Consider the following 288,358-nt stretch of genomic DNA (forward strand, 5'->3'; position numbering starts at 1 on the left):
TGAAGCACAGTTGGAAGCCCCTCCAAACACTGAAAAAGTGCTGGAAAGCAGAACACGTGCTCAGAGCATTGAAGTCCTGGGTACCCAGCACTGCACAAGCGCGCGCGCGCACACACACACACGAACACACAAAACAGAACCACCATCTGCCTCAGCAGCCTGTTCTGCATAAGCACCAAAGGGAATGGAAACCAGCAGGTGAGGGTCAGCAGGTGAGGGTCAGCAGGTGAGGGTCAGCAGGTGAGGGTCAGCACGGTGAGGGTCAGCACGGTGAGGGTCAGCAGGTGAGGGTCAGCACAGTGAGGGTCAGCAGGTGAGGGTCAGCACAGTGAGGGTCAGCAGGTGAGGGTCAGCATGGTGAGGGTCAGCATGGTGAGGGTCAGCAGGTGAGGGTCAGCACGGTGAGGGTCAGCACGGTGAGGGTCAGCACGGTGAGGGTCAGCAGGTGAGGGTCAGCACGGTGAGGGTCAGCAGGTGAGGATCAGCACGGTGAGGGTCAGCAGGTGAGGGTCAGCAGGTGAGGGTCAGCACGGTGAGGGTCAGCACGGTGAGGGTCAGCACGGTGAGGATCAGCACGGTGAGGGTCAGCAGGTGAGGGTCAGCACAGTGAGGGTCAGCAGGTGAGGGTCAGCACGGTGAGGGTCAGCAGGTGAGGGTCAGCACGGTGAGGGTCAGCACAGTGAGGGTCAGCAGGTGAGGGTCAGCACGGTGAGGGTCAGCACAGTGAGGGTCAGCAGGTGAGGGTCAGATGATCCAACAGTTACATCAGCACCATTCACAACAGTCCAGATGTGGAAACAACCCGAGTGTCCATTCAGGGATGAATGGAAAGAAATGGAGGTTTTTATTGTTTTGTTTTGTTTTTTAAAGATTTATTTATTATGTATACAGTGTTCTGTCTGCATGTATGACTACAGGCCAGAAGAGGGCACCAGATCTTGTATGGATGGTTATGAGCCACCATGTGGTTGCTGGGAATTGAACTCAGGACCTCTGGAAGAGCAGTCAGTGCTCTTAACCTCTGAGCCATCTCTCCAGCCCTGTTTTATTTGTTTGAGACAGGTTTTTTTTTTTTTTTTTTTTTTTTTTTTTTTTTTTTTTTTTTGTGTAGCCCTGGCTGTTCTAGAACTAGTTCTGTAGACCAGGCTAGGCTCAAACTCACAGAGATCCACCTGCCTCTGATTAAAACATGCACCACCACCACCTAGCAAGAAATGGGAGTTTTATAGTGTATGAGCAGACCATCTAACTAGAATACAAACCCTTCCAATAAGTGTGTCATTGTGCAATTGAACTCTAAACCACCCCTCTGGCTCCAGAACTCAGTGATGATGGTGACAAGAGATTTCTTTAAAAAGATTGACTTTATTTTAATTGTATGTCTGTGTGGGGTGTGTACACATCTGAGTGCTGGGGATTAGAGGCCACAAGATGGCACTGAGTCCCCATCCCCTGAACTGGATGTTAGAGGCTGCTGTGAGACACTGGATGCAGGTGCTAGGAACTGAACTTGGGTCCTCTGCAAGAGCAGTAAGTGCTCTTAACCCCTGAGCCGTGGCTCCAGCCCTGACAGTATCTGTGATGGTCAGAGGACTCAGAGGCTGAGCTTTCCCGTGTATAGGGTGCCTGCTCCCAGAAGAGTACCACCCAGGATCCCTGGTGCTGTGCTGTGAAGTCATTCCTTGAAGCAGCCAGGTGGTCCTGGTGTGGCGGTCGGGAGTCTGGAGTGAGGACGGTGAAGTCAGTCCCCATGGTCTATGTCAGGAGGGTTGAGCTGGCCGAAAAGAGATCGATACAACTCGGTCCTAGGAAATAAAGCAAACTGGTTAACACGCTGCTTAACTTTTCAAGGTTAAAAAGAAACCAAGAAACTGGGAAACACCTTCATCTGTTTCTTCAATTGAAAACAGAGCCATGTAATTAAGAACCACATCTCAGAGCACTTCTTCACAAATACAAGGGAAGGAAGAAACCCAGAAGCAGCCAGTCGCATAGTGAAATATGTAAATAGTCCAATGTGGCTGGATACCCTGTCTCCAGGGAATGAGTTTTCTATAAGTTTGCCCTTTACAGACAGGCTCTTCAAGTAAGAAAACAAGATTGAATATTTTAATAGGATATATGAGACTGGCACGCAACGAGAGGATTCAATCAGACATGGGATGTAGGGGATATAATTTAGTTTTCATACATTTTCTAGGACTTGGCAGTACTTGAAAAACAATGAAAATGACCCAGCAACAAGATTCCAATTATGATCATATGTGCAGAGGTCCAAAACAGAACCCGGGTTCTTCCCTTCCTCCATACCCCTTTCTCTAATCTCAGTCTAAGAAATAATTTAATTGGCTAATTTATTTTTAAAGTTGGATTTTAAAAATTAACATTATTGGGCTGAGGAGGTGGCTCACTAAGTCATGCTTGCTGTATAAGTCTGAGTTCAGATCTCCAGTGCCCATGTGAACGGCTACATGGAGCCATGCGCTCAGTAATCTCAGTGTCTGCGGCGAGAGTGGAAACAGAGAGGTCACTGACGCTTGCAGGCCAGCCAGGCTAGCTAGAAAAACTGCACTCCAGGTTCAGCAAGAGGAAGATGGCTGGCTCCTCCTGTGACCTCTGTAGGGACCTGAATACATACATGTGAACAAGTATACGATACACACCACACACCAACAAAATAAAACTAGCTGCCTGCGTGTGTGCACGTGTGCGTATGTTGGGGACATCCTTAGGAGCCGTCCAGCTGTGTGCCAAGACAGGGCTTCTCTGGCCTGTGGCTGTCTGGGCAATAAGCTCTAGGGACCCTCCTGTCTCTGCCTCCTCGGTGCTGGGGTTATAAGTGTGCACCACCCTTTCCTGGCTTTTTATGTGGGTGCTGAGATCAAACCTGGGTCCTCATTTGTATGGCAAGTGCTTTATCAACCAGGCCGTCCCCAGCCCATCCCATTAGAGTTTTGAGACAGGGTCTTACTACTTTTGACACTGGCTTCATTCATACCCTGGATCCTACTGCCTCTGCCCTTTGTGTACTGGGATGACAGGTATGCACCACTATGCCGAACTCTAAAGCTGAATTTGGACATTAAAAATTATGATGACAGGGACTGGAGAGATGGTTCAGGGGTTAAGAGCACTTGCTGCTCTTCAAAAGACCAGCATTTGTTTCCCTGCACCCATGTCAGGTAGTTGACAATCATCTGTAATTCCAGCTCCAGGCAAACTGATGCCCTCCTCAGACATGCACAAACTCACATACACGTAAATTAAAAATAAACCTTTTTTAAAAAATAGAGCAAACGACGACCACAACTTCCATTGCTGTTATATGCAACATACCTGGATTAGCCTGGGAAATGGTAAAGACTATGAGATGGGTGGGGGGAGCCTTCTTGCCAGGGGAACCAGGCTCTGGAGCACATCCTCTGTGGATGGTGAGCAGAGCTGCCCTAAGAAGGAGGAGCCTTACAGCTCCAACAGGCCAGACCTACAAGATGTGAATCCCCGAGACCCAGGCAAGGATCCACATCTACTTCAGTCTACAGGAACAGTGACTGCCCAGAAATAGAACAGCCAGATAGGACTCTTGAAGAGCCAGGGAGTTCACATCCTAGGGGAAAGCCACACCAGACTGACACCTTCAGATCTAGCTCTCCACAGCCTGCCATCATGTTACGAAAATAGTTTCTGAAGGTGTTCTTGCTGCCTGAGAACTCCCAGCAGCCACCCTGATGCAAGAGAACCCCATCTCTGCAGCTGTTCTGGGTTTCTCTTGTCTTAGGATCCTGACTGGCTCTAACTTGTAGCCCCTCTTCTCTGCCACCAGAGCTGGGATTACAGGTCTGTGTGTGACACCGGCTCAGCTTTTCAGCTCTCATCCTGCTGTGGCTGTGGAGTAAGAGACCTTACGGGGGAACCGCAGCAGAAAGGCCACATCAAAGTGGAGGGAGGGAAAAACCCTGAATGGCAGGAGCCAGATATAGATCAGCCCTGTCACGAGGGGACCATTACACAGACAGAGAAACCGTGGACAGAAAGTGACAGAGGGTCTCCAATTTTATCACAGGCACTTTATAGTCACAAGAATTTGCTGGAAGCCTCACCCTAAAGTGCCAACCAGCCCTGAGCCCCACACATTCCCACTGTTCCCTAGCTCCAGTCCAGCCCTACAAAGGTGGAAGGCCTCACCCCAAATGCAAATGAGCAGCCGCGTGCTGCCCTGCAGGTGCCCAGCTGCCCTGCCCAGCCTTCGGTCCTTGCACTGTGGCCTGACTATCTGCAGCACACACAAGCTCTCTAGCCATTTCAGCCCAGCGAATGAAACCTGGAGGAGAGCTGCATGACACCAAGGACAGTGACTTCGAGGCAGTGCTACTCTACTCTTACTCCCTCCCAGCCTCGCCCTGCTGGCCTATACTGAGAGCTATCACTGCCCCCAAGCACATGCTTCCACTCTGCTCCACAACAGCAGCACGGTGCACAGGCCAAAGGCAGCAGGTACTGTCCACCGAGGGTTCATGTGTCAGGAGCAGAGAGTGAGATGTTGAACCTGTTTTAAGAGAACATCATTTCACACTCAGTGCACAAAACTGACCAACGTGCAGCTACTTGTGGCAAAGCAACCTGGGAAACTGAGTGGTCCCTGAACTTAAAATATATGTAGAGGGAGACAGGTTGAGTGAAGAAAGGACGATTCCAATCTAAACATCTGCAAGCAAACCCAGCATCTTCCTCACCCTGCCCTTGGTGGCTTCAGCTGGAACTACCTCTTAGGGAGAACACAGGCTGAGCCCCCTCTTCCCACCCCCCCTCCAGCTCTAAACTAGACACCCAGGAGAAGCCCTCCCTGCAGTCCCTGAGCACCACAGGGTCAAGAGCTGCTGGGCTCTGCCCTGCCCTTTCCACACCCTCCCTCGACAACACCTCCGCACCCCCCTCCGCTCCAGTTATACCAGATTCTGAACATGTAAGTGACTCTGGCAAAGCCAGAGCCCAGCCCTGGAGAAAGAATACAAGACCCTGCACATCCCACCACACATTTTAAATTGCCATGTAATATATTTGTGGGTGATATTTTTATGTGTATGGTGTGTGGGTGCACAAGGCTGGTCACATGTGGAGGTCAGAGGACAACTTGTGGGAGTTGGTTCTCTCTCCCACCGCCATGTGGGTTTAGAATACTGAATTCAGGTTGTTAAAGATTGGCAGCAAGTGCCTATACGCCATGAGCCACCTTGGCGACCCTATGTGAAGTTTTCTCAGTAAATTCAAATAGTCTTGCTGACAGCGAAGCCTGCCGTCAGGGGAGGGAGAGGTAGAAATACCTGAAAAGAGGCAACACACCCCCATCTTCACCCACCTCAGGAAAACACGCTAGAATGAGCGCTGAAGCTTCTGCTGCCTTGCGTGCCGCGTCCTCCCCAGCCAGAGCTGTCTGCGTAGACAAATCCACTACAGCTCTCCAGATGAACCCTGTCTCCCTCTCGTTCTCTAGTGTACGTGGGGGAACAGACGCCGAGGTCCCTGTCAGGCTCTGCACAATGTACCTGGTGAGCTATTGTTCAAAACCAGAACCCTGCTCCTGCTCACATCACGAGTAAAGAGGAGACTCTGGTCGGGAACGCACGCCTCCCTGCTTTATCTCTACATCCCTGCTCTGCATGGCCGGTGGCCATGTCCACTGTAGAACACATATGAACACTGGAATTACACAGGAGAACAGGCAACAGAGTAATTACTGGGACTTGGACCCAGGGTGGAAGGGTCGATGGCAGGGGCTCTTCCTTGAATTAAAATTTAACTCACCCTTTATTACAACCTACAAAAGCAAGTAATGAGCATGAACATTTTTATTTCTTTTAAACTGTCATTTAGGCTGCAGAGGGGATAATTACCTATCTCTAGTGTAGTAAGGTTTTATAACCCTTAGTGAGGCATTTTCTAATTTAATATTTTTACTATATTATCATAAAACCTGTTTCTGGAAAAAAAATGATCATGCGGTAGCAGCCATTTTCCATAAAGACAGAGTGTGTATGTGTGAGCGACGATGTGGCTTACTGTGTCTTCTGAAGGAAGACAGAGTGGTGGGGTCTGGCTTCGTCTGAGAAGCGCAAGCAGAACACTGGTGGGTGAGGATTTACATGGCCCTTAGTGAAATAAGTGTGTGTGCCCTTCACAACAGCCCTCGGCTCTACATGTGTACTCCTCACAGGACTCAACACAGATTACTGTTTTTTTCACGATGCTATTTGGGCAAACAGTAGAAAGCAGCATATTAAACCTGCAAATGGCCTGTGCAGGGCTTTCAATTTGCTAGGTCAGTAGCTTGCAGCATCCAGCTCTGAACTCTCTGCTTTCTGGAAGACCATGCTCCTCCTACTCTGGCCCGGGCACCCCAAACTCCAAGACATCCCACGCCTCCCATGCTGTACCTGGCTGCCTGTGGGCAGCACAGGGAAAGCAGCTGACCCCTGCTCCCTGGAAAAACCTGTCCACCCTTTAAAACTAGATCATGGTCTCTAAGCGAGTCACATGTCTTCCAAACGCACCCTGGAACACAGTCACCTGCCTTTCTGATTAAGGGCATAATCTGAGCCAGGCATGGTGGCACGTGACTGTGATCTCGGCCCTTGGGAGGCTGAGGCAAGTGGATCCCAAGTTCAAGGCCAGCCTGGGCTATATAGCAAGAACCTGTCTAAAATGGGGAGGGAAGGAGGGAGGAAGAGACAGGAGGAGGAAGGAAAAAAAAAAAAAAAAGAGAGAAAGACAGCTCCAAACCTATATACATGTCTTTGATTAACTTGAAATTGTTCATTTGTTGCTTCTCAGGTGCCAGGCAACCCGAGATAGCTCCGGACAACCCTTCCTTCCTGCTTCCTACATCCCCTGCACACTGCAGAACCTATACTACACACTACAGGGCAGCAGCCTGAATGTGGCCCTCTACGTACATCTGGGAAGCAGGGACAGTGTGAGCACACACAGGCATAAGACTAACGATTGTAATTCCACCACTGTCATGCTGAGCAAAGTCCAGATCAAACTAAAACCTTGCAAGAAGGCTCCAATAGACAAGGTGGAAGCTATTTGTATAGACAAGCACACTGGTACCTACAGTACCCTGACCAGACAGGATCACTGACAGGACCTTTTCATATTTGTGCTCTGACAACAATTTACTTTGCACATATTTTTGTTTTGTTTGTTTGAGACAGGGTTTCTCTGTGTAGCCCTGACTGTCCTGGAACTCCCTCTGTAGACCAGACTGGCCTTGAACTCCCAAGATCCACATGCCTATACCTCCTGAGTGCTGGGATTAAAGGCATGCACCACCACCGCCTGGCTACTAAGTGCTTTTGGAAGCTTATAAGCACACACTAGACATGCATATTCCTTTGCCTCAAATCTAACACACAGTATGATAAACTTATTAATGTCTGAATGCCAGCCTGAACTTCACTAACTACTGTGGAGGATCACAAAGACCCAACAGGAGGCCAGAGGGATGGCTCAGCTGTTAAGAGTGCATATTGCTCTTGCAGAGGATCCAACTTTGGTTCCCAGCACTTTGGGTGGTGCACAACTGCCTATAAATCCAGACTCAGGGGATCTGAAACCCTCTTCTGACCTCTGCAGGCACTTGCACTAAAATGCAGACTCACACATATATAAACACATTTTTTAAAATGTGAAAAAAAAAATAACCCCACAAAACAACAACAAAAAACCAAATAAACAAAAAGACACAAAGGAACAGCAGAAGTCAGATTAGAAGGGTGGCCATTTCCAGTCACCTGCCCAGACAACTACTCCACTAAGAGGGGCCCACGGAGACCAAACTGCCATTCCACGACTAACCAACTGGCCCTTGTCCCCAGAGCCAGGACAAAAGCAAGGTGGCTGTGCCCCCAGCAGGCTGCCCGGCTTCAGACCCTCGGCTCTCACCACTGCCACTGCAAATCCTCCTGGCAGTCTGTCTGAACCCCCGAAGCCTCCAATTTGCCTCTCTAGGTAAGGCTCTCAGACCCTCTGTGCCAATCCCAGCAGTGAGTCAACTGTAGCATTGCTGGTGGAGTCCAGAGAGGTTAGTGGAACAGAGGACTCCATTAGTGTGTGTGTGTGTGTGTGTGTGTGTGTGTGTGTGTGTGTGTGCGCGCGCGCGCGCGCGTGCTAGGAACATATCCAAGGCCTTCTCTAGCTCAGACAAGTGCTGTAACCCTGAGCCACATCCTGGGCTAGCCTCCCACATTGTGAACACATACATTCCTGCCTTCAGAGTTCTACTCTCCTCTGCTCTGTCAACCAATAGGCTCAGGTGTCCTTGGCCTGTGCCAATGGCAGTAAAGAAAGGATCCTCTTCCAGTGGAATGTCTGCATTCTAACTGTCAGAAAGAGCGTGTCGGAGGGCAATGCTGTGCATAGATGCTGCTGCTGCTGCTTTTACAGAGATACGTGAGACTGAGGGATGGCTGCTTGCGGTCCTAAATGTCCAGACAGGAAAGGTGAGCACAGCACTGGCCTGCAGCACAGGGCGTAAAGGTGCACAGGACTGCAGCCTGCTGTCATAGGGGGTCCTCACCTTGCCTGAGTAACTGCACCTTCCTGAGCAGTAAGACTCTAGCGCACAGAGCAGTGTCTCCTTCACACATGCATGAGGAGCGACAGGCTGCCTTGACACTTCACAGTTGGCTCCAGGAACACAATGAAGTCACGGGGCAGAAAGCTTATGACTCCTGTGCACAGCTAAGGAGGTCAATGCAGACTCCCTTAATCTCCTATCACCACCAAAAGTGGCTCTCAGATTCCTTCCTAATCTCAGGGTTCACACTAAAACCTAGCCCAAACCAGAAATGAAGCAAGACCCACACACACTCACCCCCTGCACCCCTAGACACACACACACCACACAATGAAGTGAGTACCAGAAAAAGGAAGCGGCAACTTCCCACAGAAGACTACTTCTTTCTCTTTTTTTTTTTTTTTTTTAAATCTTCCTGGGAACTATTCGATGGGATCACAGCTAGCAAAGTAGTAAGTGACCCAGAGAATCTGTCTAGTGTCACTCACCACCAGAGTCTGGATGCAAAGTAATCTCTTAATCTGTCCAGCTTTCCAGATAGCAAACTGCATATGTGCCAATCCACCACAAGGTGGCAGTACACGACTCATTTCAAAGGGGACCAGGAGCCCATAAATTACCCAGGCTGTCTGCTCTCATCACCATCCTCCCTGAGCTTGGAGGGGACTTGAGGAGGCTGTTCCAATGCACTCTTTCGGTCAGGTCAGATGCTTTTAGTCCTACAGCTCTAAATTACAGCTGGTGACATGTGGCCTCTGGCCTGTCTCCTAGAGATCAGACAGACTCGAGATTTATAAATGTTTAAAGAAGCAGGTTCAGGCCCCAAACAAAGGACCTGAAAAGATGGGGAGAAGGAAGGAGGGAAGAGGGACAATGGTGGGAATTTGTAAAGGCGTTCTCCTCACATCAGTTAGACATTCCCTGCACATTAACAAGGACGAGAACTACTCAACACTCCTACCATTCCTCCTAGGAGCTTCAAGTCTTTCATGTTCTTTTAGAGAAAAATAACTTACCTTACTGGACTTGCTGGGAGGGGGGGAGGGGTTGGACAAAAGGAGCCCTGCTCCTTGCTACTCCTGTGCATTGCTACTCCATATTCCTGGGATGATTTCTACTTTCACAGTTTGACTGTTTTATAACAGATTTGATGTGAGAGAAGACAAATGCCCTCACAAAGGAAAGACGACAAATCACCTCACTGTTTTGTTTTTTTTTTTTTAAACCAGGTTTTCTCTTATTTTTATTTATTTTATTCTGGAGCACAGGGCACTCTGCGTTGCTGGAGATGTTTAATATTAACGTCAGGCCACCACGATGCTGGCAATAGAGTTGGCTGCTGTTGTGTTTATGGTTTCATGACTGCTGGCTTCAGGAAGATGGAGCTCCCTGTTCCAACAGCAGCCCCTCCAATGGCTCTGTTAAAAGCCAGGGGATGGTTCGCTGCTTAGATGCGAATTACTCCCTTAGCGGCGAGAAGGTGAAGTTGGTACCGAGGCAGTCATTCACACCAGGGCTGTGGCCCAAGGGATACAGGGCCTGGAGCTGCACAGGACGCAGTTGTCACTCCCCAGAACCTCAGCTTCTCGGGAGCGGGAACATGTAGAAACTGGCCAGGGAGTGCATGTCAGCCAGGCACACTGTCTTCCCTTTGGAAGAGCCACCATGCTGGCCTGTTGTCAAGACGCCCGGCCCACATGGCCAGGCTCCACGAGCCCCTTGCCCTGCTTGTCTTTCAGTTCTCTTCTAGCCTCCACTCTCACATTCCTCTTGCATCGGGACAACTTACCTGCTCTCAATCTCAGGTCTCTTCTGTGTGAAGGACACTCACAGTCTCCAGAGCTGCTAAGCTGCATGGAGCCCACTGCAGTCCCCCTTGCTCAGCGAGGCCATTCTGTCATCTGAACCCCTCATTCTGTTTACAGTGGCAAAAATTCTGTTATTCATACCCTACAGTAAACTGTTTACTGGCAGGGAGCTGTAACTGAATTCCAGATATCAATGTCGACTTTTAAAATAACAACGTTAGAAGACTGTGACTTCAGATAGGCTCATCACTGTGTAGTCCAAGCTGGCCTTGAATTTACAGTCATCTACCTGTCTCAGCCTCTACATTATGGGGATTATGGCATGAGCTGCCGTGCCCGGCTTTATGATTATCTGTACAATAACTGAAAAGATACATTGCTGCCTCTATCTTTATATTTCCTAACAGTATCTTTCAAAGAACTTCTCCATAAACCAGGAGACAGTTCAGAACAGAGTCTGTGCTAGGTACACCTCTTGTCAGAACATACCCAAAGAACCCTCAGCCCCCACAGCATGGCATCATCTCACTCCAGCTGGACCAGCTAGCTCCTGCACTCAGCAGTGATGGCCTCAGCCAGTGTTATGACTGGCTTTAGGGAGCTTGACTGCTAAGTGCAGAATGAGGAGTTTTCATGCCTTCCCCTGGAAGCTGGTGTATCCTGCTGGCTTGCATAGCTGTGCCTCCCCCTGCAGGATCGAGCTGCGGGAGAGGTGGAGGGCTGCCATGTGTGTGTATGAGAAAATGTGTATTGATTTCTTCTTTCTTATAAAGGAGCACAAAGCATTGAAGAACAATTGTTCGTCTTTGCAGCATTTCACACCCCACACAAAGGCCCAGCCCCCACTGCCCTAAGAAACAGAAAGGAGAACTGCCCAGGACAACACCAGAGCCCCATCTAAACCCCACCTAACCAGCCTCTGCTCAAGCCAGTTCCCTCCCTGACTGGTGTTTCTCATCTGTATTGGAGAAGAAAGAGCTTTCAGCCTTATTTACCTTTTAAGTAGAAGTGCCCAGAGGGTGAAACGAGTTAATGTTTATAAAGTGCACTGCTTCCCGAGGGAGCGTGAACAGAATACAAGGTGTGGCTGCTGCTTCTTAAAGACCTCACCCCAGGAGTGGTCAGCAACACCAGCCTGGACTCAGAAGCCCTTTTGCTTTGCTTTTCTTTTTCTTTCTTTCTTTCTTTTTTTTTTTTTTTGGTGTGTGTGTGTGTGTGTGTGTGTGTGTGTGTGTGTGTGTGTGTTTGAGACAGAGTTTCTCTGTGTAGCTTTGCGCCTTTCCTGGAACTCACTCTGTAGTGTGTGTTGTGTGTGTTCTGTGTGTTGTGTGTTTGAGACAGAGTTTCTCTGTGTAGCTTTGCGTCTTTCCTGGAACTCACTCTGTAGCCCAGGCTGGCCTTGAACTCACAGAGATCCACCTGGCTCTGCTTCCCAAGTGCTGGGATTACAGCATGTGCCACCACTTCCTTTGCCGAAGCTATTTTTCTAGGCTTTCTTTCTTTTTCTTCTTTTTTTGAGACAGGGTTTCTCTGTGTAACAGCCATGGCTGTCCTAACACTCACTCTGTAGACCAGGCTGGTCTTGAACTCACAGAGATTTGCCTGTTTCTGCCTCCCAAGTGCTGGGATTAAAGGCATGCGCCACCACCCAGCAAGGCTTTCTTTTCATACCAGCAGGAGGCAATGAGGTTTATGATGCCTTCCTGATGCACAAACGGAATCCGTTCTACTACTATTTTCTTCTTAAATGGGAAAAGCAGCCTATAGCTTCCACTAGTCATCCAGAGTCCTGCGGGAGCTCACCATGTTTCTACAATAACCAGTAGTTTGTAGTAGGTCACCAGACATCCGACCTGGCATAAACACCAGTCATGATAGTCACAAGAAGAAGTAGAATACTTGTGATGGAACATGAGTGTTTTCAGAGCATCTTTCCCCTAGGTTGACCCAAGTAAAAATGACCTCAAACACACTCTAAACAAAGGCTGGGTGTCAAAGATCCCCAATATTGGACCCCTCCTCTCAGGAGGTTTTTCCAACATGACTGTAAGCTATGACTAAAGTAACCAGGTGGGGACCAGCAGGACAATGTTCTAGAATGGACATAATTAGAAGGCGACACGGTGGTGAAGGACCTGGAATACAGACCTGTAGAGTAATGTAGGACAGGAGGAGTCAGACAGTTCAGAGAGGTTTCCATAATGGAGTCCATCTTACAGCACTATGCTCAAAATGATCTTGCTGGCCCCTGTGCACAGAACTGAAAGAACAGCCTTCACAGGCATTCTGGAAAGGAAGCCCATGCTACTTCTAATTTGACACAGAGATGGGAATGTCCATGCCTAGGCAAAGTGACAAGGGCACACACAAATGTGTGAAAACACAAACTTCATTTGTTTAAATATTACCCATAAAGAGTGCATTCAAAGAAAAACACACAGACACACAGAGAAGCTATCTCGGCCATACCGCACTTGAGCACTGTAGTGGACATACTCACCTCCAGTCAGTCCTCTGGCTTTGAGAGTGCTGACAGTAACTCAGAAGGCCTTAAATAAACTGTCTTGCAAATAATACCTGTGCTACAAAAATGCTTTTAAACAGTCAGAATACAATTAGGATTAAAACATACTATTCTGGGCTAACACCTTGACAACAGCCACTCTCGTGTACTTGTTAGCTAATGTTTTTAGCAAGAAAAACCCTCCAGTAAGTGCTTTTGCGTACTGCAATAAATACCATAAGAGAGGAGAGGCAAAAGCCTGGATCTCAGACAACTGGACACTTCCACAGGGAAGGACAGAGCAGAGTGTGAGAGTACGTTCTGGGATGCAGTCCCACACTGGATGGTTGTGGGAAATAATCTTTTTGTACACTGCGAAGATTTGTCACTCAGATTGATTTAATAAAAAGGTGAATGGCAAATAGCTAGGCAGGATTTTGGGGGCAGAGAGAATGCTGGGAAGAAGAAAGTGGAGTCTCCAGCCAGATGGAGAACAAGCAAAACATGCAGGAGGAGAGGTAATAGTCATGAGTCATGTGGTAGCACACAGATGAATAGAAATGGTTAATTGTAAGAGCTAGTTAGAAACAAGCCTAAGCCATCAGCTAAGCTTTCATAATTAATAATAAGTCTCCATGTCATGATCTGGGAGCTGGCTGGGGGACAGAGAAAGACCAACTACGAATGGCGTCCAGTATGGGGGCAGGTATTTCCACATAAGACCTGAGAAATCTTAAAAAAAAAAAAAAAGGTTCCAAATACACAAAAACAAAGCCAAACTTGGCTTCTTAGTTCTGTAGTCTCTCATGCCACTCTCTTGGCCACTGCCTGCAGGCCTGAGCCACTAGTGTGCTATGCAGTCTAAGATTTCACTCATGTAGACAGAAAAGATTACAGATATGCAGTAAAGCAGGTTCAGACAGAAAAATACCCTCTAAACAGGTTACAGTATGTTTAACAATGTATGTAGGCTTAAGAAAAAGGATGTATACAGCCACACGAATAAATAAATAGTTTGAAAATAATAAAGTCTTTAAAGAAATAGTAAAGTAGTAAAAAAGGAGTAAGACCACGTAGAGATGGAAATACACAAGGAGCCTGGATCCTGTATGCTATTGTGCTGTCTTTGAATTTTTTTGATTGCCGATAAGCAAACAACAGCTACTGGGAGACGGGATTGTGAAAGGAACTGCTGAAATAAACCAGCCTAGAAACTTTAAGAATGCCTTAACTTTAAAATAGAACTCAAAAAATGTGTTGCTTTGGGGACAAGGTAATGCTTTTGTTTCCACAGGAAATGAAAGCCTGTGGATTTGTTCAAAGTTGATAGAGATCAGATTTGATTAGGGAAGACTCCCCCTCCTGAAAATCTTGGTTACAGACATAAAGAAATAAACCTAAAACAACTACAAGACAGGTGACATATATTTTACCTGCTCAAACATAAATCAACACAAAATCATCTTTGGCTGGTTTGTGTACAACGCACAGTCCATACTTGTGTTAATACAGATATGTACGTTACCTTTGGAAGTTTATGTGTTTTCAGAGCAAGGTGATCAGACACCAATGAAAGCACGTGCCCAAATGACCCAGTCTCTCAGAGTGCTTCTGTTGCAGTTTTCTTAGAGTTCTGCAACCAGAACAGCTTCAAGGCTGCTAGCTGAGATGGTCCAGCCTCACAGACTATTCTAGCCAGGACTTGATCATTATCCTAATTTTCTCAGGGTCCCTCAAAGATGACAGGGCCCCTTGGACAATAGGCAGCAGTCTACAGAACACAATGCCCACATTCCCAAGAGACAAGGTGGGTGGTTTTTGGTTATTGGATGGGTTATGGATATTTGTCATTATTTGGGGGGGGGGGTATAGGAATATAGGATAAAAAGATAAATATTAACCTCAAATATTTAACATTGGTATGGATGTTGGTATGCTGATACAAATTTAAAGTTATTTTTGTTATACTGAATGTATGTTTCTACTCTTGTTTGGGGTATTGTACTTATGCAGCTCATTTAAAAATGCAATGTGTAATTAAGAAATGCAGGTTAGTAGTCATAATAACCAAACTTGTAGTCATATTAGGTATGTTTTCAAGGTTAAACAGATATTTAGATAGTCTTCAAACACTTCAAAGACCCACACAATATGACATTTAAAATGTTTTGTTAACATAGGGCTTTTCATGACAATGAGACACTTTCTGGCAGCACCAATTTACTTCAGAGAAGATGATGGGCATTGAAGAAACTCTTTATGGAGTTTGTTTTCAATGGGACAAAACTAGCCATTTGGGCATGAAACTGCTCTTGTCTTGATGGCTGACATTACGCTGGACAAACTGGACAAACAGGACATAAAGGAAAAAGACTGTTAAACTTTGCCAAGACAAGGCAGGGCTGTCCTTCAAAATTCCTGCTTCACAGAAGGGTCTGCCAGATACTCTAGGCCTGTAGGCTGAAGATGGATGCCCCAACAATGCAGAGGAACTTTGGGTGACTGTTCAGGCAGCCAGATGTCTCTGTCGTTTCTATAGTTTTAGAAGCGGTTTGCACTGCACTTCCTGTTTACTCAGGCAATATTATATCCTTCTGGGGCCTTTGATGGAGTTGAAGACTAGATAGTTATAATTACAGTTTTCCTTAGTTATGATAGAATGTAAATTAGGTACAAAACTTTGTACTCACCAAGATATGATTAATAATGAAGTATTTTCTCTGAATTTGCCAAATACAAATGGACTGTACATTGTGAATGTAATTCTTACTTGATAATTAATCTTATTGTATATAGTTTCATTTGCTAAGGTTAATATCTTTCCTTTCTATTTAGACAATACCTGATAATTGTTCTTAATGTTTTAATATGACAGAGTTAAAACCTTTCCTTTTTATTTAGACAAAAAGAGAGAAATGTTGTAGAATAATCTTTTTGTACACTGTGAAGATGTGTCACTAGGACTGGTTTAATAAAAAGCTGAATGGACAAATGCTGGGCAGGATTTTCAGGGTAGAGAGAACACTGGGAAGAAAGTGGAATCCTCAGCCAGACCAGAATAAGCAAAACATACAGTAGGGGAGGCAACACCCATGAGATTAATAGAAATGGGCTAATTTAAGTTATAAGAGCTAGTTAGAAACAAGCCTAAGTTATTAGCCAAGCTTTCATAATTAATAAGTCTCGATGTCATCATTTGGGAGCTGGCTAGGGGGACAGAGAAAGACCTGAAACAGGATGGGATGAGGGCATGCTACTTCAGTACGTGACAAGGACACAGGAGTAAGACAAGGTAAACTTAGGTTCATTCTACAGGTAAAGAAGAACATATTGCTTCCAGGAAATCAAGGAAGCTGAATGTGGAGCTGTGCAGAGCTGATGTAACCACTGTGACAGTCACACGGTTACATGATGGGACATTTGGACTGAAAAAAGCCAGAGAGCCAAGAACTGGAGAGAGCACTGGGCAACATTCTGTATTAAACAAAGCTCTAAGTGCATTAACAGAAGTCAGAGGGAACTAAAGGTTGTGAGGACAGCTCCTGAGATGGAGGGAGGACTGCCAAGCACAAACATAGTATGTACGCTTATAGATATGCAAAAGCAGCTATAATGCCCCACAATAAAAAGGCCTTGTAATGAATTTTCTTACTGTGTGCTTTTAAAAAACAAGGCCACCAAAACGCTTACAATACAGAGTAAGTGGGAAAAAGATAGAGACATGTATGTACTTATCTGAATAAAATACACACAAAAATAATTCTTTGTAAAAGATGAAAGCAGAGCTGCTGAGATGGTTCAGTTGGTAAAGGCACCAGGCTCCAGACCTGATGACCTGAGTTTGGTTCCTGGAACCCATGTGCTGGAGAGAACCAACTCCCACAAGTTGTCCTCTGACCTCCATGTGCCAGGCATGTGCATGAATACACACAAAACAAATACATTTACTCTAGGCAAGTCAAAATTTTGCCTTTGGATGAGAGAAACTCTCCAGTAGCAGCAGCAGGGGTTAGCAGCTGTACTCTGGGACACTCTCGTTCATAACTTGCTTTTAACTTGAGTTAAATTACTCAAGTATTTAATTACTCCATGCTTTAATGTTTTAATCACAAAATGTAGATAATGTCAGCCATTCCACTGCCTTCTGATAAGGGCTGAATGAAATGTGGAGGGATGGCTGGTTCAGGGTCTGACATAGTAGTGATGCTCAGTGAGTAGAATGTCACTGTCCTTCACTGCCATTCACTGCTGATTAGAACCGGGTGGAATGTGATGATGTCCCTCACTGCCATTGTCTGCTGATCAGAACCGGTGACCGCTCAGGGTAGAAAAACCAAAGCAAATAAAGACATCGCAAAGAAACAAAAATGGTCTACACATCTTAGCAATCTGATGTCAGCTGGGATCACTGTGAGAAACATTAATAACATGTATGAATAGCTAATCAAGAGAAAGGTGGAAAGCTCAGCTACACACCCGGAAGCCACTCTAGCTATGGGTAATGCAGTATCTGTTAAGATACTACATTTAAAATCTCGTAATAATTTTAAAACAAATCCTTAAGAAAAACATCTTAGAACCACTTTAAAGAACATGCAATTCCCTTTGAGGGGGAAAGGGAATTTAAAATTGTGAGGAAATGCTGAAAACGTGGCTACAGAAATAAGAACTGCCGCAACAAAGCCCCATGTTGAAGGATTTATCTGCTGGTGTCCACAGTGCGATTAAGAAGATGCACTTTTATCACTCTCTATCCTGCTTGGAACCAAACTTCAATTTGACAGTTCAAATTCTCTAGAGTGGGAGGCTGAACAGCAGCAAACAGGAAAAGCAAAGGCCCAACAGTAATGTTTTCTTTTCAAGCCAGTTTTGAGAGTCTAGACCAAGTCTCAGGCTTGAGCTTGAGTGTTCCTTTTGTCCTTTCTGCTGTTAGTGGAGGAAGGCCTGGATCTCCTGTCTGTGCTGGGTGCCATCTTTAATGATGATATATGGGGGTCCTTTCCCTCCAGCACTGCTGAGGGAGGTCAGGCACGTGGCAACACCCCCTGAGTATCAACAAGTGAATTATAAACTATGTCAATCCGAGTTAATGCAAAGCTGTAATCCTCTTTAACAGAGATCAAATCACTGCCGTGAGTTATGTTTGCTCTGCAATCTGATAAGGAAGAGAGGGAGCGACTAATAAAAGAGTAATGGGAGCCTTTAATGACACTGGTAAAAGGCAGCACCAGTTAGAGCAGGGCTCTTGTTCTGCTGATTAGATCAATGTTGCATATCTGCCCAGACTTGCTTCACCTGTCAGAATAACCTGTGTCTTCTTAGGAGATAAGCAGCCTCAGAGAAAACATCTGTATTTTAACCATTCTTGCCTGAAATTCTTACCCAACAGAAAATCTGTAAGGTGTTTCCTAGGGTCATGAGCAGATGAGCTCTCAATGCCATGCAAGCTACAGCACAAGAGCTCATCAAGACCAGTGCCCGCTTCTAGAGAATACAAGCAACAGAGTAGGCAGGAAAGCTTTAAGAAAGCTGGTACAGGCTGAGGACAAGACCGCCCTGGGGACAGGACAGGAGAGTGGTAGGACATGCCTGCATGTAGGCTGCAGACCCATACACAAAAACGGCAAGCTGAAGACAAATTGCCTGTAGGAATTCTATTATACTGAGGCACCTCAGGAGCAACATGGCTATGATGTTGACAAAGCACTTTACAAGAGGGGCTTACATTTGTACATTTCTTAAACTCTGATGTAAAACAATAATGTGTTCAGTACACAGTACTTATCATTAAAGGGTCCTTCCTCTCCTTGTTCTTTTTAAGGCCAGTAGCTTTATGTAAGTGAGGAAGGTGATGTTTTATTAAAGAGGAGAGGGTGAGGCTGCTGTTCCTACTAAGAATTTGTTTTTTGTTTGTTTGTTTGTTTGTTTATTCTGTTGCAAAGGAACAACAATTCTAAATGCTTAGGTTGCCATTATGTTTGTAATAAGAGAAAGGAAGTTACACAGAACAAGGCCATCACCTGCATTTATAAGGGTCAGTGCTAGAATCAATCTGGTGGGAGAGCCCTCTTAAACGTGGCAGCAAATGCAGCCACACCACTTTTCTCTGGCCTGTATCCAGCTGACTGTAATGCTTAGACCCACTGTCCCTGCCAAGGGCAGAAACCAGTCAGTGCAGCTCAGCCATAGACTCTTCTCAGCAAGTCTCAGGGTCTTGCCAAGGGCATAAGATTGACTTCTACCTGTACCACACATGACAAGACCTCACACCTTTCAAGTCAGCCTCAAGTGCCTAGCATAGACAGCAAAAGGCAGCTGATCTCCCCATCTCCCATGGCCTTGCCAGCAGCAGCAGCAGAGGAAGGTCATGGAAGTTTACTGACCACCATACACTCCCTGGGTCAGCACTCACACCAGGTGAGAGCTCTGCTTCTCGAAATCCTTGACCAGCTTAGAAAGACTTCTGCCCCTAAGTCAGAAGGGAAAGTGAGAACTGTGCAGACTGGCAGCCCATGCCTGTTCTAAAGTCACTGCTAGCTGTCTCTACAGACACACAGGACTTCCTGTCTTGGGCAGGCAAACCAGAGTTGCTCCGTGCACAGTGTAGTAAAGCCAGTGCTTTCAGACACATGGTAACCCTTGTGCAAACACGCAAAAATTCTTTCAGTTCTGGAAATGTGTGCCAGACACATGTGTCTCCCTCAGAGATGGAGTGCACATTTACTGAACATAGGACACATCAGGGTCACACAAGACTTTCACTAACAGAAGTGGCCAGAAAGCACTTAAACCAGGATCCAAGTGAACTTCGCCCAAAGGGAAGTATGGTGGGCGACACGAGAACTCAGTTGGGCTACTTTGCATTTAAAAAGGTTTTTTTTAAAAAAAAAAAAAATAGATCACTTGAAGACAAAAATTCCTAGTGTGAGAAAAGAATTTGTATCAGCAAGAAATAACTAAAGAACACTCCACAGGAGACAAGATGGGGCTCCACACTGCCCTCCCTGTGTTACAGAGCTCTTTCTCTTAATGATTACATTCCCATTTCAGTCCAATCCATCCAATCCAAATTTATTGAGCTCAAACTGGACAGGGATATGGGAGAGTCAAGGATGAGCCCCCAAATCCACTGGGTATGAATCCAATTTAGGCTTATTTGCAAACAATAACCTGGAGCCAAGGAACACCTGCAGAGAGATGAAGGCAACCCCCAGACCTGGATCAACTCAGAACTGTGGGTGAGCTGCTTCTGGGAACAAAACATCCAGAGCTCAGGGAGTTCAGTGTTGCCTACCTACATTATACCACAGTTAGGGAGGGAGTTTGAAAACAAGGAGCTAGGTGCCACAAAGTCAGTTTAGGGCAGAAACCACCGCAGAGAGACTATCTTTCACTTTGCATACTCCAACAGAGGAATATCAGAACCTTCCCACTGCCTCCATAGTTCACATATGGAATTTCAAAACTGAAAATACCTTCTTTGCTGTTGACACAAAGCTGTAGAAAATTCAAATACTACAGACACACAATAGAGTAAAAAGTATCACTTACTTCCCCTCCAGCGATAAACATCAAAGGCTTCTCACCTCCTAATAAGAGACAGCATGAGTTCTCTGTGGAGTAGGTTAGGGACAGCCTAGAGGCAGGAGAACTACAGCCCTGCTGGTCTCTTCACTCCTTGTCATCCTGTCCCTTCCCCACTGCTAATCACTGAGGAGACACTCTCCATTCGGTCACACGCTGTGATACAGACACAGGAGGATACCATATGCCTGCTTAGTGCTTTTTAACTTTTACATTTTAATTTTTTCATTTTATTTTATGTGTGTTTTGCCTGCATGTATGTATGTACACTATGTAAAAGTTCACACTGCATGCCTGGCACTGGTGGAGTTCAAAAGAGGGCACTGGATACTCTGGAAATGGAGTTTCAAATAGTTACGACGAACCACCATGTGGGTGCTGCTTTACAAATGTTGGGCACCACCAATATGAAAACCTTAAACTTGTGCTTTGTTCTGGTTTCGCAGTGCTGTGAACTGAACCTTCAGGGATGCTAGGCAAGGGCTGTACCAGTAAGATGCATCCTAGCCCCTGAAATCTGAAACTTTGAGTACCAACATGCTGCTCAAATAGCTGAACAGTGTGGCACCTTTTTGATTTCAGATTTTCTTATTCTGGAGGTAACTGGTAAAGTCTATACAAATATTTCCCAAACCTGGGAAACTCCTGAATCTTCTGGTTCTGAGTATTTTGAATAATGGAGACTCAACTTGTTTATCTTGTTAACTCAGAAATAGAATTATAATATGCTAAGTGTTTTGCAGGTTACCTTTCCCATTGAGTGTTATGTTATACAACTCGACTTCTTTCTCAACAATTGCTTATAAGTTCATCAAAAGCTACACACACACACACACACACACACACACACACACACACACACACACTTTTTAAAAATTAATTTATTTTATGTGCATTGGTGTTTGGCCTGTATGTGTGTCTGTGTGAGAGTGTTAGATACCCTGGATATCTGACAGGTATATATCTGTTCTGTTTGTCATCTGACTATGAACCTTGTTTCTGATGTCTTTCTCAGTGGGACCTATATGAATTTTGGTCCCTGCATCATGCTTCTAAAGTCCTTCTCTAACTTAAAATCAGAAACAAACAAGCAAGCAAGCAAGCAAACAAACAAACAAAAACATTGTTTAAATCTCTGTTCTCTCAGATTCATGGCAAGAATGATTTATCTGTAAGTTAGCAAAACCCAAACTGTTCACTTGAGGAAAGGCAGTCTGAGGAGACAGTGGCATTCAAACAACCGTGAACGTTTCTCATCGTGGCATAAAAATGAGACACAGAATGTTACTGCATGAATGCCACAGTACAGTGGCCCCTCAGTACACATGGCAGACTGGCTTCAGGATGCCTCCCCTTCTCCTAAGACACCAGAACCCAGCATTACAATGACTACTGCCTCCCTACGCATCCATGGGGAATGTACCAATACCAACATCTGCAGAGGCTTCAGTTCTGTATTAAACAGCAGCATTTGCATAAACTCCTGCCAACCACTAGATTCAAGCATCTCTACTCAACTATGGAACTCAGTATGTATTGCATGAGCTACGTGATCATCGTTTACTGTAACATTTAGAGGTAATGCCATGGAAAAGCATGTTCAATGCATACACAACTGTCCTCCCTCTCTCACTCCCCTCTTCCATTCCTTTTTAGTGGTTCTGGGATCATACCCACAACCTTAGGCACACTAGGCAAGTGCTCCACAGCTGAGCTACATCTCCAAACCCATACACAATTTTTCTTTCATTAAATATTTTCTTGTTTGTGCATGTATGCGTATGTGTGAGCACAAAAGTCATGTCTGTGAGTGCAGGCACATGCATGCCACAACATCCACGTGGATGTCAGAGGACAACCTTTGGTGTCAGTCCTTGTCTTCCACCTTGTTCTATTTTTATTTCAAACCTTTTATACTTATTTATTGTATGTAGGTATGTTTGTGAGGTCAGAGGAAGACGTTCAGAAGTCAATTCTCTCCTTCTACCATGTAGAACCCAGGGATCAAACTCCTATCATCAATCTTGGTTACAAGAGCCTTTACCCACTAAGCCATCTTGCTAGCTCTGTCCACCTTGTATTAGACAAGGTCTCTTGTTCACTGCCGTGTACTCCAGGCTAGCTGGCCCATTAAGCTTGTAGGGATTCTGTTGCCCCCACCTCCTAACTCACTGTAAGTGAACTGGACTACAGATGCAAAGATGCACACTACTGCACCAGGATTTACTTGGGTTCTGGGATTCCAACTGAGGTCCTCATGATTTCTGTATAATCTCCCCAGGGCCCTCTTTCTAAATTTTTTCAATGGAGGGTTGGCTGACTCTGGATACAAAACCTATGGTTACAGAGTATTGGCTGTACTACATTACTTTCACTTTAGTTTCCCACTGAAGAAAAACAAAGGAGCCAATCATGGTGGCATACACTTGCAATCCCAGCACTCAGGAGGCTGATGGAGGAAGAGTATGAGTTCAAGTCCAGCATGGGATACATAGCAAAACACTGTCTCAAATGAACAAAACTCATAAATGTGGTCATGCTACTACTCTTTCCTTCCTTACTTAAGATAAAGTACCAATAACTACCAGCCCTGGAAGTTTTGATACCAGAAGCAGAAAAAGCTAATACCCACTTACAATACTCATAGTTCATCTAGTCTGTTCAGAGGACAAAGCCAGAGCAGAGAGATGGATGAACACTTCACCCTCAGGAAACACAATATGAATGAGTGCCTGTGAGAAAACACACATGCTCAGTTTGGGGTATGATGGTGAAGACCTTTGACCCCAGTACTCAGGAGGCGGAGGCAGAAGCAGGCAGAACTGAGTTCAAGGCCAGCCTGGCCTATATAGTGAGTTCCACAACAGCCTTTCCAGGACAGGCTGGGCTACAATACAGAGCTCGTCTCAAAAAATAACAAAACAGCAAAACACAAATGCTCAGTTCGCCAGCCACAAGACCAATGTTAACTTCCTTATCATGAAGCTAATCAACTGGAGAAGGATGCTGGTAACTAGTATCCAACAACAACAAAACATCCTTGCTATGGGATAATGCTCTTGTACACTGTAAAGATTTGTCACTCAAACTGGTTTAATAAAATGCTGACTGGACAGTAGCCAGGCAGGAAGTATAAGCGGGGCAAGCAGACTAGGAGAATGCTGGGAAGAGGAAGGGCAGAGTCAGGAGTCGCCAGCCAGATGCAGAGGAAGCAAGATGAGAATGCCACACTGAGAAAAGGTACCAAGCCACGAGGCTAAACACAGATAAGAATTATGGGTTAATTTAAGTGTAAGAGCTAGTCAATAATAAGCCTGAGCTACCGGCCGAAAAGTTATAATTAATATAAGCTTCTGTGTGGTAATTTGGAAAGTGGCTGCTGGGTATTTGGGAGTTGTCTTTAATCCCAGCACTTGGGAAGCAGAGGCAAGAAGATCTCTGAGTTCTAGGCCAGCCTCGGCTACATAGTGAGACTCTGCTTTAGAACAAATAATACAGTGCTATCTCTGAATAACAATGAGCATCCACACTTCCCCTCTGTATCCTACCACTACAGCCTCATGAACACCTACTTCTTTTATTTAAAAAAAAAAAAAAAAAAAAAGCCTGCAATCCCAACAGCAGCTTCAGCAAACACAACAGAAGCTATAACCTCCCCCTCATGAATGCTGCCTAGAGAGCACACGTACCAGGCGCACACACAGAGCCATGACTCTGCATGGAGAGGAGCTCAGCTGACCCAGGTAAGTGGACTAATGCTGAGACAAAACAAAAACTCTAAGTGGCAGTGTTGAGATTTACGGAAATTTTGATTTGACTTTATAGTAATCATGGGAGTAAACATGTGACAAGGACCTTGTTTCAATGCCAATGACTGATAAGAAACAGGAGGGTAATAGGCTGTAGAACTTGTCAATACCAAGCTCTCATGAAGCCACTTCAGACATAAAAGTAATCTACTGCTCACCTGGCATCATCATTCATTGCAGTGTGGTCAATAGGTGCCATGAAACTCAGGAGTTTGCTAAGGACATGAAACCTAAATAAAGCAAGAAAACAACAGAAGCAACATTAGCAATCATTAACTCAGCAAAGAAAACATTCTACCAGTTGAACCCCATGAATGATCCCATGGACTTGGATTCAGGGTAGAGTAGGAGAAAGTTCACAGGCACTTGCCACTCTGTTCTCTCTTTTCTCCTTAACCAACAGGAAACAATCTGGAAATAGAACAGTGAAAACGACAGTTCAACATAGACACATTTAGATCACAGCCAACTAAGTGGGGGAAAGATACCTTTATGCCTTCGAGTATGCATAAATCTTTAAACATCATTCCAGATAAACGCCAACATGGACCCAACTACCTTAGTTTCCTCTTCTGTGTGCATCTTAGTTTTTAGTGCCCTTAAAGTCACCTACTAGCAAGAGGACCGGCAAGAGAACAGGCCATGCCAACACCGTCACTCACTGGTGCTAGGTTCCCAAGCCAGGAGACTCCCACAACTCTACCATCTCCACAGGAACTCTGCTGGGTCTTTCACAGTCTCACCTTCAGCTGAGGGAGCACAGCTAAGTTCTGAACAACTCTGAGGTCAATTTTTAGTTTGAGATGACATGAAATTTAAGCTACTGCACCTGTACTTCCTGCCAATATATAAAAAGTATTTCTGTGTGCAGACCTTTGAAACTTCCAGGTAAAATGAACTAAATATACCACTTAATACAAATCAAATTACACCAGAGAATTCCACAATGTACCCTTTTGTTAGAAAAGACTTGGATGACTTTATACACAACCAAAAACATAGACATATACATAAAAATTCTATTTGAGCAAAACATTTACAAACAAAAATCCAATGAATATTCTCATGCATAATTATTTCAGGTTTAGGAACATTTTACAGATAGCAAATAATTCCCTATTGAATCACTCATATCTAAACCTCCCAGATTTCATTCTTTTTCCAACAAACGAGTTTTTTTAAAAAAAAACAGCATTTCTTTCAATCCAAGAGTAACAGAAAAAATACCTACCTACATGCACAAACTCAGTTTGAAAAAGAGACTGGTTAGTGATGGCTACACAGTCAAAGGCATACACTACACAGCCTTTGTGTCATAGGCTATAACACGTAGCTTTGTGTAATGTGTAAGTAGGTCACCTAACAAGTAAGCAACAAATGACTGCACTTAATGTTATACCAAAAGACGTCTATATAGTTTCTTTCCTTTATAAACATTTTATACAATTAAAAGTTTTTGTTTGTTTATGACAGAATTCATATTGCAGCTCAAGCTGGTCTCAAACTTGAAAACATTCCTTTTGTCCTGGTTTCCAGGGTGCTGCGATTGTAAGTGTGAATCACCACACCTGACTCAAAAAGGGCTTTGTTTTTCTTTCCGAGTTTTAGTGATGCTGGGATTGAGTCCAGGGCCTTGTACACACTAAAAAGAATTTGAGATCATGAGGATATTTGTTTCCCCTCAGAGTTTTTCTTTTCTTTTTGGTACAGTTCTCATTATGTAGCTGTAACTGGCCTGGAACTCACTTACATAGACCAGGTCGGCCTACAACCCCCAGAGACAATTCTGGTTCTGCTCGGATTTTTTCTGCCCATCGGTTCAGTATCTGTTTGTGGGCCTTATCTGAAAAACGCATCGCTATATGAAGCTAGGGGGTGCCACAAGGGGTAAAGTGCTTGGTGTGAAAAACAGAGGATCTGAGTTGGGATCTTCAGAACCCACTTAAAAGCCAGGCACAGTGATGTACCTGGAACCACAATGCTGGGGCAGTGCGGTAACAAGAGGATCCTGGAAGCTTGATGACCAGCTAGCCTAGTCAAGACAGCAAACTCAAGTTTGTAGAGAACAACAGGGAAAGCAACTGATGTCAGCTGCTGGCCTCCACAGATGAATACACACGAATACACATGAAATAAAATATTTGCTGTGGTGTTTGCCCAATGGTGATTTTCTACTTCTTTGATTCTCTCTACATTTACTTTTAACCAGAATTATGCATGACTTTGGACAGCATATTAACTGGTATCCTAAAGGCTTTTATGAAACAAACCAGACAGTAAGAGTTGCATTCAGGAGGCAGAGGCAGGTGGATATCTGTGTCTGAGGTCAGCCTGGACACTGAGAGGTCCAGGTCAGCCAGGGATACATAGTGAAACCCTGTCTAGAGAAAGGGAAGGAGGGGGAAGGGAGGTACGGGGGGGGGGGGAGGAACAAAGGGAAAAATAGCTTTTCTAATATTGAAAGCCCCTTGGCTTCTGCTTCTAGTCTTACACAGAAGCCAAGAGATCCTTGAGTAGCCAGGTAGTGGTGGTGCACGCCTTTTATCTCAGCGTCTGGGAGGCAGAGACACGTGGATCTCTGTGAGTTCGAGGTCAGCCTGGTCTACAGAGTGAGTTCCAGTACAGTCAGGGCTATACAGAGAAACTGTCTTGAAAAAACCCAGAGAGAGAGAGAGAGAGAGGCAGAGAGAAAGACAGATCAACCCTTGGGTAGAGAAAGGGACAACAAGGGAGAAGACCTCTGTGACTTCTGGCACACCAGGCACTTCTGCTTCACAATAAACACTCCAGCGTCCACTGTGCTGTCTTTGTCTCTCCTCCTCAGCATTCTTTATGAACTCCTCTCCCTCAGTTAATCTCATATATGCTGATATTTCTTGGGGTTCTATTTTTCTCATTATAGTCTTGTCATATTACACAGTTTTGGGGGAAATGCAATTAAATTGCTTCTAAACTACCAAGTAATAAATATCTACATCCTTCTCAATTAAAAATGTCTCTAAAAAAATTAGAACTACCTTCAGAAGGCAGAGGCAGGAGGATCTCTCAGTTTGTGGCCAGCCTGGTCTAGAGTGAATCCCAGGACAGCCAGGGCTACACAGAGAAACCCTGCCTTGATAAAAAAGACCTTTCAAGGTTGTATAAAATTCAACATATTCTAAACAGAATCTATTTTCTCCCTCAACAACAAAAACCAAAACAAAACAGATTTTCTCCTTGTAGCATATACTTACCTGTTCTCTTTGGAGTGTTGGAGGCCATTCTATCCTCCTCACAATCTTCCCATGAAGTCACTGTGAAATGCTAAGTCTTCACCTGAATTCCTGTTTCAGTCTACCATCTCTTTCATCTAGCCCTTGCTCTCATACATTTCTAGTCCATTTCCTAGTTCACAAACCCCTAGAATTGTCTTTCTAAAACACAAGTGTAACGACAATATTCCTCTGCATGGAATCTTTAAATGCCTTACTGCAGTCTACAGAATAAAGCCCAAATTGCTAGTGTGGCTGTGATCTAGCATTCACCTAAACACCAAGTCTCACTGCCTGCCACTCATTGTTTACTTTAAGCCTGAAATTCCCAAGATGGCCCCAACTGTCTCAAACAGGTAAATATTTGTACAAATACTACTTTTTTTTTTTTCTTTCAACTGGTCTAACTAGTCTATCATGGTTCCATGTGGATGTGACATCTTGCAGTCTTCCTGTATAGAGTGCATACCTCAATGCTGGGCCAAGATGAAATACTGCAGCACCAATAACAAGGTATCACCCTCTGCAAGGTCTGCCTACTTATCCAGGCTTGCATTTAGTCTTGTTTTGCTTAAAGCATGTCTATTGAATGGGTGTTGTCAGAATAAGATTTTAATGTCTCTGAATATTTTGGCAGGTGGGGATTTCAACCACCACCAAGTTATATGACTGCAGAGACACATACCTCTAATTAACAGTTTAATGAAATTAATTTCATAAATTAATAAAAGAACTTTTATTAAAACAAACCCCTGATCTGTGGAAATGGCTTCCCAAGGAAACATAAACACAGAGTTTGGCTACTTACTACCCATGTAAATGCTGAGCAGGTAGAGATGATTACTGTCTATAATCCTGTGTTAAAAAGGCAAGCTCCCATAGCAAACTGGCTAGTTAGACTAGCTCTGGTGAGAAACCCTGGCTCAATATAAACGATAGAGAGCAACTGAGAAAGACACCCAATGTCAACCTCGGGCCTCGACACACATGTGCTCATACACATACAGCCCCCCTACACTATAGTCTACAGTTTTCTTTCAACCTGATAAATAAAAATCCTGATCAACATCTTTTGATCTGATCAATAGCCTCATGCTCTAAGTCAGTTACCATAACAGAAGAGTGCTTGCTTTCCAATATCAATCTTGACTTTTCCTTTTGGTCTAAGGACCGAAAGAAGAGCCCATGAATTCTCAGCAAGCACACTACTGGTGAGCGCTACTTCCAGCTCCAGATTTTTTAATCTATGCTTTGTTTACAGTCACAGCCAACCCTCATTTCTTCATAAACATTGTAGTATTATCATCTACAAGGCACTACAGCTGGTAGTGAGGTTGGAACTATGAAAGGATAAAGTAACACCACTCTTGACCACAAAGGGCACATGCAGCTTTTGGCTCTAACAATTTAAAAACGCACAGTAATACAATAGTGTAGAAATTTTCCCTTCTCCTCCCTCTCCCTTTCACTTTTTAGGAAGCAGGTCTCTCAATGTGTAGCCCAGGCTGGCCTCAAGATTTGGTCTTCCTGCTTTAGCCTCCCCAGTGCTGAGCTTACAGGTTACATCATCACAGCTGGTCTCTCTCAACTCTTTGGAAGAACACACATTTATTTCCAAGAGAAACACCACTAGATAAACTTTTGTCAAGTTCGTTTTCTCTCTGTCTCAACAGGGTTTTGCTAGTAGCCCAGGCTGGCTTCCAACTTACAATACTCCTGACTGCACATCCTGAGTGCTGAGGTTATAGGCATGCATTGTCTGAAGACATTCAAAAGTGAGACAGATCCATATTTGTCTAAAGGAAATCTAATAAAAGAGAGGCTTTCTAGTGATGTAGGATTAGCTATCTGTCTAAAACCACATATATATGTATTATATATATGTAATATATATAATATAATACAACAAGCTAAAGATGTTTTTGGTATGCACCTAAACTCTCGGCAGATTCTCTGACACCGAGGTTTTGTCAGATGACATTACTCCACTCTGGCCCCAGGATATAAACCTAAAAGTCTACCAATATCAGTTCCTACTCTCTTGTTCTGTTTGTTATCTGTATCTTTCTTTTTAAAAAATATATTTCTGGCCGGGTGGTGGTGGCACATGCTTTTAATCCCAGCACTTGGGAGGCAGAGGCAGAGGCAGGAGGATCTCTGTGAGTTCGAGGCCAGCCTGGGCTACAGAGTGAGTTCCAGGAAAGGCGCAAAGCTACACAGAGAAACCTTGTCTCGAAAAAAACCAAATATATATATATGTGTGTGTGTGTGTATATATATACATATATATATTATTTATTTATTTATTTGTGTATTATTCATTTATGTCCATCTATATGAGGTTAGAGGGGCATGAGATCCTCGAGCTGCCTGATATGGGGGCTGGGAAACAAACTTGTCTTGAATAAGAACTGTGTGTTAAAAAAAAAAAAAAGAACTGTGTGTTCTCTTAACCACTGAACCATCTCTCCATCCCTGTCTGTACCTTCCTTGGACTCATTATTAGCTCAGAGTAGAGCTAATACATCAAAAATACTTCTGTTTTTCCATAAAAATCATATTTCTCATCTCATGTAAGTGAACTGCTAACATTTCCAAAGTCTTTCACTTTTGTCTTTTTAAAGCTAAAATAATCATTTTCCCTTTGTTTTCTAATTATTTCTTTCAGGGAAACACTAACTGTATTTTATACATCCATTGACAACAATAGAACAAACATTCACTAAACTGTATTTCCCTTTTAAAATAAAAAAACAGGGTCATAAAAACATTTGCACATCATTTTGTTACTTTCATCATACATGAGAACAGAATTGTGAGCAATGGGTGTGGCAGCAAATGCCAGAATATTAACACTCAAGAGGCTCAGGCAGGAGGACTTTTAGTTCAAGGTCAACTTGTCTCAAAAAAAACAAAGTCAGAACTAAAATGGTCAGGAGAAAGAAAGACAGGACAATCAAAATGAAAGAGAAGCCACAGAGCACACTTTGTTCTTTTGCTTCCCACCAACTTACCGAAGTTTCCTTCCTTTGCTGGCTTTTCTATCTACCTTCTTTCGGATCTTGCTTCGTAGTTTCTGGATTGCAAGCCACTGCCTGGGAAATTCACAAGCCATGTTATGCATCATCACCCTCAGAAACAGTTATGAATATTGACAAATTGGAATTTTTCTCACTAACAACCCTGCAAAAAGAAATCACCAACCTACATCAAATTCCTCAAGATAGTCTTGGGCCAAAGTGACTAATCAATTGGAGAGGATTTGTGCAATGGTAAGAACAAATGGCAACTGGGAAATGCTACAGCAAATCTGGTTAACAATGCTCCTCAGTATCTGGAGTTGCTCTGACAAGCACTCAATCTGCCAGTCTGTAGGAAAGCCCATAGAGCGTAAGCCGCTTGGGTTTCCTCTAATGTTTTGGCTTGTACATAGTCTCTTGATACTGCAAGTGCTGGTTGGTCTGAAAGCATCAATTCATTCTTATTTATATTCTCATCACCCTCCTCACTCTTTTGGTTTCTTGAGTGAGACAGAGCCTCTCCATGCAGCCCTGGCTCTCCTCGAATTTGCCTCTAGCTTCCAGCTGCTGAGGTTAAAGACAGGCACCACCATGCTTGGCTCAATTCTCTAATTCTTATTTCCCTTTTCTAATACTCAGTACTTTTGCTTCTCCTTTCTAATTAAAAAATTTACACATATTTATTTATCTATGTGTGTGTGCACTCACTTGTGTATGCCCACACATACTAGAACACATGTAGAGAGGTCAGAGGACAACTCATGGGCATCTCCTTCCACTCTGTGGATTTTGGGAACCATACCAGGTCATCTGCAAGAGCAGTAACTCCGATCATCAGACTTGGCAGCAAGTGCCTTTACTTACTGAGTCATTTTACCAATTCTCCTAATGTTTTAAAGAATTATTTTATGTGTATTAATGTTTTGCCTGCATGTATGTATGTATGTGGACCACGTGAGTACCCTGTGCCCATGGAGGTCAGAAGAGGGTGTCCCTGGAACTGCAGTTACAGATGGATGTGAGCCACCACGTGGGTGCTGAGAATCAAACCCTGTTCACAAGCAAGAACTACCAGTGCTCTTAATTGCTAATTCACTTGGCCAGCTCCTCCCTTCTAACTTTTAATAATTATCCACTAGGCTTATAGTTGTTTAATTTGTATTATATATAATATTTACATTCTATCTATAATATTTAAGTACGTATTAATAAAAGGTAAAGACTCTTCTTCCCCTCCCTCAATATAATCTCTTTTATTTTTACTTTTTAAGACAGGTAGACTAGGCTGACCTCAAACTCACAAAGATCCGCATGCATCTGTCTCCTGGGTACTGGGATTAAAGGTGTGTGCCACCACCTGGCCTCAATATAATTTTAGTACCATTACTACACCTTTAAAAAAAATCCAGGAAACCTTACACAGTAACTAATATTTATTCTCAAATATGCGCCAGTCTCAGGCTCCCTAGATTGTTTCTTTTTCACAACTGGTTTAGTGTTGATGGGGTCCACAGAGGATTCACTCATCTGTGGTCATCTTAAGAGTCCCTTGGGAACTTAATTTTTCAAATAAGGGATTTGAAAACAAGCTAGAAAAATCTCCACAGATTGCATCTGTGAACAAATGCAAACGGGAATCACAGTAGCACCTAGTCATCTTCCCTGACTTCCACAAGGAAAATTCAACCTGAGGGAGGGGGAAATCTAGGGAAATCCAATTACTGTAATCTTAATATAATCTTAATTACCATAATCTATTTTATTGTAAAGTCAGATAAATGTACACTATAATCACCACTTAAATACAATTTGCTCTATCACATTAACTATATGGTGAACACCTCTACAGCATTCCAAAGATATAGGGAATATCAACAATACCCTATCCCCAAATTCAAATAAAATTCAACTCAAAATTACTCCATCAACACTAATTTTTCATTGCCTACTCAAAAAGCTGCTCTGCCCAGAATCTCATTCTGATATTTGCAGCTTTTGTTTCTTTTCATTCTTTTGTGAATTATGGCTCATGGTTATTTAAATGCACACCACTCATTAGGTAGCACTCTAAATGCTCTTATTTTCAAACCACAGGATAAAGCCTATGAACAAGAGCCTTCCTTCACCACTTTACATTCTACACTGACATCTGGGTAATGCTGCCACATTCCATTTCCAACTGAGCTGAAGCTTCAACCGAAGGGGTGGAGGTCTACACTGGGACAGACTAACAAAGCTGATTAAACTGAGCAAGGAACCTGCTGTGCACAGTACCCATTCTGACAGCTGAGAACACAGGCTTAGGCAGAGTACTCAATGGGCTGGGCAGTGGTGGTGCACGCCTTTGATCCCAGCACTTGGGAAGCAGAGCCAGATCTGTGAGTTTGAGGCCAGCCTGGTCTACAAAGCGTGATCCAGGACAGGCACCAAAGCTACCCAGAGAAACCCTGTCTTGAAAAACAAAAACAAACAAACAAACAAACAAACAGAGTACTCAATGGGAGAAACTACTACACAGGCAGCTTGAATGAACAGAAAATCATATCTAAGTTACCTTCCCATGGCCACCTGATCATTTGGATCCAAGGAGCTGGTCTTCCGCTCTATGAGTTCTCGAAGGAGCTAAGAAAAAAGGATAGCAACTGAGTTATTATCATTTCCCAACAGCAACTGGCTTAAAAGGGCACAGAAGGAATTCTGAAAGGCACAGTGACCACTCTCAATCTATAATCAGTAAGGGAGAATTTCTGTTAGCCTTTTATATTTATATAGTTTTCAAAGGTAGCTACCACAATAGCTGAGAACAGATGTCCATTTGGATGACTTATGGTACTACAGTTTGTTTCAAATGAATCAATGAGTATGCAACATTCCTTTCACTGCTTTTAAAGCCAATTGTGCCTATCTGATCAACAATGGGTAATTTTTTTTGGGGGGGGGGGTTTCGAGACAGCGTTTCTCTGTGTAGTTTTGTGCCTTTCCTGGAACTCACTTGGTAGTCCAGGCTGGCCTGGAACTCACAGAGATCCGCCTGGCTCTGCCTCCCGAGTGCTGGGATAAAAGGTTAGGTGGGAAAGGCTGTGGACAGAAAGGGAAATGCATCAGCTTCCAACCAATGAGATAATGGTGCAAAGTTAACTTCAGAACTATAACCCCAGCAATCAGAAAGTCTCCCCTGAGTGAAAGTCTTGACTGTCAATAATGAAGAGAGTGGACTTCATCCCCTTGCTTCATACAATCGTACTATGCCATGCTGGTGATACCAACTGACTCAACCAGACATGACACAAACACATTCGCACAGCCACCAAAGTTTTGAGGAACCAAAAAGAAGTCATTTGTGTTCATTTCAAGTATAATAGAGAGTGGGTCTCCATCATCTCAGGTTAACTCCATTGGGGTTCTAACATTATTCTTCCATTCTCCTCTTAATCCTGGTACTCCACTGCATCCAATAAAAATCTCAATCTATACCTTTCACACACTTAGAAATCTCCATAGGACCTTGAGTCCTCAGTGCACTTAAACATTAAAAGAGAAGAATTTTAAGTTGCAATAATAAAATTTGGTGTCGCCTTTCCTATATAAGTGCTACAAGCAGAGAAATGACAACAGAAATTAAGTTTCCAGACATCTCAGAGAAATCTAAAATTAACTAGTTCCTGCTAAATATCTATCAATAATACAGGTTTGGCTTTAAAATGTATTTCTTCACAAAAACAAGCAATTATTTTGTAGGTAAGGCATAGTAGTAACACAGATATTATTCACCAAATAAAAGAGCTGAAGCCTATGCTAGGATGGAAAAGAAATAAATTCCTATGAAAGTAGTTTACTTTCTAATTTTCATTTGTGCATGTAAGTAGAAAGTAAAATTTATAAAAAAAAAAAAAAACATCCACTTCCATAAGATGCAGCTTTACTGCACAAAGGAAAGGATATCTCAATCGCAATTAAAAATCTTCCTGTGAAGTTTTCTCATTTGCTTATTTTGGGCATTATTACCACAGCAATTACGTTTAAAAATGCTGGGACCAGAGGCCACTGGTTTATTATCACTAGAAAACAGCAAGCTATTTCTCTACCCCGTTTATCTGATTGATTCCCAACATCTTTCTGGCAGCCAATCTATCAGTTTATCTCTCCTACTTCATCACAGTCACTTCTGGCAGCTAAGTACAAGATCCAAATCCAGTGCTACACAGACACATGACATGGTAAACCTGTGTAACGCCGCTGCTGAGTAAACAGCTGCCCGAGGGCTGGCTCAGCGCAAATGGGCTCTGCTTCCTAGTCAATGTTCTGGGAGAAGCAAGGATGGTGAATGGGTGAGGGGAAAGGTTAATAATAATAACTTTTTTAAATGAAGAGAAAAGAATGAAATGACTTCATTTTACTGCCCTTACCTTGTTCCAGTCACACAAGAGATTACAACCATCGTTGTTGGTTTTCTTAATCACCCCTAACCCCTTGAGCCTGGACAGTCTTGGCCACTAGGGAACAAGTGCTCATGGAAGGCCGCTCCCGCACAACAGGCACTGCCTCACCTGGAAGGGAACACCACATGACCCACAAAGGCTGGAAATCGGAGCCACACAACTGCAGAGGACCAGCAGTAGCTGCCACTCGAGCACCAAGTTGGTGTTGTGTTTGTTTCAAGCACTCTGTTCTACACACACATCCTGGTCTTCATCCTCATGACTCAAGAGCTTCATACAACTCTTCTTTGTCAATCCTAATGGAGAAGATGCAATCGATCTATCTGCCTGTCTAGCTTACTGGGTCCAACATTTCAGAAGAAATAAAGAAAATGTCATCACCATATTACCCATGGATAGTTATTTAGTAAAGTAATGCAGCACTAGCTTCCAGACACCCTAAGAGTAAGAAGCTATATTTTCCTGTTGTCTGGATATGAATGTCCCTGATGACAAGCCATGTGGGACCTCTTCCTGTATTTACTGGTTATCTGTGTATTTTCATGGAAAAATGTCTATTCGGATTTTTTATTCATTTTAAAGTTGACCTGGGGGGCCTGGAGAGATGGTTTGGTGGTCAAGAGCACTAGCTGCTCTTGAGGAGGACCCAGGTTTGGTCCTCAGCACCCACTGGTGGCTGACAACCATCTATAACGCCAGTCTCAGAGAAATCCAATGCCCTCTTCTGGCCTCCAAGGACACTGTACACACACAGTGCACAGACATAACTGCAGGCAACACACACACACACACACACACACACACACACACACACACACACACACAATCTTAAAGGAAGCCAGGTTGCGTTTTGTTTTCAAGGTGTAGGAGTTCTTCTTATACTCTGTGCACCAGGCCCTTATAAGGGGAAGAGTCTTTCTACTTTCTTGATGGTATCATTTGCCTCAGGTAAGTTGTTAAATTTGATATAATCTATTTTTCCTCTGCTATTTGTACTTTTAATGTTGTATATAGGAAATCGTCATGTAGCTTAAGGTCATGAAGATTTACTCCTATAAGTTAATCTAAGAGTTCTCCAGTTTATATGATCCACTCTGAGTTAACTCTGTGTATGGTATGTGGTAGAAACGTAGAGGTCAAGGTCCACCCTAATTCTTTCATACCTAGATGTCCAATTGTTCCCCTTGTTGAAAAGACTTTGCTTTTCTCCATGTAACTGTCTTGGCAATCTGTCAATAGGCCAAGCCACTTTCTAAGGAATTGGGGTTTAAGGTTACACAATACTCTCAGGCTTTCTACATCTGTAATTGTGGGAGTTACTGACTCCCCCTTCTCAGGCTTCTCGTCCACAGACACAGACCCTGGAGAAGGAAAAGGTTAAGACAACCCTTCCTGTAACTCAGCTAGCCTACCTGAGGGGCAGGATTTCTAACACCTCTCTCCTTAGTACACAGAGATAGCCTAATTTCTGTGTGTTCAGACTCTCCCCCAATGAGATACAAAAGATGAATCAAGGCCTGTAATCCAGTAAGGTGGAAACTGGAGAATGAAGAGTTCAGGGTACCCTCCCTTACACAGCAAGTTCAAAGCAACCCTGAGCTACAGACCCTGTCTCAAAAAAAAAAAAAAAAAAAAAAAAAAAAAGGTCCATTTACCTTTCCTTCTGTTCACTTCCCCACAAGAATTTTTCCTTGCTTTGTCTCCTACTTTACCACCCCATTTTTACTTTTAGCTCCCTAGTCTTTCAAATTAACCCTAAAGCCAGGTGTGGTAATAGCACATGCCTTTAGTTCCAGCACTTGAGAGATGGAGGCAGGTGGATCTCTCTGAATTTGGATATACATAGAAAGTTCCAGGACAGCTATGGCTACAAAGTGAAACCCTGTCTCAAAACAGACAAACAAACAAACAAGTAAATCTAATTAACACTAAAAGAAGCCACTTATGAGATTTTTTCAACAATATTTCTATTGGTTATTTGGGACTTTCACAAAATGCACCTCAATCACACTTGCTTCCCATTCCTCCTAGGTCCATACCCTTCCACCCTTGTGCCCCCCCCCCAAAAAAAACACACCAAGTCCAATTTGTATTGTCCATATACTCACTGGAGCATGGTCAAACTCCCAGGGGCTATCCCCTTAAAGATAACTGAGTCCTTTCCAACCCCCACTCCCCAGCCCCTGCCAGAAGCCATCAACTGTAAAGAGCTACACTTCAGTACCCCTATCACAATTTTTAAGGACTCTCTTCAATGGCTTCCTGTCTAGACTGTTTCTTTCTTTTTTTGGGGGGAGGGGGGTTTGTCACAGAATACTTCAATGTCTCTCATTCTTAACTAGACCGCAAATGAAGCTTCCTTGCCCGTAACAGCCAGTGGGAGCACGGATCATGGACTTTCATATGGATTCCTGTGACAGTATGGACCACAGACATCAACAGGGCCTGTGGTCACAGCATGGACTGTAGAGGTCTTTCAAGGAGGCCCCATCCAGATAATCAACTGTTCTCCATCTCGGACATCCTACCATTGCTCAGAGCCAGGGCGATTCTGCGGCTGGGCAGTGCTCTGGGGGCAGAACCTGTGCGACCTTCAGGCTGCTGCACACCACCACCCTGCTCTACCTGGCAACAACAGACTCCAGTCACCACAGCCATGCTCCCATACCTGTTGTCGCTGCCACCTCTCTCTACCAGGCTCTGTTCCAACATCTTTCCTATCTCTCTATCACACATTTTTTCATCAAAGTTGCATTACAAGCTGCAGTGTGTCACACAGTATGTGTATGTATGTATGTATGTATGTATATATATATGTATGTATACGTGTGTGTGTGTGTGTGTGTGTGTGTGTGTGTGTGTGTGTATATACATCCCCCAAACAGCTTTACATGCAAATACTTATTGCAACAAGTCATTGGTCTGGTTCAAAGTTTCTGGTTTTCAAAGCACCATAATTACTGGACTATTACTGAGACTCATCTCATATCCTGTTGTTGCCCAGAGTCAGGGTGATTTTGTGGCTGAGCAGTGCATCCCTGGGCAGGATCCAAGAGAGCTCCAGGCTGCTGCACACCTCTCTGAACTCAGTGCTGGCCGACCCGCTGGTTCTCTGAACAACACTGACTGTGCTTGCAGCCGTGTGGCCCCAGGTTCTCCTTCCCACAGCAGGCTGGGGAGCAGAGGCTGCAGTGGTGGTTCCCTGCTGCAGGCCTTAGTGGCCTGCGCCTCCACGTGGGCTGAGAACAGGCCCTGCTCTACCACGGCAGGCTCTCTGTCTGCTGTAGCTGTGCTCCCATCACTGACCTGTTCCCACCACGTCTCTCTCTTCTGACATCCTTCCAGTTTCATGAGACCACTTTTCAAAAGCATCTTCCCATAAGACCCACCTCTATTTAGCTGTTCCAGAGATACTGTGGGGTCTGCAGACTCCTCCTAAGCCGCTTTGTCTCCCCTTGGAGCCTCTCGGATCCTGTCACTTGTGATTTTTATTACATCTTGAGGCTCATAAAAAATAGACTTGCGTATACTGTAACTTCAAATATTTGGGAAGGCATTTCTGTACGCACCTGTAGTGGAAGTTCAACATAAAGTGATTCACTTCCCACAGGGTTTATGTTCCTCTAACTTCTTTCCACAGGGTTCACTTACTCCTCAATGAACTCTACCGCCTGTTTCCTCTTCCACTACCCTCCTAAAACGAATGCTATCTCCTTCTTCCTAGAGCCTTCTTGAGTTTCTCTCCTGTAATCTTTAGTAGGCCCTCAGAGCAAGCATTTCTGTTGTTTACTTCCCCTTCTTTACTTGGCCATCAGCTTCTAGAGGGCAGGGAATATAGTTATTCAAATTCTTACATATATCCCTGCAAGAACACCATCCACACATTATTATTCAATATATTTTCCTGAGTCAAGTAGTAAGTAGTCACCTTAGAAACAAGTACAAAAAGTATTTTGCTTTTATAGGAAAAATACATTAGGAGAAAATTAATAAAGAATAGAATGGAAGGAAATAAAAATGAGTGGATAAATTCTAAGAAATATCTTACTTCTGAAGTTAAAAATGATTCGCCTTTCATTACTAGGACAGAGAATGTATAGCTAGAAGCAGGGGGTATGTCCGCCTAAGTCCTTCCCTGTCTAGGTCTTTAAGGACTCAGTTACCTTTTCTACTTTTTACTCAGCTGTGTTGCACCTGGACTAGAATTTAGAAGGATGACAAGTTTAGACACCAAATGAAGTGGCACTGTTTTCAAAGGCCATAATATTTCACTAAGCTTGGCCACTTGGCTTAAAATTTATTAGTCAAAACAGAAAACTTTCTTACCAGAACCCATAAATTTTTTTAGACATAATATATAGTATCTTAATGTCTAATAATTTACTACAAGTGTAAGAAAATCACTATTAGCATCAGGCTCTGATATATGAATACAGTAATTTGAATGCTAGGAAACTTCTTGTCAATTTGCTTTTCCTTTCTTCTTATACAAATAAAATCAATTCAATGGCATCAATCTACTCTTTTGAATCTTTGCTAAAAATAACAACAGAGTGAAGGTGCTGTTGGTTAAGTTTTACAACAATCCCCATTGCAAATATTCTGGTTCTTGGTCCCAGACATATATTTTGGTATATATATATATATTTAAATCTGTTATAAAGGTGTGTGTGTTGAGTATGGGGAGCGGGGGAGTGTCCTTTGGGCTATAGCTCAATTGCTGACTATTTCTGGGCACTTTAGAAATATTTCTTTTAATAGTATCATATAATCTATCATTTGTGTTGAAAGAATAGAGAAGTCACACCAAGCTAGAGGATTCATAGTTAAAAATCTGGATAGAGAACTAATTTGTGTTGTGTAATTACGTCCGTTAAGTACTAAAACACTAGCAGAAACAAATTCTTTTCACAGCCCCCTCTAGCATTCAGATGCCAATAATTCTTCAGCTCCACTAGAATCAATATTCTATTGACTCTGCCATCTTTTCAGCATCCCTCATCCTCATCCTCTCCTCTAGTGCTCACCTTCTTTATCAGGTAGATAATGATTCCATGGTTCCTTAGGACAACCTCTCCTGGTATACATCCTCTACACTCCTACAGGCTGTGCCTTTGTTATACAGATCCATAACCTTTTACTGGGGATAGAATCTTGGAGTTTACACGTTTTAGAATTTTAGCAAGGAAACAAAGCAAAGTGCATATAGCATAACTGCCTCAGCAGTCTGGGCAGCACCCAAGTCAAACACATGTGCATTCCTGGGTCTGAGTTACTGCACTCAATCTGATTTCTAATTCCATTTACCTGAACTTTCCATGATTTCATTTTTCTTTATAGCCGAATAGTATTCCAGGCTATACATGTACCACATTTTCATTATCCATTCATCAGCTGAAAGACATTTATGTTGTTTCTGTTTCCTAGGCTATTGTGAAGAGAGCAGCAATGGACATGGCTAGGACGCCAAGGATAAGGTATAGCTGGGTCATGCGGTAGATTCCCCTCTGCCTAGACAGGGTTTCTCCTGGCTGTCCTGGAACTCTTTTTGTAGACCAGGCTGGCCTTGACTCACAGAGATTTGGCTGCTTCTGCCTAAGTACTGGGACCACCGCCACCCAGTAAGGTAGATTTATTTTTAATTTTCTGAAGGTTCTCCATACTGATTTCTAGAGTGGCTGGACCAATTTGCAATCACCAACAGTGAATGAGGGAGTGGGATAGGTAAGATTATGGATTCAGAACCATTCCAATAAGGTGCTGCACCATAGCAAGCTTACCACATAAACAAACACAGTAACCATTGAGAACTTTTTCATTCCAGAATTATAGAGAAGGGACCTTGTGTCTATATTTCCTTGGCAAAACACCACCCACGTTAAATCCTAGTGTCTGAACTCAATCAGAAACACAAGCCTCTGCGCCCTGCACTCATTCACCCCAACGCCAACTCTAGGTCTTCTGCGACTGAGTCTGTTTGCCTAGTTCCTCCCATCCTTAGAGATAAGACAGAACACTCAATGAGAACATACACCTATGCTGAGTGTTTCTATCATCAAAAGATGTTATACTATTTATGCATCTACCAAAATAATTGATTTGTTAACTTATGTTATTGATGGAATGTATATTAGTTTATTTAATTTTTTGTATTAAATCATCCTTGGATAGATGGGCTAAATACCACTTGGTCATAGTGCATAATCTTTCTAATATATTGATGGATTTTCGGACTTTTGGTTTTACAGCACAAAGGATCAAATCCAGGGCCCTGCACATGGTAGGCAGGCTCTCTATCACTGAATTTACAAACTCATCCCTAAGTTTGCTGGCTTTTATATTAATATGCATAAGAAATACCCGTTTGTTTTCTTTCTTTGTAATGTTCTACCTGCTAATGGTATTAAGATGACACTGGACTTCTTCTAATGACTAATGAATCTTCTTTAATTTCACTTGCATCAATATTGGCTCTTTTAATTTGAAAAAAATTATTACATTTTACCTATTATGTGTAGGTCTGCACATGTGTGTGGGAGGGGAGATACATGTATGCCACAATACACTTGTGCAGGTCAGAGGAAAACATGTAGGAACTGGTTCTCTCCTTCCACCACATGGGTTCCAGGGACTGAATCCAGGTTTTCAGACTTGGCAACAAGCACCTTTACTTGTGGAGACATCTAACTGGCCCTAAATTTGTGCACATGTGCACTCATGCACACACATGCCATGGCACACAGGTGAGGTCAGAAGACAAGTGGAGTCAGTTCTCTCCTTCCACCTTTACGTGGTATTCTAGTTTCCTCTGCTGCTGTGATTAACACTCTGATCAAAATCAAGTTAAAAAAGAAAGGGTTTGTGGGGCCTGTACTTCCAGTTAACAGTTCATCACTGAGGGAAGTCAGGGCGGAACTGGACACAGGAACCATGAGGGAACACTGCTTGATGGCTCACTCTCTAGCTCATGCTTAGCTATCATTTTAAAACAGTTCAGAACCACTTGCCTAGGGATGGTACAACCCAAATTGGGATGAGTCTTTCTGTATCAATTAGTACTCAAGACAAGCTGGAGCTATATAGTGAGTTCAAGGCCAGCCAGAGCTACATAGAAGATCTTGTTTCAAAAATCAAAACAAGGAGCTGGAGAGATTGCTGGTTAGGAACACCTACTATTCTTACAGAGGACTGGAGATTCCAGTTCACAACTACCTGTAATTCCAGCTCCAGGGACCTAACGCCCTCTTATGGCTTCCATGGGCAACTGTACCATGTGTATAGACCCACACACAAATACACAAAAATAAAAATAATAAAATCTAGCTGGGCAGTGATGGCACACACCTTTAATACCAGCACTTGGGAGGCAGAGGCAGGCAGATCTCTGTGAGTTCAAGGCCAGCCTGGTCTACAAAGCAAGTTCCAGGACAGCCAGGGCTGTTACACAGAGAGACCTTATCTTGAAAAACCAATAAATAAATAAATAAAATAAAATCTTTAACACACACACACACACACACACACACACACACACACACACACACTAAATAAATGTGAACAAAGGTCCACAGAAAGAGGAGACAGAGTAGAGGAGTGGACTTCTTAAAACCCAAACTAAGTATGATTGCATCTCCAAACTCACCACTATTTTCCCATCTCAACAAATAGCACCACATTCTTGTAATCACAAAGCCCAGAAATCTTAGTCACCTTTGACTAATCCTTTCACATTCCACATAAAATCACTCCATCAGCAAATCCTCAGCTCAGTCTTCAACTTATCTCCACAATCCAAATACTTTCCCTACAAAGTCATCCTAGTCTCAAGACACCACTGTCTTTTGCGTGTATTATCACCAGCTTCCGACATAGTCTAATGCTCCCATGTCCTTCTACTTCTGTCCGTATTTTCAGCACGCCCCCCAGAGTCAGCCTGTAAAATAGCAATCTACCATGCTACTCATCTCAGGCTCCTCTTGTGGTTTCCCTCTCACTCTCATCTAAGGTCTACAAGTGGTCTAAAGAGCCTGCAGGACCTAGCTCCATTTCTTCTTGTCTACTGTATCCTTGACACTCCTATGTTGTGGTAATCTCTTCTGTGCCCAGAGCCTTTGCACTTGTCACCCTTTTCCCTGCCATGCTCTTCATCCAGACATCTACATGGCTTCGCTCAGACACCACCTTATCCCCTGGAATGTACAAGAAAACCAGCAACCATCATTTCCCACCTGGCTGTCCGTCTTGCTGCACTTGTCAGTGTTTCCCTGCTTTGTCCTATCACAAGAACAGGAACTTTGTTTTCTTCTAGCCTCCAATAAAGCCCTGAGAAAAAGTTCTGAGGATAGAAATGTTCCATACTTACAGAACCCAACACAGTAGACTCTAGCATAGGCCACTACTCAACCCTTGAAATGTGGCTAGTGTGACTGAGGAGCTGGATTTTTTATTTTGTTTTATTTTAATCATCAAAACAAACTTGCTGAGCATGGTGGCATATGTCTGCAATCCCAGCACTGAGAAGGTTCAGGTAAGAAGATCATGAGTTCAAGAACAGTCAGGGTTACATAGTAAATTGCTGTGGAACAATCTTTTTGTACACTATGAATATGTATTATTCTCATTGGTTTAATAGAGAAGCTGACTGGCCAATAGCTGAGCAGGATACAGTTAGGAAGGAGAGCCAGGGGAGAATGCTAGGAGGAAGAAGGGTGGAGTCTGGATTTGCCAGCCAGACACAGAGGGAGCAGGAAATGAACATGCCATGCTAATAAAGGTACTACCACATAGCAGACCGTAAATAAGGAATATGGGTTAACTTAAAATGTAAGACCTAGTTAGTAATAAACCTGAGCTATTGGCCTAGCATTTGTAATAAATATTAAGCCTCTGAGTGATTATTTGAGATCAGCTGCAGGGCAGGAAAACTCCACCTACAGTAAATTCTAGGATAGCCTAGGCAACGTGGTAAGATTGCTTTGAAACAGTAACAACAAAACCCTTAAGTTTCATTAGATATGGCTACTACATTGAACAACAGCCTAGAAAAGCTAAAAGAAGAATTTCTCAATAAACACACAATAAATATCCAAATACTCAAACACTTGCTGGCTGGCTGGCTAGCTGGCTGGCTGACTGACTGACTGACTGACTGAATGGGAAAAGGAAATTTGAAGGCATTGTTTTTTTTGTTTTGCTAGGCAGCCCAGATTGGCCTCAGACTCACACTCTTCCCACCTTAAGCTCTAGAGTGCTGAAATTACAAGCACATGTCACTATACAAAGCTTGTAAAGTTTTCTTCTCTCTTTTTTTAATTATAGAAAACTCCAAACAACCAAAAGGTAGACAATACCATAACAGAGCCTCTAATAACGATCATCAATCTGAAGGCTTTTCTTTCTTTCTTTCTTTCTTTCTTTCTTTCTTTCTTTCTTTCTTTCTTTTTTTTTTTTTTTGGTTTGTTTGAGACAGGGTTTCTCTGTGTAGTCTTGGTACCTGTCCTGGATCTCACTCTGCAGACCAGGCTGGCCTTGAACACACAGAGATCCTCCTGGCTCTGCCTCTCGAGTGCTGAGATCAAAGGCGTGCGCCACCACCGCCTGGCCTGAAGGCTTTTCTTATAACCTGGTTTCCAACAATGATGGCATTCTTGAAAATAAAGAATTAATTAATTATTAATTAAGTACAGAATACTGCTATGTAGCCCTGGCTAGCTTGGAAGTTGGCTATGTAGACCAAGGTGGCCTTGAGCTCAGAGATCTGCCTGACTCTGCCTCCTGAGTAGTGGAATTAAAGGTATACCTGATTTTCAGGTCATACTTTTTTTTTTTTTTTTTTTGAGACAGGGTCTCACTGTGTATCCCAGGCTGCCCTCAAATTCCTACAGATCCACCTGCTTCTACTACCACCTCGCCTGGATCACGTCATATGTTTAAAGAGGAGCTATGCAACTACACAAAATTAGAGAACATTCCCTCTTGTTAGAAAATCCTTGAGAAGGGAATTTCAACAGATTAGCCTCTATAAATCCATCATCTGGCACAATAAATGTCAACAGAATGGTCATAATTGCATAAAAGTGGTATATGTGAATTGTCAGTGTTCAAGTGGATTTTCAAATTTGTCCAATCAAAAGGCGGCATAAAGCACTACGAAGAAAATCAAGCTGGAATTCAGAACAATTGTGCTTCAATGTTCTGATTCTGCGAGGGCTGATCTCCCCTTGTCACTCCTTGGGGTTAATTATGTTCAATTTTAGATATATAATGCACACAAATTTTGGAAGATCTTATTAACTTAACCTTTTCTTTGTTAGTTACTTTGAAGGAAGAATACATTAAACAGAACTTAGTACCAAGTCAATATGCCTATCTGAGTGAAGAGGTAGTTTTTTATTCCTTGAGAAGTACCAAATTCTTCACTTGCAGCTACAAAAATACTGCTGGGATCCTGTGCTTAATTTACACTCAGCCAGTATATTTTGAACTTATTACTACAAATCAGGCAATTCTGGCCACATATTTGCCTAATAAACTTTGATGGTACTTTTATGTTTAAGAAAGTTTCTTCAACAGTTCTAAGCTAATCCTCTTTTCCTGCTTAGTCCAATTAAGTGTACTGCTCAAAGCTTTGTTCTACAGTTTTACCTTTAGTGAGTGAAGCAGTGGTATGTAAGTCAGCATCTAATACTTTTGAAAACAAGAACCAAAAGAAATGAAGGTGCTAGGTATGGTGGCACACTCCTTTAATTCCAGCCCTTGGAAGGCTGAGGCAGAAGGAGCTCTGTGAGCTCAAGACCAGCCTGGTCTACATAGAGAATTCAGGCTCGCCAAGGCAATGTAGTGAAGCCCTGGCCAAGGCCCCACTATGCACCTTCTCTTCATGTTGGGTGTGATAAACTTCTAGACCTGGCACTTAAAATCTGGCTTTGCTGGGTGTGGTGCCACAGGCCTATAATCCTTGAACTTGGAAGGAAGAAGCAGTAGGATCACCTGTTCAAGGCCAGCCTGGGCTACATGAGACTCGGTCTTAAGGAAACAAAACTGAAGTCAGTAAAAAGTGCCTTGTATCCTTATGTCTTTCTATTCTGCAGCAGCTTCCATGATAACTCAAGCTAGTGACCAAAGGCTAGTGCTGAGGCCAGACTTGTCTCTCAATAATGACAATAATAATGACAACATTATTAATGTCAAGTGCCTAAAGAGACAGTATACAAGCTACCATGTATTGCAAATAAAATTCTTACATATGGGATATAAAATAATCTTGTGATCATTAGTATTTAATTGGACATTGCTAATTAGTTTTTTAAACATTATTACTATGTCCTCCAAGCTCAAAATGGTTAGTTCCTTGCTCTACCTTCAGTCATAATGTCAATTTTCAAATTTATTTGCATGTTCTCTCTAAAATTACCACTAAAGTAAACCTGCAATAAAATTTGTTAGACTTTTAAGAAACACTATCCAGGGCTGGAGAGATGGCTCAGTGGTTAAGAGCAATGACTATTCTTCCAAAGGACCGGGATTCAATTCCCAGCACCCACATGGGAGCTTGCAACTGTCTGTAACTCCAGAGCCAAGGGACCCAAAATCCATGGGAAAACACCAATGCCCATAAAAATAAAAATAAAATTAAAAAAAGAAAGACAAATATTACATTATTAAAAAAGAAACACTATCCAGATCCCAAATACAAACATTTAAAAATAAAATTAAAAACGAAAGACTGCTCTTGTAAAAAGCATCTATTCTCCAATAATGTATTAGCAAGAGCAAGAAGAGATTCATATCAGACTTCCTAACATGTTAATAACCATTAGCTGGGCCACTGGGAAGTTACATGCCAACAGAAAGAACATTGCACTGCCATTAACTTCAATGATGGCTTGAGATGCCACTTACTCTCACTTCCATTTAAATGCATACAATTAAAGCCACCACATCAACTGCCCATATTAATCACTCACTGAGTTAATTAAAGAAAACCATCTTGTCAGACAGCCTGCCACTTCTCTACTTCTCAACATGATCAACTTTAGTAGTTCACCAAATTAGTAATTACTTGTTTATGGCATTATCAAATATCTTGGATACAGAGGTCTAGCATGTAGCAAGGTCAGTCCTAGATATGTCCTGATGGCAAATAAAAGGGAAAATTTAACCCACCAAAATGGCCACCCAAAACACAAAGCCTGCAATGCCTTTCTCTAGATACTCCTGGCAAGATTCAAAGTGGTAAGACAAACCAGATCAAAACTAAACAGAGCTGGAAGGAACATACAAAATCCTAATGAACCCTTAGGAATCCAGATCTCGATCTGTCAACATCTAAGTTCAATTAGGGCTTTCTGAACAAAATAACTGACGAGGTGACAAGAAACTAGTCTGAGGTCTAGGATAGGAAAAGCACAGTCACTTTATATCACTATAGTTTAGGGCAATCATATCACAAAACCAAATCTTACAAGGATTAAATAAAGATGTCAACCACCCATCTACACTAGGTGGCTGGGACATAAACAGTGCTCAGAGAATACTTGCTCCCAAATCATTAAGAATTCAGGTTTACCAAGAAAAGCTACCCAGGCTTTTAAAAAAGCAAACAAAAGAAAAAACCTTAAGTGGTGTGATGATGCAGGTAACACATCTTTTAAGAAAAAAAAATTCATAAAGTAGCAAGCAGATAGAATCATGAAAATAAAAAATAGGTAATAAAAACATTTCTGAATGACCACCTTTCATGCTCACTTGATGTTTTGTGAAATTGTCTTTAAGGATAAGCCAGGCAGTGGTGGCACACGCCTTTAATCCCAGTACTCGGGAGACAGAGCCAGGTGGATCTCTGAGTTCAAGGCCAGCCTGGGCTACACAGCTAGATCCAGGACAGGCACCAAAACTACACAGAGAAAACCTGTCTCAAAAAACCAAAAACAACAAAACAAAAAAAGGATGAGCTTTGACAAGAGACAGACCAAATGCAAACCAATTCACTCAAAGTGAAATATACAATGTTTTCCTACAGAAGGGACTCAGCCTTTCATAAACTCCTCATGCCAGCTACATCAAGCCTTTAGCAAGCCAGCTTCCACAAACCAGTATCAAAACTATAAGGCTAATTTTTTTCATTAGAATTAAGTAACAGAAGCTCAATAAATCATTTGCCTTCTAAAGAAAAAAATTACTTTCTAACAACATAATATTTCTTCCAGGCCTAAAAAAAAAAGCTTAGTTTTTTACAAACTGAAAACCGTAAAGCTGTAATTTTTTTTATGGCTCAAGAATGGAATATTTAAGAAATAAAGGTACATCAAAAGAACAAAATTTGGTCTAGGCAGCCTGAAGAGTGAGGCTAATGTTGCCATTTGCTGTGTGACTTTTTTTTAAAGAAGGTTACTTAATTTTAAAAATTCTATTTCTTCTAAGTCTTTCAGCTCTAAAACTGCTAAGAGTAGGAGCTGGCAACATGGCTGAGTGGTGAGGGTGCTTGCTACCAAGCCCAACAACCTGAGTTCACATGTACAAACCCATGGCAAAACACCTATGTGTGTGCACACTCACTCACACATACATATAAATAAATGAATAAATGTAATAAAGGAATCTTTCAAATGGTAGGATTAGGCTGGCAAGATGGCTCAGGAAGTAAAGGTGCATGCCACCAAGCCAAGTATAATGACTTGAATTTGGTCCCTGGGATCCACATGGCAGGAAGAGACACTGACTCCTGTGAGTTGTCCTCTGACCTCCACATATACACCATGCATATACACTCACATAATACCCACACACAGATACAAAATAAATAAGGAAACAATTGCAATAAAAATGTAAACGATGGGATTAAATTATAATCCAAACACTGGTGAGGCTGAGCTAGGAGGACTAAGAGTTCCAAGCTGGGCTATACAGTGAGGCTGTCTCAAAAAGAAAAAGAAAAAGAAAATTAGAGCCAGTGAAATGGCTCAGTGTTAGGTAAGGGCACTTGCTGCCAAACTTGACTACCTGAGTTCTAGCCCCAGGTCTCACAAGGTGGAGAGAACTAACTGCCTTCTGCAAGTTGTCCATATCCATGCTGTAGTGCACAAGCACACACATACACTAATATAAGTATTGTGGTAGTTCCCCCATAGGCTTGGAAATTTAAGCATTTGCTTTGGTGAGGTTTAGGAGGTATAGTATTGTTAGAGGAAGTACATCACTGGGAGAAGTCTTTGAAAGTCTACGGTCTTGCTGTGTTTCCAGTTTGCTCTACTCCATGCTTGAAATTAAGGATGTGATCTCTCAGCTTCCTGCTCCACCTGCCTACTGACATGCCTCCTTTACATAATGGACTTCCCCTCTGGAACCAGAAACCCAAATAAACATTTTCCTCTATAAGCTGCTTTCAGTCAGCGTGTTCTATCACAGCAACACAGAAAAATAATTAATGTAAGTATGATAATTTAAAAAGACCCAGTCATTTTAAAAAAGGAAAATAAATAAAAATTAAGCTGGCATGGTGATGCATGCCTTCAATCCTAGAACTCAGGAGGCAGAGAAAGGAGGATCTCTGGGAGTTCTAGGCCAGCCTGGACTTGGACTGAGCTCAAGACATCCAGGACTACATAAAAAGACCCTGCCTCAGATAGATGGATGGATGGATGGACAGATTGACAGACAGACAGACATGGATGAATACATAAATGATTTATGCTTCCCTTTAATTCCCCCATTTTTGTATGTATAAATACACGTGAGTATATAAGTGTGTGTGTGTGTTTATACCTGTACCATTATTATTAAATAAAGTAGGCATGCTTTTAAAGTTCAAGGACCATTAAGAAACAAAGAGTGGGAGTAAAAATGAATGTGTGAGCAGGTGGGGGTGGGTGGGCTGACCTATACGTCATTCTCAGTAGTTAGGGCATTTACACAGCCTCATAATACCTGAATTAACCAAGTAAGCCTTTAAACCCTTACAATGGAACATTTAAATTCAATGTGGCTATAATCTCTTCCTTATAAACCATGGACCCAGAGAGTTTAGCCTCAAGTATGTTAAAAAGGGGTGTGTGTATGTGTGAGAAATGTATTATATTCACCATCCACCTCATCCACATGACCATATTTTAAAAAGACAAAAGAGAAAAAAATAATAAAAGAAACTCACAGGCCTATTGTAACACATTGTACCCCTTCTGAATGCAACACTTAGCTCAGGCTCACTACCCTGACAAATAAGGAAAGCACTTTATGAAGCCAATTTAATTGGGAGGTGACAGAAAACATACACCCATTTTCTTTAGCCTTATCATTGAATTGGCTTCAGTTCCAATCTCTGGCAAATCCCACTCAACAGAAGAAATTAACCAGGTCAGCAGAACAGGTGCTACGCTGTGTCTGTCAAGGGCCTGGCATCACCACAATTACTTGCACACAATGAAGCAGTAATCTTTACAGATCATCTCTTCCAAGCAGCATATTGGGGAGGGGGAGGAAAACTGAAGGGAGGAGATCAGGGGAGTAAAGGGGCAGTGAGTAGAAGAGGAATAAGAAGAAATGAGAAAAGGCAAGAAAAGAAAATGAATGTGCAGCTGCCTTGCAGCTCAGCAGATGTCAGGATGTGATGTACGAGGCTAGGATAAGCTGTCGTAGCCTGCTGCCAAAGAGTGGTAAGTGATTAAAGCTCGCACAGTTCTAAGCACCATATTTAGAATCTGTGGGGTTTCAAGACTTGCACCCGTGCCTTGCTGTGCCACCAGATGTTGGCAACTGGACCAGTTCCTACCGAGTATGCAAGAATGGCAGCAGTTGGTACAGAAGCAAAGCAATCTGGAATGCTTCCGGAGACTCTGTACATTAACAAGTGTCACCCATCATTCACCTTTACAGAAGGCTGAAACAACTCCAATTTGCTGCCACTTCCCTCTTGGGAAACAGCCAAGATAAAGTTGTGCCTGGCAGCCCCATTTGTTTCACTCAGGTGTTTCAGCTGCCTTACTGACCTCTATTAGTTTAAGTTTTAATTTAGATTAACCTCAGCACCCCAATTAACCAGCAAGGGGAAAAGCGAAGATGTGACTAGTCATAACTCTGAAATCAGAATTTATTGAACTTAAAATTATTAATTAGGATGAAGGACCAATCAAATAATGTTACTTCTTAAACAGATCTTCAGAATTAAAACAAATAAATAGATGGATGAATGAATAAGTAAATAAATGTAAGAGAAAACAAAGAAATACAGGGGAAATAATCAAGGCTCCATGATCTTGTCAGTGGAATTGGCTTCTTCCCAGCAATTTCAGTTTGCCTTCTTCAGGCTATTTAGCTCACGATGCACTTTTATTTAGCAATGTACACTTTAATGAGGAATAGAACATTTCTGACTGTCTCTCCTGATCTCACACAATTAGATAGCATTAATATCCTGTATCAAGCCCATCTTTAGACTCTCCAGAACATTTCCTGTCGTCCTGACAAATGGGTTTAAGAAGAGGAAAAAAGTAAAATAATCAAGACCCCTGACTGGAGCAGCTGAGGCCAATACTCTCCTCGATCCTCAATATACTTTTCACACTCACTTATGGCAATAATTTTATCAAATATTAAAAATTATGGGGCTGGAGAGATGGCTCAGCAGGGTAAGAGCACCTGCTGCTTTTGCAGCAAACTGGGGTTTGATTCCTTGTTGCAGGAATCCTAAATGGTCTTAATAAAAACCTGGAGCCAGATATTTGGGGAAAATACTGAAAGATCAGAGAGACAAAATAACAAGCCACAGTCACTTCTCACCTCACTAACTCCAGGAATCCTCAGACTGATGCCTGCGAGTCCTCAGCCAAAAGGACTCTAGTTCCTGTCTCCTCATACCTTTTACGCCTTTCTCCGCCCAGCCATTTCACTTCCTACTTCAACCTTCCTAGTGCTGGGATTAATGGCGTGTATGCTTCCCGAGTACTGGGGTTAAAGGTATGTGCCACCACTGCCTAGCTCTGTTTCTCTCCTAGACTGGATCAATCTCATGTAGTCCAGTGTAGTCTTGAACTCACAGAGATTCTGCCTCCCGAGGGCTAGGATTAAAGGTGTGTGCCACCATTGCCTGACCTCTATGTTTAACTCTGTGGCTGGCTCTGTTATCCAACCTTCAGGCAAGCTTTATTTCTTAGATTACAAATATTACCACATTTCCTAACACCGACATCAGGCAGCTCACAAGCACCTGTAACTCTAGTTCCATGGAATCCAACACCCTCTTTCCGGACACGGGTACTGCATGAACACTGTGAGTGTGCACAAATACACAAATAACATTTTAAATAAATAAAAGATTAAATAAGTCTCTTTTTACATGCCAAGTAAGAGGCATTCCCAATACAAATCACCTCTTCTTGTTTTACCTATAATTTTCTTAAGAGGTTTCTTACTTTATTTTCATATGCAAAGTAAATCTATCATGACTAAACCTTCAACATGCTGTTGCAAATTCTCTGGCAAAAACTAACTAAAAATTCAATAGAGTAAAGTCTTATCTTGATAAGCAACATCTCAACAAAAACCAGACATCACTGGTGAGGAACATCCTCAACCTTCCACTGGGCAAGAAAGCACAATTCATTAATAATATAACTTATCAAGAGATTTAGGAATATAGAAAGTTACTGTAGCCCTTTAGAGTATCTCAAACATTTAGTTCATTTAACAAGCACCAGGATTATTAAAAAAGAGTAGCATGAAAGCAAATAATGTCAGGAAAATTCGGGAAACTCTCCTGAAGATACTAGCACTAGGCTGAGAATAGGTGGCACACCCCTGTATCTCACTCGGCCCATGGAGTCAGAAGCAGATGAGCTGCAAGTTCAAAGATAACATGCTGTGGGATGTCTTTCTGTATGCTGTGAATATGTGTTGCTCCCATTGTTTACTAAAGTTGCTTTGGCCTATGGCAAGACAAGATAGAGCCAGGCGGAAAATCCAAGCTGAGATACAGGGAAAAGAAGGGCGGAGTCAGGGACAGACACCATCCAGCCGCCCAAGGAACAAGGTGCCAGCAGAAGGGTAGTACCACGGCCACGTGGCAATACATAGATGAATAGAAATGGGTTAATTTAAATTGTAAGAGCTAGTTACTAATATGCCTGAGCAATAGGCCAAGCGTTTATAAGTAATATTAAGCCTCTGAATGATTGTTTACAAACGGCCACAGGACAGAGCAGGACAGAAAAGCCTCCACTTACAAACACAGTGAGATGTTGTCTCAAAAGTCAAAACAAATAAACAATTACAACAAGAAGAAAATAAAGACTTGAGAACTGAACTATAATGTCAATTTTTACCGATTATCTCTTTTAAAATATTAGATAGAGCCGGGCGGTGGTGGCGCACACCTTTAATCCCAGCACTCGGGAGGCAGAGCCAGGCGGATCTCTGTGAGTTCGAGGCCAGCCTGGGCTACCAAGTGAGTTCCAGGAAAGGCGCAAAGCTACACAGAGAAACCCTGTCTCAAAAAAAACCCAAAAAAAACAAAAAAACAAAAACGAAACAAAAAAAAATATTAGATAGACAGACAAATGGAAAAATCTACAGTAGCTTACATTTTAATATACATGAAGCTGATTTAAATATACACAAAAATTACAATAAAGGGGCTGGAGAGGTGGCTCAGTGGTTAGCAGCATTCATTGCTCTTGCAAAGAACCTGGGATAAATTCCCAGCACCCACATGGAGGCTCATAACTCCAGTTCCAAGGGATCTGCTACTCTCTTTTCTGGCCTCCTCGGGCACAAAACACATTCATGGTAAACAGACATACAAAAAGGAAAATAAAGACAAATAAATTTTTTTTAAACAAATCACATTAAAAAAGACTGAATTAGGTTATAGAACCAGAAATGCAACTCAAGAACTCTGGGATCTCAGTTCTTGCCTAGCACGTGCAAACCTGAGTTTGTCTAGCATGTACAAGGCCCAGGTTTGATGGCTAGTACCTGGAGTGGGAGAAGAAGGTTAGACTGAGCAGCCAGTGTGGTAGTACACATGTGTGACCCCAGCACTCAGGAGACTGAAGCAGGGCTGCCAGTTTGAGGCTGCCTTGGGCTGGTTCACAGTGAGACCCTGTCTCAAAAATTGAAAACAAAAATAAACAAAGTACCCAGCAGAAGCCAAAGAATAAATAATTGACTCAAAGAAGCTTAAACTGTTTACAGATAACTTAGACCAGAGCAGTGTTCACAAAATAGCTACAGCTTTTTTCACTTCAAAAGGCAAATGCAAAACCAAAGAAAACCAACACTCCAGAATGACATTGTTTAAGTCAATCCTGAATATAGGAGTTCTAACTCCTTGCTGACTCCAAAATAAGGCACCTTATATTCGGAGAATGCTATCAGTGGATTTAAAATGCAAAAGCTGGCTTGTTTTAACAAAAGAATGTGTAAAATTCATACCTGGTGGTAAAAGTCATCATCATCAAATATTTCTTCATCCAAGTCCTTCAGGTGAGCATTGGCAGGGACTTGAGGAAGGATCTCCTATGTGAACAGGGAGTAAGAGAGTGTGAATCCCAGGAAGTCTGTCAAATCAACCTAGCTACTCAAAGTACTATGTCTAAAGGTCAAAGCACATTTTCCTTAAGATATAAGTTTTTATAAGATATAAGAACTCTTCCTATCTCTTTAGTTATTTTTAGTTTTTTAAGACAGAGTTTCTCGGTGTAGCCCTGGCTGTCCTGGGACTCCTTCTGTAGAACAGGTTGGCCTTGAATGCAGAGAGTGCTGTAATTAAAGGTATGGGCCACCAAGCCCAGCTAAAAACTCTTAACTAAATAAATGTTTTTTTTTAATTAAAAAAAAAGTTCAAGAATAACCTGAGCACTATAGCAAGACCAGATCTCAAAAAAAGGGTGGGAAAAGAGGAGAAAAGATTAACAGGCAGTTGACAGAATAAAGAAGTGTAAGTAATCATGAAAATGTTTAAGTTCATTCTAACGAAATCCACACAAATTCAAATAAGAAAATACTATTTTTCACCTTTCAGACTGGCAATACCCAGGACTTGGAAAACAGCTAGAGGGATTGGAACTAATAGGAGCCTTTTGGGAGGTAATTTGGCAACATCTATCAGGATTTAATGTATTTTCGTTAAAATATTTTCACTTTTAAAAATTCATCCATACATTCACACAAACAAACAGAAATATTTAGAAATGTTTTCTATAGTTGTTTCTAAAACTGGAGACAACAGAAACATCAAGTTTGACTAAGTTATAGCTTATAGTCATACAATGGAATTCCCGCGCCCCCCTCAGGACAGGGTTTCTCTGTGTACCCCTGCTGTCCTGGAATGTGAGCCACCACCTCCCAGCACAGCATACAATGGAATTCTTTACAGACAGAAAAATATAAGGTTGACTTTCATGCTATGATAAAGTATCTAGAATACAGTATGTTTTAAAATTATAGTATTTTTAAATATAGTGACATTTTACATTATTTGTTTAAATGTACACATAACCATTTGACTTAATTCTACAAAAGGACCCCTGAGGTGTTCTAGGCAGTAAACGGCTGTTGAGGGGAGGAGAGCCATATTCGCTAAGTTGCCCTTGCTCAAGTAAATAACCCTCCACCCATTCTCATGTAGGTACTCCTAGTTAAAAGCAGTCAGCCACACACAAACAGAAAATGAAAGCAAGAAGAGACTAGGAAGGAAGAATTTAGTGGGAAGGGGAAGAGGGTAACGGGAAAGAATATGCTTAAAGTACATACCATGTAGGGGTGTGTGTGTGTAATAAAACAATGGGAAAAAAAAACTTTTTTAATGATTTAAAAGAGATGGCTTGGTGGTTAAGTGCATGTATTGCTCTTCCAGAGGACTAGAGTTCAATTCCCAGCACCCACATCAAGTGGCTCACAACCACCTATAACTCCAGTTCCAGAGGATCCAGTGCCTCTGATCTGCATTCACATGCACATACCCACATGCACACACACATATTACTAAAAATTTTTTAAAAAATCACATTTATATATGTTACATATATGTCATATGCATAAAGCTTATAGAAACAGTATCATGGTTAAAATTTTCAGAGTAGGAAAAATTTTACATTTCATTTTAAATTCTTATGAAATTAAAAAGTATTGAGTATATTTTTTGTAATTAAAAAATAAAAATGTGTAACATTGAAGGGGAAAAATTTCAGTCTTACCCATAGACAATTGACTGCAAGGAGAGGGAGAATTAGCCTCTCCAGGGATGAGCTCCCTTATTGGTTATCCAATATGAATGAAGTGGACAGCCCTGAAACCGTATATACACAAACAATAAAAAAGACTCAGCAAGCTGTATTTAGATATTTGTGTGTGTGTGTGTGTGTGTGTGTGTGTGTGTATGTGTGTGTGTGTAAAATAATAACCAAAGAAAAAGAGGTTATCAATTTGAGAAGGGTTGGAAGGGGGAAAGTAATGCAATTCTAGTGTTTTTTTATTTTAATTTTTATTTCATGTGTATTCATGTTTTACTTGCCTGTATGTCTGTGTGAAGTTGTTAGCTTCCCTGAAACTGAAGTTATAGGCAGTTATAAGCTGCCATGTGGGTGCTGGGAATTGAACCTGGGTCCTCTGGAAGAGCAACCAGTTCTTTTAACAGCTGAGTCATCTCTCCAGCCCCCTAATATTTTTTTTAAAGAGATCTATAAACATAAAAATATAAACTACAAAATTAAAATGTGGTGGACTTAAGAAATGGCTCAGCAGTTCGGAGCACTTGCTGTTCTTACAGAGGACCCAGGTCCAGTTCCTAACACCTAGATGATGGCTAACAGCCATTGGTTAACTCTGGTTCCAGAAGAACTCCAATATCCTCTTCTGGCCTCCACAGGCACTGGATGTTCAGTGTGTACACAGACATTCATGGAGGTAGGACACTCATACTTGAAAAATAAAAACAAACAAACAAAAAAGGGTTGTGCTGCATGTCTCTAATCCCAGCATTAAGGAGACAGAAGCAGGCAGATTTCTTTTGAGTTGAGGGCCAGCCTGTTCTACATAGTGAGTTCCTGGACAGTCAGAACAATGTAGAGAGATTCTATCTCAAAAATAGCCCCCTCAAGGGGGCTGGAGAGATGGCTCAGCAGTTAAGAGCACTGGCTGTTCTTCCAGAGGTTCTGAGTTCAATTCCCAGAAATCACACAGTGGCTCACAACCATAATAGGATCTGAAGCCCTCTCTGGCTTACATGCAGACACAACACTCATACATAAATAAATTAAAAAATATCCCCCTCAAAAAAACAGAATGTTTCCTTTTTAAACAGAAGAATTTTTTGTTTTGTTTTGGTTTACGAGACAGGGTTTCTCTGTGTAGTTTTGGTGCCTATCCTGGATCTCGTTCTGTAGTCCAGGTTTGATACCAGATTACAACCACAACCAACCAAATCCCTTAAATTTTAGAAACTGGATTTTAAACATTTCTCCTGCCAAACTCCTACATCAAATGCAAAGTCAGGGGATTGACAAAGCCTCATGCTAATAATCCAGCAGAGCAGTGCTGTCTCCTTTCTCACTAACTTCTCACAGGAGTTGATTCCACATGTAACTAGCCCCACAGAGACTGTTGTTCCCATAAGCTCATTGTCCCAGAGTTCTTACCGGTTCTCCTGGCAAACTCTCTGTTACAGGCTCAGGGGCTGGCTCAGGCTTGCCAAGAACTCGGTAGACAGAGCGCTTAGTTTGTGTCCTTCGAAGCAATCTTTCTTTGTCCATCAGAATGTGATCAATCTGAGTCAATATCGAGCGTTCAAAGGCACCGAAACCCTGCAATAACATTAACCAGTGTCAGGTAATGCAGGTCAGTGCTAAAGGCAGCTCCACTGGCTTCTATTTCTGTGTCAGAGGAGAAAGAAAGCTGTCTTTTCAGGAGGGTTTTCTGTTAAGAGCTGAGTATGTCAGTAGCTATGACTATTCTCAGAAAAATCTTAGTCTTAAGCAGTCATCACTTTCTTCTGCTCCTTTAATAATGTATTCAAATCTGCTTATTTAAAGTATTTCATACTTTCAGCACCTGAACCAGGCTTCCTTTCCAGAATAAAACATTCTAATAAAGTTAAAATCAAACAGTTCAAACTTCAGGAGTAGAAGTAATTCAATGAATCTGAGAAATAATTGCTTACTATTACATCACGTAAATACATCAGACTTCCTATTTCTTACAAATTCTTCAGTTACCACAATATATCTTACATACAGACACAACACAGACACACACAAAGACATACAGACACACACTAGAGTGCTTTGAATAGGTATAGACTCCATAGAATCTTGTGTTTGAATGCTTGGCCCATAGGGAGTGGCACTATTAGGAGGTATGGCCTTGTTGGAGTGTCTGTGGCCTTGATAGAGGAAGTATGTCACTGTAGGGGTGGGCTTTGAAGTCTCCTATGCTCAAGCTATGCCCACTGTGGACACAGTTGCTTCTGCTGCCTGTGGATCAAGATGTTGAACTCTCAGCTCTTCTCCAGCACCATTTCTGTCTGCATGCCGCCATGCTTTTCACCATGATGATAAAGGACTAAACCTCTGAAAGTGTAAGCCAGCCTCAATTAAATGTTTCCTTTGTAAGAGTTGCTGTGGTCATGGTGTCTGTTCATAGCAATAGAAACTCTAAGATAGACAGACACAGACACACACAGACACACACAGACACACAGACACACACAGACACACAGACACACACACACACACACACACACACACACATACACACCTTGCCCAGTTTTCCAGAAGCAAGCTTGGTTTTATCATGCCACTTCTGCAGTGTACGGTTCCTGTAGACTGTAAAGTCAGCAAAGCGCTTTGCCATGAAGCTGGGATAGTTCTCCATCTCTAGCTTCCTCTTTGGTGGGGCCTTTCTTTGCTTCTTCTTCTCTTTTACAAGCTCATCATCTTCACTAGAAATCTCTTCACTAGAAAACCAGAAAGACCATTAAGTCCAATGTAAACATTACTTAAGTTAACAGATTAGGTTCACATCAAGTATTTAGACCCTACCCATTATAACTATATTACATCAGAAAGATGAGGATAGCTTTTTTTTATGTTTGAAAAGAATGTTCACAGTGCTAGAGAGATGGCTCAGTGATTAAGAGCATTGGTTGCCCTTCCAGAGAACCTGAGTTTGATTCCCAGCACCCACATAATGGCTCACAACTGTCTGTAATTCCAGTCCCAGAGGATCTGACACCTTCTTCTAGCCTCCACAGGCATTGCTTATACATGGTGCACAGACATACATGCAGGTAAAACATCTATACACATTAAAAAAAAAAAAAAAAGATTAAAAATTTTTTTATAGTTCATAAGGACAATTAAAGACTCATGGAAATTTTCAAATAAGTATCAAAAGCACCTGGGTTTAAATTTTTTTTTAATGGTAAGCACACCATAAAAAGAAATGAGGTTGTAAAAACATTACTTGAAATTTATATGAAGCAGGCATATACTGCTATAGGAGAAACTTTAAAATTTTAAAAATTAAACACATACTCATATTTCTATGACCTTAAATTCCAAAATCAATAAGAGAAACATATTTCCATAATCAACTGCTAAGAAGAGGTGAATAATATTAATTGAACCAAATGAAAAGAAGCTGAATGTGAAAAAAAAATTAGCACTACCCTGAAATGTAGATAAAAACAGCAGAGGAAGTTCACAGCTCTGCAGGGTTTCACTCTTGTCAAGCAACTGTCTAGCTAGTATTATGTTGTGTAATTGGTATTAAAAGCAATTCAAGGATGATAGAAAGTTCATAGAAGGATGCACACAGAACTCACCATCTGCAGATGTGCGTATCCATGAAAGGTTTGAGCTATTTCCCCTTGGATACAGAGGGACAATTGCACATGTGATGAAAACCACTATGACTGTCCTCAGTGCATGTGCTGGCTGTTTGGAACCTGGGGCTTATATCAGGACACTTGGCTCAGTCTGGGAGGAGGGGACTGGGTCTGCCTGGACTGAATCTACCAAGTTGAACTCAATCCTCAGGGGAGTCTTTGCCATGGAAGAAATGGGAATAGGAGGTGGGCTGAGGGGAAGTGGGGGGAGGGGCGGGAGAACAAGGGAATCCGTGGCTGATATGTAAAATTAAATTATAAAATAAAAAAGAAAGAAAAAAAAAACCACTATGAAAACATACTATTAGCCTCCAACTACTTAGCCAACTGCACTCGCTGGACTACTGGTTCCAACACACAGATGGTGCTCAAGATGGTTGTGACTGAGTCCATGGTATGAGCACAAAATATTTCATAACATTAATTAAGCATTAATATTCAAAATATGATTTTAATCTACTAATTATTATAGAACAAAAGAGAAGGCAAGTATTTTGCCTAAGGCTACAAAGATAAGCAGGTATAAAAAGTTAGAACAAGCAGCCTAGTCTCCATCATCCTGTTCTGACCACCAGTCAAATACAAGAGTAGCTCTGCTTTAATTATTATCAAATTTCATATGTATCTGTATGGGAAGGACATGGCTTTCTTTTTCATACAGGATAGGAATCTGTCCAGACCAAAAGAAAATAAGCAAGCCGACAGTTTTGCTTCTTCCGTACCTCTCCGTTTTGGGTTTCATCCCATTTACTAGAAATCTAGTGTCCGGGTACTGGAAAAGCAACTCTTCCTGAAGATCCACCAATGACCTTAACAATGCTTTAAGTGCTTTGTGACCTGGGATAGAAATAAAGCACAGAAAGGGGATAATTAGTCATTTACAACTCTCTACAATGGCAGATGGCTGTCATTCACTGTCTGCTGAGCAGTTCTCACAGGGGAGAATGCAGGGACAGAGTCAGGAGACAGTGAGTATTCTCTGAAATCAACTCCATGGAAATCATCACAGTGCCTGTCTCGCATGGTAGTAAGGAACAAGACAGCCATGTGGAAGATTATTAGAAATGTGTCTGCAGATAGAAAGACTTCAGTGTCCAGTTCTTTTTTTTTTTTTTTTTTAATTTTATTTTACACTGTGTGAAGGTGTCAGATCCCCTGGAACTGGAGTTACAGACAGCTGTGAGCTGCCATGTGGGTGCAGGGAATTGAACTCAGGTCCTCTGGAAGAACAGCCAGTGCTCTTAACCACTGAGCCATCTCTCCAGCCCAGTGGCCACTTCTTAAAGTCATTAAGTTTGCCAAACTCCTTGCCTGTTATCATAACGAATACAATTTTCCCTTAATACTTAGTTCCTTGGGTATATCCTAGAGGCTACCCACAGATCTCTTGGGTGATGCCTCTGTTAAGCAATTCCTTCCAAAAGTCATCTTCTCCTGAAGAATACAATTTAGTTCTCTCTCTCCCCACCAGATCTCATCTGCCTCTGATCTGAGCTGCAAACCGGTCTCTCAAGCTCCAAACATATCCTACAGAAAGTCTCTGTTCATATATAAAAGCCAAGTTAGGGGGCTGGGGACATGGCTCAGTGGGTAAAGCATTTGCTTTGTAAGCATGAGGACCAGGGTTCAGATTTCCAGACTTATGAAAATGCCAGGCAAGCATTGTGGCCCACTAGGAATCCTAGCTCTTGGAAAGCTGAGATGGCATCCCCAGGACAAGCTGGCCAACTAGACTAGCCAAAGAGCAAGCTCCAGTCTTGAATGAGAGATTGTGACTCTCATGAATAAGGTGGAGAACAACCAAGGAAGACACCTACCTGATGTTGGCCTCTGGTCTCCACATGCACAAGCATACATGTGCACCCATACACACGAGAACATGTATACACACATGAATGCACACCACACACAGACAAAAACCAAAATCAAACCAAACAATCAAACAAACAAAAAAAAAAACAAATTAATAATTTCCAACTTGTAGTACTAAGATGTATATTAATTTATACATGGACAGAATTTGGGAGGCTCAGGCACCAGGCCATTTGGGGCTATAGAGCAAAGATCCTGCCAGGAAAATGTGTTTACTCATATAGACAATATTCTCACATATAACAGGATGCATCTGTAATACAGTTGGTCAGGACTAGGTATACAATCTATGGCTAAGAACTTAAAAAAAAAAAAAAAAGTCTGGGGATGTGACTCATTTGGTAGACTCACTGCCTAGCATTCATAAAGGCCCTGGGTTTGATACTCAGCACCATCATAAACTAGGCATGGCGGCAAATCTGTAATCCCAGCACTCAGGAGGTGGAGCAGGAGGATCAGAAGTTCAAAGTCATCCTCTGTTCTACAAAGGGAATTTGAAGTGAGCCTGAGCTAAAGACCTTGTCTCAAACAAACCAAAAAACATTAAAAACTGGACCTTTGCTGGGCATGGTGTCAGACATCTTTATTCTCAGAGTTTGGGAGGCAGAGGCAGGTGGATCTCTTTGAGTTTGAGGTCAGCCTGATCTACACAGTGAGTCCCAGGATAGTCAGAGCTACACAGAGAAACCCTGTCTCAAACAACTAACAACTCCAGACCACTGAGACCTGAACTCTTGCCTTCTGCATTAGAATAACCCTACTAAAGAGTTCACCAAATATTAATAATCAATATTTATTTGTTGAGAACACTCAGATTTCTCTCTGATAATCAAATTTCCACATCTTCAGTTAACTGCCAGACAATCTCTGCCTTAATGCCCTATCACAATTCAAATCTGCCATCTCAAAACAGAACTTTCTTCCACCTAATATTTCCCCTTTGACTGTACTTTTCCCCACACACTGCTTTCACAGATCATTGACATTTGGATGCCTATAACTCTATACACGTAATTGGCTATGAATTTTCATATTTCCCATTCATATTATCACTAATAATTGTTCATCTTTGGCCATAGTTCAATCACTTCTTCTTTTTCAAGCTATAATTGCACAAGCATTCCTATTTTTTCATCCAACAACCTTTGCATTTACACCACACTAACTTCAACACACACAAACTTTTACTAAGTGATTTTTTTTTTTTTTTTTGGTCTTATTCTATGTTTCTTTCTGGTCTCCTTCTCCTCACACAGCAAGGGCAGCCTTTTTAAATTCTCGATCCTAGCCAATTCATCAATGGGGTACCACCAACACATGTTAAACAATAGTTCTGGCCATGTCATTCTATTTTAACATAAGACTAAGAGGCCAAGCAACCTGAAAGTCTTCCCAGAAGAAACTCCACGACCAAAACAACTTTATATGCTTTTAAATTATCTGCATATGAAGCTTTATAAATACAATTTCCTTATTTAAATGAGATTCCTGTTCATATCTTTTATAAATTCTATAATACTTTCATACCAGTGTATATTCATGCCAATTGAGAGGATTTACAAATACCTAAGTACTTCCTAAAAAAAAATCCCAAATGTCTTGTGTCCTAGGTCCAAAATTATAAAATGGTTATGTTCAATCTCTAGAAACAAAATAAAACAAAAATGGAAGTTTTCCACCATAAAGATGAAGAACAAAAATAAATCGGAACCAGAAATGGCAGCTCATATACTCAGATCACCCAGGAGGATGAGGCAGGGGGATCACAAGTCAAGACTGACCTGCAAGCACAGCAGGCTAGTTCATAAAAAGAAGCAGATGGACAGAGCCGTTTTTCTGCAAGTCAGCTTTTGGGAAATGGATAGAGACAAAATGAACAGTAGAATGAAAAAAGGATAAGGATTAATAATTTGAAAGGCAAAAAATACCTTACTAGGAAAATAGAAAGGAGTCCATGAAAACAGAGAGAGGCAGGGAAAATCTATCTCTCTTTGTCACTGTTTTACCTTATTTTCTAGAACTAGGTATTTGGTTTTGTTGTTTTTGTAGGATAATGCACATGTGTGAGCACTCATGCAATCATGGAAGTGTGTTTAGTTTTTTTTTTTTTTGTGTGTGTGTGTGTTGAAGATTAAGTCTAAGGCTTCACTTGCTGCTAGGCAAGTATACCACTAATGAGCTGCATCCTTAACCCAAATAGTTAATTTGTAAGAGAGAAATCCTATTTTCCAAAGTGAAACCACAAATTCATTTTGTGTCTGAAAAATTGATTCAGTTGAAATCATGAATTTTGCAGGTAAATAGGTGGAACTAGAAAAGATCATATTGATTGAGGTACCCCAGACCCAGAAAGACAAGTGTTGCATGTGGTGATATATTGTGTATCAAATAAAGCTTGCCTGAGGATCAGAGGACAGAACAAGCCATTGGATTAAACATAGAGGCCAGGCAGTCGCAGCACACACCTTTAATTCTAGCAATTGGGAGGCAATGATCCATCTGGATCTCTTATGAGTTCAAAGCCACCCTGGACTACATGAGATTGATTCAGTCTAGAAGAGAAACAGAGCCAGGCAGTGGTGGCACATACCTTTAACCCCAGTACTTGGGAATCATACACCTTTAATCCCAGTACTTGAGATCTCATGCCTTTGCTACCAGTATTTGGGAAACACACAGGCCATTAATCCCAGCACTAGGAAGGAAGTGAAATGGCTGGGTGGAGAAAGGTATATAAGGTGTGAGGAGACAGGAACTAGGGACCCCCTTTTTGGCTGAGGCCTCAGAGGCTTGTAGTCTAAGGATTGTGGAGATAGGATCTTGCCTTCCATTCGGCCTGAGGATTTGGTAGCAGTGAGAAGTTCCTCTAGAGGCTTGTTCCTTTGTCTCTCTAATCTTTCAGCATCTACCCCAATATCTGGCTCCAGTTGTTCTCTGTAAGACCAGTTTGGATTCATGCAACAGCTACATGTTCTCTCTCATCAGACTCTTAGGCTCCCAATCTTTAGATGTGAGTACACATCCTGGAGTAACTGCAAAGTCAGGAAAGTAAAAAGGGGCCATTGCCAGGGTGGGATGGGGGAAAACAACAGAAAGAAAAATACCAGGGTACAAATCAGGGAAATGGGAACAAAGAGGGGGTTCAAATTAAGGAAGGGGAAGGGAGATAAATACAGAAGGAAGGAAGGAAGGAGAAGGCAAAATAATAGTAAGGATGTCTGAGAAGGTCATAAGGAATCATATTATTAACTATTTACCTTTAAAAAATCCCAAATTTTTAATATCTGTAAATCCAAATATAAATATACATACACAGTTTGAATTAAATTTTCTCATCTGGGCTCCCAATCTCCCTTCCAAGACCCAAAGAGCACCTAACAAACACCGGGCATGAGAAGCCTTCCTTTGAATTGTTGCTCAGGTTTGTTCAGGAGACACTCAAAACATAAAACATACAGGCCATTGCTACTGCCCTTGGTTGACCTCCCCCCACCCCCAGGTGGAAAGTTAGGTCCCTACTGCTGAAGACATCATGCACTTCAGACCCAGGGCCTCGAGGCCCCAGAGCTGGAACTAACCTGAATGCCTCCTCCCTGGGGACTAACTTTCATGGTATCAAAAGGTGCTACACAAGCTTCCAGAGAAGGAAAGCAACAGTCATACCCAGCTACAACGTCCAGGACTACAACAACCAGCATGGCTCATAACCGTAGGATGCAGTAGTGGCATGCATACCTTAGCAGTAACCAACAGCTCTCTAAGTGGACTTGAGACCCGTTCAACATGAAGGAAACCATGTCTGGTACTGGAAACCTAGAAACTACCCATGGCCAGTGAAGTCGTGGATCTTGGAGGAGAACCTACAAACTAACATAGTCCCCTACTACATTCTAAATATTTGTCTTTAGTCCTCACCCCTCATCAAGGAAATGTCTCTTTACAACAAACAGAGACCATTATAGAAAATCACAACCAATCAAAATGCAGAGATGTGGAGCCCAGTCCCAAAGGATGCATTTACAAAACAATTCCTAAACCTAAGGCTCAAGGAACAAACATTATGGAAGAGAGAGTGGAAAGATTGTAAGAGTCAGAATAACAGGGAGTATGCTGTGAGATTATGTCTCCTAGTAATGTCAGAAACTACACCCATAAAGTCTCACCAACATGGCTACTTGAACATGAGATGAACAAGCTCAATGATAGATATGTCAAAGAGGATCAGGGAAAGCCTATGAGGCCTCATCCCTATACAAAGAACTGCAGGCAAATAAGGAATGCTGAGAGCAGAAGAAAGTCTTCTCTACGGAATAGCACACCAATTGGTTATCCAATCTCAAATGGTCAACATACAAGTAACAATATACACACTGAGAAACTAATATCTAGTTATATGTACATATATATACATACATACACACATATATGCATGTAACAACAATTAATGAAAAGAGAGGTCATGAATTTGAAATCGAGCAAGGAGAGGTAGGTATAAGAGAGGGTTTGGAGGGAGAAAAAGGAAGGGAGAAATGATGTAATAACATTGTAAATTGGTAGTTGTAGTTCTTAGAGAAAAAAATTCCTTGGACCAACTCGGCACTGAGAAAATAAAACTGAAGAAACAAGCCAGGTGTGGTAGAGCCTGCCTGTAATCACAGTACTTCTGAGGTTGAAGGAGGAGGATCACAGTTTAAGAACAGCTACACAGATGTTGTTATGAAGACAGATGGACAGATCACTAGACTATACCTTGAAAATATTAGGTTAAGTAGAAATGCCAGCTGTACAAAAGAAACATAACTCCACTAACATGAGGAAACTAAAATACTACAATTCATAGAGAAGAAAATGGAGAATTAATGTTTAATAGTACAATTTGGGGTGAGAACATGTTCTGGAAACAGATAGTGGTAGGTAATGGTTTGTACAACAATGCAAATGTACTTAATGACACTGAACTGTACACTTAAAATGGTTTAATAAAGGTTTATGTCAAAAATAGTTCACCACAATAAAAACACTGATATAATTCAGTAGAAGAACAGTTATCTAACATGAAAAAAAAAGTCTTGGGTTCAAACTAGCACCACCATGCAAAACAACCAACCACCTACTCAACCAAACAAAAACCTACAAAACAATGACTTAAAGCCCAAGACTACAGTATCGTAAATAATCCTATCATTCTAATCCATCTTTGTAGGGAGAAAGTTATAATATTTCAAACAGTTTATTCAAAAAGATCAGGAAAAATGGAAAATTATTTAGACTTTAAAAGGAAGCAAATTATGGCAGATGTTTTAACACAGATGACCCTTGATGACCCCTAAGTGAATCAGCCAATGAGAAACAAACAAAAAGTACAATCCACTTAACATTAAAATCAGTGAGACACCAGGTGGTGGTGGTGCACACCCTTAATCCCAGCACTCGAGAGGCAGAGGCAGGCAGATTTCTGAGTTCGAGGTCAGCCTGGACTACAGAGTAAGTTCCTAGACAGCCAGAGCTACACAGAGAAACCCTGTCTCAAAAAAACAAACATGAAAAGCCAAAAAAAAAAAAAAGGAAAGAAAGAAAAACCAGTGAGAAAAGCCGGGCATGGTGGTGGCACACATCTCTAATCCTAGCAGTCAAGAGGCAGGGGCAGGTGGATCTCTGTGAGTTTGAGGTCAGTCTGGTCTACAAGGTGAGTTCCAGGGTATCCAGTGCTATGTAGAGAGATCCTGTCTCACCCGCCCCCAAAAAAATAAGTAAATAAAAATAAAATCACTGAGCGAGAAGAGAATGGCTACTGTCAGGAGTTTCAGGAGAAGGAGGAAATGAAGACTTATTTAGTGGGCACAGATGAAAAAGTTCTAGAGATTGGTTGTACAAAGGCATGGTTTATTTATTCACAGTTTTGCATTGAGACAGCTTATTACTATGCAACCCAGGCTGGCCCCAAACGTGTGATCCTCCTGCCTCTGCCTCCCAAATGCTCGAATTATTAGCATGGGCCACCACAATCAAAATTCTAGAGAACTATATCAAATGCTAGTGAACTATACATTAAAAATGGCTTATAAATAAATGAATGAATAAATGAATGAATAAATAAATAAATAAATAGAAAAAGAAGAGGAGTGGAATGTAGCTCAGTTGGCAGCATGCTTGCCTACCACACGAGGCCCTATGTTTGATACCTGGTACCACATCAACTGGGCATGGTGGCATATGCCTGTAGTCCCGCACTTGGGAGGTAGCCGCAGGAGGATCAGAAGATCAAGATCATTCTCAGTTGTACAAGGGATTTGAGGCCAGCCTTGTCTTTATGGAGGAAAATGGTAAACTTGCTGCTATGTTGCATGTTCTTTATTTAACATAATGAAAGGTGAAAAAAAAAAAAAAAAAGAGTGAAGCATCTCTTCCCCACTTCCTCTAAGTAACATGTGCCATGACCTAAAACATGAGTGAAGGAAGAAGATACTGGGGCTGGAGAGATGGCCCAGCAGTTAAGAGCACTTGTTACCCTTACAGAGTTCAGTTCCCAGCACACACATGACGGCTCATAACTATCAATAATTCCAGTTCCAAGAGATCCAATGCCTTTTTCTGATCTCAACAGGCACCAGGCACATATGTGGTGCACATGCATACATGCAGGCCAAACACTCGTATACATAAAAAGTTAGTTAATATAAAATAATTTAAAGTTTTCTTTAAAAGAAAGAAGCTACAAGACAAGTGTGCCATAGTTGCTTGCCAACTGGCAAGTCACAGTCCAACTCCAACATTCGGCATAACCAAGAACTGTGAAGGGATCCAATGAAAGACAGTTTTGTTTTGTTTTTTTCTTTTCTCTTTTTGGTTTTTCAAGACAGAGTTTCTCTGTTTATCCTTGGCTGTCCTCAGACTCAGAGATTCGCCTCCCTTTGCCTCCCAAATGTTGGGATTAAAGAGGTGCACCACTTTTGCCCAGCAAAAGTCTACAACTTTTAAGGGCCACTCTCAAGCACTTTTTAAAAATTATTCATTTTTATGTGCATTGGTGTTTTGCCCACATGTATATCTGTGTGAGGGTGTTGGATCCTGGAGTTACAGACAGTTGTCAGCTGCCATGTAGGTACTTGGAATTGAACCAGAGGACCCAGGTTTTTTCGAGCACTTTTTATTTTGTTCCAGTTGGTATTTTTTTTTTAATCCATTGCAGATCCATTCAACAGCTTTATCAATCCAACAAGAAAACAAGAGAACCAGCATCAGTAAATTGAAGCGCCTTTCTGTTAACATTCTCACATCTTCCCATTTTTTACACCCACTCAGAAAGCAGCTCTTAAGTATAAGCTCCATTCAAAGTGTCAAGAGACTGGTCAGAAATGAACTTTATAATTACATTTTTAAACCTCCTACCCACCCCCTCACAGTTAATCAAAGCAATTATCACAGTGACCACTACACAGATAACTTCCCATGAACAGACTTAGAAGACAGAATTCAATTTTCACTTCTTTATAAATATAAAGGCCACACTTCTGTCTGGTAGGCAAAAGCTGGTTGGTAAGATGGCTCATCCATTAAAATACTTACTACTGAGCCTAATGACCTAAGTTTGATCTCGGGGACCTACATGGTGGATCCAGAGAACTGACTCCTCTAAGAGGTCCTCTGACCTCCACACACATGAACACAGCATCCACACCAACATACTCCCCCACTTGTAAATAAATAGATGGTGTGTAAAACCTACAGACACAATGGAGCAAAAGCCAGCGCTGACAAGAGTAAAGAATCTGGAAACTCAAATCCAACAGTGAATTCTTCAAATTCTTCCTAGGCAAAACAAATACTCTCTTTATTATTCATATAGGACTGAATTCTATTTGTCCAACACTATAAATAATAGATAGACTGAAATCAACAGTTTCTAATTCACCTCTAATTTTTCTGCCAATGATTACAGAGTTAAAAAGTTAAGAGAAGCAGTGAAGACTCAATGCTCAAATCATCTTGGCATATGGCCACAAAACAGATGGAGACTGTCAAGGATATTTGCGTTTCGTTTGCCCTACATGGTCCATTTCCAGAAGCCTTTCCCTTAAGAGGAGATTAAGAAAGACACTGCTTCCCAGCACTAGCAAGACTCAATATAAGCATGTGTCTACCAGCGTTAGAAAGGATTCTGAGTAGAAAACAAGGGAAAGAGCACTTTACTGAGTCCAGGGCCTGAATTCTGTTACTAACTAGTCATATTATACTGAGTGGACCAATTTAATCTCTTTGAGCCTCATTTTCTTACCTATAATGTGTAGGCAATTCTTTCCTTGTTGATCTTATAAAAATGAGGTAAAAACAATAGATGTGTTATTGTCTACTGACATATTTTGGATATTTTTCTAAAAGCTTTAGAATAGAAGGTCTGTTACTGTGAAACCATCATCTCCCACATGCTCAAAATCTTTTCAGAGCTGCATGTGTTGAGCTGCAGCACTAAGATTGGACTCGACTGGACTGGTATTCACTGATCCTGACATTCATTTACAAGCTATTCATTTGCAAGCATTTCTAAATGTAAAATGTCACCAGTCTAGTATCCTCTTCACCCAACAAGTTTACTTTTCCCAATTCATCTAGATTGTCCAACACTAACAAAATTGTAGACACAGAATCAATTCGGACGTGCGCTAATTAGATTATAAACTAATAACTACATTTCTGGCAGTGGAAGGAGGGAAACGAGAAGGGTATGAATGTGTAAAGTAAAATGAAGCTTACCTTTCCACTTTTACAATGCCTGTACAGTTATTGTAAATAAATATGCAAACAAACAATTATTTACATACAAATACACACAAGCTCTCCCTCGTCACCCTAGGCAGATGCACTGAACTGGAATCTGCAGATTTTAAGAGTGTCTTTTTTTTTGCCCCCTCCATCAAAAGTAACTCCAGAACTAGAGCTAAAGTACAGGTCAAAATTACACAGGAAAGACAGGCCGAGAACAATACTTCTCATTCAAATCCACACAAGCCTGCCACTTGCACTAGTCATCCCCAGCAATTAATCCCCCAAGAAAGACGTTTGATTAAATCTTTTCAAGCAAATCCTTTGCTTTGCTTTTGTTAGTTCACTTCTTGTCAACATCTATTAAAATATGCCTTTAATTCTCCCACAATCTTAAAAAACACCGATTCCACTGTCTTCAACTTTAATCAACTGTATGGCCAGCATTTTTCATTTCATAATAATGTGCTGCTTGGAATTCAAGAGGCAGGCTCAGCATCAATCATCTGGTAAGAATTTTTCCACTGCAATAAATATGCAAATGAGGAGAGCCAGTCAGTCGTATTTCAGGCCCGACTTGCTAGTGTTTTAAAAAAGACACAAATTTATTAATTGCCGGTGGCCAGAGGAATCCTATTACTTTGGGCATTGATTACAAAGCTGTGTGAGTGATTATTGTGCAACTCGCGGGCTACCCAGGCATGAGGAAAAATTATTAAAGCAAGGCAGAGATTATCAACTCAGAATAACAATAAGCCTTAACATTTAGGCCCTAACTTCTTCAACAAAGAATTACGTGAAGGCTCCACTGTATCATAATTCTGAATTCTGTCAGTATTACTGTTTGGGCTTGTTCTATATTCCCCAAGCAGAATGGCGTTACCAGTAAGAAAGGACTGCAGGTTACAATTCCTCAACAACCACCATTTGGATGAATGGCTATCATTTCCAATGTACATCCAAATAGGATTTGTATATTTCCATGTAAGGATGCAGATATTCAGGTGTGTGCATTCTTACATGCATAGATTTGGACAAATGGGCTGCTGTGGCAGGGGCTGTGGCTCTGGCTGGACAATGCAGGGAGATGGGCACTCCTGTGCTGGCTATTTCTGTGGACCCAAAGAACAATTTTCTTAATGGTATAAAAATAACAACAAGAATAACTTTTCTAAGCAGAGTATGGAGACTTATATTCTAAAATCATGAAGGCTAAGCCATACGCAGACTTGGGTTTTCACACCTCAGAGGACATGGCTGTAGAAGACGTGCAGCCTATGGAAGGGTCTATGGAGAAAACAACTTGATGGGCTAATTCAGAATGCAAAGTGTTTTTGTGAGAAACATTCAACTCAAAATATATTAAATATAATAAGAAAGAGGACTCAGTGGACAAAACTTATTTTTTTTTTTTCTGTTTAAGAGAATGATATGGGGAATTGGGGAAGTGAGTAGAAGTTGAAATAAGGGAAAGATGAAGAGACATGGTGAAATATATGCTGGGTGAGCCCCTGTGCAGAAAGAAACAAAAAAGAAAAAAATTCTCAACATTTTACATTACTGCCACACTAAGTAACATGATAAATAGAGTGCATTTGAGTTCCGTGGAGGGACATCCCACTCAAGCTGTAATTTCTGGCCAGGCATGAATTTATAAGGAAGAGAAAGGAACTGCAGAATTTCTTAGGTTTCCCTGAATACTCTCTCAAATACCTTGATGAAGTGTCAATAAATCCTTAAAAAGCCCTATAGGACACAGCAATCTAACTGATCAATGTACTTCCAGAAATCTGCAACAGTTACCTTCCTGCACAGGTCCTAGACAGCCTACGCTGCTCTTTAGTACTTTCCCAAAAAGGAAAATTCATTTCTGTCCCCCTTAAATAGAAAGAGTAAATATTCAGAATACAAGGTACTTAAAATCCGAGTTTATTTACAAGTGATTATTTAAACTGCCTAGCAGCAGTTACCCAGGAAGAGTGGGGGATACTATCATTTGTATTGGATATACTTTTGAACTGTTTGAATATTTTATAAGCATATATTACTTTCATAATTTAAAATTTTATTAAAATTTAAAGTAAACTGCGAAGTAAGGAAAGTTATTAAAAATAAAATTAGAAGCAAACTTAAGCAAGCCTCTCTTGGTTCATGTAAAACAGTCTGAGAAGTCCACAGCCTAGTGGACACTGGGACTTCTACTAAAAAAGGACGATTCTTTCCTATTGTAAAACTGAGCCTGACTAAATTCTCAAAATCTTATGCGTATACAAATAAATCCAATGAAAAGGAGGATTTGGGAAGTACCTTTTTGAAATATCCGGATTTCATACAGAATTAGTCACTCTTCTCTCAGGGTCAATCCTATCATTGGTAAAAATCACCACATTGCACTAAAACTTGGATTTTAAGTACTTTATATTCTGAATATTTACTCTTACTATATAAAGAGGGGGAAATGAAATTTCCTTTGTGGGAAATTCCTTTTTCTTTTTTTCTTTCTATCCCCCTCCCTCCAGGCTCCGCTGCCCTGGTTCTCGAGACAGAGTTTCTCTGTGTAGATCTGGCTGTCCTGGAACTCACTCTGTAGGTCAGGCTGGCCTTGAACTCAGAGATCCCAATGCCTGTGCCTCACCAGTGCTAAGATTAAAGATGTGCGCCACCATACCAGGTTTATGAGTCTGATTTCAATACACTCAAGCTGCTTCAGAGACACCACTCATCCTGTCACTCCAGCATCTCACACATCACCATGACCAGAATGAATTCCTATTATTGTTTTCATTTCGGAAAGTCAATGGCAAAATATCTGACCACACCATTATCTCTAAATCTAGATGCAAACAAAAGATGAACTCTTGAGGATGACCATGAACTTCTGATCCTCCTGTTTCAACCCCAGAGTACTGGGATTACAAGTCTGCAGTAGCATATCCAAACTGTGCTGGGGACAGGCCTAGGGCTTTTTGGCATGCTAGGCAAACACTGTATCAACTGGGCTACATCCCCAGCTCCAGGCTTAGGATTTTAAAATCATAAAATAGGCACATTCTTGTGAAGACTTAGTTGCTAGTGCTTACTAAACTGAGCCTTAAACATTCAAAGTATGCCTCAGTTGTGTTTCTTTTACTACTAGTAAGAGCAAAGATTGTTTATTCACCAACTCAAAATGAATCATTTTGAGAAGTTGTATTCACAGTAAAACCATATAAATAATGTTTCCTGCATTTAAAGCAGTTTACTAAAACCCATGTTTTCCTATGAGCACTTTGAAATCAAGGGCTATACTCCCTTGCTATGCTTAGGAGAGGTAAATGGTGGAGTTTGTGTTGCTGAATACATTTAAACACAGGTGTATTTGAGTGACATTCTAGTCTATTTTTGTTTTATGTGTGCTTTATTTTTTTTTTTTTATGTTCGGACATAGGGTTTCATGTAGCCCAGCCTGGCCTCAAATTCTGGATGTAGCCAGAACGATCTTGAACTCCTGATCTTTCTAACTAGTGCTGTGATCACAGGCAGGCACCACATACCCCAGCTCCCTAATCTTCTTGACACATAATTTTATGTTAATTTCAAGACTTCAAATAACTTTACATATAGTCTAATATTTATTCACATAGTCTTTTCAAGAAGAAACAAATACTGTGGCCAGAGGCCTGTATATCCTAAGACTAACTCATTTAAATCTCTCCAGTAATCCTTGAGGTAGATGCTGTTATTCTATCTCCATTTTATAGATGAAGAAAACATTACTATGAGCTTAAAAAAAAACTGAAGTTTTCATTTTCTATATTAATGCATCCTTGTGGATTATGCAGTAAACCTACATGGAGAACCAAGTGCAATCCAATTTTTAGTTACTAAATTGCTGGGGGCATGGCTCAGCTGTACAGCACTTGCCTCACATACACAAGGCCCCAAATTTAATCTCTAGCACAGATTAAATAAATAAACAATTATCTTAATTATTTTCTGAGACTGTGTGATTTCACTTAATATTAGACATTCTAAGTCCATCCATTTCTCTGCAAATTCTTCTTTAAAGTTGGTTAGTATTTCATTTTATATAAAAATATAAACTCCAATGTGAAGTTCCACAGCTTTCATTCTGAATGGTTATCCTAATTACATAGAAGTTCACTGAATTATAAAGTCTTTGGGTCTGATTAATTTCATTGTGTGATTTCTTTTCAGCAGCATTTTTATAATAAAATTTAAAATAATAATTTCAAAAATACTTTAAGATTAATTTAATTATGTGTAGGTGGGGGGAAATGCACATGAGTGTGAGTACCCTCTGGGGCCAAAAGAGGGCATCAGAGAACCCTGAGTTGGAGTTACAGGCAATTGTAAGTCACCATTGGTGCTGTAAACCCAATTTGGGTCCTCTGGAAAAACAGAAAGCGTTCTTAAACACTGAGCCACCTTCCTAACTACCAAAATCTTTCTTCAATTACTAAAAAATGGTAAAAATCTTCCTTTTCAATTCTACCACTCGATAAGAAAAATATCCAAATTTGGTTCCCACAATTGAAAAATAATGTAGGAAAATTAAAGGAAGCCCAAATCTTAACAAAAACCAAGTCCCACTAGGAGGAGATAAAGGAGCACATCTATTCTGAAAAGACAATGTTAAAGAATGGATTAATAAGTCTCAAAAATTCAAATGGCCAAACACAGACAAGATGCTTAAATTTACACTTCAAAAAAAAAAAAAAAACTATTACAAGACATAAAAAATTTAAAGCTATGTGATAAATGACATCTAACATCCTGTTCCCTTTAACCAATTTCTTGGTTTGGAGATGAAGCTCAGAGGTATAGTACCTGCCTAGAATGTGCAAGACCCTGGGTTAAATTCCTAATACTGCAAAAATATACATATATATTAATAAAATACAATATTTTTCTGACACGTCTTGATGATTTCAAGAATTTAAGGAAAGGTCTCCATTCACAACAGATAAGAAAGAGTTTAATTAGCTCTGCACATCCAGAAAGCAGTCAGGCAAAATGCATCAGAATTACCCACATGTATGTTTTCTTCCACAGCTAGAAATTAATCACAAAGAAACAGATTTCAAAGCAAAGAGATAGATACAAAAAGTATTTTCAGCATTGTTTATAATAGGTTTAAAAAACCCTACAAATATCTTTGTTGCCCATTTATAAGGAACTGCTTAGATTAATTTTACTTTAATCAGAAAAGTTCTTGTGCAACTGTTTAAAAAGGTAAGTATAAATGGAGCTTGGTTTAAATAAAATAAACCATTAAAAAAAATGAAGCAATCTATGGAATGGGCATGTTACAAAATTACTGAGACTATTAACTTGCTTAGGTGAGATGATGACTGCACAAAAATCCTCATTTTTAGAGTCATGTATTTAAATATTTACAGGCAACATGATTGTTATTAATAAACTATTTTAAAAAGAGCCCTGGCTGTCCTGGAACTTACCCTGTAAACCAGGATGGCCTTGAACTCACAGAGATTCACCTGCTCTGCCTCCAGAGTGCTGGGATTAAAGGCCTGTACCACCACCGCCCAGCAGCCTCTGACTTTTTAAAAGGGCAATTAAGATCAAATGAAGAAAAATTTGGCAGAGCAGAGCATGCCTGCAATCCAAGAACTCAAGAAGCCTTAGGGCAATCACAAATTTGAGGTCAGCATGAGCTATATAACAGGTACCAAGTTAGCAAGACTCAAAACAAACAAACAAACAAACATCTCAAAGAATATAAAGACATAGGATTGAAAATATGGCTCAATGATCAAGAGCACTGGCTGTTCTTCCAGAAGATCTAAGTCCAATTCCCAACACCTACATAGTGGCTCACAATTGTCTGTGACTTCAGTTCTAGGGGATCCGACACCCTCTTCTGGCCTCTGTGGGCACCAGGAACACATGTGATGCACAGACATACATGGAGGCAAAACACCCATACACATAATATAAAATTAATTAAAATAAAAGAATAATAGGCTAGATGTGGTGGTGCATGCCTTTAATCCCAGCACTTGGGAAACAGGAATAGGTAGATCTCTGTAAGTTCAAGGCTAGCCTGGTCTACATAGTGAGTTCACAGCTAGAGCTACATAAAGAAACCCTGTCTCAAAAAAAACGTAGGCCGGTCTGTCTGTCTGTCTGTCTGTCTATTGTGGGGTAGAGTCTTCTAAGGCAAATTTACTTCTCCGTATCAATAAAAATAAATACATAAATAAAATAAAATCTAGCAAAAAGAAGAAACAGGTTAAAGTCAAATGTCAAACTAGGAACCTGTGTGGTGGTACCCATGTCAGTTTTAGTCCTTGGGAGGGCCGATGTGGGAGGGTCCTGAATTCAAAGTCAGCCTGGGCCTCAGAGTGAGAGATTGTCTCCCAGAGGAAAGGGAGGGGTGAGGGGGAAGAGAGGAGAGGGAAGAGAAGGATAACTAGGAGTAAGAAGTTTTCAGATTGACTGACAAGGAGAGCATGCATCCCTAGAACCAGTTTAAATTTCTTCCTATTTGATTCACAAACGAAATAACAAGGGCCAATAACTGTAAGGTAGAAAATTCTTGTCCTCATTAATACTGTGAAATATAAATTAAAAGAAATGTAAATTAAAATAAACACACCGTTTTCCACCTATCAAAGCAGCAAAAATGAAACAAAATTACAATACCCAGTGCTGACAAAGATAGGAAACTTAATTCATCTAAATAAGGCAAAAACGTAAATTGATACAACTTTTCTGGGGGGCAGTTTGGCGATAGGGATCAAAAGCCTTAAAGTGTTAACTATACTAGGAAATGCACAGATTCCACACCTAGATTTATTTTCTGTATCCAGATAACCCTGGATGTAAGATTCAGTAATGAAGATGTTTGTTCATCATTTAGGAAAATGAAAACCTGGAAACAATCCAAATGTCCAACAATAAAGAACTGGTTAAACTACCCATATGATGAAATTCTGTGCTGTCATTAGAAATAATGCTGCAGAACCTTTAATGGCATGGAAAAACAGTCATGATCTCTGTTACATAGAAAAAGTCAGATTACAGAACAATTTAGAATATAGTCCTATTTTCTAACTATATACAAAAAGAAGAAACATCTAGAAAAGATAAAATCACATAACAAAATATTGAAAATACTTCACACACTCGAATACACACACACACACACACACACACACACACACACACGGTCCCCCTGCCTTTAACTCTTGAGGGCTAGAATTCCATGTTTGAGCCACCATGCCTAACTTTAAAGCACCTGGCTCTTAACTGCTAGAATCAGGAAATTATTGCCAAATTTTGCTTAGCTTTTCCCAAATTTCATATAATGAATATATATAATGTATTTATAAGAAAAAAACATGGGGCTGGAGAGATGCCTCAGCAGTTTAGAGCACTTGTTGCTCTTGCAGAGACCTGAGTTTGATCCTCAAAATTCACACGGTAGCTCACAACTATCTGTAACTCCAGTTCTAGGGGATTCAACTCCTTCTTCTGGCCTCCAGGGGTAGTAGGCACACATGTGGCATACATACATGCATGCATACATACATAAATGCAGGCAGGCAAAACACTCATACACATAAAATAAATAAATCTAAAAAAGAAAAAAACACACTCATTTACCACCTAAGAAATGAAGACCTGCCTATAGGACAGACTACATCAGCTCATGTCCTAGCTCTAGTTCTAAAAACATGAGTGCTCCAAACCTATCTTAATAACACATTCATCTCCAAGTTTCTCCTTTCTGTCTTCATTTATTTAAGCTTTGGCACTTATTTCTGTGTATTTCCTCACACTTTCTTTGGACAGGGAGGGAAAACCTTCAGCTCAGAAAGTTAGCTATACACACAGTGATTGGACAGAATAAAGACTGAATGAAGTGAATAAAGAAAAGCAGCTTCTGGTTTTACATCTAATTAGTGAGGTGACTTTATCACCCACAACCTGATTTCCTCATCTTTACAGAGTTCTCAGCATCTACTTCACAGGCTGCTTTAAGAACTTAAATGAGACTGTACATGCTTTCCCCATTATAGGATAGACTACACTAAACCAAGGGGAGTTGGTTTTATGATTTTTTAATGTAGTGGTGTCTAGCATTGCACTTGTACAATAAAAATACCAACATGAAAGTAACTTGAATGATCTCCACTCTGAAAACATCCTACTTGATTTCTTCTTGTTCATGTTATATTTTATGTCTTACTGAAAACAATAGAGGATTTCTGAGTTAGAATGTCTGTCTTAGGCCACTGTCTAAGGCCTCACAATAGCTGACGTGTATGCAGTACTTTTATGGGACATTTTCATATACAGAAGTCTAAGACCATATGAAAAGCATTTCTACCTGTAAAGCTTTTGCTTCTGTTAAACAGGATAAGGGGTTGGAAAGAACTCTTCTCAAACTAGAAGCAGATCGCATTTTTTGAGATGTAAATTTACTCAATTGTTGGGGGTGGGGGACACAACAGAAAGTGGTAGATTTGAGAATACCAAGCAATACAATATGATATGAAAGACATTTTGAGACAGGGTTTCTCTGTATAGTCCTGGCTGTCCTGGAACTAGCTCTGTAGACTAAGCTGGCCTCAAACTCAGAGATCTGCCTGCCTCTGCCTCCAGAGTGCTGAGATTAAAGGCATGCACAACTATGTCTGGCGACATGAAAGACATTTAAAAATTGACAAAGGGCCATGCACGGTGACACACAACAATAATCCCAGCACTGGGGTGGCAGAGGCAGGAAGAGTTCTAGGCTAGTTTGGCTATATAGTCAGAACTTGTCTCAAAAAGGAAGGAAGGAACAAACACACTAAAGTCAAGGCAACTCCAACTATAACTTTCAATGTGCCTACAATAGTTGGCAGAGTGCTTACCTAGTATGCACAGATCCCTGGGTTCGATCCCCAGAACTGCATAAGCCAGCATGGTGGAGGTAGAAAGATCAGAATGCCAAGGTCTTCCACAGCTATAAAGCAAGTCTGAGGCCAACCTGGGATGCACTGAGGCTGTCTCAAAATAACAGGAAAAAAAAAAAGAAAGAAAGCCAGGTAGTGGTGGCACATGCCTTTAATCCTAGCAGTCAGAAGGCAGAGGCAGGAGGATCTCTGAGTTCCAGGCCAGCTTGGCCTATAGAGTGAGTTCCAGGACAGCCAGGGTTAGATAGAAACCCTGTTTCAAAAAAACAAAAAACAAAAAAAAGGAAGAAAGAAAGGAAGAGAGGGAGGGTGGGAGGGAGGGAGGGAGGGAGGAAGGAAGGAAGGAAGGAAGGAAGAAAAAGAAAGAAAGAAAGAAAGAAAGAGAGAGAGAGAGAGAGAGAGAGAGGGAGGAAGGAAGGAAGAAAAAGAATTTCGAAAGTACAAATTTGTCTTCAGGCAGGTTATAAATATAATAATTATATTATAATGATCAAGAGAAAATTATGTTGTAAAGGTGCCCAGGTAATCTGTAAGTAGCATTGTAGCCTGGTTTAGTGATTCCCACTCAATTTCCTCTTTTTGTCAAACTTAAAACTTAATGTAAGGGGCTGGAGAAATGACCCAGTAGTTAAGGGCACTCACTAGCTGCTCTTCCAGAGGACCCTGGTCAAGTTCTCAGTACCAACAAGGTGGTTCACAACTGTCTATAAATTCCAGTCCAGGGGAACTGATGACCTTTTCCAGCCCCTGCTGATACTGCACACACATGGTGCGCAGACAAAATACCCATATATATAAAATAAAAGAAAAATATATTTTAAAAAAATCCATTGTAAGGTAAGTGTGGCTTAAGAGTAGCACACACATATAGTAGTATGTGATGGACTGGGCTCTATCCCTAGTACTAAAAACAAAACAAAAAATAGCAAACAAAGAAATTACTTGATAGCAAATTCTAAAGTGGGGAGGGCTGGTGAGACGGCCCAGTAGGCAAAGGTGCTTGTCTGCAACCCGTCACCCATGTTCAGTGCCCGGGTGCTGAGAGCCCGATCCCAGAGTTGTTCTCTGAATTTTGGTTTTTTTCTTTTATGCTCTTCTGTGCTATTTCTTATATTCATCTATTATATTTCTTTTCTTTCTAGAGGAGATTGCTGGATGTCCTCCTCTATCACTCACTACATTATTCCCTTGACATAGGGTCTCTCTGAACCAGTTTTTCAGCTAGGCTTGTGGCTAGCAAGCCCCAGAGACCTTCCTGTCTCTGACCACCAGCAGCAATAAGGTTACAGGGACAAACAAGCAGCCAAGTCCTATGTTTATGGTATGCTGGGGATCCCAACTCATTTCTCATGCTTATACAGCAAGTGCTTTTTAGCCACAAGTCATCTCCCCTGCCCCTTTTTAAAATTTTTTGAGACAAGGTATCATGCAGCTCTGATTGACCTTGAATTTTTATTTTTTAGAAAGACAGACAGATAGAAATATTTTATGTGCATGGATGTCTTCCCTGCATGTCTATCTACATACCTTGTGCATGCCTGGTATCCATGGAGACCAAAAGAGAGTGTTAGATCCCCTGGAATTGTAATTACAGACAGCTATGTGGGTGCTATGAATTGAATTTGGGTCCTCTGGAAGAGCAGCCAATGCTCTTAACTGCTGAGCCATCCCTCCAGGCCACTGACTAGCCTCGAACTGGCTATATAGGGGAGAATGACCATAACTCTTCATTCTTATAGCTCTACCTCCCAAGTCCTGGGATCATAGGCATGTGCCACCACACCTGGCTCTACTCACATTTAATTTTTAACATAAAGGAAGAGCAGCCAAGATGAGGGCTCCCATCTGTAAACTAACACTCAAGGAGCTGAGGCAAGAGGATTAACACAGATGTGAAGTCAGTCTGAGCTATGTATTGAACTCCAGGTGTGACTGAGATACCGGACTCAAGTCTAGGAGAGGCAGGGAGAAAGAGCTAAACTACAAATTGAACTAAGAATTAAGTCCTATAAAAACCAAGGGATTCCAGGCATAGTGGCACACTCCTGAAATCCCAACATTTGGGAGGCTGAGACTAGCCTGGGCTACATAGCATGCCCATTTCAAATAAATACCTGCATTCTTTTGGGAAATGTGTTGCAGTTTCCTATGGTATTGAGAGAAATGGGGGCAGCTAGTATTGGGAAACACTGTTATGAGTTGGTAAGCATTAGCCACGTAAACAGAGAGAAGAACAGGCTGAGGTGGTAGTCTTATTTCAGGCTTCCCATTAATATACTTCTCACATATCAAGATGGAGACAACCACTGGCTTAGAACAAGACTTCCAGAGAAACTGCAACAGAGCCCACTTTCGTTTTTTTGTTTGGTTTTTTTTTGTTGTTGTTGTTGTTGGGTTTTTTTGGGGTTTTTTGTTTTGTTTTGTTTTTGAGACAGGGTTTCTCTGTGTAGTTTTGGAGCCTGTCCTGGATCTTGCTCTGTAGACCAGGTTGTCCTCGAACTCACAGAGATCCACCTGGTTCTACCTCCTGAGTGCTGGGGTTAAAGGCAAGGGCCACCACCATGTTTTTTGTTGTTGTTGTTGTTGTTGCTTGTTTTTTGTTTGTTTTGTTTTTTTAAGATAAGGTTTCTCCGCATATCTCTGGCTGTCCAGGAACTCACTCTGTTGACCAGGCTGGTCAGAGATCTGCCTGCCTCTGCCTTCCAACTGCTAGGATTAAAGTCACGAGTCATCAGTGCCAGGCTCAAAGTGATGAAAAAGCCCTCTTTACATAGCATATATCTGTGTTTGTCTACCTTTCTAGGATTACTTGGATTATAAAAAGTAACTTCATCACTTGTAGATGGGTGGTGGTGGTGCACGACTTTAATCCCAGCAGTTGGCAGACAGAGGCAGGCGGATCTCTGTGAGTTTGAGATCAGCCTAGTCCACAGAGTGAGTTTCAGGACAGCTAAGGCTACAAAGAAAAACCCTGTCTCAAAAAATGAAGGAAAAAACAAACTTTCATTTGTATGTACAACTACTACCATAGGGGAGGGGCAACTTGAGAGAAAACAGAACTGCCACTCAACTCCATCACATTTTCCACTTTTACCCAAGAGAGAGAACAACAAAACCAAACATATAAATTCTACACTTTTTCAGGATTTGTATTTTCCTTTAAACAAAGGATTTACTTTCTACTCTTCCTCCACAGCCCTCTCATTTGGATCATTTGTTCCTATTTGAGTACAATGTATCCCTAAGGAGTTTCAATGAGTTGTGAAACAACTGTTATTCACAAGCAAAAAGAAAAGAAAGAAGAGAGCAAGAAGGCAAGACTAACTGCCACTGCAGTGCAGCTCAGGAGCTGCTTCTCACACTTTCACCATGTAAATAATGCACAGATCCTGCGGGAACATGCCAAACACCAGGATTCTTAATTAATGGAGCTCTTTAATGTGCAAATCAGGAACAAATTGCAAGTTCTGACTTGCATTGATTATGAAAACATTAATTGAATGAGCAAGACCTATGAAAGACAGAATCCCAAGTCTTCCAAGAGACCAAGAGAATACGAAGCTCTGGAAACCAGACAAGTCTGACTGTTGTCTGAAGTGCAAACCTGCACCTGAGTGCTCTCCAGAACACACCGAATTAAAAACCAAGTTCAATCAGAAAGCAATCACTATAAAAGCCTCTATCCCACTACCATATCACATTAAACAGAAAAATGAGTGTCTGCTCCTGAAGCTTACAGAGACAGCTTTAAGGAAAAACAAAAATAAAAAACACCACCAACAACAAAACTATATATATAAAATCTCATATATATATATGTGTGTGTGTGTGTGTGTGTGTGTGTGTGTGTGTGTGTGTGTGTAGGTATAACAAAACAATGCTGTCTCTTTAAAAAAATTCATTCTATATAAATTATAGCCATAAACTTTTCCTGCAGTGCAGCCTAATTAATTCTTGTTCTATACACAAAGGGAAATGCTGGGTGACAAATGGGTGTGAAGCCAGAAAGCTGCCAGGTCTGCAAAACATTTTCTACTTCAATTTATAAGCAATTTTGCAGTAAATCATCAACCAGAACCTGGAATCTCAGGAATCTCTGAGTGTCCAAACCACATTATATCACTTATCAAAGAGAGAAGGAAAAATAGTTTAAAGACATCTCATTTTTCAGTTCAAACCCACATCAAAATCCAGAAGCTTTATACAATATATTATTCTCTTCTGGGTAAGGTTTTCAGGCCAAAGATATATATTTCAAGCAAAAGTGACACTATAGGTTGATGTAGATCATCCCTCTATCCCTAGAAGCACTGTATCATGTATCCATTACCATAAGAAGTATTCCTGAGTTATCTGGGAATAAGCACACAACTATTTACACCCCTTCCTCAATACAAGCAAAATGCTCACAATCAAGGCGAGCTGAAGGGTTCACCAGTAAGCGGGTAGAAAACAGGTGGGAAACACTCCAAGAAAACAAGGCTACTGGAGAGGAAAATGGAAACTCATACAAGACAAAGAAAAAAGCTGGGCTGCCTCTTTGTAGTCAAACCCTTCCCCCACCCTTAGCCCACGGGCTGCCACTGAGCTGTTCTCTTCCCCATAGTTCCAACACTCCCCAGAACGTCATATAAATGGAGTTTTAAAGTGAATAACCTTTTGAGGTTTTCAGTTAGCATAATACCACTGAGATTGATTCCTTTTTATTGCTGAGTAATGTACCACAATTTGTTTATACATTTGTCCAATTTGTTTGAAGGACATTTGGGCTGTTTCCAGTTTTGCTGATTATGAATAATGCTGCTATAAATGTCCACATGCAAGTCTTTGTGTGAATGTGTTTTCATTTTTCTAGTAAGATCGAACAGTAGGATTGCTGCATCTGGATCATGTGGTAAATACATGCTTATATTTATTTTTAGAAACAAAACTTTTTTTCTAAGTTTTTTTTCCAAAATGGCTGTACTGTTTTGCATTCCTACCAGCAACCTAGGAAAATCCCAAGTTGGTGACAGTTGTTTTCCACATACTCTAATGGGAATACGGAGAAATCTCCAGCGATGATTACATCAACATGATTGGGTGAGATGTCTTTTCATCTACTTATTTGGCATCATACATTTCTTTGGTAAGGGTTCTGTCCAATCTTGGTCTATGTTTTTGTTTGTTTATTTATTTATTTATTTATTTTGGTTTTTTGAGACAGGGTTTCTCTGTGTAGCTTTGCGCCTCTCCTGGAACTCGTTTTGTAGACCAGGCTGGCCTCAAACTCACAGAGATCCGCCTGCCTCTGCCTCCCAAGTGCCGGGATTAAAGGCGTGTGCCACCACTGCCCGGCATATTTTTGTTTTTATTCATTTTTTTTTACATCTATTTCTTTGTGCATGCAGGTGCATGTGAGCATGCACACAGCATGGTTTGTGTGTAAAGGTCAGATGACAACTTTCAGGAGTGGGTCATCTCTTTCCACCATTGGGTCCCAGGGAACTTAGCGTGTCTTCAGCGTTAGTGACAAGCATCTCTACACTCTGAGCCATATTACTGGCCCTTGTCCATGTTTTTAAATGAGTAATTTTACTGTTGTGTTTTGAGAATCTTTACACATATTCTAGACGCACTTTTTTTTTGGTGGGAGGTGTAGGGTTTCTGGAATATGATTTGCAAGTGTTTCCTCCTAGTCTGTAGCTTGTCTTTTCATTCTGTTAACACAGAACAAAAGGTTCTAATTCAGACAGTACAATCATTAATTTCTTCTTTTATGGACTGCATGTATGTCTATGCACCACATAAATGAAATGCCAGCAAAGGCCAGAAAGGGGTACCAGATCCCCTGGGACTGGTTACAAAGGGGGTGTTGGGAACTGAACCTAAGTCCTCTGGAAGAGCATTCAGTGCTCTTAACCACTGAGCCATCTCTCCAGCACCATGGACTGATATGGTGTCTTAAGAAATCTCTCCCTAACCCAAGGTCATAAAGATTGTACTCACTTGTGGTCTTGAAAACACATTATGGTTTTTTGTTTTACTGTAAGTTATTATAAACTAGTTTGGATTAATTTTAATATAAAGCTTGAGACATTGGTTGAGGTTCATTTGTTGTTTAAGACTATTCTCTTGTTTTTACGGATATATTTATTTTTATTTTATGTGTATGAGTGTTTTGCCTATATGTAGGCATATGCAAGTAATTGCCTGGTGTCCTCAAAAGACAGAAGAAGGCATCAGATCCCCTGAACTGGGGTTACAGATGGTGGTGAGCCACCATGTGGGTGCTGGAATTCAAATCTGGGTCCTCTGGAAAGCAACTAATGCTTTAACCACTTAACCATCTCTCCAGTCCCTGAAGACTATTCTTTTGCCACTGTAAAGACTTGCATCTTTGTAAAAGGTCATACTCTACTGATTAATTTTTTAAAGTAACCCATAAAGGAAAGACAAAGACAGAATATATAGCAATTCAGTTCTACAACCTAAAAAGACAACGAACTGCATAATTATTAGAATGTCTAACACTGTACACAGTGGCCAAACCAAGTGTTTCTGGAAGATAGGCCCACTGCTGGGTTCTAAAAGGATATGACTACTTTGGTAAACAGCTGGGTTGTTTAAAAACACATTTAACATGTGACTTAGCCATTTCATTTTCAGTTACCCAGAGAAATGAAAATCTGAGACTACACAATTATACATATATATTTGTGGCAGACCTGTAACAGTCTCAAACTAGAAACAAACTGTGGTACAAGCATTCAAGTGAATGCTGTTTAATAGTAAAGGACAGTGAGCACTTACCTGATGAAAAATATGGGTTGTGATAGGATGTGTGTGGGAGCTTGCTACACAAGTCTGGTAACTTGAGTTCAATCCCAAACAAAAAGGAGAGAATTGACCACCAGAGTTGACCTCTATAGGTGCTCTGTGGCACATGCAGCCCTACCACAGCCCTATAAACACATCATGCACATATATACACAATAATGAATAAATAAATAAATTTTTAAAAGAAAAAATATAGATCAATCTCAAAAGAACTACACTGAGTGAAAGCATGACAAAAGAATATAAACTTCCTGGGGCTGGGATGCAGCCCAAAAGACTGCTTAAATAGCATTCATAAGGCTCTGAGTTCTACCACAAAAAAGGGGAAGAAATATTGAGTAGAGAAGGGTGGCACATGCCTATAATCCCAACACTTGGGAAGCAGAAGCAGGAGAATCAAGAGTTCAAAGTCATCCTCAGCTATTCAGAGTTCAAAGACAGCCTGGCTATGTAAGAACCTGTGTTTCAAAAAACTGTGGTTGGTAGTGAAAGGAGAGAGAAGGGAAGAAGATTCTGAATGCTGAAAAAAAAAACCCGAGCCTACTCACCTCCTAGACTGTTGGTATCCAAACAGGAGACGAGAACTCCTCTAGAGGATGAGTCAGTCCATAGTGGCTAAGATCCAACAAGACATTAACAATGAGGATTCCCCCTAAACAGCACAGACAGACCCCTTTACAATAGAAACCTCAGAGCCAGGTGGTGGTGGTGGTGGTGCACGCCTTTAAACCCAGCATTAGGAAGGTAGAGGCAGGTGGATCTCTGAGTTCGAGGCCAGCCTGGTCTATAGAGCAAGTTCCAAGACAGCCAGGACTACACAGAGACGCCCTGTCTCGAAAAACCACACTAAAAAAAAAATCCCAAACAGCCGGGCGGTGGTGGCGCACGTCTTTAATCCCAGCACTCGGGAGGCAGAGACAGGCGGATCTCTGTGAGTTCGAGGCCAGCCTGGGCTACCAAGTGAGTTCCAGGAAAGGCGCAAAGCTACACAGAGAAACCCTGTCTCGAAAAACCAAAAAAAAAAAACCAAAAAAAAACCAAAAAAAAAAAAAAAAAAAACCCAAACAACCACAACAAGAACAAACAAAAACAACAAAGTAATAGAAACCACAGACCAAAGCTGCAACCAAAATGCAAGGCTTTTAATCAGTTTTTTGGTCCCTTACTCTTAAAACTTAAGTGCAAAGGGTTACTAAATACCGGAAAAAAGGATACTAACATGTTGTACTGGAGTTAAAGAAAAGCGGGAAAGTAACTTCAAGAAGAGTAGGAACACACTTCAGAAAACAGGAACCATGCACATCTTCCAAGAAATAAGATGAAAATACAATCAAAGTCATAATTTAAAAAAAAAAAAGCAACCTCATAAAAGGGTATGAAAACTCAGGAAATGGCTTAGAAAACAGGAGGGGCGGGAAGAGGGAAGAGAGGGGGATCTGTGGTTGATATGTAAAATGAATAAAAAATTTCTTAATAAAGAAAATAGGAGAGGGGGGTAAAAAACTAAGGAGATGAAAGAAGAAAACTATAGAGCAAATGCCAAATGAAAGGTCTCCCAGAAGGAACAGAAAACAGAAAGGAGAAGGAAAACGAAATAATTTCAAGATGATTTTCTAGAATTAAAAACTGAGTTTCTAGACATGAAATCCTCTAACTACCCTGTGTAACAGATGAAACAGACCTACACTAAGGCAGGTAATAACAACATTTCAGAACTCTGCCAAGTCTCCAGTTTCTGGGGAGCAAAGGGGTGCGCAATATATCAGGAATAAAATAGTCTCTTCCCTGTCACTACTAACTTGAGTCTGGAAGACAAATGAACCCCATAGAATCTTACACTCTGCCAATCACCTGTGATTGACTTGATAGACTTAAGATATTTGTAGATAACCAAAATCTGAAACAAAACAAACAACAACAACAACAACAAAAACCTGTATCTTCTGTTCCCTTTCTCATCAAGCATGAAACAGTTTGCTTCAGGAAATCACAGAAGCAAGCAGCTAAAGTGACCCTGGGTAACGGTTATGACAGCTGGGCCCTAAAGAGGCGTAGATCACAAGTCAAAGGTTCTAGGAAAGACTTCTTTGAAAGACAAACTAGCAAAATATTTGATGCAATTAATTTTTTTCCTTAAATTTTATCTATTATTTTTATGTGTATGGGTATTTCACCTGCATGTATGTCTGTATACCACATGAGTGCCTGGTGCCCAAGGAGGCCAGAAGATATTGGATCCTCTGGGACTGGAACTACATATAGATGGCTATGTCTTAAATCAACTTTAAAAAAAAAAAAAAAAAAAAAAAGAAAAAAAATCAGGGGCTGGATAGGATGGCTCAGTAGTTAAAGGCACTGGCTGCTCTTCAGAAGACTGGGTTCAATTCCCAGGGCCCACATGGCTGCTCACAACCATTTGTAACTCCAGTTTTAGAGGATCTGATGCCCTCTTCTGGCCTCCTTGGGCACCAGGCACACATATTGTGCATAAACATACATGCAGGCAAAACATCCATGCCCATAAATAATAAAAAATGTATTTTAAAAAAAGTTTTAAGGGCTGGAGAGATGACTCAGTGGTTAAGAGCACTGGCTACTCTTCCAGAGGTCCTGAGTTCAATTCCCAGCAACCACGTGGTGGCTCACAGCCATCCATAATGAGATCTGGTGCCCTCTTCTGGCTTGCAGGTATACATGCAGGCAGAACATTGTATTCATAATAAATAAATAAATCTTTTAAAAAAATTTTTATCTTTTTGAGATAAGTCTGAAGACCTGGCCTTGAATCATCCTAGGTTCAAACAATTCTCCTGCCTTAGTCCTCTGGGATGCTGGAACCACAGGTGTGTACCACCAGGCCTGACTTTCAGGTGAAATCTTGAAGGAAATCCAGACAACTAGAAAAAAGTTGGGTACTGAGTTACAACAAGGAAAACTAAACCAGATGTGGTGACTTCTTGTAATCATAGTGCTTGGAAGCTGGAGAACTGTCACAATTTTGAAGTCAGTATGACCTATAGGATGAGGTCCAGGCCAGCCTGGACTTCAGAGTAAGACGATGGATGGATGGATGGATGGATGGATGGATGGATGGATGGATGGATGGATGGATGGATGGATGGGCAGGCAGACAAACAGACAGACACCCTGCCTGTATGAATGGATGGATGGAACCACTAACTCTAGAAAACAGCACAATGTGTGGGAAAGAGAAATAATCACAGCATGTATGTTTCACATATATACTTATTTTTAAAACATCAACTGTGAACAGTTCTTACACAGGCATGAGAATTTGAACATTGAATATTTAACTAACCAATTACAATAATCAGGAAGGGGCAAATAAATAGCATGGGCAAAAAGTATATATGAGTGCAACATGAGAAAGAACTAAATCTTCACTTTGACATTTGAGTTATCAGACAATGCTTAAAACTGAAGAAATAAAGTATAAACATGGTAACTGAAGAAAGAAATCTATATACTTACAAAAAGTTTACTAAAATTATTAAAAATTATAATTGATGTTGCAGAACAGTGATTTATAGCAAAAAAGGCAGTACACAAAGCAGACAAATGGTTTCCATGACAAGTTCTGTAGAATGACCGTACTCTCAGTTACGTTCATATATGATTTGAATAAAAACTTAAAGGAAAAAAATCCACAAGTATGAAAACCTGGTGGAAATAAAAACAAATTCTAGGAACTAAAATGATTGTAAAACAAAAGCAAGACAGCTTTAAATGTCCATAATACACTCTAAGTAAATTAATTATATAGTGAAAGAGCATTCAGAAAATAAATGGCCTTTCAGAGATTCAAAATATAATTAAAATGCAAAATAAAAATGAACCAGAGGGGCTGGAGACACAGCTCAGTGGCAGAGCACCTGCCTAGCCCACACAAGGTCCTGGGCTTCACCCAGAACCACAAAAACAAAGAAAAATAGAAATAACTTTTTCATTCAGCAATCTTCAGAACATAGAAAAAGTCAGCAAATGCAGGCAAATGTTAAAGGTCATGTATGAGACTTACAGTTCAGCCAGATGGAGGGAAGGCAACTCAAAGACACATTAGAATAGATTTTCCCAAACTGGACTCTGATCTTCACAGTGAAAACTCTGTAATGCTCAACACTGCTGTTCACACAGAACACCAAGAATAAGGAAATGCTCCCAGGACAATGAGACAAACCAGCTGTAAGGGTTTCTTACTGAAAACCCTTGGGTGGGAGAAGACAGTAGGAAATAAACTATTATACTAACGTTGGCTGAATAACCATTCCTAAGCTTGTCTATATACTAATTCTCAGAATCTCTGAATATTATTACCTCATATGGTGAAAAGAATCTGCAGATATGTGAGAGATGTGATGAGAAAAGGATCTTAGATTAGCCTAGGGACCCTAAGGGGACAGTGGTCCTTAAAAGAGGGAAGCACGGAGACAATAATATAACTGGACACTGTAAATCAAAAAGAAGTTGGGGGTATGGGACTGATAGTTCTGATAAGAAAAGAAAAACATGACCCCATGCACAGAGGCAGCCAATGAAATCTGAAAACATTACCCTGCCAACACCTTTATTTAGGACCTCTGACCTCCAGAGCAGGAAGGCAAAAAGTCTATACTGTTATGTTGCCACACTTTTGATAATTTGTTACAACAGAAATAAACGAAACTGATGCAGGCCATACTTTCATGCTGAGAGAGTGATTTTCAACGTAGAAATGTGTCCATAATCAATAAAGAATACATCAATGTGGGCTACAGAAATGGCTCAGGAGTTAAGGGCATGTACTGCTCTTACAGAGGACCCTGGTTGAATTCCCAGCACCTACATCAGGCAGCTTACAACCCCTATAACTCCAATATCAGGGGATCAGGTACCCTCTTCTGGCCTCACAGGTACCAGGCACACCTGGTGCACAAACACAGGCACTCACACTTACACATAAAATTAACACATCTTTTAAAAAGAGGCTAGAGGAAAAAGCTGGTAAAAGCACTGGTTGTTCTTCCAGAAGACCTAAGTTAGATTCTCTGCACCCACATAATGGCTTATATCCATAGGATCCAGCGCCCTCTTTTGACCTCCACAGTACCAAGTATGCATGCAGTACAGATACATGCATACAGGCAAAACACTCAAACACGTAAATCTAAAATAAATAAACTAATTAATAAATTTTAAGAAAATAAAGGTGCTGGCAAGATGACTCTGGGTAGAGTGTTTGTAAACAAACCTGAGGACAAACTCAGGTCCCCAGGACCCATGAAGAATGCAGCACAACAGCACACACCTGTGACCCCAGCACTGGGAGGCAGAGACAGGTGAATTCTGGAAGCTCAACATCCAGTCTAGTTGAAAAAACAGAGAAGCAACTGAGGAAGACATCCTGACATCAACTTCTGGCCACTACACATCCAAGGATAAACATGTACAAAGAAAAATTATTTTCTAATTCTTCCCTGCCTTGGTATTGTACTTCTCATATGTGATGATAATGACATTGTAATGTAGTCTGCTCATTTTCAACTCCTATGGTCAACATATACATAAAGCACTGAGGTCCTAGTTACATGAACAGAGGAGAAAGCAAAATTTTAGTGGGACAACTATTTAATATCATCAGAGATTTTTCTACTATCTCCTCATACTCCTCATTCACAATCTGTGACCTTGTCGTCTCTATTTAAAAAAAAAAGTGAAACAACCAAGACAGAGGTTTTTGTTTTGTTTTGTTTTTAAGATTTAGTTATTTATTATGTACACAGTGTTCTGTCTGCATGTATGCACGTAGGCCAGAAGAGGGCACCAGATCTCATTACAGATGGTTGTGAGCCACCATGTCGTTGCTGGGAATTGAACTCAGGACCTCTGGAAGAACAGCTAGTGCTCTTAACCGTTGAGCCATCTCTCCAGCCCCCAAGACAGAGTTTTTATAGGCTCCTTTCCATTTATGCCTATCGTTCCACTCTCTTCCCACTTAATCTGTACATACATCTCGCTAAGTCCATTCTTCTTGTGTACTAGCTCCAATTCTACTTACTACTTGAGCAAAGTGCTATGCACATGTCCTCTGCTGCAGTCCAACTGCCACCCACTGAGTCATTCTCATCAATATGGAGACACTGTTCCCACCTTCAAAACATCTCTTGACTACATCTTCTCTCTTATGTCTCACTTCTCTGTTCCTTTAAATCAACATCCTTTGAAAGAGTTTTCTATGCTGCCTCAAATTCTTTTCCCCCATTCTCTCTTGGATTCATTCTATATTTATTCAATCCTATAATCCTGCCACTCTACTGAATCTGCTCATCAAGGTCACAGATGACTACCATGCTCTTAAACAGTCAATTCTCAATCTCCATCCTAGTTAACCTGTCAGCAGCATTCTCGTCCTTCATTCCAGAGAGTAAATAAGTAAAGAAGTATGATTTGGCTCAGTAGAAGAGTACTTGACTAGCATGCCCTAAATTTGATCCCCATATGGGGGTGCAGGATTGGAGAGAGAAGGACAAAACAGACTCTACATATATACAAACAAATGTAAAATTGGACAAATAGAATGAGGAGCTTGAGATTCAGTGGTAGGGTATTTGCCTAACACACTTTACCAAAAGGCCCTTGGTTTGCTCTCCAAGACTTCCCTGCCAAAAGCCCAGAATAAGAACGTAAGCAAAGGAATACTGTCTTCCTGAATACTTCTGCACTATTTATCATATTCATGCATGACTTTAATAACACAATTTAAGAATAAGTTTTTTGTTTTTTGTTTTTTTTGGTTTTTCGAGACAGGGTTTCTCTGTGCAGCTTTGCGCCTTTCCTGGAACTCACTTGGGAGACCAGGCTGGCCTCGAACTCACAGAGATCCGCCTGGCTCTGCCTCCCGAGTGCTGGGATTAAAGGCGTGCGCCACCACCGCCCGGCAAGAATAAGTTTTAAGCCACATAAAAATAACTATAATAAAGTAGAGACAATAGTTAGGTCTTAAAGTCTAACCATAATGAAAAGCAAAGCTCTGACAAAATGACTCAAATTCCTGAACACCATTGAGTACATCAGTGTGCCACCTCTCAGAAAGTACAACACAGTCTGTTCTTCACCTCCAGAACATTTAGGGATGGTACTGTACCAAAAAAGGCATGTTGTGACTTTATACATTAAATCCACAGTTTATGAGAAGATTACTGGAGTCTGTCTTCCTGTCTCTCTATCCCCTCCACACATACACACCTCCAGGCATACAGTCAATCAAGTTTGTTAAATATACATATATAGGTAAATATACATATGAGGCTCCAAAATACAATGGTCTATACTTTACTATTGATACTGTGGAAGAGAGACCCCACTGTGAAACACTAGCTACACCAGGGCTGCTCCCTACTCCATGCCTCACTATTTCTATTTCATTTTTATTTAATAGTGCTGGAGGCTGAACTCATGGCCTTGTGTATACTACACAAGCACTCACTCTACCAATCAATGACCTTTCTCCCCAAAAATGTTACTAAGCTGGGTGTGGTGGCACATACATGTATTCCCAGCAGTCAAGGCTAAGGCAGAAGGATTATAAATTCAAGGCCACCCCTAACTTTACAATGAGCTCAAGGCCATTGAGCTACATAGTGAGACCAACCATGTTTCTCACAAGGCTTTAATCACTCAAAGGCAGAGATAGGTTGATCTATGTAAGTTAGAAGACAACACAGTCTACTAGCAAGTTCCAGGCTAGCCAGGGCTACATAGTAACCCTCTTTCCAAAGGAAAAATTCCTTCTGCGATGGAAATGAACTATCTGACCAGCTTGGTTTTAATACTTTTTAAGCTGCCCTTAGTTTTCACTGCTCTGTGATCAAACTGAAGCTCATCTTTTCAGGGTAAGTGGAATCAATGAATAAGTAACTAACACTACCACACTGGGGGCACAGGCTACAACTCAGATGGAGCACTAGCCTAACATTGTCAGTCCCTAAGGTTTGATCGATCTCAAGAAACAGAAATACACACACACACACACACACACACACACACACACACACACACACACACACGGAGAAGGAAGGGGAGGACCGAGAGACAGAATGAATCTAGCACTTTCCTCCTCGCTCTACTACATCACTATATTAAGAAGTTCTTGCTCTGTGACCCACCTTATTTTCTATATAGCATAAAGGCCTGGTGAACCAGGTTGGGCAAAATAAGTCGGCATTCAGAGGGACCAATATTCCTACACAGAAACCTTTCTCCAAGAACTAACCGAACAGAGCTTACACTGCAAAACCAAGTCAACAGGTATTATGTAAATATCAAAAGGAAGGCTATTAAAAAATGATTGCCTTCATTTCCCACCCACAGTTGAGGAAAAATAATAGATCAATAATGCCCTGTGGTGGCAGGCATGCAAGAAAAGGAATGTTACAGACAAGAATTTAAATTGTTATAATTTCTCTAAGGAACAGCATGGCAATATAACCCAAAAAAACAAGTACAATTCCTTTGTCCCAGCAATTACATTTCCAGAGAGTAAAGCCTTGTGCAAACCGATAGGCATCTCTAGCTACTTATGACTTTTTTGTGGTTTTGTGGTGCTGAGGATTGAATCTAGGCTTTGAGCATGCTAGGCATGTAGTTTACCAACCCAAAGATCTACCTGTCTGCTTGCCAAGCGCTAAGATTGAAAGTATGTACCATCATGCCTGGTGAAAATACAAGTGTTTTGCATTTTTTTTTTTTTAAGATTTATTTATTATGTATTTAGTGTTCTGCCTGCATGTATGCCTACATGCAGAAGAGGGCACCAGATCTCATTATAGATGGTTGTGAGCCACCATGTGGTTGCTAGGAATTGAACTCAGGACCTCTGATAAGAGCAGTCAGTGCTCTTAACCTCTGAGCCATCACTCTAGCCCAAAAATACAAGTGTTAATGAGGTAATTGTACATTCTTTTTTCATATTATGCCTATTTGAAACATGTATATGTAGTCACTAACCGTATGTTGGAAGGCATCAGATCCTCTGGAACTAGAGCTACAGATGGTTTGTGTGTAGGTCCTAAGAACTGAATCCAGGTCCTCTGTAAGAGCAACAAGTGCTCTCAACATCTCAGCCAACACTTTGTTGCTTTTTTTTTTTTTCAGACAAAACGACATGGATAGTGGTCCAGCATGGAGGAACCACCACCCATAGCTATGCACTCAGCAGCTGCCTCTGGGGCCTGCCACCACTTCAGCCCAGGGAGCAGTCCAGAAGCAGGCTACCAACTTTGCAATAGTAGGCAGTGCAGCAGTAGGGTCAGCTCACCTACTGACCAGTGACAGAGCTCCAGGGTCTTTGACAACTCTTCTGCCAATGTTACAGCAAATGCAAACGCTATAAATCCAGATTTATGATATAGCTAAGCAGGAAGATTGTAACAGATCACAGCTTCAGTTCCTAGCTACAAAAAGTTACAGTCCCAATTTTCTTGTCCCTTTTGAGTCTTGCATCATTTGAAAATGTCCAGGCAGGCTGGGAATGGTGGTACATGACTTTAATCCCAGTACTCAGGAGGCAGGCGCAGATGAATCTCTCTGAGTTTGAGGCTAGTCTGATCTACAGAGCAAGGTCCATCCAAGGCTACACAGAGAAAGCTTGTCTCAGAAAAGAAAAAAAGGAAGAAAGAAAATGTCCATGCAAAGTATCCGGAAGTACCAGCACCACTTTCCCAAGAACTCTATCACTAGGACTGAAGCTTGGTCTTAGAACGAGTAGAGGAACCTGACTCTTGTCAACACAGTCTAACCAGCTATGGAGAAGACGACAAGTGCTGTAAAATATCTGGAGTGTTCTACTCTCACACAGCAAAGCCTCAAGTGTTTGATGAAGCCATCTACACAGTTACCTGCCCATCTCCTAGTAAGAAGAGAGCCAGAGCTGGGTGGTGCTCTTTAATCCCAGCACTCAGGAGACAAAGGCAGGTGGATCTCTGAGTTCAAGGCCAGCCTGGTCTACAGAATGAGTTCCAGGACAACCAAGACTACACAGAAAAACCCTGTCTCCAGAGAGAGAGAGAGAGAGAGAGAGAGAGAGAGAGAGAGAGAGAGAGAGCGCGTGAGAGCGAGCGAGAGCGAGCGAGAGCGAGCTGGAGGGGCTAGAAAGATGGCTCAGAGGTTAAGAGCACTGGCTGTTCTTCCAGAGGTCCTGAGTTCAATTCCCAGCACCCATATGGTACAGCTCAATGTAGTCCCATGGGATCTGATGCCCTCTTCTGTATGCAGACAGACATACATGGAGACAAAACACCCACATATATAAAATACATAAATAAATAAATCTTTGAAAGAGGAAGAGGAAGAGAAGATCTGGAAATGCAGTCAGTGGTAGAGGGCTTGCCATACACACACAATGTAATGGGTTTGAAGCCCAGCACCAGGTGGGAATAAAAGAGAAAATACTGCTATTGTAAATGTCCTAGTCCCTTATCCTTAGTCTTGTCCCTTAGAATCTTTATACACTTTACTGACTGGTAGAGCCAAAGCTGGACATGGTGGTATACACTGGTTATCCTAGCATTCTGGATGCAGAAGCTAGAGGATCACCACAAGTTCAAAACTGGCCTCGTCTATATAGTAACTCTGTCTAAAAAAAAAACTTAAGTCAGTGAGTAAAGCACTTGTAGAACAAGCAAGAAGACTTGAGTTTGGATTCCTAACACCTACGTAAAGACCAGAAACAGCAACACACACACACACATACCCCTAACCCTAGTGCTGCTATGGGGTAGAAACAGATGGATTCTAGAGGTTCACTAGCTACTCTAGTCAGAATGAAAGGGGAAGCTCCAGGTTCAGTGAGAGACACTGTCTCAAAAACAAAGTAGACAAGTACTTAAGAAAGACATCCTAGCCAGGCAGTGGTACACGCCTTTAATCCCAGCACTTGGGAGGCAGAGCCAGGCAGATCTCTGTGAGTTCGAGGCCAGCCTGGTCTACAGAGGGAGATCCAGGACAGGCACCAAAACTACTCAGGGAAACCCTGTCTTGAAAAATCAAAAAACAAAAAAAAAAAAGAAAGAAAGAAAAAAAGATATCCCTAGCTACATGTTCACTCATTCACACAAGCATGTACATGTATATACACACACAAAAGAAAGAGAGAGAAAGATGAAGAAAAGGAAGGAGAAAGTGAGGAAAGAAATATCAAGAGTGGAGCCAATAGGGCTTTGGCAGCACATACCTGTAACCTCAGAACTTGGCAGGCAGAAGCAAGAGGATCAGGAATTCAAGGCCAGCCTTGGCTACAGACATTAAATTTGAGGCTAATTGGAGCTATGAGTTTATCTCAAAAAATAATAGTAACAATAATATTGATAGGGGAGCTTCTGCACTCAATGTCAAGTTTATATGATTGGCAAATATTTTCATAAAACTTTCTGAATTAAGCAGTCATTTATGAAATGTAAGGTTTCCCATCATTCTATTAAAATTTATCATTAAACTTAAAAATAAAAATGAGGTATACGCTGGGCGGTGGTGGTGCATGCCTTTAATCCCAGCACTTGGGAGGCAGAGCCAGGCGGATCTCTGTGAGTTCGAGGCCAGCCTGGGCTACCAAGTGAGTTCCAGGAGAGGCGCAAAGCTACACAGAGAAACCCTGTCTCGAAAAACCAAAAAAAAAAAAAAAAAAAAAAAAAAAAAGAGGTATTCAGGAGAGAAGGGTCTGTGTCACTGACTGCTTAAAGAACAAGGAACCAAATAGTACAGAGGTGAGATGTTTCACTGTAGAATCCTTAGTGTTACATTTTATTTTTGTTGTTGTTGCTGTGTTTAGAGACAGCCCTGGCTGTACTGGAACTCAATCTGTAGACCAGGCTAGCTTGGAATTCAGAGATCTGCAAGCTGTGCCTCCTGAGTACTGGGATTAAAGTCGTGAGCCACAATGTGAGCTTTCCTTAGTATCTTTTGAACTAGGTGAATGCACTGTCTACTTAAACATAAAACAAAACTTACTAGGAGGTAGTGGCACACGCCTGTAATCCCAGCACTCAGGAGGCAGAGGTAGTTGGATCTCTGAGTTTTAGGCCAGCATGGCCTACAGACAGTCTGGTTTTCCAGGACAGCAAGGCTACACAGAGAAACCCTGTCTCGAAAAACCAAAAATAAAATAAAACAAAACTATAAAAATATCGCTTAATACAATTCCATGACTACCCATGGTTTATTCAAATTTGAAAATTTCATTTAATTAAAAATTTTAAACATTTATTTATTGGTGGAGTAGTATCTGTATACCACAGCATGCATGTAGAAGCCAAAGGACAATTGGAATGAATCAGTTCTCTCCCTCTCCCTCCACCCATAATATCCAGGGACTGAACTCTGGTTGGCAGGCCAGGTGGCAAGCACCTCCACTTGCTGAGCCATCTGTCCAGTGCCAAGAAAATGCCATTCTCTAAGTACTACAGTCAAATTAGTATTAAATATGTTAGTCTATGGGGCTGGAGCCATGGATCATCCATTAAGAACACTTGTTCTTTCAGAGGACAAGGGTTCAATTCCTAGCACCCACATGGTGGCTCACAACCATCCATAACTCCAGTTCCAAGAGATCCAACATTCTCTTCTGACCTCTATGGGCACTACACACACAGGGTACATCTATATACTCATAGACATAATTATAAATATATGTAATAAAAATAAAACTTCAGCCAGGAGGTGGTGGCACATGACCTTTAATCCCAGCACTTTGGAGGCAGAGGCAAGTGGATCTTTGTGAGTTCAAGGTCAGCCTGGTCTACAGAGCTAGTTCAGGACATCCATGGCTACACAGAGAAACTGTCTTGAAAAGCCAAAAAAATAAATAAAATTTCAAAAGGATATTTAAATCAAAACCAAAACAATAACAATAACAAAAACCTGTTAGTCTATTCGGAAGGACATGGTGGTGCATGCCTTTAATCCTAGCACTCAGGAGGCAGAGGCAGGAGGATCTTTTTGAGTTCAAGGCCAAACTGGTCTACATAGCCAGTTGCAGGACAACTAGAGCTATATAGTCAGACCCTGTTTCAAAAAGCAAAATAAAACAAAAACCTATTCAAGTAAAAATTATTGAGGGTCTTGCGAAAAGGGCCACAGAACAATGAGGGAGGTGAATATAAATTACAAATAGGAAAATGAAGGAAGCAAAGAAAACATACTTTACTAACAGTAGAATTTGCTTTTAAACTCTTAGACAAGTAAAAAATTCTAACAGTTCCTCTACATTTACATTACATTATATGTATTCCTGGTGTTTTGCTTATGGGAAATATCAAAATGTCAACCATTGTTTCTATTAAAGGTCTTTAATGATATTGCATTTTAGACCTGTAATGAAACATGGTACTCACTGCAGTTTGCAATGCATCTCATTAAACACATTAATAACATGCGTTTAACTAAAAGGTCAACTTACTATGGTTAAAGTTTAGCTTTCCTATAATCACTTCATTTAAAGCTGTATAGCAAACTCTGGGAAGACAACAGAGTGCCTGTTACAGAAATGCTCTCAATTCTCCCATCTGTCCAAGTCAGCCATTCTTGTTAAAAATTAAATGCCCAGCTAAGGTACAGCTCAGTGGCAGAACACTTGGTAGCATGCAGAAGGCCCTGGGTTCATTTCCTAGCACTGTTAACAAACTTGCTAATATTTTTATGTGGAATAATGGTTACAATATTGGTGTTTTGAGACCGTGTCTCACTATGTAGGCCTGACTGTCCTGGAACTTGCTAGACAGACCAGGCTGACCTGGAACTCAGAGATCCATTGGGATTAAAGGTGGGGGCCACATCCAGCTAGTAATAAGAATTTTAGGGCTGGAGAGACAGTTCAGTGGTTAAGTGCACATGTTACTTTTGCAGTAACAGAGGCCCTAGGTTTGATTCCCAGCATCCACATTGTGGCTCACAACTCCAGTTCCAGTAAATCCAATGCCTTTTTCCTGCCTCCAAAGGCAACAAGCAGGCATGTGGCGCACATAAATACATGCAGGCAAAACACTCACACATAAAATGAATAAATCTTTAAAAAAAATTTTTAAATCCTTATCTTTTAGGCATGCACACTGAAAGATTTATTGAAAAAATGAGAGGACATACATTATTTACTTCACAATGGTCCAGAAGAAAGAAACTGTCGGTATAAAGATAGATGCAGTAAGACTGGCATGAGTTCCAGTCAAGCGGTGGTGGTGCACACCTTTAATCCCAGCACTCAGGAAGCAGAGGCAGGAGATCTCTGAGTTAGAGGCCAGCCTGGGCTACAGAGCAAGTTCCAGAACAGCCAGAACTACATAGAGAATCCTTGTCTCAAATAAATCAGTAAATAGATTGGCATGGATTAACTACTTAAGCCAGGGATATTAAATGGGGGCTCACTGTGCTCACCTTCCTACCGTAATATAGGTTATGTACATAATGTAGTTTGTATAATTCATCTGGCTAGAGAGATGGCTCAAAGGTTAAGAGCACTGGCTGCTCTTCCAGAGGTCCTGAGTTCAATTCCCAGCAACCTCATGGAGGCTCACAATCATCTATAATGAGATCTGGTGCCCTCTTCTAATCCCAGCACTCGGGAGGCAGAGGCAAGCGGATCTCTGTGAGTTCGAGGCCAGACTGCAGAGTGAGTTCCAGGACAGGCTCCAAAGCTACACAGAGAAACCCTGTCTCAAAAAACCAAAAAAAAAAAAAAAAAAAAAAAAAAACTATCAGGAAGACTCTGAGAGTAAATAATGGTACAAGGAGAATACATAATAGGCATATACAACCCACAACCTAAGGACAGAATCCTGTATTCACTGTTTACATTGGTAGAGAGAGAGGAACTTGAAGGGTTGGAGAGATGTCTCAAAAGTAAAGAATGCTTAGCACTCTTATAGGACTGGAGTTCAGTTCCCAGCACCCAAGTAAGGTGGCTCACAACTGCCTCTAACTCCAGCCAGGGGATCTGATGCCCTCTTCTGGCCTTCAGAGATACCTGCACTTATGTGCACAAATGTGCACACATAATTTTAAAAATTAAAAATCATACACATGATTGATTGATTGATTGATTGATTTAAAGAGCTTATGAAGAGATCAGAAATGTAGGAGAATCTAAGCAGTATATTTGGTATCACTAAAGCCCAAGAAAAATACTTCAATGTTGGACCAGTGAGATGGCTCAGCAGGTAAAAGTATTTTATTGAAAGTCTGATGGCCTGAAACCACATAAATACAGGAGACAAGTTACTCCACAAATTTCTCTGACCTCCACATACAGGTTGTAGAATGCACATGTGATTGCTTGTTCCATCTTGCATGTGTTCACACTCTCTCTCTCTCTCTCTCTCTCTCTCTCTCTCTCACACACACACACACACACACACACACACACACACACCTTAAATATTAAAAAAGAAAATACTTCATTGAATTCTTCTGCAAGGCAATAAGAAAATCACTAGAAACCTACCTTTCCATAGCAACCTGAGAGGCCAAGGTTTGTAAGTATTACAGTAGACTACAACACTACACAATAGTTAGTTTAAACTACATAGGGATTCTGAATACTAGTAAGATTATAAAAACACTGAAGACAGTGGGGATGATAGTTATACCAACGGGAACCATTCACATAGCTGAACATTACCAATGTCTTTCAACAGAAAAAGATAACCCTGGTATCTAATTGTTACAGTGGGATGTGTGCCAGACATTGTACAATTCTGATGCTTTATAATGATTATGTCCTTTAACACTCACAACCATATTATCCCTATCTTACTATGATGTAACCTGCCCAAGACCACAGAGCTAATCAACTGCTGAGATGATGTGTTAACCCAGACAGGGTGTTAGGGGTATTTGGTAGCACACATGCCTATGGAGAGATGTAGGCAGGAGGATCAAAGTTCAAGGCTATCCTTAACTACAAAGCAAGTTGGAGGACAACCTGGGTACATGAGACACTGTCTCAAAGGAAAAAAAAAAAAAAAGTAGAAAGATTAATCCCAGCATGAGAGGTGGAGACAGGAGAATCTGGAGTTCAAGGTTATCTCCCACTACACAAGTATTCCAAAGCCAGGCGAGGGTAATGAGACCCGTCTAAAATTAAACAAACAAGCCTAGGCAGTCTAATTTTAACTACTCTATAAGATTAAGCAGACCAGGCATGATAGCTCAAGTCTTTAATCCCAACACTCAAGAGGGAAGGGAGGTAGATCTGAGTTTGAAACCAGCCCGATCTATATAGTAACCCAGGCCAGCCAGGGTTATTCAGTGAGACTTGGTCTCACTAAAAAAATAAATGAATGAATGAATGAATGAATGAATATGCAAAAGCAAAGTGAGTAAGACTCAATTAAAAAGAGTAAATTCCTAAATTCCACTGTTTGACCTGGAATTGGTTATAAATTCAGCCTGTTTCATAGCACCTATAATAGAGCTATTCTATTCAGAATAATATACTGGTTATTCAGAATAATATACTGGAGAAATTGTTATGAAAACTATCCAGACGGGGTGTATATAACATATTAAGTCACACTGTCATAAGATGATGGAAGCAAACAAAAACTGGCTACCTTCAAATACGTAGAAATTCTGGTTATTAGATCCCTATCCTCTCAGAACGTAATACCAAATAACTATTCCTTCCTTCTCCCTCTTCTATCACAATCTACATTGTCAGACTAATAGACATCTGTCAGAATGACTGAAGTTCACCAGGAGGAGTCAAATGGTTAAGTGCAAAAGATTAGAAAGATCAGAAGTGTTATAAAGCAGAATTAAAGTAACATTCAAGTGACTAAAGAAATTAACTATGTGATGCTGTGGTGATTTGAAAGAAAATGATCCCCAAAGGAAGTGGCACTATTAGATGTGGCCTTGTTGAAGGAAGTGTGTCACAGTGGGGGCGGGCTTTGAGATCTCTTTTGCTCAAGCTTCCCTCACTATGATTTTCAGACTTCCTGTTACCTGCAAGGTGTAGGACTCTCAGCTATTTCTCCAGCACCACATCTGCATGCATACAGCCATGCTCTCCACTATGATAATAGACGAAACCTCTAAAACTAAGCTGCCACTTCAATTAAATGTTTTCCTTTATAAGAGTTGCTGTGGTCATGGTGTCTCTTCACAGCAATAGAAACCCAAACTAAGACAGATGCTAACCAAGAAATATCTATGTTTTAAAATGAGTGTTTATAAAGATTCAGGTAAGAAGACTAGTGAGTAATAAAATGGAAAAGACCTTACTGTAAAATGTTTAAAGTAGCCTGACACTGGTGGCACACACTTTTAATCCCGGCGCTCAAGAGGCAGAAACAGGTGGATGTCTGTGAGTTCAAGACCACCCTAGTCTACAGAGTGAGTTCTAGGACAGCCAGAGATGTTACACAGAGAAACTGTCTCGAGAAAAAAAAGAGTTTATGACATTTAATCTAGAGCAGTTTAGGTCTCATCCAAAGGCACCCTCAGAAATGAGGGTACTAGAGCACTAAAAATAGCAAACAAGTGCTCCAAAAATCTAAAAAAGAGAGAATACATGTGTATCGAGGGAGAAAGTCAGGAGAGGAGGTCAGGTGGTTCCTCTTCTTCTTTTGAAGACCTTACAACACACACTGGAGGATTCTTAAAAGGTTGCCCAGATTTCACAGAAAACAAACTGAGTATGGCAGGCCACAAAACTAAACACTGTCCACAGGAAGTCATTCTACCACATTGTCTTCTACAAAAGAAATGCTTATGCCAGGAGTGGTGGTGCATGCCTTTAATCCTGGCACTGGGGAAGGGGAAGGTAGATTTCTGTGAGGCCAGCCAGGTCTACACAGTAAGATCCTGTCTAAAAAAGGGAAGTCTTCAAAGTTGCACATATGCATCCTGAATTGTTTTCAAGTGATCCTATTTAGAGGCAGTACCAAACCAGATGTCCTCAGTTCTCTTTCGAATCTAACTCTATACTACAAAGGGTTACTATGATAGTTTGAATGTAATTGGCTCCCATAATCTTATACGGAGTGGCACTATTAGGAGGCGTGGCTTTGTTAGAGTGGGTATGGCCTTGTTGGAGGAAGTATGTCACTGTGGGGGTGGGCTTTGAGGTTTCCTATGCTCAGGGTACTGCCCAGTGTCTCAGTCAACTTCCTGTTGCCTACAAGATGTAGGACTCTCAGCTACTATTCCAGTACTATGTCTGCCTGCATGCCTCCATGCTCCCTGTCATGATGATAATAGACTGAACCTCTGAAACTATAAGCAAACCCCCTCAATTCAATGTTTTCCTTGTAACAGTTGTGGTGGTCATGATGTCTCTTCACAGCAATAGAAACCCTAACTAAAACAGTTACATTTTGGTTTTCATTGTTGTTGGTTTTGATTTTTGTTTGGGGGTAATCTGACAATGTTACTTGTTCAGCATGCCCTTAAATCACTAGGCACAAGGAATACTCCTGCCTCAGCCTCCAAAATAACCAGGCAGTGCATCAGCTTTTAAGTTTGAAAATGCAAATGAAAACAACATCTCAGTGTACAAATTAGGAATAACCATGCCAACCAGGGCACATGGTTCCCTCTGCCCCAGCACTTTGGTGCTACTGGACACACAGGAGGCAATATTGTTGGAGGAAGACTCCTGTCTAAGAAGAAGAAAAGCTGGAATTTTACATCTGCTGCTCAGGACAAGCTCTAACTTTGGGTGAGCCACTGTCTCTGGTTTTCTCATCTGTAAAGTGAAGGAATTAGGAACCAAGTAACCTCTAAATTCTTTTTCTTTGTAGAATTCTTTGAGTTTATAGCTCAGTAATTCTCTTCCAAAATGTATTCTTCCCCTGTAGTCAATCTTTTTCCTCATTCTTTGTTACCCAAAGGAAAGACAGGAATAACATTTAACTTGTTTCTAAAACCCTCCCTAACAGAGGATCATATCCTGTAAGCAGATGGTACAACCAGCATAAGGACTGAGTTTAATTACCTTATTATTCCCTCTTGTTCTATACCTATAGGTTTTCAAATAGTTTTCCCTAAGAATTTAAGAAGTAATTCAGCTAGGAGTGGTGGCGCATGCCCTTAATCCCAGCACTCAGGAGGCAGAGGCAGGCAGATCTGAGTTCAAGGCCAGCCTGGTCTACAGAGAAAGTTCCAGGACAGCCAGAGCTACATAGAGAAATTCTGTCTGGAAAAAACAAGAACAACAACAAAAAAGAATTTAAGAAGTAACTCAAAAAGCCAAGGGAAGGATGTCAAATGATATCATGAAACAGACATGGCTCAAGCTGATCCATTTCAAAGTTGTCTTCATTTGATAATGCTGCTATTTTTAAAAGAATTACTGATTATTTAGCTTTTTGGAAAAAATCAACTATAAACAAATAATTGACACCAATATTCTACATTATAGTATTACTAAAATTAAAAAAAATCTTATTTTTTTACATCCAACTCAGTATACCCCAAAATGATATGAGTATTCTTACTATTTTTTAGAGCACTGGCAAATTCTGGGCCTCCTTTGTCCTTGAAGACTGGAAAAGTATCTGGTTGAGGCAACTGATTGGTAGTCAACAGAGCTTTCTGTAGTTTGATCCTTCCTTCCAAGAGCTGGTCCCACAATGCTGAAGAAAAAGTAAAAGAGAAGCTTATCTCTGGGTCTGTGCTGGGGACTGAGGGAGAGAGGAAGCAACACCAATGTCTAAGCAGCACGCATTATGACAGTCCTGCCATAGAAACATTCTTCATTCTATGGATGGAAAATACACTCTCTCTTGGATGGAAATACTTGCTATGGGAGAGGAAACCCAATACTTGACAGAAGGAGAGAATATGCTCCTCTACAATCTTCCACAAGGACTAGAGCAGAGCCTGCTAAGCGTGAAACAAGAACTGCGGTGCAGACCTCTGGGTAAAGTGAGGTATGTCACAGACTAATTAGAAAGGCACTAGAGAAACAGAACCACCAAAACCAAAAAGCAGATTAATGCAGAAACCCTGAAAAACAAGAAAGTAGCAAAAGCACACACGCACCTATCTGATTCTTCACAGCTCTTCCTTTCTCCACTTCCTCAGAAACTTTGACACTGGAGAAGGTCATCACCACGCCGTCATCTTCACTGTTCCTGTCTTCTTCCCTGTCTTCTTCATTCTCGCCTTCTAAGTTTTCCTCAACATCTCCTTCTTCCATGCCACTCTCTTCCTCTTCCTCCGCCTCACTGCTCCCAAGGTCATCCAATCCTTCTGTAAATTTCTCAAAATCACTAATGCTCTGGAAACTGAAGCCTGGCTTTTCTGCAGAACACCTTCTGCCCTTCTTCTGAACAAGACTGTTCTCCAAATCATTGTCAGCATCCTCTTCCTCAGTAACACTTAGTTCCTCCTCCTCCTCCTCTTCCTCCTCCTCCTCCTCAGATTCCTCCAGGCCCAGGCCCTCTGAATCCCCATCTCCAGATCCTTCTTCATCAGATATTTCTTTGTCTAAATCATAAGGAAAAAAAAGAGGGAGCAGGGGTTTACCCAGAGAAAAACACCAGGCCACATCTTTCATTTCCATTAATGAACTGTGGTATCTACTATGAAAGCAAACATGTTATTGGGCTCTATTCAACTGAACAAACATTTACTATATATTTACTATTTCTAAATGATAAGGGAAACAAAGACAAACAGAACATGAGTCCAACCTAAAGAAATAGAGGGAAGACACAGACACAAAAGGTATTATACAGGAAAGAATGAAAAGTGCTTTGGAAAAAACTTCATGCCAGCTATGGTGGCTCATACAACTATAATCTCAGTACTCAGGAGGTTGAAGCTGGAGGACTGCCTTGAGTTCAAGGCCACCTTGGTTTACACAGTGAGTTCTAGACCAGCCAGGACTACACAGTAGTCACATAAAATAAATAATGAAACATTTCAACTGGTGTTTTGGAATTAGACCAGTCTTCCCAAAGATACATCTGAAAAAAGTTTATCATTAGCTATTCCAAACATACACAAATGGCAAGCACCTATATCTTGTACCAGCTATCAAGACTAAAAAAGAGCTTTAATATCTGCTGTGCTGGTAAGTATGTAACTTGTTTATTTTTTTTTTTTTTTTAAAGATTTATTTATTTATTACATATACAGTGTTTTGCCTGCATGTGTCCCTTCAGGCCAGAAGAGGGCACCAGATCTCATTACAGATGGTTGTGAGCCACCATGTGGTTGCTGGGAATTGAACTCAGAACCTCTGGAAGAACAGCCAGTGCTCTTAACCGCTGAGCCATCTCTCCAGCCCCAACTTGTTTATTTTATTATAGAAGACCAGAGTTAAAAGACTTTGGACTTTAAAGTGTTGGTATTTTTAAAGATTTTTGAGGGCTTTTTTTCAAGTTGGATTGCCTTTTATAATAATATAAGACTTTAGGGACAATATGTAGAAAGTTATCCCTTAAAGTGATGTGTCTATATGTTAAGTTGACAAGGGGTCAATTGTGCTGGTTAGTTTTAACTATCAATTTGATACAAGCTAAGATCACCTGAGAAGTAAGTCTTTTTTTTGGTATGGGGGGCAGGGTCTCAGTATATATTCCTGGTAGACAAGGCTGACCTCAAACTCAGAGACTCATCTGCCTCTGTTTCCTGAGTGCAGGCATTAAAGAAGCAAACACCATCATGTCCACCTCTGGGAAGAAAGTCTTAATTGAGGAATTATGTAGACCAGGTTGATCTGTAGACATGCTAGGGGAAATATTTTGATTGTTAATTGATATAGAAAGACCTAATCCATTGTAGGCAGCACTATTCCTTAGGTGGAGGGTCCTAACAGTGTAAGACAGGAGAGAGAGAGAGCTAGCTGAGAGCAAGCAAGTGAAGATGCATTCATTCTCTCTTTGCTCTTGACCTGGATATGATATGACCAGCTGCTTCCAGCTCCTGCCACTGTGATGTCTCTGCTATAATGAACTAAAATCCAGAATTATAAACTGAAATAAACCAAATTCTTCCCTAAGTTGCCTTTTGCCAAAGTATTTTTATCATAGCAAAAGAAATGAACCTAGGATACCTGGGGAGAGGAGTTCATTGCCTTAGGGGTTCATTGTCTTATGGGAGTGTTAGATAGGCATGCCAATAATACATTACAGCATCATCAATAGATAGCATATAAGCCGGGCGGTGGTGGCTCACGCCTTTAATCCCAGCACTCGGGAGGCAGAGGCAGGCGAATCTCTGTGAGTTCGAGGCCAGCCTGGTCTCCAAAGCGAGTTCCAGGACAGGCTCCAAAGCTACACAGAGAAACCCTGTCTCGAAAAACCAAAAAAAAAAAAAAAAGATAGCATATAGAAAAGTTACCAAACTAGCACACTATGGGAGCCCACAATGATTCCAGCTTATGGCTTGTTTCCATCTTGACTCAAGGTCAGAGTTCAAGCTTGTCTTTGCTCCTTTTAGGCTGGATAACAGGATGTTTGGACAAAGGCATGGTTACCAGGCGTCTTGAGAATTAAGGAGGTGTTTACCCTTGTCTGTACCTTGAACCATGGTGTCCTTGAGAGGGGGAGGCCTTTTTGCCTCCCCTGCTTTGGGTATAAAAAGGCCCTGAGAAATAAACTCAGGGCTGCTGTGATATTGACTCAAAACCCTTCCAAAGCTATCCTGTTCTCTGTTTTTTTCTTTTGTGTCTATGTCTCTATTTTTCCTATCTATTATTTCTCAAATCTCACTCCCCTATTCAGGACAGTTCAACAGGTCGGGTGGGGTCCAGCAACACACCTGTAACCCTGGCATTTGGAAGTCAGAGGCAGTAGAGTCAAAGCAAGTTCAAGACCAGCTTTGTGTGTTTCAGGCCCCCCAGGACTACATAATGAGTTCCTGTCTCCTCCCCACACTCCAATCCCCACCCTGCCTAAAAGAAGAAAAGGAACCACCTGACCTTCAGGAAAAGGTTAGAGATGGCTTATGTGGAGACATTATAAATTTACTTATGAAGCATAAGAAACAGCTAATCAAACTGAGAAGAGGTAAGGAAAAGAACTAAAGCACAGACTATACAAGAGGAAGTAGAGAAGCAGAGGTACATGAACCTAGGTTTGCTAAAAACTCCTGTTGTCCACGGGAAGGAGTCTAAACTGAATCTTACAGTTGGTAAGTGCCAGTTACAGCTCCTGGCTTTACTTAAGCTTGCATCATCATCTGTCATTTAGAGATTTGGTACTGTTCATCTAACCTCTTCTGTAGGAAACCTAAAGTGTAACAAGCATGATTATGGAATATAGTAAACAAGTTAGCAATAACCAAGTAAAATAAAGAGTTTATGAAAACCTAAGTCTTTGGTACTTCTTTCAAGAAATATACCTAAACTTGCTGGATATAGTGGTCCTTACCTCTAATTCCAGCATGGTCTACATAGCAAGTTCAAGGCTAACTAGAAAGACAGGGTAAGACTCTGTCCTAATTTGTTTGTTTTTGTTTGGGGGGGGGGGGGGAAGACAGGTCTTACTGTTAACAGTGGCTGGAACTTGCTATGAAGACCAGACTGGCCTTGAACTCGGAGATCCACCTGCCTCTGTCTCTCAAGTGTTGAGATTAAAGGCATGTGACTCCAGACCCTTCAAGACACTGCCTCAAGAAAAAATAAATAAAACTCAAGTGCATGAATACAGGCACACGTATACACCCTTAAATTTAAAAAGTCTCAGACACGCTGTCAAAATTCAAAACACAGAAGCTAAGTGAAAAAACAGTAGAACAACCCTTTAAGTTTAACCATTTCTCAAATTAAGAAATTTTCATACCTTTAATCCCAGCACTCGGGAGGCAGAGCCAGGCGGATCTCTGTGAGTTCGAGGCCAGCCTGGACTACCAAGTGAGTTCCAGGAAAGGCGCAAAGCTACACAGAGAAACCCTGTCTCGAAAAACCAAAAAAAAAAAAAAAAAAAAAGAAATTTTCATACAACACAGTGTAGACATTAGAGTCAACCTGCTTTCACGTGAATTCTGGCTCTTCTTTCTACTTAGCAGATGTATCACTTTTACTTAATTAATTAGCCCTTCACTTTCCTACTTGTAAAATGAGGATAAATAATATCAACTTCTTGGGCTACTGGAAAGGGTCAGATGATAATGATGTTAACTTTTTTAAAGCTGTCTGAGCGTTTTGTGCCTTCATGTATGTATGTGCAGCTCTGGTGCCTGCAGAGGAACTGGAGTTATGGATGGCTGTGACCGTCCATGTGGGTGCTGGGAATCTAACCTGGATCCCAAAAGTGCTCTTAATCACTGGACTATCTCTGCAGACCTTATGGTAATATTTGGGGGGGACTGTGTCCCAGGCTCTCAGAACTAACTACAGTGGCTGGCACATGGTGAGAACTCAATAAACATTATCATAATGTCTCGTGGATTGGCCCTCTTCAAAGTCTCTAGCCTGTTAAGCTCCTAGAATTACATCAAGGACTGAATCATACATATCATAACCTGAATGGTAGTTCCTGGGACATTATCAGTGTTGACCTTCTTAAAAGAAAATAGATGGCATCTTCTCAATATCCATATCCAGAAACTTCTTCCATCTTGAGAAACTTCCTATTGCTTAAAACTGTAAGCTCACATTCTTTCTCGGGAAAGATAGAAGCATTGTTGTTGTTGGTTTTTTGTTTTTTTGTTTTTTTTTTTTTTTGGTTTTTCGAGACAGGGTTTCTCTGTGTAGCTTTGCGCCTTTCCTGGAACTCACTTGGTAGTCCAGGCTGGCCTTGAACTCACGGAGATCCGCCTGGCTCTGCCTCCCGAGTGCTGGGATTAAAGGCGTGCACCACCACCGCCCAGCTTTTTTTTTTTTTTGGTTGGATTATTGTCCCCCCCCCCCCCCCCCCCGCAATGACAAAAGGTCAGTTTCATGAATAACTAATACACAGAGAATCAATATAAGACCTGAGAAACAAAAAGGGGCAAAATATAAAAGCAATATATACATCCGACTTTTTTTTTTTTCTTTTTTTGAGACAGGGTTTCTCAGTATAGTTTTGGAGCCTTTTCTGGATCTCATTCTGTAGACCAGGCTGGCCTCAAACTCACAGAAATTCTCCTGGCTCAGCCTCCTGAGTGCTAGGATTAAAGGCATGTGCCACCACCGCCTGGCCCTTTTTTTTTTTTTTTTTTTAAAACACATAGCCCTGCCAATACCTAGTATGCCTTGCCCTTTTTTTTCCACTCATTTTAGGGTGAGCCATTAATCTGAACTTGGTAACTTTTGAGTTTTAGGTTTCTTTTTGTTTGTTCTTTTGAAACAGGATCTCGGATGTAGCACATGCTAGTGCAGAACTATGTAGCCCAGCCTTAAACTCTGATCCTCCTGCTTCAGTCTCCCCTAGTTCTGAGATAACAGGAGCACATCTAGCTGGGTTTTAGGATTCTTTTAAAGTGAAGTGGTGACTTCTAAGGCCCTTCCTAGTACCAAACCAAGGGTCTCTCCTAAAATAAGTAGACACACACAGATTTCCAGAAAGCATCCAGAAACAAAACAGTTTAACCCTACAAAACTAGGGCAAAAGAAGAATTTTCTGTATGTCTACTCACCAGATGAACCTGGCAGAGTCTGCTCCCAATGGTCTTCTTTCCAAGCTTTCCTAGAAGTGGTCTTGCCAGAATATCTTTTGTCTGTGTCCAAGAGGGAGGATGATGCCAATTTTCTAATGCTACTCACTGCCAGATCACCTTCCTCCTCTTCCCCTTCATCAAACCTGTCAATCACTCTGGCTCTAGTGGCTGTGGGGAAGGGAGGAAAATAGAATCTTAGGTTAAAAAACTTTAATAGGAACCCAATTAAGCAATTTCAACCCCACATCTCACCTTTCTATGCTTGGTGAGTACTCTTACCAACTGGGCTACATTCCCCAGCCCTCAGTTCATTAAGTGTCCTCTATAAAATTCCACTAACTTACAGGAATAGGGAATTTATTTCTGGTTTCTAGGGAGACTACCATCATATTGCTTTCTGTTTCTGAATAGAAAGCTAACTCCCTGCATCTACTAGTAGACTGTTCCTATGCCTTGGATCCCAATAAATCTAGTCTGATTCTTCCTTCCTTTTCCATCATGGTTTTATTTGTTTCTTTTTCTTTTTTGGAGGTTCTGAGGATTAAATCCAGGGGTCCAAGTATGTCAGCTACATGCCTGCGGACCTTAATTCTTCCTCAATGTATGACAGCCACCCAATATCAATCAGTTCTAGGGTCACTCCATCCCACGCCCCCAGATGTCTTCACTTACCCAGGCTTAGACAAACCCCCGTTTCCTCACCTGATATGCCTGCACCAGGACTCCTGTCTGTTCTATTACTCCTTCCTCACAACTCTCTGACTCAAGTCTAAAGCACAATTACTCCCAGCTAGTCTCAGAACAGGCTTGTGGAGAATCAGCCTGTCATCAGAACGCGGGCCAACGTCTTAAGACCTAAACATGCTTAAACAGCACCAGAGAATCCTACTTTTTCATTCTCGAAGCAAGTTTCTAGGGGCGGGCCAGTTTTTAAAACACGCAAAAACCTGAAACTCATCAGACTTCTCCTTTCTACGGTAACACCAGAAAAGGGCATCCTCAATAACTGCCAGTCGGCTGCAAGTAGCTCCCTGCAGGAACTCCGGGTCAGAGTCCGTGTGTCCCGCCCACCCCCAAAGTCTGGAAGGCACGTTTACAGCTCGTGTCACCCTCCACCCCTCCTGGGGTCAACCCTCCCGAGAGACACAATTCAGAGCCGAGGGAAGGAGAGCAGGCCCGAGGGCCAGCTGCCCGCCCCGGCCCACTTGAAGTAGGGCCCACAGCTCCACACGTGGCCGGCCCCAGTCAGGCCTCACCCTCCTCCGGGTCGGCCTCAGGATCCGCCTCACGCGGTCTCGGATTCAACAACTGTTCCAGCTGCAGAGCCAAGGGCTGCGGCCCCGCCATGGCCCCCAGGTCACAGTCGGCGCCGCGCTCGTGAACGTGCAGCCCGAGCTCGTGCCGACGCTCCGGCCCGGGAGTCCCCGCCAGACGCTACTCCGCACCACAAGCAGAGACCTTCGGGGCCGGCGTTCAGCGCCAGGGTAGGCGACTTCCGGGAGGCGCGCGCCGGCGGGGCGGGGCCTCGCGTCATCCCGGGCGTTGCTAGGCTGGAGACGCAGGCCCGCGAAACCCGGAGCGGGGCGGAGGGGAATGGCAGCCGGCCTAACGCGCGTGCGCCAGAGTCCCCGGGCGCGCGGCTGGCGGCGCGGGAGCGCGCGAGGGCACGTGACCGCCTCTAGTGAGGAGCATTGATTGCGTTTCGGGCTTCCAGCGTCCCCCTAAGCACAAAATAACGCCTCAGGCTTGCTTTGTGCGAGGTTGGTTTAGGGATGAAGCGTAAAGTACTCGTGGCTCCTGGTGGCCGGCTGATTTGTGAACGGTGTAAAGGATGAGCCCCTCGAACCTCAGGCGCTCGAGCAAGCACAGACAGGGATTCAAAACAGGGCTTTTCCTAGTGTGGTGGAGCCTGGGGCCGGGCACACACCTTTCAACTCTCAGCGGTCAGGATCCGAGAGGCCAGCATGTGTAAGTGTGCTGCGGCCAAGTGCGATCTTTATTAATAGGAATAATTAGGAATCGTGAGGGTTGTACTTCAAATCAAGATCGTTTTTGTAGCTTCTTTGTACCCCCTTGCCTGGGCGAGCAAAAGGGAGCACGGGGTTAGAATTACTCTACTACACACTCCTCGATATTAATAGCTTCACTGTTCAAAGATGGAGTGACTGAGACCCCCACAACTGATGAACAAATGTAGAAGAGAAACCCTTCACTCAGTTCTAGCATTAGATGGTTCGACTCAAAATATAAAGACCTTAATGAGATACATTTAATTGCACCCAGACACATGAATTATGCAATCACTTTACATTCTCTTTCCTTCATGGAGCATTCCTTGACTGCCCACTATGTGGCAGGCACTGCTAGATGAAATATAGGATATGTAAGTTAGATTCTCCACACAGAGATCAGCCTAGAAAGGCAGCAAACAAGAACTGAGGAATGACAAATTTGAGTATAAAGTGGCCTGTTATACTGATATGTTGGAGGTCTTCCTTGGAGACCTAGAATTTGCTGTAAACAGAAATGTTACCTCAAAAAAAAAAAAAAATCCAGTAAAAGCTAGGTGATGGTGGCGCATGCCTTTAATCCCAGCACTCCGGAGGCAGAGGCAGGTGGATCTCTATGAGTACTAGGCCAGCCTGGTCTACAGAGTGAGATCCAAGACAGGCACGAAAACTACACAGAGAAACCCTGTCTTGAAAAACAAAACAAAATAAAAAAAATCCAGTAAAAAAGACAGGAGTAGGCCTGGTAGTGGTGGCACATGCCTTTAGTCCCAGCACTCAGGAAGCAGGGATAGACCGACCTCTTTGATTTCACGGCCAGCCTGGTCTACAGAGCGAGTTTCAGGACAGCCCAGGCTACACAGAGAAACCCTGTCTCAGAAAAAAACAAAAAAGACATGAGTAATACACTGTGACCATAGCTCATACCTGTTTGTCCATTGAGACCTGGTCTCTATCCAGGCTGGCCTCCAACACACTATGACGCTGAAGATGACCTTGAATTCCTTGATCTTCCTGCCTCCATGGGGATTATAGGCATGTGCCACTACACCCTGTTTATTCAGTGCTAGGGACTAAACTCAGAGCTTTGTGCATGCTAAGCAGGAACTCTTCCAGTTCTACATCCCCAGCCCCGTACCATTTCTTAAGCATGCTTTGGGCCAGTTGGATCCCAAAGTAGACCAATGTAAACAACTGGTAGCTTCCCAGTGGGACCCACAGGAAGACAACCCCTGACTCAGAGTCTTCAGAGACCCTCAAACTCAGGCAATAAGAGATCACTCCTTCAGTGTGGCCTGTCCCCCATATCCCTGTCCTAAGTGGCTCTTGAGTGAACATGACCAGGGGTGCAAAAGAGAAACAGAGACTGTCTTAGGGTAAAGCTTTCCAGACATGGAGAGCAAAGAACATCAGACCAGACGAGACTCAGGCAAAGAAAATCTCTGCATTACTGAGTAGTTTAGAGGGCTTGTTTTCAAGCGCACCCTCTGTGATTGCAGTCATGTGCCTGTATTCGAGCCTCCATAGCAAAAAAATGTGCTCCTCTGTCCACTACAAGGTGCCATTGCCTTGGGCATAAAGAACAAAAATGTTCTCCCACCCCACATTTTGTAAATTATGTCTCCCAGATCCTCTTCTCTTACTATTTCAGGCACTAAGAACCTGCCCTTAAAGCTAAGGAGAAAAGAGTTAAGTGGAAAGGTGGGAACAGTAGCAGAGCAGAGACCATCTTGAAACTGTTCTGCACACAGGACACTGCTGGCCTGTTTGTGGTCCGCCGAGCTGAGCAAACCGGAGCATAAGGTGCCGTCAGCCTACTTACCAGCTCTCCCTCACCTGTCTTGGCTGTCCCTGACTTGAGACGCGTTTCTAGGAAGGAGTCAGGAGCACTCTGCTCTTGCCACACATATCCTAGGCTCCACAGAATTGCTTCCCCTGCTTTTCTACCCCAGGAATCTTCTTCCTGGAGGGGAGCTAAGAAGAAAGAATGCTAGAGCTTAAGGTGCAACTGAGGGAAGTTGAGGCACAGGGCAAGGGAGAGACCACTAAATGGTCTGGAGCTCCTTCCTCGGTTGAGTTCTAGTTTCTTGAGAGGTGGCTGAAGGGCTCCAGACTAGGGTGGAGTGGGGTTGGAGATGGAGGGTGGGTTGTGGGAGGGGCCAGTAAAGGACAGTATAGCTTCCTAAAGAAATTCCAACCTTTAAGTGTTCTAGGATGGAGAGCAGATGGACTGCCTGAGAGGAATCTGTCCCCTGGAGAAAAGACAGAAGGGGGTTGGAGTCACCTCCCTCTGTCTGAGCTACAAAGTGGCAGGAATAGCCATGGATCAGCAGAGGTGACTAATTAGACACCTCCCTCCAATGGTCAGAAAGAACAACCAGTTTCAAGAGTTTAGAGAAACCAGATTCCGACTTGTCTCTCTTCCTAAGCAACATCAGTCTTGGGTCCCAGACCCCTGACAGGGCCCGTCCTGGTTCTCACTGATTTACCTGCCTCCTTTTGATGGCATTGCATCAAAACATGGGGAGAAGTTGAGTAGGTGAGCTTTGCCGTCTTTCCTCAGCTTTGATGGCAGCCCCTTGAGACTGGAACCCTAACTACAAGTGTCTGGAGGCACAGAAGTGGGGACTTTAAAATGGCCGGGGAAGAGAAGTACTTGCAAAATTCAGCTGTGTAGAGGCTTCTCTATCAGGTGGGAGGGAGTGAGGGGGACCAAAGGGCCTTTCCTTCCTTCCTGGCAGTCTCTCCAGGAATGGTTCCCTGCACCTCTGGGCCAGAGGTGCGCCGCAGTTGTGAATGCAACCCAGCCACTGCCATTTCTCTTCCTTCCTCGGCCCTCGGTTCCAGATTAGACTGCTGAGCTTACCACCTGTTCCCAATATTCGCTGGGTTTCACAATGGTCCGCCAAGGGAGAAGACCGCCACCGCCATGGAGTTAGAAGAATTGAATCTATGCTGCCTGCCCAACTCTTAAAGCGTTTCTTATCAAATACTCAGATAGCACAATAAAGCTGCTAAATAATTCAGTACCCTTGATAGGAAAATGCCACTTCCCGATGAGCATACGTTCAGTTAAATGAATGTCTTTAAGGGGGAGGGTTCCAGGGTGGTGGCTATAATGAATGTTAGCTATGATTTAATGTATATAAATGCTAAAAGGGGGAAAACACACAGACCCAGTGATTGCATAGTAAGAAAAAGCTCTGTATGCAGCAGCTAGGAGTCTCCAAAGTCTCCCTTGTATTTCATAAATTTTTATTTCTGAAAGAACACTGCCAGATTCCTCCCTGATAGTCGTTAGTTAGATAAGCCATCGAAGAAGTGCAATGAAATATTGCTTACTCTAAAACCTTCTCTGCAGGAAAGATGAACTTGCCTCTGTCTTAACAAAATAAGGAAACGGTACTGGAAATTGCATACAATTTAATGTTTTCGGGGGGGTTTTTTGTTTTGTTTTTTTAAATAAGTAATGATCCAGACTAAAATCTAGGCAATATGGTAAAGAAACCCTGGGACCCTGATATTAAAATACTCATACACCCACCCACACATTAGTATTTGATAAAAGAAAACATTCACATTTCTTCCATTTCTAATCAAGGTTTGGATGAGATTGAACTATTTTCAAGACCCTATATCTATTGGCAACTCCTAGTTGCAATTTGATTTCTATATTAGTTATTTTTGTACATCTTCTGCAAAAACTTACTATGTATCTTAGGCCAGACAAAATAGTTTTCCTTTTGAGGAACTTCAAATGTAGCAAATACCATCAAATAACAATTTCATATCAGTTCTGTGAAAGGGATTAAAGTATTTCATTTCTAGTTATACTTTATATTCATTTTGGGTTATCTTTCAACCCACCAAATTAGAAAGCAGGATTATCTATGGAAAATGAATTGAAGGTCTAACTACATATTTACAGGTATCTGACATTCACAAGCCTGGCTTTGCAAGTGCAGGGAGGAGGGGGGCTTGCTTCGGCTGTTCACCTAATCACAGACCCGCACCATTCCCTTTTTTTTAAGCCATGGATTTGATTTCTATTTCCAATTCTTTATTAACTTATCAGCAAAATCTCTGTAACTGTATCAGTTAAACTCCCAGAATGCAAATTTGTGTTTACTAACAGCAGGGAGCCAAAGAAGAGAGCTTGGCAAAGGGTTTCAGTCCGAGGGAGTCGGAGGTGAAAACAGATCACCTCAGGCTTGTCCCCCTTCCTACTGGCTTCTGAGAGTCCACTCAGCACCCTATTGGGACTTCCCTCCAGTCGCTGAAAACATGGAATACCACACCAATTATCTAAACATCAGGTTTTCTATTTTTATTAAAAACTCACAAATTTATTCAACATGTTTTCCTTCATACAGTGAATGGTCTAATATGCACTGGAGGTCACACAAGCTTAGGTTTATTAGAACAATAAAAGACATATGAGAAATTTAATATATAAAGGAAAAAGTAGCAGCTGTTGACTGCATATTTGACCATAAAATTTAAATATTTTGGACTTTCATTTTAAAGACACAAAAATAAAACCTGTGTGGGTCTATATAAGTCATATTAACAATTTCATGAATGTTCAACAGGACTAAAAATTAGCAAAGATGTTTTTTTAAACCTTGTAACACTTTTTTTTGTTTAAACACTTTCTCAAGTTGCTGGTGCCAGGCACCGTTACAGTATTTGTGCTATAATTTATTCTATTTGGCAACTGTCTGAATATCATGTTTTTCTTTTGCCTCGTGTAAACAACACCTTTTTACATACTAGCACAGTGAGCTGCAAAGCCCTGCAAATCTGTCAGAACATCTACAGGAAAAGAAAAGGAACAATTTTGGTTGATTGCTCAAAACATTTTGTTTCTGAACAAGAGGTTTCAAAACAGGATATATTAGTAAAACACTGAACTCCTGAATTTAACATTATACGTAAACAGTTGACTGTTTTTAGTTTAATAGTCTTTTTTTTTTTTAAACTTTCGTGTGAAGGTAGAGTACTTTTTTTGTAGAGGTGATGTTCAAGTCATTTTACTGAGAGGTGTGGCTGGAGACCATCCTGTGGAGAGAGGGTGTGTATGTGTGTGTGTGTGTGTGTGTGTGTGTGTGTGTGTGTGTGTGTACGTGTACACGTGTGTGTATGTGGGAGAGAGAGGAGAGAGAGAGAGAGAGAGAGAGAGAGAGAGAGAGAGAGAGAGAGATTGAGATTTGTGAAGGTAGAAGAGTTGAGGGCTTTACATTTAGAATTTTGAAATTTTGGCAAAAACAAAAATCAAAAACCCGGATAGACAAAAAATATATATATATATAGTCCCACCTGATGCACAGCAGGTCGGTGTTTCTGAAGCTATTAAGTTTGTTGTCGCCGCTGAACTCTGAGACAACACTAAGAAGATCTCCTAGAACTAGGACCCTCTTGACTGGAACGCCCCAGACAGCTTCTCCTCCCTCACCCCGCTGAGCGCCTCTAGGTTTTCCTCCTCACGCCCCTGGCATTGCCCAGGACTGTGCGAGGCTGCAGCTGTCGAAGATGTCTTCCCGCTGGCCGGAGGAACCGCCGGCGGAGTCTGTCCACGGATCCAGACCCAGGTTGAAGTCGGGGATAGCTGAGAATTCCCCTTTGGAGCCCCAGTTCTGCGTTTTGCCAGCCAGCGCATGTGTGTGGATATCCCAGCTCTACCGTGAGGCGGGTTTGGATCCTATTTGGGACCCCTTTTTTGCCATCCAGTCTCCCCAAACTGAGAATGGTCCCCGAGGCTGGAGGAAGTGGAGCAGGAGGCTTGCTTTTTATGTGTTTTTCCCCCCTATTTTTCTTAAATAAAAGCTCGTCTCTGTACAACCACGAGATCCCGTGGCCCATGCGAGGCCCCGCTACCACACGGCTGCCTCGTTCATTTCAGGAGGATGGGACAGGTGGTTCCCGTAGCTGGCCCCGCCGTTGACGGACAGAGATGAGAAGGGTGGACTGGGCCCGAAGACCTCCGCTGACATGGAATGGAGAGGCCCGGGCAGGCTGGGCTCAGGACTAGGCGAGTCCCCTGGGGGATGTGCGAGGATGTCGGTGAATCGCTGCGCCTCGCTGGAAGGGTGGTGGCCAGGCAGCGGGTGGTCCAGACCTCCCAGCGGCGTCCCCGAAGGCCCAGATGATGGCACAAAGGGAAGGTCCACTGGCGTCTGGGCCTGCGAGGACGGCGGTCCTTGCGGGAAGAAGTCGTAGTTGCCTCCGGGACCATAGTACTCGCTCTGGTAGTCTGCGGACCAGTAAGGAGGAAGGGAAGGATGTCAGAGCACAACCCGGGATCTAGTGACCCACAGGGCAGGAAAGGCCCTCCAGCTGGCATCTCGGGGCAGCTCGGAGAACTGGCTATTTGGGAGACACCGGAGCAGAATGGAGACTTGGTATAAAACTCGGAGCTGCTCCCTACCCGGGACCCTCTTCTCACCGGGGTTGGGACTTCGGCCACCTCCCCTGACTTGCTCCCGGCCTTGGCCTCCAACAGAAAGCAAGAGCTTTCTGCCACCCGCTTCCAGCGAAGCCAGCTGGGTCTGGGGCCCGCCTTGCCACTCGGCCACACTCACCTCCGTAAAAGGAGAAGGGGCCGTTGGGAATGAGCTCGCCCGGCTCCAGGCGGTCCACCAGCGGCCGCATCCGGCGGGGACTGCGGAAAAAGGCGTGGCGCCGCGCGCCCAGCGCACTTAGCTGCTTCATTCTCCGCTCCTTGGAACGTCGATTCTGGAACCAGACCTGAAGCACATGGGCGCGGGATGAGACCGCAGAGACCCCACTGGCCAGCCGGTGTGCAACGGGGCCCAGCCGCTCACCCCTCCACTGCCCTGATAGCCCACTAGGTTGGGGGGGGGAGGCGGCATTGGTGTGTGTGTGTATGTGTGTGTCTGTCTGTCTGTCTGTCTGTCTGAATGTCTGTATGTATGTATGTAGTGGTCTCTGAATAGGACCAGGCTAAGGGTGCGCAGGATTCCCAAGAAGGGAGTCTGAGCAGACTACTGCCCCGTCTGACTTTGTAGTCCCACTATTTCCAGTAACCACACTCTCAGCATTACACTATCTTAGGGATAGTGTCACATACACAGCTTCCCTTTCAGGGTCTCTTGTTGGCCCCTGCCCTCATATCAGGACAGAGACACAGAAAGCCTCCTGCTGGTTGTTTCCCCAAACCCACACTCTCCTTTTCACACCCACACAAAATCTCCTAGTGCCAAGCATACTTAGCCACAGCCTCACACCAATAGTGACAAGCACACGAACCCACATTCATGAGCACAGGTTCACACGGCCTCCCAGAGGCTGCCCTTGTCCGACACTTGGACAGGCACATCCACCCACACTCTCACCTGGCCTCCAGGCACTTTGATTAGACACACAGTACAGATAGGGCCAGACTCCTGGTGCCCCAGCCACACTCTGCCTGGCCTCTTTCCAACGCAGAGGCCCAGCTATCTGCAGAAGGCTTAGCCTTCCCATCCCACTCCAGGCTGCGTTTAGGCAGAGCCGACATCCCATAAAACCATCTCTCCTTCAACCCTGGGCGCCCACCTGCTTCCCTCGGGGAGGGCAAGCCTCTGTTCTGGGACTTTTTTAACTGGGGCACAAAACTCACAAATTTGGGGTTGGGGAATTAGAGGGAGAGCTTCTTGTGCAGAAACCGGAGGAACTGAATGACTCTGGAGCCCACAGACACCTCTCTGCTCACTAACAAGGGTGAGAGCGGGACAGGATGTGTACAGAAAGACAGATGCTAGCTAGCTGTTGTCGTTGTGATGCTAGACGTTGCGTTTCCCTCTAGCTTTTTGATGTGCTCCCAAGCCGCTCCCTCCCCTTTAGCCACTCTCACTTCTGTGGGCTTTTCCCTCACATTCCAACGTATCAGGGCCGCCTTTTTTTCCTAGTCCCACTCACTTCTGCCCCACCCCCAAACTCTGGGCTCTCCCAGACTCCGCCTAGGTTCCCTAGTGGCCACGTGTGAGCCTTTGGGGAAAAGAGTGGCAACCCAAGGTTCTGACCTGGATGACCCGCATGTTGAGGCCAGTCTCCTGGGCCAGTTGCTCACGGATATGGCGTGTGGGCTTGGGTGTAGCTGCAAAGGCTGCCTTCAACGTCTCCAGCTGCTTGGCTTTGATCGTGGTTCGGGGTCCCCTGCGCTTGGCACCGAGGTTCTGGTCATCGTTTTCGTTGCTTCCACCTTCCTTGTCCGACACGTTGGCACTTTCAGAGTCCTTGGCATCATCCTGCGATGGGTCTTGGGAATCCGGAGATAAACTAGGGTCACTGCCTGTAGTGGCTAGGGAGAGAGAAAGGATTGATGAGCAAGGGGGCTTGGCCGACTTTCCTTCCCGATACCCACCCTCTAGCCAGCTGGGAATCCTGGCCTCACCAGAGTGGAGGCTGTTCTCTTTGGCGACACTGCTGTTACTCAGGTAATCCTCTTTACAAACGAACTTGTTCTCGTCGATGATGTAGAGCTCCTCGCCGGTGGAAAGCTGCTTGTTACACATCATGCAGGTGAAGCAGTTGAGGTGAAACACTTTGCTTCGCGCTCTCCGAACCAGATCGCTTGGAGAGATGCCCTGCGCACACCCCGCGCATTTGGTACCGAAACATCTGCGGAGGTTAGGGAGAAGTACAGGAGACCGGGTGAATAAAGGCCGCCAGGGGAAGAAGTTGAGGGGGAAGGAGGAGAGAATGAATATAAACATTTATGAGACAAGCGAGGAAGCAAGAGAGAACGCGAGACATCCGGGAGAAGGGAGGGAAAACATTCGGTTAGTGTTACGGCCCAAGCTGCCTTCTACCTCTAACCTCATGCCCAAACATTATCCCCAGGAAAAAAGCGTCGTGGAAAAAAAGGTTTCCAAGTGGCTACAGGGGCGGAAGGGAAACCGAGCACACATTCCCCGATTAGATTCAGAGAAGTCAAATTCCAGTTAAGAGCTCCGTAGAAATGTCCCGCTCTATTCTGCGAGCTTTGCCCCCCCTTTTTTTTTTCACCACAAAAGGACCTGAGCACAGGCGGGGGGTTGGCAAAGTCCGATCCCACCGTGAGTAAACAAACTCTGACTCTAAGAGCTTTGGTGGCTGTAGCTGGGCAGTTGCCACGTTCGTGCGCAAAAGCCTGGCAGATTGGCCCAAGCGGGAGCCGCGGCCGGGTTGAGCCGGCTTTAGGTGCCCTGCTGAGCTTTGCCGCTAGCTAGGCTTCCAGAGCCCGGCAAGCCGGTGTGGCTTGCGCTCTCCGGCTCGGATCCAGCCCTTGCACAGTGAAAACGCAGAAGCCCCAAAGCCCAGCCTTTCCTCGGTAGCAGCTTGCAGCGCTCTTTACTTCACAGTTCCTTCGCCAACAGGAGCCGCGCGTCCGGAATCGCCACCGGGGACTGCGCTTGCTGGGCCTTTGGGCAAAGGAGGCTCGGTGACTTCAAACTCTTTCCCAGATTTGACCCATCCTCGCAAAACCAAAATAGCGGAGTAAAGTGTGGCATTTCAAACCAGTGGAAAATACAATTTACGTCTGAGGCCATTCTTCTCTGTGGAGTTGGTGATTGTGGCAAATAATGAGTTTAAGAAAATACAAGTAAAATAGCAAACAGAGGAGAATTTTCCCGGCTGTAACGAGCCGCGTGTTCACCAGGAGGTGGCCTTCCTGGTGGGGCATCGGCTCGAAAGGCCACGAAGTGGAGCCGGCGCTGGGCTTTGGGCCAAGGCCAACACGGTAAGGTTCTCCCAGGTCTATGCTTATAGGCCAATCAATGTTTGGGGAGACCCCAGGCATTACAGGATTGGTCTCAAGAATGGGCTCTTCTTTATTGCGGCTTTTTTCGGCCACCGAGACTCCGTAGTTCGGACAAGATCTCTCAGAGAAGTAAAAGGCAGTGGCTGGAATAAAGCCAGTCTTTCTGAGCTCAACTCGGAGGGGCAACTATCTGGGAGGCCGGGGAAATGCGGTTGGTTGCTGGAGAGCTTCGGTTCGGGAAAGGCAAGCGGGAGCTGCAACCCTTAGGCTGCTCTACCTCTCCCCCGGCTTGGAGGGGTTTCTGAGCCGCAGCCGGCTCAGACCCTTTCTTCCCAGGCACCTGCAGCCAAACCCGGACCACACTTTCCAGGACCAAGTAGGACAGATATCTCGGCATCCAAGCTTCCTGAGAGGCAGAAGCCGGAGGGACTTGGCTGCCCGGGAGAAAAAAAGGCAGCTGCGAACGCGGCCCCTACCGTGGCCACGCTGACCTCTGATCCAAAGCTGGCCTGGAAGGGCCGGTGGGGAGGGAGCAGCAGAGACGCGGGAGACAGGTACTCACCGGAAGAAGTCGTTTTTACAGTAGAGCTTGCCTTCCCGGGAGAAGCACTTCTCGGTCAGGTTGCATTTACATTCACAGCACTGGACGCACTTGACGTGCCAGGCCCTGTCCAACACGTTCAAGAGGAAACGGTCCAGGATGGGCCTTTTGCAGCCCGCACAGTGCACCATGGTCTTTGGTTTGGTCCGGTGAGGCTCGGATCAATGGGGCAAGTAGACTCGAGGGGATGACTCCTGAAGACAACCAGCCTGAGTTCCCCAGCTCCTCCCAGAAGAAGAAACCGGCTCAAGCCGGGCAAGCAAAAACCCGCACCAGCAAATCAAAAGGGGAGAGACCAGGCTGGTAGGGGGCAGCCCGGGAATCCCAGGGCCGCGGGGGTGGAGCAGCGAGCGCCACCCCAGCTCACCAGGCGAGGAAAATCAGTCTCGAGCGGGCGAGAAAGCGGCTCTTCTGCCCAAAGCCGGAGAAGGAGTGAAGGTCACCGAGAAAGGCGGAGGGACGGAAATAAATAAAATTGAAACCGACTAAAAGGAAGACGCCGAGAGCTCGGGGTTCGAGAAAGCGACGCTGGGTTCTCTCCGGCTTGAGGTAGAGCTGTCAGAAGTCAAAGTGCATCTGCTTTTTGTCGGAGTATGAAGGCAGGTTGTGTGCGTGCCAGACTGCCCACCACCCGGTTTTCCCCTTTAAAAAAAAAAAAAAAAACATGAAAAGAAAAGAACACAGGAGTAGAACGCTTTGGATCCTACGTTGCGGGCTTCTTGCAGAGACTCGGGACGGTCTGGGCGCCCGCGCTGGGCCTGGGGAGGGGGCGGGGGCAAGCCGAGGGGTGGGGGAGAGGGCAGGTTGGGTAGAAGATTTGTTGATTGTAGTTGATGCTTAGGTCCCCCCTCCCCTTGGAGAGTGTTTTCGCCAGTCAGAAATGGAAAGGGACAACTTCGGGCGGGCGCAGCCGGGCGCACTCGCTCGCTCCCCACCGCCCCAGCCCTGTCACCTCGGCCGTTGGCCTGCCGGGCGGCCTTCCGTGTCCTCGGGGCGGCCCTCCCGGCCTCCTTCGGGAAAAGGCAATGTGGTCTGGCTCTTCACCACGCTCGGCCGTGCATCCTGGGTTCAGTCACAACTCGCGGCCGCTTGGGCGCGCAGCCCCGCATCGCTCGGCCCACGCTCCCGCTGCCTGCGTTCCAGCCCCACAGTCGCTCGACTTTATTATTATTTTTTTCTTTCTCCTCTCCCCTTTTGTTGTGGTGGCAAATCTGGTTTTTCTTTCTAGTCTCCTTCCTCTCTTTTTCCCTCTCTTTTTCTTTTCCTCGTTCAACGGGAAGAGCCAGGGGGAGGGGGCGTCTCGGAGAGCTTTGGAATAATGTCCTGGTGCAGCAGCTACGGAAGGCTAGCGGCTGGAACAGTTCGGCGCGGCTTGCCGATGTCGTGGTCCGGCTCGCGGGCTCCTGGTTGGCTCTCCCCGGGCGCGCGCCCCTCGGTCCCTGGACTCCTGGCCCAGTCTTCTGCGCGTCTCTCCCCAGCTCCAGCGGCTCGGTCACTGCTCCCGGCTGTTGGCTGAGCCCTGGAAGCCCCCTCGCCTTAATGCAGCGCCCGCCGACGTCACGGCGGACCGCGACCAATCAGCGCCTCGCGGTCCCTCTGTAAACCATTCTGCATTCCCCCCTGGCCGGGGAGAGTGCGGGGAGACCGCGTTTAGAGGATCAGTGGCGGTGGCCCCGCGCGGTGCCGGCGATGGCAGCGAGATGTCCTGGCCCCTTCCAGGTTTGGTAAGGCGTCGGTTTCAGTGTCAAAGATTGAAAGCAGGCGGGAGGAGGCGCGGAGGAGGCCAGAGTTCCGCGGGAGGGTAAAGGCAAACGTACTGGGGGGGGGGGGGGGTCATGTTGGGATTAGAGTGCAACTGGGTTTGGAATCTTGGGAGGTCTAGGTACACAGGCTTTGCAAATCGGTAGGTGTTGATAGCCCGCCCCTGCTTGCTCTTTTGGCCTGGAAATTGCCCCTGGCACAGCTCGAGCGAGTCTTTGGAGAGGTAGGGGGCGCTTGGCAGTAACTTAACCTCCCTCCCGTCTCTCGGTGCCCCCTCCCCCAGTCCAGCCAAAGTCCACCCGGCAGGGTGTCTGGGAGACACGAGTGTCGATCTCCCGCTGTGCTCTCTTGGAAAGTTGATTCTGGCGATTTCCTGATGGGGGCGGGGGGAAACCGGAGGCGCGGCGCCAGGATGGGAGAAGGAGTGGGTGGGGAAGTGCTTCGGGTGAGGAGTTGCAACTCTGGCGAGAAGTTGTGAGAAAATTGTGATCCGGAGACACCTTTTACAAACAAAAACAAATGACTAGGTGGGAAACCGCGGGGCTCCCGCAGCTGGGGGAGGTGGTAGCAGCGGCGGGGGGACTGCACCTTGGCTGCAGGGGTGGGAGGAGTGCAGCGCACTGGCGGAGTAGCCTGGCTCCCAGACCTTCCCTTTTCCAGGCTTCGAGCTAGTTCGTTTCTTAAGACATCAGCGGACCATACCTACCAGAGTACACTCCTTAGGGATAATTCGCTTTCCTAATTTTGCCCGCGTTATAAACTCCTGGCCACCACCTACGCGTAGGGGCGAGGGCGGATCTGCCTAGGCGTGGAAGTCGGATGCTGGTCCTGAGGGCTTGAACTTTTAAGAGTCATTCTCGTTCCCAGGAGCACTCAAGTTAACTGTAGCGACTGGTTTTGTTTTTTTCTAAGCTTAACCCAAATTTAATCTCAAAGCGGTGCTACTTTTGCTCCCTGTTTGGGGAAGATGCTAGGAAGGCGCATTTGATCAAATTTGGAAGGAAATAAGGGTGTCCCCGCAGCCATATCTAGATAGTATTTCAGAATCTGCCTTTTAAGTTACTTCATCTGTGCACCTGGCAGATCTTCCACAGGGCTAAATTAGGAGAAAAGCGCGCGGAAACGCGCTTGGACTGGCAGTGAATCCGGGTCCACAAACAGAATACCCTCTTCCAGCGAAGAGAGAAGAAGCTGCCACGAATTTGGCTTGTGCTGGGTGGCACTGTTCGTTTTTAGGGCTGTGCCAACGCCCCCCTTTCTGCTCTCTTCTACCTCCCAGCAACACCTAAGCTCTCCAGCAGCCCTGCCTTCCTACCCGTGTGATCGCTGCTTCGTAAACCCAGCGGGTCAAGGCCTGCCTCACACGCCTCCTCGTCGATCTGCTCCCACCCCCACCTCTGAACGTCAGACCTCCAATGCATTCTTGGGACCCCTGTCCACATACGCACTCTCCTGGAGCAGCTGTGGACCAAAGTAACGCAGCTAAACTGGTTAGCTCTCACACAACAACCCCTGTCCTGGTCTTTTCAAGGTTTAGACTCTAGGCTGAGCAGGGGTTAGAAGGGGGCCCTCCCACCTATGGGGCGGGCTCTGGACTGGGCATCCGGATCTTCCTCGGGACCCGACATTCCTAGAACAAGTCGACTAGCATTAAGAATTCTGGCACTCCCGGACGTGCCAAGTGCGGCGGAGCGCCGGATCCTCTATTACCCCGACTCAAAGCGGGTGCCCAAAAGAAGGGACCATCGGTCCCCACGCTCTCCACCCTCAGCTGTTCCAGAGCTAGCTGCTACCGCCCTGGACTCAACAGCTCCTCTCAGGAGCCTATAGTCGCCCAGGTCCGCGGGGGTTCACCCTTGGCGCAGCTGGGCTACTTTACATGCAAAGCGGAGGGGCCCGGGAGGGGGCAACTAAGAAATTGCTGTAGCGGGGACCTGTAGGGCGCCACTGGACTTGCTTGCCTTTCCTTTCCGACTCTCATCTTCTCCTTCGGTAGGTCGGGGAGAGGTTGTTTTACTGATTTGGGGTGTAACGACTTTGAGACCAAGGTATGGGAGATAGGACCTCTTTTAGAGGACGGGGGTTGGGCGAAGACAGGACACTGGTTCTAGGGCATAGTGTTCTGCATGTCTCGGTGTCCAAATGGTGAAGAAAACCGGTCGCCGGGCCAATCCCAGCTTCTGGCGTGTGTATATGTCAACAAGCGAGCGCAATGTCAGGCATGTCTCTTGGCTCCTTGATTCTATGTCTAAAATCCATATTTAACACTTTCGCGGTGACAGCACACAGGACTAACGTTCCCCCCCCCCCATTTCCATTGAGCTCTTATTTTGAAATGTAATCGGTAGTGGAGACAAGGAGAGAAAACTGACCCAGCTTTCTAAATCCGCCATCTCTGAATCCACAGAGCTCAGCTCTACGTGTGTATCTATGACCTCTGAAGAAGATCCCCAACCGTCCTTCCTCACCTACACCACCGCGCAGTCCACGATCTCAAGTACACCCGTTTTACTACCCTCCATTCTTCAAAGTCACATAGACCCCTCAGCCACTTATACCCCGGCGGGTGTCCTGAGATTCAATTTGGACGCCTGGCCATCATTCAGCGATCACAAAATCCCCTCCACTCGACTCCCAAGGCATCGGAGGGAAAGGCCCTAGAGGACCCAGATAGGGGCTTCCACAGTCCAGTTTTGTCTTCCTAGAGGATTCTCAAAAATCAGCTCGAAATATGGGAGAGATCCTGTCTCGGAACTGGGGCTGGCCAGCCTTCCCCGCTCACACACCACTGGTCTCCCTTGCCTTCTAGGTCCAGAGCCCTTGGACCCATATTCTCCACACCCCCTACCGCAGTCTGGAGTGTTTCCCACCAACCAGGCACCATTCTTAGTCCCTGTGGGTCGCTATTTAATTCCCAGAGCAGCCGCTTCCATCCTCCAGTCCAGACCAAGGTCTGCATAAAAAGGGGAGAGAAGGCCCACCACAGTGGGCTCCTAGGAATGCCAACCACGAAACCCCGTATATCTGGCAGCACAGGTACAGGGAGGAAGGAAGGGGTCAGCTTAGATGCACCCTGGATCCCTGCCATCTGGAAGACGCACAGACTCCGCACAGACCTGTGAAGATCCAGCTTATGCAACCAAGGAACTGCTCTGCTGGAGTCTCTCTGATCCAGTCCCCCGCCGCCTCTTTCCCTTCCCCTCTCTCGAGGTTCACGCTCTTAATATGCAGTACTTTCTAGTTTATATGGTTGTCTCTCCTGAACAACGGTAAAGGAGGTGCAGGAGAGGGAGACAGATCGTTCTTCTCTATACTTTCCCAGACAGGAACCCCAATCCAAGCAAGGGCGCCTGTTCCTATCCCTGCATACTGAAGGTGAGAAGTTGGGGGAGGTGGGCCTTTGCAACTGTGCTCCTGAGCGCACTTTGCTCCGGGAGGCGGTTTCCGAACCGAGCTTGGGCGGTGGTAGGGGAGGGACAGCAAAGCCAAGAAAGGGCAGTATCCTGCCGGATGTCACGACGTGCACCGGGCCTGGGTGAGCAATCCAGGCTTCCCCTGAGGGCTAGGGGGAACTCTGAGCATGGGGAGGGGGGCGGTTAGGGCAGCGAGGTCGAGCGTGCTGAACTCAGCCAGCGAAGCTGAGCAATGGTAGTCTCGGAAGAGAGAGGGTGTGTTGAAGAAGACAGAAGTGGATAGAAAAGGCGGGAAGAAGAGAAAGCATGCAGAAAAAGGAAGAGGGTGTACAGGGAGGGAAGATGTGTCCAGAGAAACACATGGGAAAGCGAAGCGAAGAGATGGAAAAGACACGCTTTGTAGTGGTGGTTCACTCCTGTAATCCCAGTACTTGAGTTCAAGGTTACTATGCAAGGATGTCCAGGCAAGGCCAAGCTACAGAATAAGACTGTCAGGGGAAAAAAAAGGGGGGGGGGGGCGGTAGTGGAGACAAGCTAGAAGCTGAGAATCCTGAAGCTCCCAGCAGGGTCTTCCACTGGGACCTAAGTGTGCTATGCCTGTGACAGGCACATTCCTGGGCCAGAGAAAAGGAGGTTGGAGTCTGTTTGGTGGGAGACATAACGCCTATGGAAAGCGTGTGAGCAGCACTGGGCAGGAATCCAACAAATAAATAAAACGTCTAAGACGGCGTGACAACAATGTGTATTTGGGTGCGTGCCCATGTTCCTCTGTGTGAGCACACACTCACACCCGTAAGGAAGACAAACGGGGCTCCTGCCTCAGAGTAATTAATCCTCTCACTAATTGACTCTCTCCCCTTACCTAATGCTGGTGGTCACTGCAGATATCCGGAGAGATATCAAGTAGGAAGGGAAGGAGGGAGGAAGACCCCGAAGCTGACAGCCTTTGGGACTGAGAATGAGTGTGTTCTAAAGTTGGCATTTCTAACCTTTTATCCTCAGCACCTCCCCCCTTTTTGGATGGAGTTCAATAGATGTTCCTGCTTTGCCTGTCCAGGTTTGGGGCAAAGTTAACAAAGGTCTTTTAGGCTTAGAGTGACCAGATCACACACACTGAGGACCTTCTATAGTCCTGCACCTGGGGACTTGAAGTCTCTCAGATGAAAGCCACTCACTATCCCTCTGCTAGATGTCACCCACATGGCAGTCTGTAACTCTGACTCTCTTGTTCTCCCCCAAGGGAGAGCATGAGTTACCTACTGTCACTGTTTATTCTTCCAGGACCTAGGGCCGATGCATCCTGCAGTCCCTGACAGAGCTGGAGAGGTTGAGGGTGGCTGGGAAACAACTTGAGAAGGATGAAAAGAGACTAGGAGCAGGGATGAGGCTAGGCCAAGGATGAGGAAACCCACAGAGTAGTTGTCATCCCACAAAGGTGAGGTCTTTGGGGACAAAGGAGGAACCAAGTGGTTACTGCTGGGTAGGAAAGAATGTGTAGTGGGTGGAAGGCAGGCAGGTAGCTGTGCTTCTGTGCCTGTGTGACAGTTCTCGTCCATGTGGGCATGGAGAAGGCTCAGTATGCGCCCCCACTACACCCTCAGGTCTAGGACTGGGGAGCAGACGCAGGGGACTGATCTGTTTTGGGGTAGCTGAGTTGGCTGAAGGGACCCAAGGTCCACTATGTATCTGCTTGATGACGCGCGCGTCCAGGCTTTGGGAGGTGAATGTCAACTGTCATCCCTGTGAGGTAGCACTGTCTCTCTCTTGGCCTCCTCAGAGGCTAAGTAAATAGATTCAGAGAGTGGGTTGGAGGGGACACAGCTTCCCAGGGAAACAAAACAAAACAAAACAACCCACAGCCCCACTGAACACAATTCTTAATTGCCCCCCCGGGGGCATTTGTACATTTGACCAAAGCGAGTCCCCAAGCAGTAGCAGCAGTGTTACTTATAGGGACTAGAGGTCCAGAGAGAGTTGAGGGTGAGGGGCAGACCAAGAGAGGTGACTGGCGTGTTAGAGAAGGTGAGATGCTTGGCCTCTTCTCCACATCACTGCCATGCTTTAAGAGGAAAAAAGAAGAAAGAACGAGGGGAAAAAAAAAAAAAGGAAAAGGAATAAAATTTCCGGGCAGAGAAAGAGAAGGGCACATAAAAGGCAAATAGAAACCAGAAAGGAAAGAAAGTGAGGAAGAAAGAAAAAGGCAGGGAGGTGGAGAGAGAGGCTGTAATAAAAGAGGGTGAAGGCGGCCCCAGGAGGCTGGGCCTCGTCCCAAACCATCCGTCTTCATTGTCTCCGCCTGTGCTAAGGCAACTCCAGCATAAGGAAAAGCCACTATTGGAGCCTCGGCTTTATTTTATATCCTATACATCAGGAGGGAGGCAAAGCTTTATTTTCGCCAAGAGACAGATATTTTATTTCTCTCTTACGGTTTTATGTGTGAGAGATGTCAGATTGCCACAATGGATGGCTAATGCATAGGCAAGAGGAAGCCGTGGTGGCATGCTGTGTGTCATGGGGTCTTGGGGGGGTGAGCGGGCCTGGGATTTAGGGCTGATGGGACACTCTGGGGGATTTCTGCTAAAACATCTCTCTTCATAAATCCACAAGCATGGTCAGCTCAACAGGGAGAAGGAGTTTTAGGGGAAAAGAGTTGGGCTTAGGAATAAGTGAACACACAAAGGAACCGCTTGCCTTCCAACTGGCTTGGGCACTGGGGGCAGGCACAAGTTCCACTCACAGGCGAAGGGAGACCTGTTTTGGAAGCAGATGAAGGGGTGAGGAGTGATGAATTAAAAACCTAGAACCCAGAAATGGTGTCTTGCACATTTATAAGGACATCCGTAAATAGACCAGGCATCTGAGGACCAAAGCGGTTTTAGCTTTTAAATTAAGAGCCACAGGAAGCAGAGGAAGGCTGTGGACACACGTGCCTTTCACAGGGAGATATGTTCCTGGCAGAGCTGTATCTATGTGCCTTCTTTTGCCCTATTTATATTTCCGGTTTCTTTCTTTTATCCACATGTCCCCTTCCTCAGAAAGCCTTTTTTCTTTCTTTCTTTCTTTCTTTCTTTCTTTCTTTCTTTCTTTCTTTCTTTCTTTCTTTCTTTCTTTCTTTTTTTATTACCTTCTCAGAGCCTTGGAGGAAAAGAGCCATTAATTTGCAAATTATCGAATCTGTACAAGGATCAAGATGGGTGTTTTCCACTGCTACATCTAATGTTTTGCGCGGACACACACGTGCACACACAAACCCATTATGCTGTGAACCCTCCAGTGTAGGTGCCAGATTAGAATTCAAGAAAAGCTCCTTCCTGCCAACCTGCTCCACATTAAGCCCCAAACCTCAAAGTGTAATAATGTTCACATTTTTAAACCCCAGGAGATGGGGATGAGCATAGAGAGACAGTGGTGTGTGTGTATGTGGGGGGGTGTCTTTGAATTAACATGTCCATCTGGACTCGGACTCACTATCTCCCATCCTTGTGAGCCACCCCTGCAGAGACCACTGCTTATAGGAGTAGCTTTCACTCATTTTCATGTCTTGCTAATTGTTTGATGTGTTGGTTTGTATTTGTTACGTAGCAAAAAGCAGTTATATTCTTCCCCTCATTTCAAAGGATCTCAGGCAGCACAAGAATTCTAGACAATGAGCAGTGCTAACTGACCACAACTGTCCCCAGACTTTGAAGAAGCTCTTTAACCTTTCTGGGCCTCAGTTTCCCCGTCTATATGCAGGGGATTGGGCTAAACGATGGCCGAGGTCCCTTCCAGCTCCGACTTCCTCTGACCGAATGAGATAATGTGTGAAAACGCTTTGTAACGGCTAAAGCCGGACGAATGCCGGGGATTATTATTACGATTCTAATCAATCCTCTTTTCTCCACATGGATCTTGGCTGTTTAGCGCCAGCAAGCAGGCTAAAGAGGGCCCAAGCGAGAACGCTTAGAGGTGGAAAGGCTCTGCTGGGGATAGAAAACCCCTGCGTCTCTGTCTCTGGGAAGCCAGGTGGGCAGAGGAGAGCAGCAGGATGGGCCAGGACCCATTTTCGTCTGGGCAGTAGCAGAGGGTGTGTTTCTTCAAAAGCATTATTTGTTTCCAAGTGACTGACATAGGAGGGCGATTTGCATTTTTTGTTTTTCCAGGGAGAAAGGAAAGAACAAGGTGTAGCTGATTAGCAAGTTAATTATTTCAGTACCCCAAGGGTTCATGCGTGGTGGTAAGTTGTCCAGCCCTGGTGTAATTTCACAGTCTCTGCATTTCTTGGTGAGCACCTGGGGTGCCTGAGTCTGTCTCTTTCTCCATCCACCTGCCTTGTATCTTCCTGACACACCTGGGGAAAGGGGCAGGGCCTGGGGTGGCAGTTGGTACTATATCGGATGAAGGGAGACAGAACTTACGAGATGCCCTCTACCTCCACGGAGTTGCTTAGTTACTTATCTCTTTCTTCTCCACTAACGTATTTCTCAATTAATATTAATGAGGTGGTTATCAGTAAGTGGGGTGGCCGTGAGGTGATAGCCCAGATTTGGTCTGGAGATAAACTATGGAGGGAAAAGTCCTTGCGTCTCACCCCCTCCTGCCAGGTCAGCTCTCCAAGCTCTGTTTGATTTCTCACCTCTGGCCACCACTTGTTCTGCAGCGGCCTCCTCCAGCCTGACCTCCCTTTAGGGAGGGGAGGTGGGATTGTGTGGTCAAAGGGATGGATACCTTCCCCCAGAGAGATAAGTTGGAGATGTGAGCATGAGCTGCAGAATTAACAGCTTTGGCTTCTGCCACTAGGCTGGCTTCCTGCTCGCAGGATGGGAAGGCCCGCCCCCTGCCTCTCCTTTTGAGCCCGGCAAAGGGGGGCTCTCCAGTTTACTTAAGAGTGGTCCCATCTGCTCAGACTGGCCTTTCATAAGGGGAGGGATTTATGCAGTGTCCTTGTGCTTAGACCTGGGATTTGGCTGAAAACCTTGGGCCTCTGAGAATATTACCTAATGCTGCAGTGCTCAGTCATGGAGATGATTCATGAGTTTTGTCTTCGTGGAGTGGAGCACGTGTGTGTGTGTGTGTGTGTGTGTGTGTGTGTGTGTGTGTGTGTTACTTTCTACTGTTCGCACTTTGAATCCAAACACAAGGAGACTTCTTTACTTTCTTTTTCTTCTTTTCTGTATTGTCTCAGGAGACGGCCTTGGAGGGCCAACTTCTCGACTTCAGCAGCGTGAGGATGACAAAGTACTCACTGGTGCTGCCATTCAGCTGTCCCCACTCAGGGTGGCTGCCACCCTTGCTGATGTCTGAGAAGACAGTGCTGGTGAGTGCTGGTGACTACTTAGCTGGTGATGATAGTATTTGTAGAGTAGGGTGAGTCCAATTGCCGCTCAGATTAGGTTTGGCCTCCCTGGCCTCACAGTGCTGGGTGTGCAGGTAGGACAGGAGGTGGTGAGGAACTTCATGGGCAGGAAGATGGGCCGAGAGAGGAGCTCCATGGCTGGTGGCGACAGACCATCAAGGAGAACATCGAAGTTCCATGTGGAGTCCTGGGCAGATTCAGAAGGACCTATAAGTGTCATGTATTTATCTTCTCTGGGACAAAATGTGACTTCTTTTCAGGGTCAGCAGCCGGTAAGCTCTTCTTCTAGCACTTTCTTACTCACATCGGAGTTTGGCCTTAGAGATGGAGACCCTACTCTCCCAGCCTGCTAGTATTGCTTGGCCTTGGGTCATTCATAATGGAAATGGAGCCGGCTTCCAAGTCCCCTGACCAGCCTTCATTCTTTTTGATTTGTTTTGTTTTGGTGAGACACGGTTTCTCTGTGTGGCCCTAGCTGTTATGGAACTTGCTCTGTAGGCCTGCCTCTGCCTCCTGAGAGCTGGGATTAAAGATGTGTGCCACCATAACTGGCTAAATCTTCATTCTTTTTGTTGTTACTGTTTGTTTTGAAACTGGTTCTGACTATGTAGCTCTGGCTGCCCTGGCACTTATTAGATAGACCAGGCTGGGTCTTGAACTCGCAGAGATCTGCCTGCCTCTGTCTCCTAAGTGCTGGGTGCCACCATGTTGGGCCTTCTGCCGTTATTCTTGGAGGTGGGCTGGTCTGTGCCTGGGTGCAAGCTTGTTCTCATTTGGGCCACAGCAAGGATATAGCTTCTTCTTAAACAAAAGAAGCAGGGACCCGATTTGATGAACCTTCTCAGGAAGGATTTGCCAATAATTTGATAAATGCAATCTGTTTTCCCTCTTCTGAATGAGTGACTTTGTCAGTCAGTCCTAGGGCCTGCAGAAGCATAAAGATGCTTGTGTTAGCCTTCCTGTTTTACTCACGCTGGGGTTTGGGCTTGCTTCTGACAGACTAGGAGGAGCAGACACATTCCAGATCCAGAGCCTGGAGTGTTATCTCTCCCAAAACCTCAAATCCTTCCCTCCCTTTGTTTCCCTTTACCACAGATGCAGAGGCCTCCTAGTGAAGTGTGAAGGGATGCCCTCAACCAGGGTTGAAGAAAGGAAGCAAAGAAGGGGAGCCCAAGAAAAGGTGGGGCCAGTTGGGATTTTTAGGTAACACTCTTCTGGCATACTTCTCATGTGTTGTATGTTATAATCGCCAAATTTCACATTTATTGTAGTAGCCTGCCGTGTGTAGGCCAAATGCTGCTTGGCCAAAACAGTGTTAAATAAAACTATAAGAAATGCTACCAGGGCTTTGCATGGATTATTTAATTCTATCAATGACAAACAACACTAATATGCAGCATCTCGCCTGGCACAATATCATGTTTCATTTATATATGCCGAGACATATTTAAGCATGAAAGATACTGTTTCCCGACACATACATTTCCCAGTGATTACTTAGAAGCGTGATAGAAACGGCAGGAGCCTCTCCCACACATAAACCTGCACCATCATACACACAGACTGCCTGTCACACACCGTCACACAGCTAGCCTGCCACAAACATATCTTCATCTCTGTGCTCTCACAGGTAATAAATGTAAGTGTGAATTTAGCCTTATGCTAAATTCCATTCCAGGTCCGTGTACCAATGTGTACATACCTACGGCACAATTTCAGGGTCTCTGATGCATTTACACACCTTTTTTTTTCATACACATACTTAGACTGTCACATAAACATCAGCATGGGTATCAAATCGCACATAGATCTTTACCAGACTTGTGTAAATGTTCTCGCTGCTGTGTTCTGATAGCAGACTGTGTGCTCCGTTAGGAGGGCCTCTGCACAGGTACCTATGTGTCTGTGTACAGGGGCACATCACCACTGCCATCCCATGCTGACATCCACTCCCCTGTTTCGTCTAGCCAAGGAGCAAGAATTTCCCTGGGACCCTTGGCAGCTGGTGACAGATTTAGAATGGAGAATTTCCCATGGTTTTCCTACAGTAATCCAGAGATCTTTAAGATGGAACACTTAGAGGAACAGGATAGAAATGCCCGCTTTCTTGGGCTCTGACAAGAACATGAAAGTGCAGGGGTGGGAGATGAAGTTGGGGGGCTGGTTTGTTCAGTCAGATACACCCACAAGAAGTCTCTCCCCACCGCCTCTTCCTCTCTCAGGAAGGTCTCCCTAAGCGGACCAGGTTGGCCTAGAATTTGTGCTGAAACTTCCCCAGTTCAGAGATTATGGGCCTGTGCCACCATGTCCACCTTAGTCGTTCATTTCACAAACACCCCAGAGAGACACAGAAGGGCTGGGATAGCAGATCAGCTCCTCTGATCTCTGTTCTGCTATGGGTCAGCTGTATGCGAGTCTATTTGTAAACTAAAATATTGGCCTACATGGGTGGTTCACTCCCTGGCTACAACAGTATAATCATCAGGGAAGTTTTTTGTTTGTTTTTGTTTTTGTTTCTTAAAAAACCCAGGTACCTGGACTCCAAACCAATTTAATCAACATCTTTGGAGGGAGGTCACTAGCATCTTATTTAAAAACCAAAGAACACTTCCAGGGGGATTCCATGTTCAGCCAAGGTTAAGAACCATTGGTCCAGATATTCTCTGAGGTTCTTCTACCCCTAAAACTTAATGTCCTGGAGGAATATCTCTATCTCTATCTATCTATCTATCTATCTATCTATCTATCTATCTATCCATCCATCATCACCATGCTCAACCCCAAAGTCCTCTTCTGGCCATCCTAAATTCACTTGGAGATCATAAAAAGCCATTAAAAGTATTCTTGTTTTTTTTTTTTTTTTTTTTTTTTTTTTGAGACAGGGTTTCTCTGTGTAGCTTTGCACCTTTCCTGGATCTCGCTCTGTAGACCAGGCTGGCCTTGAATTCACAAAGATCTGCCTGCCTTTGCCTCATGTGGGATTAAAGGCGTGCACCACCACCGCCCGGCTTGTTTTGTTTTTCAAGACAGCGTTTCTCTGTGTAGCCCTGGTTGTCCTAGACCTAGCTCTGTAGTAGACCAGGCTGGCCTGGAACTCACAGAGATCTGCCTGTTTCTGCTTCCTGAGTGCTGGGATCAAAGGCATGTGCCACCACTGCCCAGCTAAAAGTATTCTTTCAATTTAGAAAGAGAGTCACTTTGTAAAAGCTATAATTGCCCTGCAGAAAAACACACACCAGCATCTCCAACTCTTGTAGACCTTCTAGCTCTCCAGCTCACTCATCCAACTTTAATGATATGACATACATGCAAATGATGTAAGCCGCTATCTGCTCCACGGGATAGATACCTTTGGCCAGACACATATTTCCTGTCTGATTCTTCCCCTAACCTGTTTTGATAACATGCTATTTTTAGCAGGGAAAATGAGAAGGCATGGATCCTGGGTGGAGTGCTCTTTCCCTCCCCCAGCTGGGATTCAGAGAACAGCAGCCCCCAGGCCCATGGCCCAGTTCTGATGCTGAAGGAAGCATTGAGCTGTGCGTCCTGGAAAGTCGCTCTCAGACCTGGGCCTTTGGGAATCCCACACTAATATTCTCTAACAACAGTTCCTGTCCCCCTTGAAAACCAACCCACTGGAGGAGGCTGAGCTGGGCTGAGGCTCGGAGACAAACCCCCCCGCTGGCTGTCACTGCAGCCCTCTCTCTCCTTTGGAGGGTGGTTAGAGGAAGGGGTGGGAAGAGTTCCTCCTGGTGGAGGGTGCCTGCTGCTCCCCCATGTTAGCACTACGTTGGGTGGGTTTTCAGGTCCTCTAAGACCGGTTCTCTTTCCCACTGTCTCTTTTCTCCTGTCGGCCACCTTGTCCAGACATTCTGAAACAGTGTTTACATTTCTTTTCTCCTCCTTTTCTTCTTTCTTCCCACTTTTCTTCTTCCTAGTTGGGGATGGAAACCAGGGTCTTGCACAGTCTAGGTAAGCCTCCACCACTGAGCTACACACCCAGCCTGGACTACTTTTCTTTAGGAACACTGTGCCAGCATGGCTCCTTTGTGCAGGTGAGTGCTGGGTTAGTGGTCAGGCCTGAGGGAGGCCCTGGCAGGCCAGGGCTGTGATACTTTTGCATGTGCTTTTTGCATCTGTCTATTCTGTTTGCCTTTTTTCTTTTTCTTTCTGCCTTCTCTTTCATTTTATCTCCTTTCCCGATGACATTCTGAGTCAGACTTTGGCCACAGGAACATCTCAACCCCAGTAGTGCACAGTCCCTCGTTCCCCTTCCTGCCCTCTCCCCTGCTACCGAAGAGGGAACCCAGATATGGTGCAGAAACTTTGGTTCCTAAATCCTGATCCAGAGAGCCCCTTCCCAGCCTGCTTCCCCTGGGCCTGGGGAGCATCACACCCCAGGATGCCCCAGAACATGATGGATTCCCCAGGCACCTTCAAAGGGCTCAGCATTTGTTTGCAGTGTGGACCTTGAATCTTGCTCTGGTCATAAATGTTGTTTATTTTGACGAGGACCTACTGAAAGGGGACCGTGGGGCAGGGAGGGCAAAGAGAAATCAATGGGGGAAGATCATAAAGCCATTAGCAGGGTAGGGCTTGTAGGGGTCACAGGATCACAGAAATTTTCAGACTAGAGGGAGCACAGGCCATCAGAAAGGTCAGAGATGGTCATTATGTCATCAAGAGGCCTCTAGGGGCCACATGGGGCTAGGGTGGCGTCCTGAGGCCTCTTATGTGGAGAATCTTTCTAGAAAATGGAGGCAGGGTGTGGGGCATGACCCCCCAGTAACCTTCTACCAGGTGGAGGAGGCCAGGGGTTGCTAAACATGATGGATATGCCCTCCTGGGGAGCAGAGCCAACTGTCAGATCATATAGCGGAGCCTCCTGCTTGGGGGGGGGGGGAGGGAATGGGCACAGCTCCCGGGTAAAGAATTTGCCTCTGCTGTTATTTACCGAACACCGAATATATATCAGGTACTGTACTTGGTGCTCTTCCAGTACCCTGTCTTACTCAGTCTTCAATATAATTTTGAAAAGATGTTTTCAATATCCATTTTGCAGCTAAGAGAGGGGAGATGGCTTGTTCAAGGTCACACAGTAAGTTAGTGGTAAGGCCCAGGTTAGACCTCACACTTGGATTTCTTTCTTCCTCTGTCTCTGTGTGTCTCTGTTCGTGTGTGTGTGTGTGTGTGTGTGTGTGTGTATGTGTGTGTGTGTGTATATATATGTGTGTGTGTGTGTGTATGTGTGTGTATATATGAGTGTGTGTGTGTGTGTGTGTGTGTGTATATATATGTGTGTGTGTGTATATATATGTGTGTGTGTGTGTGTATATATATGTGTGTGTGTGTGTGTATGTGTGTGTATATATGAGTGTGTGTGTGTGTGTGTGTGTGTGCGTGCGCGCGTGCGCGCACGCGCGCGCAAGTGTGCAGAGCTAGGGACTGGTAAGCTCATCACATGCTATATTACTAAGCTCCCAAACTTAGGATTCTTCAAACCTCACCCCCCCCCCACCTCCACCACCTTCTACCACGCACTACGGTTCCCTGTAGCTTTAGAGACCAATGAGAGTAGGGCTCCCCTCACTGTAAAGCACATGGTGGTTGACAGGAAGCTCAGAGACAAACTTACAGGGCCGGACAGCAGAGCCTCTAACTCTTTCTGGACTCTGGAACAGACGGACATGGCTCATTCTGCAGAGACCTTGCTCCCACAAGCCCGCACAGTCAGGAAAACATCCTGCTCGACTTGCGCTACTGTGTGACTCAGGTCAAGTCACTCCACCTCTCTGAGCCGTGCTTTCTGGATCCATCTCCAGACCTTTGTGGAAGTTGAGGGTTGGTAGCTGACTTCTTTTGTACCCATCCCCGTTTTGTGTCAAAGCTGCAGGACGGGATTCGGGATTCGGAGATGAGACTTAGTTTTGCCTCTAAACCTGATTTGGATCACAAAAAAAGTCCCTCAAAAACCAGCATGGCAAGCCTTGTTCAGCTCCCCGCTGAGAAGTGAGAGGCTGAGAGCCACTGCCTGGGCCAGTTTAAGCAGCTAGTTCCTCCCTGATGCCCTGACTGTGTAATCCAGTTGCTCACAGAATGGAAAATCCCCTTCTCCTCCCCGACAAAGGCCTCCTAAGAGGTCTGCTGGCTCTGGGGCTCTAATCTGCCCAGACATCACTCTGTGAGCAGGTTGCCAGGGTCCTCATCCCAGCTGCCCCTCGGTGGGGGATCAGGACGGCTGAAGCTGTGGTCCAGGAGCTGAGGGACCTCCTGTGCTCTGGGATTTTGCCCAGAAGATCAGAGAAGCAAATGGGCCTTGCTGGTGAAGAGAGAGAGCTTCTGGGATGGCCCTGGGGCTCAAGATGGAGGGAGAGAGGGAGGGAGAGAGGCCGGAGAACCGGTGCCCTGGCTGAGGTACCTGGGTGGGGCTTCCTATTAAGCAGTCCATCATTCGACCCACCATCTTCCTTTCCTTTTTACTTAAAGATGGTCCTCCCACACCTTCACCTCCCCCACCCTTCTCTTACTCATCCATTCACCCAGCACTGACAGCTGCCCTGTGGGTGAACTCCTGATTCTCCCGCACTAAAGACAGGGCAGGGGCTCTGGCCAGAGCCACCCCCAACCCCAGTCTTCATACATGTGTGCTGGGCTTCCCTGAATCAGACCAAAGAGGAGAAAACGAGGGCTATGGAGAAAGAGGCAGGACCAGGAAGGGGAAGACAAGGAAGAAATGGGCGGGTGGCTGAGGGATTGTTCATTATGCGGAAGCCCTGGGTTCAGTTCCCGGCAGAGGGAGGGGGAGGCTGTGAAAGAGGAAAGGGAGACATGGAGAAAGAAGAAACGAAGGACTCAAGAACCACCAGAAGATGAGACATAGGAGGATAAATGAGGGGAGGCCAGGCAGGGACCAGAAAGTAGGGATGCTTAGGAGGCATCCTCGGTGGCTGAAGATACTGTGTGGAGGAAAAAGAAAGGGTGTGCCAAGGGCCTGCAGGGGACACCCCGGGGTCTCTCAGTGCAAGGGCTGAGGCCTTGCTCCTATCTCAGGCACCCAGGCGTCCCTGACCAGTCCCATCCCACTCACCAAGGGGGTTGATTGTCAGGATGCCATCGGAGGAATTTTCCTTTGGGGTGACCCGCTCTGTGAGACTGACTCCATGGAGCCCTTCCATCCCTGTGAGGGATGGTATCAGTGCCTTTGTGCCTCTCTCTTGTCCGCTCACCTCGGTTTCCGTGGGGCATTGCGCTTACTAATTGGGAGGTTTTTCTATGACAATGGACACAGCTCGCAGAAGGAGAGGTAGGTGCTCACAGCCACATGGTGAACTAACGAGGAGCCCTGCCTGCCTTTCTACCCTCACGGGGCGAAGACTGAGAGAATGAGAGGGCAGGCTGATGTCATCTCTGCAGAGCCAAGCACTCAGTAGTCCCTCTGCTGGGAACAATGCCATAGGGTTGTGCATCCTCCATGAGGGAAGACATCCGTGCTGTGTGATAGCCGCCGCCGCGTCCGCAGCCTGAGGCGGTACGCACTCAGTAAATCTTCACACACACCCTACCAGGTAGAAGAAGTTCTTTGCCCTGCCATTTTTAAAAAGGTGTAAACTAAGGCTTAGAGAGGCAAAGTAACTTCAACTCACACACTAGGAATTGGAGCTTAAATTCCCTCAAAGTATGTGTTGAATTCCTCTCCCTCCCCCCCCCCCCAGGCCTGGTAGGCAAGGGCTCTGCCACTGAGGTACAAGCCCCATCCTACTGGGTTCTCAGCCCTACTAGGTTCTGTCTTAGGGTCTGATAGTGAATGCTTTTTCCTCCTGCACCTGCCAAATCTGAGACTCCCCCACATCCACGGAAACTGCTGTCGTCAGGGAGAATCCAGTTAGGTGGGTCCCTTTGACTACGGTCCCCCAACTCCCCGTAAAGACCTTGCAAGGACAAGGGTAAGGTCCCCTGAGATGTCATCTGATTTATGTGACGATATTGTTATTTTATGGGATGGGCCAAAGAGGTGTCAGGAAGCAAGTTAGCAGTAAATCTCCCATCTCTGCTCCGGTCCCTCTGCATGTCCTTCCTGAAATTTATGGTGAAATCTATTCGGAGCTAGGGACTTGGGGCTAGGGAGGTAAAGACTTGGGGTAGGGAGGTAAAGGGGTCATCCATCCTCTGGGATCTGTTAAACACCCACATGAACATCACCAGCCCGTACTCCATCACAAACCCCAGGTTCACAGTCCTCAAGGTCCTTCTGAGGATCCCCACAAGCAGTGGCATAGGCAGACACTTGGCCCGCTCACCTTACTCACAGGTGAGCGAGGCCATTGCTTGCATACCTCCAGCAAAGGTGTATTATCGGGGTCACCCAGTGGGCGGGTGGTCCACATGCTCTCCTTCACTGGTGGGCTTGAGTTTCTACCTCAAAACCCGGGAGTAGAGGTAAGACTCCCGTGCGATTACTCTGAAGCTAGTGAAGCTTCCCAGGGGCAGCAAGACACGAGGGAGCTGGAAAGGAGACTACTCCTCCGTCCTTTTGATGGCAGCTCAGCATCGGATCTCTGTCCCCAGCAGGCAGGTCCCCAGCCTGAGTGAACACAGGCCACTTGCAGACAGTGACTGCAGACCTGGCACCTTCTCCCGTTCTGTTCTCTCCTCTCCTCCCGTCCTCACCGTCATCACCGTTGTGAGCTTTCACAGCTGTCAACTTCCTCCTGAGATGAACTCCGCAGCAGCTCAGAGATCAGGACATGTGGGCTATAGTCAGAGGTCTGGAGGGAAGAAAGATAAAGGAGAGAGGAGCAGGACAAGGGAAAACAGGGACAGGAGAAGAAGACCCGCCCAGATCTACACCTCTCCCCTGCTAAGCTACTACATCCCCAGGACTGGTGACTATCTACCCAGATGGCCTTGCACTGACTAGCTGGCTGTTGCACGGACATTTCTCCATGTAGCTCACGGCACTTGGAGGACACACCTTGGCACCCTCATGTCCCTAGTCTCAAGTCCAGTGTTCAGTATCTTCAGGAGTGCTCAGAGAACCTTAGCTAAATGAACGCAGGGGAAAAGAAGGAGCCAGCACCCCTCAAGTGGCTACCAAGGGACTCCCCACCCCATCATCTCCCTGCTGCCCTCCTGACTGTGAAGCCGGGGCTGTGCTCTGTCTCATGCTGAATATATGGAATTATCTATTACAATACTTCAATATTTATTACATTGATTTCACTTTAAATGCTTTGTAAATCATAGCAAAAAATAATGGCCTTCCAACAGAGAGTCATATACCGTAATCAACTGGAAGAAAGTCGGCATTGTAATTTAAAAAAAAAAAATCCTTATGTGAGTCTCTCGCTTAAATTAAGAGACAGGACGTGATTCAAATAATAAAACCCAAGTGAGGCTGGTTTTTCTTGGCAAATTAGCAGAGGTTTTAACTGGAACTGAAAAGGTGTTAAGGTGGAACACTGACCTCATTAGACCTTAATTATTTTCTGTTGTTACATTCCTGGAGTCAAGGGCTCCCCCCCTCCCCCAAAGTGTCCACATAAAGCCTCATCTCAGGAACTTTGGCTTTAGAGAGAAATCACTTCTCAAGAGGCATTAGTGGGATAAAAACAGACACTTCTCCAGTGACCCGTTTCTCCGTCATAGACTTTCCAGGGTGCCCAGAACTGCTGGTTTAGAGGCTGAATAATCTCATCTTTAAAAGCTGAGGATCTAGTTGGGACTTGTGACACAGGTTTGTAATCCCAGCTATTCAGGAGACTGAGACAGAAGGATCACAAGTTCAAAGCCAGCCTGGACAAGTAGTTTGTGAGCCCTTACTATAAAATAGAAAGTAAAAAACAAAAACAGGATGAACATATCCATTGTCCCCCATCTCTTTAGTATACATCCAAGATTTTGAAGCCAACATTTATCCAGCTGAGAAGGAGGAGATGCGTGTGCACGTGTCTGCTAACTTTGGGGACACAGAAAGCACCTTGTACTGCAAGCATCCTGCTTCACCTTCCGTGGCCCACATCGGTTGGTTAACAGTCCCAAAGTGAGCTAGGCTTAGTCCAAGATCCCCACCATATGCAGAAGGACGTGGAGCCCATTTCAGCCCCTCTCAATTGAAACTGAATTGACAGGAAAGTGAGCGGCTGAGCACTGTGTCTGGCACAGGGTGGGCATCCTAGAGTGGCAGTTTTACTTATGCTGGAAGGAAGGGCAGGTAGAAGGGTCTTTTCATTTGTCTCCTCCAACCTCCCTCACTGGCATAGGGTGAAGGGCAGGAGGAGAGGAGACATATTGCATCCCAAACAGCTCCAATATGGATGTCCACTCCACAGCCCCATGCCACCTCCCCCCATGACAGCCTCACTGAGCTCTCTACATTCAATGCCATCAGCCCCATTCTTCTCACTGGCCTCCAAGTGTGAGTGTGATCAAAGTGAAAGGCACATTCTAAGACCAGCCTTTTGAGAATCAGATCCGGTGGTCCCAGATAGTGACCGTCATTGGAGAGATGTCATGGTCAGACTGAGGCAAGCACTGGAGGAAAGACTGAAGGCAGGTGGGAGCAGTAAGTCACCATGGTTTAGGGGATCCCCAGGAAGAGAGAGAAACCACGGTTTCTTACGTTTGCCATAGAAGGGGAGAATGTTAGGGTGTATTCTGTAAAACAGGGCCAATGTTCTACAGAAGACACCCCCAAATTTCATGATACCATCTCAATAGACTCTCTTGCTTTCTGGAGGGATACTGAGGCCATCTGAAGTGGCAAAACACCTACTTGAGGACGCATAGCAAGGCTGAAATAAGGGCTGGGTTTTGAGCAAAAAGCTGTCCTTGCTGTACTCTTTGACCTGGAGTGGCCTGGCTGAGTCTAAAGGACTCAGTCCCTGAGGACTTGTGCAAAGGTCCACCTTGGATCTTTGCAAGAGCAAGCCTGTCTCTGCCTGGCCAGCTGAAAGGACCCTTTCTGGATTCCACTTGTGTCTCATGGCTTAGAAAGGCTATCTGGACGAAGGAGGATGTGCCATGAAGCTATCAGTATTAGGAGGCTGGAGATGCTGATAGCGCTGTAAAACTGTGACGAAGCCCAGTGTGGAAACTCACACTGCAGTCCCTGCACTCGGGAAGCTGAGGGAGACAAGGGGGTGCGTTTGAGGCCAGCCTGGTGTATATAGCTGTTTCAAAAAACAAAAGCTGTGAAGTTCTGCCCCGATGGGAAGGGTTGTGGCCAGCCTGGATGGCTGAACCAGATATAGAGAGGACAACTTAATCAGATTTCATTTGTGGTCCCAGGCTGAGCTTCTGGTGTTCGCTCCCCTCTTTCCCACCTTTCTTAGTAGCTAAACTTTACTTTCCATTTTTCTTTCCTTTTTCTTGTTTGTTTTGGGGGTTGAACCCAGCACTCGTGCATGCAGGACAAGTACTCACTCTACACTGAGCTGCATCCCTAGTTCTGACTCCAGATCTTGGCCCTCTGAAGAATGGAACAAGGAGGAAGCCTATTCTTTCCCATAACATGACTTAGGTGCTACAGATGTGGTTCAGTTGGTAAAGTGCACACAAGCGCAGGACCTGAGTTCACATCCCCAGAGCCCACTTAAGAACAGGGTATGGGAGGCCACAGGAGGGTAGAGACAGGCTGATCATTGACTAGCTGGCCTAGCCAATTGGTGAGCTCTCAGTTAAGTGAGAGACTTTGTCCTAAAAGATAAGGCAGGGCTGGAGAGAATATTCAGCAATTAAAAGCATAGACTGCTCTTGCTGAGGACCTAAGTTTGGGTCCCAGCATTCAGTTTGTTAACTCCAGCTCCAGCGAAATCCAACACCTTTTGCCTCTGCACTTATGTACACACACACACACACACACACACACACACACACACACACACTCACGCACGCACGCACGCACGCACGCACTTCTTTAAAAAATAAGAAGGAAGACCACACCTTTACTTACTTTTATAATAAAAACAAGTATTTTGCATGCATATCTCTCTGTGCACCATGGCACAATTCTGATGGTCACGGCCAGTAGAGGGTTTCAGATTCTCTGGAACTAGAGTTCCACCCCATTTGTGGAATGCTGGGAATTGAACCCTGGTCCTCTGCAAGAGCAGTCAGTACTCTTAAACACTGAGCAATCTCTCCAGCCCCTGATACATGCTTTAATTTCAGCACTCAGGAGACAGAGGCAGGCAGAGCTCTTGGAGTTCGAGGCCAGCTTGGTCAACACAGTGTGTTCCAGGACAGCCAGAGTTATATAGTGTGATCCTATCTCAAAATAAACAAACAAACCAAAAACCAACCAAACATAAAAAGGTGGCGAGCAAGGGAGGAAGATACTTCTGATCTCTACAGGTGTACCCCGACATCTACACACACACCATGGTAAGTATTATATTCATGTTACAGATAAATAGACTAAGGTCCTGAAAGACAGCTGTTGAGACACAGAACTGGGGTACGAACCCAGGTCTCCCTGTCTGCACAGAGATGTCACCTAGGAAGGTAAGAATACACATTGAGCCGGGTGGTGGTGGCTCACGCCTTTAATCCCAGCACTCGGGAGGCAAAGCCAGGCGGATCTCTGTGAGTTCGAGGCCAGCCTGGACTACCAAGTGAGTCCCAGGAAAGGCGCAAAGCTACACAGAGAAACCCTGTCTCGAAAAACAAAAACAAAAACAAACAAAAACAAAAAAAAAAACAAAAAAAGAATACACATTGAAATATGAGCCCTATAAGGACACAGATGAACTGACTGTACCCCTAAGCCAGCCCCTGACACCCAGTCAACAAAAGTATTCCCAAATAACAAACATCAACCTTAACAGAAATTTTGGTGTAGAAAAGTGAGTTGAGAGTAAGCAAGAAACTGGGTGGGTGACTGGGAATTTTCTTCTGGCTTTTTGAGACAAGATTTCTCTGTATAGCCTTGGTTGGCCAGGAATTTTCTATAGACCAGGCTGGCCTCCACCATGCTGGGCCTTTCAAAGCTTATCTTCTACCTGTGTTTGCTCTGGAATTGTTCTTTCTTTTCTTTTCTTTTCTTTTCTTTTCTTTTCTTTTCTTTTCCCTTCCTTTCTTTCTTTCTTTCTTTCTTTCTTTCTTTCTTTCTTTCTTTCTTTCTTTCTTTCTTTCTTTTTCTTTCCTTCTTTCTTTTTGAGGTGGGGCAGGGGTTGTTTTGTTTCATTTTTTCGAGACAGGGTTTCTCTGTGTAGCCTTGGCTGTCATGGAACTCACTGTGTATACCAGGTTGGCCTCGAACTCAGAAATCCACCTGCTTCTGCCTCCTGAGAGCTGGGATCAAAGGTGTGCACCATTATACCTGGCTTTTTTTTCTTTTAATGGTTTATTGGCTTTTAAAAAAAATTAATGTGCGTATGTGTGTGTGCATGCGCACATACATGTAATGTCATGGTGTACATGTAGGGATCAGATGACAACTTTGGGAGTCAGTTCTCCCTTTCTCCTGGGGCTTCTGGGGATCAGTTGTTTTTTTTTTTTTTGTTTTTTTTTTAATCAGCTGAGCCATCTCATCATCCCTAGATCTGTCACAGTTTCACAGAAGGTTTCATGCAGTGTGTATTTCAGGGAGCACTTTGTGATCCATGCCAGTCCCACCTGGCTGCTTCTTTTTCTTTTCTTCTTTTATTGACACATGGTCACATTATGCAGCTCAGGCTGAGGCTGCCTGGAACTCACCATGCCATCTCTGCCTCAGCCTTTGGAGTGCTGGGATTTCAGGCATGCACTGCCATGCCTGGCTCTGGCTGTTTCTCTTCCCAGATACTAGCATGGCAGAGGTTTGGGCCTCAGACAGTCGTGGAATAAAGAAGAACTAAAGTTAAGAAACGGGCACACTAACACTGAGGTAAAACCTTTGTTGGTATATACAGATTATATTCAAATTATTTTAGAAGAGGCCATTGAGACAGCTCACTGGGTAAAGGTGCTTGCTGCCGGGCCTGATGACCTCAGTTTGATCCCCAGGACCCACATACTGGAAGGAGAGAATAGACTCCTGTACATTGTCCTTTAACCTCTATTCTCACCAGGGGAGGAACATACCCATCCACAAACAATAAAGAAAGAAATGTAGTAGAAGTCAGTTGCATTAAAAAATGTCGTAGGCATAAGTGTTGTCCTGCTCTTTGGATAGCCTCCTGGGATGACCTAGGGAACACTGAATGACTCCCTCTGGCATTTTTTGAGGTGCTAGAAATGGAACTTCGTATATGCAAGGTGGACACTCAACCTATGATTTACACCTCCAGCTTCAGGAACTAGCTTTTAACCCAATTTTTACTGAACTCCTACCTCGGACTAGACACTGGATTGAGGCCTGGGAGGCCCGGAAATGCCCATGGGATGGCCCCCAGATCTCAAGAGCATGCCCAGGCCAGGACCCTTTTTGGAGACCTTTCTCTAGGCAACTAGAGACAAGAAGGCATGCCAGAGGGTTGTGTGGCCTTCTTGTGCTCTTGCTCTCCGCTCTGGTCTCTCACTCCTGGTGTCTGGAGGATCCAGTCTTGTGGAAGGTCAGCCCTCTCTGCTCCCAGTCCCTCATCCCTGGCCCTCCACACTGCAGCTCTCCCCTGGCAGAGTGAAAAGGTGCAAGAGGGAATCCAGAGATTCTGTACTGTTTGTTTTGGGTTCAATGGAATCTCATTTACACGTGTTAATTGCAACTAATTGGCACTAATTGGATGAACAGGAAACCCTCTGGGAGCACTCATACCTTTAATTTGTAGTAAATATCATTAATTAACATATGCTAATTAGAGCCAATTAACATTGATTAAGGGTTGCCAGCTACTTGGAAAGTACAACTCTGTGTCCTCCTCCTTGGGCTGTCTGAAGTCAGCACAAAACATGATACATAGAGTCTGGAGGGGGAAAGGGCGCTGCATCTCACGGGGCACCAGCTACACAAACACACGGCCCCAGCAGCCCTCACCCCAACTGGCTGCCTAGAGGTGGCCCCCTGCCCTGCCTGCCTTTCCCCACTCAGTGCAAAGGGCTGTGCAGAGGTAGGGAGGGTCCTGCAAGATCAGCACTGTTCAGGGAGCTGGGGTAGAAGATTGCAAGGTTCCAGAGTTGAGCTGTTCTGCCCTTGACCATCTAGCTCCAAGACAGCAATTGTCATCCTGAGAGAGCCTGGAATTCTATCATGAAGGATGTGATCAGGGGAGGGGCACCCCCTCCAGATGTGGTAGATAGTAGGTTTCCCATTCATCCTGCCCAACTGGGAGGGGGTGCATGTTTGAATATACCAAACTTCCTCCATCAGGCACCCATGAAAGGGGAAAGTAGGACCACCCCCATCAGACAGCTCCATTGCTCATTGGGGGATACACTATTACTTAAGATTCAGATGCTGTTCCAATTTCCCAGGGTATTGGTGTTGGGTTAAAAAGTCAGCTAGGTGTGGTGGCGGTGCACACCTTTAATCCTAGCATTTGGACTGCAGAGGCAGGCAAATCTTTATGAGTTTGAGGCCAATCTGGTCTACATAGCAGGTCATCAAAACAATGAGACTGTGTCTTAAAACAAACAAACAAACCAAAAACCAGGACTGAGGGGGTAACTAGAGATACAGCATATGTCTAGCACATGGGAGGCCCTATGTTTATTCTTAGTACTAAAAATTTAAAAGAAAAAAATCATTGCCTAGGAGCCAGGCTTTTAGGGTTGCTTCTGCTTCTGTTACTATCTGACTATGGACTCTTGAGATTAGTATATATATGCCCTGTCCAGGGCTCCTCCTGCCTCCATAGCCATCACTGGACCTTCTCATTTCAGCAAGTTCCCTAAGGCAGGATTCCACCTGACTATTCATTTCAGTTCTCCATGGGCACAAAAAGTACTTGCTGCATAAATGAAAACATACATGAGATTTAAAATACCTTGATTTTTTTCTTTCCTTTTTTTCTTTTTGGTTTTTCAAGACAGGGTTTTTCTGTGTAACAGCCCTGTCTGTCCTGGAACTCACTCTGGAGACCAGGCTGGCCTTGAACTCAGAGAGATCCTCCTGCCTCTGCCTCCCTAGTGCTGGGATTAAAGACATATGCCACCACCACCCAGCCACGCCTTGATTTCTTGCACTGTGGAGAAAAGCAACATCTGTGGTGTGTGTGGACATAAGTGATGTACATTCACAAGTTGGTAAAACTTATAAATACACATTCGGGTTTTTGAGAGGCTTCATGTTTTTACTTCAACAATTTGAAAAGTCTAAGTGCTACAAACTTGAAAAGCAACGAGATTATTTTCAAACTTTGTTAAGATTTATTCTACATTCAGTTTTGTGAATTTTAAATGTTAAAACTTTGTGTCCCTGTGCCAGTCTCTCTAATAAAGGCAGCAAACAGTGATTCAAAAATTAAAACTCCAGGAGCTGGAGAAATGTTTTAGAGGTTAACCGTTCATACTGCTCTTACAGAAGACCCGAGTTTGATTCCCACCATCCATACTGGGTAGCTCACAACTGCCTGTAATTGCAATTCCAGGTGATCCAACACACATACACATAATTAAAAATAAAAATAAGATATTTTAAAAAATCAAAACTTGGGCTGGGCATCTAGGTCAGTAGTAGAGCGCTTACCCAGCAGCAGGCATGAGGCTCTGAGTTGAAGTCCCAGTACCAGGGAAAAAGAATAAAATTTTAGTTTAGTTTTTGTTTTTGATAGTGTAGAAAATTGAATCCAGTGCTTTATACATGTTAGGCAAGCAGTCGACCACTGAGCTACACCCTCAACCCCTAAAATTTTATTATTAAAAAATTCACAAGATATGGGTATAGAGAGATGGATCAGTGGTTAAGATCACTGGCTGCTTTTCCAGAGGGCCCAGGTTTGATTTCACCACCACGTGGCATCATGTAACTACCTGTAACTTCAGTTTCAGAGGATTCTATGTCCTCTTCTGGACCCCACAGGCACCAGACATGCACATGGCATACAGACATACATGCAGGCAAGACACCCATACATACACATAAAATAAAAATAATAAAAAAATGTTAAGAACCACATGATAAAATATGTAAGAGAAATAAATAACTGTGTAAAAGCCTTTAAACTTTATGTGTATAAGTGTTTTGTCTCTGTGTATATATGTGCACTATATGTGTACCTGCGGAGGTCAGAAGAGGGTGTCAGATCCCCTGAAACTAGAGTTAAAAAGATGTTGTGAGCCACCGTGTGGGTGCTGGGAACAGAACCTGGGTCCTCGGCAAGGACAACAAGTGCTCTTAACCACTGAGCCATCTCTCCAGCTCCTCTCTATAAATGTGGTCGGGTTTTTTATTTGTCTGTTTTTGTTTTGTTGAGACAAAGTCTCCCTACTCAGCCTTGGCAGGCCTGGAACTCTCTGTATAGAAGAGACTGGTCTGGAAGTTCTGCTCCTTCTCCTGCACCTCCTGGATGCAGCGATTAGAGGTTTGAGGCACCATAGGTAGCTCCAAATGGTGGCTGCTGATTCTGTTTTTCCTTCTTCTCCTCCTCTGCTTCCTCCTCCTTTTTAATGGTGGGTATAGCTTTGGTTGGTTTAAAAATTGCCATGTAGACCAGACTGGCCTCAAACTCAGAGATCTGCCTGCCTCTGCTGGGATTGCAGGCACGTGCCACCATGCCCAGCTCCGAATGACATTTTGGAAAGCTTGTAACGCTTGTGTTTCTGAAGCTGTCAAAGCTGCAAGCGGCACCAACCCTCTAGAAGCATCCAGAAAAATACACTGGCAGTCCCTCTTGCAAACACGCATGCTTTCATAGGTTCCAGAGTGTTCCCGAACACAGATGCCCTGTGATATGCCTCACCTGGCTGTTTAACTTTTAGATGGCTTCCAGTGTGTCGCTATAACAAATAATGCTGGGATGCACATTCTTGCACTCTCAACCTTGCATACCTCTTGGATCAATTCCTTGGGAGTCGTTCCCAGAGGGAGAACTGTCAGAGCAAAGGGAATGGGTCATTGGATAGCTTTGCTGCGGCATGTGGCCAGCCTGCCCTTCAGAAACAGTTGTGTCAGCAGAGAACATGAAGGAGCCCTCTGTCCTGCTGCCAGAGTCTCGCGTCCTCTCCCAGACACCAGCTAAGTCATGACATGGGTTTCCTCCTCGGTGGTGGACTAAAACCAGGGAAGCCAAGCAGGCCTGAACTCTCCAGGTGTGTGGGAGGCTGTGGATCCTTACGAACCCAGGGATTTGTTCTCCAGGGGGCATGAGACGAGAAAGGTCTTACAGTGCTTAGGCTTTGATGGAAAGAGATGAGGACCTGGGTAGGCTGGAACCTGGAGAAACCTCGCCTCCGAGAGATGTCTGTGGGGAACCCCCATTCATCTAACTGGGAGGGACAGCATTGCCCCAGAGGGGCTTTAGGGTTCATTCAGAGCACTGAAAAGAGCAACGCTGCGGGGGCTGGGAAATTCCCCGTGTGAGAAGCCCCTGCGGTGGGACAGGCACTTTTCTGAACATGCCCTATGCATTCATGCACTTAAATGACATGGGCACCATTATCCCCATTTCACAGATGGAGTCTCTGAGGCTCAGGCAGGTTAATTAACGTGCCTTCCTTTACTCAGCTGCCCGGTGGCAGGGCCACTCTTGGAGTTTCAGTTCTGAGCCCACTTCGCAGGCTGTATACTGCAACCGCCCACCTGTGTGTATCCCTTTGGCTCCCAGAAGCCCTGGCTCCTAGGTGGCTTCTCCTTGGCTCCTGAGACGCCCTCCTCTGCGGCAACTCGCTGCCCTGCACTGGGTCCTCCATCTCCCCTCCCCATGGAAATCCGAGGTCTGAGAGAGAACTGTTGGCGAGGTTCACAGCAGTTTAATTACCAAAGTGATTTTAATTTGTTTTTGTTAATTGAAATCTCATTAAGCCGTAATTTACTCCAACACAGCTCAAGAGTCCACAATTCTATGGATGAGGAGGCGAAGGGGGCTTGTGGAATTTGCTTTAGTCTGGGATTGTGTTTCTTACTCGATCCTGTAGTTAGTGGGTTTGCATGAGGGTGTGTGTGTGTGTGTGTGTGTGTGTGTGTGTGTATGTGTGTGTGTACATGAGTGTCCCATGGCTGGGGCCTCTACACAGCCAGGTACCTCCTTTCTCCTTAATATAAACTCCCTGGTCCTACTGCCACGGGGACCTGGTTCTGCCTGCCTTGCTCTGTTCTCTGAATGATGAGCAATCCCGCTGCAGGGCAGGAGACAGACATACCGGATTGTAGTCACTCACCTTCATGCCGAGTATAATTCCAGACACTGGAAATGCTAGGGGAACAATAGGGATTCCACTATTTTCTTTTCTTTCAAAATTTGTATTTATTTCGTGTGCATGGGGTTGGAGGGGCCCCAGTGCATGTGTGGAGGCCAGAGGACAAGTTTCGGGAGTCAACTCTTTCTACCGTGTGGGATGCAGGGATCAAACTCAAGCCATTTCACCAGCCCTTGTTTTGTTTTCTGAGACAGGGTCTCATGTAGCCCAGGCTGGCCTAGAACTCACTTTGTTTACAGGGTCTCATGTAGCCCAGGCCAGCCTAGAACTCACTTTGTTTACAGGGTCTCATGTAGCCCAGGCTGGCCTAGAACTCACTTTGTTTTTGTTTTTTCGAGACAGGGTTTCTTTGTGTAGCCCTTGCTGTCCTGGAACTTGCTCTGTAGACCAGGCTGGCCTTGAACCCAGAGATCTGCCTGCCTCTGCCTCCTGAGTGCTGGGACTAACAACAGTCCAAAATCCCCGCCACTCTGGGCACCCCCTGCTGTTCTCTGTCTCTCAGTAATTGAATGGTTGTGTTCTGCCTGTGCTTTGCATCACATCTTTAAAGACATTTCAAAAAAAAAAAAAAAAACTGTAGCGGGGATGGAGAGATGGCTCAGTGGTTAAGAGTAATTTTTGTTTATGCAGAGAACCTAGGGTGGGTTCCCAGTACCCACATAGCAGTTCACAACTGCTTGTGACTACAGTTCAGTGGGGTCAATGCCATCCTCTGGCCTCAGCGGGCTCCTGCATGCATGTGGTACACATAAACTCACATAGGCAAACACACATACATAAAAAATAAAAATAAATCTTAAAACATTGTGGTAAGCTAGGCATGATGGTACACATGTAATCCCAGCACTTGAATGGTAGAGGTAGAAGGATCAGGAGTTAAAGGTCATCCTCAATTACACAGGGAGTTTGAGGCTAACTTGGGCTACATAAGATTCTGTTTAAATAGCCGGGCGGTGGTGGCACATGCCTTTAATCCCAGCACTTGGGAGGCAGAGCCAGGCGGATCTCTGTGAGTTCGAGGCCAGCCTGGGCTACCAAGTGAGTTCCAGGAAAGGCGCAAAGCTACACAGAGAAACCCTGTCTCGAAAAACCAAAAAAAAAAAAAAAAAGATTCTGTTTAAAAACAACAACAAATCACAATGGTAAAACATGTACAATAAACTTTACCATTTTGGCCACCTTAAGCACACAATTTAGTGGCATCAAGTACACTTAGCTCATGCAGCCATCTCCAGAATGTTTTCATCATGCCAATGAGCTCTCCTCATTCCTTCCCCCAGTCCTTGCTTATACTGTAAAACTTTGTCTCCAAGAACTGACTCTACTAGATGTCATAGAAATTAGTCCTTTTGTGTCTGGTGACATTTTTTTCTGAGACTGAATCTTCCTGTGTAGCTCACCATGGTCTTGAACTCCTAATCCTCCTATCTCAGCCTTCTGAGTGCCAGGATTACAAGCATGTGCCACCATGCTCAGTGATACTTCTTTTGAGACAGCATCTCATGTAGCTCAGGCTAGCCTTGAATGGACTATGTAGTCAAGGATAACCTTGAACTTCTGATCCTCTTGAGTTCTGGGATAATAGGTATGTACCGCTAGGCCTAATTTACAAAGCACTGGGTATTGAACCCAGATGTATTAGTCAATTTTTTATTGCCGTGGTACAACACCATGACAAGGCACCTTATAAAAGGAAGCATTTAATTGGGCTTACGGTTCCAGAGGGTTAGAGTCCATGATGGCATGGTGGTAGGAATGGCTGAGAGCTCACATCTCAGCCCACAAACAGGAGGCAGAGAGCACACTGGAATGGCATGAATCTTTTGAAACCCCAAAGCCTACCCCCAGTAACACACTTCCTCCAACAAGGTCACACCTCCTAATCCTTCCCAAACAGTTCCACCAACTGAGGACCAAGGATTCAAACATATGAGCCAATGGGGATGGAGGAGTATTCACATTCAAACCACCACACCAGGGCATTGTGCATGCTTGGCAAGCACCCTGCTGACTGAACTGTGTCCCTAGCCCCTCAGTGGCACTTTTGTATTGAAGTGGACTCTGCTGTCCGCTGTACATCACTTAACATTCAGGCTTTTCTTATTCATTCTCTTTAGTAACTTTAACTAAAACATGCTATGTGCATTCAGACTCCCTGAGTTGGGTGGGGTTTGTAAGCAGTGCAAGCGTGTGCACAATGCCTGGTACACAGTGGGGACTTGACAAAAGGGATGACCAAGAATGTATTGGAGCCCTGCCTTTGACCTGGTCCTTTGAGGTGTGCATGGGTGGCAGAGAAATCCGTGGTCTGCTCCTCTGGCCTGCATCCCTGGATGTTCTGTGCTAGCCGAGGACTCCGAGGCTCCAGAACTTTGTCTGCTTGAGGCATTCTCTCCTCTCCCCACATGGCCCCCGACTGCGGCCACTTGGTAGGTTTCCAGGCCTGACATTTCCAACATGCAATGCCATATGTATCACCCCTCTCAGGTAATTATCACGTAAAATTAAGCTAGTCTTGTACATGAAACCAGCAATTAGCCAGGGAGTGAAGGTCAGGGAGAGCTCGTTTATAGAGTCGCTAACAAAATGTTAAGTGGAAGTGTGTGTCAGATGGGCCAGGAGGCTGGATTAGTCGGGGTCGCAGCCATGGACAGGAGAGCAGAGGAGACTCCCAGCTCAGCAGCCAGCACAGCGGGAAGAGCTGGCAGTTGACGCCTCACACTTCTCTCCTCCGGCTCTCAATCTGGGGCCCAGCTTTGAAGGGAAGGTCGCCAAGCCTGCTAAGTCCCAGTGCACACCAAGGCTTTTTCCCACTCCATCTGGAAACCTGCTAGGGCCTGCCCCAAAGCCTGTCAGTCCCTCCTCCTCCAGCCTGATGCCTGTCCCCCAACACTTCCTACAGGAGTCTTCATATCTGCTGTGGGTGTCTGAAGACAGGACAGCCATGCACAGCTCAGAAACTTTGCACACAATTTTCCCTTGGCTTGGAATGCTTTTCCTTTTCCCAACTGCTTTACGGCCAACCTGGAAATCTTTTGTTTCTCTTCTGAAAATCCAAGGCTAAGCCAGGCATAGTGGCAGATACCTGCCGTCTCAGCACTGGGGAGACTGAATCAGAAAAAGCACATGGTCAAGGCCACTCTAGGCCACATAACAAGTTCATGGTGGGCCCTGGCTATATGCTAAAAATCCTGTCTCAGGACTGACTGAGGATACAGCTTAGTTGGTAAAGCCCTTGAGTAGCACACACAAATCTCTGGGTTCAATCCACAGCACCACGTAAAGGGGGCATGGTGACACACACCTGTAATTCCAGTACTGGAGAGGTAGAGGGATGGGAGAACAAGGTCATCCTTGGCTACATAGCGAGTTTGAGGCCAGCCTAGACTACAGAGACCCTGTCTCAAGGGGAAAAATTTCAAGCTATGGAGATAGCTTACTATGTTAAGGCACTTGAAGCCAAATGTGACAATGTCCGTTCAATTCTCGGAACCCTCATGGTGGAAGGAAAGAAGGGAGTCCTGAAAAACAGCCTCTGGCTTCCCCACATCCCCTCACTGTGGCGTGCTCACCCACGTGCTCATATCACATATACGCATACGTTAAGTAGAAATAAACAATTAGGTAACTAAATAAATGTCAAAAATATCTACCAGTTGAGCATGAGGCCTTTAATCCCAGCACTTAGGTAACAAAGGCAGGAGGCTTCTATGAGTTTGAGGCCAGCCTAGTCTACACTGAGAATTCCAGACAAGCCAGAATAAATAAAATAAAAATCTCCCAATACAAGAACTTGGTCTCAAAAATCCAAATATCAACCAATGAAGCAATTAAAATTATAATTCCAGGCTGCACTTCTCTGGGAGATTTTCCAGATTCTCACTTTGTTCCTGAAGGAGAGCATGCTGCTCCTGTCCTGTGGGCAGGTGCTGTAGTGGCTCCCATACTCTGACAGTCTATGAGTGGTTCTTCCGTCTCCTTTGTTGGGCTATGATGCACTCATCTCTTAGAGGTGACCCTTGCTGCTCAATACACACCCAGAGGCCAAGCACAGCCACCACCCTCTTCTGCCCTGTGGTTTTTTGTTTTGTTTTGCTCTGCACCTGCTTTGTGTCCTTGCATAGATGCTACATCCTCTGAGAAGTTTTCCCGGATTCCCCTCTCTAGCAGAATCCACTGTTCCACCTGTGTTCCCACGGTGCCTTGTGTATTGCTTTTAATAGAGTATTCTGTTATTGGCCTTTCTATACAACTGCAGGGGGATTGCCAAGAGTCAGGCGACAAACACGTTTAAATCACTCAACAGGGGCAGGAGGTTCAGCAGAAGGAATCTGAGATTTAGAGTCTGCTGTGGATCCTTGGGCGAACAGTCGACCACTCTGGTCTCCATCCTTTTAACCAGGTCCTATGTGTTGAAGAGTCTGAGACTCCACAGGCCTCAGTAAATAGTTTCCCATTACCTGCTCTTCACCTACAAAGTGAAGATTCATTTAAAAGGTTCTTTGTAGTCTTGTCCATGGCAGGCTCTGGGAGTTGTGAGAGGTATCTGGTCGCACAACTGGCTTCTCTGGTAGGTGACCCCCCCAGATGTGGTTCGAACCTCTTTCATGATGGGACTCACTTCTCCAGGGCAAGGCACTCCGCCTTCAGACAGCTCTGCTTTGAAGAGTCCCACTCTCTGACACACTCCATCTCAGGCACAGGTTCTGTGCCCTGAGATCTGGTCTCTCATACACAGATCGGATCCAGCTTCAATGATACCAGCCCACTGCCGCTACTCCCGGGACTTGACTCAAAGCCCAGTCACCATGTGGTCACCCTCCTCTGTGTGCTGCTCTTTGGATGGGACACAGAACAGGGCAGGACCATTACTCTCCTTTACATAGAACTGGTGCTTCTGTTAATGGAACCAAAGATCATGTGATCTCAGCCTATGTCTCTTTTAAGTCCAGCACCATATAGAAGTAGAGCCAAAAAAGATCAGAATTCCTTTAATTTTTTTATTTGCCATTTCAAAACCCCACCTTTAAAAAAAAAATCATAACTGGCCGGGAAGTGGTGGCACACGTCTTTAATCCCAGCACTTGGGAGGCAGAGGCAGGTAGATCTCTGTGAGTTCGAGGCCAGCCTGGTCTACAGAGCGAGTTCCAGGACAGGCACCAAAACTACACAGAAAAACCAACCAACCAACCAAACAATCAAACAAACGTAAGTAAGAACCAAAAACAGATGGCAAACTAGGAAAAAAGGATTTGCCACTGTACCGCAGGCAAAGGGTTATCTTCCTTAATATATAAAGAGAATCCACAAATCAATAGGAAAAAGATCCACCATTGAACAGAATTATGTACACTTACCAGTACGTTGGCGGAAGAGGACCTGACAATTGCTTTTAAACCTATGAGAAGATGTTTAACCCTTACTCATGATAAAAGAAATGCAAACTGAAAGGACAATTGGGGGCTGAGTAAGAAGTCTCTATGAAAGTATGAGGACCTGAGTTTGGATCTCCAGCATTAAAAGTAATCTCATCACTGGGGAGACAGTCAGTCGTGTTGTTAGGGCTTGCTGGCCAGACAGCCTAGCCAATCAGTGAACCCTAAGTTCAGTGAGAGACTCTGTCACAAAACAAAACCATAACAACAAAGGTGGAGAGCCATGTCAGCTTGACTTCTTAACCTCCACGTAGGAAACCCACACAAATGCACATTCACCCAAATACAAAGTGGGAATACACACATATACAACCAAAGCCAGAGAAACACCAGGTCAAGGTCATCTCAGGTACACATGGAGTTGGAGGCCAGCCTAGACCACAGGAGACCCTGCTTCAAAACGATAGCAGCAACACAAAAACGCACAATTGGCCGGATGTGTTGGTGCACGACCTTAATTCCAGCACTCAGGCAGAGGCAGGTAGATCTCTGAGTTCAAGGCTTGCTTGGTCTACAGAGTTCCGAGACAGTCACAGTTACACAGGGAAACCCTGTCTTGAAAAACTGGAAGAAAAAAAGGGAGAGGATTGTTTTGTAACATGTGGCAAAAACCAAGACATTTGGTATCAGCTGTTAGGAAATGCATGGTAACAGGCATGCACAGATTGTGAGACTGCATTGACACAGTACAGGGGAGTGTAGGTTTATCTACCAAATTCTAAGAATGCACACACTTTGATTTGGTCTGTGGACTCCAGGAATGTATCCCAAAGATCTACTCCAATGTGTACATGAGAAGGTTTCTTCCTCTAGGAAGGGCCTTTGCTGTCCCTCTGCTCCAGCTCAGACACCTGCAATGCTGCACAACATACAGTTGGTGCTCAATAAATAGCCAGTGGGCTGGACAGAGAGGTGTGTGCTTATAACCCCAGTAACCAGGAGGTTAAGACAGAGGGTTGTGAATTCCAGGCTAGCCTGGGCTATACGGCAAGATTCTGCCTTTAAAATATTCTGTTGAACATAAACAGATGAAGGGATCAATATGCAAAAGATATGGACTAGGTCCGTCACTGCAACACTTTTGTTTGCTTTTTGTTTTTTGTTTTTATTTTTTTGAGCCACAGTTTCACTATGTAGTCCTGGTTGACCTTGGACTCACAGAGATCGGCCTGTTTTTGCCTTCCAAGTGGGAGGAATTAAAAGCATGTGCTTTTAATAACACATGACACTGTAGCTTTTAAAATTTTTATTTAAATTTTTGTATATGAATATTCCCCCCCCATGTATGTCTGTGCACCAAGTGTGACCTGGTGCCGGTGGAGGTCAGATGAGGACAATGGATCCCCTGGAACTGGAACTAGGATGGTTGTGAGCCATCATGTGAGTACTGGGAATTGAACCCAGGTCCTGTGCGAGAGCAACAAGTATTCTTAACCAGTGAGCCATCTCTCCAGGCCCCACTTTTTTTGGTTGTTTGTTTGATTTTTTTTTTAAGGCAGCATCTCTTTGTGTATTCCACATTGGCCTTGAATTCAGAGATCCACCTGTCTCTGCCTCCCAAATGCTGGGATTAAAGACATGCGCCACCACCACCTAGCCAGGCTGGACATTTTTTTTTCTTTTTTCTGTTTTTTTTTTGTTTGTTTGTTTTGGTTTTTTTTTTTTTTTTTTTTTTTTTTTGAGCTGAGGATCGAACCCAGGGCCTTGCGCTTGCTAGGCAAGCACTCTACCACTGAGCTAAATCCCCAACCCCTGGACATTTTTAATAAGAGAAAAAGAGCAGAAATAATGGAAACGTTGAGCTATAATGAAATAACCCACTGGTGTTGAGATCAGGGCAACTCTATGGATGTGGAGGGATCTTTAAAGTTATTATCATTATTATTAACAATGCCGAAGTTCAAACCCAGGATCTTACTCATGCTAGGTAAGTGATCTCTTATTGTGCGTCATCTCTGCCCTCCCAAGGTGTATGTATGTTTGTGTGTGTGTGTGTGTGTGTTTTAATTAAAAAACATTTTAAGACCTTATCAGGTATAGTCACTTGCCACCAAGCCTTGAGTTCAGTCCCCAAAACTGTTGCAGAATATTTGTTTAACTATGTAAAGATTTGTTACTACTGTTTTTACCTTGCTCGCCTAAGGCACCTGTTGATCTAATAAAAAGCTGAACAGCCAATAGTGAGGGAAGAGGTATAGGCAGAACTTCTGGGCAGGGAGAGGAATTTAGGCTCAGAGAAGAAAGAAAAAGAGATGTCAGGGAAATGCCAGGGACCAGCAAGCCAGACATGGAGGAAGCAGGAAAGTAAGACATACAGAAGGAAAGAGAGGTAAAGAGCCCCAAGGCAAAACATAAATGAATAGAAACAGGTTAAATTAAGTTAGAAGAGCTAGTGGAACAAGCTAAGGCCAGCATTCATAATGATAAAGTGTCTCTGTGTCTTTATTTGGGAGCTGGTTGTTGGCCCAAAGAAAATTCCAGTTACACAAAACTCACATTGTGGAAGGAGAGAACTGACTCTTAAAAATTGTCCTCTGACCTCCACACTTGCTCTATGGCAGTACACATATGTGCACGCATGTACAAACATATACACACACTACATAATAGATAAATGTAAAAACAATCATTTGACCGGGCATAGTGGCTCATTGTTTTAATTCCAGGACTCAAGAGGCAAAGACTAGATCTCCGTGACTTCCAGGCTGGCTTAGTTTACACAGTGAGTGTACTGGTTGTTTTTGTGAACTTGACACAAACCTAGATACATCTGAGAAGGGAAAATCATGAGAAAAATGCCTCCATAAGATTGGACTTTAGGCAAAATTGTGGGGCATTTTGTTTATTAATTATTGATATAGGGGGCCCAGCTCATCTGTACAGGTGTTCCTGAGTTGTATAAGAAAGTAGGTTGAACAAGCTATGAGGAGCAAGCCAGTGAGTCGTGTTCCTCTGTGGCCTGTGCTTCGATTCCTGCCTTGAGTTCCTGCCTTGGCTTCTTTAAAGATGAACTATGACTTGGAACTGTAAGCTGAAATAAACCTTTTTCTCACTGGGCGGTGGAGGCATCCCAGCACTCAGGAGGCAGAGGCTGGTGGATCTCTGTGAGTCTGAGGCCAGCCTGGTGTACAGAGTGAGTTCCAGGACAACCAAGGCTACACAGAGAAACCCTGTCTCGAACAAAACATCAAACAAACAACAAAAACTTTTTCCTCCATACATTGCTTTTGGTTGTGGTGTTTTTATCATAGCGGTAGAAACCCTACCTAAGACAGTGAGTTCCAGGCCAGCCAGGGCTACATAGTGAGATCATGGCTCAAAGTTTTTAAATGTGTATGTGTGTGTAGGTCAGAGGGTAAAAACATGTAAGAAACAGATCTTTTCTATCATGTGGGGTCCAGGGCTTGGCAGCAAGTGCTGTTACCTGCTTAACCATCTCACCTGCACGTATTATGTTATTAAAGGAGAAAAGCAAGGTTCAGAAGAACATGTGTAACAAAAATGTAGGTGGACACGGTGGTGAATGGCCACCATCCCAGGAATTGGGGGGAGTAAAGGTTGAGGTAGGCGGATTGGGGGTTTGAAAATAGCTTTGGTCACAAAGTGGGATCATGTCTTAAAAACCAAACCAAACCAAATACAGTCAGATTATTTGCTTGTCTAAGCAGAGAAAACACTGGAAGGAAGCTTTCCAGCTGGCCACTGTGCTTGCTTCCCGACAGATGAACTGTGGGGTCTGATCAGGGCAGAGTGGCTTTACTTCTCAATGCACTTGTATTACTCTGTTTGAACTTCAGATCATGTGAATATGTTTCCCTAGTCAAATAAAGAAATACAATTCAAACACTAAAAGACTCAGAAATTAACCCTAAAATTTGGGCCTATCCCTCTGTATATTCATGCATTTGTACATTTCTGAAGATGGACGTGAATGTCCATGTGCATGCATGCATATTTCTAATATAACTTGCTCATACCTGGAGATTAAGCTTTCTAAATGCAAGAGTTCCCAAGACCTTCCCCTGTTCAACAAATCCTCAATGGGACTGAGGATGCAGGTCAGTTGGTAGAGTTTGCCCAGCGTACAGGAAGCCCTGTGTTCAATCCCCATCACTCACTGAAGAAAGCAGGTGTGGTGGTGACCACCTGTGATCTCAGCACTTGGTGGTGCAGGGGCAGAAAGATCCAAGTTCAAGGTCACGTCCAGTTACATAGTGAGCTAGAGGCTGCCCTGAGCCACAAGAGACTTTGTCTCAAAAGAAAAAACAAACCCTCTAACCTCTAATGTACCTATGAAGTCCAATTTCCTTGTCTAGAGTCACAAGATCACATCCCAACCCTACCACTCTTTTCACAGTCCTGGTACGGTCTTGCAGGTCTTAGATGGTGCCATTTGGAAAACCAAGCACATCTCTGCCTTTTGGCCACATCAAGTCATACTTCCTCAACTGGGAGAGTTTCTTTGAAGTCTCCCGTTGGAAGTTGCTACATTTCTCTTATTACTTGTGGCTTCCTTTAACTTTCTGTTGAGGCTATTCCATGCCTGAAAGCTGACCTGCCATGTGTAGGGGGATGACAATATCCAAGTCTGAACTGGTTGCATCGCCCCCAGATCCAGCAATAGGCAGGCATAGTAGGGATTCATGAACACTGAAAGTATGGCTCTACCTGTCTAGGAAGGGTGGCAGGTCTGTTCAGCTCTTGCACAGTATGAGTCGTCGCTGGAGCTTTTACCCTTACTGGGGAAGAGACTTGGTCACCCCTCATTGCACACAGCCTTGTACAGGGCCCTCTGGAGGGTAGTTCAACACAAACACATTACAGCCCATCCACACTGACCAGCCTGGCCACAGAAGAAGGGCCTGGCATGACTAGACGGTGAGGCAGGCACATTCCAGACAGGTGAGGCATGCCTGGGAGGTCACAGGTCTGGCTCAGGCCCACCTGCATTCACTCAAGCTTTACACTCCCCCTCCTCTTCGATGACCCAGGGTTCGAATCTTCACCTTCCTGTGAGACTTTGCAGGGTCTCATCTGAGGATGGGATGGGAGAACCTGCTTCCCAGCCACTGCCAGGGCTGGAGAGGAGTTTTGGGAGGGCCTGCGGGGGGCGGGGGGGGGTGCTGGCATCTGGGAACCAAGAGGCTGGTTCCCCTGGAAGCTAGTGATGCCAAGCTGCAGATAGGCGGGAAGCCACATCAGCCCAAGCTTAACCTAGGAAGGCAGATGTATTGCCAAAAACCCCATATGCCAAGCAGCACTTGACTGCAAAGCCAAACAGATTTTTTTTTCTTGGCTTGATCATTGTTTGGGGTTACTACGCCACAGTTAATGCTCTGCTGGTGAAATCCAAAGACCTGCCCGGGTTGCCGCAGGTGTGGCGGCTTCCATGTGCGTGGACGTGTACAGACAGACCCATGAATGTGTGTGTTTCCTTTGTGCGTGCGTGTGTGCGTGTGTGCGTGTGTGCGTGTGTGTGTGTGTGTGTGTGTGTGTGTGTGTGTGTGTATACACACTCCTACACACCGGGAATTCCTGGAGCCTTGCATGCAAGTGTTCACATGTTTGCACACAGCCACTCAGACAATGTTGTTGCGGGGAGACTGAGGCAGACTGGAATACACTGCTTAAGGAAATAAAGGCTGGTTAGAGAAACGCCAGGGGACAAACAGTATGAGAAATGAAAAAGGAAGCCAGGTACAAAGGTGGCTGCACCTGGAGTCCTAGATACAGCGGGAGGCCGAGGCAGGAGGATTATGTGAGCTCAGTCGTTCAAGGTAAGCCCGAGGAATAAAAGAGCTGGTACACGGGAGGCACTTGAAGGTGTCTGGAGCAAAGTAAGTGTTTGCCGCAGAAGTAGGGGAGAAGGGCCTCCCTCGGGAGGCTTGCCTCATCTTTCCTTCACCCCCTTTAAGATGTCACATCTCAGCATCTCCACCATCTCTCCTGCATCACTTCCCCAACCAACAGCATCCTAGGCTCTGCCAGAGCCAATTGGGCCCAGGGAACACCTGCTGCTGACAGGGAAAGAGCGCCAAGGGGAGCAGGGGGAGGTGGCCACGGGGAGGGGCGGGGGCTGTGAACACTTGCTTGTCTTCTTTCCCCTCCCCCTTCTGTTTCCCTAACCATGCTCCCAGAGGCAGGAGGTTGGGGGGGGGGGCGCGGCAGCAGAGGGAACACTCCAAAGAGCAGACGATCGCCATTCCCTGGTGGGCTGGGGGTCAGGCCCCTCCTCACTCCATCTGCCCCTGCTGCAGCCTGTCACTATCCAGTCTGCCAGCCCGACCTGGTGGAGCCCGGTAGGCAGGGACCCCAGGCCATGCCAGCTCTGGCCTGGTTGTGGTGGGAATGGCCACAGTTGCAGGGCCTGGTGTGTATTCCTTTTCCACATCTCTGCTTTCTGAACCCTGATGTCTCCTAGTCCTGAGGGTCTGTCTCTATTCCCCCAACAGCCTCCCTGACTGTCTGTCTCCGCCCCCCACCTGCCCTGGGTCTTTTAGCGGCTTCAGGTTCAGAGAGCGCGGGTGTTGTCTCCCTCCTTCACACAGCCCTCTGCCCTCTGGGCCAAAGGCCCGCAACCTCAGCATCTGGAGGGGCTGGCTCTCTGCTCTCGCCACTCTGGATCCAGCTCACCTTTCTCTTTCCCCTCTTCATTGTGACTCCAGTCCCTTCCCCACTCCTCTGCCCTCTCCCTGCCCAGGACAGCTTGCTTCCCTCCAGATCTTGGTGGGAGGCTCATAGTGAAGCTGTCCCCCACCCCACATACTGGGAGGTAGAGAATCACCATGGCAACCAAGAAAGCCTCCTCTTCCTCTCCCCTTCCTTTCCTGGCTTCACAGAAAGGGGTTGGAGATGTGGAGGTAGGAAGGAGCAGAACCATCAGGAAACCAGGATGGAGGATAACAGAGGTACAGGGGTCCCCAGTAGGACATTTGTGAGACAGGTCTAATTGTGGAACCCAAGCCCTAGGAGCTGAGTGCAGCGGACGGTGTTCTAGCGAGGCCACAGCCAACAGATGAGTTGTTCTGTGTGGCTGTGCCTCACCCGATAGGCCATCAGACACAGAACCTTGCCTCATTCTGGACTCATAAATCCCCATGCTCCTGAGTTGTGTGCTGGGGACCTAGACGTAAAGATTTCCTCTAATTAGCTCCTATGCCCCCAAAGTGGAGGAACCACCGGGCCACTGAAGGCTGCAGCCCACAGGCCCCTGGGGAATCCTGGCTTCATCCCACAAAATCAGGTGCAAGCCCGTGGTTTCCCCAAGGCTCAGAGTGCACTTCTGTCCTGGGTGGTCGACCCTGGCTGCAGAGCATGATGTGAGAATTGCCCTCACTTTGCACCCAGCTTGGGTGCTTCAGCTCCTTGCTCTGGGTTCTGCCACCTCCACAGAGACTGGTAGGGTCTATTAGGGGAAGCAGGACTCCCTTCCATGGGTCTGCCCGGCCTGGGCCTTTGCTGTCCTTATGTGTTACAAGACACTGAGAATTCTCGACACTGGAGCAACATGAAATCATTAAGGCAAAACAATAAATAAAGGTCTAGAAGTTATTACAGAGCTGACAGCACACAATGCCATCCTGCAAAGCAAATATGAATTATTCCAGAACATTTTAAAATGAAAAATCCTCTCCTCTTCCTGCCCGGCCCTGTAATCTATTAACTTCTCTTTCTGTCCCCTCTATCACTGCAGAGAACAGCCAGGCCACAAGGACCCCAGCACAGGCCTTCCTGTGAGCCAGCCTGCTGCTGCTTCTGCTCATGAGTCCTTGAGTTTGCTAAGAACATCTGGTTCTTTGTCTCCGCTAGGAAGTAGGAGGGTGCATCCCAGGAGGGCCTCTCCTACCCTGACACTGCCTGACCCATTTCCAGTGTCCAGCAACCTCTACCGTTCTATCAGCCCATTTTACAGATGGGGAATCAGGAGCCGGAGGGAACCAGAAAGACGGAGGTGAGACTCAGGCCTGGGCCGTCTCATTCCAAGTTTAAAATTCAATGGCTGAGGGTTGGGAATGCTGGTCAGTGGTAGAAGGCTTGTAAAGTGCGTACAAGGCACAGAAAAAGGATTAAGTGCTACCCTGCATGCCCGGCGGCAAACTCCTATGCATCCTTAGAAACCTTGTTGACATTACTTTCTCTGAGACGTCCCCTCTATGAACCCAGAGTTAATCACTCCTTCCTGTGCTTTTTGCTGGACTCCAGTGATCACATCCACTTCTCTGCCCCACAATGACCATCCCCCACATCTGTGTCTCCTCTTAGGATAGGAAGCTGTCTGTAGTGATAGTGCCCGGAATACATAGGTACTCAATAAATGCTCTTGAACTGAGTTGAGTCACGTGGTGTGTATGTAACCGTGAGATAACTGTTTAGGGCAGGGATAGGAGGAGTGACAGGCATGTATATGGGTGTCTCTGCATTTGGATTTAAATCCAACAATGTTTCCAGAGAGCTGTTTGGAGTCAGTGGACTGTGACAAGCCACTGACCATTTTCTCAGCGCCAAGAAAGCTGGCTGGCTTGGGGTGGTGTGGGGGTGGGGCTGGCTGGGGCTGAGGCCAAGCTGTCCGCCTGGTTGCTCCCTGCCTTTTCTTTATTTCCCGGCCCTCTCTCTTCGTGGTTCCACTTTGGAAGCCCTCAGCTCCAGGCTCCTAGGATGGGATGCGTTGAGACGAGAACCCCGATGTGGGTGCCTACTAGCCATTTGGCAAGTCAATGAAGCCGATGGGTAGGACTTCAGGCCTGGGGCAGCCCTTTTTTCCTAATCATACGAACCATTCCCTCATTCCCTGTTCATCTGCATCATTGATGCAGCCATGGTGGTGAAGGGAATCCTTGGTGCCCCAGCAGTGACCTGTGCTGGGATCTGAGGCCTCCATACAGCTGGCAGTGGGCACAGGACTGGTCTTCAGGGGAGAACCAGCATCTGGGCAACATGCCATGAAGGGGCTTCAGCATTCTTCATCCCCTTGACTTCTTAAACTCTAAAGGGCCTGGTCCTTTCCAGTGCTGGGGTGACAGGGGAAACAGAGCCAGTGTCCACCTTCTCTGACCTTGTCATTGTCGCCCAAAGCCAGGCCCAGCACAAAGCCTTTTGAAGAACTGGCCACTTCAAGGTGGCATCTGGGCCCCGGAGGCTGCCCTGGGCCTCTGGGTAGGAGGAAGACCAGCAGTCTAGGGGATCTGCCTGAAGGCTGCTGGCCCAGACATTTACGTGTCCTGGGCACATGCTGTTATAATCCTCCAGAGAAGGCAAAAAAACAGAGCCTTTTCAGAGGCAAGTTTAAGAGCTCAGACTCCACTTCCCGCCTATTCTGCTCCCTTCAGGTACCAATGCCCCACTCTACCTAAAGATACCAACAGCCATGGCAGCTGGGCCAGGCCTCCATCATGTGCTCTGCAAACACACTCTTGCCCTTGTACCTCCTGGTTCTCAGCCAGCCCCTCTCTGCCCTGATTCTGCTTGTGAGACTGCAGATTCCCTTCTTCTTCCTTTCCTTCTAGCTACTGATTGACACCCTTACCACTACACCCATTTCCTCACCTCAGTGTAAGAATAAGGAGAAGGAAGATCCAGCTGGACTGTGGCTCTAGAAGTGCACAACATTTCCAGATGAGGACAGACTCTGGACCTGGAAGACCAAGCTGGGTCTAGGATGAGTTTTCCCTTGACTTTGCCAAGGTGACGGTGACCTACTGTTGGGATTTTCTTTGGGCTGACAACCAGCTCCCAAATAAACACACAGAAACTTCTTATCAATTATGAATGCTTGGCCTTAGCTTAGGCTTGTCCCACTAGCTCTCTTAACTTAATTTAACCTGTTTCTATTCTATTAACCTATAGCTTTTGCTTCATGAATTTCTGCCTTTCTTTCATTCGGTATGTCCTACTTTCCTGGTTCCTCCATGTCTGTCTGGCCCCTGGCATCTCCTTGGTGTCTCCTTGGTATCTCTTTCTCTTTTTCCCTTGAGCCTAAATTCCTCCTCCTACTTATTCTTCCTGCCCAGAAGTCCCACTTATACCTCTTCCATTGCTATTGGCCATTCAGCTTTTTATTAGACCAATCAAGTGCCTTAGGCAGTCTAGGTAAAACAAAAACACATCTTTACATAATTAAACAAATGCAACACATCTTTACATAGTTAAATATTCTGCAACATAAACAAATGTAATACCTCTTTACATAGTTAAACAAATGCAACACATCTTTGCAGTTAAACAAATGCAACACATCTTTGCATAGTTAAACAAATGCAACAGTGACCTTGAGCAGATCATTAAAGCTGTTTGGGCCTCAGGTTTCTTAACTAAAAAGGAGGCCACACTTTCCAAAGTTCTGTAAAGATATTGGAAGACACATCTTACTGTGGTGGACGTGCGAGAAGTACTAAAAAAACCAATGATTTAGAGTGAGGCTGGAGTGGGGTGGAGGTGGGCAGCAGAATCAAGGTAGTACGTGTGGAGATGTGGTGAGGAGGAGAGCAGTCAGGAGTATCAGGGCTGCAGAGAGGCCACCGGGCTGCTCATAGCAGGGAAGTGGCAGGATTTCCAAAACGGAGCACTTTGTCCTATGGATTGATGGTTCCCACTTGGAGCCCTTGGCTCATATGAAATGCAGAGAAGAGGTCCACAGGGCAAGCAGATAGAGAGAAATGGAGGCCTGGGAGTCCAAACCCTGATTTTCAAATCCCCTCTCCATCATCCCAATCCAGGGAGGGCTCCATGAGACTCACCCAGCTACACTGAGCCTGTTCTAAATGCCTCACAGTGATAATGAATTGAAGAGGATCCAACCGAATTCCTAGAAGCCTGAGAATAGAGGGCCGGGAACGGGACTCCTGTGGATCCTTCACTCTACTTACAACTTGGCAATGGCTTCTGCTGAAAGCCTAGGTCTTTCCTGGACCAAGCAGTTGCTTTGTGTGGAGAGTGAGGAGAGAGGGTGTTAGGGAACCCCTGAGAAAGACAAGCTGAGGGCCTCTGTGGGGTTCAAGTAAAGAAGAGCAGACACACTGTTGGTACACCAGGCAAGTGAGGATCAATTGTGCTGGCTCCAGTACCTGCTGGGACCTGGCATTTCTTCTCTCTCTCCACCACTCCACCTCACTGGCTTTCACTCCCCAGCAGACCTCAGCTTAAACAGATGTACCAGAAAGCCTTGCTTGTCCTCCCCCTGCGCCCCACCTGGACCTGCCTCTCTTGTGGCAAGAAGTCTCATCATCTGCTCTCTTGTCCCTGCTCTCTGCTAGATTTTGTGTGCTTCTTTTTAATTTTCAAACAGTTTCTGGTGTCCCAGGCTGTCCGTGAATTCTCTGAGTAGCTAATGATGACTCCTGACCCTTCTTCCTCCATTTCTGAGTGTTGAGATTTCAGGAATGCACCATCATGCCCAGTTTTATGCCAGGTTGGAGGATCAAACCCAGGGCTTTACCATACTAGGCAAGTTCTCTATCTGAATTATATCTCTGGTCTTCTTTTTATTTTGCTTTGTTATATGGTCCAGACCTCCTTGAACCAGTGATCCTCCTGTCTCAGTCTCCCTAGTGCTAGGGTTACAGCTACTGTGCTCCCTCCCAGGTTTTAAGTATAGTAAAGGAGCATCTTTTCCTTAGAGTCTAGCACAGTGCCTGACACAGAGTGGGGACCCACTAAGTGCTGGTAAATGAACAAATGAACGGGCCTCACTTCAGCAAGGATGAAGGTAGAGATGAAGCCATAAGAACACTTCACTTCTGAAAAAAGCTGTTGCATGGAATGAAAGCTTCAAGGTGAGCACAAGAGCTGAACTCTCAGGGCTGGCAGGGTGCGGGGCAGCCCCACTGAGCATGCCTGTATCTGTAGGAACCCAGCAAACGGGGCTTACTTTGTCATTTGGTCTGACCAACATTTGCAGACCCGCCCGGGAGCATGTATAAACACTAAGACTCATTGGTAGATCTTTGTGCTCTGGGTCTGAAGGAAGACGAGTGGGAACAGAGCTCTGGGAGTCTCTGTGTAGGAAGCGTGCGTGACTTTGAGCATCTAGGTATGGGTGTGACACCTTTGTACAAACAGTCCTGTATACAGAACATGTCCCTGCATGTCTTTGTATTTGTGAGCATGCACATACTTGCGCAGATGTGTGCCCACGGGAGCCAGGCTAGGCCTGGGTGTGTTCTGTCGCTTTGTCCTGATTAGCCTTTACTTGGAAGCATTTAGGTGACGATTTACAGCTGTACCTGACCCTGGCCTCTCTGCCTTACCCTGTGTGTGCAGCAGGGGCTGCCCCTTGGCCCCTGCCCACCCCTTGCCCCCAGGCCACATAACTGTGATTTACAGCGGGCCTGTGGGGATCAGCCCCTCCCCACCACCCACCTCTTGCAGCTCCTGTACCAGATGGGCTGCCAGGGAGACTGAAGCAAGATACCAACCGGCAGCCAGGCCCATCTGGGACCTCTCCCTCACCCACTGCTCCCTCCCCTCCTGTCCCTGTCAACTTGTCTTGAGCTTGTTCTTGGCTGTTGGGATTGTGAACTGAGATGGGAGGTCCAAGTCTGTGACATCGAACAGAAACCACCCCCATGCTCCATTCATCTTCACTCCAGACACAGATAGACAGACAGATGGACAGACATCCATAGATAAAAGTGCTGATGGGTCCACATACAAGGATATTCACTGGGTTGAGTGTGACAAACACACACACACACACACACACACACACACACACACACACACACACACACTAGCTCACATGCGAGATCTGATGCACATGTGGGGGCTGGGAAGGAAGCCAGGCCCCCTGCAGCCAGGCCCAACCTCCCCCACTCCCTGCTGGGTCCCTGCTCCCCCTCCCCCTGTGTCTACTCTCCTTGATGCCAAAGGCTATCCTCTCCAGCCTATGCCAATCCGTTATGCAGGTCCACTCAACCAGCAAGGGCATTTCTGGGGGGGGGAGGGGGTGTCCCTGAGATGGAGCCCTAGGGGTTGCAGCTCAACCCAGGACCCCTAGGCCAGTGTAGCTGGGAGGCAGGGGGAGGGGGTGAGGGTGGAGAAATCCAGGGCTGTGTCAGGCTGAAGGTGAGCGCTGGAAACAAAAAGATTGTAGTAAATTATTATTCCCCCCATGGCTTTCCCAAGGAAAGTGGAAGCAGCAGCCCTGAGGCCCGTTTTCCTATTTGATGGGGAATCAGATAAATGGCAGGCAGCTTGCTCTGATAAGGCCTTGCTCTGGGCACAACCTCTCTCTCTGCAACCCTCTTACTATGCATAGAGGAAGGCTATCTGTGCAGCTGCACCTTGACACAAATATATCTGCACCCGAGATGAAGCAATTCCCCTAGAAATTACAGCAGAGGGATTGCATCTGAGGAGGGGGCCCTGGGGAGGGGCGGGGGTTGCAGGGAAGGGGGGGGGGAGGTCTGGGACAGGCAGGGAGCAGACGAGGGAGGCGTCTGGGAGATTGGGAGTGGGGAGGAGGTCAAGAGGACTGCACCAGGGTGGGGCCTGGGAGCATCTTTGTATAAAATTTATACATTTCCCCTAAGCATCTTTCCCAGAACTATTCTTTTTCCTCCTGCGTCATCTTCTTAACAGGGAAGCCCACCAGGATCCCACCCCACCCCCTTACTATATTCCCCCTGCTTATAGAATTAACAATAAAATATGTGGGCAGTAGTAGATTTTTACAATGATTCATCCAAATGGAGAAGTCATAACCTTAAAAATGCTCTTTTTAAGCAGGGGAATGGGGTAGTAATATGAGTTAAATAAATATATACACTGATAAATATTTTTGGAAGGATGGTGAGTGCAGAGTTCTGTTTTACCTGGAAATGCATCTAACCTTTTACGTGGCTCTCCGGGAGATGTACGCATGTAGGCAGTATGGAGGCAGAAATGTATGAGAACATGCCTGTGTATTGGTCTGGACTTGTGTTCATGTTTACACACACACACACACACACACACACACACACACACACACACAGAGAGAGAGAGAGAGAGAGAGAGAGAGAGAGAGAGAGAGAGAGAGAGAGAGAGAGAGAGCGCTCTCCTCATCATCAGTGTTTGCCCATCTCTCCTCTTCTTCCGCTCTCCAAGGAAGTCTTCAGAAAGCCCTTTGGTCCCAGAAAGAGAAGCTCTGAGCAAGAAAGGAAGCTCTGAAGCTCATCAGGCACAAAGGTCCCCTATCCTGCCAGATAACTCCTCCCCTCCGAGCTGATTCTTGGCCGGATAAAGGTGCCCATGGGTGCTGGCAGCAGGGCTTGGCAGGACAAGTACATGGGAGGGGCAGTGGGCTGTGTCTGTTGAGGTGGGGGATGTTATCCCCAAGGTTCTGGGTCTTGCTATTACCAGGAAGGCTTATGAGATGGGGCTAGGCAACAGGAGGCATTGCGTGCATGCGTGGGAGGGGTGAGGGGAAGAATCCAAGTATGAGCTCCCACGAGCAGGGTTTCCCCTCCCTCTCCAAACTGGCACCTGCCTTGGGTCTGACTGTCAGAGCAGCTGTGAGACACAAGAGTGAGCTGACAGATGCCACCGCCTCAGCCTTTGTCTGAGCAAGAGAAAAATCACACCCTCTTCTTAAGCCCCTGGGGCAGCTGAGGCTGGAGGTTTCCATCTCACCCTCAGACTGAGGCTCAAGCCCTGGGAAGGGATAGGGGTCTTCACAAGGTTCTCAGATTAAGGGAATTTGAGAAGCAACAGAAAGGGAAGGTTTGGGGGACAGACACTTGGAACCCCCTTTGCCTAAACTGCGCAACACACTCCCAGAAACCATGTGTGTTGGGGGGAGGTGTTGGCTGGAGTTGTGGGAGATCTTCATGCCAACCTGAGCCAGCTGGAGAGGGCTCAGCCATCAGGCAGGGGATCAGACTTCTTGTTTTACATCTGTCCCTTCCCTAGCTTACTCTCCTCTGGGCTGCAAAATGCAGGAAGCAACCTTTTCAACAACTGAGGCACTGTTATGTAATGATGGGCATCTGGGTTTTAGAGGCACATCAGGCTGATGGGATAAGGACACATGAAGTTGTCATCTGCCACTGCTTCGGGCTGAGTCTGGAGGAGCCCAGGGACTGTTGTCTTTTGCTACTTCTTGGCTGGTGGCATCCTCTGGATTTACTTATGAAGTGATTCTTGGATCAGGCCACAAAACTGGAGCCCTCCATAGGGACCCACTGTAAAGGACCATGTTGAGGCGTACTGGGGCAGAATACTGGCTTCACCCAAATGTTCTGTAGTGGAGGACATAGCCAGGGACCTAAAAGTGTCAGGAAGTCTGGGAACTATGGTTCTAGAAAACTAATGGATCCTATTGTTTACTATTTTAGTAAGTGGGGGTCTACACTGGGACAAGAACAGTCACCCTCACTATAGCAGGACTTGGACTACCATCAACTTCACATTGGGACATTGGCTTTTACATTCATCCTTATATACCATTGACCATCATTGATCCTGATATTGGGGCATTGATCATCACACTAGGACATCAATTTCCCTTAACCAACTCTGAATTGGGGCATTGATCTCTACACTGGGATGCTGACATCCTTACACATTCTTATGGCAAGACATTGATTCCTCTCAACCCACTCTGTACTGGGACATTGATCCCCAAGTGGGATGTTGATGACCTCAAGCAGATCTTCACTGAGGTATTGATTCCTACATGGGGAATGTTCACTTCTTTTCCTATCCACCTCTGGATTGGGACATTGATCCTGAATTGGGACATTGATTTATTCATCTCACTCAGTTATCTGGACATGATCTACCACTCAACCCTGAATAAAGACACTGGTTTTTATTTTGGAGTTTTAGGGCATTGGTTCTATCAATCCTTTATTTGCTACTCTGTATCCCATGCATCAGTTTCTGTGAGGGTAGGTGGCATCTCTTTTTCTTTTTTCTTCTTCTTCCTCTGGCCCCCCCCCACCCCCATTTTGAGACAGGCTCTTACTATATACCTCTAACCGGCCTGGAACTAGCTCTCTAGACCAGGCTGGCCTCAAACTCTTAGACATCTCTGTTTCTGCTTCCTGGGATTAAAAGACTATGTCATCATACCTGGTAAGATCTCTGTCCGTGTCTCTCTACCGTCAGCCCCAAATGTGAGCATTTTCCTCGCTTCCTTCCTTTATTCCTTTCTGTCTTCCTTTCTTCCCTCTTTTCTTTTCTGTCTTCCTTCCTTTCTTCTTCCTTCAGTGCAGGAACTTGCTCAGTAGCTCAGGCTGGCCTTGGACTTGTGGCCATCCTCCTGCCTCAGTCTCCTTAGTCCTGGGATTATATCCATGTGCCACCATACCCGCCTATGGATTTCCTTTCAGTTTTCATATTGACTATCAATACACCACTTCTCTGCCCATCACCTATTTTGCTCTCGCAGTGACTTCAACTGAGATCGCTGAGTTGGGTGAGGATGGCCTCCTGAGGTCGGGGCCATATTGAGCAAATATTGGAAAGGGCATAGACTTTGGAGTCCTAATTCATAACTCTATCACTTGCAAGCCTCAGTTTTCTCATTTTTTTTCAAGTGGGATAAGACCCCTACTTTTCAGATTTCATGCTACAAATTAAAGGACAGCATACAGGGGCTAGAGAGAGTGGCTGTTCTTCCAGAGGACCTGGATTTGATTCCCAGCATGCACATGGCTGCTCACAACCGTCTTTAACTGTATGTAGTTCCAGGGGATCTGATGGCCTTTCATGGCTTCCACAGGCACTAGGTACATGTGTGGTACACAGACAAACACGCAGGCAGAACACTCATACACATAAAATAAAATAATAAAAACGTTTAAATAAGTTAATTAAATGAAGAGCAACATACAGCCACATGGAGCGTAACAATGTTTCAGTCAACAGCAGCTCCCATACACGATGGTGGTCCCACAAGATGACGTCATCCAGTGATATATCAAACTTAGTTCACACAAGCATGGTTTACAAGGGCCACATGATGGAGAAGTTGCCAAAGAGCAAATTTCTCAGAATATGTGCCATCCAAGTGACACATGACTGTATATGAGAACACAATATCCAATGACAATGCTTGCCATCCCTGGTCCTCCATCCTCCAGCTCAGGAGACAGCTCTTTAGTCAGACAGTCCATGTGTCACCGTATCACTTGCTGCAGATGGGGCTGAGACCCCCTCCCCCAGAGTCCATGGGCAGCATCCCAAGTGAAGTGGGTCCCTCACCAAGGCCCTGCTCTAGCTTTTCCTTTGAAAAATCCCATATTATATAGATAGCAAACAGAAGGGCAACTTCTCCACCCCGAGCCTGTGTGTAATTACATATTTTGGCCGCGTGCTGGGCCGGGGATAAATCTGTATGGTAATGCAGGCCAGGGGCTTACGATGTAGGCACACATGCTAATTTTTAAACCACAAAATCGTGGCTGTTTTTCATTTTCATTTCCGACAACACCGACAGAGATTAGGTCCTATTAAACACCATGGGGCCTGTCCTCCCCCTGGCCACCTGCGGGGCTCTTTCGTGGCTTTCATGGGCTGGTTGGGCCCGGCGCTGAGGCAAACACATCCTTCCTAATTGTAGGGCAAAGCTCTGCCCGGGAGGAGGTGGCCAGGATGGCAGATTGAGGCTGTTTTCTCCTGTCATCCCCACCCAGCCTGTGGTGGGTCTCACTTCTGCCAGTGCGTGTTGGGGTACCTTTCTTTCTGGAAGAGTAAAGTAAAACGCTCTCCCCAAAGCTGGAGGGAGTACCCTCAGGAGCCTGGAGAACATTGAATCCTAGCTCCACATAAGCAACCTTGTGCAATCACTTGTACAATTGACCTTGTACACTTCCCTTTCCTTTCTGGGCTGCTTTTCTACCCCTGACCATTCCGTGAGAGTGCGCACTACAGGCTCTGGACTGGTCCATCACGTTCACACCTTTTTTGCCTTTGAGCCTCCAGTCCCTCACTCTGAAACAAGTTGAGCAGCACTTGGCAGCAGGTGACCCTGGTCACACATGTACTGTGTGAGAAACTTACGTATCCATATCTCATCGACTCCTCTCTGCTCCCTGAGGTAGCCGACCCCGTGAAACAGCAAGTCTTGCCTTGGTCCCTCCCTGGCTGGCTGATCTGTTTCCTCATCTGCAAAATGGGAAGTAACTGATAACAGCGCTGCCTGAAAGGGCATCGTCCAATCACAGGGATTGCTGCAAAGTACTCAAGGTGCTTGGAAAACAGCCCCAGCAGGTGACTGCCACCATTATTATGACAGATGAACAGATGAAGGTTCAAAAGAGGACCAGGCCAAACTGGAACCCAAGCTGGAACCCCAGGCTGCCGTTCTCCCCTACACACACACTCTAACCCACTCTTCTCTTCCCAGCAGGAAAGCTTCACCCCTTCCTTCCCCCACCCTATACCCCAGTCAGGGCCAGACGCTCAGCCTCCTTTTCTCCCTATTCCTGGGAAACGTGGTGAGAGATGCCGAGATAAGAATCAAGGTCTAAGTGATTCCCAGAGTGAGGCTGCTATCTCCAACCTTGACTTCTAAGGGCACTTGGGCTTGAGGGAGCCCGTCCTGGCTCAGACGGGAGCTGGGGTCTAACAGAGCCTCGGCTTGTTTGAGAACAGAGGGCAGAGGGTCTGGAGGAGGAGCCGAGCCCAGCCCCCCTCTATTCTCCTCCATCTGCACTCAGGAGCAGCTGAGCATGGCTGGCCACCCCTCCTACTCCTGCCCCTCTCCATTCTCTCCTTCTGGGCAGGGCGGCCCGTCTCTGGGGGGAACCTGGTCTGTGCTCAATTTCATGCCACTTAATTCTCAAGTCTGTCCGTGAAAATGGTGACAAATCGGCCCCAACTGCCCAAATGTCCTGTCCCATCTCAGACATCTCTCCTGAAGCCACACTCCTCTGTCTAACGGCCCCTCACCCATCATCAGAGGAGAGAGGGAGCGTGCACGTGGTCATGGGCTCACAGAGGCTTACACTGACTTAGGCCGACTTCCCTATACAACCATCTCTCACAGACCCCAGCCTTAAGACCGACCACAGTCCAGACCCCTGAGATGACCTCAAGTGTGTGGTCATGGCTGGGAACTGTTTGATTCTGAATTTGAACGTTATGGTGTGATGCTTACATGTTTTCTTTCTAGGACAATTTGGTGACTTTATGAATAAGCAGCACACTCTGATGACTGAAATTTCCCGAAGAGGAAAAGGGAGTGTGAAACGTCTCTATCAACCCCTGCCCAAAGCCTCCTTCTAAAGTGTTACCCACCTCCCCATCTTTTTCCAGAGAGGTCTTCCATGCAAAAAAACCCACCAACCGCATACAGTATGTCCACCTTTCCCAAAAAGCGGAATGTTCTACACACAGTTCTGTGCCTGATCCTACTTACTCAGATGTCCCCCCAAATCAGTCTCCTATTCCACCTACCTCCCAATGGGAGCCATGTGACGTTCTCTTTCCTTCCCTCATTCTGTCCTCAGTAAGGGCTTTGAAAGCAGAGAAGCAAGTGTTCAAGTCCCACCCTTGCTAGCTACTCTCTGGCAGAGGTTTTTGAAACTTGAGGACCGTTTCATGGGCCTTTGAAAGAGAAAACAACAGGGGAGACCTGTTTAAGATCCCAGAAGCTGCTGGGATGCAGGAGATGAAGAAGAGCAAGAGAGAAAAGGCCATGCCCTTTGAGTTAGGGTCCAAGAAAGGCAGCGATGGAGATCCACAAGTAGCTCTATGGTGGATGGCTTGGGGGAACTTTAGGGGTCAGGAAAGAAAGCCAGAGTGACAAGGAAAACATGCTTAGGTTTTTGGCTGATGTTTCTCAAGTCTCGGTGGGACCTCCCAAGGATGTAGGCTCGTTGAGTATGATGAAGCTCTTTCTGACTCTTGGAGAGCCTAACTCAGGGTCCCAGATAATCAATGACCACCAAAGCCACCCTGAGTCAGGGGCTTGCGAGTCCATCATCTCACACCCAAGAAGAATAAGGAGATGCAGACAAGGACTAAGTCGATTTATTAAGGAAAAGTGAGAAAGAATTCTTTTTTTGTTTGTTTGTTTGTTTGTTTGTTTGTTTTTTCGAGACAGGGTTTCCCTGTGTAGCTTTGCGCCTTTCCTGGAACTCATTTGGTAGCCCAGGCTGGCCTTGAACTCACAGAGATCCGCCTGGCTCTGCCTCCCGAGTGGAGGGGCTCTAAGGCAGGGACGCCCCCTGAGAGAGCTTTTCAAATACATTTTCCTCTTGTAACTCAGCAAAAATGTTAAGACTAAGGGACCGCCACCTAGTGTGCCGGTACGCAAGGGGCAAGTACTTACTCCTTTTCCTTCCTCTGTGTCCCCTCTCAGGTGACTACCTACAGGTTCTTCAAGCCCTGGCTCAGTATCACACCCCTTCCCCATTCCCAGGCTGCATCTGCTGCGTTTCTGGGCACCTTTGAGGAGTGTCACTACGGTGTGGTGGGTGTGGCCTCTGCCTTTGTTTTCCCTTCTACAAGGCTGTGAGCAACTTGAGGGCTGCTGATGAGGCAGGACCTGGTGGCGAGGTAGATGGCCCTTCTTGCGTGTTCCCACACCCGAGTCATCAGGTGATTGTAGGCAGATACGGAGTTGGAGCTTCAGCCAAGAGAAAACACAGAGTTAGTAACCAAAGTTGGAGCAGAATAGTTGATCCTCCTGGAGACAGGAGGTCAGAGATGGAATTTTAGGAGAAATAAAGGGAAAGGGGGAATGGGGAGTAGTGAGCTGTGAGACTTGGGGTGTGTGGAGCTGGCTGAAGAGGGTATTAGAGAGTTTCACTAGCTGCTGTGGAGTATAATCTTGAGCCTGTTCAAGAGTTGGGTAAAGGCTTCATTGCCAACCAGTCAGTGCTTTGGGAAGCCATTTTGGTTTCTTGTGGTGTGATCTGGGGTGTGGCCGGATTCAGATCTGCAGGAGTACAGAGAGATGTTAAGATAAGGGTGAGTAGAGGGGAAACCAGCAGCTTAGAGAAGCCATGGCTCAGCTCTATCCCTAGGCGGCTCCCAAGATGGACAGCATGCCTGAGCTCCTGCCAAAACATTTCCCAAGGAGCTCCAGATTTGATGATCTACTTTCCTACTTCCTGGTTCCCTAAATGTGTGAGTAAATTCTTAAGATCTGTAACTAAATATTGAGGACATATCAGAAAGGCCCCCTTTCTGTGGTTGTAGCAGGTGGGAGGAGATGGGCGTTGAGTGTGGGTGGGTCTTTTCTGGCCTCTTCTCTCTTGCAGGAAAGGACACCAGCAGGCATATAGCCTGAAACTTCTAGATAAGTACGGCTTCCTGTTACTCCTTCCAGCAAGCTTGTAAAATGGGATCGATGCCCCTATTTCTATTTCAATTTCCAATTGTTTATTGTCAGCATGTAGAAATTGACGCCAAAGTTTTGGTGTATTGATCTCTGGCCCTGCAATCTTGCTAAACTTCATAGCCCTGGTGTCTTTTTAAGAAAATTTTGTTTTGGGCTGGCTTTATTTTATTTTATTTTTTATGAAGAGGATCATGCTTTCTATAATGATTTTTAAATTCTTTCCCAGTATATACGTCTTTTGTTTCTTTTTCTTGTCTTATTGAATTGACCAGGATCTCTAGTACAAGGTGACTAGGAGCAGTGAGAAAAGATACCCTGGCCTTTTTCCTCTTCCTAGGAGTACCATGACTCCATTCTACAGTGTCAGAAACTGAACATCACAGAGCTGTTCAGCAATAAGTCTAAGGGTCCCCAGTTAGTCAGAGACAGTACTAAGATCAGAGCCCAGATCTTCCTGACTCCAAAGCCTATGCCCTTTGTGCTGTTCCAAAATGTGCTGTACAAAACGGAGGCATTATAGCAATTTCCTTTTGAAATCCCCAGCTCTCCACTCAGCTCCAGGCATACAACAGTTGCTCCATGAAGACTTCCTGTCTGAATGGAGGCCTGAGCTAGAGACTGATTGATATAGGGGTGATGGGTGTTGGTTGGTTTGTTTTGTGTATGTGTGTGTCTGTTTATGTGTGTGTGTGTGTGCTGTGTGCACACACAAGTTTGTGGGTGCTATACCTGTGAACACCCAGGAGAAGGCTAGACCAGGATGTCAGTGTCTTCCTCTGTCATTGTCCACTTTGTTTTTTGAGACAGGGTCTCTCACTGAAGGAGCCTGAAGCTCCCTGCTTTGGCTCAGGTGGCTAGCCACCGAGCTCCTTAATCTCCTACATTACTATGGGATGCACAGTGGGGCTGGGAACGGAGGAATTTCCATCCTGTTCGGGAACCTCATTTCAGAGGGAATGATCCAGGCTGAGAGAAGCTGTCTCCTAGAGACAAATGAAGGCTTTAGTTTAGAAGATTTTTTTCAGAGGCAAAGAGGGACATAGGATACAGCTGAATCTCTGAGAAGAATAGATAAACCAGATAGGCACGGATTTGAAATGAGGAGTGTGGAGACAGCTTACTAGCGATGTGACCTTGGGCAAGTTACCTAACCTCTCTGGGCTTCAGGTTGCTCACTCGTGAGATAATAATTGTGTCTCCTCCTCATAAACTTATTGTGAGAGAGGCACAGCCGTTGATGGGCTGTCACAGGCAAATGGCACTCAGGGAAATGACGAATATTTATGGAGCCACAGGACTGTTGGAGGGACCCCTAGATGTCACTGGGGGCATTTTCCTCCTCCTTTCTCATCATCCCCTATATTAGTGTATATATAGACTGCATGCCTCTTACGTGGCCAAGTCCCCTCATCTCTCAGAGCCTCAGTCTCTTCAGATAGAAAATGGGATCATGGGCCCTGTCACACACTGTGGAGACCAGCAAACGGAACAAGATGCCAACAATGGGGGAAATATTCATCACAGCTTCCACATGTCTACTCTCCAGAGCACGGCTGGGAGGTGGATAGCTTGATTGCTGTACCCCACTGGCCCTCAGTGCTCCATGAGGTGGATAGCTGTGCCATTTTGTACACATCCCAGAGGCTAAATGGCATGAAGGGCTATGGGGCAGGAATGACTCCAGGTAAGCTTACCTCCAAAGTCCAGATCCCACACTGTGTGTGAGAGCCAGGACCCAGACGGCAGCAGCCGCAGCGTCTGGGCACAGGTGCTTCTCCCCCAGTGTCCCCTCCCGGTTCCTCCCCTGCCCTTCAGTCACTCTCTTGTCCAGTCAAAGGCAGGCGGCGGCCCGCAGCTTTGGTGCATGAGGCAGATGGGACCTTCACAAAAGCCCCTGCACCTCTCCAAGCTGGTCCCCCCCGCACGCCTGATTACCCCCCAATACCCAAGTTACCATTGATACAGTGGTGCTGGGTGATTCAATTAGTGCAGCCGGCATGAAGGCGGCAGCACAAAGAGCTGGGGTAGTTAGAAACTCATTTTCTTTTGATTATTATAGCATCTCACACGTGGAAGCAGAAAATTATAGGCTCATGTGTCTTTGCTTAATATCCTCTGGGGCCAGATTTGTCGTCATGTTGAAGTTAGCTGTCAGCACTGACAAAATCATGTGGAGTTGATGGATTTACAGTGCCAGGGCCCAGCCAAGCTAGAGAGGTCCAGCCCCTCACAGATACGCAGATCTGCAGATGCATCCATACTCATGTGTATGTGTGTGTGCTCTCTCTCTCTCTCTCTCTCTCTCTCTCTCTCTCTCTCTCTCTCACACACACACACACACACACACACACACACACACACACACACACTCCACATGGGCACACCCCACATAGCATATGCCCTACCTAACAGACACCGATAGTCTCTTGGAGAGAGTAATTGGATCCCTCTGCCTGGTCCTGAGAACACCCATGAAAGATACTCATCCAGATCCACAGAGTCATACACCCCCCCCACACACATATACTCCTCATACTGATAACCCAACACACACACACACACACACACACACACACACACACACACACACACACCCTAACAAACAAATACACAAATACACCCCACACGTTACTACATTCTTACCCCGTCTCACATAGAATACCCATCTTCCACACTTATACATTATACTGGAGCACATACATACACGTACACACACATAGTCTGACATACCCACTGGCATGCTACACAGAAACAGGTAGTGGTGTACACAGACACTTGCAAGCCCATCTTAACACAGATACACCTAACCTCACTGATGCACAGCCACCCAACCCAGGCTCACTAAACCCAGCCACACATCCCTCTAACACATGCTTACCTTACACATACATCTAGGCCCTCATGTGCATCACACACAGGTAAGCACACGTAACTGTACAACAGTGTTAGTTTATGCACACATGCAGTATCCAGACAAGTACAGGGCACACACAGAGATGGAGAAGTCAGAGTCTCAGGCACAGGGTAGATATTCATAGAGACTTGGGAGCATCCCCCTTCTACCAAGTAGACCCTTGTCCTTTCTTTCCTGTGATTCCTCATTCTTCTTTTTAATTGGCTGTGCAAGGGAGCTCCCAAGAGATGATGCTGAAATAGGAACATCTAGAGTAAGGGGTAGGGACCCCTCACCTCTGGGTGCCCAGCCACACTGACTCCAGGTTTCTGATTGTTAAGGTGACAGGCAGCTCAAGGGAGTGAGTGGGGTTGAGGTTCACAGTGATTGTGTGTTCAGAGAGGGAAGGGAGGTTGGAAGGGTTTTATCCTGTTTTTCAAAGATTATTTTATCATCTATTTATGTGTGCATGTGTGCACATGGACATGTGGAGGTCAGAGGTCAACCTCGAGTGTTGTTCCTCGGGAGCCACTGTTTTTTGAGACAGGGTCTCTCACTGAAACTGGAACTTAGCTATTAGACTAGGTTGGCCACAGCCCAGGGATCCGCCTAGCTCAGTCTCTCCAGTGCTGGGGTTACAGATGTGCACAGCCTCTCCTGGCTTTCACATGGGCGCTGGGAATTGAACTCAGGGTCTCCTATTTCTGTAAAAAGTGTTTCGCTAATTGATCCAGCTTCCCAGCCCAGGGCTTAATTCTTCACGGAGCTCAGCCAACTCCAGGTCTTCACAGGACTCAGACCTTGTCTCAGTCCGTTGGCTGAACTTGGTCTCTTTGTCCCTATTGGGCAAAGGGGGCAATGACTTGTTCAAGTTCACAAAATAAGAGACAGGGATTACACGCAGTCTTTTGACTTCCAAGCCCTTGCTCTTCTCTCTACCACCCCGAGGTGGTCTATAAGCACAGCAGACAAAGCGGAACCCCTAGATCAGGCAGACTGGAGAGCCCCAAGCTAGCCTGTAACTGTCTTGGGTACAGAGCCCCTAGGCCTTCTCCCCAGGGGGTAGGAGGTGAAGACTAGTAGTGGAGAGAGCTTGGGGACCTAGCGACTGCAGCACTGGGCCAATCCCTTTGCCTCCAAGGCACTTGCCTCTTCTGTCAAATGAAGGTGCCCTCTCGGCTGAAGGGTCAGCGAAGATAAGCAAGCAGGCTACACAGTACATCTAATACACAAGAGCTGATGTTAGCAGTTCCGCCACACCTCCCCCGCAGACTTCGACTGGCCCCACTTCGGGATACTCTCTCCACTCTCAGCTCTTCTCTGACCTCTTCCAAGACTCCTCCCAGACAAGGTCTATGACTTCCTGAGGCTTTAGACCTGTGGGTCTCTGAGGACTTGTAATAGAGGTATACACTTAGGATGCTATGCATTGTTTGTGGCAGGAGCTTTCAACACTACCTGTGCCTTAGAATTATCTTCTTGTGTATACGCTTTTAAAAAAAACAAAACAACAATAACAAAAACAGGTCTTTTCTTACAGCTCCGGCTGGCCAAGGCTGTAGCCTTGAACTCAGGATCTTCCTGTCTTAGCTGCTACAAGTGCTGGAATTACAGACGTGAGTCACCATACCCAGCTAGAATTAGCTACAAACAAACAGCATCTAGAATCTTCTGCAGAGATCCTAATTTAGTTGGTTTGGGGTGTACCCCAGGTACCAGTAAGTTTTAATACTCTCTGGGAACTCTAAGGTGCACAAGGGCTGAGAAACCCTCAGGGGCCCCTCCAAGCTGAGGCCAGAGGCCAGCAGCCTCTGCCTCCCCTAGAAGCCTGGGTCTAAGGAACCACTCTCCTGTGAGATGAGGTCCAGCTGGTCCAGGGAGTGACCATGGGTGCATCAAGATCATGGCTTTCACTAGGTTCTCAGTATCTGAAGCAAAGTGTCCTCTTCTCAGGACAAGGGCATCAGGGACCAGATGTCCCTGGCCAACTTCTATGGGTGGGATTCCTGTCACCTCTGCTCATCCCCGCCTCCCCCATCATCAGTCTGGTCTTAGAGATATGCTAATCAGTGTGGGAGTCCACTCTCTCTCGTAATTATCATATAGCGGAGCTCCTCATCTTAGGATAATTTTCTCATCTGCATAATCGTATTTGACTTCCTTACGGATGTGAAAGCCCCCTTACCTTGGGCCAGTTAATCTTCATTGATTGAATATCAAATTCACCCGGCTGTGGGAGAAGGGGCTTTTCTCTGTCGGCAGCAGAGCACTGGGGTCGAACTGAAGTCAAGCTCAGCTGAGGGCTGGGTGGGGCCTTCATCTCTGTAGTCTCTGTCCTTCCAGGACCGGCCCAGGACTCTGCTTCCCTCCTGCTTCCTGGGGCTGGGCCTTTCCTCCCGGCTGCTTCACTCCCTACCCCAGCTCCCCCTCCCAGTCTCTTTCTGTCTCTCTTATGTCCCTTTGTGCTTGGGCTCTGGGTTCTCTTCTCTTTAGTCTGATTTCCTTTCTTCGATTTTTCCCCTCCTTGCAGGCCCCTGTCCCATCTCTTCAGGTCTGAGACCCTCCCTTTACTTTAAAACCCCAAGTGGTTCTGCTATATCCATGTCCAAAACTTGGTGACAAAAATAAATACCTATATTTCCAGTATGAACTCACTTCAAAAGCAGTCAAGATTCTCAGAGAGGTGGGGGACCCACTAAGATAGCTCCAGGATGAGGAAGACAGAAGGGCAGATGCTCTGGTCCCCAGGCCCTGGCTAAGAGCCCCCTTGTCACGTTAGAACATGTCAATTCTGGGCTGCAGGTGCACTTCAGGAGAGAGTACTTACCTAGCATGTGTGAGACCCTGGCTGGATCCCTAAACTAAAGAGAGCAGTAGAGACCCAGTAAGGGATGCTCGAAGCTTTCACAGCAATCCTATGAGTTAAGTGATGTTCTCCCATTTAACCAGGGGACTTGAACAAGTCCCATGGCAAGTGGTAGGACCAGAACTTTGGTTTGGGTTTGGTATTTTTTTTTAATTTAAAATTTTTGTATAGATGTATATGTTTGTGTATGTACATGTGTGTTACAGGTATGTACGTGTGTGTGTGTGTGTGTGTGTGTGTGTGTGTGTGTGTAGATCAGAGGTTGACATCAGTGTCTTCTTCAATTGCTCTTCACCTTGGGTTTGAGACAAGGCCGCTCGATGAACCTGGAGCTCACTGATTGGGTAAGACTGACTTGTAGGGGAGCCCCAGGTACCTTCCTATCTCTGCCTCCCCAGCTCTGGAATTATATGCCATATGGGTGCCTGGAATACAGCCCAGGTCCCCACGTTTGGAACGCAAAGCACTTTACTGATTAAGGCATCTCCCTTGTCTCTAGTTTGGGACTTTTTGGGAGGAGGGGACGAGATGTCATTCAGCCCAGGCTGGCCTTGAGCCCTTGACTGTACTCCCCCACCCCCTACACCCCACCCCCTAGTGGTGGAATTACAAGCATGTACCACCATGCCCAGTTAGGACCAGTTAGACCTTCCTAACCCTAGAGGTAACCCTGGATTACCCAGGAAGAGACAGAGGCCGTCTGCTCCCAGTGAACCTTGAAGCAGGTGACTAAGTCAGTTTAAGTCTAGTCTTGCCATGTTTCTTTAGTTTCTCCTGTCTTAGGAACAAGCCCCAAGGCACCGCCAGGGTTCAGACCATGAAGAAGCATTTTTAGGAACTTTGGACCAGAGAGACAGAGGAGGTCCTTGGGTTTGTATCATCTTCTCTGGGAGAGCAGAAAACAGGTTTCCTGGCTTCATCTTTATGGGGGATTTACACTTGAGGCTAATATTACTGAGCTGGGACATCAACTGGACACCCCATACTGTTTGCAGAGAACCTTCTGTGATGTAGGTGATGATATAAAAATTGATGAGCATAAGCTCACCCCTAGAGGAGTCCATGGTCTGGCCAGAGAATTGTAGATAGGAACAAGTACTTCTAGTGTACTATGATATGCGCAATAGTCAGGGTGTCTGTGAGCATAGATTCCTCTCCTATGGTAAGTCAAGGAAGGTTTCAATGAGATACTATGTAAAAATGAGTCTTGAAGAGTGAGTAGGAGTTTCCTAAAGAGACACAACACGTATAAACACACATATGTGTGAAGAATATCTGTGTTGGGGATTGATGAAATTTATTACATAGATTATCTCACAAGTGGTGGAGACAGTGTTGAAGGATGAGCCTGGAGGGGGCACAGAACCCAGATTGTGAAAGGCCTTGTGAGCCTTGAAGAGTTTAGACTGTTTTTCAGGGAGATAAGCTCGTTAGAAATACGAAACCGATTCCGATTCTCGGTGAGAATGCCCATTTCTTGGTTTGTAGGTGGGTATCTCTTCCTTGTATCCTCACCTGGTGTGGTTGGGTGGGGGCACTGTCTCCTGTCTACAGACATCATTCCCATTGAGTCATGGAGCCCCACCCTCCTTATCTCCCAGAGTGCTTACCTTCAGACACCATCACTTGGGGTTAGGGTTTCAACACAGGAAGTGCAGAAACTAATTTCAGTTTATCACAAGCTCTAGGTCCTGGGAATCCGTCCCGGCTACTGGACAGGGGCTGGAAGAAGGTAGAAAAGCATAGTCACTTCTCAGTCTCCTTAGCCAGAGCTCTGCCCTTCCATTCTGCTCCCAGGTATTTGGTGAGACATCCTTGCCCAGCCTCTGGCAGTTGCAAAGGACTTGGAGGGAATGTTAGGCCTGATGTAACCGTCCCTTCCAGTGATACTTGCCTCCTTGGGATGGGGAGATGAACTGTTGGTGGACAGCTGGCCGCCTCCACCATGGATAGAGTCTCAGCCTCTATCAAGCAGAGTATCCCCAACTACAATGGGAAGCCTGATAACAGGAGACTGGAGGAGCTTCAGAAAGATGCTCTTGCAAGATCCACATTCCCAAAGACTCACAACACACAGGCAGCCTCTTGTGGAGAACTAGAAGGTGTGAGTGAGGTCAGAGGATCTGGGTCTGGATCCTGGCTATACTACATCCTGAATGCTTCGTTCTAAGCAGTTTACTCAAACTCTGAGCTTCACGTTCCCCATCGGCAAGATAGAATGATGCTGACAGCTGGGTCACCTTGTCATTTCGAGTGCTAACCAGACTGGCCACAGGAAAGGAGCCAATAAATGCCGGAGAGAGTCATTGCTGTTATGTTGCTATTCAGGGCAAGACAGGAGTGGCCCAGGTTCTTGCTCGGGTGCTTGAGATCTCTGTGACTTTAGACACTCAGGCGCCCCAGCTTCAGTGGAGTCTCCATGAAGTGGCAATAATAATAACTGCCTTGCTGGGCTGCTGAGAGGAGTGGAGCACTGCAAGAGGACATCTGGCCCGATGGGAACTCAGGACATGACAGGAAGGGTGTCCACACTGTCACTTTCTATGACGCCATTTTTATTATCTTTATTGTTATCTCTGGGTCGCACCTAGTGAGTGCTTTGTAGATGGACCTCTACAAAGGCTCAGTCTGTGGAACGGGACTGTCAACAGCAGGTACCTGTGAACCCAGGCTGTGGAAAGATGAGGCCTGTGGCCCCACACCCAGGGCCCGGCACATGGACCGAGGATTACTTGCCTTTCTCATGCTTGCCTAAGACATAGGCTAGGCCTATGGTGAAGGGGTGGGGTCAGGAGGAGAGAAGAATGGCCAGACAGAGCTGGGAAGGCCTGGGATGCCAGGTAGAGTGGCTCTGAGTCGACTTGCTTCTGTTCCTCAAGATGCTAGCCTGGGGTCTTGGTCTGCGGGCTCCTCCTGCAGACCTTCGGAGACAGAGCAAGGCCAGGGGCGCCCTGTTGGGGCAGGGATGCATCTCTGGACTCAGCTGTCTCCTGCTGGGGCTGAAGTGAAAGGGAAGGCCATTTGCAATTCAGATCGGGCAGATGGGAGGACATCGCTGGGAGGGGAGTGGGGGACACGCTTGAGTCAGCTGTCTCACTTCTCACATACACCCTGACCCTAGAGCAGCCCTTCCCAGCCTGGTGCCCGGCCTCTCAGAGCACACACACTCCCTGTGCTTTACATAAGGAGGGAGACACTATTGCTCTTCCACCTCAAACACAAGTGAGGCCCAGAGAGGCACATCGACTCACCCTGGGCTACACGGTGGCCAAGGGCAGAGCTGCAGCACATACCAGGCAGCCTGGCTTCAGAGCCCATATTCTTATTCATGCTGGGCATCCCTCCAACGCCAGTCCCTCCCCTGTGCCCGGAAGTCCCAATGGATGCTGTGTGAAGCCTATTTGAGCCCCCCCCCCCCCCTTCTTATCACAGGGACATCTCATCCTCTTCTCAATCCACAGAGTTGCTCTGGGATCACCTTGACAGAGAGGTCACAGGGTCCAGGCCTTTTCGATTTCCTGGGCCTCGTGGGACCTCTGGGCTATGAGAGGGAACTCAGATTTACATTAAATGGCCAGGCAGGGTTTTGTAGGGACTCACAAGTAGATGGCTTTGGACATTGGTTTACTGGGACAAAGATGAGAATCTGGGACCAAGCAGCGCAGATTGCTAGGGCTGCTGGCTTGCTCCCGGTGTCTACAAACAGGGGAAGTACCACATGTGGAGCCCTTCTCCACAGCCTCTCTCTCTCTCCATCCACCCCACGGCCAGCAAGGCAGCCGAAGGCTCCACCTTACAAATGGGTCGTTTTTAACGAGGCCCTCCCTGGTCAGTGTGGGCACGATGGCTAGAAAAGCTTATTTCCTTCCTCTAGCCTTCCTTTCTGGTTCCTTGGAGGGGAATGGATGAGCCCGTGGTGGGAACTTGCTCTTCCAATGTCCACTTCTCTGGAGAATGCGCTGCTCGACCATTTATTCGTTCATCCGGGTAGGAGGCAATGCTTTGGGCGACAGATTAAAAAAGTCAGTGACAATCCTGGACCAACTCTCCTCCGTGCTGAAGCTGGGCTTTGGTCTCCCCGGCTCTGTGATCTTGAATACGCGATCTCCTCTCTACCTCTATTGTCTCATCTGTGAAATGGGTGGCTGAGTCTCTCTTTGGCAGAGTTCCTTCATGAATCCAGTCAGCTCCTGCAGGAGCCTCATACGGTCCATGGTAATAACTGAGGTTCCCAACAGCTCCCCCATAGGTTCTTGGTTCGCTGGTAGGGCAGGCCTCCTCCTTCCGTGACCTCTAACCCTGCCTTCTCCTCCCCCAACTCCTTCTCAACGGGAGGCTGTGAGTCGTCCCGCCCCACCCCCCAACAAGGCCCAGGGGGCCAGAGAAATTACACCAAATCAAAGCAGAAAATGAGTTTTCATTCATCTTGGAATGATGCGAGAGGTTACGAGCAAGACAAATAGCAGCCTCCCCCTCTTCCTTTATCACTGTCACCGCAATTAATAGGCTGTGGCCTTCGTTATCCAGGCCTTGCTAAGGAGAGAGCAGCCCCGGGCGACGCTAACGAGGAAGTGGAAACAGGCCAGCTCCCACGCTCCCACCAAGAGCCGTCATGTGGCCATATGCTCACCTGGCCCTCCAGACCTGCTGTTGGGGTGCAGAAAAGCTTCGGAGGGGCCACAGCAGCATGTGGGGGAGCGGCATGAGGCCTCTGTAAGAGGGGAACACTGGTCCCCTGGCGCCCTGAGAGTGCCCAGGCTGCCCAGTCTCTTGGTTATTTCTGGAGTCCCAGTTAGGAGCAGCACACAACTTTCTGTGATCTCGCCTCTGTTCTCTGGTTCCTTCGGGGAGAAAGCTGACTCGCAGAGAAGAACAGCTGTTCGTCTGAGCTTGAACAGATCTGGAAAGGGGAGCGTCAGGGTTTGAACACAAGCCTACTCAGACTCAAACCCTGACTCCCTCACTGCAGCATGCTGTTGCCCAGTGATGAGGAACAAGGACTGGAGCCAGGCTCCGCTCTCTGGTTCCAGAATTAGAGTAGGAAAAGAGCCAGAGAGTACAACTGATTCAACACGAGTTCCCCACCGTGACCCGGAACTGGGTACCCCAGACCCTAGACAGGGCCTTCAAGCTATTGCTAAGCCTCTGCCTGCACTGAGTCCTTGTCAGGACCAAGGAGAAAGCTCTTCTTTTCAAGCGTAAGAAGATTCCAGAAAGGAGATTTTTGTTATGCTTTGTTTTTCGAGACAGGGTTTCTCCGTGTAGCTCTGGCTGTCCTGGGACTCACTCTGTAGACCAGGCTGGCCTTGAACAGAGATCTGCCTGCCTCTGCCTCCTGAATGCTGGGATTAAAGGTGTGTGCTACCACCGCCCGACTCAGAAAGGTGATTTTTAAAAGGAATCCATGTGTGGTGATGCACACCTATGATCCCAGTCCTTAAGGGGCTGTGGCAAGAGGATCACAAATTTGAGGCCAGCTTGGATACATATGTGTCTGTATACATACACACATACTTATAACTCTCTAGATATGTGATTTTTTTTTAAATGAATTCCTTTAACAGTTACTCAGTGCCTAGGCGGTTCGGCTCATTAAGTACTTGCTCAATCAATGCATACTGTATTACTTATCTATTACTGTGTGACAGATTATCCTAAAAGTTAGTAGCTTAAAACAACAATAAACATTTACTGTCCCTCATGGTTTCCGTGGGTTAAGAATGCAGGAATGGCTGGGTTGGGTGGTCTCTGAAGACATCACTGGTGTGTGTCTACTGGGGCTTCTACTTCCAAGATGCGCTTTCCCACTTGGCCTGTTGGCAGGGTCGGGGGCAGTCTGCCCTCAGGCAGAGAGCCTCTGTGTTTAGAGGGAGGGTGAGTCTTTGGGGAGGCCATGTGCTGGGATGGGGAGGGACAGGTATGGAGGTGAGGGAGGGCTGCTCTTTTTCTATACACACTTCTTGTGGTGGTCTCCACGGGAAGGTTCACACCATGGTGGCCGGCTCTCCCAGAGGGCTGGTGATCCAAGAGCAGGGCAGAAACCACTCTTCATGCTCTTGCTAGAGAACAGACGGACACCTCTTCCATACTTCACCGGTCACAGAGACCACCCGACTCTGCGTGGGAGGAGACTAAACAAAGCCGAGAACACCAGCAAATGGGAGTCTTTGGAAGGTGGCTGCCATCAGTCCTAAAATCAGAGCAGCATTCTGTAGAGGCTAGAAGCGTTCCTTGAGTTTGTAAAGCAAGCAAACCAAACAACAAGAAAACTAGATAGCATCTGTAGTGTTGGATTGGAGACATGACTCAGTTGGTAGAGTGTTTGCTTGCCTCACGCACACAAAGCTCTGGGTTCCCTTCCCAGGGCTGAGTCAAACCCCAGCACTCAGGGAAGGAAGGTGAGGGAATCAGAAGTTCAAGGTCATCCTTGACTCCATATTGAATTCGAGGCCAGCTTGAGATACACGTGACCCTGTCTCAATAAATAAAATAGTAAATCTATGGCATTAAAAGTTAGAATAAGCTTTACCTTCAGAACTGGAAAGGGCCAGAAGGGGGCTTTTGGGGAGCCGGAGGTGTTTATCTCTCGGTCAGGGTGCTGGCTGTATGAGCATGTTAACTATGAAAAATCAGCGAGCGTGGTGTGTGCCTGCTTCAGAATGTACAGGACACTGCAATAAAAAATGTTCAAAGGCTCTTCATACTTGAGAGCCACCTGTGAATCTCTGCTCTCATTTTATGGGGAGAAGGGAGCGCTAAAGAGGGAAGGTGACTGGCTCAGAGTCCCCGGGTGGGGCTTGGGTTGATAGCTGGGTCCTGGGAGACAGGTCATTGCAGACACTGTGGTCTCACCCACAGTGTCTGCAATGACCTCCCTTCCTCTACCCCAGCTCTCTTGGAGTCACTCTCTGACTGAGGAGAGATGGCTGGCTGGGCCAGGGTCTAACATTGTATACCTGTCTTCCAGCATGTCCTCTGGGATCTACTGGGTCAGGGCATGGTTGGAGTGACAGGGCCAATCTTGGGAAAGGGTCGTGTGCTGAGGAGTGGAGGGGACACATGTTGTTGGGGGCATTTTTTTTTCTAGACACCCCTGTCAAAAGTGCCTCTCTCTCAGGTAGCCACGTCCATCCTTGTTAACTGATTTCCAGGACTTTCAGGCGGGAGGGATCCAGCCCCATGCAGCCTGTGTGTGTGTGTATATATATATATATATATATATATATATATATATATATATATATATATTTATGGGGCCATCAACTGAGCACTGGTTCTAGACCGTGCAGATAGACACAGATAGGAAAGGCAAAAATCTGTGTTCTTGGGGAGAAACAGCTCTGGTAAAGGTAGATGGGGAGTGTGGGTGCACAGCAGGCCAGTGTGTACGCAGAATGGTGGCACGAAGGTGTACAGGGACAACAGCATTTGAGCAATGACTTCAAGGTGGGAAGCTGGGCCTCTTGTTAATCAGTGGACAGAGCATTGGTCTTGCTGGACATAGGAAGAGGCCAGTGTGTGCTGGAGACAGATTGGGCAGAGAGAAGGGACCATTGTGCAGTGAGGCCCGGCCGAGAAGCTTTATCCTGCTGCTCCCCCACTGGAAGACCCAAGGGCCCTTAGTGCTAATGTCACCTACCTGACAGATGAGGCTTAAACTCAACCGTGTCTTTATTGACCAGGAAGGTTGAGCAAGACAGCCTCTACTGGAACATAAACTTCAGGGAGACCAGGGAGTTCATCTGATTTACAGATAAATCTCAAGACCCAAAAGCGTGTCCTCTATTCAGGCCCTCCATACAGTAGCTTTAATAAGCACATCCGGTAGGGAAATGCAGGAAGCTTGGGGGAGGAAGCAGATGCAGGGAATGGCAGGGAGGTCTTCCTAGAGGAGGTAACATTTGACCTGTCAATGGGAAGGTGATGGGCACACACAGGTCCCAGGCAGGGGGCACAATGATGTGTGCAAGAATCCAGGGCTGGGGAGAGCTAACAGTTTTGAAGAATTTCACAGTGGCTAGAAGTGAGCCTTAGGAGAGACGCAGAGGTAGTGCGGGATGGGCTTGAGGGTCAGGAGGGGCCGAGCTGGGAGGAAATGCCTAAGATCAATAAGAAGAGCCAGGTGGTAGCTGTGTATACAGCGTGGTACCCAACACATAAGAGCAGAGTGGAGGTGGGGGAGAAAAACTGAGGGCGGGAAATAATACAGCAGGCTGGCCCCACCCTGTTTCCAAGTAGCCTTGAGCTCCAGCAGGATCCCCGGAAATTTGGGCCCCAAGGCTCCTTTTCAGCCTCTAAGGATGGAGTCAGTCCTGTTCCTTCAGCACCTGCGGTGGGGGTGGAACAGGGCAGGCAGCCCCGGCTCTCAGCAGTGGACACAATGTTCTGGTTCAACGGAAGGACCTTAGACGCACAGACAAGGACATGGCAGTAAAGGATGATGTGGCCGAACCCCCCGGTTCCGTGGTGAGCAGACCCCAGGTGTGTGATCGGGAGCAGTTAAATTTCATCATTACCCTTTCTCCAATGGTGTTTTTTATAGTCTTTTTTACTACTGGCACTAAAGGTTCTGGACTCATCGTGGCGGAGTGGAGGACATCACTCGTCGGGCTGACTGCTCTGTGATATAAAAAAATGACAAGTCCTGGCTTAATCTTTCTGATAACTGTGTTCCATGCCCCCATCCATCTCCACCAAGGGGTCTGGGAGAAGCTGGAGACAAGAGCATCTCAGCATTTAAGAATGAAAAATTAAGTGGCCTTTTTAAGCACAGCGTGGCGCCCCATGGCTTGGTGCTGTTCTGCAGATGGGCCCCTACCTCCTGGGTGAGGGAAGAGGGGAGGGGAGCGGATCAAATCAGGCCAGGACTGCTTCCTGGCCTGGCATAGGGGGAGGCAGACAGAGTTGTCCCACATGGTGTCACAGGAGTGTCAGTGTGAATGTACACTTGAAAATGCGCACAAGTTTTATGTCTGTGCTTCTGAGCATCTGTCCCCAGGCTGGGAGGCTAGGAACTACACTACCAATCAAGAGGCCTAGGTTTGGGTAGGTGAGATGGCTCAATTGGGTAAAGGCACTTGCCGCCAAACCTGATGCCCTGTGTTCAACCCCTGGGGCTCACATGGTTGAAGACAAGAACTGACCCCTGTAAGTTGTCTTCTGATCTGTCCACACACGCCACACACACACACACACACACACACACACACACACACACACACACGAATGAGTAAATGTGATAGAAATAAATAGGCGGCCTGAGTCTTGTTCTTACAGCTGCTTTAATTAGCAAGGAAGTCTTTTGGCAAGTCATTGCCCTTCCCTGGGCCCCAGTTTTTCACCGAGCGTTCACTAGCTGCTGGACTGGGGGCATGTTTCATCTCCGCTCTTGGCTTCCATTTCTGCGTCTGTCTTATGAGACCGCTGCTCTAGGGAACCAAGGATGTAAAGAATTAGGAGCGGGTGAGCCAGAAAAACAGCCATCCCAACCTTGGCCCAAAAGACAGCTTCCAGGAGTGGCTCAACTGTCCTTGAGAGGGCAGATGCTGGCTTTCTCAAGCCCCAGGAACACCCAGATATGGGGACAGAGTTGGGGGCTAAGGAAAGCAGGGTTTGGAGCCTTCCTGCCTAAGCTCTGGTTGTAGCCAGGTAGCCGTGGCTTTGATCTTGAGATTCAGCCGCCTTACCTGAAAAAACGCAAGCCAAGCCAAGGCAGCATTGGATCAGATACCTAGAAAGTACTCAGTAAGTACTGGTTATTATCAGTGTGCCTGAGGAAACACACACACACACACACACACACACACACACACACACACACACACGCATCTTTTACATGGAATTTGCCCGTCTGCCACTTCCACATCCCACTTCTGATGCCTTCACGTCCTCCTTGAGGGCAAAAGGGGACAAATGGCAGGTCTGGCTTTTGATTCAAGATGCAAATGAGAGAGGGAGGGAAGGCGAGTTGGCAAGCCCTGGTTATCAGAGGACTTGTTTGTTCCTGAAGGGACCTAACATTTGTTGCAAACAACAAAACCCTGTGAAAGTCTCAGCAGCCCCCACCCCCCTCCACCGGTCACCCCCCCCCCCCCACACACACACACACAATCCCTTTATCACTAGTGCCTGTGGTTTGGAGAACAAGATGCCAAGCTGATAGGACCCTGGTTATCTGGGGCAGGTGGTGTTTATCTGGGACATTTCCCCAGGCCAGGTCCCCACTGGCTTGTGTGTTATCTGGACCACAGGGGGAGGGCTGGGACTTGGGTCCTCTCCCACTTTGGACAGAGTCATGGGGGAAGGCGCCTCATATGGCAAAGGGGCTGGGCAGCGGGCACTCTTGTATACCCAGGAAGATTAGTGATTAAGAACTACCTGGTTAAGAACGGGGCTGTTCCTATGGCAATGCGTGTGGCTCTGGAAACCCTTGCCAAGGAGTAAACAGTGGGGCAGAGCTGTCCACTCTATTTTACAGATGCTGTGACCTAGACATGTGTCACTTGCTCAAAGGTGCCCTGGCCAGCAAACCATTCCAAGATTGGAACTGTGGTCTCTTTTCTCCAAAACACTGTGAGATAAGTCCTGTGACCACAGCTGAGTGTACCCCAATCCCTGAAAAGAAGGGACACTCTAGCATTCTCAGGAACACAGTCTATTCACTCTGGGAACAGGGCCCCCTCTCTCTTCCTCCCTCTCACCCCCCCCCCCTCATGGGTGCAGCGTCTCAAGCAGTCACCTCTCTGGTCAGCCTCCAACTCAGTCTGTGGTTGAAGATGACCTTGACCTTCTGATTCTTGTCTCGACCTCTCATGTCTGGTTTAGGCAGTGCTAAGGATCAAAGTCAGGGCAAGCCCAGCCATATTATATCCTCAGTTCTGTGTGTGTGTGTGTGTGTGTGTGTGTGTGTGTGTGTATCTGTGTGTCTGTGTGTATGTGGTATGTCTGTGTGTGTGTGTGTGTGGTATGTCTGTGTGTGTGGTATGTCTGTGTCTGTGTGTATGTGTGTGTGTGTGTGTGTGTGTGTGATGTGTGTGAGCACAGGGTTGTAAGTGCTATGGTGTGTCACAGGATAACCACAGGTGTGGTTCCTGGAGTTCCACCTTTTCTGAAGGTCATTTTGTTGTTGTTGTCCGCTGATCCATGTGCCAGGCTGGTTGGCCTTCGAGCTCCTGCAGATTCTGTCTCTATCTTCCATCTTGCCACGGGAACACTAGTTCCTGCGAGAAGCCCGTCTTTGCATGGATTCTGTAATCCAGGTGAAGTCCTCACTCAAACTCAACTCCTCACTCCTGTACAGCACCTGCTTTACCACTAAATCATCTCTGCAGTCCCCTTTGCTCTTGCTCATGGGAGGAAATAAAGGCACAGAGAGGTACAGTCCCTTCGCCTCGGTCACCTTCCGGCACAGCTGGGACTTTGAACCCTGGCTCCCTGGCTCGCACCAGCCCTGCCCCTCGGCATCTCCAAGGCCCCCGATGAAGAGGGCCTTCCCTGGCCTCTAACTTGTGGAGGCCATCACCATCTGTACCACTCACGTGGTCCTTAATCATTCACTGCCCTTGGAAACAGCCTTCGGTCAAAAGCAATCAAGTTCTGCCTTGGACACGTTAGACTTCGTGTGGCTGCTGTTTGCACACATGGCCCACCTCCCCTGCTGACTGAAAGGGCCTGGAGGGCAAGAGCCAGGTGTCTGCAGAGCTCTGCCCCCCCCTCCACTGCTCACATGCTGGGAGTGTTTGGTGAACGAATTCACAAACTTGGACTCGGTGTTTATAACACTAGTCAGGGAAGAGCCACGGGGGTAGGGGGGATCAGGAAAACTGAAGGAGCTGGTTCCTCACACTGTCTAGGAGTAAAGTCAAATCCAGACTCTGCCCCAGCCTCCTGGCTCAACCCTGCTGATGCTCTGCTCTCTGTACGTTGGCAACAGCCATGGTGAAGCCAGATAGCATTCTTTCCTCCTGGTAACTCCTACTTTCTCCCCCACCAACCCTTAGGTACCTCTAAATGGTTCTGAGTGACTGTCTTCTGAGTCGAGCGAGCAACGACCATCTTGGGGAGTTCAGATGTACCCCCTTGTAAAAGGGTTATCCCAGCTGGATTTGTTGACTGTTTGCACCCCTTCATAGAGGCATGGAGAGGATCATGAGACCCTCACCTGCATGCCCAGATGCTCCATATCACTTGTTGTATGCAACTCTGCCTTAATTGCACATGGCCTCAGGGGTGGGCTAGGGTATAGAAGCTGGGACAGACTAGGGAAGGGACTCCATCTGTGTGGCTACAGGAAAAGCCCTCATTCCTGCTGGGTAAAGACTTTCCAGGCACTATTTGTTGGTGAGAAAGAGCACCCACACCCCTGTAAATAACCCCTCCTCCATGATCTACAAAGAAGCCCAATAAAGTCATTGGTTCCCCAGAGGGAACTTTGGCTGGAATCCAGCTTCTGTTGTCACTGGGACCTTAGAAGAAGGGGTTGACATGGCTTACATCTCCCCCTGAGAGGAAATTTAGTACCAGTTAGGACAACAGCCTCTTATCCTGCCTCCTTGCCTCCAGTCTCCTTTCTAGTTGCAATGAGAGGGATCTTGTGTATGTGTGCACATACGTGTGCAAAGGTGTGAGGAGACGAGAGGATACCCTTCCTGTCATTCCTTGGTCACCATTCACCTTGTTTTCTAGGACAGCATTTCTCACTGGCCAAGAACTCGACAATTAGGCTAGACTAGCTGATTGGCAAGTCTCAGGGATCTGCCTGTTTCTATCCCCCTAACTCTGGGATTGCAACCACATGCCACCATGCCCAGCTTTCCCCCCAGGGGCTCTAGGGATCAAACTCAGGTCTTTGTGCTTGCCAGGTAAGCACTTTGCCAAGCTGAGCCATCCTTCAGTCATGAAGGGATCTTAAGACACAAGCTAGAGCTTGGGTCCACCTTGCCTATCCTTTTGCAGGCCTCCAAGGTCTCCAAGATAGAATTGAAGGGGCTTAGCTCCCCTAGGAGGTGGCTCTGGCCCATCTCTTAGCCTTACCTCTATATTCCTGGACACGGACCTCTGAGATCCTCAGACACTCCCCTCCCCTGCCATAGGTCTTTGCATGGGCACCTGTCATTCACGGTTCCATTCACTGCTGTCTTCTCATCCTCCAGTTCAGTGGCTCTTCCTCTGGGATGGGCCCCTCGACTCCTGTGGAGCTACGGGTCCACTTGTGCAGCAAGCTTTGGCACATGTCTGCTACAGCCCTGGAAACACAGGCAGGGAGTTTCCTGGGGATCCGTGTTCTGTATGTCTTTCCCACTAGACTCCAAGCTCCACAGAGCGAGGAGGGCATTCCTGTGCCCCGATTTGGTTCCCAGAGAGTGTTTAAGAGGAAAAAGTTCTCAATAGTGTTTCCTCTACAGTGCTCCCTCTGTCCCCTTAAAGAGACTGAGGCATAGCAGTCCAGACAACTGGGAACCAACAGGCACGGAGCCCAGTCCTACCTCTGGCTTCTCTGGGCTGTTCCATCATTTTCCCAGGGCCTGTGGCTACCCTGCCTGTTCCCCACCTCCCCACGCCCTATACCATACTGTAGCTCATTTACAAGCCCTCAGAAACTCTAGCATCACTTTATACAAGGTCTGGTGGAATCCAGGTATGGCTGCTTACTTTTGTGTCAGAAGCCTCCTGGGGTGACCAGGGGCTCCAGGGCTGGCTGAGAACTTCATCCCACCAGCCCCCTACCCCCCCGAAAGCCTCACCATCCTCCCATCGGGCCCAGGGAGCAGCTCCCTGGGCCCTGGCTTCTCAGTCCCCTCTGACTTTAGCTCTAACAGAGGGCATGAGACTGTGTATTCCAAGGTGTGTATCCAGCTGTTCTTGCCATAGCTGGCTGCATCAGCCTCAGCAGATTCAGGGAGGGTGGGAGAGTGGGATCTGCACTCTCATCATTTCACACACACCACACACACACACACACACACACACACACACACACACACACACTGTTTATTCTTCTAGCTCCCTCACACTTACCCGTGAGACCACCTACACACCCATTTCATTTAAAGCAGTGGATTATTGGAAGATAAACAGAACCTGGGGACATCTGTGGCCAGGGACAGGACATATTTATTTAGTCTCAGGCCCAGCCTGACAGTGTTCCTTCCTCCATGGGATTCATTTACTTGGTTCTCCCGGCTAACTTTGCTTTGGGTATGCACTGTCTTCTTTCTGGGGCCCCGATATTCCCTCCTGAATAATGGGACACAAGCTGCTTTCAGAAAGGCTCTTCTCTTATACCTACATAGGTCCAGAGGGCATGTCCACTTTCCAGAAACCCCCAGGCATTGTGAGGATTTTTCTGGTTGGATGTTCAGAGCCCCGCTTGGGGGAAGGGTACACCCAATTCACTGAATGGGTAGGAGAGCAGGGGCAGGGAAGGAGACTGGAGGGAGAAGGCTGTGGAGGGGTGGAGAAGAGAGGGAGGCATAGACCACCACCATTGCTGCAATATAGAGGACCCTTCTTTAGGGTTGGGGGTCTCATAGCCGGGCTGGGGTACAGGCTGGGTTCTAAAGAAAGATTTCTTGCACGGCCATCAAGCCAATACACACTTACTGAGGGCCAGATGAGGACTGGGGAAGAGTCTGCCCCTGTCACCAAGAGACCAGACTAAACTGAAGAACTGCCAGTAGGAAGGAGGAAGTGGTCCAGGGACAGTGAGTGCCTACGGAGGGAGGCCGATTCCTGTTTTCTGTGCTTTGCAGGCATTGATTCTGTATGTCAGTTTGTGTCTGGTTTTGCAGGCTAGAACCTAGGGCCTCAGATGTGTTCTGAGAACTCTACCACTGAGCTACATTCTCAACCCAAGGTGCCAACTCCATGTTTAATCCTCATAGTGTCCGTGTGTGGCCCACACTAGCATCACTCCCATTTATGGGTAACGAATGGTACAGAGAGGTGAGGTTACTTGCCCAAGAGCCTAGGGAAGTTTCCAGAAGAACCTGAAGTCAGCTCTAGAGGCTCTTCCTCCCCTTGGGGAGTCTGATCCCAATACCCTCACAGATAAGGAAATGTAGTAGGAAGGTTTTGGCAAATTACTTTTTACAGTTCATTCTGGGTGATACCTGACTCTCAGACCCTGCACAAATGTCCTGAGGCCCTTGTGACCTAGGCTCGCAGTCTGCATTGGTAGATCTTCATTCAGGAGGTGTGAGCTTTCTGTGCAAGGCTTCCTGGTTCAAACCAGGGTGTGAGTACACTCATATGGGCCACGTCTTACAGGCATCAGCTAGCCAGCTCCCAAGAGCCCTGTGGGCCATCCCTACCTGGCCCCAGGCATCCTGTTCCCATCTGTCCCAAGACCCTTGTGCCCAGCTCTTGAAGCCTGACTTAACTTTCCCTACCCTGCCCCCATACCCCAGCCTCTGCTGGGGCCATCTGGAAGGTGGCAAGGTGCCCACCCCCAGGGTGTGGCTACCAGGGGCCAAGAGGGGAGCAGCTGGGAGGCTGGGCTGGCCTCACAAGCAGCAGCTCAGCCTGAGATCCCGTCTGGGGAGCTGCAGCGGGTCAGTGCTCCTCCCTCCCTGTTCTCAGAGAAATATAGCAAGGGTCTCCCACACTCAGCCAACCATGATATAGCAAGGGTCTTGGACACCCTGCCAGCCAGGCTGGCTGGTCTTGAGACTCTAGGAAGCAACTCCAATTTTTTTGCCATCCCTGGAAAACCAACATACCCCACAACTACTCCAGGGATAGAATAAAGATTTCTCAGATATTCACAGCCAGAGAACTTACCTCCCCACACTGCTGCCACTGACTTAGCAATGACAATTGGCTCGCCTTCTCTTGTTTTTGTTTGTTTGTTTTTGGTGCTGTGGATGGAACCCAGGGCCTTATAGATACTGGGCAAGCCCTCTACCACAGAGCACATCCCTAGCCCTTGCTTTGTAAGACAGGATCTTACCGAGTAGCCCAGGCTGGCCTCAGAACTCTCAATCCTTCTGCCTCAGCCTCCCAAGTACTGAAATTACAGGCCTGTGCCACCATGGCGGTGACAGAACCCATGTCTGCATCGTATCCCGTATGCCAGAGACCGATCAAACCGTTTTGCATCAGTTAACCTGTTTAATCTTCACACAGCTCTATACGGTTGGTGCAGGCTATACTTCTTTCACCAATGGGGCGAATGAGCCACACGGGACTTAGATAATTTCCCCAGAGTCACACAGCTGCTGAGTGGCAAGCTGGAATCAAGACCCAAGCAGGCCAAGTTTGGAACCCTGATTTGGGGCTTCCAGGCACTGTTCATAAATTTGACATAAATTTGTCCATATAATCCTTATGATGCTGTTATTAGCATCCCTCTTCCACAAACGAGGAACTGAGACGCATAGGCCATGCTCTTGCCTACCGTCACACAGCTAAGAAGATGTGGTGGGATTTGAACACAGGCAGTTTGGCTAGTAACAAGTTCCTAAAGGTCACGGGTGAAAGGGCTCGGTAAGGTCCTGTAAAAATCGGACGGAGGTGGCCCCATTCCTGTCCTCTGCAGCTCAACAACCTCCTTCAACTTCCCATCATCTTACCATGCAGAGGGGCACAGTCGAGGGGACAGAGGGAGGAGTGAGCATCTGTGAGCCAGGCAGCCCAGGCGCGGGCAGAGCCTGCACATACTCAAGACATCTCTTCTGTGGCCAATTAAACAAATTGCAGCAAAACAGCATTTTATTAGTATTTGCCCACAGCAGTCTGGGCCTGCGATAAATTTCCTCCGGGCTGCAGTGGGGCAGAGGCTGGCGGAGGGGTGCGCGCATGAGCGGAGACACTGGGGCGACTGAGGGGGTGTGGAGAGCAGGGTGTGGGAGAGAGAGCTGGCATGTTAAGCAGCGGAGGTTAGGCGGAGAAACATCAGGAAGGGCCCTGGGGGCTGCTGGGTATCAGAGTGGCTGTCTTCCCAAACAAGCGCTCCGCTTCATCATAAACACAGTGAGTTATGAGGCGGTCTGTACTGCACCAGCAGCGGTACCCATGGCGGCCAGTCTCGGGGAAGCTGGGGTAGGCAGAAGGGGCAGCAGAGGGGGTGACAGGAAGTCAGTGCCTGGCTGTACACACACACACACACACACACACACACACACACACACACACACGCAGCTCCATGGCCCCTACCCTCACCATTGGATACCTGGGTCACTGAAACGGACTCGCGACTGGGTCTCTCATCCTCCAATCTCTTCTCATTCATTCAACATTTATTTATTTGTTTGTTTATTTAGTTTTCTGAGTCAAGATTTCTTTATATAACAGTCCTAGCTGTCCTGGAACTCTCTCTGTAGACTAGGCTGGCCTCAAACTCATAGAGGTCCACCTGCCTCTGCCTCCCCAGAGTGCTGGGATTAAAGGCGTGCACCACTACTGCCCGGCTCATTCAATATTTATGAAATACCTGCTGTTTGCCAGGTCTTGGCGAGAATTCTGTAAAGCATGCTATGATTCTGTTTGTTAATAGTGTTTCTACCTAGGCTTTAGGTGGTGAGACCCTCTGTAGGCCAGCTTCTGCTGTTCCTGTCTTCTCTTGGCTTTTCTTTTGGCAGAGTCTTATGTAGTTCAAGCTGGCCTCGAACTTACTACATAGCCAAAATGACCTTGAACCTGGGGTCCTCTTGGTTCCACATCCCAAGGCTTGGTTTACAGATAGTTTATGGGGTGACAGGGATCAGACGCAGGACTTCCTACTAGCACTCTACCAACTCAGCCACACCGCCTTTGCTAGACTTTCCTCTGGCCCCTCCCTTTCACCCTTTGACCATCCATGGTCTTCCTAATGGCAGCTCATGTGTCTTCAAGGTGTGTACTGTATGCCAGCCCCTGGTCTAAGTGCTTTGTGCATGGTGACTCAGGTTCTGATCACAGTTCTCTGGGCTCGGTCCTATCACAGGAGCACGAGCTAAGTACCACTGTGGCGGCCAGCACCTCCCATCTCAGTGACTACAGACAACCAAGATCTGTCTTAGCAAAGCGTGTCCAGGGTGCACTGGTTAGGACTCAGCTGATCAAACTTGGCTGGATGGCACACTGTTCCAGAAAGAGAAGAGTGACCCAGAGGCCCTCACACTGGCCACTGAGTGTCCAGGCTCAGACAGGACACCCCTGTTCACAGCTCAAGGACTAGTCCTATGGCCCCACCCAACCCTAAGAGGCCAGAAACTGTTCTGTCCTTCTCAGAATGGGAGATATCCCAGAATTGAACAAATAGCACTAATGACTTCTGCAACTATCATTAGCATCTGTTAGCAGATGAGCTAATGGAAGCCCAGAGACATTAAGCAAATTGGCCAAAGTCACACAGCTAGGAAGTAGAACGGGCATGGAAACCTGGCCCAGGGCCTCAGTGTCTCACTCCCAGCTGTCCTCACCCCAGCCTGCTTTGCTTATGCTAACTGAGAATGCCCTCCGACCACTTCTTGGTTTGGCAAACTCTTATTCGTCTAGCAAGACCCTGCTGGGTACCTCCCTCTCCAGTCTGTCTGCAGGTCAAGGAGATTGTGTTTCTGCAGCTTCCTGGTGCCCACATCCCCACTAAGGTCATTGGTGGCCCTGTTCAAGTCAGCATTTGTGCTCTGATGAGTTCTGCAGGGAGAACCTGTTGTGTCTCTGCATCATGGAGCCTGGCGACTGGAACCCCTGGCAGGAGTCAGGGCAGCAGGTGTTACGGCCTCACTGCAGAATGAGGTCATATACGGACACTCTGCAAGTCCCTGGTCCTTGGCTCTGGTTCTCTTGAGACTCTGAAGATGAGGCTGGGGAGAGAGAAGACAAGCTGAGCCGCAGAGATTGGCCTGGGGAGGCCACAGCCCTCTCCAACATCCAGAGCTGTCTCCAAGGCACCCAGTCCTGGGACCTGCCTGTGGCCAGCTCTCCTGGCTGCAATCCAGCCTGGTGGGCTGTTCCACTTGAGAGCTCTCAGTCACAAAGCTCACCCCCACCCCCACCCCGCTTTTCCCCTCCTATGGCTCAGCTACATTGCCTCCTCTCCCACAGGTCTCCGGGCCTACAGAGGCTTGATCAGAAGCTCCTTGTCCTATGAACAGGAGTATCCATCTCTGAGTCTCAGGAGCTGGATACTCACCCCCAATAAGCACCCCAACTCCTACCATCACCCCCACTTCCTACTATCACTATTCTCCTTCTGCCTGTAGAAGCTGAGCAAAGGGAGTGGGGGGCGGGTAATGTGTCTTCCTTACTGGCCACCACCTGTGGGCCATGCTCAGGCCCCTGCTCTTCACTTATTGGCTGTGCCAGCACTCTCTTCTCCAGCCCCTCCCTCCCTAACTCCTGAACCTTACATTTCTCTCCTTCTTCTTCTTCTTCTTCTTCTTCTTCTTCTTCTTCTTCTTCTTCTTCTTCTTCTTCTTCTCCTCCTCCTCCTCCTCCTCCTCCTCCTCCTCCTCCTCCTCCTCCTCCTCCTTCTTCTTCTCCTCCCTCCTCCTCCTCTTCCTCCTCCTCCTCCTCCTCCTTCTTCTTTTTTTTTAGACAGGTTTCTCTGTGTAGCCCTGGCTGTCCTGGAACTTGCTTTGCTCTATAAACCAGACTGACCTCAAACTCACAGAGATCCCCGTGCCTCTGCCTCCCTAGTGCTGGGATTACAGGCGTGCACCACCACGCCTGATTTCTCAACATTTCTTTTCTCCAGCAAGATGCATGGAGGACACAGCTCTCAAATAAAACCTGGGTATATTTAACGTATACAACCTGATGGCTAATACATGTACTCACTGTAAAGTAGTCGCCGTTATGAGATACTTAGTAGTCCCAACACCTCAGGAGACATTGGCTTTTCTTTAAACGTTTTTATATTTACTCTTTTTGGTTTATTCTCTTTTCTTTCTTCTCTCTCTCCCCTCTCCCTCTCTCCCTCTCTCTGCCCACCCCCACCCCTGTCTCTCCAGGATCTTACTGTGGTATAGCAAGCAGCCCAGGCTGCCTCTAACTCACAACCCTGCTGCCTTACCTCTCCCAAGTGCTGGACTTATAGGCATGTACCCCCACACCTGGCTCTTTTCTCCTGTTGTTCTCAAGTAAAGAGCCACTCTCTTAGAAATTTCAAGTGTGTAGTACAATATGGTTGCATAACATTATCGTCCATCTGCAGGATTTGCCTTACATAACTGAACCTTGCTTCCAGCTCCTGATGACCTCCATTCTGTTTCTGTTAGGTCCTCTTTTAAGTCCCACACGTAAGTGAGATCGTGCAGTCTTTGGCCTCTTCTGCCTGGCCTTTGTCATGGTGCAATGTTCTCCAAGTTCATCTGGGCTACTGTTACAAACAGCAGGATCTCTTCCTTTTTTCAAAGGCTGACTAATATTTCATTTTATACACATGTATATACACACCTCACAGTTTCTTTATCCATTCACATATCAACAGATAAATTTTTTTGTTTGTTTTTTGTTCTTCAAGATGGGGTTTCTCTGTGTAGCCCTGGCTGTCCTAGAACTCACTCTGTAGACCAGGCTGGCCTTGAACTCAGAGATCCCCCTGCTTCTATCTCTCGAGTGCTGAGATTAAAGGTGTGAGCCACCACCGCCTGGCCCAGATTCATGTTCTTGCTTTTTTAAAATTTTGTTTGTTTGTGAGACAGGGTTTGCTATGTAACTGTGACTGGCCTGAGCCTTGTGATTTAGGTCAGGTTGGCCTCAAACTCACAGCAATCCTCCTGCTTCAGCCTCCCAAGTGCTGGGATTCCAGGAGCATGTTAGCACACCCAGCTTATATCCTTGCTTGCTAATATCTGGAAGGTCTTACTTCTTCATTTGGTGGCTAATATCTGGAAGGCCTTACTTCTTCATTTGGCGGCCTACCCATGCCCATCTGAACCTGAAGGATAGCACACAGAGGGAGAGACTCAGTGACTATTTACAGAGCACACAAATGAATGAAAATTTCATTCAACAGAAACTTCACTTACCCTTCATTGTAGAGAGACAGAGCCTTAGAATCCTAATCTTCATTTTGCTGATAAAAGGGCTGTCACCGTGCTGGGTGTGGCTGAGGCATGAGGATTTTGAATTTGAGGCCAAGATCTTGAATTTAGTTTGCCAAGAAAGTCAGCTGGTGGCAGAGAACTAAGCGGCAATGTTCCTGCTTCACAAGCATGAAGTTCTGGATTGGATCACCCGTGCCACAAAAATAACAAACAAACAAATAAATATTAAAACTAGGCCGACAGTGAGCTATCTGCCCACATCATAATTTCTGCACTCTTAGTGGTATCTAAATCTCGCTAATAACCCCCAGAGCAAGGCAATCATATAGGCCTTTTGCTCCCCACTAGACTGAACTAATGTCCCAGAAAGCAGGCCTGGTCTGGTCAATGGAGCAACATTTATTGAGCGCCTGTGATGTACAGGCCATGTACAGGCCCTGGCGTCAAGAGGCCCTATCTCTTTCCCACCCTCCTCCATCTTTGGATGCTCCTGAGCCTGAAGTAGCTGAGCCAGCTGGGGTGGGGTGGGGGCAGAGGGTGTCCTCTGCCTCCTGAAGCAAGGCACGGAGTAGAGGGAGGGAAGAGTCTGGCTTCTCTGACCCCTCCCTCATTCTTTTTGTTGAAATTTCTTTTTTAATTTATTCTTTGTGTTTTTCACATCATGCATCCAGATTCCACCCATCCCTCATCACCTCAAATCCACCTGCCTCTGCAACCTACCCCCCAAAGTAAAACAAAATAAAATTTAAGATAAAAAAGGAAAAAAAAAAAAAGGAAGAGAGGGAAAATCTAGTCCTGGAAGCTGCAGTATAACACAGTAAACCCCTTTATCCATCCATCTTTACATGCAGACGTTCATCGCAAAGAATCATTGGTTTGGTTCCAGGCTCTGCTACACTATCCACAGTGGGCCCTCACTGGACATCCTGTTGCTGCCCTGTGTCATGGAGGTCTTGTAGCCCTGGGGTCCACAGGACCTCTCTTGCACCTGTGCTCCAGCAGATCACAGATGGGGTGGATGTTGGGGTGGGCCAACACTTAACCCTGGGTGGTTGCAGGGTTGGTCAGCCCGCCAGCTCTTACTGATACTTTCCTGGACCTCTCATGATGTTTATAGTCCTGCAATGGGAGAGGATTGTTAAGGATCTTCAAGTTGAGGGGATGAAAGCAGGGAAGTGAGGCTAGTGGCCTAAGGCCACACTGTACACCAATGCCCTTCTTCACATGTCTCTATCTGCCTCCTAGCTCCCTTCCCATCTCCCTTTCCTGGGGCTAGAGCTGGCTGTTTCTGAACAGCAGACTCCTGGGCCTTTGTAGAAAAATCTGACCTTTTCCTAGAGAGAGTCACCAGAGGTCTGTAGCACGGGCCTTGGCCAGAGAGCAATCGAGTGAATGAGCAGCAGGCTCCTGGGAACACGCAGCTGGGTGCGTCCTTTCAGTGGGGACCCTAATCTCACCCCCTCCCTGTCTGAGAAGACACCACCTTGCCTGGACACCCTGCTGGCCTGTGTGTGGGGGTGTGTGTGGGGAATGGGAATGAGGGTGGGGGTAGCAGGGTGGGGGGAGGGAGTGTGTGTGGGCGGGTCCTCCGGAAGCCACAGTGCAGGTGCTGCTGGCTGGGAGAGTGACAGTAGCAGGCTCCAGCCGTGACACTGAAGATAACAGCTCCTGACAGATGAAGACACAGCCTGGGCAAAAGCTACATCCTATTTGGCTTTTAATTTGGAGCCCCAGGAGTGAATTGGGAAGCTCCTGCTCTTGTTCCTATGTGCAAAGTGGATCTGACTTTCAGGAAATGACCTGAAGTGAAGCCACATTACTTATCAGGCGTCTCTCTGGGATCACAGCAGCCGGCTCCCGCCCTGTGGGTGAAGGGATCAGGGCTCCCAACGCTTGCTCATGTCCCCTCACACGATATACCTCCATAGAGGGAAGCCAGTGTGGCAAGGTCTCCTGGCCCTTAGGGGCATGTGGAGGCAGAGGGCAACACTCAGCCGATGCTTGGAACTGGACAACTACTATTAACTGCACCCAAAGCAGGAATCTGCAAGTAACAGGCCACTGACTGATCCCCTCTTTTGGCCCTGTATGTTAGTTTGGCCGCAAACTAAGAATGACTTTTTTAAAGGGAGGGGGGGATAGAAATGTGAGCCGGTCGGCGGTGGCACATGCCTTTAGTCTCAGCACTAGGGAGGCAGAGGCAGGCGGATCTCTGTGAGTTTGAGGCCAGCCTGGTCTGCAGAGAGAGAGATCCAGGACAGGCACCAAAGCTACACAGAGAAACCCTGTCTCAAAACAAAACAGAAGAAAGAAAGAAAGAAAGAAAGAAAGAAAGAAAGAAAGAAAGAAAGAAAGAAAGAAAGAAAGAGAGAAAGAAAGAAAAAGAAATGTGAGAAGTCAGTGTGAAAATGGTACAGCACTCAAACATCAACAGCCATAAGTATTAATGACCTGCTCCCAGGACACACTCTCTGCTCTGGGACACAGTCTCAGCCGTTTCACTCAGGGCCCCCTCTCGGGGCTACTTCTGAGATCTCACTGTGGGTCTGAGGGGTAGAAGGAGACCTTGTGGCCTGCTAAGTCTGGAATATTTGCCATCAGACCCTGCATAGAAAAAGCTTACTGACCCTGATATCCATGCTTGCTTTCCCTCATTTGGAAGTGTTTTGAAAAAAAAAAAAAAAAAAAAACCAGTGCGGCCTGGAGAGATGGCTCAGTAGTTAAGAGCACTTGCTGTTCTTGCAGAGGACCCGGGTTCGGTTCTTAGCTCCCACATGGAGGCTCATAACCACCGGTAACTCCAGTTCTAGGGTATCTGGTGCCTCTCTTCTGACCTCCATGTGGTATTCTAATATCCATGCAAGCAAAACATTTATACATATACAATAAAAATAAATTACTATAAAAGTAACTAAAGCATTGGGCTGAGCTAGGCATAGAGGTTCACGCTTGTAACCTAGCACTCAGAAGGCTGAGGCAGGAAAATCTCAAGTTTGAGGCTACCTGCAAACCTAACTAATTAATTAAAATAAAGCACTGTAGGGCTGGGAAGATGACTCAGACATTAAGAGCACTTCTTATAGTGCTTATAACTGCTCAACAGTTAAGAGCACTGGCAGCTCTTCCAGAGGACCCAGGTTCGATTCCAAGCACCCATATGGTGGTTCACAACTGTAACTCCAGTTCCAGAGGATTTTATCTGATGCCCTCTTCTGGCCTCTATGGACAAACTTATGCTCAGGCACACATACATATACATAAAATAAATTATTATTTTTTTTTTTAAAGAAAAAGAGCACTTCTTGTTCTTACAGAGGGCCTGGGTTCAAATCCCAACACCCATATGTCAGCTCAAAACTGTCCATAGCTCCAGTTCAAGGACATACATGTTATGTAGATATACATGCAATTAAAACACTCATACACATGAACTGGATGGATGGTTAGATAGATAGATAGATAGATAGATAGATAGATAGATAGACAGACAGACAGGTAGAGCAATGAATGGGCAGGCCTGGGAGGGGTCATCCTACACTAGATAATATAAGGGGTCTTGTATTAACTCTTCCCCATCCCCACATCTTAGAGCGGGCATGCTGTCAACATATACTCCATACATGTTTTTTGCATCTGTGGAACATCAGCTCCAGTCAGCCAGGTAATAGAGAAATGCAAGGATGACTAAGCCTGGCTCCCATCCACACCCTCCTTCCCTCAGGCTCTGGGCAGCCCACTGGGTGCAAGGCTAAGCCTTGGAGACAATGGTGAAGACCCTTGGCCCCTACACACCAGGCATTCACAGCCTGGAGCGGGAGGTCCAGACGGAAGGGTCAACAGAAGTTGAAGAAACCTTGTGGGAGGTACGGCTGCGGAGATAGCCCTGGTGCTGGGGGGACACAAAGGGGCCGGACACTTCTTGTAGAATCTCCAGAGGGCTTCTGAACCCCTGCCCATCTGGTCTTAGCCCTTAGAGTTTTGGAGTTAATGGGTGATGGGTGATTTGTGTGCTCTACCGTGGCTATGAGACTTCTAGAGATATGCAGGAGGTGGTCCAGGACCATCTAGGCAAGGGCCCGGGGTGGGGTGGGGGGACAAACCACAGTTTCCTCTGTGTGTGTGTGTGTGTGTGTGTGTGTATGTGTGTGTGTGTGAGCTGTCTTAGTCACAGGCCACTAAGACCCTCCCTTTTAACACATTTCCCCACCAGGGCCCTCAGACAGCCTTTCTCCCAGCTGCTTTTCCCAGAGGAAGTCTCCCCGCCCCCACCCCATTGATAACCCCCTTATCTCTTCAGGAAAGTGCTGATCCCATCAGACTCATTCACAAACGGAGCCAATTCCCAGCTCAGGAAAAAGAATGTCCCTGGTGTTCCGATAAGGAAGGAAACAATAATCTCCAATCATTAGGTCAAACGCCCCTCTCCACACCCAAATCGTGCTGAGATTTAATCCTGGGGACTCAGAACTCTCCAGGTGCGGCTGGTAGACGGTGGGAGCCCCCGCTTTCCCTCCTGGACCCCTCGGGGGAAACTCTGGGGCTGGGGGAGGGGTGGCACAGGCCTATCCTGCTTGTCCAGCCTCTCTGGCCTCTGGGGCTGACGGAGAAGGCTCCTGCCCTATCTTTGATCACTCAGGTAATGGTCTGGCTTGCTCTGTGAGCTGGCGGGGAATAGAGTTAGCACCCACGCTCCGGGAGCCCTGACAGCCCGTTTAACAAGGTGTCCAACATCCCATTTCCTCTGCACTTCCTCTTGCCTTAATCCTTTTATGTGAAACTCACTCAGGAGCAAGCCCTGTGAAATTGAGGCCTCTCTGTACACATGGCCTGGCCCTGCTCCCTGCTCCTGCTAAGCACAGCCCCTCCCACCCATGATGCCCAGGGAAAAGCAGAGCTGGGACATGAGGAGGGGGGTCCAGGTATCCCACAGGGTCACCCCCTAAACTCCGAAGGGTGGGTACAGATAAGGCACTTCAGAGATGGTTTGGAATTGATGGTCCAGTTGGGAGCATCTGGCCTGATACCCAGGCCATCGAATACCTTTACTGTCTCTGCAGGTCACAGCCTCTTCTGGGCAGGATCGTTGGCCTGGAGCCAGACCTAGAGAGAAGGAAGAACCTCCCAGTGGTTCCAAGGAACCTTCTGATCCCAAGCTCTCTGCCTCCAGCCATGTTCTCTCCAAGAAATCCAAACTGCTGACATCTCAACTGTTCTTGCAGGGACAGAAATGAACATCCTCCTCCTGGCCACCAGAGCCAGAGCACAAGACAAATGCTATCATCAAGAGGGAGATTCCTTGAAAAGGATAGGAGTCCAGCCCTTTGTTTGGGCTAATGTGACTTCTTCCTTGTGCCCCTCAAGCCAGCCCTATCCCTGGCATCAGTTCTGTCTGGACAGGTGGAGACCAGACTCAGTTCTTGAGGGACTTAGGAGAAATGCCTGGCCCACGGCGAGCACTCCCTCACCAGCCTTTCCCGGCTTCCTGATCCTTCCATTTCTTCTAGACCAGCTCTTACTGGGCCTCTTCCAGGCCCAGAGGGGAGAAAAAAAACAGAACCAGGATCAAAAAGGGAGAAGGGAGATAGGGAGACAAGATAGATGAAGGAGTGAGATGCTCAGAGGAAGATGGAGTGGCCTCTAAGGCAGCCAGGTCTTCCAAGCTGACGGATGAAAAGCTTGTTCTGGGGGACACGTTCTTTCAAGCCCACAGCTCCAGTGAGAATTTCCATTACTCTCCCTATTGTGTCTGGCCCCGTCTGTCTGGGAAGATGGAAGAACATCTTCATTTTGTCTCTTTCTCTGCACCCCTGCACCAGCCTAGGACCTTCAGCCTCTCATTGACATTCTCGGCAACCCCCACACCTGCTCCTCTGCCCTCAGTGTCCACCTCCTATCTCTTACTCCCTCCCCCTCATTTCCTGTGTCTGCCACTGAGCTCTCTTTCCTCTTCCCCTCTCCAGTCTTTCCCATTCTGTACTGTCCCATCTGTTGCCCCTGCCCCTCGCTCTGAGGGAGGGAGGGCAGAAGAAGACTTTCTCCTTGGATTTCCAAGGCAATCCCACCTGCCAGCCTTCTTGGCTGGGGGAAACTGAGGTCCTGAGGGTCCTTCCTTAGCTCCTCCTCCTCCTCCTCCTCCTCCTCCTCCTCCTCCTCCTCCTCCTCCTACTCCTCCACACTTGCTCTCTTGGCTTCTTCAAGGGTCCAGGAACTAGGCTCCATCCCTGCCTGGCTTCTGGTACCCTGACCCAGGGAGAGGAGGATGTTCTTTCTCTACCCTGCCTCCTGCTCTTCCCGCCTCTCACCTCATGCTCTCCATTTGCCTAGTGCCCATATTTGGAAAAAAAAAAAACAGACCCCAGGTGAGTCCCATCCCACCTCTCCATCAGAGAACACCTCCATCCAAGATCCAGAGAAGAAAGCCATTTTTCTGTTTCCATTAGCCACTGCCCCCCTTCCACATCTCTCCCTCTTCCTCTGGGACAGCTGTAATCTTCAAGGCCCGGCTGAATGCCGTTTCCTCTGGGAAGCCCTCCCCACCCCCCTCCAGCTGCCTCATGAAAGCTTTTTTTTTTTTTTTTTTTCCCCACACAATAGCAGGCAGCATCCCCTGCTCCATCCTTGGTGAGATCATGACCCCTTGAAAGTATCAGCTTGTACTTCACAAACATTTGCTGTGTACCTACTGTGCACCGGATGTTAGTTTGGTTACATAGGGATTCATTCATTCAACAGATATCTACTGAGCACCTACTGTGTACCAGGCTGTGTGTGGGGAATCAGAATGGTGATCAAGATGAACACAGGGCCTCTTGTTCTGGAGCTGGCACTGTGGTAGGACAGATGGAAACACAAGATCGCAATCTAGCTATCAGTGGTAGGTGGAGGGAAGTTAAGTGTATCGTGGGGTCGGGAGAAGGCACTGAATCCAGTGGGAGGGATTCAGAAAAGCTTCTTGGGAAGGGATTGAGTAGGATGGATTCAGGTGATGAAGAGGGGTGAGGAGGTCCTACACTTAGAGCTTTGGAGTATGGGTTACATGGCTTACACCGAGGCCACATGGGGTAGGTTTCTCAGGGGCCTTTGTAGGAGCACTGGCTGGACAGAGATTAGGAAGCTGTACGTCAGGGATCATCTTTCTCCAGCACACAGCAGGGCATTGAACGGATGGAGTCAACTAATACACACTGACAAAGACCTGGCTGTGTGCAGCAAGCAGGTGTTTGGAACAGAAGACCAGATTTCCAATGAGAAACAGCAACTGATGTGTGCCGTGTTGATCACCTGCTGTGTGCCAAGCTCCGTGCCTGCCATTTGCAGGTGACATTGGATTTATTCTCTCACAGCCTTGTGTGGGATGACTGTGATGTCGCCCTGGCTGGGTATGCTTACGCTCAGAGAAGTGAGGGAGTTCCCAGAACTACCCTGGAGCCCAGGTTTGGACACTGGGTGCCTCAGCCCTCTCAACTGCTGTTCCTCTTTCCCATAGCCAGCCTTCCCAAGCAACCCACTACATCTTCCTTCTGCTTCCTTTCCTCTGCCCCACAGTCTGGATACTCCATCTCCTCCTTGTCCTGTCCCCTCCCCTCAAAGAGAGAAAAAATGGAGAGGAAATGGATCTTTAAAGATACATGTATCCATCACTATTATTTACATTCTAATGTGCGTCTGTAGCTCGGCTCCAATGGGAGAAATGTAAATCAGGTGGACACCGCTCCCGAAAGCCCCGAAGAGCTTGGCTTCCCCAAATTAGAATAGAAAATGCTCTTTTAAAATGCACCTTTAATATGGAAAAGCTCACCAACCTGGGCTCTAAATAAACCAAACTTGAACCAGATGCCAAATAGAGTAGATGAAGGACAGGCGCAAAGAGGGTCCCGGCCTGGGAAAGGAGGTCTAAACAGCTATTTATATTAATGCAAAGAAAGTTCAACATTCTTCCCTTGATATATGCTGCAGTGGGAGGTGGTTTTTGTCCCACCAGCGAGAATAAAACTCGCAGCTCGTGATGGGCAGGGTCACATGTGCGAGATAAAAAGCTCTACATGTAATATATGTCTGCCCCGAGTATTCTCTGCAGGCTTTGCGTTCTGCAGATGACAAGAAAACACTCACTCAAGGTTAGACAGCTTGCTCTCCAGTCACAGCTCCCTGTCCTGAGGGACCAACACTGCCTCAAAATAGGCCCAGTGAGTCCCAGTGCCCTGTTGGTAAGCCAAGTGGCCTTGGCTGGGGCAGGTCTAAGGGGCTGTAGACTCCAGATAATGAAGGACTTGCATATACCAACTGGAGATGGAAAGTGTGTCCCTTCTCCCGGGGACACCCTGTTTGTCCAGAATCCTGGCAGAAAGGCTCATACTTTTCTGGGTGCTTTACTTTTTGTATTATTATTTTATTTATTATTATTTTTGTGTGTGTTTATGATATGTGTGTGAGAGTACAGACAAGCTACCCAGGGCACGTGGAGGCCAAAGGATAGCTTCTTAGGAATCGGTTCTTTCAATCTACTTGGTTTTGAGGCAGGGTCTCTCTTGACGTTTCTGCCAGGCTGTGTACTCCAGGCTAGCTGGCCCTCAAGCTTCCAGGGGCTTCTTATCCATGCTACCACATCCAGCTGTTTTATGTGGGTGCCAGGGGTCCAACTCAGATTGTCAGATTTGCACGGGAAGCACTTTTACTGGCTGAGCCATCTCAATGGCTCCTACTCTGCTTTTTTTTTTTTTTTTTTTTTTTTGAGATAGGGCCTCACTTTGTATCCAAGGCTGTCCTCAAATTCATGACCCTCCTGCTTCTGCCTCCCAAGTGTTGGGGTTACAGGTATGTACCTCTCTATGCCTGGTTGCCTAGGTGCTTTATACAGAGGTGGCCTATAAGGCTGAGGTGTGGGTGATTTAGGTCTTTCGTGGCCGTGTTCCATCCATTCTGGGCCTCCTGGTTGTATGTGTTAGAATTCACACTCACCAGGGATGGTGAGGTTGCTAAGTGGTTAGAGCTCTTGCTGGGCAAGCATGAGGACTAGAATTCAGATGCCCAGAAATCCAAGTAAGTTCTGGGTGAGCACAGAAACCCTCCTGCAATTCCAGCTCCAGAAGGCAAGCATGGGGAATCCTGATAGCCATTTTTGCCCAGTGCTATGAGAGGCACAAATCAGGATTGACTAGTGGATATCACCCTTGACCCAAGATGCTAAAAATCAGTCAAATCTCCCAAGGAGGGGAGGTGAGCAGAACAGCACCTTAGAGGAAGGGGACAGCATATATAAAGAGGTGACTGTGCCTGAGCTTAACGTGACAAAGAGGAAAACTCAAAGATGTGAAACAAGCTGGAAGCAAGAACGGCAGCTGGGGCCAGGTCACAGAAGGCCTTGCAGGCCAAAATGAAGAGTTAAAACCTTATTCTAAACCAGGCACAGGGGGACATACACCTGTAGTCCCAGTACTTGGGGAGCAGAGGCAGACACATTTCTGGATTTGGGGCCAGCCTGAGAGACCCTGTCTCAAAACAACAAAGCCAAAACTTGTTCCAGACTTCGATGTGTGACTGAAGTTCGTAAGCCCCGCACTGAGGAGACAGAGACAGGAGGATCATTGTGCTGGCCGCCAGCCTAGCTTTACTTGAGGTCCAGGCTAGTGAGAGACTCTGTTTTGAAAAGCAAGGTAAGGATGCCTGAAGAGTGACACCTGAGGTAGTCCTCTGACCTCCACAAGCAGGGGTGCATGTATACACAAGCACCTGCACATACTATACACACACACACACACACACACACACACACACACACACACACACAACTTATCCTGTTAAACATGGGAAGTTTACAAATTAAAGAACCATTCTTCCTTATTGAGGACAGGCAGGCATTTCACTTGAAGGCAACTAACCCTCAGGCTGACCCACGTAATGGCTGTTTCTTGGTAGATTCGTCAGTGCGATTGGGGTGACACTGGGATAAGGAACATCACCAGAAGTTGTCAGCTAGTGGTGGCTGGTCTTATAGCTGGCCTCCACTGTGGCGGTCATCATGGTTTTTGTTGTTGTTGTTTTTCAGAAGCTGGTGATCTCCAGAAGTGGGGCGGAAGCTAGTGGTGAAGATGAAAAGGGTATAGAAGCCCCAAGTGGGAAGAAGCCTCCTCTTCCCAGCAAACCATGAGAAGGGCTTGGATACGCCAGTGGCTGTGGGGCTTGTGACTCTTGTCCCCTGCTGAGCTCCTTAAGATTATTAAGTTACTTCTAGCTAGGAGGAAAGGCATGGGAGAGGCAGAGGGAGGGCTGGGTCTAGAAGGCTGAACTCAAAGACCTAATTCTCCTAAGTTTTGAGGCTTGTAAGGGCAACCATTGGGGTGGTGTGAGGGTATGGGGCAGGATTTGCTAACTCCCTTGGGTCCCCAAGGGGTTCTGGCCATGCAAGGAGTCCCTTCAGGACATTTGGCCGGCTAGGCAGACAGAGCAGATTTTGCTTTGCCCCGCTGTCCTTCCTGCCGAGGAGGCTTGGCAGTGGGAGTAGGGTAGGGTCGGAACCCCTGCCCCTCTTCCTGCTGACACCTCTAGGGAGCCGGGCCAGGCTTGGCTCCCAGTGAGTGTAACCGATGGCACAGATCAAAGAGGTCAGGCTGGATGGCCTCTGTGATCCTTCACAAGGTGGATGGATGGCGAACGGAGGGACCAGGAGCTGGGGCCAGTGGGCGGGTGGAGGAGGGGCAGTGGTGTGTGCCTAGCTTAGTCCTAAGGGGTCATGGGAAGGGCAAGGAGGAAGAGTCCAGGGATGGGAGGAGAAGGAAAAGCTGGTGGGGAGAAAGGAAGTGGAGGTGATGGAGAAGGAGAAAGAGGGGGAAGTGAAGAACTTTCCAGGAATGGAGAAGAAAGGAGGGGAAAGAAAAAGAGACAAGAAAGAGGAAGAGAAAGGAGAAATAAAAGGAAGGTGGGGGGAAAAGGAGAAAATAAGTACAAAGACCAGAGGCCCAGGAGGGAAGAGCTGAGCGTGGTGCACATCTGTAATCCCAGCACCCAGAGACTGAGGCAGGAGGATTGCTTTGAGTTTGAGGCCAGCCTGTTGTGTGACCCTGTTGAAAGAAAGATAGAAAGAAAAGAAAAAGTTGGGGTGGCAGTGCGGGGGTGGGGGGGTGGGGGGGTGGGGAGAAAGAGGTTGTGACTGGGAGGAAGGAGAGCGGGGTGAGGGGAGGAAGAAGATGGGGTGAGGGGAGGAAGGAGATGGGGTGAGGGGAGGAAGGAGAGCCGGGCGAGGGGAGTGGGCACAGAAAAGCCTAAGGAAGGAAGAAGCTGAGGAAATGGAGAGAAAAGAGAAGAGAGTCCAAGAGGAGGAGGAAGGAAGAGGAGAAGGAGGAAGAAGGAGAAAGAGAGATAGGAGGAGGAGGGAGAGGAGGAGGGGAGTAGAAGAGGAAGAAAAGGAGGAAGGAGGGGAGGAAGAGGAGGAGAATGGAAGCGAGAGAGAAGGCAGAAGGGAGAAGCGGAGCCGTGGCTCTTCCCGAGCCCCGGGAGCCGCAGTGGGCAGCAGGCTGGCAGGAGGCCTGGCAGCCAGGCGGGCACCATAAAGCCGAGCACAGTAGGCTGCTATGAAGATCTATTGGGCCCCGCAGTACCATTGTCTTCAGAAGGAATTAAAAACAAATTGCTGAGGGCCAGCACATAATTTAAAGACTCACGGCAATTTTATGACTTGCTAATGTTCCTAATTACATGCCCGTGAAAGGCTTAATTAATTGGGGGATGTAGCAAAAAGTGGAGCCTGTGTTTGTTATCATGGTTCCAGTGCATTGATTTTAGTGCCTATGGAGAATTTAGGGCCTCTTTATTTGCACAAAGAAAATGCAAGTCTCTCGAAAAAATGCACATTAAGATCAACCCCTCACTGCTATCTAATATACTTTCCTCTACTTAACCAAAGTGCTTGTAATCATATTTTGTAAATGTTGGTGCTGTTAATTGCATTGTGAGGGAAAATAGGTTCCGCTTGGCTGGTTGTAGAGAATTTTATAAAGTTCCTTCCAGGCACCCCATTCCAGGGGACTCTGCCCAGGAAACTTGTAGCGATGTTGGGGTGCTCAGCCTGGGACATTGGCTGGTTAAAGTTCCCCCTGTTCTGGCAGCTCCTTGGCTTAACCCCCATTTCTGTCCTGAAGTTCCTAATGGTAAGTTGAGTCTAGCTGGGCCCGGTCAGGTGGGGTGAGGCCAGTGGCAAGGAAGGGGGAAGGGCTACACCCAGGGCCTCCTCTCAAGAGCCTTGGAGTTGAAGATGTCCTTCAGATTCAGGCTTGGCCACACACTTCCTGGGAGACCTGTGGTGAGAGTCACATGGCTTCACTGGGCCCGGAACAGACCAAAGGTCACGGCTGTTTGGGGGGCCACTTCTCTTCTTGTCCTTCCTTGGGGACTGTAGGGACAGCCCCCTTGTAGCTGGGGGCTCTTGATGAGAAGTACACAACCCATCTCCCCTTTATCTCTGCAAGACCGCATCTTTCCCCGCCTTTCCACAAGAAGACACACCAGGAGGTTCAGGTAGAGATGGGGGCTGTCCCAGCTGTAGATGAGGGAGCCAGCTGCTTCCTTCCTAAGAATGGGTCAGCACTCTCCTTCATACTCTCAGGGGCCTGGACTCTCCCTGACCCAGGACTTTTTCATGGGCTGTTGCTGCAAATTCCTCCAGAGTACGCACCAGCCTCCCAGGGATCCAGCCCTGGTGCTTTCTTAGGCCTTGGCACATAGGATAATCAGTAGCACTTTATTGACTGCATCCCAGTTTGTGAGAACAGTAACTGGGGAAACGGGACTGGTTGGAGGAAGCCGTGCAGACTCTTAGTTCTACTTTCCATCTAAGTTCACCGGGATCCACAACGTCTCCCCATCCAGTCCTGCCCTGTGTGACACACTCTCCTGGGGACTTTCTCTGGACAAGGTTTTTCTCCTGTGGAACACTGGAAAAGTTGGGAAAGCAGGTCCTAACATGGGCCCGCCATCATACTTTCTTCCCTACACAGCCAATCGAGGGATCTTTTTACACATGCATTTGTCCATTTGTCCATTTGTTCGTTTGTTTTGACTTTTTTTTAAGACAGGGACTCACCATGTAGCCCAGGCTAGCCTCAAATTCTGAATCCTCTGATTTAGTCTTCCAAGTTCTGGAATTACAGGCATGAACCATCACAGGGCTTTATTTTCATTTTGAGACTGAATCTCTTTGTGCTGCTTTGGGACTCACTTTGTAGACCAGGCTGGCCTCCAACTCACCTGCCTCTGAGTGCTTGGCTTAAAGTTATGTGTCACCACACCCAGCTAGGTATTTTTTTAAAAGACTTATTTATTTTTAATGCATGTATATGAGTGTTTGCTTGCATCTACGTATGTGCAGCACATGCGTGCCTCATGCCTTCAGAGGCCAGAAGAGGGTGTTGAGTCCTCTGGAACTGGAGTTATGAATTGTCGTGAGCCACCATGTGGGTGCTGGGAACCAAACCCAGGAAGCCTTGCAAGATCAGCCAGTGCTCTTAACCACTGAGCAATCTCTAAAGGTATCATTTGAAAATGCAGATCAGGGGCTGTGGCTCAGTTGGTAGAGTGCTTGCCTAACACACCGAAAAACCTGGGTTTGGTCCCTAGTGCTGCATGAGATGGCATGATGGCAGGAGCCTGCCATCCCATCTCTCAGGAGGTGGAGTCAAGGGGATCAGCTGTTGAAGGACATCCTCTGTTACATAGGAAGTTCTGGACCAGTGTGGACTATAAGAGATCTTGTCTCAAAACACAGGGGGAAAATACATGCAAAACAGATTTTGTTCTGCTCTTTCTGAAAACCCTGCAGGCTTCCCCTGGCACTTAGAATAAAAGTCAGACCTCAAAAAGAACCCCTTCCCCCTCTCTCTAATCCCTGTATAGCATCCCCTTAGCCCTACAAAACACCAGTCTCTTTTTGTTCCTTCAGACAAGTCCTTCCTGCCTCAGCACTGCCCCTGCCAAGCTCTTTCCCCTTATTTTGCAGGGCTGGTTCTTTCTCTGTATTTAAGTCTTGCCTTTAAAGCCTTTTCCTGGAAAGCTCTTCAGTAGTGGCCATCTACAGTCACCTCCAATCACAAGTGTTTCCTCTGTAAGCATGCTAAACACATACATTTGCTTTGCTCTGCTTCATCTCAGTCTCGGGCTCCTGGTTTTGCAGACTCTCCTGGTGGCTTGTTTCCCAGCATGCCCTGTGGCTTTAGAATTTGGACTCATGTTTGAAGACCTTTATCTATGAAGATCTGGGAGGGCAGGGTTGGAGGGATGCTTCCAGAGAGCATCTGTGTTTGCCTCAACTCTGAGGCTGGTACTGGTTTGGTTCCATGTCTGTGGATGGCTTCACGTTTTCTGGCCCCATGAGATGGATGATCAGCCTTAGATGAAGGAGACCTAGGGTTCTAGATTTTTCACAAGAGGACTAAAGGCCTTTTTATTTCCTCTTGGAGCTCAGGTAAGGATGGGAGAGGCCCTATCTCTCTGCTGATTTCCTTTGTGTGAGTACATTCTCTCCCATTCATCCTCTCACAGAGTAACTCTCAAGGACCCTTGTTTTGTGATGTGTGTGTGTGTGTATGTGTGTATTGTCTATCTCACCTTCCTTTCCATTCCCCTTAAGGCCTTTACAGCTCAGAGTCACATTGCTTACTGAGCCTGGTTGTAAAGGCACTGGGCTTCTGGTCTTGTTTATTTCAGTGCTAGGCATCAACGTTAGTATGTGCTAGGCATATACTCTACTCCTGAACCACACTCCCAGACCCTCTTCTTTGGTTTTCACCACAGGAAAATTTTTCCAATGTTTTTTCACTTAGCTGTACTCATAATGGGTGTTTTTCTATTTCCCTCAGCGTTTTTAGGTGTTATGTGTTGGAAGGTTTTTGGCAGGGTGTCTGACAAAGGATAGAAGTCCCTCAGCATGCTAAGCCACATGGCCTGCTTTTATTAGCTTCCTAACGCTTGTCATAACTCGAAATAACCATAAGCATTTGCTTACTTTTTAAACATTTATTTATTTATTGTGTGTATATGTGTGTGCCCATCATAGTGTGCATGTGGATGTCAAAGGACAACCGTGGAAATCATCGGTTTTTTCTTTTACCATGTAAGTACCAGGCATTGACCTCAAATCTCCAGGCATGGCAGCAAGTACCTTGTGGTGGTTTGAATAAGAATAACCCCCTAAACCTCATATGTTTGAATACTTGGTCCCCAGTTTTGGTGGAACTGTTTGGGGGGACTGTTGGAGGAACAAAACCCCTTCCCCCTCTCTATGTCACTCACTAAGAGTGGGCTCTGGGGTTTCAAAAGCCCATACCTGTTGTAGAATATTGTTTTAAGATGTGTTCCATTTGTTTATGCTGTGGAACATTTGCTTAATGATGCAAAGATGTATTGTATTTTTTTATGTTGCATTTGTTTAACTCTGTGAAGCTGTGTTATTTTGCCTGTCTAAAACACCTGATTGGTCTAATAAAAAGCTGAATGGCCAATAGCTAGGCAGGGCTTGCAGGCAGAGAGAATAAATAGGAGGAGAAATCTGGGAAGAGAGATTTAGAAGCAAGAAAAAGAAGAAGAGGAGGACATCAGAGGCCAGTCACCCAGCTACACAGAAAGTCACAGAGTAAGAAAGAAGTAAAGAAAGGTATGTAGAATAGAGATAAGATAAAAGCACAGAGGCAAAAGGTAGATGGGATAAGTTAAAAAAAAAAAGCTGGCTAGAAACAAGCCAAGCTAAGGCCAGGCATTCATAAGTAAGAAAAAGTGATTATTTGGAAGTTGGGTGGTGGGCTCCCAAAGAGTCAAAGAATGAAAAACAACCAACTACACGTACATTCCTAGTTAGCTTGCTCTGCCTCATGGTGGTTGTCTCAAACTATAAACTCTCAGCTACTGCTCCAGTGCCATGCCTGCTTGCCTGCCACCATGCTCCCCACCCCAATGATCATGAACTCACCCTCTTAATCTGTAAGCCCCAATAAACTCTTCTTTCTATATGTTGCCTTGGTTGTGGAGGCCCACAAAGGTTTCCTAGTGAGATCTGAGCTTGCTTTACCCAGCAGGACTGCATTAGAGGATTGCTTGACCATGTGCATGGTTACTAGGTGATTGGAAGGGTCTATACCTGGCTGAGCTAGGGGGAGGCCTTTGCTTCACTCCTTGGCATTCCTATAAATAGCCCTTTAGAAGAGACAGAAGGGGTTGGTGGATAAAGATCCAGGCCCTCCCGAGCTATCCTGTGTTTCTATCCATCTCTCTCCCCTCTATCCTTCTATCTAAATATTTCTCACTTCTCCCTCCTCAAGAGGACCCTGGGGTGAAAGTGGGAGTGGGTTTCCCACACTTGGTCATGATGTATTATCACAGTGATACAAAAGTAACCAAAACACACCTTTAATCACTAAGTCATCTTGCTGGCCCTCATTGGTTTACATCTTCACAACTTGTATCCAGCTAGCAGGCAAGTCCTAGGGGGCAAGAGCATTGGTTGCCTTCCACACCCTGGTGCTCCTCCAGGTAGCACCAAGGGCTGTGTAGTGGAGAACAAAAAAAAAGTGGGTTCAGACCCGCTTAAGAACTCAGGGAAGTCCCATGATCTCTCTGAACTCAGTTTCCTCCTCTGCAAAACAGCACTGGTAATTTTATCCTTATAGGTTTGTGAAAGTCAAATAAAACAGTGTTTGATTTGTTAAAAGTTTTGCTTTAAGTTTGTTTTATGGTAGGTTTCTCCGTGTAGCCCTGGCTGTCCTGAAACTTGCTCTGTAGACCAGGCTGGCTTTGAACGCAGAGATCGACCTGCCTTTGCCTCCTGAGTGCTGAGATTAAAAGCGTGTGCCACTACGTCTGACCTTATTTTAAGTTTTTAATTGTGTGTATATGCGTGCTGTCTCTGTGTGGGTTTGTACATGTGAGTGCAGTGACTGCGGAGGCCAGGAGAGGGCGCTGGATTCTCCTGGAGCAGGAGTCCCTGGTGGTAGAAAGCCATCTCTCGTGGGACCTAGGAACCAAACTTAGGTCCTCTGCAAGGACAGTACATGCCCTTAACTATTAAACCATCTCTTCAGCCCCTTTGATGGTTGATTTTTAGACAGAGTCTAATGTAGCTCAGGCTGGCTTTGAGCTCATCATGTAGCTGAGGATCACCTTGAACTTATGACCCTCCTATCTCTACCTCGCAAATGCTTAGATTGAAGGCAGGTGCCATCATACATCTCAAGAACTCAGTGGAATCTTCTCTGGGAACTCAACAAATGGAAGTTAATATGACCAATGACTTCTGTAGGCTCACATGGTCCTGTTTTACCCACCTCCCATCCACATCTCTGGCCCCTCCCACACCAGGTTCTGCCAATGAGAAACCACAGAGCTCCTCTCTGTGAAGCCTTCTCTAGCCTTACAGACACAAGGGTGGTCTTTCCTCCAGCACACGGCAGCACTTCATAGCTCTGGGGTGGCCCTCAGTCCCTCAGCCTGGCCTCAAGCAAATCAAGTCCAGGTGTATTGGTGTACACCTGCAGTTTCAGCATTTAGAGGTGGGAAGACTGTGAATTCAAAGCTAGCCTGGGCTGCACTGTAAGGTCCTGGCTTAGGAAAATCAAAACCAAACAACAACAGAACCCAACAGTTTTAAACCAGGCGTGGTGGCTCACACCTCAAACTTGTGATCTTTTTGTCTCGGTTCCTCTGAGTTCTGGAATCATAGATGTTTATCACCATGACCCAGTTCTCGGCCCGCTCACTACCAGGTTGAAGCAAACAATAATCTGAAGTCTTTTTCCCCCCAATATGTAGGAGTCTCTGTGATGAGGCTTCAGGGAGGATGCAAGGGGTTCAGGGGCAGACTGCAGTGGCATGGGAGGGGGCGCTGGGCCTAGGCCCCAGAGGGTCAGAATCTCCTCTCTGTATCTATCTCATCTCAAATTACCCTTTGCCGTTCATAGCCTCCCATCCCATTCTTATTTTTCTAAATTAGATTTTTTATTATGAAATATTTCACACAGAGAGAAGACTATAAACCACAATATAATGAATACCCCTGCCCCTTCCGCTTGGCTTTGTTAAATCTGAACACTTTGCCATGTTTGCTTCAATACATATTTTTTAAGGAAATAAAACAACATGCAAAGCACAATGAAAACTATGTTCCTCTAGAGATGCATCTTCCTTGGTCCTTCCTGTGGGTAACCACTCTCCTGAATTCAGGGTACGGCCTTTCCATGCAAACTTTAGATTGTAAATACGTGATCCCTGTATTCTCTGGGCTTGCAGGTTTCCAAGCATCGTTTAAATGGCGTCCTGTATGTGAACTTCTGCACCTGAGGTGTTTTGGTCAGCATGGTTTTGGGTCTCACCCTTGTTGAGTGCAGTTCTGTGTCACATGCATTGAATATACCGCCATTTATCCTTCACTGTTATAAGCACCCTGTATATTTTCTCCTTGCGCACACATACAAGGGTTTCTCCAGGGCATATAACTTGGAATGGAATTGCTGGGTGACAGGCCTATCTGTTATCTATTGTGGCATCATAAACCATCCCCAAAACCTACAGCTTAAAACAACATTCTTTTCATTTGTTCACAATTCTGGGAGTTAGAACTTCAGGGCTGGAGAGGCAGCTGAGCAGTTAAGAGCACTGACTGTTCTTCCAGAGGACCCAGGTTCAAGTCTCAGAATCCACATAGTGGATAACAACCCTCTGTGACTCCAGTTCCAGGGGATCTAACACCTTCTTTTGACCTCCAGAGGCACCAGGCAAGTACATGGTACACAGATGTACATGCAAGCAAAACACCCATACACATAAAATAAAAATAAATAACTCCTTTAAAAAAGGTAGAAAAGAAGCCTGGTGGTGGTGGCACATGACTTTAATTCCCAGCACTCAGGAGACAGAGGCAGGCAGATCTCTGTGAGTTTGAGGCCAGGCTGGTCTACAGAGTGAGTTCCAGGGCAGCCAGGGCTACACAGTGAATCCCTGAAGAAAGAGAAAAATCCAAGCAGGCAGGCTGGGGAGATGGCTTAGCTGGTAAAGCATTAAAGCACTAGTCATGCAAACATGAAGATGTGAGTTGGTATCCCAGCAACCACTTTAGAAAAAGCCAAGTGCAGCAGCAGCAGCAGCAGCAGCACCTGTGACCCCAGCACCAGGGATGCAGAGTCAAGAGGATCCTGGGGCTTGATGGCCAGCCAGTATAGTCAGATCAATGAGTTCCAGGTTCAGTGAGAGTCGGACTGCCTTGAAAAACTAAGATGAGTGAGAGAATAAAACACAATATCAACCTCTGGCCGCCACGTGCATGTGCACATAAAATGAGTGTGTGCACACACACATAAACACATCTACACATACAACAATTCCAGAAAAAAAAAGGGAGTCAGTGGGACAATTTGTGGCTTTGCTGCAAAGTCTGAGGCGCATCCCAAGAAGGTTACACATGGGGTAAGGTATCTGGGACAGAGGTCTCTTCAGTTTTCATTCCAACACCTCTTCACAGGACTGGATCAGGCTGCCTCATAGCTCCTAAGAGAAGGCACATTCTCCAGAGCTCACATCACTCTATGCAAGTGGTGATTAAACCTCTTTTTGCACTAAGCAGGGTGTTGCACACTAAGAATTCCAGCACTCAGGAGGCAGGAGGATTGGGAGTTCAAAGCCATCCTCAGCTACCTACTGAATTTGAGGCTAGCCTGGGCTATGAAAAAACCCTATCCTTAAAAAAAAGCAAAACAACTGGGCAGTGGTAGCACACATCTTTAATCCTAGCACTTGGGAGGCAGAGGCAGGCCTGGTCTACAGAGTGAGTTCCAGGACAGCCAGGGCTACACAGAGAAACCCTGTCTCAGAAAACAAAAACAAACAAAAGCAAAACAAAAAGTTCTAGGCCAGCCTGGGCTCCAAAGCAACACACTGTATGATAAACAAAATTCTAAACAACAGGAGGGTGGAGCTAGGCAGATCCCTGAAGCTTGCTGGCCAGAGTCCAATCAGCGAGCGCCAGGTTCGGTGTGAGATCTATCTCACAAGATAACACGGAGAGCAATCAAGGGAGACACTCATTGTTGACACCTGCCCCCCCCACCACACACACTTGCACGTATACTCATGTGCATTCATACACACTCACAGGCACACAGATAAACAAACCGAAAACCAAACCTCTCTTCATGCTTCATTTTTGCTAAGAACCCATTAGTCAAAGCAAGTCCACTGCCAGGTCTATAACACCATCAGTTATGAGATAGTGGCAAACGGCCCCTTCCAAGAAGTAACATTGATCTGGGCTTGGTGGCATAGGCCTGTTTTCTCAGATACCCAGGAAGCTGAGATAGGAAGAACCTGAAGGCTAGCCTGGGCTACTGAGTGAGTTTAAGCCAAACTACCAGGCTAATTTGGTTAGACCCTGCCTCAAAATTTTAAAACAAAACAAACAAACGAAAAGAATATATATATATGAGGGCCCAGGGATGGGACTCAACAGTAAAGTGCTTATCTACCATGCATGAGAGCGTAGAGCCAACCTCAGGTAGAGGAAAACAAATAAATAAATAAATAAAATCTGTCCTATTGATTGAGTTTATACTCTCCCTCCCAGTGAATGATCCTTTCTTAATAGTGTCGGGCTGTTCTGCTCCCACTCAATATATGGCTATTGCCAGAATTTAATTTCTGCCAATTTAACAGATGCAAAATGAGGTCTTCTTTTTTCTAAATTATGTTATCTTGATTGCTAGCAGGGGTGATCATCTTTTCCTATTTTTTGATCATTCACTTGGATTTCCTTTTTGGCAACAACCTGTTCCCATCGTCTATCCTTCTTTCTGTCAGATTATTATTATTATTATTATTATTATTTTAAAGTATGAAAGATTTTTTGGATTTATTTCATGTATATGAGTATTTTGCCTGCATGTATGTATGTATGTATGTGCTCCACATGTGTGCCTGATGCCTGCAGAGAGGTCAGGACGGCATTGGCTCCCCATGGAAGTGAAGTTATGGATGGTTATAAACTGATGTGTGGGTGCTGGGAACCAAACCCTGGTACTCTGTCAGAAGTGCCGTTGACCACTGAGCCATCTCTCCATCCCCAAACAATAGTTATTACTATATTTTTTATATTTTAATTAATATATATGTGTTTATTTTTTATTATGATTTTGTTCTATTCAAGGCAAGGTTTCTCTGTGTAGCCGTGGCTGTCCTGGAACTCACTAAGTAGCTCAGGCTGGCCTCAAATTCAGAGATCTGCCTGCCTCTGCCTCCTGAGTGCTGGGATTAAAGGTGTGCACCACCACCATCTGCCATTTTTCGTATTTGTTATTGCATTTATTATTACATGTGTATGTGTGTGGGTGTGCACATGCCAAGGCACACACATGGAGATCAGAGGATGACTTTCAACCGCTGGTTCTCTCCTTCCCCATGTGGGTCTCGGGGTTCAGTTGTTAGGCTTGGTGGCAAGTGCCTTTCTGAGCCATCTTGCTGGCCCCTCAAATTATTTTTTCCTTTGTCGTATTAATCTGCAGCTGCTTGTATTTTCTGGATTCCTAGTTCCCAAATGATTAACTCGGGCACAGTGGAGGTGTGTCTCTTCCTTACCACCTGCTGAAACAGAGGGCTGAGAGGGAGGGCCTTGGGCAGATCTTTTGATGGGGACTTTGGGACACTAAGGTTCTTTGGGTTTGGGCAATAAATGGCCTCGGTATCTGTCCCACCCTAGAGGTGTCTCTGCCAGAGAGGTTACCAATGGGGAAGCCTGGGACTGTCTGTCCCGGCTTGGTTCTTGTGGCTCAGAGGTCCTTGGCCACCTCGCTTGCCTCCCTTGCTTTTTTCCTGTTGCTTCAGACAGGCCGCCGCCTCTGGCAAAGGAGGACATGGTGCCCCCAGTAAAAATGAGACAGTAGCTAGAGCCTGGCAAAGAGAAGAGACCGGTCCTCACAGGCGTGGGGCGTCCTTCCGCGCTGCTAGACCTGCATACATTCTGCACCCTGGATTTGGGTCCCGAACGGGCCCAACATCTCCTCTGAGTCTCTGCTTGTGCTGCTCCCACTGCCTGGATGTCCTTCACCAATCCCTCCAAGGTCACCTCAGTGTCCCTCCGTGAAAGTCTCCCTTGTGCATCCCTCCAGTCTCAGCCACCTATCCCTGACAACCCACCAGATTCTCTTCCATCGATTCGTTACTTTACAGACTCAAGCAAGCACTAAATGGGACGGGTTCATTCAATAGTCAGCTCCACGCTGTAGGGCACCCCTTAAACAAAAATCGAAGCCAAAGCTAAAATGGGACCCTGAATACAGTTCAGTTTGAGGGACCTTGACCGGCAGTTTGAAAGTGACAAAATTTGAAAGAAGCTGTGCTACTTTCGCTGAGAACTCTCGGGCTAAACAGCAGGGCAGTTCCTGGTCACGGGTGGCTATATAGATGCTCACGTGCGTGGCTTAAAATGGGACCAAAAGTTTATCTCGTCGATCGATCGCGCTGACCTTTGTCACGGCTCCTGGTGCTGCTTTAGACAGCTCAAATAGAGCATGCTCAAAATACACAAAGTTCTAGTGAACAGGGCTAATTTGCACGAGTTCTGGTTTACATCATAAGCTTGTTGCTATTTCCAGACACTTATGCTGGGGGAGAAAGTAAAATCTCTTCATTGTTTAGGGGTGCAGCGCTCTAAGGAATGCCCTTGCCCCCGCTCAGCTGTAACCCTCTCTCTGGACCTTTAGTTTTTCCCCTGTGAACCCCCGGGGGGGGGGGGGGGAGGAACCGATGCAGGACCTTCCATCTCCCACCCATCCTGGTTCCCCCTCGGGAAAGAGTTATTTATGGCCTGGCAGGAAGGGCAGAGGAATAGGTGGAGAGGGAGTGAGGAGAAGGAGGTCATTAATGGCTCCCAGATTCTTGCCTTTGATCAGGTAGTTTGGAGCGAGGTAAAGGGCCAGGAGATGAGGTGAGGTGGTGGGAGGAAGAGAGGAAGCAGCGGAGGGCTTGTGAGGGGTCAGGTGAGAGGCGGGGAGTGGGGGAGGGAAGGAGCTGAGTTGGCTAGCTAGGGGTGCTCTCCTACCTGTCCATTATCTGGGGGAGTTCGGTGTAAGACTGATCTATCCCACGCCATCAGCTCTCCAGACGTCAGAAAACTGGGTCCTGGTAGACCCCTGGCTGCCTGTCCATCCTGCAGGGGTGCGTAGAGAAAGGAGGAAATAGACCCAAGGTCATGAGGGCACTTGAAAGAAGAAAGGGGCAGTCTCTTATGAAGCAGTAAAGTACCCCATCCTGTGTGTGTGTGTGTGTGTGTGTGTGTGTGTGTGTGTGTGTGTGTGTGTGTGTGGTGTGTGTGTGTGGTGTGTGTGTGTGTGTGTGTGTGGTATTGGGGTAGAACCTAGAGCCTCCCCCACATGCAAGGCAAGTGCTCTACCACTGAGCTGTACCCAAATCCCTTGCCCGTATTAGTTGCTCAAATTGACATTGAATTCTCTCTTTAGCCCAGTTTGGACTCAAACCTCCCATTTCTTCTGCCTCGGCTCCGTGAGTCGCTGGGATTCCAGAGCTCTACCATCAGGTCCAGATTTTAGAAATGACCTCCAACCCCTGGTTGGGAACCAGAAGGCTTCTCCTTCTCTAGTTTTATTTTATTTCTCTAAGCCTGTAAGGTTGGAGTCCAGCTACGGTAACGGCTATGTGGAAGAAGAGAGCCTGTCTACGTGGGAGAACACAGCGGTGATTAACAGAAGCCCAGTGCAGATTTAGGAGCCCGCATTTTGCTGTTTTCTGAGGTCTCAGTTTGCACCCACTCTGCTGAGGACCCTTGGTACTGAGCCCTGGCTCTGAGTCACTGCAACTTGGGGACTAGAAAGACTTTATGAGAGGGGAGGCTAGGACCCTTTGATCTCAGGTGGTGCCCCAGGTTCCCAGAGGCTGACTGGGGGGTAGGGGTTGTGTCTGGCACAGGCCCAGGAGTGCGGGTTTCAAAGGCAAGCTTCAAAGGCAGACTGTGTTCATGTGGCTTCTTTTGTACCTGCTCAAGGAAGAAAGGGCAGCCAACACCCCTCCTGTCTCAGGATGGCAGCTCAGAGCCCAAGGGACATTCCCAGATTCTCGGTCCCTCCATATTCCCAGACTGTCAGTTTGGAGTCTGCCTCAGTGGGAGTCTTGTCAGAACAGGGATAATGGAGCCAACTAGAGTGGTCCTGCTCAGTCTCACCTAGTGGCAGGGCACAGTGGAGTGAGGGAGTCTGTGCTGAGGGTAGGGTGACATAAATGGGTGGGAATGACAAGGAAAGAAGGCCAGGAAAATGTAGCTTGCTTTCCTTCTTTCCTTCCTTCCTTCCTTCCTTCCTTTCTTTCTTTCTTTCTTTCTTTCTGGTTTTTCGAGACAGGGTTTCTCTGTGTAGCCCTGTCTGTTCTGGAACTTACTCTGTAGCCCAGGCTGGCCTCAAACTCACAGAGATCCACTTGCCTTTGCCTCCTGAGCGCTGGGATTAAAGGTGTGCATCACTACCTCACAGCTAGGAAGTGCAGCTTTAATAAAAGGGGAAGCGTTGTGCCTGAGCAGGTAGAGGGCTAGGAGCCAGGAAATAGGCTGGGATGGTACAAGGAGGCTTGCAGGAAGGTTGCAGGCACAGGGAGACACTGAGAAACTTCCTCTCAACCCCTTCGCTCCCACTGCTGGACAGACTCACTCTGACTGACATGTCAGCATTTCTGTGACCCCACAGGTACCCTGGTTGGCCGCAGTGAGGGAAAGGGGGGTAGAGAAGACGGGTGCCCCAGCCCCTCCCTCAGCGAGGTCAGGGTCGCTGCGGTGGAACAGCAAGATGGATGAAGTGCTTATTCTTCCGTCAAGCTAGTCACACCACGGCTGAAGTCCTGGGCTTCCCCTGTGTGGATAGACCCTGACAGGAGAAGAGGCCTCCCTGCCTCCACTCCTCCCAGCAGGCCCAGGATCCTGCATGGACAAGACTCTCTCAGGATTGGTTTGCAGGTCTTCAGACTTCCAGGTGGAGCAACCCTATATCCCTTCCAGGAAATAGCTCAAGGGTCTGTCTGTCTGTCCATCTGTCCATGCACTCATCCTTCCTTCTAGCCATCCATCTATCCATTTATCCATCTAGCTGCCCTTCCTCCCTTCCATCTATCATGACGTCTACCCACCCATCCGTGCGGCAGCACTGTACTAAACACCCACCCATCTGCGTCAGACATTCTCCCACAAATCTGCGATGTAGGTGTCGTTATCCCCGACTGAAAGATGAAGAAACTGAGTACCAGGGAGATGCGGCAGCTTGCCCAAGGTGAAACAGCCTCCAAAGGGTAGAGTTCTTTGCGTCCGGCTTTGTTCCGCTCAGCCCTTGCCGTCAGCCGGTAGGTAAGAAAGGAGGGCTCTGTTGATGTCCAGGGCCCTCTGAGTAGTCAGTCCGCTAGCGGCCTCAAGCAAGGGCTTCTCATGGGATGTAGCTATGGCATTATTATTTACTGTACAGACCATACCTCCTAGTCGGCAAAGTGAGGTGAATGGACTGCCTCACTGGTTCTTTGTCCTTGTGTGTGGTCAGTGTTTAAGAAGTAATAATAATGTCGTAGGCTTGGAAGGGGCTCCATTAGTAGAGTGTATCTCTAGCATGTATGAAACCCTGGGTTTGACCTTCAGCACCACATACACCAGGCATTGCAGCATGTGCCTATAATACCATCAACCAGGAAGTAGAGACGGGAGAATCAGAAGTTCACTATGTGTCATGGCTATGCAGTGATTTTGAGGCCAGCCTGGACTCCATGAGAACTTGTTTTAAAGAGTGAAAACAAACCTAATGCCTCCTCTCCGCTCCTGTTCTCACCGGGAAGCTCTGCTTCAGCTGGCCTGGGCTGGGCCACGGGCATCAGTCTCTTACAGGCTCCCTGGCTGATGGAAGTGTGGCAGAGCTTAGCAGCACCAGATGCTCCAGAGTTCTCACGAGCCAAGGCTGGAGAACACGGACATAGCTCTTGGCCACCACAAAGCCCACAGCCTGAGCCTGCTCTACAGTGGGAGAAGCACTGAGCAGGTGTCTCCTGGAGGAGATGGTGTGCTGGGAGCCACAGAGGGCCAGAAGGCTGGGTCTGACTGTGGAGGGACTTGTCGTAAGGTCCAGGTGGCCAGGAGAAGGCCTGGGAGGAGCAGGTGCCTCCGCAGAAGTGAGAGACCTCCAAAGGGAGAAAGATGGGAGGATCTGTGCTGGAGAGGAACAGCTCCTGGCTCTGACCCTTAGGACCAGCTCTGGGAGCTGAGGCTGGCCTGGCCGGGCAGAGGCGGGGCTTCTTCCTCCAGGGAAGGTGAACCTGATGCCCTTGGCCACCTGCCCTACCATTCTGCACAGAGCGTTCTCACCCTGGGTTCCCACGTGGGAGGGGAGGGAGCTAGGGAACACCTTGACACACCTTCCAGAAAGATCTGCTGACAGAGACAAACTTCCCTGCCCTCACCCTCTCTGGCTGTGGCTGGCTGGCTGCTCAAGCAGATCCGGTGGGGCCTCCTCCTCCCTGCTCCTTGTGCCCACCACACATGGCAAGCCTCAGCTCTCAGAGTCCCTGTGGCTGTTCAGAGTCGGGGGCCAAAACAGGGAAAGAAAAGCCTTGGCAGCTTATCCTTCCTCTGTTAGATTCCATACGTGCTCACTGGGTGGATGGGACCCTGTGCACTCCTGACAGCCCCCAGAGATGCTGTGACCAGCATCTAGGGGACCACATCTAGAGCAACAAGGAGCCAGCTAGATGCCCACATGGTCGCTTTCAGAACCTCAGCCCTCTTAGGGACTACAAGCAGCTGGCATTCACCTGGGCAGGGCCAGACTGGGCCAGCATAGGCAGACAGCCACCAACCCCTGATGTCCCTAACAAACAAGTGGCCCTCAGCAGCCTGGCACGTGGCACCATTGATGGCCCTGTGCCCAGAATGATGAAAACGTAAAATCTCATTTCAAGCCCCGATGGTGCTTCGGTTCAGCTTTCCTGCCTTTGTAGAAACGTAATTCCATGCATTTTTCTTAAATGCAAGGCACCTGCTTAAAATGAGCCCCCTCCTTCCACTCGAGTAAACAAGGCAGAGGGAAGCCAGTGGCTTTTCCACCGTGGCTCTGGGCTCTGATGTTTCTGAGTCTCCACTGGGTCTGTCTTGACTCTCTGTTACAGGGCAGTATATGAGCTGGACCTAATGACATGTGCCTATAATCCCAGCTACTCAGGGGGCTGAGGGAGGAGGACCTCATGTTCAAGGCCAGCTTGGGCAATTTAGGAAGACGCCAATTGGAATAAAAAAGAAGGGCAACCTAGCCTACCCGGCAAGTCCCAGTTCTCAGGGAGAGACATTGTTTCAAAGAACAAAATGGGGGTTGGCCAGACAGCTCAGCATGTAAAGGTGCTTGCTGCCAAGTCTAAGGACCCGACCCAGGTCTCAGGGACCCACATGGTAGATGGAGAGAACTGACTCCCACAGGCGGCTCGCTGACCTCCACTCGTGTGTGCAGGTCTCACCCCAAATAAATAAATAAATGTTTAAAAAAACAGACAAGTACAAAGCAAGCTGGATGAGTCCTAAAGAATGACACCCAAGATTTAACTTCCTATGTATATGTAGACTCACACATGTGCATGTACACACACACACACACACACACACACACACACACACACACACTGGGAATAGGGCCCTGTAGCAGGGTGCTTGCCTGGAAGTGTGAATCCCCACATTCAGTCTCTAGTACAGCAAAAATGAAAGATGAAGATAACTACAGGAACAATTGAAAGCCCAGGCATTGGCGCGGCAGTGCTGACCAGAATTATGGCCTGACCACCTATCGGCTGGGTGGCCTTGAGTGTCCTGAGCCCCATCTATGAGCGAAAAGTAACAATATTTTCACTCCATAGGATTGTGGTTGAGAAGTTAACAAGGTGGTTTTTAGATTCTACTCAGCACAGGCCAGACACACACACACACACACACACACACACACACACACACACATTGGATTTGTATAGTTTTTATCCTGATTTTCCCTTTATCAATTATTACAACCGTGTCCCTATACTGTGATATTGCTGGTGGCCACACAATAGTCTACCAGATAAACATAGGAAACTCATGGACTATTCTTTGTTGGTGGTTGTTATGGGGTCTGGGAATAAAGCTTTATGTGGGAGAGAAGGAGGCCCCATAACTATTTCCTTTCACTCTTTTGAAATGAAGAAAGTCTCTCCTTGGCTCAGGAATGGTCAGAGCAGCAAGCCCCTGACCTGCTGGCCCTCCCCTCTCTTAGCATACATTTTGGGGTGGGAGTGGCAAAGTCTAGAGTCCTTTTCTTCCCAGGTTTGGGGTGGGGGGGGCTTTGCTGCACTTCTGGGATTGGAGGTAAGGTCCACAATCACCGTCTGAACTGGCAGGTGGCCTGCCAGGAATGCTGGGAGATAGAGCTGAGGAGTGGGTGTCTTCTGGATACTATTAGGAGGAGTAGAGCAGAGTGTGACATTGGAGGTGGACTCCCCTCGAGGAGGAGGAGGAGGAGGAGGAGGAGGAGGAGGAGGAGGAGGAGGAGGAGGAGGAGGAGGAGGAGACTCTGGGGCAAGAGAGGGAGCCCCGGCAGCATGAGGAAGGCCAATGCTGTTCAAGCCCTTCCTCTCAGAAGTACCCCACTGACTCCTAGTGTGGAACCTCCAAATCTCGCTTTGTCATCTGCTGAAGGAACTAAAAAGCACCGATTTTCTCCAGCTTCAAGGTTCCCTCAAGTGGTTCCTGGCTCTTGGTGAGGCTCAAAGGATAAAGAAGGGCAATGTTATGTCCCACTCCCCAGCTTCATCTACCTCCTCCTCCCTCTGCCCCGCCTCCCTCCCTGGCGTCTTATCATACCCACAGTCTAAGATACCCAACTCCCTGCCACTTCCCAAGATGTAGGCTGACACTGAGTTGAGTAGAAAGCCAGTACAGGAATAGAAATTCCAGTACAGGAAGTGGAAGCAGGAGGACCAGAAGTCCAAGGTCAGCATGGGGATACCATCTCTTGGCAAAGTACTTGCCTAGCATAAGGAAGGCCCTAGGTTCAATCTCAAGCATCACACACAAACCCAAAACACAAACAGCCTTTTAACAGTCCGATAGCACAAGCCTGCACTTGGCAGAAGGAGATAGAGGCAGGAGGATCAGGAGTTCAAGGCTAGCCTTGGCTACAGGAGACCTTGTTTTTAAGACAAAAGTTTTAAGTCTGGTGTAATGTCACATGCCTTTAATCTTAGCACTAAGGAGGCAGAGGCAGGTGGATTTCTGAGAGTTCAAGGCCAGCCTGGTCTACATAAGGACTTCCAGGACAGCCAGAGCTACATAACAGAGAAAGCCTGTCTCAAAACAAAACACCAAAAAGTTTTGACATAATGAATTTGAGGCCATTTGTCTCAAAAACAAAAAACAAAAAAAACCAAAAGCTTTTAATCCTAGCACTCGGGAGGCAGAGGTGGGTGGATCTTTGTGTGTTCAAGGCCAGCCTGCTTTACAGAGTAAGTTCCAGGACAGCCAGAGCTACACAGAGAAACCCTGTCTGGAAAAACCAAAAATAAATAAAATAATAATAATAATAATAATAATAATAATAATAAAAGCTACAGAAATAGATAAAAAGTTTTGGGGGTCTAGCGGAGTGTAGCTCAGTGGCAGAGAGAGGAGGCATGTTGAGTTTCAGTGTCACCTTTGGCTCTGTAGTGAATTTGAGGCTAGCCTGAATCTAAAACGAAGAGTGTGGTTCCACAGAGCACTGTGCCCAGCAGCTTCCACACCCCCAAAAGACCCAGTCAGTCGTGGATTAAATGAAGGCAGCTGGGATTTGAGTGAGTGACAAGGAGACACCTGGGACGATGCACGAGTCAGGCCAGGTGGGGAGAATACTGCCTGGCCACCCCAAGGAGGCCGGTTCTGCTCTGTGGGAATGCGGGTCATGTGGACAAACAGGCAGCCGAAGGGGGACTTCTTGCCTCCTCCAGTCTGGAACCATCCATTTAATCTTGTCATGATACCTTCATTTCCTAAATGACATGTGAGCTGAATGTGGCGTTCAGCAAAGGGCTCCCCCACCACCCTCAGCCCCGCTCTCCAGTGCATCCTGGAGGCACGTTCAGACGCTAGACCAAGTTGGGGAAACGTAACTGTCGATAAAACCACTCTCTGCAATCAGGCAGAATTAATTGTGTGAACACCATTGATCAAACCACTTAATACTTACAGGGACTGAGAAGGAGCCGAGATGTAATTTCATTCCCCACCTGCTCACCCCTAATGAAACTCCTAATAACGCTCTAATTTTTCTCTCAGATAAGGGCTGATCGGTGGGAATGGGGGTGGAAGGCTGAGGGAAGAACAGAGAAACTTATTTTCTCTCCTTTGCTAGACTCCATCAGACAGACTCAAGTGAAATACCCACTTTGGGAACATCTTGTCAAAAGCCACTTGGAGGTTGCGGCTGACCGGAGTGGAGTGGGATAGAGATGAAGGGCCGCACAGATGAGCCCAACCTGGCGAGCGACAAGAAGCATTTGCCTTAGGCACTGGAGGGCAGCTGATACCTTTTTAGGCTGAAAAGAAAACTCATGTAGACTCCCTGTTCCTACACCAAGAGGCTGGGGTGGGGAGTGTGCTGGTTACCAGCTCCAACAGGAGAATCATTCCTCCTTCCACGCCTCTCTCCACCCTGGACAGGATGAAGGCATGCTCTCTCAGGGTGTGAACACACACATGTGTGGACACACGGCACAGACACGTACCACATACGCACACACCCACACATACACACTGGTTTCTGTGAATTCTGTGAGGCCGGAAACCCTATCTGCCTCATTTGCTGCTTTATTTTAGGCCCCAGGGAGTGTCTGAAATGTAAAATTCACTCAACAGATACTTGGAGGATACGCACTGTGTGCATAGCTTTGACTCACACATGCACACACATACACATATAAATTCGAACACACTATATCTCACTTTGTTTTCTGAGAGCCAAGCACCAGAGTAATTTCTTTCTCTCTTTTTCTTTCTTTTTTTCTTTCTTTTTTTCTTTCTTTTTTTCTTTCTTTCTTTTTTTCTTTCTTTCTTTCTTTCTTTCTTTCTTTCTTTCTTTCTTTTTGTGCTGGAGAACAACCCAAGGCCTTGTTCATTTAAGGCAAGTGTTCCACTTTTGAACTATCTCCATATCCAGCTCCACCCGTGCCAGCAATCCTATGTGTGACTCTGTCCCCGACACACAGTAGGCACTTGGGCCAATATGTGCAGGCTCCAGTCCAGCTCATTTGCTCTTGAGTCAAAGCTCTGGCCACCAGTCCCACCTGGCTCTTTCTTGGGAATCATTACTACCTTGTGTGACATCTGTTTGTTACTGCTTTCTATGTGTATATCTCCCTCATCAGGCTTCCCAGACTCCACTGTAACCCGCTGTCCCCCCAAATCTGATCAGGAGTTTTCAGACGAAGGACCTGCTCCTCTGCTAATGGATTGGAAGTTACTCTGTAGTTCAAGAGTTCCAAAGGGGATAAACCTTCCTCATCACACCTGCCTCCTCTTTCTGTCTCCTCCTTCTTTTCACTCCCCTTATCAAAAGTGCCAAAGATTGAACTCATGGTCTTGAGTCCGTTAAATAATAGCTTTATCACTGAGACAGTTACAACCTCAGTCCCCCTTTCCGTTTTTTATTTTTAAATTTTGAGATAGGGTCTCACTGAGTTGCCTAGGCCAGCCTTAAACTTCTTGTCCTCCCAAGAGGCTGGGATTACAAGTGTGCATCACCATGCCTGGTCCTTTATTGGAGGCTCATAAAAGCTGCATTCTTCCGGTTTTTGAGTTGGTAAGATAACCCCTTATTTAGTTCTCTGCCTGTCCTCCACCTGACTAGCCTGAGCTCCGAGTGTGGACATGCAAGCAGGCTAGGAGCAAACAGCATGAGCCACCTAGCCTGAAGGGGTACCTGTGTGAGTGTACCAGTGCGCATGTGAGCACATGTATGCACCCATGTGCTACCAATGGGGTAGCCCTTCCAGGTTCCTCTGCCCTGACTCTCTCCAGCCCACCTCAGGACAGGCATCATCCACATCATCACCACATCCTAAGCCTTCAGTGCTACCTCCCATAGCCTATATATAGCCTCAGCTCCTTTACCTGGTTTCTAAGAACGGGGAAGGAGGAGCATGAGCAGGGAGGGTGAGGTGAGGGATGGAGGCAGTGGAGGGTAGTTATTTACAAAGCCTGTGCCCTGGGGACCCTTGTCCGGGACAACAATTACAGTCCCTTAATTAACTGAATGCAGTCGGCCTGTCGATGGAGGCATGTCCCCCACTGAAGTTTGCTATTCCTGCTGCTGTCCAGTACTGGTTAATGAATATAAATCAGATGGTTTATAGTTAGCGCGCAGGGACCAAGCTGGCAAGGGCCTGAATTCCAGTGCAGATGCCTGAGGATAGGAACATGCCCTCCATCATGGAGGCCAGGGCACCGACGAGGGCAGCGCTGGTGTGAGGTGGGTAAGCCTTCCCACCATGCACTTGGGCTCTGACGGGGCACACAGGTGTATGTGTAGCTGTGAACAGGGGAAACACTCACCACACGCGTTCCCGCACACACACTAGAGAGAGCAGCAAGCGTCTTCTTAGTGGAAGCATGGAGCAAACACAGCACCCAGGAAAGCCCGAGTCCTGTTTCATTCTGAAATCCACAGAGGTCGCTGGGCATGGGGGCACATGACAGTCATTTCATCCCTCCGAAGGCTGAGGCAGGAGGAGGGAGGATTTGAGGCCAGTCTCAAATGTAGTGAGTTTGAGGTCAACTTGGACTGCAAAGTAAGACCTAGTCTCAAAAAAATTTGGGAGAGGGGGAGAGGGAGGGAGGGAGGGAGGGAGGGAGGGAAGGAGGGAGGGAGGGAGGGCAGGAGAGGGAGAGAGAGACAGAGAGAGAAAGACAGAGACAGAGAGACAGAGACAGACACAGAGACAGAGACAGAGAGAGACAGAGAGAGACAGAGAGAGACAGCACGAGCCAGAACGGAGAACACATATCACAGATCCTCTGGGCACCTTCTTCCTAGGTTGCCAGAGCCTGTGTTTACTGTCCCTGCAAACAACAAAAAGAGAGAGAGAAAAATGCTGTATCCAGTCTGATCCCTGCCGGCTCCCCACTGATGCTGGGGGAGCCTGTGTCCAGGATGCTAAGCTGGTTTTCCTTCTCAGGGCTGAAGAAGCACTGACTGCTCCTAGCAGGGGCTATGGAGGGAATGGCTATGGTTATGGCACCCTGACTCCATGCAGGAAGACTTCTAGAGTATGTGTGAGGTTTTTCGGCTGCAGAGGAAGCAGACGTGACCCCATGACGGGGGGGCTGGATTCATAGACAGGCCATCTGTGCACAGGGCACTGAGCTTAGGTTTAATGCTCTTCTTAACTTTGTTAACTACCGTCCCTGCACTCTCGTTTTGCACTGGGAACCACAAATTATGTGGCTGGTCTCATTCTTGTCCTTGACACAGAGTCAGTAAAATGATGTATGTATGAAATGTAAGTTTGGGGTTCTGGTATCAATGTCTCCTTAAACTGAGTGCTAGCCACAGGGGGTCACATGTGGAAAAGACATGTGACCAGACTTGGTGCTTAGGCTTTGCCATCTGAACAATTTACCTTCTTCTTTGAGTTCCAGGCTCAGCTCCCTACTATAGCCCGGCCTCCAAGCAGTATTGCTTCACCCTCAATCTCTCTCTCTCTCTCTCTCTCTCTCTCTCTCTCTCTCTCTCTCTCTCTCTCTCTCACACACACACACACACACACACACACACACACACACACACACACACATACACACCACCCAGTGCTGATGTCCCAGTCTCATGACAAAGCTGCATCACTTCACTACCTCCAGGAGATGGAGTGGGGGGATGGGCATCCACCCCAAGGCAAGCCTGGACATGCTACCTTTAAACTCCAGAGCTCAGCCAACACCTCTCTGGCCTGTTTACTCCCTTCCCAGGAGGTGGGAGCTCCAGCTGAGGGAAGTGGGGATGGTTGGCTCCGTAGGGGCAGACAAAGTAATTGGCATCCATGGTTAGACGTCTCCACGCATTCTGCCCTGCTGGTCCAGGCTGGGAAGGGTGACAATTATTTACTCCTCCTGGGCTTCCCTGCTGGGACACCTGCAGGGAACAAGACAAGGTTCTGGAGACAAAGGAAAATGATCCTATGACCACGGGGTGAGTGGTGGCAGGCAGAGAGCAAGGGATTCAGGAGCCAGCCAGCTGGGGTTACACGTTCAGGATCCTCTAGCCCAACCTAGCTAGGTCTAAGTAGGCTAGGTCATCTCAATTGAGACTATAGGGATTGAGGAGGGTCCTCGAATTTCACCCTCCACCCTGCCTCCCTCTCCCCAGCCTTGCCTCCTTAGTTGCCTCAGAGGTTCCAGCAGGGGGCTCTGGACAAGGAAAGGACTTGAAGCCACAGAACAGACTTGGGGGGGGGGTTTTGTCACAAATAGATCCCGCCACCAGTTGGTCTTTCATAAAAGTACCCCACAATCCTGGCTAAGGTAACATGAACACACCCATTTTGCAGACCGCAAGGTAGGAGGCGGAGATCAAATCTCTGGTCTGCCCTCCAATGACAGACCAGCACCTGCTGAGGCAGTTACTACCTTACCACATCTCTTATCCTTCCCCACATCCCCCATCTGGATCACCCGCCCTTGCAAAGGTGGACCACAACTCCGTTGTGTCTGTCAGATCTGAGAGAGGAGCCATCCTGGAGACGTCAGTGCTCTCACAGGGAGCACCTCAACACTGTCCTAACAGTCCTTTGGGGGCCCCAGAGTCCACAGAGCTTCATGATCCCTTGAGAAAGATGGGGTGGGGGTGGGGAAGGCACTGAATTCTCAAAGATGAAGCTCGAGAAAGGCTTGTGGGGAGCTTACCCCATGGCTCATCTGGAGATCTAGTCTCCCTCGGTCTTAGTTCACAGCAGCCCCAACACACACTCTTGAGTTACCTCAAAGATTCCTCATCTTGGAAGTCCAGCTCCCAGAGCCTGGGGATGGGGATGGGCAGAGGGGGTGTTGGGAGTTGTTTGGGTTTTGATTGGGGGTATATGTCCAAGCTCTTCCACCCTTCTCTTCTTTGATAGACCCAGTCTTCAAGATGGGGACACCTTGGGAGTCTCTAAGACAGTCACAGACACCAAGGCCTCTGTAGTCAATCGGGGAAGGTGTCCTAGGAAGGCAACGTTGAGGGATGCTTTGTGCAGGTCAAAGATGAGTCTGGATAGAGATGGAAGCCTAGAAGAGGACCACTCCCTCATTCTTTAGGCTTGGCAGGTATGGAGTAGCCAGCTCTTATCCTTGATGTAAAACAAGGAGTAGTTATCCTGACAGAAGGTCACCGACACCAGCCTACAGACAGTAAGACAGATGGGAGGGGAGATGCTTCCAGGAACACCCTCCCCCTTCTCAGAACCAGCAATTAGGACCCCTCAGAGAGGTACAGTCCTGGGCATCCAGACATTGGTGGACATTGCTCTGCCTGACCTGGGGGAAAAGAGTCAGACACCATCCTTGCCTCAACTATTCCCATTCTTCCTAGGAACCTCACTTGGGGTGCATCTCTACCCACAGGCTCTGTGGAAAGATCCCAGTGTGGCCCCAGTGACTCACGCTGCGTATCTCCTCCCCCAGGACACATAGACTGTCCCCTGAACTTGGCACACTGCATGTTCTCTGTGCATCGTGGGGAAGGGAAGGGGGGCTGCTGTCCCTCTTGGCATGCTTTGATCCTTGTCAGCATCACTCTTCACCCACGGCTTGAACAGGGCTGCCGAGGCTAGGCTTCAGGGCTCCAGCTCAGCCGCCACGACCCTGAGAAACGCCTGTGGCCCTCACACGGCTTTGGGGCCAAGCTCCCTCCACAGGTACACTGGGAGGCATCAAGATAATCTAGGTGGCCAGCTTGGCCACAGGAGCTGGGTTATTATTACTAGTTACAATTATACATGTCCACTGTCTACAATGAGGGGAAGCCCTCCTGCACCTCCCACCTAGGTCCAGACTCCAGTTTCTCTCCCCACTTGCCAGAAATGACCACCCTCCACACTGCCAGGCCTACCCAGCCCACACTGGGGAATGTGCTTTAGGAGACAGGCAAGGAAAGCCTGGGAAAGGTTGACTGCCTTTTTTTTTTTATTTCTTCACCCCCTCCTTCCCTGCAGTGTGGGTGACACTGGCAAGAAGCGAGCAGCTGACCCGGGTTTGAATTTAGAGTGTTCATTAATACGATATTATGCCATATGCTCCCGCACACTGTCTCCCTCTAATGCAGCCGCCAATTTGCTGAGCAGCCCTAATTAGTAATGGTATAATGAGAGTATTCAGAGGGTAATGTGGTGGGTGGAGACGAAAGAGGGGATTGCTCCTGGCCAGTGGGGGAAGGGCAGGATCTGGCTGCAGAGGGCCAGGGGCTGGGGGGTGAAGGGGACACAAGAGGAGTCATTTTGTTCAGGCTTGAGGCCCAGGAGGCTAGACACCCCTCCTCCACCCCATCCATCAGGGAGCAGAGCTGCAAGGTGGAGGACAGGTGGGTGGGTAGAGGAAGGCAGGTAGAGAGAGGGGAGAGAGGCCCTGGGGAGAGGAGGTGACTTGGTTCTCCAGCCTGAGTGGATGGCAGACGAACTTTAACAGTGGTGTGTGGTGATAACGGTGGTGGTGATGGTTGTGGTGGGGTACGGGTGTGTGTGTGTGTGTGGTGGTGACGCTCAGACCCCTGAATCTTGGCACCCTGGTGTCCCCTCAGAGTGACCTCACTAGGTAGTGTGACCCATGTCATTTCCAAGGAGGGAAACCGGGACTTAGGGAGGTTCAACTGTTGCTCCACCAGTGAAGAAGGAGGGGATTGGAAGCCTCTAGGTTCAGACCCCAGAGCTCTGAGCAATTGTTCGGCCATGGTAAGGCTATGGTTCTGGGGAGAGGTCAAAATGGAGAGATAAAGGATGGACATGACGAACTGGCACACCCCTCACCTTCCCACCAGCTGAAGGCCCTGACTGTTCTCCCCTTCCTTCCTCAGACTGTGGAGCTCCACCTTAGCCCCTGAGGTGATAGCTCACAGGATTCCTAATTGGTAGCCACTAGAGATGAGCATCAAGACATGCTCACACCTGTGCCAGATACATCTTTGGCGTGCACAGCCAGAGGCCCTGGTCCTAAGGCAAAGTCCTCTTCGGGCTGCAGCTGGAAGCCAGAGAAAGGTTAGGGGTCCTAGGGAGCAGGAAGTATTGGTGCCTAACCCTCTCCAAGTTTCCCAGACCGAGGTCAGCAGGAGCAGAAGAGTGAGTGCTGGAGCCTTCTTTGAGATCCCCGATTGCCAACGACCTTCTCAGCCCCTCCTTCCCAGGCACGGCTGGGCAGCGCTCCCTCCCCGGGTGATCACAGCCCTCCCGCCAACCCACATACAGGAGATGAAATATTCATCACGTACATATTGGCTCCTCCAGCAGCTTTTAGGGAAAGTAAATGAGACTGGCTGGGGGGAAGGAAATGAGTGTGAGGCTGTGGTGGTGGGGTGGTGGTGGGGTGGGAGCGGAGGGCAAGGATGGGCAGTGACTTCCAGCTGGGCCTCTCTTGGATTCAGCTCCTGGAAGTCCGCTGCCCCTTCCATTCTTGGTGCCTCCAACCACCCTCACCTCCACACCGACCGTGGGACCTCCATGTCTTCGGGAAAATGGAGAATTGGTAGTTTCACTTTCCAATTCCTAGGCAGAGCTGCATGGTCCAGATGCATCTGACCAACAGCCTCTCTGCGCCTGTGCTGTTCCAGAGGCCTCATCAGGCAAGCAGGGCAGTATGGGCATCTCCAACCTCATGTAGGGTGCGGGCAAGAAACAGGCCAATGCTGTTTAAAGCCACAAGAGGTGATGTATGTGGGACACAAAAGACCTCTATTTAAGCTTTAGTGGACAAGGACAGACACCTCAGACGAGGAGGTGACAATGGCATTGAAACCTAGTTGGTGAGGAGAAGCCTTGAGGGCAGAGGGGACAGCAGGTTGAAGGGTCAAGAGGCGGGAATGGAGGTGACACAGGCCTGTAATTCTAACTACCCAGGAGGCTTAGGCAGAAGGATGGCAAATTCCAGGCCAACGAGGACCATCCAGTGAGTTCCAGGCTAACCTGGGCAACTTAATGTAGCCCTATCTCAAAATTTAAAAAAGAAATTAGAAAGAGTTGGGGATGTAGTGCTGTGGTAGAGCACTTGCTTAGCACGTAGTGGGACTTAGGGTCAACCTCTAGTACTCAGGGGGAATAATAAACTGGGAAGGAGCTTAAAGTGTCAGAAGTCATGTGGCTCTTATTGGGGAACACTACTTTAGAGGGACTCAAGATCTCAGTCCCACAGGTCCTTGCAGACTACTGAGGGCTTGGGGTTTATGTTGATGGCAAAAGCAAGCATTGGGAAAAGAAAGAAAGAAAGAAAGAAAGAAAGAAAGAAAGAAAGAAAGAAAGAAAGGAAGGAAGGAAGGAAGAAAGAAAGAAAGAAAGAAAGAAAGAAAGAAAGAAAGAAAGAAAGAAAGGAAGAAAGAAAGAAAGAAAGAAAGAAAGAAAGAAAAAGCAAGCAAGCATTGGGCCACAGTGGGAGAGCCCTGGGCTTAGAGAGGAGAATCTGGGGATGAGTTTGAAGTCATTCAGCCTCTTAGCCTCGCCTTCTTCAGGTGTGAATCATGGATGGGTGAGTCCAGACCATGTATCACTTCTCTGTGTAGTTGGTGTAGCAGCCCCCCCAATCCCCAGAAATACCTGTGTGATCCCCAAAACTCTATTATAGACCTCAGAGCCCTGGCATGAAACAGACCATTCAAGGGCTGTCGTCCAGTGAATCTTCACCGAGCAGTTCCCGTATGGCCGACACTGTCATCCAAGACATGAACAGGACAGACTCAGAATGTGGACTTGGACAGAACTGCACCAGACCATTTCATAGATAGGGATGACCAAGGCCACACGGTGCGGATCCCTAGCCAGGGTAGTCCTGAGGATGAAGACAATGGGGACCCCTGCCTTCCTCCTGTCGTCAGCCTTTCCTACCAAGCACTGGATGGAAGGATGGTGACACCCGGACAAGTGGCCCTGCCAGGAAAAAGGGGTGGAGGAGTTCAATGGAATGACTGCGATGGGCCAGAAGGGGATTTCACGGTGTGGCATGGATGGTGGGGAGCACCAGGTGGATGGGAGAACAGAGGACTGGAGATGGGGTATGTTTGTTAAAATAGTGGGGGGCACTCTGTGAGAGACAGGATGAGGGTGACTGATGACCTCAAAGGGTCTCTGGAGCTTTCTGACCCGGGGAGTGGATTCTCAGTAATACACATTAGAGAGCCTGAGTAGCTCTGGCCTATATTCGAGGAGAGAGATTGAGGCCACGATGCTCTTGAGAGGGAGCATGCTACTGCAGTAGTCCAAGTAAGCATCCTGGAGGAGCTCACCAGGGCAGAACAGAAGAGAAAGGGGGCAGTGGACCGATGGCAGAAGAAGCCACCGAGGCAGTGCCAATGGAGTGTGGGGAGGCAGGAAGGGCGGATACAGAACTTTCAGAAGATGGGAGATTTAGCATCCTTTATTGATTGCAAGAACATTTCCTGAGCACCTGCAGAGGGTCAGACCCATGCCATTCAGGCAGGAAATTGAGCAAAATTGTACAAAACTCTGAGGCTGCTGGTTTGTCCTTTGTTGGGCTTGGGGGATGGGGGAAGAGCCGGCAAGGGCTCAATAGGCAGCTGGTACCCATCTCAGAGCCTTGATTTTGCTTTCTGTAAAGTGGCGGCATTTCAGAGAAGAGTCTTTTCCTCCCCTGCTAGCTGCTAGGGCTAAAGAGACACCAGGATGTGTGGCAGTAACAACTTAACAGGCGGGTAGCATGAGCCAATGCTCTCTGCATCCCTCTCTTCTGGTCCTCTCTCCGAAGGATTGGGAGCAGGGACTGGGAACATCCTGTGATTCAGATGGGGCCATTGAGACCATCCTCAGGGCCAGAAGAGGACCTCAGGTGTCCGATTCCCATCTCTTCCCCTGTGGCTGCCTGGGACCTGGAGCCCAGTGCTCTTCACTCTCCCAATGACAGTGTGGAGGAGGCAGAACTCAGGACTCCTCCTGGGGGTGGGAACCTTTGTGGAGATTGGTGGAAGGAAGGCGGAATATTCTAAGAGCACCTGTGTGCCACTAGAGCCGAAGGGGGGTGGTCCCTCCTGTGGGCACTGGGGCTGGGGGCCGAGCCTGGGACCCTGTCATCAGTTCTCCAGGAAGTTTGGCGTCTCTCCCCCGTTCTCCCCCACCCACCGGGATGAAGGTTTGTGGGGAATGTTCTCCCGCAGAACTCGGCGTGAAATAAATTCCATTCTTACTCTGCCAATGACACTGCACATAAATATTCAGTAAATTAGCAGCACGCTTTTATAGATTTATCAGTCATTGCAGGCACAAAATGACAGGCAATGTTGTAGCTGAAATATTAATGCTGACAAATTAATGATTTCTGAGTAAATGATGTCATTTTTGCACCGTTTCATTAAAATTTACTCACTTCTGCTTCATTTCTGGACCTAAAAAAAATTAAAATCATTTCTTTTTCTCTTTCTTCTTTCTTTTTAGTGTGGGATTGGTTCCCAAACCTGAGAGGGACATAAATTTTCCCCCAGCAGCACCCCGGAAATAGAGGTGGGGAGCCAGGCAGGCTACTGTTCCCACTACAGCCTCTGGGGAGGGCCTGGGTACACCCTCTCACCCCATCTCCACCACCCCAGCCAGGGGTCCTGGGCCTCCGCCATCAGCCTGGCTCATCTAGCAGGAACAGATAAAGGGCTCTTTCTTTGGATCAATCCCGGAGAGAGGGGCGGTGGGGAGGACTGGGTGGGTGGGTGGGGTTGTGGTGAAAGACACTTGGGAAAAGAAGTTAGAGAATGTGATGCCCTCTCTTTTTGAGGTTCTAAGGCCTCCGTTGCCCTCACTATACCTGCCTTGGCTGTTGCAATAAATTTAAGGAATAATCAATTGCGCAAGTCCTGTAGTAGGTAAGAGAGCAACACACCAATTGCGTAAACACGGTCAACTATTCTCTCCACCAAGGGAGCGAACAGAGTTCGGAACCGGGTACCAACTGACCGCCTAGGGCTTAGGTACCAGGCTCAGGCGCAGTGGGACTTTGTGCGGCTTGTGTCTCCGAACCTCCACGGTTCCTTTTTCTATCTCATTTCCCAAGGTTCTTGGGAGGATTAAGAAGGATGGCGTGTAAAAGCCGAGTTAGAGTTCTCCTCGGATACTCTTCCCAGTGGTAGCAGCTTCTCCCTAACGCTGTCCCCGGGCAACCAGAAGCGCCGTGGGGAGGGAGCAATGAGTGTGTCCTCGTCCCCGCCCCCGCCCCCCCCGCCCCCAGACACACACCGACGCTAGGTGACCTGTCCCTCCACCCCACCCCCCACCCCAGCTGCCCTTGCTGGGTTGCGAGCCTGGGGAGCACGCCCGTCTCAGTTTGAGGTAGACGCCACGAAGCAAAATATCTCGCCTGCGGGGCGGGCGCCACGGGAGCCCAAGGCTGCCGAGGCCAAGTGGACACAAAGGAGAAGCGAGGGCGGCGCGCGCGCGCGGGAGCCAGGCCGGGCCGTATCGGGCAATCTGCGGGCTAATTCGTGTCAGGGCCGGTCTCCTATCTCCAGCCTGGCTCCCCAGCCGCTGATAAAATTGAAGTGGAAATGAAGTTGGATGGTCCAGAGCCTCCGCACGGGGCTGGGTGGGGGTGGCGCTGCGCCCGCCCTGGGCAGCTGAGCCCTCCGCGGTCGCCCTTGGCGCTGCCCTTGGCCCAGCCAGAGCGATGGAGCGCGAGGCGGGGAAGGCAGATCGGCCGGCTCGGGCCCTTGGCCAGCGGCCACCTCCTATGCTGTCCCGGTCCTGGCTACCATTTCCCCAGTAATGGTTGTGGGATAGAGCTGGAGGTGGGGGTTGGATCCCGGCACCAGCACCATATAACACTCACGCTTATTGAGCGCTCGCTCTTGTGCCAGGCTCCGGGCCAGGTGCTTAAAGTGAGTTATTGTCTCATCCAACCCTTCCTCTAACAGGCGGTGGGTCGAGTTATTGTGCCCATTTTTACTGGTGCAGAAACGGAGCCATCCAAAGTCTCGGCTGACCCTGGACAACTAACCTAACAGTGGCCCCCAAGTGCACTGCCGCTAGAGCAATTCACGTCCACGTTCAACCTGCAAGCAGGACCTAGGTGGGCGCTGACAGTTCAGTGCACCTGTATGTCAGTCCCCCCACGCCTACCGCCCCTCGACATCTCCGTGGAAGGTTAATGTTACCCTCAGGACTCTGGGCTGAGGAAAAGCAGAAAAGCAAAAGGCTCCCCACTATTAGGAACCAAGGGTTCAGGATGTGCTGGCCTCAGGAGTTGCTTTTCTGACACACACACACTCCTCCCGCCCCCGAACTCCCAGTTAGTTCTGGATGAACACTAGTGGGCTTTGGGGAGGGGAGCGGTGATGGCTGGGTGTCGCAAAGCTATTTGGCTAGTGTTCGTTTATATTAATTTGATCATTTATTTATAAATATTAAATAAACATTTATTTATAATCCATCTTCTTCCTACCTCGCCCATCACTGCCTGCCTTCTCCTAGCTCTCTCCAGTGACAGCCTTGATGTCAGCTGTGGTCTCTCAGTGCCTCCAAAGCCCCTGCTCCTTTCTGCCCAAGACCTTCATGTATTTCTTCCCTCCGCTTCTAATGCTCATCTGGGTAACTTTTCCATATCTCAAGTCTCATGATCTCTCCATAATCCTTTTAATGGCATTGACATACCAAAATGTGGTGTGTTTTCTTTCAATTAGACAATTAGAGCAACCCAGTGTAAACACTTACTAGGTCACAAGGGAAGTCTTGAAAACATTCCAGGGAATTGCTACTGCACAGAACATGTGTTCAGATCACAAAGCAATACGATTAGGAGTCAACCACAGGAAGAGAGCTAACAAAAGCCCCCACGTGTTTTGAACTGGAGAACTTCACTTCTGCACTCTCTGTGGGTTAAAAGGAAATCAACAGAAATTATTGGCTGTTTAGAGCTGAGTGACAATGAATGTGCCTCATATTGAAATTGGTGGGATGTGGTTAAAGCAGAGCTTAAGGGAAAATTTATAGACTGGACTGGGTGCCAGCATCCTTAGAACTGCTCACCGTGTGTTTCTCTCTCTGTGTCTTCTGTGCAAAACTAGAATAGGCCTCCTCTATTATTTTCTCTTCTTTCAGTGTGCTTACCACATATGTGTGTGTGTGTGTGTGTGTGTGTGTGTGTGTGTGCTCTTTATACTTTTTAAAAATAGTACCGGGGGTGGAACCCAGGTCCTTGAGCATGCTAGGTAAGTGCTCTACCGCTGAGTAGCATCCCTGACCATGAGTATACTTCTTAGTATCTGCCCAACATATACTCCATAATAGGAGCTGTTTTCCGTTATCATTTGTATTTCCAGCTTCTAACACAGTGCTTGGAACACTGTGTTAGAAGCTCTCAGTAACTAATTGTTATGACAGCAGCTACATTATTAATGAAACCACATCCAACCCTCTTTCTTTTTTAAAAAATATTTATTTTATATGTATGAATGTTTTGTCTGTACACACACACACACACACACACACACACACACACACACACACCATGTGTCTGGTACCCATGGAAGCTAAAAGAGGGCATTGGATCCCCGGAACTGGAATTATCGACGATTATGAGACACCATATGGGTACTGAGAGTCGAACCAGGGTCCCCTGCAAGGGCAACAAGTGCTCTAAACTGATGAGCCATCTCTCCAGTTTCCTCTGATCCTCTTTCAAAATGGATTTGAGATGGTCTGTGATACAAACAGTATGCCAGTTAAAAGCACAGCTTGGCAGAGAGATGAGAAACCCGAGGGAGAGTTGGTATTGAGTGATGGTGGGTGGTGGGGTAGCAGCAAGAGTTTGGGAGCTCAGTGGCCTCCATTCTCCTCAGGGCCAGACTGGCAGATACCGGGCAGGAGGAAGGGGTGCGGAGTCAGAGTGAAGAGATGGAGAGAGGACCCTGCAGATGCCGGAGGAGGGACCTCTGGGTTTGGCCCTTGGGCTTTTGCGACAAGTAGATGAAGGTTAGCAGCAGAACATTTGCTCATTAGTTCCTTCTGCAGGTCTGATGAACTCTGGAAGTCAGCCCTACAGAGCTGAAGCCAGCATGGGCTGTGGAGGCACTGAGTCCCCAGTGCTGAGGTCTGGTGCTGCCTGCGATACCTGCATGGGTTCCCTCTGAGGTCAGCCAAAGCTAGAGACCAGTGCCATGAAAGCCCTAGCTAGGTTTTAGGGTCTTAGCTGACCATCTAGCTTAACTTTCCACCTCTGGGCTAGTCCCCAATGTTTCCCACTCCCCCTCACTCCTGTGATGGGAAAGGCACTCGTAAGAGCAGGTTCCCCCAGCCCTTAATGCCTCCTTGAAAGGACTTTTATCAGACCCTTCTCGCTGAGCCATTTTGTGACTCTTTCTAAGTGCATTTTAAAACAATTATTTTCTGCAAGAATTAAACAACAACAATAACAACAACAACAAAAACCCAAACTTCCAACCAGCAAATGGGCTACGGAATGGAGCAGGCAGGTTCTGAAAAGGAAAGACACAAATGGCTGATGAATATTTTTAAAAACATTCAGAACAGCTATCACAAACAGCAACAACAAATGCTGGTGAGGATGTGGGGTGGCGGGGAGGAACACTTAGTCACAACCGGTACAGTGGAAACTGGGGCCTCCACTGTGAAGATCAGTGTGGAGGTTTCTCAAAAGACTAAAACCAGAACTACCACGTGACTCAGCTACACCACTCCTGGGCATACACCCAGAGGACTCTACAGCTATTGAGATATTTGCATATCCATGTTCACTGCTGTTCTATTCAAGGGAGTGGAATCAGCCTAGATGTCAATCAACAGATGCACCGATAAAGAGAATATGCTACAGAGACACCACGGAATTTTTAAAGCATTTATTTATTTTATGTGTATGAGTTCTTCATGTGTATGTATATGTACCACATGTGTGATCATGGTGTGTGTGTCGGGCAGGGGGGGGGCAGAGACACGCATACCACAACACACATGTACACATGTAAAGGTCATAGGATAACTTTGTGGAGTTGGCTCTTTCTTCTACCTTGACATGGGTTCTGGGGGTTGAACTCAGGTTTTCAGGCTTGTGGGGCCAGCACCTTTATCTACTGAGCCATCTCACCAGCCCCAGTTTCCAACTCCTGAAAACAGTATCATCTTCCTCACAGTGCACAGAGTACAGACAGAGGTAAACAGCAAAGAGACTGTGTGTGTTTAAAGTGCTGTAAATTGTAAAGTCATAAACATCAAATGTTAGTATCACCAGGCTCCTCTTCACTGTCATCCCTCTTCCCTGAGTCCACTCCTGGAGATCTTCCATGGGCCCACCCAGGTACCTGCCACACCCTTGTTCTTTGCTAAGTTTAAATTAATTTCTCCCACTCAAGTCCCCCAGCCTCTCCATGTATGGAAATCCATGAGGCCTTCTCACCCTACTGCACTGCACGGTTCCTCCTGTGCTTGTCCTGCCTCTCTTAAACAAGGATTCCCCAGAGAAAGTGGCCTTGACTTCTCAATCCTGGATCCACAGAGTCTAGCACACTCCCAACCCTGACAGGGGCTCTAAGTCTGTCTGTTGATTTCAAGATTTTGATCCATCATTGATTTATCAAGCCAATATTTCCAGGATCATTTTTGTTTATAAATTATGGAAACATTAAACACTATTTTTAATTTTTTTAATGTGTGTGTGTGAGTGCCTGCATGTACATATGTATACCACATTCGTGCTTTGTTCCTGCGGAGTCCAGAAGAGGGCCTTGGATCCCTGGGAACTGGAGATGCTGGCAGTTGTGAGTCGCCTGAGGTGAGTCCTGGGAACTGAGTCTGGATCCTCTGGAAGAGCAGCAAGTGCCTTAACCACTAAGACATCTCTCCAGCCCCTAAGCACTATTCTGAGAAAAGAGAAAAATCACCTAGATTTCTACCACTGTCAGTATTTGTTTTCATTTTTGTTTTTTTTTTTTCTTTTCCAGTCTTTGTTTTTGATGCCTGAGGAGTTCACATTGCGGAAGCACAACATGCATTTAGTGTTTTCTTCATTTTGTGTTGTCTCAAACATTTGGATACTTTGCACATTTTCAGAGTGATTTTTTTAATGGCAAACCATAGTTGTACCAAATTTCATAATTTCTCCAGTTACATATGGAACTCACGCAAGAAATATATGTGCATATTAGACATAAAGGAAACCCCAAAGCATTCCAGAGGAAGCACATAAGACACCAGGCAGGCTATTGGCTGTTGTTGTTGTTGTTGTCTTTCAATTTTATTTGATTTTAGGTGTGTGGGTTTCTTGTAGCCATGTGTATCTTATGCACCACATTTGTGCAGTGCTAACAGAGGCCATAAGAAGGCAGGAGATTTGCTAGAACTGGAGTTACATAAGGTTGTGACCTCCATATGGGCACTGGGAATCAAACCCTGCTCCTCTTCAAGGACAGCCAGCATTTTTAACCACTGAACCATCTTTTCACCCCCTGTTGTTTGTTTTTTTGACAGTCTTGCTCTGTAACTTAGGCTGGCCTAGAACTCAGAATCCTCCTGCCTCACCTTCCCAACTACTGGGATCACAGGTGTGCACCACCATGCCCAGGCTTAGACAGAGCATGTTCTCAGATCACAATGTGAGAAAAGAGAGCTAGTAAACCTCTCCATGGTTTAAAATTAAAAGCCAGATTTCTAAATAATTCATGGTTAGTGAGTAAATCAGTGATAATTAATTAAATATTTAGAATTGAATGAGAGGGCAAATGGCCCAGCTATAGCACTCATGGGTGTTTACCCAAAGGACTATAAGTCGACATACCACAGAGATACTTGCACAACCATGTTTATCTCTGCTTCGTTTGCTGCAGCTAGGAAATCGAACCAGCCTTGATGCCCATCAACAGACACATGGGTAGAGAAAATGTGGTCCATGTGCACAACGGAATTTGATGCAACTACAAAGGACAATGAAATAGTGTTTCTACAAAAGTGGATGGCACAGGAACTCATTCTATTAAGGGAAATAAGAAAGACTAGCACTGGACTCAGAAAGACTAACACTGCATGGTTTCTCTCGGAAGTTAAGCTTAAATTTAAATTGCTACATTTGTGTGTGTGTGTGTGTGTGTGTGTGTGTGTGTGTGCATATATGTGGGTATTACACTTATAGGTCAAGAAGCTAGGAAGGGGGTGGTAAGAGAAGAGGAAGAGATCTTAAGGGAGGTGGAAAGAGCAGAGAGCAATGGATACATGGAATGGATAGCGAAAGGAGGACTAACGGGGGAAGAAATTGAAGCAGCTGGAGGGCGGAAGGTGGTGATGGTAGGAACAGTGGGACAAATAAAAGCAAAGTGTGACATATATATGAAGATGTCACAGTGCAATCCACTACTTTGTATACTAACCTAAGTGATAACAATCATGAAAACGTCTACTGCAGTTGAACATGTACATTACGGGATGGAAGCCAAGGTCTTCATAGAGTAGTGATAGATAGGCAGGGCAACTGATTCATGTGGTGATGAGTTAAATTGGAGATATGCATTTAAGGTACAGATGTTTACATATGGGATGTTCTAGGGATTTGTGCGTCGATGCTTAGAAGCAGCGAACTCCAGCAGCAATGACTCCAGCTAGCACTACAGCTCTGTTTCGAACACCACCCCTCCCCTAAAAGGTCTCTAGAGAAATGTTGGATTCTAGAACTGAGTCAGGAAATACACCAAAAGAGTCTGGATCCTGTAATGCCCCAAATTACAAGTGCTCAAATATAAAAGGAGTCTGAGAGACTCGGGAGCCAACTGATGGAGCTCCATGTTGCCAAAGTTGGAATCACTTGGGCTCAATGATGTCATCTTTCTGCTCCGCTATCTTCACTCATTGCTTAAGGCACTAAATCCTGGCATGAGTTACAAGTCAGCAACAGATAACTAAAGCTGTGTAAGGTAAGATACTTGAGCCATTGGAGCCATTTGCCGATGGAAGGGCTGGCTGGAAACAATCTTCAGAACAGTGTGACATTGGCCACAGTGTATCAGGAAAATTCCATCCACCCACCCAAATCCAGTGTCTCCTTCTTGCAATAGAGAGATGGCTCAGTGCGTGGCAGCCCAGCTGGCCCTGCATTCCAAGGCCTTTCGGGGTGGGGGGGGGGAGGCTATGAGAGTAAATTCTCGCTAATAGAATCTGAGCAAATGTGAGGAGTCTCCCTTCTGAGTCACATCCTTAAAGCAGCAGGATAGCTGTCTTCAGAGTTCTTTCCTCTCTCCCAGCAGTCTGAACTCAAATGTGTCAGTGTGTGGGTTTCGAGGGATGATTGAGCCTGAGGATGGAAGGAACGTGGGTCCTTGAATGCGTCCACAGGACACAGCTTGCTTCAGAAATTATAGGCATAAACACAAGCTTTCATTTTTAAGTCACAAGAATGCTGGAATTCTTGTTGGAACTTTTCAATCTTCATTCATACGAGCACAGATAATACACCTAAAGAATGGAGAGCCCAGGAACACACTCATATCTATCTATACAGGGGACCATGGCATGTGTCAAAGATGTCACCCCTAATCACCAGGGAAAAGAAATACTACTTAATAACAGAGCCGTGACACATCAGCCACAAACATAAAATGCAGATGTTTTCATGTCTTAAATATGAAAAACAATTAGAAGAAATATTGGAAAAGATTGTTCACAGCCCAAGATAATGATTTCCCATGCAAAAGAAAAACATAGTGAGACCTTCTAAAGTAAAAAATAAATTTATTTAACATTACTAAAATTAAGTCTTATCTAGGGCAAAGTATACCATAAGCAAGATTAAAAGGTGGGCAATTTACTAGGAGGTATTTGCAACATATAATGGACCTATTGCCACAGTGAAGGAATTCCTATAAACCATAAGAAAAAGATGAACAACACAACAGAAAAGAAAAAAACAATACGGAGAGACAATTTTTACAGAGGGGTGGATGCTGTAGTGATCACTAAAGCCATGGTCTTGTTCAGCTGAGGTGGGACAATGTACAGTGTTGGTGAGACCGGAGGGATGCCACACCGATGAGCTCGGCTAGAGGAAGTGCCAACGCTGCCTCCGAGAAGAGCAAGCAGCAGCTAATATTTACAAACATCTGTCCTCTATGACTTACTGGGATGATTCCATTTCTAGGAGGCCTCCCCTGGAGGAATCCTGACCTGTGTACTCAGTGGATGCACACTACTCCACTGCTTACAAATAGCCAAGAACTCCAAACTGCCTCACTAATCACCTAGAGGAGAATGGATGGATGACATATGGTGTGCTCCTGTGACAGCGTGTAACATGGCAGTTTTTAAAGGGGTGAACCAGGTCTACCTATATTCACGTGGGTAGGCCTTTACTTTACAGTGCTGGCTATCCAACTCAGAACCCCGGGGATGCTAGTAGATGCTCCACTACTAAGCCACATCCCAGCCCTAACACGGGTAGCTTTAAATAATGTTGTAATGGGCGAGACACAAAACCTAGCATGACATTAAAAGTACATCACAACCCAGCATGGGAGCATATGCCTACAAACCCCAGCACTCAGGAGGCTGAGGCAGGAGGATTGTGAGTACAAGGCCAACCTGGACTATATAGCAAGACCTATATCAAAAGCAGAGCCCATGCCTCCAAATAAAACAACCAAGACTGTCACTATGCAATGTCTCTAGCAGAAAGGATCAGTAAGCAAATATGACAGAAAAGAAAAACAAACATTTTTTAGCCTAGGCTGACCTCTTGCCCCAGCTTCTTGAGTACTGGGATGATAAGCACATGCCACCATGCCCTGCAGAAATACTAAATTTAATAAATTTATCAGCCAGATCCAATCAAGAGACAGAAACCTGGAAAAGGTGGCTACAAGTGTTGCTCAGTGGCAGAACTCTCACCTTGCATGCACAGAGCCCAGGGTTAGATACCCAGGCAGGGTGGGTTATGGGTATGGGGGTAGCGGGTGGGGATTAGCTAGCAAAAGGTGGTTAAGGGAGGTATAAGAACCTTCACAGGGAGGGAAAGAAGGAAGGGAAGGAGGAAGGGAAAGAAGGAAGGAGGGAGGGGGAAAGGGAGGGAGGGAGGGAATAAAAATTAGGGAACAGTTACTACTTCCAGGGCTCAGAACACTTGGGTGTAGCCCCCATCTGTAAAGAGACATTCAGATCTTGGAGCACTACAGATGTTTCAAGCCAGACACCCATAGCTGTCTGGCGGCTGGGCTCAGGGGAGCCAGTGTGAGGGCCTCTCCCATGTGCTTTGTGGAAACAAGGCAGTATTCCTCTAGCGCCCTCTATCTTCAAAGCCTAGCACAGCAGGTAAAGGAGATGTGTTTACAGGTTGTGGGGTGGGTTTAGTGTGGCCAATGGAGTAACTGTAGAACCTACAGTGTGTGAATTTGAAGCCAAAGGGCAGTAAATTGACTGCTGGTGTATCAGTGATGGCTGGTAAGGATATGGGTGTCGCTTGAATTATTTTTTGTGGCTCAAAGATTTCAAAATAAAAATGAAAAACGATTACAAGACACAGAGCTTTTTTAAAAAATTAAGTTAATCAGTATAGAATAAAAAATTGCTTCCTATACACTAGGAAAGCAAAGGAAAAGAGATAGTAAAGATTAGAGCCCAGAGTCTGTGACAGAAAGAATTACGACTGTTGTGAAGTAAAACTAAAGACAGTGGTTTCTCTCTATAAGAAGACCAGATCAATTAAATAAAAAATGTAAATGGGTAAAATCTCTTTATTAAAAAACAAAGACTTAAAAATTGAATCAAAAAGTAAAATTATGTACAGCTTATAAAAATCACCCTAAAAAAGAGAGACAGAAAATGTACAGGTCTGAGTCTCTTCCATGACAATTGGGCCCTTCCTGCCCTTTCTTTTGTCTACACCTGTCAAAACCCTTCTGATAGATGTATGTGTTTACATGACCCTCAAATCTCTCCTGAGGATAAACAAGAAGACTATGGTATAAAATGCTTCTAGAGAGGTGAACTGGAGGCAAGGAATGGAGCCGACTGCATCTATGAGTCATGTGCACACATTACTCACTTTAGTAATTACTAAATTACTCACTTTAGTAAAGCAACATTAACAAACCAAAGTGAACAACTAAAGCTAAGCCATATAATTCTTCTTCTCATTCTTATTATTTGGTTTTGCAAAACAGAGTTTCTCTGTGTAACCCTGGCTATCCTAAAACTCACTTGTAGACCAGGCTGGCCTTGAACTCACAGAGATCCTCCTGCCTCTGCCTCCTGAGTTCTGGGATTAAAGGCATGCACTACCACCACCCAGCTTGTGCCATATAATTCTTAAGACATCTTAGCTATGCCCTTTCCTCAAAATACTAACCACAAACTCAGCATATAATCCAACAATTCTACTTCTTGGTATGTATTCAAATATATACTTGGTATATACTTCAATCCCAGCACTCATAAGGCAGAGACAGGCAGATTTCTGTGAGTTTGAAGCCTGCCTGGTCTACATAGTAAGTTCTCAACCAACCAGGGATATATGAGACCCTGTCTCACCACCCTTCCCCCCCACTGTAAAGAACTGGCATTAGTGTTCTAAAAATATATCTGTCCACCCACACTCATAGCAGCATTGGGCACAGGCTAAAACAAACACAACCTAAGTATCCATCATAGATGAATGGATAAAACAAAATGTAGTATATACACATAGTGGAATACTATTCAGGCTTTAAAAACACAGTCATTCTTACATATGCTACAACATGGATGAACCGTGAGGACAATATGCTAAGTGAAACAAGCTGGAGTAAATACTATAGAATTCCACTTACATGAGATTCCACAGAACCATATATGGGGGAGGGGGGGTATGGGAATATGGGAAGATGGTTCAGTGGGTTAAATGCTTTGCCATGCAGGCATGAGCAGCTGAGTTCAGATCTCCACAACCCATGTAAAGTAGATGTCTCCAATCCCAGTGTTCCTACAGTGACATGAGAGGTAGAGACAGAAGAGTCTCCAGAAGTTCATGGGCCAGCTAACCTGGAGTGCACAGGGCCAAACAAGAGACCCTGTCTCAACTAAGGTAGGAGACGAGGACTGACACCTGAGGTTGTCCTCTGACCCACATGTGTGTCTACTGTGACACACATGCACCTGCACTCACACACATGAACACTTACACATCACACACACACACACACACACACACACACTGGACAAAATTACTATGGTGTGATAGTTAATATTGATTGTCCAATTGATAGGATCTAAAATCACCCAGGAGACAAGCCTGTGAGGGATTTTATCCAGAGTAGGTTAACTGAAGTGGGAAGATCCACCTTAACTACCACTGTGTGAATAAAAAGGAGGAAAGAGCAGAGAGCTAGCATTCATCACCTGCTGCTTCCTGCCTGTGGTCGCAATGCCTGCCACCAGGACTTCCCCAACATGATGGACAATACCCTCATTAGTTCTTCCTTCTGTAAGCTGTGTTGGTCACGGCGTCTTGTCACAGCAGCAGTGAAAGTGACTAAAACTTTATATGAGATGTATTGTGTCACAAGCAGAATAAAAAGAAAGTGGTCCCAGCACACAGAAGGCTAAGGCAGGAGGTCCTGATCATGACTTCTAGGCTACATGGGAAGACTTTGTCTTAACAAAACAAGCAAACAAAAAAGCCAGCCCTGGTGGCACATGCCTTTCATTGAAGCTCTCAGGGTGGTTTACACAGTGGGTTCCAGCGCTACATAGTGAGACCCTGTCTCAAAACAACAACAACAAAAAAAAAAAGAGTAGAAGGAAGATGAAGAAGAAAGAAGACGAAGACAAAGATGAAGGAGAAGGAGGAGGAGGAGGAAAAGAAGGATACGGCTTCATTCTCTCTTCCAAAAGGTCCTCTGCCCTCCCCTAGAGCTCCGCCCCGCCCCTAGAGCTGAGTTCCGCCCTGGGTAACCCTGCACTGTTCCTGTGAAGGTTCACCCACTTCCAGCCATTTTCCTCTTAGCATGACCGCAGACTCATGTTCATGGGACAAGGACATATTTTAAATTATATGTGTCTGTGTGGGAGTATGTTCCCATGAGAGCAGTGCCCATGGAGGTCAGACGTCAAATTCCCCTGGGGCTGGAGTTGTAGTTGTGAGATGCCTAAAGTGCATGCTGGGAAAGGAAGGCAGGTCTTCTCCAAGAGCAGTGTGTGCTCTTAACCACGGAGCCATCTCTCCAGCCCCACATGTATGCTATATACATAAGAGTGATTCCGGTGATCTTATATATTTGGCTCTTGGTCTTTCTCTCTGAACAATGGGACCATTCGTCCTCACAGGGCTTTGAAGGATATATAGGAGAGCTCACCTCTGTCCCAGTCCCTCACTGGCTTGTATGCTGAGTGCTCACCCAAGACTCATGGATGTCATCACAACTTTTCCAGTGCTGTGACCTGTTATGTGTGTCACTTTATAGTCGCTGGAGCTGCCACCCCACCCTTCCAGAACTTTCTCTAGATTCACTGCCCCTGAGTTGGTCTCATCCTGAGAGTGGGAGGTGAAACCGAAGCAGGTGGTGTGCAGCCGTGGACTTGAAATGACTCAATTGTCCCCTAGCAGTAACCCTAGCGTCCCAGGCCATCTAAGCCATTTCCAGTTTCACAGAATTAACTGCTTGGACTTCTAAAGAAACGCCAGTGTGCTCGTAGTCTCTCTCTCTCTCTCTCTCTCTCTCTCTCTCTCTCTCTCTCTCTCTTTCTTCCCATGACAGAATAACTCAGTTTCCCCCCAGGAGAGCAAGGACAGCTAGCAAGAGACAGAGCTCCCATTTTGTTCCTTTGCTTCTCTGTCCCCTCACCCACCCTAGCCGTGCCACCATCCCGGTGAAACCTGGCACCCCGGGGTGTCCCCGAGGGAGGTGGTCCATCTCTCTTTACAAAGAGGCAGGATTGGGCTAATAAGAACCAGCTGTGTTGGTGGTGGGTTTCACCCCACCCCTCCCCTGCCCTTGCTCTGATAGCTGTGAGAAACTGATGACAACCTGTTTGACCTCTGACCTCCGAACTTGACCCGCTGCTAATACCTCCAGCTGCTGATTGCTGCTGCAGCCCTTTGTCTCGGGCTGTTTGGGAGCCCTGGACAGACAAATGATTTCTATTTGTCCTCTGGTGCCGCGGATGGAGCTGATCGATAGAACCGGCGAATGATGTCAAGGATTTGTCACCGTGGCTTATGAATGACAAAAACGTTCCTCGACCCCCCACTCCACCTTTCTCCCCTCCCCAAAGAAACACCTTTTGGGGGAAAAGGACTGAAAGCCAGAGAAGGCGTATCGATTTTTTTTTCTTTTTTCTTTTTTTTTTTTTTTTTGCTTTCTTAAATGGCAGCTCAAGTCACAAAAGAGAGAAAGACAACACTTTTCTGTGCTAAAATGCAGCAAAAAGCCTCCCAGAGAACAAGACTGGTGATTAGATCGGCTAGTGCGGTTAAGCGCCGCAGACTGCGCACACCACAACTGCTCAATTTGGTCTGCCGAAGGCTGGGCCAATTTCTTAACGGTTCCCAGCAGCCCAGACGTGAGGGGGCCCTAGAGAAGGCTTTGTGCCCCCAGTTCAGGAACAATTTCTGCTCCCACCCTTTCCTCTTCTTCTTTCCCTGGTTAGGTTTTGGCTGGAACCCTGGCATATGGCCCTGAACCAGTACCCAGCCTGTTGTTGGAGATATAAGCATCCTTTGGATGATGGGTTTGCATTTTTAAAAGAGATACCTTCACAGAGAGCAAAACTTGCTGGCCAGTCTCTGGGAAGCTCAGTCTTCAGCAAGACGATATGTATCTCAGGATGCTCTGGGGAAGATGTGGGAGGGGTTTGAGGCAGCTAACTGAGGGGATGCATTTGTTGAGTATGGACAGAAGCCAAGAGCCTCTGTGGAAATGGAATCTTCAGGTGATTCAGAAGGACCAGGGCAAGTGGCTTCGCAGATATGAAGCAGAGGCTTGGTTTTCCCATCTGTGAGAGGGATATGCAATTGAATTGAATGCAATATGCTGAGAATATTTATTGGGAAAATCCAGGAAAAGTGGTTGGATTTTCTTGTGGGTGTGTGAGGTCAAGTGTTGTTTTTAAGATAACTTTAACCACAAGTATTTGAAGACTTGCTGCTCTCCTGGAGATTCCCCAGCATACTGATGGCACAAGGCTGAATAGGGACACACCTCTATCCAAACCAGGACCTAGGTGTGGAGGTGGTCACAGAGCTGAATGGAGGGTGTTCTGGCAGGATGATGTCCTTGCTCTCCAACCACAGGCCCTGGGCATAGACAGCAGGAATGCTTGCCCTTAGGTGAGCTCAGACACAGATGCCTCACAGAAGGTTACAAGGCAGTGTAGGCCTTACTATTGATCGCTCGGACTATTGCAGTAACTACTTGCCTGCCTCAGGTTTCTCCCATCTATCCTGCACATCATCATCAGAGCTACCTTCCCATCTCAAATTCACCCTGACATCTCTATTTAGATCTCCTCACTGTCTTCGGAATAAAGCCTAACTCCTTATCCTGACATTCCAGGTCCTCCCAGGCAGGCTCTAGCCTGTCACTTCAGTATCCCCTCAGGCCGTGGTCCTTATCTTGAAGTCATCTGTTTTGGATCACACCAAGCACATCTCTTGTGTGGTCCCTTGTCTAGAAACCCCTTTACTTCCATTTTAGTAATAATTCTCATTCCATTCCCCAACCCCTGGCCTATGGGACTGTACTTTCAACAGAATGATTCTGCCCACACCTGACTTCTGCCTGGACTGAGGTCTTCTGGTGCAGAAACCAGGCTGTGCTGGAGACACCAGGGTGCTGGATAGCATGGTTGAAAAGTGCTTGAAATTTTTAGAAAAATACCACCAATCAAAATAATAATAATAATCATAATGTTAAAAACCCTGGCTACTGCAGCTGGTAACTTATATTATTGTGCCTGAACTTAGGATTTTGCCCATGCCATGCAAGTGAGTTACATGCCAACCTTTCTTTTTTTATTTTTAGGGGCTCATGAGGTTACTTAAGCAGGCATTTAACTTGGAACTCACCTATTTCAGCCTCTTGAGTAGTTGGGTGTGATGGTTAATATTGACTGTACTTGGTTAGATTTAGGATCACTATAGAAACACACTTTGGGGTGTGTCTAGGAGGGGTCCCAGACTGAATAAAGAGGAGAAAGTGAGTTGCGCACTAGTATTCACCTCTCTCTGCTTCCTGACTGCAGATGCAATGTGACCAGTTGCCTCATGTTCCTGCCACCACGCCTTCCCCACCATGATGGACTGTACCCTCAAACTGTGAGCCAAAAGAAACCCTTCCTTCATTAAGCCACTTTTCGTCAGGCATTCTGTCACAAGACTAAGAAAAAGAAACTAATCTAGAAAATCGGTACCAGGAGTGGGGTTTCAGGGATCAACTTGACTATGTGGTTTGCGGGCATCAGCTCTGCAGAAAGAACATGAAAGGATTTAGAGATGAAGGGTAAAGAGGCCTTAGGATGTTATAAACTTGGCTTAATGGGTCTTTCTGTGAATTTTGAAGACCAGAATGCTGAGAGAAATGTGGATAGTAGAGGCCTGACTCATGAGGTTTCAGAAGGGAAGGAGGACTCTGTTGAGAACTGGGCTAGAGGCCATTCCTGTTACATTCAGGGAAAGAATTTAACTACATTTTGTCCACGTCCTGAGATTGTAAGGATGAATTCAGCAATAATGGACCAATTCTTCTGGCTGGAGGAAATGTCATGACAAGGTAGCATTCAGATATGGTATAGTTATTGATCACCAATGTTGTCCAGGTTTACAGTGAGAGAGAGAGCATAAAGTAGAGCAGAAAAATGAAAAATAGTCAGTTTGGTGTGGAAGAGGGTGTACACGAGTATAAAGTTAGAGGTTAGAAACAAGGGGGGTGAGAATACAGCTGTAATTGTCAAGGAACTTCCTAGAAAGCTCCTCCTCACTGGGGAAATAGAAAAGGTGCTCTGAGGGCAAGACTCCACCCAGTCAGAAGGCCTCAACTTGAGAAAATACAAATTTGTTTGGAAGGAGAGAGTTTGGATTAAGAAGAGGTTCCTTGCTTGAAAACAGCTACCCAGGGAAGTGCTTTCTGAGGGACAATCTCAAGAGCATACAGAGACCTCTGTTGCTGTGGTCTAAGGGAGCCCCGGCTACATCTTGGGCTGGTAGCACAACTTGGCATCATCCACATGGTATACTGGCTTTGTAGGCATGGAAGATGTGAGAGCAAGTGGATAATGGATGCTTGCACCAAGGTTCCAGAAAGAGGCTGAGAAGGTGAAGTCTAGGTTGTAACGAAGAGCCCAGTATTCTGGAAGATGCCAGGACCATGGATGTGTGATATGGAAAGCTGCAGGTATAGAATACAGCCAGCACAAGCTGAGGGCCATGGAGTTGCTGCACATGGTGGTTAGCTTTGCCTTGCTGATCTGGGTCTTGCTTTGGTCTAATTTTTCTTGCTGTCCACACCTTGCTCCCTTTTGGAATACAGGTGTTTATTCTATACCACTGTGTACTGGACATATGTAACCTGTATTTTGATTTTACAGAGGCTCACAGTTAAAAGGTTGCCATGAGTCTCAGAAGACCTTTGGATTTTGGGATTTTTGAAGAGTGTTAGAACTGTTAAGGTTATAAAGTCTCCCAGAGATGGTATAAATATATTTTGCATTACGATACGAAGATGAGCCTTTATGAGATCATGGTGGAATGTTATAATTTAAAGTGATATTTGATAAGGAGTAGATTTGTGATAGTTAATCTTCATTGGCAACTCAACTAGACCTAGAATCATTATGGAAGCCAGTGTCTGAGTGTATTTATGAGTTATTAGAGTGTTTCCAGAAAGGTCTGTTTTTGTTTTTCAAGACAGGGTTTCTCTGTGTAGCCCTGGCTGTCCTGGAACTTGCTCTATAGACCAGACTGGTCTTGAACTCAGAGATCTGCCTGCCTCTGCCTCCCAAGTGTTAGAATTAAAGGCATGTACCACCACCACCCAACTACTTCCAGAAAGGTTTAACTAAAGAGGGAAATTTCACCCTGGATGTGGGTTCCAACCTCCCACGGGATGGGGTCCCTGATTGAATAAAAAGGAGAAAGTGAACTAAGAACAAACATTCATCTCTCTGTTTCCTGACTATGGACACAAACTGCCTCAAGCTCCTTATACCTGCCTTCATCATGATGGAGGGTACCCTCAAACTGTGAGTCAAAGTATCCTTTCTCTCTGTAGGTTCCTTTTGGAGGTGTTTTGTTCAGACAACAACAACAAAAAAAAATAACGGATCCACCAGGACTACAGGTCTGAGCTACAAAGCTTGGCTAGATGATGATGATGATGATGATGATGATGATGATGATGATGATGATGGAGGAGGAGTGAGGGTCTCCTACCCCCAGACTAGTCTGGAACTTACTACATAGCTGTGGATGACTTCGGACTTCTTCCTCCCTCTACCTCTCAAGTGCTGGGACCACAGAAGTATATCACCATATCCAGTTTATGGGCTTGGGGGGATCAAACCCTAGACTTCATGCTTGCTATGTAAGTATTCTACAAACTGGGCTATATCCCTAACCCTGCTTAGTATTTTTAAACACTGATAACACAGCAAACTCATTGCAGAAACACTCAAACAACATGGCAGAGTATTTTGAAAGGAGGAAACTATTTACAAAACTCTTTTATATTGACTAGGGTATTTCTTCAAGTGATTGAAAAACAAAAAGAAAATCCAGGCTGGGTGGTATATGCCTGCAATTATGGCGCTTGAGAGGCAGAAGCAGGAAGATCAGGTATTCAAGGTCAGCCTTGACTACACAGCAAGTTCTAGGCCAGCCTGGGCTACACAAGACCCTGCCTCAAGAAACAAACACGAAACAGTTCAAACTGGCTTAAACCAAAGGATTTTTGGCTATTAGGACAGATGAAGAAGGGGTGAAGTTAGTTTCCTATGAGGGCAGATAATATGATCCAGACTGAGACTTCCTTCTCCTCCCTCCCCTCCCCTCCCTTCTCCTTTTTTCTGTTCTTCCCCTCCCCTACCTCTCCTCTTCTAAGTAGCTTTATGCACAGGCATTTCCTTTCCCTTGGAACCTAGCTGCTGCCTGTCAAAAGCCTGCACCACACACAACCTGTGTCTATGTGCTATGGCCAACAGTTCCAGCCTCTTAGGAATGGCAGGTATCTGCTGTATTGTTTTAACCTTACACCAAACCTGGCTGGGGTTTGCTAATTTGCATGGATTGATTGGTCAGAAAGCCCCCCTCTTCTTTCCCAGGGCTGACATTACAGGCATGTGCTGCTGTGTCTGGCTTTTTCATGGCTGCTGGGGACTGAACTCAGGACCTCATGCTTGCCTGGTAAACACTTTACCTCCTGAGCCATCTCGCCATCTCCATATTTTCCTTTCTTGGATAAATATCAGAAGGCTGAACTGTAGCTCCTAATGTCATGTACATCTGTAATAAGGCTTCCTAAGATTTTTAAACTAACTTCCAGAAACTTCTTTAGACTCCTGCTGTCCATCCACAGCACACAGGGTGGCCCTTTCTTCACACTGGCATCTGCATGGAATAGTTACCAACTACCAGATGAAAAACATTGCCAGTTATTGACTTAATTTGAATTTCTTCAATTACTAGTGAGGTCAGGGATCTTCTCATATCTATATCGACTATCGCTACTTCTTCTTTTGCAATATTGCCTAATCATACCCTTTGACCAATTTTTATATTGCAGTGTTTGTATATTTTATTATTGATCTATGCAACCCTTTTATATATGAGAGGAGGGCTAATCTTTTGTTGGTCAAACATCTTACAAACATCTTTTGTATCTAAGTCTACATAGGGGGCACTCAAATCGGATAAGCAAAGGCCTCGAGAAGGCAGTGTGAGCCTTCACATGCAGTTGGCACCTGGCAAGAGAATTCAATTAGAATTTAACTAGAGTAGTTGCAGAGAGAGCACCCAGGCTCAAAGAACAGAGAGGCCAACAAACTGACCATAGCTGGGAAGATGCTATGGATGGTAGCTATTCACGGCTCCCAGCAGTCTCGTCTCTGGAGAATTGCCCTTGAGGAGCAGGAGCTACCTTTCCTAGAGATTCCACACTCCCAGGAGGCCTCACACCAGTGGCTAAGTGGCAGGAGGGGATGAAAAGGCTAGCCCCTCAACTCAAGGAAAGATGGACACTTGGGTGTAGGTGGTGCTCCGGGGATTCCCTGAGACCTCACTGAGTCCCCAGAGGCCATCTTTGCTTAGCTCCTCTGCTTCTGAGTCTCCACTCTCCCTCCCTCCCCAGATCATTCTTCTGATCACCAGGCTCTGCTTCTAAGGACCTTATGCCGGAGTCAGAGCCTTGCAGTCAGGAGCAGGATGGAAAGGGGCCAAAGGGTAGGGCAGGGAGGATGGTACCCCCCCAAAGCCAGGCTGTGAATGAGGACAGTGTTCTCTTTGCTGAGGGAGATGGGATGGGGTTTTGCCCTTGACTGACCTTCTACCACAAACTGACACCCCAACCCCCTTAAGGACACTGCCCGCACATTCCCCAGGGCCTTGATGTGAGTCTCTCACAGCCCTGGAGATGCGCTCTGGATTTATTCAGTCTATGTGACTTGTCACCATCCTTCCTACAGCCATAGTGGCCGATTCAAGGTTGTCTTAGTTACTTTTCTGTTGCTGTGACAAAACACCATGACCGAGGCAACTTGTAAAAGAAAGTGCTTAATTGGGCTTAGAGTTCCAGAGGGTCAGAGTCCGTGATGGCAGAGCACAGGCGTGGAGGCAGCAACAGCAAGCTAACATCTTGGTCTACAAGTAGGAGGCAGAGAGGAGCACCCTGGGAATGGGCTTTTGAAACCTCAAAGTCCGCCCCCCAGTGACAGACTTCCTTCAACAAAGCCACACCTCTTAATCCTTCCCAAATAGGTCCATCAACAGGGAACCAAGTATTCCAATCTATGATCCTAGAAGGGGCCGTTCTCATTCAAATCACCACAAAAGTATAGAGGTCAGTCAGAGCCAATAAAACGCTGGGGCTTCTGGGAAGGGAAGCTGATCTTTTCCATGAAGCACACGGTAATTAGTACTGCACAGCTGTTTTTATCACCCGTGGAGCTGGAAGCTAGTGGCAGCCACTGGCAGCTGAACTGAGAGAAGGATTCCGTTGACACCTGAAATAGTACATGAGAAGAACCAGCAGATTCATTGTTTTCTGAAGACAGTTTGAAGAGGCCGTTCAGCCCTTGTACCACGAGTCTTAGCAAACATGTGTGATATGAGCTTAGTGGTTTTCACAGAGGCCTGGAGGAGTTCAGCAAGCCAGCCTCAGCCACAGCCGAAAGTGTACCCCACTACGTCCTCCTGCTGTGCCAGGTATCCCCTGATTATGCCACGTTACCAGTGGACTCTGCCAGAGTGAGGTGGTCACTATGGGGACAGACTCACACTGCTGTGAACATCTGGGTCTGTGGCCAATTATCTGAGCTCTTCAGATGTTCTCAACCCTTCACAACCCTGGGGAATTCATCTCCTGGTCTCCTTTCTCTGGGATCTACTCTAGGCAGAAGGAACAAGGCCATCTCAAAGATCACATCTATGTAGGGGTAAGAGCCCTCCCTTTGCTGTTCCTCAGAGGTTGGAGGATGGGTAAGAATTTGGGTCTTGAAAAAAGACACCTTGATATTTGCAACGGGGTGGCCTGATCTGTCTCCCTGAGATGCCATAGCGTGGACAAGCCTGTCATCTTTCGGGAACCCCAGTGCACAGAGTCTATAAAGCAAGTCTCAGGGTCTGGCCCTTCTCCCTGAGGGGCTTTGTGAGGGACTGGGAGCCTTCTGCCTCTGCCCTGCCCCCTTCCTATGCCACTGCTGGCTTCTGTGCCTCACCCAGGAGCAAGTGTCACACTGAGGCCACTAGTGTCACACTAGTGAGTGTCACACTAATGAGACACCAGAGAAGCTCGTGTTCCTCAGCAGGAGACAAAATACACAGAAACCCAGGCCCTGCCTGGCCCAAATCCCCATGGAGTGTCAGTTAACTCCCCCAGTGCAGGTGTGCACCATGCTCTGAGTGGTGGTGGGGGCACGCAGGGTGCACCAGGAAACAGCAACCACTATCGTCTCTTGGCCAAGATCCCAGCCTGCTCACTGTGAGCCTCAGACGTGGAGCTTACCCTTGTCAGGTGCAAAGGGGTTGGCTGCCCCAAGAGAAAACCAGTTGTGTGTTGAGAAGGACAGATCAATGTCAGAGAGTGAGGGGATGTGTCCCGCAAGAGAGGAACTGCGAGGACCGAGGTGTGGGCCCCTGGGAGGGTGCAAATTGCATAAAGAAGAGCCTGTGCTCAGGATTAGAAAGGTGAGTCAGGCCGTAAAGAAAGCCAGTGCAAAGTGCAGGCTCAGGCTTGGGGTGGGGGGGCAGTTCTTTGGGAAGAAGTGGCAGGAGTAGGCTTCTGTGCACAGCAGAACTCTGCCAGCCCTGAGGATGCTGGGACAGGAGACCCTTGGGAGGCAGGTGCAATGGTCTGGGGGAGTGCCCACTGGGATCTGAATGAAGATTGGGATGATGATGGGGACCGTGGGATAAGTTCACGGCTCTGTCTCCCTAGGGATAAAGTAACTAAAAAGCTGCCTTCACATCAACCTCGGAGGGTGCCTCCCCATTCAACCAGCCCCCTTCCTTGGACGGTCAGCTCCATGTTGGCCACCTGTTCCCACCACTGGGTGATATGGGCAGCAGGGATCATTAACCCAAGCCATGAACTCACCCTGCCTCCCACACATCTGGCCGGATAGAAGCCCCTCCTCTACTTCCACTCCCCAACCCAGGCCTCTGCCCAGCTAGACATTTCTCTCCCATGGAGGAACACACCTGCCACGCCACTCCAGGCCCCATCCCTGAGCACATAAGGAGGCATCCACATCACATGGCCTTTCTGAGAAAGAGGCTGTGACTGGGAGTCCAGAGACCTGAGTGTAGCTCCCACCTCTGCTGTGCATAGATCCCAAGCCCTTAAGCAACTTGTGTCTTCAGAGCCCCAGCTTTCTCCTCTGTGAATTGTGGACAAATTGCTCCCCTCCCCGCAACATACATACCCAGAGATGAAATAGAGTGTATATAAAGACATCCATAAACCCTTGAAGTACTGCTTAAACCTGGTGTGTTTCCCTTCACTGCTGAGCCCTGAGAAAATCCTAGAGTGTGGACACACCTCTGGACTCCCACATCCATGACCCTGGTCCAGGCCTCTCACACGCTGTGGTGGAGAGAACTCTGCCGGAAGCAGAGGCTGCATTAGCATCCCCTATGTGACCAATGGGCAAATGAATCAAAGGAGGAAGGAATCCATCAGGACTAACTCCCCAATACGGTAGGATCGTTGGTTCCTGGAAACCTTCCCAGAAGATAATCCATTAAGTACTTTGCTCAGATACTTTGTTGCATGGAATTGATATGACTCTGTCATACAATTTGTCAGGAGACGGGGGAAAGGATATGATGACTTGCTAAGATACCTTCATCCATCTGACTTCCTACAACACAGACACAGAGACTGTCATGTGCCGTGGAGGGGACAGGGTCTAGGGTTTGTAACACTTCAACCAGCTATGGTCCCTTGGAGGTAGGCACTGTTTGAGCTGGTGAGAAAATGTCTTTCATGTCCTCTCTGAGCCCCTCCTTTCCCTCCTGAATGGCAATCTGAATGAAAATAATCATAAATTCCAAGGATGATGTCTGTGCTTAGCACACCACCTGTTTGTTGGGTGGATGGGTGAATGAACGGTACTCAGTAAGATCTGTAGTTCATGTTAGCTCTTCTTTCCTCTCTGGATCTGAGTTTACTTCCTGTCAAATGCATGTGCTGGAGAGCCTGGCTCCTGCCTTCCTGTCGGGTCAGGCTTCTGGGATCTGCCTCTGTGCTGAAGCTGAGGGTTAGGGGAGGCTAGTAGGGAATTTGGAGTGTGCGTCTTCATGCCCCGAGGCTCAAGCTGCCCTCTGCGTTTCAGGGCATGGGCAGCAGGTATGCATTCCTGTTCCCACGGGGCTGCCTGGCTTGGGAGAGTGGCCTGAGTCGCAGCCCCACACTGACCTGCTCTTAACCCCCAGCAAAGTTACACAAACTCCTCCACGCTCTGCTGACAGCTGGGCCACCATGGCTACACGAGGTGAAGGAGGGAACAATGCTTCTCCTTGTGCCCTCAGCCCTTCGTCTCCCCACACCGGGCAGAGGAACACAAGGGGTATGTGGGAGGGGCACCTGGCTCAGATTTCAGTTGGGCCTGGAAACTGGATCTTCCTCTCTATCAGAACTGTGGAGCATGGAGGAGGCTGGAGCCTGGGTCTCAGCGGGGTCTCACTTTCTCTTCTTTATCCCTTCGGCAAATGCACCAGACCTCATGACAGAAAGAAAAGGGTCCACACAGGAGTCAGGAAGCCTGGGTCTGGTTGTGCTGTGGTCAAGGAAGTTATCAAGGGGTGGACTCCCTGGGGGTTTAGAATGCAGGATACGGAACCAGAATGCCCCCCCCCAATTCTCGTCTCTGACAGGCACCCACAGGCTGACACTCCACTTCCTCATCAGTTCAAGCAGAACCTACCTCCAGGGTCATTGTGAGAAAAAAAGAAGTTCTTATACAAGCTATACGTAGAGGCTTAGTGAGAAGGGAGGTGCGTGTGGCCCTTCTTCAGCTTCCCGAGGAAAAGCAAATTGTTTGAATTGTCTAACACAGAAGAGAACTACTTAAAGTACATAAAACTAGCTGTCAAAATTGTGAAACATAATCACAGTTTTGATTGCTTTGTGGCGGCATAAAAATTTGCAAATTTTTCATCAGGCAAGAAAAGAAAAACAAAGACTACCGATCGTCAACCCATCATTCCTCCCATTGTGTTTGCATGCCCGTCTGAATTAGTTTGCTCATGTTGACACACGCTCAGCCCTGCCTCGCCTGAGACACACATTTCTTATTCTTCTTCAGTCATTTCGTATTTAGGCTCGAGTTGTATGGTGGTTGGTTCTTTTCCAGATAACTGCCTTTGTTTGAAAACAATGTCAAAGACTCTCTTCTCTCTGGCAGGCTGCCACCGCCATGCCTCTCTGAAGCCTCTGTCCCTATGTCCTTCTCCTTCGTTGACCTCTCTTCTGCCTCAGGATCTGCTTCTCCTTTTGCTTGGTTAAGAATTCCAGGAAGAGAACAAACAGGAAATCCCCAATGTCTTAGTGTGAGATAAAGGACCACGACCTGGCTGAGATGTTTCAGCACCAGGGACAGCGACATCCACAGCCCTCCTGAACTTTGTAGCTTCATCTCTCTGGCACTCAAGTTTCTTCTTCTGTAGAAGGAAACCTCCGAGAGGACCAGAGGTGAACAAGGCCATCTTTAAGAGCTCTTACAGACTATGGTTTCCAGTTCACCTTCCTATCCTTTCCTCCATCTGTCCCCCTCTTCCTCCTTTTTTTTCCCTTCCTGTTTCCTTTCTTGACAAGGGACGTCCATTCACATTAGTGGCTTGGTAGCCACAGCCCAGGGAGAGAGATCTAAGATCAAGTTCCCAATGTGAGGAGCAGCAGACAGCCCAGCAACTCTAGGGACCTGACTCTGACTAGTCACTTGACCTGCTCCTCTGTCTCTGGTTTACCTAGAGCCATTGAACAGGGGCTGACACAAGGCTGAGCCTGTGGTAGCAAAGAGCCCAGAGTCTTACATGATGGGGTGGGGCTGCCCTGTTCCATGCAGCTGTACAATAGCCAAGTTCCATTTAAGAGGCTGGCTACCATGTCCCCCAAGTATGACACTAGGTCACAGATGGACCCATACATAGAAAATCTTCAGGAGGTGTCAAAAGTTAGCAGGAGCACATGAAGAACATTTGAAGGGCAAAGGCTAGAAGTAAAGTCACACCACTCCATGTGGCCCATGTAGCCCAGGGTGGCCTCACTCTTGCTAGAGAGCCAAGGATGACCTTGAACTGATCCTCCTGTCTCTATCTTCAGAATGCTGAGATTTCGTGTGAAGCTAGGGATTGAACCCAAGGCTTTGTGCACGCTGGGCAAACACTTCACCAGCCGAGTCACGCCCCCCACGTTAACCAGGCTCCTTTCACATTTTAAAATACATTTTTATTTTGGTGGGGGTGGGGGAGAGGGTGGAGACTGTGTAGCTGCTGGTGTGTGTGTCGTGATGTCAGAGGACAACTTCCCTACGTTGATTCCTGAGTTGGTTTCTTTCCTTCTACCAAAGATTGGGTTCTAGGACTGAAGCCACGTTGTCAGGCTTACATAGCAAGCATTTTTACCCACAGTCCATCTGGCCCTGGCTGGACTGCACTGACCGGAGAGAAGACGTGGGTTTGACAAGTCCATCATAAATGCTTTTCTCCACTTAGTGCATGATGTACAGAACAGAAGTGGAAAGTTTTGCCCCCCACAGGGAAGGGAATTTATTGAGTCGAGCACATGCTAAGAGCTCCCCAGTATACTGCAAATGCCCTGGGGTCTCATCTGCCCCTGCCCAGTCTCATCCAGTCACCCCCCCCCCAACCCTCTGCTTCTGCTATTCTCCCATCTGAAGCACCTTAGTCTTTTGGATGGAGTCAGTTGTATGTTTCTTTCAAGCTCAAGAACCAAGCTTTGGAACCAGAAGAGACTCAAAGACATCACGCAGGCTAGTCACTAAGGTTAGCTAAAGCCCAGAGTAGAAAGACACATGTCCAGGGTCACACAGCAATGTTTCTCCTTAGTCAGAGAGCCCATAGCTTAGGAGTTAGGGATCAATGCCCAACACTTAGTTACAGCACTGAGAAATCTCTGCCTGTCCCACAGGCTTTTGCTCTGTCTCTGGCAACTCTAGCCTTCAGATTCTTAGTCCATGAAATGAAGAGGTTGAATCAGAGTATCCTAAGTTACACAGGTATGGTAGCACATGCTTGTGATCACAGCACTTGAAAAGTCTAGGCAGGAGGATCAGAGTTCAAAGGCAGTCTCAAATACATAGCGAGTTTGAGGCTACCTTGGGCCACATGAGACACTGTCTCCAAAGAGGATTATTCCAAGTCTGTCTCAGGATATAACTTAAGCTTATTTATGGTAGAACCTCCCAGCCTCTCAGACCATGGCCCCATTTCAGCAATGCTGAGATGCCAGACAAGACTACAGAGCCTCTCACTCCCTTCCATGGGGGAATTCACAGGTGTATCTCTAAGAGGACTCCCTTCCTTACATTTCCCTGGGGATCAGGTATGGTGCTGAGCCCTCACCATGCTCTGCCTCTGTACTGGCTAGTTTTATGTCAACTTGACACAAAAGTCATTTAAGAGGAAGGAACCTCAATTAAGCCTACAAACTGTAGGCAAGCTTATAGGGCATTTTCTTAATTAATAATCAGCCAGGGAAGGAGGGCCCAGCCCATTGTGGGTACCATCCCTGGGTTGGTAGTCCTTGGTTCTATAAGAAAGCAGGCTGAGCAAGCCATGGGGAGCAAGCCAGTAGGCAGTACCACTCTGTGGCTTCTGCATCAGCTACTGCCTCCAGGCTCCTGCCCTATTGAATTCCTGTCCTGACTTCCTTCTACGATGAACAGTGCTATGGAAATATAAGCCAAATATACTCTTTCCTCCCCAACTTGCTTTTTAAAAAGTCTTTAAAAAATAATTTATTTTTTATTTTATGTGCATTGATGTTTTGCCTGCATGCATATCTGTGTGTCTGATCTCCTAGGGTTTCAGATCCCCTAGAACTGGTTACTGACAGTTGTGAGCTGTCATATGAGTACTGGGAATTGAACCTGGGTCCTCTGGAAGAGAAGCCAGTGCTCCTAACCTCTGAGCCACCTCTCTAGTCCCCTCAACCTGCTTTTTGCTCATGGTGTTTCATCACAGCAATAGTAACCCTAAGACAGCCTCTCTTTATCACAAGATACCAGATGATACAAGACCTGGAAGGTGGCATCATTTCCTTTACCTTTAAAAATAAGTGATTTTGGAGGGCTGAGCATGATGGCACATTCCTTTAATCACAGCACTTGGGAGGCAGAGGCCAGCAGATCTCTGAATTCGAGGTCAGCCTGGTCTACAGAGTAAGACCCAGGACAGCTAGGGCTGTTACACAGAGAAACCCTGATTCAAAAAATAAAAATAAAAATAAATAATTTTTAAAGTATTATATTTTATGTATATGAGTGTTTTGCTTGTGTGTATGTCTGTGAATCGTTTGCATGCCTGGTGCCCTCAGAGGTCAGAAGAGGGTATGGAATCTCCTGGAACTGGAGTTACAGACAGTTGTGAGCTGCCTCATGGGTGCTGAGAATTGAACCCAGGTCCTCTGTAAGAACAACAAGTGCTCTTAGCTGCTGAGCCATCTCTTGAGCCCCTCCTCACTTTTGCTTACTTATTTTTGGTTTTTTGAGTTCCTCTATGTAGCCTTGGCTGTCCTGGATCTCACTCTGTAGCCCAAATTGGCCTCAAACTCAGAGATCAGCCTGCCTCTGCTTCCTGAGTGCTGGAATTAAAAGTATGTGCCACCATGCCCATTTTTTTTAAAAAAAAAAAAAAATGAAGAAATAACTGAGGTTAATGGTCATGCAGGACAAATGGGCTCTCTTTGATCCTAGGAGTCCCAAAGTTCAGAAGTGGGAGCAGAGAAGAAAGAAATTCTCGGGAGATTTGGACTTGATACATTAAAAGGCTTCCCACCAGAACTGCCGCTGGAGAAATGACTGCCGTGGGAGCAGGGGCTGTGCTCACACTGGGTGGATGATCAAAGGGCTTTACCAGTGAGTGAGAAAGGGTGGGACCAGAAGGTGAACCATATCCGTGATGCCCAAAGATTCCTTTAGGAGACGCATCTACTCAGCAGAGAAAGGGAAACAGAGTGTTACAATTTATTTTTCACACTTTCTGGTTTTAACTGAAAGGAAGTCTCAGTTTGCTGCTGGTCTGGAGGTCAGAGGACAACTTGTGGGAGTGGGTTCTTTCTCCTATGTGGGTTCTGGAGATAGAACTCTGGTTGTCAGGCTTGGTGTCATGGACCATTACCCACTGAGCCTGCAGGGGACAAGACTCAGCGAAGACAGAATGACACCAGGCCTCTTACCTATGTGTGTGTCTACATATGCATTTGTTTTTATGAGACAGGGTCTCATTATGCAATCCAGGCTGACCTTGAACTCTTCATCTTCCTGCTTCAGCTTCTTGAGAGCCGGGATTATGGGTGTGTGCCACCATACCCAGCTATTTTATTTTTATAGTTACCTTCTTTCATGACAAATTAATCTGTTTTCCCATAGTGTTGTGCAATGTGAAATTTCAGTTTAATATTTTTTTTCTCTTTAAAACAGAATCTTGTGTAGTCCAGGCTAGTCTTGAACTCATTATGTAGCTAAGGCTAGCCTTGAACTCCTGATCCTCCTGACTCTCTCCCTTCTCAAGTGGAAAAGAGAATTACTGCAAGAAAGTGTTTGTAAGACACTAATCTACTAAAGGATTTGTATCCAAATAACCAAGAGTCCTAAAACTCAACAATAACAAAACACAACTCAATGAAAAAGTGAACAAAAGCTTTGAACAGTCTTTTCATCAGAGGCCACACAGATGGGAAGAGTCTCTGCTTCCTATGTCATTGAAGACCTGCAAACCAAAAGCAACCAGGAGACACCCCACACCCCACAAGTGTGAGCAAAATAAAACCCACCAGCCACGCTAACTGCAAATGAGGGCTGAGAACAGCAGAATCTGTCTTCATTGCTGGTGGGGGACACGGAATGGCACCTCCGCTTTGGAGCAGTGAGCACTGTCTTACAAGGGCACACTCATCACACTACATCTAGAGGTGGCATTCCAGCGTGTTTACCCAAGGGAGCTGAGATCTATGGCCACACTAAAACACCACTGCACACGGAAGCTCATAGCGGCTGTATTCAAAACTGACCAATCTCAAAAGCAACCAAGATGCCCTTCACTCAGTGAACGCATAAACTATGGTAAATCCATACAATAGAATACTATTCAGTGTTGAGAAGAAATAGGGAGGTCAGGTAGGGTGGCACACGCCTTTAATCCCAGAGGCAGGTGGATCTCTGTGAGTTCAAGCCTAGCCTGGTCTACAGAGGGAGTTCAAGGACAGCCAGGGCTACACAGAGAAATCCTGTACCAAAAAACAAAACAAGACTGTATTGTCTGATTTCAAACCAGATGGCATCAGGAAGAGGCAAAAGTACGGAGACAATAAAGAGTTGGGGTGGCAGAAGAGAGAAGAGAGGCGCCCAGGAGTCTCTAGAGCAGTGACATGATGGCATGGTGGTGGACACACGAAGTTATGCACTCACCGAAACTCAGAAGACTTCACAGTAAACTGAATGAGTTACTAAGAACATTTCAGTATTGGCTCGCTATCGCCATGGATGTGTCACACCAATGCACGACTTGAGTAATACAGACAAACGGGGCCGAGTCCAGTCAAGTGTGTGCAAACTGCCCCCTTTGCTCCATCTTTCTGCAAACCTAGAAACTTCTCTAAAAACGTCTTTTAGTTAAAAACTGACTTGATGTGTTTAAGAGGTTTGTCTATAGCAATGATGCTCTGAGAAACACAGACACGTTGCTGTATCAAAGACTTTTCTGGAGAGCTTCAGAAAAAGCACAGTGCGTAACAGCGGAATGGACACCAGTAGGCGAGCAGATAGGCTCAGCCACGCAGTCATAAAATACTACGCAGCCCCAGTAAAGCACAACCTTGACCTCACACACTTTGGATGAATCTCACAAACCTCACGATGAGTGTGACAAGTGTAAGTCAATCCTACGTGATTCCATTTTTATCAAGTTTGTAAAAACTCAAGATGGAGCTGGCTTCTGAGAATCAAGAATCTGGTCATCTGTGAAGGCAGTTTGACATGACAAATAGGATATGGGAGCCTCAGGTAATGTTCTGTCTGCTCTTCTGGGTGCAGGGTATGCAATGCATTCACACTGTGAAGGCTCATCTCGATGTTTACTCTTGTATACTTTTCTGTATGTGTAGAATACATTTTTGCATGGAAGTTGGGCTGGGGCTGTGACTCAGTTGGTAGAGTGCTTGCCTAGAGGGCATGCGGTCCTGGGTCCCACCCCCAGCACTGCATAAACTGGGAATGGTGGTGCACATAAATTGGGGTACATTCATACAATTCAAACCTATGCAGCATGTTAAGATAGCAAGCCACTGCTTCACCCATTACCACAGTGGAACTCACAGACACAACACGTCATGAATGGTGTGAAACATAGAGGGGTCCTACTGTATGAGTTCATGAGTTTATGGTCACATTTGAGGGGTGCCAGGGGAAGAGTTATGAGGAAGTCTGGTGCTAGCAATGTTCCATGCTGCAAGGAGGCTTGTACGGTGGTGAGGATACATGTGAGTATGGGTAACCCATGGGTGAGTGTGTATGTGAGGAGGTGTGATAACATGGGTGAGTGTAACACAAATCTTAAAAGGTCTTATAAATAAAAAAACCTGGAGCCAGATATTGGGGTGAAAGCTGAGAGATCAGAAGAATAGAACAAGCCAGCCACAAGTTCTTACCCCTAGGAAATCCTCAGCCCAAGAGAGAGCTACTTCCTGTATACTCATGCCTATATACCTTTTTGTGCCCTGCCATCTTACTTCCTCTCTCCACCCAGCTACATCATTTCCTGTCTGTCTGTACAGACCTCCAGACCTCTATGGTTAACTAGTGCTGGGGTTAAGGGCATGTGCCACCACGGCTGGCTCTGTTTCCAATATTCCCATCTCTGTGGCCTTGAACTCATAGAGATCCAGATGAATTTCTGCCTTCCGAATGCTAGGATTAAAGGCATGTGCTGCCATTGCCCGACCTCTATGTTTAATATAGAGGCTGGCTTTGTCCTCAGATTCCCCAGGCAAGCTTTATTTGTTAGAGCACAAATAAAATATCACCACAGGTGAGTGTGCAAATGAGGTTGGGTAACCCATGGATGAGTCTGTATGCGAGGATGATGACCACATGGGTTAATGTGCATGCAGGCATTGGTGATCCGTGGGTGAATGAATATGTATGTAGGGTAGTGTGACCACATGGGCAAGAGTGTTCATGAAAACCCATTAGGCTGTGTTCTTAAGATTCACACAATTAAGTTTTGAAATACAAGGGGTCTCTGGGCATGGTAGTGTACATCTGTAATTCCAGGTCTTCAGAGACCGAGGCAGGAGGATCATAAGTTCTAGGTCAGCCTGGGCTACATAGTGAGAGTCTATCTGAAAAAAAAAATTCAAAAGGAAAACAAAGTAACTCAGACTTGACCAACGATATGGAAACGAGATGCAACAAGCCTCATTTGGAAACTGGCAGGGAGGAGCTCTTTCCAGGGCCTTCTGCCCTAGAGGCAGTCTTCTGAGTGTCCTGAGGCCCTAAGGTCAGCTGCACCCCCCTTATCTGGCCTTGGGATCGGGGGGCATCAGGCTTAAGGGGTCAGTTACCAGATGCCCCTCCATGTCCCCAGGGCAGCTCTAAGCCCTGCAACCTGAGGCCTCAGGATCAGGAGGGCAGATTCCTGCCTGAGTCTCTACAAACAAACACGAGGCTGAGCTCAGGGAGGCCACAGGGTGTGTGTGTGACCTGCCCCTGGCTGCTCACCCCCATGGCATGGTGGATTTTCTTCTGGGGTGTCCCCTTGCTTGTCCCTGTCTTGGACCTGAGCACCACCAGGTGCCTCCCCAAAGGCTGTGAATCAGCCACATTGCATTCACCTGGTCATCACTGACATCAGCAGATTCACCAACACAGACCCCATCCTTTCACCTCTCCATAGCTCATCCCTACCTCCGCAAAGGGGGGAGTCATCGGCCTTGATGCACCCACTATGCAGTCTTTATCCAAAACCCTCCTGTAATGGGGAGCTCATACCGCTGGTGTTAGGAAAAGCAGCTCAGGGGGATTGAGTATCTCAGGAGAAGAGCACTTGCTTGACATGTGAGAGAGCCTGGGTTCAATCCCAGCACTGCCATAGAAAGCAGAGGGAGGGAGGGAGGGCTGTCTAGGATAGTGCATCCACTCCATGACTCTTCTTGAGCTCCACAGGTAAAAGAACTTGCAGCCAAGTCTGATGACCTGAGTTCGCTCCCTGGGACCCACATGGTAGAACAGAACTGACTCCCACTAGTTGTTCTCCAACCTCCACAAGTGAGCCATGACACACATATGAGCACGTGTGTGTGCCTGCACACGCACAAACAAATAAATAAGCATTTTTTAAAAACTTTATACTATCACCTACCAGTCTATCCAAACATATGCAAACGTGTACATAAGTATTTAGATAAATATGAACACACCCCAGCACGCCCTTATAAGCTCTCTCTGGAAGGTTCCACGGTAAAGACAACCCTTAGTCGTTGCTCTCAGCAGGAGCGACAGGGACAGGGGACAGGGGTCACTTAGCTCTCCACTGTCACCCAACTTCACTTTTTGAATTTTATTCTATGTGCACACCACGGCTAGTTAAATAGGTGGAATGCTTCTGAAAGTAAAATTCTAGTTATCATACCCCTCTGGCTCTGGAGACATCAGCAGAGAGGCTCCAACCCCAGGGAAGACGGGATTGTGGGATACTCCATCTAGTCCATCTTGACCTCAGGCTCCAGAGGGCTCAGCAGACATCAGTCATACTCAGTAGCACCTGGTCCAGGTAGAGCCTGGCACATGCAAGCTGGCCATTAACTATCGGCCCTGATGAGGTTTCTGAACGTTGTCCCATCCTCCTCAGCCTCTGCACACTGCTGCTACCTCCATTACTCACCTGTTACTGTGTACGTGGACCATCCCAGTGTCTGGGAAGTTCTTGCTTGAGTCTAGCCTGCATCCTCCTCAAAGCAGCCTCACACCTGCTTTTGTTCCGTCAGTAGAGTGACACATTGTGTTGTGGGGGAAGAATGATGTTTACTAAGGCCATAGTGAAGTTTCTACAGCTCCCCACTCAAGCTCCTAGCGTAGAGGAGAACATCCCTGATATCAATTTCCCCACCAGAGCCACATCCTACTTTTCCATCCAGATTCCAGGCCCTTAGCTGGTGACTCACAGGGACAGAAAAGCTCATCTTCAGGGGTTGGAAGATGCTCTACCCAAACCAGGGCAAGGACCCCAAGGCATCCACCAATACATCTCTACCTCCAGGCATGGCTCTTCTGCCTCCTGGCTGGCCTGATCCATACTACATACTAACCTTTGCCCGCTCTATCCACCCCAGGCTCCCTGCATCCTGAGACTCCAGGAAGTGTGGGCTCCCAGAGACACCCAGGACATAGCCACTGGCTGTGACCTCAGTCTTCCATCTGTCTGGCGAGATGATGCACTTGGGGATGCTGAGGGAAGGCTGGCTCCTCTCGGAGAACAATCCAGCGCCCATTCTTTTCAAGTGACTGCCTTGAGCCTCATCCACTTCCTCATTCACAACCAGCAGCTCGCAGACCTTCACAGAGGGGATCCACAGAAGGTCCAGATGGAATGAGCTGGAAATTCCAGACGCAGTCCCAGCCTGGGCCTGGCCACACCCCACTAGGCAGTGATGGAGGACAGCACTGAGCTGAGTTCTGAGGACTGGACCTGACCCTGCTCCTCCAGTCGCTCCTGATGCTCCCTCGGGTAAGGGTCTAGCCATGTCTGTCAGTTCCTTCGTTTGTAAAATAGGGGTCTGCATCGGGGGCATCTAAGGGTTTGGGGGAGCATGAGGGTATGCCTGTCCACCCTGGAATCAACTTCATGTCCTAAGATAGTGCTCACAGAGCTGGCCCCACAACCTCCCTGCACTAAAAATCATGTTGTCCCACCCTAGCAATCCCAGTCCAAAAGAGGGGCAATGTGAGGCCCTAGATTCACGGGGGGTCCAGCTGCTGTTTCTGAAGTCCCCTCACCTCAGGGCTGTTATCCAAGCATAAGACCCCAGCACTACCACCAGTAGTGTGGGAACTCCTCCTCCTCTCTGATCCATTGTCCTCAGAGATTAAAGCCACCACTGATGGCGGCTTCTTATGGCCAGAGCCTCCCCGGCCCAGCTGCCCAATTCCGGCTGCACCCTTGGCTCCAACAGGACCGTGGAACCAGAAGCTTCCAAGAGGAGCAGCCTGGGGACTGTACTTCTTGTTCACTGGCAGCACATAGGTGTCGGGTTGTCCCCTGGAGCTGAAGAGATGGCTGTCACAGCTCCAAGAAAGTGTCCCCGGAGCTGAAGCAACTCATCTGGCCACCTGACTGGGCAGCTGTGGGCAGCACTCCGGGACCCGTGCATCTGCCTGGCTTTTCTCCAGGAGTCCTGAGGCCTGTTTTCCAGTGATCCCATCATGAGATAATCATGAAGGCTTAGCTGCTGAGCCAGGCTCTGCCCAAGCCAAGCACTCATCCCATAGCCCCTGGTTCCTCACCACACCGACCCTCAGAGCTGTGGCCCTCTCTCAAGCCCACACAGAAGGAAGGACAGACAGTTCAAAGGGCTGAATGGCTTAGCCAAGAAACAGGGTGAAGCTTCCAGCCTCTGTGCATGCTGTTTCTTGGATTTCGGCGGGATTGAATCTTTGTTCTACAGCTCACATGGAACACACCGTAAAACAGGGAGCTTGTCCTTCACACACCTTGATCTCAACTCTGCCTGGGAGAAGCCAGGGCCTCCCCACTCCAGACGCAGTTCCAGAACTAGGGTTCCAGGAGGTCGATGACAGAGAACTGGGTTTTTCCAATGTTCTGAATCTTAGAAAACAAACAGGACTCAAACCCCATTCCCCCAGGCCATGAGTGGCTTTCTGTCTACAGATGATACTTTATCTTTTAAAATCTATACTCTCTAGGACCAGTCTGGTTTCTTCCATTAGATTGGGGGGAGGTGCAGTTCCCTCAGGCCAGAGCTGGTCACCCTCACCTGACTATAAGTGTTTCTAGTATGGGAACTGTGTTTCTTCCATCTGACTGGGGCTCCCCAAGACCAGAGCAGTGACTATGTTATGAAGTTGGCTATTTCCAAGAAAACACCCCTCATCAGACCATGTCTCCTCCATCAGATTGAGCTGGGCTCCCATGTTCCACTCCGGTCTGCCTTCATACTGGACACAGCTGGATCTCTACCTTCTCCTGGAATGGAGCTTTGGGTGATGGGGAACTCCCTCTACCCCTTTGCCCTATTCCCAACTTGGGGTCTGTCTCAGATCCGCTAGGCCTTCCTCTCCCTGCCAGCCACCCCCACTGGGCAGCCCAGCGCCCCCTGACCCCTCGGCCTTCCATCATAGGGGATCTATAACATTTACAATCCCAAAACAAAAGCCCCTGAGAGCCGAGGACGGAATTCATCTTCCCAACTGACAAGCCCCGTTAATTAACGACTTGGAAATCGATGACGAGGAGGGACAGGCAGCAAATGACACCTCATCGTGGGCCAGGAGGAGGGAGGAAATGTCCGGGGACTGGTGGACACGCACTGTGGGGCTGGCCCAGTGCCTGGGAGAGCCACCGCCCCATCTGTCACTGTCCCTTCAAAGGCCATCGACTACCTTCCAACCTAGAAATTCTCATTTCCCACTGTGGCAGACCCTCGAGAGAAAGGGGGTGAGAGTCACACCCGAAGAGCACAAGACAAGCGCTTTAAGGAAGACCTACTATGTGCAGACATGGCGCCGGATGTTCCTCATGTTTTAAAGGCCTGAGGGCGGCAACACAAGGGAGATTTCTTATCCTCATCTTACAGATGAGACAATCCAGGACAGGGGAGCAGCCAGCCTAAAGTTGACTAAAGTTGGGGTTGTTTTGACATGTCCACTCTGGGTGGGTGAAAGAAGGAAAGAAACTCTAAGAGCAAAAGATCTGAAACCGGGGTCAGGGAGGGGGTTCAGTGGGTAAAGGTGCTTGCAGCCAAGACTGATGACCTGAGTTCAAGCCCCAGAACCCATGTTGTGGAAAGGAAGGACCAACTCTCAAAAGTTGTCCTCTGACCTCCACACACTCATGTGGTATGTGTGCGCGTGCACGCGCATGGTATGTGTACATACACACACACACACACACACACACACACACACACACACACTGAGAGAGAGAGAGAGAGAGAGAGAGAGAGAGAGAGAGAGAGAGAGAGAGAGACTGAGAGAGAGAACTGAGACCAATCTTCATCCCTGCCATCAGTGTAATATCAAATAAGTTGCCTGGTTTATTTGAGCCTCAGTTTCCTTGTCTGTAGTGAAGGGAGATTGCTCCCCACCCCCTCCACTGCAGAGAAGGCTCCGTCTCTCCATCCCTGCAGATGGGCACAGGTGAAAGATGAGATGTGATTTTTCTCACTGCCAACTCACTGACCATCCCACCCACCTCCAGGCAATGGGATGAAATGGCATGAGGAGCCAGGCTAGTGAAGAAAAGCCTGTGGGCGGGGCAAGGATGGCCACCAAGATGTCAAGAGCCCATCTGTGAAGCATCTACTTGGAGTACTTGAGGCGATGGGTTTGATTTTCAGAAAGGGAGAAGGAGAGAGAGAGAGAGAGAGAGAGAGAGAGAGAGAGAGAGAGAGAGAGAGAGAGAGGGCACTTTAATAATGAATAAGGCTGGGATGTAGGGTCAAGGGTAGAACACTTGTTAGGCATCTGTAAAGATCCAAGTTCAACACACACACACACATATGCACGCACGCTTCTAGTAAAGGGTGAGTATGACCTAGCACATAGTAAGATCGCAATGAATGTTAGAAGTGCCCATGTTTTCCAATTCTCTCAACTCTTCCAATCAAATGAATGCTGAGGGGGTATGGATGATTAAACACCTCCCTGACCCTATGCTCACTGTTCCAGGCCCTTGAAGGGCAGGGAAACCAGGCTCCCGTGCTTGGAGAAGATTCTGGAGTTGAGTTTCAGTCAGTACTTTTAACCCACTTTAGCAAGTACATGTTGGAGAGGGCACAGAGTTCCCGAAGAGCCCAGAGGAGGCAGCCAGAGCTCTGCCGTGCAGGCATGGTGCAGGGACCTGCAGGGACAAAGTGGTCCCAGTGCCTGCCTACAGTGAACGCAGCCCTATCTGTCCTCCACCAGGGCAGGGTACTAGAGGGTGCCTGAGGACATGGGAGTCACCTGAGGCTGCTGGAATGGTAAGGGTAGGGAAGGACAGGAGCCTAGAGGTACTGGGCTGAATGGAGCTGGCTGGAATGCCACTTCACACCAGGGAGCATGGGGCCTCAGCTTACCTATCTGTGAAATGGGTCAAAGGAGATCTATTAGAGAACAGACAGGGTGAAGTGCTCCTCATGAGACTTAGGAAATGTAGATCAAAACCACAAGGAGACATCCTTTCTCCTTCCCAGGACAGCCACACACAAAGTAAACATACAAATCTGGCCAGGCTGGCAAAGCCAGAGCCCTGGACACTCCTGCTGAAGTATAAAAGGTGTATCTGTGGTAGAGAACAGCGTAGAAATCCCTCAGAAAGTGAAATACAGCCCTACCCTATGACACACACCTGTAATCCCAGCACTCCAGAGGCAGGAGGATTTCCAGTTTGAGTAACCTGTACTAACAAACAAACAAAGCCAGGTGTGGTGGGGAATGCTTAAAATACTAGCGTTTGATAAGTGATAGCAAGAGGATCAGGAGTTCAAGACCATCCTCAGCGAGAGAGTTCAGGGCCAACCTGAGCTACATGAGACCTCGTCTCAAAAGAACAAACAAACAAAACAACTGAAATCAGACTCCAACAGAAGCTTGCATCCCAATGTTGTTCATTGAAACATTATTCATAACTAAAAGATGGAAATAATCCAAGTGTCCACAATCAAAAAATAAATGGACACAGCAATATGGCCTATACACAGGATGGAATACTACTCAGCCACCAAAAGGAGTGAAGTTAGGACACATGCCTCAGCGTGGACAAATCTTGAAAACATTGTACTAAGCAAAATAAGCCAGACACCAAAACACAGCTGTTATGTTGATTCCAATTATGTTAAACATATAAAAAGAGGCACATTCATAGAGCCAGAGAGCAGATTAGAAGTTTCTAGAGGATTCTGAGAGAGAACAAGAGTTACTCCTTAGTTGGTAGAGTGTTTAGAAGTTGTAGAAATAAGCCGGGCGGTGGTGGCACACACCTTTAATCCCAGCACTCGGGAGGCAGAAGCATGTGGATCTCTGTGAGTTCGACGCCAGCCTGGGCTACAGAGTGAGTTCCAGGAAAGGCGCAAAGCTACACAGAGAAACCTTGTCTTGAAAAACCAAAAAAAAAAAAAAAAAAAAAAGAAGAAGAAGAAGAAGTTGTAGAAATACAGTGTAGTCAGGGCTGGATGGCATTTGTGGCATTTAATTAATGTCACTGAACTGTACATTTAAAATGGTCAAATGGCAAATTGATGCTATATAGTTTTATAACAATGGAAAAAATTGGCAATATGAGAATGAAAGACAATAGGGGGGGCCAAGACTTTCGGGGGACCAAGGAGTCCTGCCCTGAGTATACCTTCTGAACTGAGGAGGGATACCTCCTGGTGTACTCCCCCACCTCTCACCCCACCCCCTTCGACCCCGCTACCGCTACCCCACCCTCCTTCCGCTCCTCCCCTAGCCACTGAAAGAAAGTGGCCAGCCTGGGCCAGCCTAGGCCTCCCTCCAGAGCAGATGGCTTTGCTCTTTCCCTCTGGGTCCTCCCTCACTCCAGGCCCTTGAAGCAGAAGAGACCTTTCTAGAATACGTCATCTCACCGGAGCCCTAAATGTCGAATTTAAATTCATACTTTGTACCACCTTTGATTTCAAAGCGGATTACACCTCTCAGTGAAAGGCGGGCGCGTGGGGCCTGTGCAGCCTCTTGGGTCTCCGCTGGGCTCTAAGCATTGTTAACTCCTTCCAATTCATTAGGTCTAATCCCAGCAGCGCTGAGTAAGGGGCCCTGGGCCACCCCGCGCTCAGGCCATATGTGCCCATTGTGTCACTCCCTGGCTAATCCAGCACTTGAAAGGGGCTGTGGCCACCAGATCCTGATGTGATCATGTCCTGACCTGCAGTGAGGTGGTAGGGCAGCCAAAGTCTGAGGAGAAACACTGCAAGGCACCCCTACAGATCCTTGGGGGGTAGGGCTGCAGAGACCACAGAGTGGGAAAGTTGAGGAGGCAGAAGGACAGACAGACATCAGTCTGCGTGGTCATGCCTCTTCTCCCCCAGTGTTCACTCCCATCCACACACCGCCACGCTCACTAGTGTGCAACATGCCATGGCTCATAACCTCACGCACTCACAGATACACTTACTCAGCTCAGGGCTCAGACACAGCCATGCCCTTATGTCCACATTGGCACATCCACACTGTATACCCAATGCCCTGCACCCACACATGCATTGGGCATCTATCTGCACACACTGGCATTCACACCCATGTGTCTTTCATGTGGTCAGTATCACATCCCCAACAACGTCCTTTTACACATCTCCATCAAGTTTCCGTACACTCCACCGTGACGCATTCTGGATGTGTAACAAAGCAAAATTCATCTTACTGGTGCAAAGGCAGAGAGAGAGGTGAGGAACTGGGGTCTCACAACTCTTTTTTTTTTTTAGAACTGTAACCTATAGGCTCCCAGAAACCTGAAGGTTTTTCCCCAGGCCCCACCTCATAAAGGCTCCGCCCCCTTCCTAAAGCCCCAAGCCAGGGAGTAAGCCTTTAACTCATGGGTCTGTGGATGGCATTCCAGTTCCACACCACAGCAGCCTCACCATCATACTCGGGGTTTAGACTCAGGGAATCTCAGG

General features: G+C 46.3%; 2 protein-coding genes across 2 annotated transcripts; both read right to left on the reverse strand.

Moving 5' to 3' along the window:
- Positions 1 to 1,345: 1,345 nt before the first annotated feature.
- On the reverse strand, positions 1,346 to 113,323 carry Aatf (apoptosis antagonizing transcription factor). Its single transcript, XM_059271393.1, has 12 exons — positions 113,088 to 113,323; positions 111,811 to 111,999; positions 106,282 to 106,728; positions 105,735 to 105,872; positions 60,592 to 60,706; positions 58,738 to 58,936; positions 57,621 to 57,785; positions 54,418 to 54,501; positions 33,108 to 33,175; positions 30,548 to 30,628; positions 24,441 to 24,512; positions 1,346 to 1,805 (listed from the first exon to the last, which is right to left on the reverse strand). Exons 1-12 carry the CDS (start codon positions 113,176 to 113,178, stop codon positions 1,742 to 1,744), a joined length of 1,713 nt encoding a protein of 570 aa, XP_059127376.1. The 5' UTR covers positions 113,179 to 113,323; the 3' UTR covers positions 1,346 to 1,741.
- Positions 111,894 to 124,322, reverse strand: Lhx1 (LIM homeobox 1). Its single transcript, XM_059271394.1, has 6 exons — positions 124,148 to 124,322; positions 122,236 to 122,462; positions 121,865 to 122,142; positions 120,422 to 120,587; positions 119,160 to 120,093; positions 111,894 to 111,999 (listed from the first exon to the last, which is right to left on the reverse strand). Exons 1-5 carry the CDS (start codon positions 124,315 to 124,317, stop codon positions 119,714 to 119,716), a joined length of 1,221 nt encoding a protein of 406 aa, XP_059127377.1. The 5' UTR covers positions 124,318 to 124,322; the 3' UTR covers positions 111,894 to 111,999; positions 119,160 to 119,713.
- Between the last annotated feature and the right edge of the window lie 164,036 nt (positions 124,323 to 288,358).

This window comes from Peromyscus eremicus, chromosome 8a, assembly GCF_949786415.1.
Source record: "Peromyscus eremicus chromosome 8a, PerEre_H2_v1, whole genome shotgun sequence".
NCBI classification, from domain to species: Eukaryota; Metazoa; Chordata; class Mammalia; order Rodentia; family Cricetidae; genus Peromyscus; species Peromyscus eremicus.

What these genes read in the sequence shown, in the direction of transcription:
- Aatf (XM_059271393.1), bottom strand. Translation starts at nt 113,178, where the DNA reads ATGGCGGGGCCGCAGCCCTTGGCTCTGCAGCTGGAACAGTTGTTGAAT. An exon ending in TGAGGCCGACCCGGAGGAGG is followed by an intron (nt 112,000 to 113,087) that starts GTGAGGCCTGAC and finishes CCTTCCCCACAG; the next exon opens with CCACTAGAGCCAGAGTGATT. An exon ending in GATCAGGTGGCCATGGGAAG is followed by an intron (nt 30,629 to 33,107) that starts GTAACTTAGATA and finishes TGAATTTCCCAG; the next exon opens with GCAGTGGCTTGCAATCCAGA.
- Lhx1 (XM_059271394.1), bottom strand. Translation starts at nt 124,317, where the DNA reads ATGGTGCACTGTGCGGGCTGCAAAAGGCCCATCCTGGACCGTTTCCTC. An exon ending in TGTAAAAACGACTTCTTCCG is followed by an intron (nt 122,463 to 124,147) that starts GTGAGTACCTGT and finishes TAACCTCCGCAG; the next exon opens with ATGTTTCGGTACCAAATGCG. An exon ending in TCAACATGCGGGTCATCCAG is followed by an intron (nt 120,588 to 121,864) that starts GTCAGAACCTTG and finishes CATGTGCTTCAG; the next exon opens with GTCTGGTTCCAGAATCGACG.